Source organism: Musca autumnalis, unplaced genomic scaffold, assembly GCF_047663935.1.
Source record: "Musca autumnalis isolate F117 unplaced genomic scaffold, ASM4766393v1 scaffold_1, whole genome shotgun sequence".
NCBI lineage: Eukaryota > Metazoa > Arthropoda > Insecta > Diptera > Muscidae > Musca > Musca autumnalis.
This window is the reverse complement of record NW_027411644.1, coordinates 59,794,426-60,060,597: the sequence shown is the minus strand read 5'-3', so window position 1 is coordinate 60,060,597 and position 266,172 is coordinate 59,794,426. Positions and strand designations below refer to the sequence as shown.

The 266,172-nt window shown below is 35.9% G+C and overlaps 10 protein-coding genes and 1 pseudogene across 11 annotated transcripts; 5 read left to right on the top strand and 6 right to left on the bottom strand.

Annotated features, from left to right (window-relative positions):
* Nucleotides 1–23,425: 23,425 nt before the first annotated feature.
* Nucleotides 23,426–128,130, top strand: Lgr3 (Leucine-rich repeat-containing G protein-coupled receptor 3). Its single transcript, XM_073975930.1, has 13 exons — nucleotides 23,426–23,709; nucleotides 41,287–41,576; nucleotides 44,942–44,966; nucleotides 46,018–46,118; nucleotides 49,907–49,986; nucleotides 50,064–50,351; nucleotides 50,622–50,693; nucleotides 56,639–56,710; nucleotides 123,587–123,658; nucleotides 123,728–124,171; nucleotides 124,237–124,781; nucleotides 124,848–125,051; nucleotides 127,904–128,130. The coding sequence occupies exons 1-13, from the start codon at nucleotides 23,622–23,624 to the stop codon at nucleotides 127,954–127,956; spliced, it is 2,334 nt and encodes a 777-aa protein (XP_073832031.1). The 5' UTR covers nucleotides 23,426–23,621; the 3' UTR covers nucleotides 127,957–128,130.
* A 617-nt stretch (nucleotides 128,131–128,747) lies between these two features.
* Nucleotides 128,748–131,232, bottom strand: LOC141398559 (uncharacterized). The gene is made up of 3 exons (XM_073975942.1): nucleotides 130,034–131,232; nucleotides 129,037–129,964; nucleotides 128,748–128,971 (listed from the first exon to the last, which is right to left on the bottom strand). Exons 1-3 carry the CDS (start codon nucleotides 130,743–130,745, stop codon nucleotides 128,818–128,820), a joined length of 1,794 nt encoding a protein of 597 aa, XP_073832043.1. The 5' UTR covers nucleotides 130,746–131,232; the 3' UTR covers nucleotides 128,748–128,817.
* Nucleotides 131,233–131,306: 74 nt separating this feature from the next.
* On the top strand, nucleotides 131,307–135,670 carry LOC141398573 (uncharacterized). The gene is made up of 3 exons (XM_073975966.1): nucleotides 131,307–131,605; nucleotides 131,670–131,873; nucleotides 135,350–135,670. The coding sequence occupies exons 1-3, from the start codon at nucleotides 131,429–131,431 to the stop codon at nucleotides 135,407–135,409; spliced, it is 441 nt and encodes a 146-aa protein (XP_073832067.1). The 5' UTR covers nucleotides 131,307–131,428; the 3' UTR covers nucleotides 135,410–135,670.
* On the bottom strand, nucleotides 135,588–138,011 carry LOC141398567 (S-adenosylmethionine mitochondrial carrier protein homolog). Its single transcript, XM_073975953.1, has 4 exons — nucleotides 137,693–138,011; nucleotides 136,380–136,649; nucleotides 135,899–136,317; nucleotides 135,588–135,833 (listed from the first exon to the last, which is right to left on the bottom strand). Exons 1-4 carry the CDS (start codon nucleotides 137,801–137,803, stop codon nucleotides 135,728–135,730), a joined length of 906 nt encoding a protein of 301 aa, XP_073832054.1. The 5' UTR covers nucleotides 137,804–138,011; the 3' UTR covers nucleotides 135,588–135,727.
* A 217-nt stretch (nucleotides 138,012–138,228) lies between these two features.
* Nucleotides 138,229–140,662, top strand: LOC141398542 (dihydroorotate dehydrogenase (quinone), mitochondrial-like; annotated as a pseudogene).
* A 676-nt stretch (nucleotides 140,663–141,338) lies between these two features.
* On the bottom strand, nucleotides 141,339–141,671 carry SLIRP2 (SRA stem-loop interacting RNA binding protein 2). Its single transcript, XM_073975916.1, has one exon. The coding sequence runs from the start codon at nucleotides 141,669–141,671 to the stop codon at nucleotides 141,408–141,410; it is 264 nt and encodes an 87-aa protein (XP_073832017.1). The 3' UTR covers nucleotides 141,339–141,407.
* On the bottom strand, nucleotides 141,339–142,745 carry LOC141398543 (histone-arginine methyltransferase METTL23). Its single transcript, XM_073975904.1, has 2 exons — nucleotides 142,355–142,745; nucleotides 141,339–142,283 (listed from the first exon to the last, which is right to left on the bottom strand). The coding sequence occupies exons 1-2, from the start codon at nucleotides 142,610–142,612 to the stop codon at nucleotides 141,693–141,695; spliced, it is 849 nt and encodes a 282-aa protein (XP_073832005.1). The 5' UTR covers nucleotides 142,613–142,745; the 3' UTR covers nucleotides 141,339–141,692.
* Nucleotides 142,746–152,646: 9,901 nt separating this feature from the next.
* On the top strand, nucleotides 152,647–166,317 carry spn-E (tudor domain containing 9 protein spindle E). The gene is made up of 18 exons (XM_073975868.1): nucleotides 152,647–153,010; nucleotides 153,088–153,357; nucleotides 153,823–153,972; nucleotides 154,038–154,277; nucleotides 154,338–154,454; nucleotides 154,792–154,994; nucleotides 155,063–155,217; nucleotides 155,283–155,449; nucleotides 157,584–157,914; nucleotides 157,978–158,114; nucleotides 158,273–158,874; nucleotides 159,050–159,200; nucleotides 159,270–159,488; nucleotides 160,262–160,603; nucleotides 160,666–161,235; nucleotides 163,871–163,992; nucleotides 164,066–164,284; nucleotides 165,988–166,317. Exons 1-18 carry the CDS (start codon nucleotides 152,813–152,815, stop codon nucleotides 166,121–166,123), a joined length of 4,329 nt encoding a protein of 1,442 aa, XP_073831969.1. The 5' UTR covers nucleotides 152,647–152,812; the 3' UTR covers nucleotides 166,124–166,317.
* Nucleotides 166,303–229,321, bottom strand: cv-d (vitellogenin-like lipoprotein). Its single transcript, XM_073975855.1, has 18 exons — nucleotides 228,714–229,321; nucleotides 212,684–212,889; nucleotides 206,453–206,680; nucleotides 206,082–206,392; nucleotides 205,180–205,841; nucleotides 204,947–205,119; nucleotides 199,439–199,656; nucleotides 199,145–199,364; nucleotides 198,856–199,084; nucleotides 198,286–198,782; nucleotides 195,734–195,849; nucleotides 195,544–195,670; nucleotides 195,232–195,474; nucleotides 182,408–182,551; nucleotides 182,167–182,343; nucleotides 181,857–182,106; nucleotides 181,448–181,796; nucleotides 166,303–166,830 (listed from the first exon to the last, which is right to left on the bottom strand). Exons 1-18 carry the CDS (start codon nucleotides 228,742–228,744, stop codon nucleotides 166,653–166,655), a joined length of 4,359 nt encoding a protein of 1,452 aa, XP_073831956.1. The 5' UTR covers nucleotides 228,745–229,321; the 3' UTR covers nucleotides 166,303–166,652.
* Nucleotides 186,248–195,108, top strand: LOC141398533 (arginine kinase). The gene is made up of 4 exons (XM_073975882.1): nucleotides 186,248–186,735; nucleotides 186,802–187,052; nucleotides 193,793–194,529; nucleotides 194,592–195,108. The coding sequence occupies exons 1-4, from the start codon at nucleotides 186,727–186,729 to the stop codon at nucleotides 194,954–194,956; spliced, it is 1,362 nt and encodes a 453-aa protein (XP_073831983.1). The 5' UTR covers nucleotides 186,248–186,726; the 3' UTR covers nucleotides 194,957–195,108.
* Nucleotides 229,322–241,962: 12,641 nt separating the features above from the next.
* Hmt-1 (ABC transporter ATP-binding protein/permease Hmt-1) lies at nucleotides 241,963–250,686 on the bottom strand. 2 transcript variants are annotated; one of them, XM_073975842.1, is made up of 7 exons: nucleotides 250,111–250,686; nucleotides 247,866–248,213; nucleotides 247,604–247,803; nucleotides 247,217–247,542; nucleotides 246,740–247,144; nucleotides 243,796–243,971; nucleotides 241,963–243,718 (listed from the first exon to the last, which is right to left on the bottom strand). In XM_073975842.1, exons 2-7 carry the CDS (start codon nucleotides 248,163–248,165, stop codon nucleotides 242,540–242,542), a joined length of 2,586 nt encoding a protein of 861 aa, XP_073831943.1. In that variant the 5' UTR covers nucleotides 248,166–248,213; nucleotides 250,111–250,686; the 3' UTR covers nucleotides 241,963–242,539. The 2 variants fall into 2 exon arrangements, with proteins under 2 accessions (XP_073831943.1, XP_073831934.1); XM_073975833.1 differs by having other exon boundaries at nucleotides 250,363–250,686.
* Between the last annotated feature and the right edge of the window lie 15,486 nt (nucleotides 250,687–266,172).

The window sequence follows — 266,172 nt, the reverse complement described above, 5'->3', positions numbered from 1 at the left end:
AAAGGGTGCTTCTATATACCCTTTCTGAAGGAAATGGTGCTTCTATATACCCTTTCTGAAGGAAAGGGTGCTTCTATATACCCTTTCTGAAGGAAAGGGTGCTTCTATATACCCTTTCTGAAGGAAAGGGTGCTTCTATATACCCTTTCTGAAGGAAAGGGTGCTTCTATATACCCTTTCTGAAGGAAAGGGTGCTTCTATATACCCTTTCTGAAGGAAAGGGTGCTTCTATATACCCTTTCTGAAGGAAAGGGTGCTTCTATATACCCTTTCTGAAGGAAAGGGTGCTTCTATATACCCTTTCTGAAGGAAAGGGTGCTTCTATATACCCTTTCTGAAGGAAAGGGTGCTTCTATATACCCTTTCTGAAGGAAAGGGTGCTTCTATATACCCTTTCTGAAGGAAAGGGTGCTTCTATATACCCTTTCTGAAGGAAAGGGTGCTTCTATATACCCTTTCTGAAGGAAAGGGTGCTTCTATATACCCTTTCTGAAGGAAAGGGTGCTTCTATATACCCTTTCTGAAGGAAAGGGTGCTTCTATATACCCTTTCTGAAGGAAAGGGTGCTTCTATATACCCTTTCTGAAGGAAAGGGTGCTTCTATATACCCTTTCTGAAGGAAAGGGTGCTTCTATATACCCTTTCTGAAGGAAAGGGTGCTTCTATATACCCTTTCTGAAGGAAAGGGTGCTTCTATATACCCTTTCTGAAGGAAAGGGTGCTTCTATATACCCTTTCTGAAGGAAAGGGTGCTTCTATATACCCTTTCTGAAGGAAAGGGTGCTTCTATATACCCTTTCTGAAGGAAAGGGTGCTTCTATATACCCTTTCTGAAGGAAAGGGTGCTTCTATATACCCTTTCTGAAGGAAAGGGTGCTTCTATATACCCTTTCTGAAGGAAAGGGTGCTTCTATATACCCTTTCTGAAGGAAAGGGTGCTTCTATATACCCTTTCTGAAGGAAAGGGTGCTTCTATATACCCTTTCTGAAGGAAAGGGTGCTTCTATATACCCTTTCTGAAGGAAAGGGTGCTTCTATATACCCTTTCTGAAGGAAAGGGTGCTTCTATATACCCTTTCTGAAGGAAAGGGTGCTTCTATATACCCTTTCTGAAGGAAAGGGTGCTTCTATATACCCTTTCTGAAGGAAAGGGTGCTTCTATATACCCTTTCTGAAGGAAAGGGTGCTTCTATATACCCTTTCTGAAGGAAAGGGTGCTTCTATATACCCTTTCTGAAGGAAAGGGTGCTTCTATATACCCTTTCTGAAGGAAAGGGTGCTTCTATATACCCTTTCTGAAGGAAAGGGTGCTTCTATATACCCTTTCTGAAGGAAAGGGTGCTTCTATATACCCTTTCTGAAGGAAAGGGTGCTTCTATATACCCTTTCTGAAGGAAAGGGTGCTTCTATATACCCTTTCTGAAGGAAAGGGTGCTTCTATATACCCTTTCTGAAGGAAAGGGTGCTTCTATATACCCTTTCTGAAGGAAAGGGTGCTTCTATATACCCTTTCTGAAGGAAAGGGTGCTTCTATATACCCTTTCTGAAGGAAAGGGTGCTTCTATATACCCTTTCTGAAGGAAAGGGTGCTTCTATATACCCTTTCTGAAGGAAAGGGTGCTTCTATATACCCTTTCTGAAGGAAAGGGTGCTTCTATATACCCTTTCTGAAGGAAAGGGTGCTTCTATATACCCTTTCTGAAGGAAAGGGTGCTTCTATATACCCTTTCTGAAGGAAAGGGTGCTTCTATATACCCTTTCTGAAGGAAAGGGTGCTTCTATATACCCTTTCTGAAGGAAAGGGTGCTTCTATATACCCTTTCTGAAGGAAAGGGTGCTTCTATATACCCTTTCTGAAGGAAAGGGTGCTTCTATATACCCTTTCTGAAGGAAAGGGTGCTTCTATATACCCTTTCTGAAGGAAAGGGTGCTTCTATATACCCTTTCTGAAGGAAAGGGTGCTTCTATATACCCTTTCTGAAGGAAAGGGTGCTTCTATATACCCTTTCTGAAGGAAAGGGTGCTTCTATATACCCTTTCTGAAGGAAAGGGTGCTTCTATATACCCTTTCTGAAGGAAAGGGTGCTTCTATATACCCTTTCTGAAGGAAAGGGTGCTTCTATATACCCTTTCTGAAGGAAAGGGTGCTTCTATATACCCTTTCTGAAGGAAAGGGTGCTTCTATATACCCTTTCTGAAGGAAAGGGTGCTTCTATATACCCTTTCTGAAGGAAAGGGTGCTTCTATATACCCTTTCTGAAGGAAAGGGTGCTTCTATATACCCTTTCTGAAGGAAAGGGTGCTTCTATATACCCTTTCTGAAGGAAAGGGTGCTTCTATATACCCTTTCTGAAGGAAAGGGTGCTTCTATATACCCTTTCTGAAGGAAAGGGTGCTTCTATATACCCTTTCTGAAGGAAAGGGTGCTTCTATATACCCTTTCTGAAGGAAAGGGTGCTTCTATATACCCTTTCTGAAGGAAAGGGTGCTTCTATATACCCTTTCTGAAGGAAAGGGTGCTTCTATATACCCTTTCTGAAGGAAAGGGTGCTTCTATATACCCTTTCTGAAGGAAAGGGTGCTTCTATATACCCTTTCTGAAGGAAAGGGTGCTTCTATATACCCTTTCTGAAGGAAAGGGTGCTTCTATATACCCTTTCTGAAGGAAAGGGTGCTTCTATATACCCTTTCTGAAGGAAAGGGTGCTTCTATATACCCTTTCTGAAGGAAAGGGTGCTTCTATATACCCTTTCTGAAGGAAAGGGTGCTTCTATATACCCTTTCTGAAGGAAAGGGTGCTTCTATATACCCTTTCTGAAGGAAAGGGTGCTTCTATATACCCTTTCTGAAGGAAAGGGTGCTTCTATATACCCTTTCTGAAGGAAAGGGTGCTTCTATATACCCTTTCTGAAGGAAAGGGTGCTTCTATATACCCTTTCTGAAGGAAATGGTGCTTCTATATACCCTTTCTGAAGGAAAGGGTGCTTCTATATACCCTTTCTGAAGGAAAGGGTGCTTCGATATACCCTTTCTGAAGGAAAGGGTGCTTCTATATACCCTTTCTGAAGGAAAGGGTGCTTCTATATACCCTTTCTGAAGGAAAGGGTGCTTCTATATACCCTTTCTGAAGGAAAGGGTGCTTCTATTTACCCTTTCTGAAGGAAAGGGTCCTTCTATATACCCTTTCTGAAGGAAAGGGTGCTTCTATATACCCTTTCTGAAGGAAAGGGTGCTTCTATATACCCTTTCTGAAGGAAAGGGTGCTTCTATATACCCTTTCTGAAGGAAAGGGTGCTTCTATATACCCTTTCTGAAGGAAAGGGTGCCTTCTTGTAGAAGGCCATTAGGTATTGTTGTTGAAGGCCATTAGGTATTGTTGTTGAAGGCTTGCGAAGTCCTTTGGGTTTTCTTAAAGAAGGGCGTTAGGCCTTTTTATAGATGGCCGTTAGGTCTTCTTATGGAAGGCCGCTAGGTCTTCTTTTTGAAGGCCGTTAGGTCTTCTTTTAGAAGACCGCTAGGTTTTGTTATAATTTCGTTTTTTTAGTTTTCTAGATTTGCGCCAATCTCGTTCCAAACTGCGTATACTTAATTTCACACGTTGGTTTGTATGACGGTAGTCATACGTTTTTGAACGTGGACAGTGAACGAGATTTCCCTATAGTTTTCCCATTGTGTACCTTAGTGCGTATACTTGCCCACAAACTTCACATATAGAAATACCCATACGACCCCCCGTCCCTTTTTTTACAGTTGTTGAAACGAAAAAAGTAAAGAAAATAAAATCAAAACAAAACTTAAATGATCCTTTAATTACTCTTGCGTGAGAAAATGAGAGTGACTAACAGCACATTGTGTCTGTGTGTCTGTGTGTCCGTGTGTGTGTTTCGGTTTGTATTGCTGTGATTATTGTCACATTTTGCCGGCAATGCTACTGTTTTTGCATTGGTTGTTTCGTTGGTTGGGTCTGTCTGTTGGGTACTGTGTGTGAGTGTTAAATGTAAACAAAACATGATGCTACGCGTTTGTCTTTGCTGCTGCTGGGTGAATTGTCTTTTCATTTGGTTAGTTGGGTGCCGTGAAGTGTGTTTGTGTGGAAATTTCTTTGCTTTGGATATGTTTTTGGTTTTTCCTTTGATGTCCTTTTTGAAAATACAAAACAAATTGGCAACCAATGCGGCTGCTAGAAAAAAGGGAACGCCAGTTGAGAAATAAAATCTTCAGTTGTTAACGAAACGTGATGAAGTTCGGATGCTTTGGCGGCGTGGAATAAAACAGTCAATTGGCGAAGACAATTCTCGAGGAGAATCGTTATGAACGGCATTAAATTTCGTCAACATAATAATGAAGAGTTTTGTAACGTTTAATTTGAATTCAAATTAACAATAAATTTAATTAATGCAATAAGGAAAAGTGGAAAGAGAAAAGTTACGGAAAATTAAAAAAATAGAAATAAGAAAAATTAAAAAAAATAAAAATAGAATAAATTTCTAAAACAAAAATTACATTACGGAGAAAATTAAAAAAATAAATTCAAATAAAATAAAATTTTGAAATGTAAAAAATAAATAAAAAAGAATACATTGTAAAAAAAATTACAAAAAAATAATAATAAAATTTTAAACATTTAAATTTTTATTTTTAAAAAAGTGTTTAAAACGCTTCCAAATGTTGTAACTAATTTGAAATAATTAGTTTTTAACATTAAAGTAAAAGAAAGTGTAAATTCAAAGGCTTCGTGGTTGTGTTGCCGTGATTTGTCCAATGGTCTGTTCAATGTCCTTTAAGATTAAATTATGACCTTTTCATTGGGATTTCCATGTAGTTGTGCATTTACTACACAATGAGGTTAAGTGAAAAGAGATTTAAGTTATAATAATAACTAAGCAAAAACAACAAAAACTATGTTTTAGAGTTAAAAAGGCGTAAAATAAAAATATTTAAATTTGAGTAAAAATTTCGGTATAAAAATTTAACCGCACCGCTCAAAATACCGAAAATCGGTAGGTACCGTTATATGGGGGCTATACCAAAACATGGACCAATGTTGACGATTTTTGGTGGAGAACTTTCGTGACCATTGAGAACCTCAAATGTCAAATTACAGCTAGTTAGGTTTTCAATTTTAGCTAAAGTCCTCAAAATATCGAAAATCGGGAGGTACCGTTATATGGGAGCTATACCAAAACATGGACCAATGTTGACGATTTTTGGTGGAGAACTTTCGTGACCATTGAGAACCTCAATCTTCAAATTACAACTAGTTCGATTAAAAATTGTAGCTAAAATTCTCAAAATACCGAAAATCGGGAGGTACCGTTATATGGGGGCTGTATCAAAACATGGACCTATGTTTACTATTTTTGGTGGAAAAGTTTCGTTACCATTAGGAACCTTAAATGTCAAACTACAGCTGGTTCGGTTAACAATTTTAGCTAAAATCCTCAAAATACCGAAAATCGGGAGGTACCGTTATATGGGGGCCATACCAAAACATGGACCTATGTTAATGATTTTTGGTAGAGAAGTTTCGTGACCATTAAGATCCTCAAATATTACAGAAAATTAAATTACAGATATTTCGGTTAAAAACTGTAGTAAAAATTCTCAAAATACCAAAAACCGGGAGGTACCGTTAATGGGGCCTACACGAAAACATGGACCAATGTTGGCGATTTTTGGTGGAGAACATTCGTGACCATTGAGAACCTCAAATGTCAAATTACGGCTAGTTAGGTTAACAAAATACCAAAAACCGGGAGGTACCGTTAATGGGGCCTATACCAAAACATGGACTAGTATTGACGGTTTTTGGTGGAGAATTTTCGTGACCATTAAGCACCTCAAATGTCAAATAAAAACTGGTTCGGTTAAAAATTTTAGCTAAAATCCTCAAAATACGGAAAATAGGGAGGTACCGTTATATGGGGGCTATACCAAAACATGGACCAATGTTGGCGATTCTTGGTGGAGAACTTTCGTGACCATTGAGAACCTCAATCTTCAAATTACAACTAGTTCGATTAAAAATTGTAGCTAAAATTCTCAAAATACCGAAAATCGGGAGGTACTGTTATATGGGGGCTATACCCAAACATGGACCTATGTTGATGGTTTTTGGTGGAAAAGTTTTGTGACCACTGAGAACCTCAAATGTAAAATTACAGCTAGTTAGGTTAACAATTTTAGCTAAAACCCTCAAAATGCCGAAAATCGGGAGGTACTGTTATATGGGGGCTATACCAAAACATGGACCAATGTTGGCGATTCTTGGTGGAGAACTTTCGTGACCATTGAGAACCTAAAATGTCCAATTACAGCTAAATAGGTTAACAATTTTAGCTAAAATCCTCAAAATACCGAAAACCGGGAGGTATCGTTGTATGGGGGCTATACTAAAACATGGACCAATGTTGACGATCCTTGGTGGAGAACTTTCGTGACCATTGAGAACATCAAATGTCAAATTACAGATAGTTCGATTAAAAACTGTAGTTAAAATTCTCAAAATACCGAAAACCGGGAGGTACCGTTAATGGGGCCTATACCAAAACATAGACCAATGTTGGCCATTTTTGGTGGAGAACTTTCCTGACCATTTAGAACCTCAAATGTTAACTTACAGATAGTTAGGTTAACATTTTTAGCTAACATCATCAAAATACCGAAAATCGGGAGGTATCGTTATATGGGGGCTATACCAAAACATGGACCAATGTTGACGATTTTTGGTGGAGAACTTTCGTGACCATTGAGAACCTCAAATGTTAACTTACAGATAGTTAGGTTAACATTTTTAGCCAAAATCCTCAAAATACCGAAAATCGGGAGGTACCGTTATATGGGCGCTATACCAAAACATGGACCAATGTTGACGATTTTTGGTGGAGAACTTTCGTGACCATTGAGTACCTCAAATGTCAAATTACAGCTGGTTCGGTTAACAATTTTAGCTAAAATCCTCAAAATACCGAAAATCGGGAGGCACCGTTATATGGGGGCTATACAAAAACATGGACCAATGTTGACGATTTTTGGTGGAGAATTTTCATGACCACTGAGAACCTAAAAAGTCAAATTACAGCTAGTTCGATTAAAAATTGTTGCTAAAATCCTCAAAATACGGAAAATAGGGAGGTACCGTTGTATGGGAGGTATACCAAAACATGGACCAATGTTGACGATTTTTGGTGGAGAACTTTCGTGACTATTGAGAAACTCAAATATCAAATTACAGCTGGTTCGGTTAACAATTTTAGCTAAAATCCTCAAAATACCGAAAATCGAGAGGTATCGTTATATGGGGGCTATACCAAAACATGGACCAATGTTGACGATTTTTGGTGGAGAAGTTTCGTGATCATTAAGAACCTCAAATGTCAAATTACAGATTGTTCGGTTAAAAACTGTAGTTGAAATCCTCAAAATACCGAAAACAGGGAGGTACCGTTAATGAGGGCTATACCAAAACATGGACCAATGTTGACGATTCTTGGTGGAGAACTTTCGTGACCATTGAGAACCTCAAATGTCAAATTACAGCTAGTTCGGTTAAAAATTTTAGCTAAAATCCTCAAAATACCGAAAATCGGGAGGTATCGTTATATGGGGGTTATACCAAAACATGGGCCCATACTGACGATTTTTAGTGGAGAAGTTTTGTGACCACTGAGAACCTCAAATGTCAAATTACAGCTAGTTAGGTTAACTATTTTAGCTAAAGTCCTCAAAATACCGAAAATCGGGAGGTACCGTTATATGGGAGCTATACCAAAACATGGACCAATGTTGACGATTTTTGGTGGAGAACTTTCGTGACTATTGAGAAACTCAAATGTCAAATTACAGCTGGTTCGGTTAACAATTTTAGCTAAAATCCTCAAAATACCGAAAATCGGGAGGTACCGTTATATGGGGGCTATACCAAAACATGGACCAATGTTGGCGATTTTTGGTGGAGTAGTTTCGTGCTCACTGATAACACTAAATGTCAAATAACAGCTGGTTCGGTTAACAATTTTAGCTAAAGTCCTCAAAATATCGAAAATCGGGAGGTACCGTTATATGGGAGCTATACCAAAACATGGACCAATGTTGACGATTTTTGGTGGAGAACTTTCATGACCATTGAGAACCTCAAATGTCAAATTACAGCTAGTTAGGTTAACAATTTTAGCTTAAATCCTCAAAATATCGAAAATCGGGAGGTGCCGTTATATGGGGGCTATACCAAAACATGGACCAATGTTGACGAGTTTTGGTGGAGAAGTTTTGAGGCCACTGAGAACCTCAATCTACAAATTACAACTAGTTTGATTAAAAATTGTAGCTAAAATCCTCAAAATACCGAAAATCGGGAGGTACCGTTATATGGGGGAGAAGTTTCGTGATCATTAAGAACCTCAAATGTCAAATTACAGATTGTTCGGTTAAAAACTGTAGTTGAAATCCTCAAAATACCGAAAACAGGGAGGTACCGTTAATGAGGGCTATACCAAAACATGGACCAATGTTGACGATTCTTGGTGGAGAACTTTCGTGACCATTGAGAACCTCAAATGTCAAATTACAGCTAGTTCGGTTAAAAATTTTAGCTAAAATCCTCAAAATACCGAAAATCGGGAGGTATCGTTATATGGGGGTTATACCAAAACATGGGCCCATACTGACGATTTTTGGTGGAGAAGTTTTGTGACCACTGAGAACCTCAAATGTCAAATTACAGCTAGTTAGGTTAACTATTTTAGCTAAAGTCCTCAAAATACCGAAAATCGGGAGGTACCGTTATATGGGAGCTATACCAAAACATGGACCAATGTTGACGATTTTTGGTGGAGAACTTTCGTGACTATTGAGAAACTCAAATGTCAAATTACAGCTGGTTCGGTTAACAATTTTAGCTAAAATCCTCAAAATACCGAAAATCGGGAGGTACCGTTATATGGGGGCTATACCAAAACATGGACCAATGTTGGCGATTTTTGGTGGAGTAGTTTCGTGCTCACTGATAACACTAAATGTCAAATAACAGCTGGTTCGGTTAACAATTTTAGCTAAAGTCCTCAAAATATCGAAAATCGGGAGGTACCGTTATATGGGAGCTATACCAAAACATGGACCAATGTTGACGATTTTTGGTGGAGAACTTTCATGACCATAGAGAACCTCAAATGTCAAATTACAGCTAGTTAGGTTAACAATTTTAGCTTAAATCCTCAAAATATCGAAAATCGGGAGGTGCCGTTATATGGGGGCTATACCAAAACATGGACCAATGTTGACGAGTTTTGGTGGAGAAGTTTTGTGGCCACTGAGAACCTCAATCTACAAATTACAACTAGTTTGATTAAAAATTGTAGCTAAAATCCTCAAAATACCGAAAATCGGGAGGTACCGTTATATGGGGGCTATACCAAAACATGGACCAATGTTGACGATTTTTGGTGGAGAAGTTTTGTGGCCAGTGATAACTTCAAGTGTCAAATTACAGCTGGTTCGGTTAACAATTTTAGATAAAATCCTCAAAATACCGAAAATTGAGAGGTATCGTTATATGGGGGCTATACCAAAACATGGACCAATGTTGACGATTTTTAGTGGAGAACTTTAGTGACCATTGAGAAGCTCAAATGTCAAATTACAGATAGTTCGGTTAAAAACTGTAGTTAAAATTCTCAAAATACCGAAAATCGGGAGGTACCGTTATATGGGAGCTATACGAAAACATGGACCAATGTTGACGATTTTTGGTGGAAAAGTTTCGTGACTATTAAGAACCTCAAATGTCAAATTACAGCTGGTTCGGTTAACAATTTTAGCTAAAATCCTCAAATTACCGAAAATCGGGAAGTACCGTTATAGGGGGGCTATACCAAAACATGGATCTATGTTTACGATTTTTAGTGGAGAACTTTAGTGACCATTGAGAAGCTCAAATGTCAAATTACAGCTAGTTCGGTTCACAATTTTAGCTAAAATCCTCAAACTACAGAAAATCGGGAGGAATCGTTATATGGGGACTATACCAAAACATGGACCGAGGTTGACGATTTTTGGTGGTGAACTTTTGTGACCATTTAGAACCTCAAATGTCAAATTACAGCTAGTTCGGTTAACAATTTTAGCTAAAATCCTGATATTACCGAACATTGGGAGGTACCGTTATATGGGGGCTATACCAAAACATGGACCTATGCCCATAATTTTTGGAATAATGTCAAATTATAGCTAATTCGGTTAGAAAATGTGACTAAAAACGTCAAAAAAAAAACTGAAATCGGGTGATACCGTTACGTGGACCGATATAGCCCATCATCGAACTTGACCTGCCTGCAAACAAAAGACGCATATTCCCAAAGTTTAAGCGTTCTATCTCCATTTTGGTGGAGTGATTACCAAAGACGGACGGGCGGACGCGCAAAAATCGACTCAGAATTTCACCCTGACCATGAAAGTCAAACGGGAAAACAAACTTAAAATACCCTCCACACTATGCTGGAGGATATAAGAAAAAAGCTTAAAGCTATTCTATTTTTAATGAAGTGTTAAATGCCATTACTTGTCTTCCTCAATTCTTTTCTTAAGTAATTTCTCCTACCATGGATCTTTTCCTTGCCCAAAACAAAGTGTATTTTAGTTAAAGATGGTCATTATTTTTAGTTAATATTGGATGGTAGTAAAAGTTAATGATCATCCATTTGAGTTTTTTTTTTGTGATTATTATTTCGGCCAACTTAATTATGGTGACTTTGTAAAAGTCATCCCTAAACCGCACACTCACACACACACACACTAAGTAAACCCTCCAAAAACTAATCTCAGTTAAGTAACAGTGTTATTAAAAGTAAATGATTTTAATTTCTGTTTCTGTTGTTGTTGTTGTTGCCTAGACAAATAACCACTACAAAAACAACAGCAATAAACTATATTGAAACCAAATGACATTTAGTGCAGAATAATGAAGGGCTTAGACAGTTTTTTAAGGGATTTAAATTAAGCATCTGGGATATTCTTTGTGGAGAAAATATATTTAAAGGTCAGTTTGTCTAAGGGAGTTTGTGAAAAAATCAGTTTAAATGGAAAATGGGTTAAAGTTTATCTTAAAAGAAAAATGAACATACAGATATCCGAAGAGGCCTTTGATGTCCTGTCAGAAATATGGAGTAAAAGTCGATCAAAACTAAAAAAAGTAAAGAGAAATAAATCGGCTTTGCCGTCAGCTAAATACTCGTAGCCCGAAACAAAACAGCAATCGACCGTTTGTGTCTTCGAAAGCGAGCCAAATCCAACGAAAGTTGTTCACGGAAGAAGGCCTTCGAAGCAGATGGTCGCCTCTGTCTTCGGCAAAACTCATCATGTGGTGACTATACGGCTTTAGAAATGTGGGAAGATTAATTCTGAGTCTTACACTACATTTTGTTTGGCTGAAGTCTCCTGAGAAATACGGAAAACGAACAAGAGAAGACGAGTCGTTCTGCATCATGACAATGCGAGCTCTCACAAATCGATTCAAATGAGCGCCTGTTTGACCGGACAAAACGTGAAATTGATGGGTCATGCGCCGCACAACCCTGACTGGGGTTCCAACGACTTCATTTGATTCCAGCATCAAGAAAATATGGTGTGGTCAACGATTTTCGTCCCCAGAAGATGCTGTGAAAGCGTCCAAAAACCATGTTTGGAGGTGTCCTAATCAAGGCACTGTAAACAACCCAACACATGGTCGTATGTCAAACTGTGCTGAGTACGCTTAGGCTAAAAACTATCAAACTTACAAAAAAAAAAAAAAAAAAAACAAGTAAAAAAGTATCAGTCGGCTTTGCCGACAGAGATATGTGAATTGGTACTTTCATCTACGGACAGGTCGAATGTATTTAGGGTCTTTTCAGAATTTTGTGGCACTTTTTGGACATTTGAACTTGCCGACAAAAATGTGGATTATGATTAAAGTTCAAAAGTTTTGCGGAGGAGGGAATGGACCGACATAGTGCATTACGGAAGTGGATATTATTTTGAGAGTCATATCTTTTCGATAGATATCGCGCCCACTAGTGATTTCAGTGGGTTATCGTACACCTGTTGGACCAGTATGCCAGGAAGCATGGACTTGTCCACGGAAAACATAATATGGCTATACATTATCGGTATAAATTTGCAAAGGATCTCCGAACAGACCCTAAACTGCACTTGGACACAAATGTTAAACTTTTGTGGGGGAGGTATCCTAAGTAGAGGACCGATATGGGCCATTTTAGACAAGTTTGGACAAAATATGACGAAGGCCAAATTTTGGACCAAATCGGTTTATCAGTTCGAGAGTTATTATGCTCTCCAGCTACTTCATACGGTGCCAGAGGGTTTTTTACAACTTTCGGGCTATTTTCTCAAGAAGTATGGACTTGCCCCCCCCAAAAAACGTTTACTATCGTAATTGAGCCAACGAATACAAGTTGTTGCAACAAAAATCAAAGTGATTCGAGAGCAGGTCTTAAAGTGAACATATCCGAAATTTTGTGTGAGAGGTACCAGAAGGAGTAGACAAATATAGCCCCTATTCGAAACTGATCTATACCTGGTAGATTTATTAAAATGTGTAAACTATGGACCAAATCAGTCACCCCCATCAAGAGTTATCGTGCGCACAATTTTTCCGAACATTTTTGAACTTTTGTGGGGGAGGTACCTGAAGCAGTGGACCGATATGGCTTATCTTCGAACTTAAGCTAAGATTGCACAAAATATTACGAAGGCCACATTTTGGACCGAATCTGCAGATCCGTTCGAGAGTTATCTTGCGCTCCAACCACTACACACGGTGTCATAGGGGTTTTTTTGAACCTTTCAGGCTATTTTCTCAGGAAGTATGGACTTGCCCTGATGAAACTTATAGCGTCGTATGGGGGGCAGTGAGTACAAGTTGCTAAAACAAAAATCAAAGCGATTCGAGAGCAGGTCCTAAACTGAACTTATCCGAAATTTTGTGTGGGAGGTACCCGAAGGAGTGGACCGATTGAGTCCATATTGGAACTTCATCTAAGTCTGGTAGGCATTTCACGAGTTGCAAATTATGGACTAAATCGGTTACTTCCTTTAAGAATTATCGTGTGCACAAATTTTCCGAACATTTCCGAACTTTTGTGTGGGAGGTACCGGAAGGAGTGGACCGATATGGCCCATCTTCAAACTTAAACTAAGTTTGGACAAAATATTACGAAGGCCAAATTTTGGACCGAATCGGTTGATTCGAGAGTTATCAATGCTCCAGCCAGCCAGCCAGACAGACAGACGGACATGGCTAAATCAACTTCAAATTGTCTGAAACACATCTCGTCCAAACATACTTGGGGTCTAAAACCATTATTTCGATGAGGCACATTTTGCCCCTATGAAAGTGTATATACCCTCGTTAGCATAAATGCTGAGGGTATAAAAAATTGTATTTTCGTATGTAAGCTTTGGAAGTTTCGATGGGTTGTAATTCTCAGGGCGGCATTCTGGAATATTGTTCCATCGTGTTGCACTTATGTTAGCGGACCACAATGGTGCCGCCAGGTTTTTATATCTGGCGAACTGTGACACCCTCCGCTAAGTCAAGTAAGCGCATCCTCATTTACCATGAAAAACGTAGAGCTATCAATCTGTTCATTGCCGAGGACCGAACGCCATAACTCATAATGAGCATGGAAGTTCCTCATAGATTAGTCGGTTATGACTAGACAGCGGAATCCTATGCAAATGCATATATGGTTAGGATGGTCGTAGAGAAAATCTGATTAGACAGAAACTCGTTATATTACAAAATAAAACGAATTAGGCCCAGAAATTTTTGCATATTTTGCATAAAATGAGCATATGCAAAAATATATTCAAGGATATGTGGTCTAAATATCCCACCGAATTGGCTGAAATTTGGTATTAAGTCTTCCTTAGGGGTATGAAGCATTACAACTGAAATTTGTCGGTATAGGTCAACGTCTTCATATAGCCCCCATAGAACGGTACCTCCCGATTTTCGGTATTTTTAAGGTTTTGGCTCTAATATCCCACCGAAATAACTGAAATTTGGCATTTAGTCTTCGTTGGCGGTATACAACTTTCCACCTGAAATTTTAGTTATAGGTCCACGTCTTCATATAGCCCCCATAGAACGGTACCTTCCGATTTTCGGTATTTTAAAGTTTTTGGCCCCAATATCCCACCGAAATGACTGAAATTTGGCATTAGTGTTCGTTGGGGGTATACAACTTTCCACCTGAAATTTGTAGCTATAGGTGCACGTCTTCATATAGCCCCCATTAAACGGTACCTCCGGATTTCTGGTATTTTGATGGTTGTGACCTCAATATCACACCGAAATGACTGAAATTTGGTATTTAGTTTTCGTTGGGGGTATAAAACTTTCCACCTGAAATTTCTCGGTATAGGTCCACCTATTCGTATAGCCCCCATAGAACAATACCTCCCGATTTTCGGTATTTTGAAGGTTTTGGCCCCAATATCCCACCGAAATGGCTGAAAGTTGGTATTAAGTCTTCCTTGGGGGTAAACAAATTTTCCACCTACAATTTGTCGGTTTAGGTTCAGGCCTTCATATAGCCCCCATAGAACAATAGCTCCCGATTTTCGGTATTTTGAAGGTTGAGGCTGTGCTTATACATTTCCCTATATTATTGACTTGGCTGAAAAGAATTAAAAAAAAAAATTTACACACAAACATTTTTGTACCTATTATTGAAATATTTGTTGCATAAGAAAATATGTAAAATGCATAAATTTTGCATATGCAAAAATTTATGCATTTTTTATATGTCCTATGTTTTGATTGCAATTTAATCAGGAGCCAAAAGTATGCCCAGTCCCAAAATTTGACATTAATCGGACCAAAAATAAGCTGTCTAGTTATGACCTTCCAAGAGCGATTTATGTTGGGCCTATAACCTGAAGTACAGCTATTTATCGGCGGGATGTATCGGTTAAGTAACTCTACCTCGGCAGTTCCACACCTGACTGCTACCACCCTACATTCCATGTACGGGTCATAAGAGCCAGCTCAAGCGACTGAGGCGATTTCGTATCTGATCATTCGCTTCTTATGCGATCCTTTGAGCTTGGTTATCTGCACCGCAGCTACGATGATACTCTTTCGACTCATAAAATCCACTGCGTCCTCGGTCTTACCTAGGAGTCCATTGCAATTAAATTGTAAAAGTGATGAATTTTCAGGTGCGGCTGCTGTTGGGGGGACTGCAAGGGAGTCTCGTATTCAGATGACGACTACGACTCGTTGGGGCGCTGTGTTCACTCAGCATTCGAAGCGAAAGAGCCCAGAACAACCCTTGAGATGCATCTCACCGAAATTAGAGTGCGATGGTTGCGGATGTGACAAACCGAGCACATCCATATTCGTCCTGGGTTTTCTTCCGTACCGGTACGAACTAAAATAATTCGCATCAGGCATTCCGGGATATGCCGCTCCCAATACAGAAAAAACGATACAAATACAAACATTTGTACACTGAGGTTGAGTTTGGATCAAACCGGTTGATCCTTTCAAGAGATATGGTACTCACCACCATTTCACTGGGAACCTCAAATGTCAAATTACGGGTAATTCGGTCAAAAATGCAGCTAAAATCCTCAAAATATCTAAAAAAGGAGGTACCATTATAAGGGGGCTATACCAAAACCTAAACCCATGTTGACAATTTTTAATGGAGATTTTTTTGTAAATACTGGGAACCTCAAATGCAAAAAAGAAGGCAGCTCGGCCATAAAAATATAAATAAAATCCTCAAAATATCCTCACTTGTTATGTACGTCATTGTCATTACCGCCAAAGGTCCAAAGTCCATTCATTGCTTTATTATTCCCTATCTCTCTGTCTGTTAACATTTTGATGATAAAATTCCGTTTACATTTGCACTATGTGGCTGTTTGTAATTCGATACACTTCTAACAGTTCTTTTTTTTTTTTGTATTTGGTCCTTACAACATCCTTCCTTCCTTCTCTCGCTCTCTCTCTTTCTCTGTCCGTCAGTACGATTCTCAAAGGCGTAATACCACCAATTTTTGTGTTTGTTCATTTGCATTGCAGATACATTCGTCACGTTCATTTGTTAAGCTTTTGTTAATAGATTCGGTTCATTGTTGTCCTTCTTCTTGTTGTCCCGTTGTTGTTGTAAATGTACATATTTACGTTAATGTTGTGATATTTAAAACGTATGCTCCTCCGTGGCAGCCAATATTCATTCTTCCTTCATTGTCGCGTATTGTCGCAGTAAGAATAACAATTGTGAAAAACTGTTGAATTTGCAATTTTCTTTTGCGAGCTTTTTTTCGTTGGTTTTTGTTCACTTTTGTTATCTTTAAGAAAATATTTCCTTTTGACTAGCCTCTCTCTTTTTTTTGGCTTGGACAAATTACCATAACTGCCTGTCTTGCCGACCGACCCTATTTGTCTTGAGGTAATAAATATTTATGGTCATTCGCATGTCAATCACCATGGAATTCTTAAAGAAATCAAAAGGGAAACATTTGTCTTCAGTTTTTTTCGTTTGGTTGGAAAGCCGAAAACAATTTGTGAATGAAATTGCCATAAGCGGCAAAATATGAAGACATTAAATGACCTATTAGCACGTATTTAATGTTGGCAAAATGATAGCTAGACGACTTTGACTTAACAGGTAGGTTTAGATTAGGGTAATAAAATTGGCATTTACTTTGGCGTAGATGAAGATTTAATTTTCCTTACGCTAAGAGAAGAGAATGTATAGGAGAGTGTGTAATAGCGTGTTTTCATCGCAGAAGATGGCAAATTATATATATAGACAAATTTCGAATATAGATAATATCGGTCACTCCTTCGGGTACCCTCCCAGTTTAAGACCTGCTCTCGAATCCTGCTGATATTTCTTGTAGAAACTTGTATTCGATACCTTTATTACGACGGTGCAAGTTTTTTCAGGAGCATGTCCATACTTCCTGAGAAAATGGCCGGAAAGCTGTAAAAACCCGCTATGGCGCCATGTGTTGTGGATGGAACGTGCGGTAAATCTCGAACGGATAAACCGATTCGATCCAAAATTTGGCAATCGTAATACTTTTCCCAAAATTAAATCTAGTTTAAAGATGGGCCTTATCGGTCCACTCTTTTGGGTACCTCCCCCTAAAAGTTCTAAACTTTTCGCTAAAATTGTGCGCACGATAACTCTCGAAGGCAGTAATCGATTTGGTCCATACTTTGGACATAGTAATATTTCTACGAGATATAGATCATATTAGAATGTGGACAACAACTTCGGATACCTCCCACACCAAATTTCGGAACAGTGCAGGTTAGGACCTCCTCTCGAATCGTTTTGATTTTGCTTGCAACATATTGCGCTTAAAGCCCCTATTACGATGGTACAAGTTTTTTGAGTGGCAAGTCCACACTTCCCCTATGGCCAGCATATGTGTAGTATAGCTGGTGCGCCCGAAAATTCTCGAACCGAATACTGCCTTGGTCCACACTTTGCATATCGTAATATTTCTTCGAATATTAGACGAAATTCGAAGATGGGGTGCTTATAGGTCCACTCCTTCCGATACCTCCCCCACAAATTTTAGAAAATATTCTCTAAAATGGTAAGGGCAATATCTCATAAACGGAGCAACAAACTTAGTTTATGTTGAAAAGTGGATCCTATCGGTCCATGATCAAGTGTAAGTGCGGTTAAGGGCCTGTGAGAGAATCCTTTCGAAATTTTTACCGAAGATACTCCTAGTAGTCCCGTTTACAACGATATGATGTTTTTGGTGGGAAGTCCATGTTTCTTGATATAATGGTTCTATCGAGAGGAATGACTTCCAAAATAAGACACACACTTCCAAAATGGACTATGTCGGTCCATTCCTTTAGGTACATCCCCTGCAAAACTCTTGAGATTTTATCCTAATCCATATCTTTGTCGGCAAGTTGATACGCCCAAAATTCTGAAGACCCCCTGAATACATATGTTTTTTTGGAAAAGGTGTTTCAATTCACACAGGCTGAGGCTGAGTATACCTATGTCGGCAAAAGCGATTGATACTGTTTTACTTGTTTCTCATTTTAAAATAATTTTTTTCTCCAAAATTAGTCATGTTTGTAAGCCTTTTTCTCCTTAAGAACCGCGAATAATGGCAAAAAGAAGTTGAGTTTCGAAAAATATGAAACGTTTATAAGCGTTTAGAAACGTTTAGAACGCAATACAAAGTTACACTGTGAATGTTGTACTCAAACACCACCCCCAATCAACGCAGCAGAACAAAACAACATGAACAATAACAAAATAAGAGAACGGAAAACAAACAGAAATCTATGATTTTCATACATAAATTTACAACTGTTTTTGCAGCTTTCGCGACGCCCACGTCACACAGACACATTTTGAGTTTTAACAGTCAATACATGAACTCAATTGTAGGTAATGTGTCATGTGTAAACGCAGGGTAAACGTACTCAGGACAGTTTGACATACGATCATGTCTTGTGTTGTTTACAGTGACTTGACTGAGACACCAAATAGGCCATTTACCTCATTATCAGGATTTATTTGCTAAATCCGGCCAAAATCTACCGGATTTACCATACAAAAATAAATCCTCGTATTGATTTGTTTTAAATCCGACATAAATCCTCGTATACAACTCTGTTTGTTACAACATGTTGCTAGAAAATACAAAAAGTTGCAAGCTGACCCAAGAAATAAGGTAGATGCATCGGTGAATGGCTACAACAAACATAATTAAAAAATGTAAAAAATTGTAAACAAGGCGAAAAAAATTAATTTGCTTTGATATACAAATCAACCCAGAATAATATTTACGATGTCTAAACAATAAAATAATTTTTATACCCTCAGCCTTTAGGCTAGAAAGGAAGGAACAAGGGAGACTTCGCAATCATATAAATATAGTGCCCAGGGGAAGTGGTGTAGGGTATCACATGGTCGGCCCCGTCCGACTATAGCCCTCTTTTACTTGTTTTTATAACCTCAGCCTTTATGCTAGAAAGGGTATATACAATTTGATACGACCAAAACTGTGCCTCATAGAAATAACGGTTTTAGTCCCTAAGTATGTTTGGACGAAATTCGTTTCGGACAATTTGGAGTCGATTTAGCCATGTCCGTCTGTCTGGCTGGCTGGTGCGCACGATAAATCTCGAACGGATCAACCGATTCGAACTATATTTTGGGTATCGTAATATTTTGTCCAAACTTAGTTTAAGTTTGAAGATGGGCCATATCAGTCCACTCCTTCGGGTACCTCTGCCACAAAAATTCAAAATTTTTCTGTAAAATGGTGTGGACGATAACTCGTGAAGGGAGCAATCAATTTGTTCCAAACTTGGTACATCGTGTTATTTATTCCAGATATAGATCAGGTTTGAATATGGACTATATCGGTCCACTCCTTCGGGTACCTCCCACACAAAATTCGTATAAAGTGAACTTTAAGAGCTCCTCTCGGATCGTTTTGAATTTTGTTTCAGTAGGTTGTCCTTGAGGCTCGCTTTACGACAATTATTGTTTTGCGCAAGTCCACACTTCTCGAGATATTGGCCTAAAGGCCCCAAAAAAACCTGACGAGACCAACCAAAATGGCAAACCCGCAAGATAATGCTCGCAGGGAGTTTCTGATAGGTACAGACTTTGCACATCATATTATTTTATCCAGTCATGTATCAGGTTGCAATATGGACAATATCGGTCCACTCCTTCGGCTACCTCCCACACAACATTCGGAAAACGTGAAGTTTAAGAGCTCCTCTCGCATCGTTTTGATTCTTTTTTCAATACGTTGTTTTAGCGGCCTTATTTGCAACGGTACAATTTTTTTCCGGAGTAAGTCAATACTTCCTGAAATAATGCCCGAAAAGCTCCAAAACCCTGCCGGCACATACTAAAGTGGCTATTGTGCAAGATAACCCTGAAACTTTTTCAAACATTTCTTCCAAACTTACTTTAACGTAATTTAATATTTCGAGTACTTTATGAAAAAGTTTGGTTACTAAAAATGTTAGGTATATGTCAGTGATTTGGTATAGCTCCACATTACGGTACGTACAGATTTTAAAGAATACTCGTGATACAACATCAATATATTTTATATAGGGCATATTTATAGTGTTTGCTTTGGTTTTGTTTTGTTGTTGTTGTTTTTTTTTTGGTCAGTGGCTGAGGAATAGCTTCGTCAGCACAGCTGACTGATACTTTTTTTACTTGTTTATTTGCTATTAGTTAGCATTAGTAGCCTAAAGTGCTAACATTTTCAATTGGTGTGTCTTTTTACTTATTAAATGTTGCTGAAACAATTTTTTCAGCAACTTTTCCATTATACAATTGTCAACATTTGAAGCATTTGTAATAATTATTACTAATTATAACGTAAAAAGACACAGCTAATATTAAACAATAAATTCGTAATTTGCCGTATTTTTGAGGCGAATTCAATTTACCACAACTTCTTTTGACGTTTCAAATTCGATCAGATGGACTGATGCATCTACCTTGGTAATTGTGCTATGAACAAAAATCAGCTGACTGCCATTTAAATCCTCCAAAAGGTATGTCCAAGGCATATTTATAGAAGGTAGAAGTGACAATCAGCTGTATTCTTACTTTTTTTAAAAAATTAGTTTTAAAATGTAATAGGGTCTTCTCATGAAGTTTGGAATTTCGAAATTTGCTACCATAAAATACTGCTTTTCATCCTAAACGTGTAATTAAAATGCACTACGACAGTTCTGAATGCTTTATATTTACATTTTGATTCAAATTTGTTCTATTTTAGAGGATTTTCAAAATGTATTTATGTTTTTCCTTGAGAAAATTTTTGGAACGACCCTATTATCCAATATTTGTTGTTTTTGTAAATTTGTTAGCCGTTGTAATTCATGCATATACCTTATATGAATTTGCCTTGGGTATGTCTAAATGCCGTAAGATTAGTAATGGATTTATTAAACCCGGTTGAGGACCTCTTGAGGTCTTCTATAGTGGACAGAATACCTCTTGAGTTTTCCTATAGTCGACAGAAGACCTATTGCGGTCTTTTATGGTCGTCAGAAGAAGTCTTGAATTCTTCCTTGGTCGACAGAAGACTACCTAAATTGGTCTATGGGCAACAGAAGACCTCGTCAAGTTCTCTTGGCTTATTTTAGAGACAATACTATAACAGAAGGGAGATACAAATCTCTTTTATGTCTTTTATATTCGACAGAAGACTTCTGGAGCTCTCTCATTTGCCGACAGAAAACCTCTTGAGGTCTTCTATAGAAAACAAAAGATGTTTGGAAATCTTCTATAGACAATAGAAAACCTTTTGAAAACCTTAGACAATAGAAAACCTCGTGCGGTTTCCTAAAGTCGACAGAATCCCTCTTGTGATCTTCTATAGTCGATAGAATACCTCTTGGGGTGTCCTATAGTCGACAGAAGGTCACTTGAAGTCTTCAGAAGACCTCATGAGGGCTTCTAGAGACAATAGAAGGCTTCGTAATGTCTTCGACCTCTTGCGGTCTTCTATAGTCGATAGTCTCTTGAAGTCTTACCCTTAAAGCCTGCTATAGTTGACAGAATACCTCTTGAGGCTTTCTGTAGAAAACCGAATACCTCTTAGGGTCTTCAGTGGAAACAGATGACCTCATAAGGTCTTTTATTGGCGACAGAAGACCTCTTTAGGTCTTTTATAGTCCAAAGAAGATATTATGAGGTCTTCTAGAGGCAACAGAAGAGCTCGTTATATCTTCTATAGACAACAGAAGACCTCTTGAGGTCGGCTATAGTCGGCAGAAGTCCATTTGAGGTCTTGATGCCGTCTAGAGACAGCAGAAGACCTCGTAATGCCTCCTATAGTCGGCAGAAAGCTTCTTGAGGTCTTCTATAATCGACAGTTGACCTCTTTAGATCTTTTAGAGTCCACATGAGACCTCTCGCCATTTGAAGTCTTCTATAGTCAAGAGAAGACCTCGTGAGGTTTTCTATAGAAAGCAGAATACGTCTTGAGGTCTGCAGAAGGGTTCGTGATGTCTTCGACCTCTTGTGGTATTCTATAGTCGGCAGATGAGCTCTTGGAGTCTTCTATAGGGGACAAGACAACTCTTGATGTCTTCTATAATCGACAGAATACCTCTTGAGGATTTGTATAGAAAACAGAAGACCTCCTAGGGTCTCCAGTAGAAAATAGAAGGTCTCCTACGGTCTTAAATAGATAAAATAAGAACACATAAGGTCATCTATAGGCAACAGACGACCCCTTGAGGCCAGTTATAGTCGGCAAAAGACCTCTTGAATTCTTCTATAGTCCTCTTGAGGTTTTGCGAAAGTGGAAAGAAAATACCTTGAGGTCTTCTCCACTTCTACACTGAATATCATATCTATGTATTTGATTATTACCAAACTCTTACAAATTGCGCTTAAATTCTGCTATGAGTTTTAATCTTTTTTAACATTTTTATTTTGTCTTCGAAATTTTGAATTTATCTTCAAATTATGCCGGGAATTTTGAATATTTTTGAAAACAAATTGAACATCCACAGAATTTGGCATGTTCTTTCTTCCAATCAAATTAGAAAACTAGCGTGATTAAAAGTGCAAAAATCGACTTTTTGCCCAAAAATTGTCCAAATTACTTATAGTGCAAGGCTATAATTTTGTTCCCCATATTTCAAAGATCTTAAATGATTTTGTTATTATATTGATTATCATCTCCCCCTACCCCACTTATGTTCTCTTTTCATCCACAAAAACTACTAATGGACAGCTCACTTCAAAACAAGTGGCTGAGTTAATGTGTCCGCCAATTCAAAACTAACATCCGGAACAGTTTATAATCCGTCCGTCCTTTTTTGTTCCATTCAAAAAGAAATAATTAATGATTGAATATTAGTTTAACAACAACAACAAATAAACAAAAAAAAAACCTTAGAAGTAAAACTATATCTTCTTCTACATACACCCGAACATCTTCTTAACCCACAAACAAATACTACATTTCTTATACTTGTGCCACGAACTACGAAGAGATTACCAATGTTGCTGCTACTGCTGCATCATCGTCATCATCAACAACAACAGCAACAAAACCAACAACTTTGTCGTCAACATGACTTGAATTGTGATAAATAAAAGAGAAGTATGTGTTCTTTTTTTGTAATTTACTTCTTGAGATTTAAGACTGGCTGGTTGGATGACTGTTCTATGCAACATTCCATTCCATCCAGGCTACACAGACACTTAGTCATTCATAAACACAATGGAAAACGAGAAAAGAATCTGGTGAAGCTGTAAAAATGCCATGAGACAGCAAGTGTAAAGGAATCAAACAAAAAAATAATAAAAATAAAAAATACGAACTAGAAAATTGTTTATCCGGCTGGATTAAATTTCACTCCATTCTTTAGTAATTTTATTATTTTTTCCTGCATCCTTTTTTCTTCTTTTCATTAAATGTGTATTTTGGTTTAATGGCGGGAACAGAAGGGACCTTTAGTCACATTCTCCTCCTCCAACTCGACATTACCACCATCAATACCAGCGCCAACATCAATCTTTCTCCCATTGCCAGCAAAAAGAAGTGAGGCAGGCAGCTAAAGAAGCATGGTCTATGGCAGGAGTATAGCAATTGGCGTATTATTTTTGGCCATCGTCAGTGCTTTGTCGGCATTAATCTTCTATTTGAGTTTGGGTAAGTAAAACACACATCTTGATGGTCTCCTAGTTTTAGGGGCACTCCTTTTTTTGTTAACATTTCCACTACATACCTTCTTGTTTTCATCATTTGAAGATTTATACCTTCGACCCAACTTGTTCTCAACCACGTGTCCATGTTCGTGCGACAATTTTATTTTACGACCCGTGTTAAAAGGCCATTATCGTATTGTAAAATAATCCGCATATTTTAATAAATTTACATTTATGTTTAAAGTAGAAAATAAAGGATTGTCTCTTTAACCTGCTCCTAAAAATAGGCTATAAAATTATTTTATATTCGCACGTGAAATCAGGGATGCCAGATAAGTTTGGTAGAAAATCGGCACTTTTCGGGTGCAAAAATCGGCAAAATCGGCAAAAAATTTTCAAAATCGGCAAATTAAAAAACATTTATTTTAGTTCAAATTATCGCTTTATTTAATAAGCATAAGTTTAAAAAATAACATTTTAAGTACAACAAAACAATTAACATATCATAAAACAAGGCAAAAATTCAAAATATATATGAATATAAATGGTGTTACCATGGTATAATAAAGTAAAGGTTGGCCACAGCTAACAGCTGATTACAATTTTTTTCTTTTTATGGCCTAATCTGTCAAAAGCAGGGTTGACATTTTGTACTGTTTTTGACATTATGCAATCATAAAGGTAGATGTATCGCTGAATTGTTCCAACAAAAAACTTCTGCTGTAACACTATATCTTAAAATTGAAAACAAGGACAAAAAATGTGTATTCGCATGGCAAAATAAAACTGTTGATTTTTTTTGCTAAAAAAAATAATATTATTTTTTTTAGCAAAACTTACGAATGAACAATTTATCAAATATTGATATTAATTTTAATTTGTTCCAAAAGTATGGGAATGTAAAAATTACAATTTTTGTAAAAATTCTGCTGACATTTATCTGGAAATCGGATACCAGCAATCACGATGTCAGATTAGCCAAACTTGTCAAGTAGAAAATAAGTGAATGACATTTGTTCACTGTCATAAGTTTGGGAAGAACTTTTGCTATTTTTGGAACACTTTTCCAACAAGAATATTCTGGAGCCTAGCTAAAGAAATGTTTTTACGCTATATGGCACTTTTAACATATAAAAAGTGAAGCTTTAAGTTCCATATGTTTTTGTAATACGGGATAGCTATGCAGGAACATCTACCATTATTATTGTACCATGACATTTGACGTTTTAAGCCATGGCTGCAGGGTGGCATTTCTCAGTGATTTTCATACCTGGCCTACCTCTACTTTATTGTATCATGGGTGTTACCATATACATATGAAGTATATAAATATTTATAAGTATGTGAGATCAATATACTTTCAATTCAGTCAAGCTAAACAAAACTTATACAAATATTATCTTAAAAGGTTAACTAATAAGGTGATCGCTAGTGTATTGCAATTGTGAAATGTTGGTTTACAATTAAATTCAATTTCATTCATAAATATTTGAATTACAGTTCCGTAACAAATCATTTTTAATGACAACATCATAACAGTTGGACTTATTTAATTTTAAGTAGTCTTTAGTAAAGAGAATTCCTTCCATCGATTCCCTAGCTAATCGATTTCGACACTTGTTTTTATTTAAATTCGCTTGGCTAAAAACTCTTTCCACATTTACTGAAGAATGTGGCAAGACTAAAATATGTTTAATAAATTTGGACAAAATAGGAAATAACGGTTCAGAATTTGCACATCTTAATTCACATACTGTTTTCCAAAATTCTAGCAACTCTACTTTTTTACCTTGAAAAAATTTTTGGAAATTTAAACGTGAAAGTTCGTGTAATTCTGAGTACATGTCTTGCTTTTCGTTTATGTTTATAAAGCATTCGAATTCCTTTATAATGTCGAAAAATAAATCTTCTGCGCCCTTTATTATAAAACTTCGATTTATTGAAGCTAGGCACTTAATTTTGTTTTCAAAATCAAACAGCTTCAAAATCTGATCACAACGTTCAAAGTAAAAGTTTGTGCAGCTTTTAATTATTTACACTACCTCACATTTCGACAATTTCGTTCTTTGAACACATTTTGGTAATCAAGGAAATTCAAACTGTTTTTATAATCTGTTAAAAAAAAGTTATACCCCGTTTATATATAACCGGATTTAACAAAACGACTGGGTTTTAAATGTCAATGCCATTGCTTATATTTCAAACAAATCCTTATAAAGAAGGTTAACCCTGCAAAAAACTCTAATATAAACAGCATATTATTATTATTAATCATGGTATAAGCAAAGAGGTAGATTTAAATGGAAAAAATCTATTGAACCCTTGTTTTTCCTGAATTCCTAAAATATCAAAATAAGTAAACACAAAAGCAGCAAGTGGGTTTGTTTACAATACCAATGTTGATCATTTTATAAAAAAACACGAAAAATGAATAAAGGGCCAAGGTTTCTCCACATAATCGAGTTGTGGATATGATAAAATGTTTGTTTCAATGAAAAGCTGACAAATTTCTTCCATACAAATGTTCTAAAAACTATTTTAAAAACCATTGAATTCGATTGCTTTTAAAATTGTTTGGCATATTATTCAAACAGCACACACACATACAAAGATTGTGTATATTGTTTTGACGTTTTAGGAACAGTCGAAAGAAAAAATTTAAATTGACAGGAAGCTTTAGCTAACCTTTCTTATTAAACCATGTTATTAATCAAACTACTCTTGACGATATAGTTGTCTTTGTTATTGTATTAAATCAATGCTTGCAACCTCAATTTTCACACAAAACGCAAATTTTATGTGAACAAGTTGCCTTAACTAAAAATCGGCATTTTAGGGGTAAAAATCGTCAAATCGGCATTTCTATTTTTTTGGACTTAAAATCGGCAAATCTGGCATCACTGCGTGAAATTAGAATTTGTTTTACAAACCAAAAAAACCTATCGTCATAATCTTAACTGGAATTCAAGACACGTAGCTATTTTTTTGCCCTCTTTAAACGTTTCTAAAGAAGTAACAAATTGTTATGGTATTTAGTTAATTATATTAAAATATAATATTGGTGAGATATTGAATTGATAGAGGAGAAAATGAAAAAAGGAATTTTAGAAGAGAAAAAGATAAAAGTACGAAATAAAGTGTAGTATCACATGAGAAGACTTATTCTCTGTTCCACAACCTGTATGACGCTACTATTTTTTACTACGATAGCATTTTTTCCTCTATGTTATCGGAAAAATAGTAAAAATTGGTAGATTCTTGCAGCTCTGGAACATACCATTAGTTAAAGTCTACGAGAAGACCTTGCGCTATTCTATGGCAAGACCTTAAGCTCTTCTATGGGAAGGCCTTGTGGTCTTTACAAGGTTATATTCTGGTGTTCCTTGTGGTATTTTATGAGAGACCGGTGGTCTTTTACAGGAATACTTTGGGGTCTTTTATAGGAAGGCCTTCTGCTCTTCTTTTAGAAGTCTTCTACGGGAATACTTTGGGGACCTCTATAAGAATACCTACCACTAGTTCTATAAGAAGAGCTCGTGAGCCTCTGTAAGAAGAATTCTTGGTCTTCAACGAGAAGGCCCCATGGTCTTCTATAAGAAGTTTTCTTTAAACAGACTTCGTGGTATTCTATGAGAAGATTTTGTGGCCTTTTATGAGAAGATTTTATTGACTACTATGAGAAGACCCTGTGGTCTTCTATAAGAAAACTGTGAGATCTTCTATAAGAAGACCTTGTGGACTTCTATAAGAAGAATTTGTGGTCTTCTAACAAGAGGTACTTTTTTCAACATTTTATCATGGAAAAAATCGCGGTTTGTGAGTCGGTGGAATGGTCGGGCCCTATTTCTTCAAAATGATGCCGGTTAGGACTTCATCGTCAATGGCGACCGTTATTGCGCCGTGATAACCGACTATTTGATGTCTGAAATTGGAGCTCGTAATCTCGGCAACATTTGGTTTCAACAAAACAGCACCACTTCCCACACATCGCATCAATCAATGGATTTATTGAAAGAACACTTCGGTGAGCATGTTTTGGACAGGTCGATTGGACACCAAGATCGTCTCATATCACTCCGTTAAAATTTTTCCTGTGAGAATATTTAAAGTCAAAATTGTATGCTGATAAAGTCGCTTCGTTTCTGGTCTTGAGAGAAAACATCAGACGTTCTATTCGCCAGTTACCAGTCGAAAAGCATGAACGAGTCATTGAAAATTGAACTCAACGGATGAACCGCCTGAGACGTAGCCTCGGCCAATATTTGTTAGACATAATCTGCAAAAAATAAATGCCATAGAATGTTCTTTCAAATGATAATAAACATTCCCCATTCAATTAGATTTTTCAGTGTTTTTTTCTTTAAAGAAAGTAGGAACCCCTAAATAGATCACCCTTTATAAGACTTTTTGAGATTCTATAATTAGGTCTTCTATCAGAAGATATTGTGGTTTTCTAAGAAAAGCCCGCCAGTTCTACTATAAGAAGACCCTTAGGTCTAATAGATTTTGTGGTCTTCCATGAAAAGAATTTTCAATGGTATGCACACCCGCCTTGCACACATAAGGTCGGCAACATCAAAACACTTTTCAACGGTGGCAAAATACCCCTCAGTAATGTTGGCGACATTTCCTGAGTATTTCAGCCATGTAAAACTTCTCTACAAAAGTGGTGTCTTAGACACGCCGTTCGGACTCGGCGATAAACTGTAGGTCCCATATCATTGAGCTAATATGAATCGGGGTGCACTCATTGATATGAGAGAAGTCTCCCTTGTCCCTTATGGGATGTTTGCGGAACAATTATTATTATGAAAAGAATTTGTAGTAATCTATGAGAATACAATGTGGTGTTATATAAGAAGATCATGTGGTCTTCTGTCAGAAGACTTTGCGGGTTTCTATAAGAAGACCTTGCGGTGTTCTATAAGAAGATATTGTCGTCTTCTATAAGTAAATCTTGTAGACATTTATAAAAAGACCTTCTGATCCTCCGTAAAAAGGCCTTGTGGCCTTCTATGAGAAGACCATGTGTTCATCTATGAGAAGACCTTGTGTTCCTCTATGAGAAGACCTTGTGGTCTTCTATGAGAAAATCTTGTGGTCTTCTATAAGAAGAGATTGTGGTGGTTATAGAGCCGGAGCGCTTTTTAAATAAATCTCAATTCATGTTGACATTTTTAGGGGGTTTTTAGGTTTTCACGATGTTGCCTGAAAACCGCAAATTCTATCGAAATGGGACTAAAGAAAATGTTGTAGCTATGAAAATTCTCTACATGATTAACTTTCATGATAATTTCGTAGGTTTTACCGTTATTGAGATATATAAGTGCAAATTGGGACAATGCATTGACTGTATCGCCTCCTTATAAAACAATGTCATGACTGCAATTTCCCAGCTTAAACTTCTATATCTCGAAAATGGTATAACCAAGGAACAAATTACAAAACCCAATATTGTAGAGAATTTTCACAGCTAAAAGATTCTCTCTAGTCACATTTCGATAAGACTTACCGTTTCAAGCAAACCGTGAAAACCCTTCCAAAAAAGCTAAAAATGTTACATGAACATCTATATATCTCAAATATGGTAAAACCTATGAATAAATCATTACGGTCAATCCTCCAGAGAATTTTCACAGCTACAACATTTTCTTTGGCCCCATTTCGATAGGACTTGCGGTTTCGAAGCAAAATCGCGAAAACTTAAAATAAACCAAAAAATGTGAATTTTGACCGCGATTTATTAAAAAATGCCTCCAGCGAATTTTTCTTGTTTTTGCTGTTTCAAAATCCGCAAAAACTTCCCAGGTGTAAGCGGTTTTCACTTAAAGTTATTTAAGGCGCACCATGTATGAACTTGTTTTATAAGGTACCAATACAGTCAATGCATTGTTCCAATTTGAACTTCTATATCTCAATAACGGTAAAACCTACGAAATTATCATAAAGGTCAATCTTGTAGAGAAGTTTCATAGCTACAACATTTTCCTTAGTCCCATTTCGATAGGACTAGTGGTTTCCAAGCATAATCGTGAAAACCTAAAAACCCCCTAAAAATGTCAACTTGTCATCTATGAACATCGTAGTTTCAGAATCCGCAAAAACTTCCCAGGTTTAAGCAAAGTTGCTTCAAGAGCACCGTGCATGCAGCCTGCTGAACAAAATTCAAAACAATCCGAGATGAGTTCCTAACATTCACTTTTTCCGAATTTTGTTTGGAAGATATCCGAAGGAGTTGATATAGTCCACATTCGAACCTTAGTCCGAATTCACACGTTCAATGTTAATGGGAAAGAAAATTGAGAATATGGGCGAGGGAGTAGAGGAGAATAAAAGGGGTACACACATACGTGTACTCGCAAATTCTGTTTTCTTTCTTTATTCTTTGCAGATTTTTGCACTTTCTTTCATTTTATTTTCTCCGCCGGCAAACAAACAACAACACATATTTTAATTTATTTATTTTAATTTTATTTAATTTATTTTAATTCGAATTAAATACTTTTGTGATGAAAAAAAAAAATAAAAATGAACAAAAAAACAAGTAAAAAAGTATCAGTCAGCTTGGCTGACAGAGATATACCCTCAAAACAATTTTTTCCATACGGGGGTTTTTACACTCTTCGGGCTGTTTGCTCAAGAAGTATGGACTTACCACTGAAAAAACGTTTACCATCGTAATTGAGGCAGCGAATGCATGTTTCTTCAAGAAAAATCAAAGTGATTCGATTGCAGGTCTTAAAGTGAACTTATCCGAAATTTTGTGTATGAGGTACCGGATGGAGTGAACAAATATAGTCCATATTTGAGCCTGATCTATATCTGGTAGATATATTAGGATGCGTAAAGGATGGACCAATTCGGTCATTCCCTTCAAAAGCTACCGTACGAACAATTTTTCCGAAAATGTTTGAACTTTTGTGGGGGAGGTACCTGAAGGAGTGGACCGATATAACCCATCTTCGAACTTAAACTAAGTTTGGACAAAATATTACGAAAGCCAAATTTTGGATCGAATCGGTTGATCCGTTCGAGAGTTATCGTGCGCTCCAGCCAGCCAGACGGACGGACATGGCTAGATCGACTCTAAATTGTCTGAAACACATTTCGTTCAAACATACTTCAGGTCTAAAACCATTATTTCGATGAGGCACATTTTGCCCGTATGAAAGTGTATATACCCTCGTTAGCATAAATGCTGAGGGTATAAAAAGACTTTATTAACTTCTGTGAGAAGAGCTTGATGTTTCCTATGAGAAGGCCTTGTGGCGTTCTATGAGAAGACCTGGTAGCCTTCTATAAGAAGGTCTTGTGTTGTTCTGTAAAAAGACCCTAAGATTTTCTATGATAAGTACTGCTGATCTTCTAGGAGAAGACCTAGGTGTCTTCTATGAAAATACCTTGTAGACATCTATAAGAAAACCTCGTCAACTTCAATGAAAAGTTATTGTGTTCTTCTAAGGGAAGACCTTGCGGTCTGCTATGGAAAAACGTAATTGACTTTTGTGAAAAGCTTTGTGATATTCAATGAGAAGACTTTGTGGTCTTCTAGTAGAAGACTTGTAAATCCTTTACTAAAACAGTTTAGTGGTCTTTTTATTGGTATTTTTATTCTATGGGACCCTTTGTAAAAGTAAGGGGTCTTTAGAAGTCTTCTTAAGCACCCTTTCTTAAAAAATATTTGCCTAAAACAGTCTTTCTTTGTCCACATATGTTTATAGAAATCTCTCCTTAAGAATCCCTCGTCGCCCATTAAGAAAAGTTTAGCTTCTTATATTTTTAGTTTTATTTTTTAAAATATTCTACTAACCCCCCCCCCCCCAAAAGAACTCAAAAATTCCAATAAATTCAATTTAATGTCAAAAAATTGCTAAACATATTGGTCAGAACTTTAATAAAATTCTCACAAAATAAAAATCAATTTCGAACCGGAAGTCATTTAGGCGACCATTAATTTCCTTAAGTACAAAAATCCAGACCAATTTCATAACGAAGGCAGGCACCCACAAAAAAAGCGAAGTGTCAACAAGAAAATGGCCTTGAATTTTTGATCATTGGGGAATTGAATGTTTGCGGCAAACAAACATTTCGCAGAATAGTTTGGAATCCCAATTAGATACCAAAGGCAGAAAAAGGCAAACACAAATTATATTTTTATTGTTGTTTATACACTTGTACGAATATGTGTCTGAGGATGTGTCTGGCTTGTATTAATAGTTTATTATGGCCAAGAAACCCAAACGTTAACACACTTTTACACACACATAAATTGCCATATATTTGTTGTTAAGACTACTAATGCTGTTATCATGAATAGCCCACAAAAAAAATAAACCTCTATTTGATTTCAAATTCACTTAATAGAGTTCTCTAACTGAGAGTTAGGGAGAGAGAGAGAGAGAGAGAGAGAGAGAGGAAGGAGAAACGTTAGCTACAAATAAATGAATGAATGGACCTTAGCTGGCCATAATAAGTTGGCCACTTCAGTCAATTGTTAAGTAAGTGTTGCCCCCCCCCTTCATTTGTTTTTGTTTCCCCCTTGGTCCGGAGTGGTTTCGAATTGTAACTGCAAATAAAGTTATTTGGAAGAGTGGGGGCTAAGGACAGTTGTAGGACCTCTTTGTGGTCTATTTAATTGCAATTTATGTTCATTTGTATTTGTTGTTGCTGCTACTTGTGCTTTGAGTTGATCATTAACCATTGGCCTTTTTGTCTTCTCAGTCGAGAAACGACGATAATAGACAGAATCACTTCTTCTTTGGCTAAGGCCAACAACAAATGTGTGGTTGACATTTATTTTTGCCTTGTTGCTGGCCTTTCCTCTACTAGCCTTGAGGCCATTTAATGTGGTAAATTATGCTTGGCTGTTATCTTTGTTGTAAGCAACGTTGTCGTTGTTGTCGCTGTTGCTGTCTTCCACATTTCGTCGTAACTGCTGCTTAAGAAACTGCCAAGTAAGTCATTACAGATTATCCCCTGAAATGTGGTGATAATTCCTAATGAGTTCCAAAAACACCTGCTTTTGCAAATCTCCTTTTTCTGCTTAATTTATTTAAATTAAAATTTGTGTAACAAAACAACAACAAAAATGGCATAGGATTAAGTAACTTAAGTAGGTATATTGGTCGCTTGGAGGTGGTAAACGAGATTGGATAAGTAGTTTACAAAATTAAAATGAAATAAATAAGAACCAGGAGCACAAATCTTTTCAATAACAAGTAAGAAAGTATCAGTCACCGGTGCTGACAGAGATATACCCTCAGCCGCTGACAAAAAAAAAAAACAAAAAACAAGTGGGCAAAGGTTATAGTCGGGACGGACCCCTGTGCATACGATGAGATGGTTTTGTTTCATTATCAAGATCTCTCCTTGGAATGTGTTCAACAAAAGCAGACATGGAAATGAAATTCCATAAATTGGAAATTGGGATATTCCAGTGTCTTTTTCATTATTAGAAGAATTTTACCAATTTTGGTACCGCAATTCGGAACATTTTAAAGCTCAAAATGTCTTCATTGTTGCAACGCATCCAATCAAAGCTGAGATACTCGTCAGTACAATTCAAATAAAAAATGGGAACCTATTTTGCATCATAATAAAGGTGATATTTTCCTCTTTCAATGACTGGCTTTCCTTTTGGAGATACTCGCATAAGAAAAAAACTTTGAATTTTTGTCCACATAAGTTTTTTGCCCATTCCGACTCTTGAATATTATCCGACCATCACCAAACTGTATGCTTCTATAGGTTAGGTTAGGTTGAGAAGAGGGGTTATTCAAGATCACCACATGTCCTTAAGAAAAAAGGGCATACACTTAAGCCAGAAGAGGCCTGTTGTGCGCTCTAATTTTATGTGTTCTGGAAGTTGTTGTTAGTTTAGGAGTTCCGTCACATTGACGTAGTCCCTCAAGTTTTTGAACCCGATGTCCTTGATATGGTCGAGTCCTGTAATTATGTCGTTTCCCATTAGTTGAGTTCTCAAGTTTGTGAAAGCCTGGCAGTGGCAGAGATAGTGTTCCAACGTTTCGTTGTCCTCGCCACATGCCCTGCATTCACTATTCTCTGCACAGCCTATCCTGTGCAGATGCGCTTGTAGTCCTGGATGCCCTGTGAGGACACCGATCAGTCTACTGATGTCCTTTTTACTCATCACTAGGAGGTCACTTGCTTTGTCCTGGTCTGGGTTTCCCCATAGGGTTTTTGTAGTTTTTCCCTTTTCCTGGTTATTCCATAGGGATACATGAGCATTCTTTGCCCAAGCTTTTAGTTCTATACGCGCCGCCTTTAAAGGTTTGGCATTGTCTAGACTTACTGTAGGTAGCTCCCTGGCTTGTTTTGCTAAGGAGTTTGCTACTTCGTTTCCCAGGACACATAGGTAATCCCTATGTGTCCTGGTACCCATATAATGTTTACCGAGCCATAATGGGAATAGTCGTTAATTGAATTTTTACACTCTAAGACAGTTTTCGATATTGTTGCCTTACTTGTTATAGCTCTAATAGCTGCTTTACTATCCGTCAGAATGTTAACTGTGAGTGGCCTTGTATTTGTTTTAAACCAGTTCAGACATTCTGTGATCGCTCGGATTTCGGCCTGGAGGATCGTGTTATGATCCGGCAGACGAAGGGAGATCCTCGTTTCCGTGTCTACGATATAAAGACCCAGTCCCGTTCTCCCCCCTAACACAGCCCCGTCCGTAAACCCGCAGCTTCCAGCGGGAATCTGTGCAAGGGTTCCATCGATCCACATATCTCTGTCCGGTATTAGAACTTCACACAGAGCTACTTCACTCGATTCTGGTATCCGGTCCGATACTATTTGATTTATAGATTTACCCGTTGTGAACCGTAATATGCATTGGTGGTATGTTTGGTGGTCTCTTTCGATCCACTCGCTCATCGCTTTCAGTCTTATAGCGCGATGGCTGCTTCATACCCTACCTGTATTTCTATCGGGTGGACAAATAGAATTGTCTCTAAAGCCCTAGTTGGTGTAGTCCTCATCGCCCCGCTAATGCCTAGGCAACACATTCTTTGGACTTTTTGCAATGTTTCCACATTGTACTTTTTATCCATAGCTGTCCACCATACAACAGATGCGTAAGTAAGAATCGGTCTTATTACGCTTCTGTATAGCCAGTGTATCATTCTAGGATTAAAACCCCATTTTGAGCCTATAGCCCTTCTACAAGTTGACCAACATCTGTGTGCTTTGGCAGCCCTTTCCTGAATTTGGTCTTTCCATTTAAGTTTCCTATCTAGATTTACCCCCAGATATTTAACTGTTGGAGATATAGTTATTGTCTTATTCAGGAAAACCGGTTCCTCGACGGAGCCCAATTTCGTTTTCCTAGTGAAAAGACATAACTCTGTTTTTTCCGGGTTAACATTAAGACCTCTTGGTCTAGCCCAGTTGTAAGCTATATTTAGAGCCTCTTCGGCTCTCCTGCAAAGTAGATTTGGATTCTTTCCCCTTAGAAGTATTATAACGTCGTCTGCATAACAGACGGGTTCAAATCCTTTCTTGGTTAAGGACCTTAGTAGATTATTTATGGTAGTGACCCACAGGAGCGGCGATAAAATCCCCCCCTGTGGCGTTCTCTGCCCTACTTTGTCTCTTCTTGTTACGTCATGTAGCGCGCAGCTTATCCATCTGTTCCTTAGCACGTCGTCTATCCAGTTCCTCAGCGTTCTGTCTACACGAAATTCGTCTAAGGAGTGGATCAGCGTTTCCGTGCTGACGTTGTTGAAAGCACCTTCTATGTCGATGCAATCTGCGAGTGTGTACATCTTCATTTCGAAGGTCCTCTCTATGTGGTGTACTACCTCATGTAATGCGGTTTCCATTGATCTACCTTTCACGTATGCATGTTGTTTATATTTCAACATGTCGTTGGGGATTTTGCTCTTGATCATGGTATCGACTGTCCGTTCCATTGTCTTGAGTAAAAAAGATGTTAAACTTATCGGGCGATAAGATTTGGTACTGCGTAACTTGCCTTACCTGGTTTGGGTATAAAAACCACCCGTGCCTCCTGCCAGGCTATGGGAGTATACGCAAATTTTAAGCACGCGTTGAAAATTTTGACCAGCTTGGACGAAATGTAGTCCACTTCCCTTTGAAGTAGGGCCGGGAAGATCTGGTCAAGTCCTGCTGCGTTGTTCGGTGAGAAGCTCATTATGGCTTGCTTAACCATAGAGCTGTCTATTTTTGGTACTTCTTCTGATGTGTGGACATTTTCCGTCAAAAGCACTGTATGGGCCGCAGTGTTTGAAGGAAAGTGTGTTCTCATCAGAAGGCCTAAGGTTTCTTCGCTTGTTTCCATCTTCCTTCCCATTTCATCAACCATTAGCTCGGCTTGTGTATGGGTTTTGGATAGAAACTTTTTAATTTTTGATACGTCGTTTACGCTATCTACCTGTTCGCAGAAAAGTTTCCAGGAGTTGCGTTTGGCGTTCCTTGTCAGTTTGTTGTATTCTTTTAGTTTTGATTTGTAGTTGTCCCAGAATACAGCTAATTTTTTTCGTTTTGCCCTATTGTAAAGTCTATGGACCTCTTTGCCTTTGTTACGAATTTCCCCTGTCATCCAGGGGTTTTCGTAGGCAGACTTCCTTTCTCGTAGGGGACAACTATCCTCGAAAGACTTTACCAGGGCTTCGGCTAATTTGTTGACTTTACTGTCAATGTCCTCTTTACTTAGGCATTCCTCATCTTCTCCTTGCCCTAGTCTGTACCTTAATTTAATTCCGAACTTGGTCCAGTTTGTTTTGGATTTGTTACGGAATGTTATCGGGTTTGGCGGTGGCCTTGATATTTTGAACCTAATATACCTGTGGTCAGAGAAGGAGTGGTCATCTGAGACCCTCCAGTCATGTACCGCGTTTATTAGGTTTTCTATATCTATATCTAGTACTTCCTCCCTAATTCTGTTAACAAAAGTAGGTTTATTTCCTACGTTAAGAGTTATTAGGTCGTTAGTATTCAAATAATCTAGAAGGGCTTGACCCCTTTTGTTAGTGTTAGTACTACCCCACGAAATGTGGTGTGAGTTAGCATCGCTACCTACTAGTACTTCGTTACCTGTTTGCTTGATTTTCCTCACCAGCTGCCGCAATTCCGACGTAGGTGGTAATGTCGGGGAGTCGAACGGTAGGTATATAGACGCTAGGTATATATTACCATTCCCTTGCTTCTATAACCTATCAAAATTGCGACGTGTAGCGTGATTTAAAAAAGATGGAAAAATCTCACTAGAAAGAAGGGCGGTTGGATTCTTGCCGTGAGCCTCGAAAATATTTCAGTAATGGAAATATTTTCCTCAAGATTCATCCACCAAGAAATATATAAATTGAAAAAAGGAAAAGAAAATGCAATATTTTAGAAGTTTTGAATAAGAACAGTAATGGTTCTTCTTTATTGAATTCAGTGAAACAGGACGACTTCTTACCAAGGACAACAGTACTGGTTGATGCTCAGTTAACAAGCGATTTATTGAAAGAAAATTACAAAGAAATTCATAGCGAGAGAACGAGAGCGTACATGGCACAATTCTGAGTGAAACTAGAGATGCTTAATGCAAACATTTCAGCATGTAGGAAAATGAAAGTTAGGGTTGCCGGTTGGGAAAATCCGGCGTGAACATCCCGGGCCCCTTGCAGTATCACTGAAATAAAATATGCTGTAATTGTACCGTGTACTCTCTTGATGCTCCCAATGCGTAATAAATAAATGAAACAATAAATTATTAGAATTTTGAACTTAAAACTAATCAAATTAAAGTAAATATATTCTGACATGGCGATGACAGCTCTTTCTGGAAATGTTGAAGATGTAGGTACCTGGATAGGATGTTTGTGCTTTGTAGGGAGAAAAATACAATAGTGCTTACGGCGCATTGGATGAAGTGATAGTATTTTGGAATAGAATTTCGAATTTGTACCTCGGAATGAGTACAAATGTATATAGAATGGATAGTGGAAAGATAATTTTGAAGTTGTACTCCTGAAGTAGTACAACAGTATGGAAAATCTGTCTCGAAAATATAATTCTGGAGTTGTACATTGGAAGTAGTACACCAATAAGGAAGAAGGAAACTTGCATGTGGATGGAATTGATGCATGAATCATTTCAGGAACGGACAGTGTTTCCACTGGAGCAACACTTACATTGGAATAACCCAGGTGAGTGGATACGGACGTACCTGTAGCTATTCGCTTATAGAAAGCAATGATGAAAGATGTTCTTGGAACTTGAAAAAGCCGACAACCTGGCCATCATTGTATGGAGAGTAACGGCTAGGGTTACAAATCTTGACCCATATCTGGAGCCAGATGATGTACATGGAATGAAAATCTAGCTGATGGTAACACAGCAGTAAGTGCTTCGAATCGGATTGCAGCTTCGTCCGAATGTGTACTAAAAAGTACATCACGCAGAATCTTGCTTGGACCAGGATATAGGAATGGAACATTATCAGCTAGTTTATGGGAAATCCGAATAGCCCAGTACGAGTTACAAACGACAAGCAATGTGCCAGTTTGTAATTGAAAGTCATGACTTATTCCACCTGGGTGGTTGCTATAAAGAATTTTCTGGTATGGAGTATGTTTGGAATGACGAATGTTGGGTATACGGATAAGGATTTCGCCTCGGATGAACCTTAATTTTGGAGGAGAGTATGAAAATATTGAATCCCACAATAGACTCAAATTTGGAGTCTGATTGCCGAAATGGAACAAATACAAATTGGAAAACAGTCGGAATGTATTTAATGGAATATTCGCATTAGTGGCGAATGTCATTATGGAGTAATTGCTATTCGAGCACAAATGCTGAAACGGAAATGTCTCATTAAATGGAATAGATTCTGGAATCAGTTTATCATATTCTGTATAATGCAGAATATGAAACTTATCTTTGGAATAGATGAATACTGGATCGTATTTAGAATACCCACGAATTGAAAGTTTATCTTTTAAACCAATGAATTTGGATATATGTCTATTATACTCCATAAAGCCAGCAAAATTCATGTTCTGGAACATAATAATGAATGAACGAAGATACCTCTCGGAAGTGGGGGACTTCTCTGGATTGGAAGCATGGAGTACAGGAATTAGATGAGTAACGCCGGAAGGAAACTCATCCTGGAATGAAAGAATTGGTGTACCAGGAGACCTCTCGGAAATGAAGGGCTACTCTGGATTGGAACCATGAAGTGAAAGAACTGGATGAGTAACATTAGAAGGAAACTCATCATGTCATGGAAGAATGGATGTATCAGGAAGCGTCTCGAAAATGAAGGGCTCCTTTGGATAGGAATCAATAAATGCAGGAACTGGAAAAGTAACACCGGAATAAAAATCATTCAACAAATCAGTACCTACAAGAGCACATTCGGAATTTGGAATATGTGCTTAAATGTCTTCACTGAAGCATGTGGACTGTATGGAAGAACATGGAGTGGAGTTGACATTCAAATCAGGTTTGGGAGTTGTGGTAGGTGACTGAGTCGGTGAATGAGTGTTACCAGAACCATGATGTCGCTTTTGACAATGGACACATGTATTTTTGGATGGACAATTTCTCAAACGATGGGTTTTGGAGAAACAGTTGCAGCAGAGACTAAATTGTTTAATCTTTGTCGAACGCTGTTGTGGACTCATAGAAATGAATAAGGGACACTTTCGGATTGAGTGCAATGATGACGAACAAAGTCGACATTCTGGAACAGAACATTTACTTTGAATAGGAAGCGAAATATTTGGAGTAACTTTTTTTGAAGAGATGCATGGATTCTGGAAATCGCTCATATGTTGATTCAATACCGCCAAATTCAGAACTGCCTCAGCTATATATCCCACTATAGCTGAGGCAGTTCGGAATTTCTCGTGAAGTCTATTTAACTTCAGAGAATTATCAGACCTCGTATCTTTATGTTCTTGAACACATTTGTCGAAGGCGGATTTTATATCAGCCCATGTGGATTCCAACTCAGTTATGTGAATTTTAAGTAGCTGTACTTGTTAAGTGGAATAATGCCACAATTCACTCCAGAAGTAAACTGTTCAAGACGACTAATGGAACTTAGGAATTTATGAAACGCCATCTTTTTTGGAAACAGTAGGAGGATGGATACCCGATGGAAAGACTTTAGAAACAATTTAGAACAGCACCCGCCGATGGGAATAAGAAAACGGGATCTCTTTTGCTTACAAGGAAACAAATGGAACGATAGTATTTGTTGTTGTTTGTTGATCTACCATAAAAATTCAGTAGATTTGCAAACTAGTATGAAATGAACGCACTGTCTTCAGATAGGACAAATGAACTGTAAGGTGTCACTTGATGACAAAGAATAACTTGAATATACGAAACTTTTAATATTTAAGAATTAAATTCTTAATGGAAATTTACATCGTCAATGCCACGGCAGCGGGTTCTTACGTACCGGATTGACCCGAAACCAAAAGTGTTTCGGCCAGCGGCTGCCAACCCAGCATTATATGCTGCTACAACAACAACAACGTTACATCGTTCTAAAGGTGATATCTTCTGCTTTCATTGTCAGATTTTGCTTCTGGTATATCCCTAATAGAAGCTGAGATATTCGCTTTGGAAAAAAACTTGACTTGTTCTCCAAATAAGTTTTTTTGTCCATTGCGACCCCTAAATATTATCCGACCATCACCAAAATCAATACAAGGTTTAGATGGACAGACGGACACACGTAGCCAGATCGACACCGCTCGTCGAGACATTCATTTTGGTATATATAAGTATGGGTCTACGATCATTATTTCGATGCGCTACAAACTTTTTGGCCAAAAACCAACTTATAATACTCTCCCTACATAGTGGCGTAGGGCATAAAAATAACTCTTGAGGTATTCTATAGTCAGAAGACCTCTTGAAGTCTTTTATAGACAGAAGACCTTTTGAGTACTTCTATAGACTTATTGCTCTTGATTACTCTTTAAAGATCTTCTATTTGAAGATTTGGTGGTTACGTATCGGAATGTATTAGAGAAGAGTTTCCGGTCTCATACTGATCCGAAGTACGGATTGAACTTGTCCAATTATGTTTTTGTACGAATTTTAATTTCGTCATACAGTTGGTCTATAAAACTGGTCTTCAGTGGAGAAGAGAGAAGATCCTCTACAGATCATCTACATATGGACAAAACACCTTCGGCAGGCCATCTATGATTGAATCCTTCTGTGGATCTTCTATGAAAGAAGACCTTGTAAAGGTCTGCTATATAGAGAAGACGTCCTTCAAAAAACACCTTATATATTAACAAAAAATAACTTCCAATATGTTTTCCAATTCGGCACAGGAATATCAATATTCCGACCCATGGTTAGATAGTGCAAATTTGCTAATAATCTTAAAATTCGATATTAAATGGAAAAACTCCGAATTCTTATCAGTTTATGGTCATCGTTGAATCTTTTATTTTTGAAATTTCACAGATTCCCCCGCATTCTTTCTTATTAAATTATTTAGATATGTTGGAAATTTTAATTTTTATTGTCGTGGTCTTTTATTGTTGTGGTCTTTTCTTTTTGTGTCTTTCAGGTCCCTGTCCCAGTGGCACATTCGCCTGCGACAATGGAACATTGTGTGTGCCGCAACGGCAAATCTGTGACCATCGTCCCGATTGTATCGATGGCAGTGATGAGCATCCCGTTGAGTGTGGAATGCTCTATGGTAGCAAACAAATGACCGGTAAAATTGTTCTCAATGCCATTGAGAAGAGACGTCAGAAGTTGCAAAAGCATCAGCAGCAGCAACAACAACATTCAGTCTCCTTAAATGTGGGCGATAATGTGACGATGGCCGCAACGACAACCACAGCAACGACAAAGGTAACAGCAACGACGTACGCTGGGTCCATGGTAAAGGATTTGAAAGACAAAAAAATTCAACAACAACAACAAATGACAAAATACAACAATGACCAGCGACGTCGTAATATCACTGCCATTTGTGGTAAGTAAGTATGATGATGGACCATGTCTCTATTTGCAGCAGCCTCAGCCTAGCTGTTGTGACAATTATTGCCGCATAATGCAGGGTTAGGTTATGATTTTAATTAAAATTTAAGTATGGAAAACAATAAGAAGAAGAGAAGTAATTTTGTCTCTGGAATTCTGAGTTCTAGATGAGTTTAAAACAGTGCCGTTCTTTAGTTTTGTTGAGGTTACGAAGTTTTTCCGCAAATCACACACACACGACCCGAACGCAAAGAAAGAGCTGGCAAGAGAGAGCAAATATTTTGATTTGCTTTTGTTTTGTAGATTGCGGTGCATACATACTTACTAACACACTGTCAAACATTGCCAATGTTTTTAATACATTCACATTGTTGTGTGCTCTCTTCTTGGTCGGCACTGGTTTAAAAATATACTGAGTTAAGGTACATTGTGGCGTATGCGTCTTGCCATCACTTATACGTTAGGAGGTAGGGAAATAATTAATATTAATGCTTATTGTCGGAAGTCCCAGTAATAGATGCGTTGAGACATAGAGTGGGCAAGGACAGGGGAAGATATTGAAAACTCTTTTAAATCGAATTAAAACAACGGTATAAGGAATTTTGGCAAAATGACCTCTTAGGTTGTAGGTTACATGAAGACAGAAGATTTACAAGACTAAGAAAAAGCCTGCAGACGTTCTACCTTGGTCGAAATGGGCTCCATCGGCTTGGCGATGGCTGAAGGTCAGTATTCAAAACGATTCATCTTGGTCTTCGCTGTGCTCCAATGAGAGTTCATTTGTGAAACCCTTCTAGAAAAATAAGCGTTAAAATGGCCTCAGATTCCGCTTAATTGTAAACAATTTCAAGAGTTTTTTTGAGTATCCTTTTAATATATATGGAACAATTAGTTTCCTTTCGTTTATGAAGAAGAGTGAATAAATACCATGGGGGCTACATCAAAACTTCGACCTATACCGTCAAATTTCTGGCGGAAAGTTTTTAGACTTAAATAAGACTAAATATCAAACTTCCCATATTTCGTTAAGATAATGTGGCTAAAACCTTCAAAATACCAAAAATCAAGAGATACGTTTCTATAGGGGATATAGGAAGACGTGGACCCATACGATAATTCTCTTCTGGAATATTTTATAACTCCATGGAAGATTAAATAACAAATGTCAGTCATTTCGGTGGGATATTGACGTCACAACCCTCAGAATTACGAAAATCGGAAGGTACCGTTCTATAGTGGCTATATCGAAACGTGAACCTATACCGACGAATTTCAGTCGGAAAGTTTTTTACCTCCAAAGTAGACTAAATAGCAAATTTTAGACATTTGGGTGGCTGATTTTCAATGTTTTCAAGGTTGTGGCCACAAACCTTCAAAATACCGAAAATCGGGATGTACCGTTCTGTAAGGGCAATATGAAGTTTTGTACCCCCAACGAAAACTAAATACCAAATTCTAGCCATTTTGGTGGAATGTTAAGGCCACAACCTTCAAAATATCGAAAATTGGAATGTACCTTTCTATGGAGCTATATGAAGGCGTGGACCTATACAGACAAATTTAGAGGGGAAAAGTTGAATACCCCCAACGAAAACTAAAAACAAAATTTCAGCCATTTCGATTGCATATTGTGGTCACAACCTTCAAAATACCGGAAATGCGGAGGTACCGTTCCATGGGGGCCATATGAAGGCGTGGACCTATACCGACAAAATTATGGGGGAAAGTTTTATACCCCGAACGAAGACTAAGCAGCAAATTTCAGCCATTTCGAAGGAATATTGAGGCCACAACCTTCGAAATACCGAAAATCGGGAAGTATTGTTCTATCGGCGGCTATATGAAGGCGTGGACCTATACCGACAAATTTTATATGGAAAGTTTTATACCCCAAATGAAGACAAAATACCAAATTTCAACAGTTTCGGTGGAATATTGATGCCACAAACTTCAAAATACCGGAAATCCGGAGGTACCATTCTATGGGGGTTATATAAAGGCGTGGACCTATAACGACAAATTTCTTATGGAAAGTTTTATACTCCCAACAGAGACTAAATACCAAATATCAGCCATTTCGGTGGGATATTGAGGCTAAAACATTCAAACTACGGAAAATCGGGAGTTATCGTTCTATTGGGGGCTATAAAAAGACGTGGACCTATACTAACAAATTTCAGGTGGAAAGTTTTTACCTCCAAAAAAAGACTAAATGCCAAATTTCAGCCATTTCGGTGGGATATTGAGACCACAACCTTCAAAATACCCGAAATCGGGAGGTACCGTTCCATGGGGGCGGAAAGTTTTATATCCCCAACGAAGACTTAATACCAAATTTCAATCATTTTTGGGCGATAATGAGGCTAAAACCTTCAAATACCGAAAATCGGGAGGTACCGTTCTATGGGGGCTATATGAAGGCGTGGACATATACCGATAAATTTCATGTGGACAGTTTTATACCCCAAATGAAGACAAAATACCAAATTTCAACAGTTTCGGTGGAATATTGATGTCACAAACTTCAAAATACCGGAAATCCGAAGATACCATTCTATGGGGGCTATATGAAGGCGTGGACCTATAACGACAAATTTCATATGGAAATTTTATACTCCCAACAGAGACTAAATACCAAATATCAACCATTTCGGTGGGATATTGAGGCTAAAACATTCAAAATACGGAAAATCGGGAGTTATCGTTCTATTGGGGGCTATATAAAGACGTGGACCTATACTAACAAATTTCAGGTGGAAACCCCTAAAAAAGACTAAATGCCAAATTTCAGCCATATTGAGACCACAACCTTTAAAATACCCGAAATCGGGAGGTACCGTTCCATGGGGGCTATATGAAGACCTATACCGACACAATTCAGGTGGAAAGTTTTATATCCCCAACGAAGACTTAATACCAAATTTCAATTATTTTTGGGCGATAATGAGGCTAAAACCTTCAAATACCGAAAATCGGAAGGTACCGTTCTATGGGGTCCATATGAAGGCGTGAACCTATACCAACAAATTTCTGGGGGAATGTTGTATACACCCCCGTGAAGACTAAGTACCAAATTACAACCGTTCTATGTGGGCTATATCAAAACGTGGACCGATATAGCCCATTTGCAATATGAAACATCCTAGGAGTAATAGAAACTTCTATACCAAATTACAAAGCTTTATCTTAAAAATTTTGATTTCAACAGACGGACGGACATGGTTATATCGACTTAGAATCAGAGCTCCGATTTACTCGTGAGTGAAATTTTGGGGTGAGGTGGTAATTTTTTTTTTTTTGGTGCAATTTTTTTTTTGGTTGTTGTTGGGCATGTTTATTAGGGGTTGGGATAAGTTTTTGTTTGGTGGTGGGGAGGGGGCTAGTAACCCCCTCAAATTTGCTCTAATTCGAGAAGAATTTCACTCGCGAGTGGAATTCGAGCGAGTATTCGGAGCTCTGCTTAGACTACATACTTTATAGGGTCTCCGATGAATATTTCGATGTGTTACAAACGGAATGACAAATTTTGTTATACCCTCCATATTATGGTGGAGGGTATATAAAAAGGCATGGTCGGGCCTTTAGGTCCCAAATAACGATTTAGGGTGGGAGACATTCGCAGGATTTAAAAAAATGGCGATTTTAAAAAATCGGGGCTTGGAGCGATTCCCCGCCACCTCCGAAATTAAACAACATATATAGCCTATTTCCACCAAGGACCATCCCTGAACATTATCTGAAAATTACATGAAAATCGGTTCAGTAGTTTCAGAGATATAACATATTTAAAAAAGGTTTGGTCGGACTTTGGTTCGGGTCTTTAAGTCCTAAATAAGTACCTAGGGTCGGAGATTCAACCACCATTGCCTCGCAAATTAATTTTCTCACCAATAGTTCGTCAGTTTTGCTAAAATAGCGTTTTTAACAAATAGGACATAGAGAAGGTTCCCCGCCCCCTCCGAAATCCAAGAAAATATATAACCTATTTTCACCACGGGTCCTCCCTGTACATTCTCTGAAATTTTCAGGAGATCGGTTCGGTAGTTTTGGATATATAACATATTTAAAAAGTGGGCGTGCTAAAATAGCATTTTTAAAAAAGTAGGGCATAGGGGAGGAACCCCGCCCACTCCGAAATTTAACAAAATATGTAGCCTATTTTCACCACGATTCAGCCGTTTTTAAGTCTATACGGAACATAAAAACATACACACATTGTCTTTTATATATAAGAAGATAATTCATTTTAACCCAATTCCGAATAAATTTGTTGTATTTTTCTGTTTTTTTATTTTTATTTTTTTCACGCTAGCAATCTCAACATATCCTAAAAAATGTATCTGCCGCCTACTAACAGTTCTGTATTGTAGCGCTAATGCATCTTTAACACGTATACCAAATATAAGTGATGAAGTAAGTATCGATATTTAACTTGAAACTATCCAAAGCAGAAGATCTTTAATGCTTCAAGACCTCTGAAGGATACCTTAAAGTCCGATAAGACAATAATAAAGCCAATTATGCACCGAAAACCCTATAAAGGTCGATTCTGCAAAGGTCTTCATCAGACAAAATACCTTCTCAATATCTTCCCTGGATAAAATAGATTCAACAGGAAGAAGGTATTGGGTAGAATAGCTGTTAAAGCTTGTCAATAGATGAAAGTCCTCCAAAAACCTTTCTATGCGTGGATTATTTGCTGTCTTTAAAAATTATGAAGTATTCGAAGATCTTCTATTCACGGAGGGCCTTAAGAAGATCCGCAGGCTTTAGAAATCTTGTATAGAATTCTTACACCTCCTTCGTCACGCGGTATTATCCATCGCCCCTTATTTGATACCATCAGCATTGTCAACCGAGCCTATTCTAAGGTTTTCCTCGAATATCGCCGACAAAGTACGAGTAAAATAGACGTGAGGTTTGTCTGTAGCTTCGGTAAAGCATTGATTCTGCGATTGACATGTTCCCAGCTCGTAACAACATTCAAGCTCTTAGCTTTAAGCGCATTTCAAGCCCTTAGAAATCTCCTTCGCACAGCTCCTTGTAAACTCCCTGCTTTTATCGCACTTCAAGCTATTAATAAGCTCGTTGAGCATAACACGCTCCACGATCTCAACTAGCTCCAAGCGCATAGCCAGCTCGTCGCTTTTAGCCTGCACCCGATTACTTCAATGCCGAGCAACCCACCCGATTACCTACGATTCGACAATACTCGAATACTTCAGAACCAATCCACACAATGGACTAAGTTTGAAAATTTGAGAGCCCTCCCTGACAAAGTCAGTGAACCCGATCACCATCGAACCTACAGTAACCACCCGAACACTTTGTGCACAACTATCGGACAGACTATATTAACTCGATCATCGCTGAGTCGCCTATATCAATCCGATCACTTTTGAGTTGGCAGCAGCTACCGATTACCAAGAAGAACCCTTTAAAAGTCTTCTCAATGCAGAAAACATTCGAAAGTTGGTCCTGGAACAGAACAGAAGCCCATCTTGAAAATACCTTCAAGCCCTTCTGCCTCTAGAATACCTTGGGATGATCTGCGGTGGACTTTTAAAGACTTTTTAAAGACGTTCGGCGGTAGTGAAGATCTTCTGACCCTAGAAGAACCCTTCAAAAGTCTTCTCAATGCAGAAAACATTCGAAAGTTCGACTCTGTTCCAGGACAGAAGCCCATCTTGAAAATACCTTGATGCCCTTCTGCCTCTAGAATGCCTTGGGATGATCCGCGGTGGACTTTTAAAGACTTTTTAAAGACGTTCGGCGGTAGTGAAGATCTTCTGCCCCTAGAAGAACCCTTTACCGATTACCAAGAAGAACGCTATAAGAGTCTTCTCGATTCAGAAAACATTCGGAAGTTGGACTCTGTCACAGGACAGAAGCCCATCTTGAAAATACCTTCATCCCCTTTTGGTCCCGCGGTGGACTTTAAAATACTTTTTAAAGACGTTCAGCGGTAGTGAGAATCTTCTGCCCTAGAAGACATTTGGAAAGCTTTCTGCCCAGGGAAACCTTTGGTTTTCGAAGGATATTGTGACCCTAGAAGGCCTTTGGAATATATTCTGTGGCTAGAAGACATTTGGAAGGATGATCTTCTGTCCTAGAAGACCTTCGAAAGGTCTTCTGATGCTAGAAGCTCGGAGGAATGTCTTTTATCGCTAGAAGACTTTAGGAAGGTCTTCTGCCACTGGAAAACCTAAGGAAAATTGTCTGTCGCTAGAAGACCTATGGAAGGTCCTCTAGATCTTTGAAAGGCCTTCTTTTGCTTGAACACCTTGGGAAGATCTTTTGTCTCTTGAAGCCCTGTGGAAAGTCTTCTGTTTTTGGAAGACCATAAGAAGGCCTTCTTTCGCTTGAAGACCTGTGGAAGGTCTGCTCCCGTTATAAACCTAAGGAAAGGCTTCTGTCGCTAGAATACCTTTTAGAGTACTTCTGTTCCTAGAAGACCTTTGGGAAATTGTCTGCCTCCAGTAGACCTTTCTTAGGTCTTCTGTCAGTCTTCAGGAAGGTTTTCCCTAGAAGACCTTAGGACGGTCTTCTGTAACGGGAAGACCTTTTGAAGGAATTAAGTCCCTAAAAGATCTTAGGAAGGTGTTCTGCCTTAAGAAGACCCTAGGAAGATCTTCTGACTCTAGAAGACCTTAGGAAGGTCTTCTGCGTCTAGAAGGCCTTTGAAAGGTCATCTGCCGCTAAAAGACCTTTGTAAGATCAACTGTCTGTAGAAGACTTTTAAAAGGTCTTCTTACACTTGGAGACCTTAGGAAGGTCTTATGTTGCTAGAAGACCTTTTAGAGTACTTCTGTTCCTAGAAGATTTTTGGAAGTTCATATGTCCTTTATGACCTTATGAAGTTCGTCTGTCCCTGGAAGACATTACGAACGTTTTTTGGCCCTAGAAGACCTCTGGAAGGTTATCTGTAGACCTTTCATAGGACTTCTACCCCTAGAAGACCTTAGGAACTTCATCTGTCCCTAGAAGACCTTCGATCTGTCTTCTGTAGATAAAAGACCTTAAGTTCATTTATCCTTAGGAACTTGACTTTTGAAGACCCTAGAAAGGTCTTCTATCGTTAGAAGACCTTTGGAGGGTATTCTATCCCCAGAAGGCCATCGAAATAGCTTCAGTACCTAGAAGACTTTTGAAAGGTTTACTACCCTGAGAAGAACTTTGGAAGGTCTTCTGTCACGGGAGGCCTTTGTAAGGTCTTCACTTTGCAATGTCTTCTGTGACTGGAAGACATTCAGAGGGGCCTATGTAACGAAAGACACTATGAAACCTCTACTGTGCCTTAATGGTCTCGGAAGATTGTCTGCTGAAGGGTCATCTGGCCCTTGGAACGTCCTTTATTTGTTTCGAAGTATTCTGTCTTTAAAAGAATTTAAAAGGTATTTAGTCCATAGCAGGGCAGTGGGACGCCTGCTATCCATAGTATATATTTGGAAGATATGCTGTCCAAAAATGACTCTGTCTTGTTATTCTATTGAGGTCATCTTTATAGACGAGCTGAAGGTCGTCTTTAGCTGAAGGTAGTCTTTATAGACGAGCTGAAGGTCGTCTTTAGCTGAAGGTAGTCTTTATAGACGAGCTGAAGGTCGTCTTTAGCTGAAGGTAGTCTTTATAGACGAGCTTATATAGACGACCGTGGAATGTTCTTTGCTCGTCAATAAAGACGACCTTCAGCTCGTCTATAAAGACACCTTTCGGCTTGTCTATAAAGACGACCTCCAGACACGTCTATGAAGACACCTTTCGGCTTGTCTATAAAGACGACCTCCAGACACGTCTATAAAGACGACCTTCAGACACGTCTATAAAGACGACCTTCAGCTCGTCTAATAAAGACGACCTTCAGCTGGTCTATAAAGACGATCTTCAGACACGTCTATAAAGACGACCTTCAGCTCGTCTATAAAGTCGACCTCCAGCTAGGCAATAAAGAGGAACTTCAGCTCGCCTACAAAAATTCGTTTTACCTCGTCCATGAAGACCCCCTTAAGCTCATCTATAAAAACCCCCTTAAGCTCATCTATAAAGGCTCTTTTAACTCTTCTATAAAAACCCCTTTAGCTCGTCTATAAAGATACCCCCGTCAGCTCTTCTTTACAAGTTATTTCTTGTCACTCGAAGATCTTCTGCCTGCATCCATTCTATAGAACCTCCGATCCTAGTCTCTTTATTTCCTCTCTTTCCAGGTCACAACCTTAATTATAGTCAATAACAATATAACATTACATACAAGTGCATTTGTTGCAAATACAAATTTACAAACATTGTAAGTACAATAAAGGAGGTTTGATGTTAAAAACAAAATTCAAAATTATTTTCAATTCCCTTGTTTTTACCCCACAGAAAACTAAAGTACAATAATATACAAACGTTGCCGGTGGGTACCTTTGAAAATCTCACCAATTTGGAAAGACTTGATATACGCTACAATAGAATAAGTTCAATACCGGAGGGAGTTTTTCGTGGTCTCACATCGCTACAGTGGTTATTTTTAAGTTCAAATCAATTGAAAATTTTGCCGATACGAGAGTTATCGACGGACTTGCCATCGCTGGAATGGTTGGCGTTAAGCGATAATCAACTGACATTGGAGGGTGAAGAATTCCCAAGGATGCCGGTACTCTATGAATTGTGAGTATGTTGTTTCTTGAAGAGAAATAGAGGGAGAGAGAGAGAGAGGAAAAATGTGCAGTTTGCCTTTGTTAATAAAAAACCTATTTTCCATAATTCACTTGAAATTTATTTTTCTTTTTCTTCTGTTTCGATTTCGCCCACTCTCTTTAATATTTATTTTCTATTTTTCTTCGTATGCTGAATTTATATTTTTATGTAATTATCATAAAACAATAACGCTACTACTGCTGTCCAATGTTGACTGACTGGCTGCATGTGCCTTGAAAGATTCCTGGATTTCAATAGAATTGCATACATTGGCGAAGGAACTTTTACCCAATTGGATAATTTGCATTTATTGTGAGTATTGCCACGGATTCTTAAAGTGGTATGATAGTAAAATACAGAGTAACACTAGATGGGGTCGAAAATTTGATGAATTCATCACAAAAAAAGTAAAAACTCCCCCCAAAATAATCCCTTTTCTTTGTTAATCAAAACTGGTAGGAATTTTTATGGAAGACCAATTGGTCTTCTTAAAGAAGGCCATTTTGTCTTCTCATAGAAGGCCTATTGTTCTTTATAGGAGGCCACTTGGTCTTCCTATAGAAGGCCACATGGTTTTCTCATAGAAGGCTACTTGGTCTGCTATAGAAGGCCACTTGGTTTGCTATAGAAGGCCACTTGGTCTGCTATAGAAGGCCACTGTGTCTTCTCATAGAAGGCCACTTAGTCTTCCCTAAGAAGCGACTTGGTCTGCTATAGAAGGCCACTTGGTCTTCTCATAGAAGGCCACTTGGTCTGCTATAGAGGGCCACTTGGTCTGCTATAGAAGGCCACTTGGTCCTCTTATAGAAGGCCACTTGGTCTTCTTATAGAAGACCACATGGTCCTCTTATAGAAGGCCATTTGTTCTTCTCATAGAAGGCCACATGGTCCTCTTAAAGAAGGCCACATGGTCTTCTCATAGAAGGCCACTTGTTCTTGTCATAGAAGGCCACTTGGTCTTCTTATAGAAGGCCACTTAGTCTTCTTATAGAAGGCCACTTGGTCTTCTTATAGAAGGTCACTTGGCCTTCTTATAGAAGGCCACTTGGTCTTCTTATAGAAGGCCACTTGGTCTTCTTATAGAAGGCCACTTGGTCTTCTTATAGAAGGCCACTTGGTCTTCTTATAGAAGGCCACTTGTTCTTCTTATAGAAGGCCACTTGGTCTTCTTAAAGAAGGCCACTTGCTCTTCTTAAAGAAGGCCACTTAGTCTTCTTATAGAAGGCCACTTGGTCTTCTTATAGAAGGCCACTTGGTCTTCTTATAGAAGGCCACTTGGTCTTCTTATAGAAGGCCACTTGGTCTGTTATACAAGGCCACTTGGTCTTCTCATAGAAGGCCACTTGGTCTGTTATAGAAGTCCACTTGGTCTGCTATAGAAGGCGACTTGGTCTGCTATAGAAGGCCACTTGGTCTTCTCATAGAAGGCCACTTGGTCTTCTCATAGAAGGCCACTTGGTCTTCTTAAAGAAGGCCACTTGCTCTTCTTAAAGAAGGCCACTTAGTCTTCTTATAGAAGGCCACTTGGTCTTCTTATAGAAGGCCACTTGGTCTTCTTATAGAAGTCCACTTGGTCTGCTATAGAAGGCCACTTGGTCTTCTTATAGAAGGCCACTTGTTCTTCTTATAGAAGGCCACTTGGTCTTCTTAAAGAAGGCCACTTGCTCTTCTTAAAGAAGGCCACTTAGTCTTCTTATAGAAGGCCACTTGGTCTTCTTATAGAAGGCCACTTGGTCTTCTTATAGAAGGCCACTTGGTCTGTTATACAAGGCCACTTGGTCTTCTCATAGAAGGCCACTTGGTCTGTTATAGAAGTCCACTTGGTCTGCTATAGAAGGCCACTTGGTCTGCTATAGAAGGCCACTTGGTCTTCTCGTAGAAGGCCACTTGGTCTGCTATACAAGGCCACTTGGTCTTCTCATAGAAGGCCACTTGGTCTGCTATACAAGGTCACTTGGTCTTCTCATAAAAGGCTACTTCGTTTTCTCATAGAAGGCCAATTGGTCTGCTATAGAAGGCCACTTAATCTTTTCATAGAAGGCCACTTGGTCTTCTCATAGAACGCCACTTGGTTTCTTATTGATGGCCACTTGGTCCTCTTATAGAAGGCCACTTGGTCTTCTTATAGAAGACCACATGGTCCTCTTATAGAAGGCCACTTGGTCTTCTCATAGAAGGCCACTTGGTCTGCTATACAAGGTCACTTGGTCTTCTCATAAAAGGCTACTTCGTTTTCTCATAGAAGGCCAATTGGTCTGCTATAGAAGGCCACTTAATCTTTTCATAGAAGGCCACTTGGTCTTCTCATAGAACGCCACTTGGTTTCTTATTGATGGCCACTTGGTCCTCTTATAGAAGGCCACTTGGTCTTCTTATAGAAGACCACATGGTCCTCTTATAGAAGGCCATTTGTTCTTCTCATAGAAGGCCACATGGTCCTCTTAAAGAAGGCCACTTGGTCTTCTCATAGAAGGCCACTTGTTCTTGTCATAGAAGGCCACTTGGTCTTCTTATAGAAGGCCACTTGGTCTTCTTATAGAAGGCCACTTGGTCTTCTTATAGAAGGCCACTTGGTCTTCTTATAGAAGGCCACTTGGCCTTCTTATAGAAGGCCACTTGGTTTCTTATTGATGGCCACTTGGTCCTCTTATAGAAGGCCACTTGGTCTTCTTATAGAAGACCACATGGTCCTCTTATAGAAGGCCATTTGTTCTTCTCATAGAAGGCCACATGGTCCTCTTAAAGAAGGCCACTTGGTCTTCTCATAGAAGGCCACTTGTTCTTGTCATAGAAGGCCACTTGGTCTTCTTATAGAAGGCCACTTGGTCTTCTTATAGAAGGCCACTTGGTCTTCTTATAGAAGGCCACTTGGTCTTCTTATAGAAGGTCACTTGGCCTTCTTATAGAAGGCCACTTGGTCTTCTTATAGAAGGCCACTTGGTCTTCTTATAGAAGTCCACTTGGTCTGCTATAGAAGGCCACTTGGTCTTCTTATAGAAGGCCACTTGGTCTTCTTATAGAAGGCCACTTGTTCTTCTTATAGAAGGCCACTTGGTCTTCTTAAAGAAGGCCACTTGCTCTTCTTAAAGAAGGCCACTTAGTCTTCTTATAGAAGGCCACTTGGTCTTCTTATAGAAGGCCACTTGGTCTTCTTATAGAAGGCCACTTGGTCTGTTATACAAGGCCACTTGGTCTTCTCATAGAAGGCCACTTGGTCTGTTATAGAAGTCCACTTGGTCTGCTATAGAAGGCCACTTCGTCTGTTATAGAAGTCCACTTGGTCTGCTATAGAAGGCCACTTGGTCTTCTCGTAGAAGGCCACTTGGTCTGCTATACAAGGCCACTTGGTCTTCTCATAGAAGGCCACTTGGTCTGCTATACAAGGTCACTTGGTCTTCTCATAAAAGGCTACTTCGTTTTCTCATAGAAGGCCAATTGGTCTGATATAGAAGGCCACTTAATCTTTTCATAGAAGGCCACTTGGTCTTCTCATAGAACGCCACTTGGTTTCTTATTGATGGCCACTTGGTCCTCTTATAGAAGGCCACTTGGTCTTCTTATAGAAGACCACATGGTCCTCTTATAGAAGGCCATTTGTTCTTCTCATAGAAGGCCACATGGTCCTCTTAAAGAAGGCCACTTGGTCTTCTCATAGAAGGCCACTTGTTCTTGTCATAGAAGGCCACTTGGTCTTCTTATAGAAGGCCACTTGGTCTTCTTATAGAAGGCCACTTGGTCTTCTTATAGAAGGCCACTTGGTCTTCTTATAGAAGGTCACTTGGCCTTCTTATAGAAGGCCACTTGGTCTTCTTATAGAAGGCCACTTGGTCTTCTTATAGAAGGCCACTTGGTCTTCTTATAGAAGGCCACTTGGTCTTCTTATAGAAGGCCACTTGGTCTTCTTATAGAAGGCCACTTGGTCTTCTTAAAGAAGGCCACTTGCTCTTCTTAAAGAAGGCCACTTAGTCTTCTTATAGAAGGCCACTTGGTCTTCTTATAGAAGGCCACTTGGTCTTCTTATAGAAGGCCACTTGGTCTTCTATAGAAGGCCACTTGGTCTGTTATACAAGGCCACTTGGTCTTCTCATAGAAGGCCACTTGGTCTGCTATAGAAGGCCACTTGGTCTGCTATAGAAGGCCACTTGGTCTTCTCATAGAAGGCCACTTGGTCTTCTCATAGAAGGCCACTTGGTCTGCTATACAAGGCCACTTGGTCTTCTCATAGAAGGCCACTTGGTCTGCTATACAAGGTCACTTGGTCTTCTCATAAAAGGCTACTTCGTCTTCTCATAGAAGGCCAATTGGTCTGCTATAGAATTCTATAGAAGGCCGCCACTTGGTCTTCTCATAGAAGGCTACTTCGTCTTCTCATAGAAGGCCAATTGGTCTGCTATAGAATTCTATAGAAGGCCACGTGGTCAGCTCATAGAAGGCCACTTGGTCTGCTATAGAAGGCCACTTAATCTTTTCATAGAAGGCAACTTGGTCTTCTCATAAAAGGTCACTTGGTCCTCTTATAGAAGGCCACTTGGTCTGCTATAGAAGGCCACTTGGTCTTCTCATTGAAGGCCACTTGGTCTGCTATACAAGGCCACTTGGTCTTCTCATAGAAGGTCACTTGGTCTGCTATAGAAGGTCACTTGGTCTTCTCATAGAAGGCCACTTGGTCTGCTATAGTAGGCCACTTGGTTTGGTATAGAAGGCCACTTGGTCTACAATAGAAGGCCGGTTGGTCTGCTATAGAAGGCCACGTGGTCTTCTCATAGAAGGCCACTTGGTCTTCTCATAGTAGGCAACTTGGTCTTCTCATAGGCCACTTGGTCTTCTCATAGGCCACTTGGTCTGCTATAGAAGGCCACATTATTCTTCTCATAGAACGCCACTTGGTCTTCTCATAGAAGGCTACTTAGCCTGGTATAGAAGGCCAGTTGGTCTTCTCATAGAAGGCCACTTGGTCTGCTATTGAAGGCCACTGGTCTGCTATAGAAGGCCACTTGTTCTCTTCATAGAAGGCCACTTGGTCTGCTATAGAATGCCGCTTGGTCTTCTCATAGAAGGCCACTTGGTGTTCTCATAGACCACTTGGTCTTCTCATAGAAGGTCAGATGGTCTGTATAGAAGGCCACCTGGTCTTCTCATAGGCCACTTGGTCTGCTATAGAAAGCCACTTGGTCCTCTTATAGAAAGCCACTTGGTGTGCTATATAAGGTCACTTGGTCTTATCATAGCAAGTGACTTGGTCTCATCATAGAAGGCCACTTGGTCTTCTCATAGAAGGCCACTTGGTCTTCTTATTGAAGGCCACTTGGTCTTCTTATAGAAGGCCACTTGTTCTTCTTATAGAAGGCCACTTGGTCTTCTTATAGAAGGCCACTTGGTCATCTCATAGAAGGCCACTTGGTCTTCTCATAGTCTTTTCATAGTAGGCCACTTGTTCTTCTCATAGAAGGCCACATGGTTTGCTATAGAAGGCCACTTGATGTTCTCATAGAAGGCCACTTGGTCTGCTATACAAGGCCATTGGTCTGCTATAGAAGGCCACTTGGTCTGCTATAGAAGGCCACTTCGTCTGCTATAGAAGGCCACGTGGTCTTCTCATAGAAGGCCACTTGGTCTGCTATAGAAAGTACCACTTGGTATTCTTATAGACAGGTGACACACAAACATTCAAAATAATAATTTATGACACTTTAAGTCAATGATACGTAAAAGTGATTTCTAGTGACTGCCAATCAGTGAAGAGGAGAACTTATAATTTTGTTGTATGTACGTGGAGTAGAAGACAAACCAAGTTAACGCAAAACAGATACGAGTTTTTTTAGAATCAATAATCTTCACAAACATATTGACTAGCATTGCCTCCAAAAAGTAGAACGAAAAAATAATGAACCAATTTATTTATTTTTTTTAACGCCACGAATTTACACAGCTCTTATGAGAGTAGAAGAGAGGGAGGGGAAAGAGAGAGAAAGATGATAATTTATGTTTTGCAATTTACATAAAATATCGTCATTTTATTACTGTCATAGGACACTTTGTCAAGGAGGTTGGAGAGTAAGAGAGAAAGGGAGAGTACTCTAATGATAAAGACAATCTGTAAAATGTCAATACAGTTTATAATGTCTAGCATTTTTTATTAATTAGAATTTAGTTTTAAATAAAATTTTAAGACTGCTTGTACTTATTTTTAAATCCTTAAATACTGATTTTTCTTTTGTTTTTGTTCTTTTAATTTTTTTGTTTTATTTCTTTTCCAGAGATTTAAATGGAAATATTATAACGCACATCCATCCAAAAGCATTTTGGGGTTTAAGGAATATTCGTGATATGTAAGTATGAGCATACATGCGTTTGTATGTATGTTTTTTATTATCTATGCATTTCCATTAGATTTTGGTTACATTTTGTTTTCATAGGTATCAGAAGCGCGAATGAATGATTTGAAATTAAAAGAAGTTTAGACGTCCTTAAATTAAAAAAAAAAAATTAAGTTAGGATATCGCACCAGAAGTGGCGGTGGGGAATTAGCATTCCTATTGCACTAGCTTGGTTCTAATGACCCGTACATGGAAAGTATAGGGGTAGCAGTCAGGTGTGGAATTGCCGAGGTAGAGTTTGCTGAACATATACATACCGCCGATAAATGGTTGTACTCCAGGTTATAGATCTAACATTTGTCCGCTTTTGGAAGGTCATAACAGTCTGGTCTTGGGAAACTTTAATGCTCATTATGTCCTTACCTGCTCTGACAAATGTCGTCACCTGGCAACCAATCGTTTCTCTTGCGCAAGACGATATCCCCATTATTGTCTCCATTAGCAGACCGCCCGATTTCATCATCTCTGAACAACACCACACATTTAGCATTCATGGGAAAGCTAATTGGCCTAGTTTCAGACAGTTCACTAATCACAGCTTACGAGACAATGATTAAGTCACTCTCGTACCCTGAAAAGAAGAGGATAGGACCTCAGTCACGTTTGGCGACGTTACACTGACTGATTCGAAGAGGTAAGCAAGTTATTTCAATCGATAGTTTGTCGAGCATCTAGACAGTGACAGGGCGAAGAGAAGAGTACTCCGTAGCATTAGATCTCTTCCTACCGAAGATGAACCATCTCAATTTACAATAGATGATGTTGAGAATGTCATCAGGAACGTTAAATCATCCAATGCGTTGGGCCCTAATGGAATTACCATGGTAATGCTGAAACAACTGGATGTGCCGGGAGTCGAGTATCTCACTATAGTTCTCAACTTGTCGCTATCCACCCACATCGCTCCCGAAGTCTGAAAAACGGGCAGGGTGGTACCGGTACTTAAGTCAGGCAAGAATGCCAGCAAAGGTGAATCATGCAAACCGATTCGCCCTTTGTCGCCCATAGCAAAGACCCTTGAGGCTTTAATCCTCAGCAGCGTCTGAAAGAGCTATCCAGTTTGAAGTTTGAAACGTTGAATAATCAATTATATGAGTGGACGCCAGTCGTACGTGGAATTCAGGAACAAGAAGTCCAAGCCCAGTACAGTGTAAGAGGGAGTTCCCCAAGGTGGGTTGATATCTCAAGAACTTTTTAGCCTGCACCTCTCCCCAAAAGATTGCTTTCAGCTCGCCTATAAAGACTCCCTCCTGCTCATCTAGGAAGACCCCCTTCCGCTTGTATGTAAGGACTACCTCCTGCTCGTCTAGAAAGACTCGTCAGTAAAAACTCTCTCATGTTTGTAGATAAAGAGTCCTTGAAAAGACTCATTCTTGTTCATCAATAAAAACTCCATCCTGCTGTTCTATAAAGACTGCATCCTGCTCACCTACAAAGACTATTTTCAGCTCGCCTTCAAAGACTCCTCCTGCTAGTCTATAAAGACTTCTTTCTGCTTGCTTAAAAGCCACCTATCTAAATAAAGTCTACCTTTCAATATGAACATCTTTCTCCCTCTCTTCGTCTTCCTTTCTAAATATTCTCTTTACATGTATGAGGTCTCTCTTCGAATAACTCACTTAAATTGGTTGTTTTGACGTCTCTTTAATAAAATATTAACATCATAAAAATTATAATCGTGGATTTTTTAAAAACTTTTTCAAGGCTCGTGGATTTTTTCAAAAATTATTTCAAGGCTCGTAGATTTTTTTAAAATTATTTCAAGGCTCTTTGAATTTTTTAAAAATTGCTTCAAGGCTCGTGGACATTTTTTTTAAATTACTTCAAGGTTATTGGATCTCGTTGAATTCTTTAAAAATTACTTCAAGGCTCGTTGATTTTTTTAAATTACTTCAAGGCTATAGGATTTTTTTTTAATATTTTTAAAAATTATTTCAAGGCTCGCTGATTTTTTAAAAATTTTTTCAAGGCTCGTGGATTTTTGTTAAAAATTATTTCAAGGCTCGTTGAATTTTTTAAACATTACTTCAAGGCTCGTGGATTTTTTAAAAATTATTTCAAGGCTCGTGGATTTTTAAGTATTTATTCAAGGCTCGTGGGTTTTTTTAAAAATTGTTTCAAGTCTCGTGATTTTTTTTTTAAAAAAAACTTCAAGGCTCGAGAATATTTTTAAAAATTATTTCAAGGCTCGTTGTATTTTTTAAACATTACTTCAAGGCTCGTGGATTTTTTTAAAAATTGTTTTAAGGCTCCTGGATTTTTGTAAAAATTACTTCAATGCTCGTAGATTTCTTTTAATTATTTCAAGGCTAGTGGATTTTTTAAAAATTATTTCAAGGCTCGTCAATATTTTTAAAAATTATTTCAAGGCTCGTGGATATTTTTAAAAATTATTTCAAGGCTCGTGGATTTTTTTAAAAATAATGCGAAGGCTCGTGGTTTTTTTTTTAATTCGTTCAAGGCTCGTTGTATTTTTTAAAAATTATTTCAAGGCTCGTGGATATTTTTAAAAATCATTTCAAGGCTCGTGGATTTTTTTAAAAAGTTTTTCAAGGCTCGTGGGTTTTTTAAAAATTGTTTCAAGGCTCGTGGATTTTTTTAAAAATTGTTTCAAGGCTCGTGAATTTTTTTAAAAATTTTTTGTTGATTTCTTCGACCTTTCTATTTGATAATAAAAGACAAGTTTTTTGAGCTTGAGGTCTGTTTTGTTGTTGTTTTTATTTTCTTTCCAATATTTCGCAATTCACTGAATTGCTTCCTCAGGGAAATTCTACAAACATAAATTGATATTTAAAATTAGTTTCACAGCATAGTTTTCGATTTAAATTATTTGAATTGTTTGAATTATTGAACAAAAAAACAAAACAATACCAACAAAGAATATAACACAGAAATAGGCTTACAAGTAAATTGAGTGTCAAATTAACTTAAAACTATGATAGACTTCACCATCATCGTCGAATGTAAATATTGCACTGAGTTTACTTATTGCACTTCTTCTTCTGTGTTAGGTGACGGTAACAGAACGCTGCATTGTCGGTGTCACTCTTGAAGTTTATTCTCTTCGTTGTTGGTAGGTTGTTTATATGAAGCATTTCTAACATCATTCTCCTATTATAGTTGTTTTCTGTTTGGAGAATTTTAACTTTGTCAAAGTTAGGCAAGTGGTTGTTTCTCTTGCAATGTTCTGCCAATGCTGTTTTTTGTATTGTATTTTGATTCCTCAGTTTGATGTCGGATTTGTGTGAAGATATTCGTGTTCTTAATTTATTTTTGGTGGTGCCAACATACATTTTTCCACATTCTTCGTTGCTATTGCCATCACATTCAATTTTATATATTAGATTATGTTTATCCATATGATAACATAGCCCAGAAAACCGACAATACCCTCAAAAAGTTATTTACAAATACGAAGAACAAAATAGATCATATGGATAAACATAATCTAATATATAAAATTGAATGTGATGGCAATAGCAACGAAGAATGTGGAAAAATGTATGTTGGCACCACCAAAAATAAATTAAGAACACGAATATCTTCACACAAATCCGACATCAAACTGAGGAATCAAAATACAATACAAAAAACAGCATTGGCAGAACATTGCAAGAGAAACAACCACTTGCCTAACTTTGACAAAGTTAAAATTCTCCAAACAGAAAACAACTATAATAGGAGAATGATGTTAGAAATGCTTCATATAAACAACCTACCAACAACGAAGAGAATAAACTTCAAGAGTGACACCGACAATGCAGCGTTCTGTTACCGTCACCTAACACAGAAGAAGAAGTGCAATAAGTAAACTCAGTGCAATATTTACATTCGACGATGATGGTGAAGTCTATCATAGTTTTAAGTTAATTTGACACTCAATTTACTTGTAAGCCTATTTCTGTGTTATATTCTTTGTTGGTATTGTTTTGTTTTTTTTGTTCAATAATTCAAACAATTCAAATAATTTAAATCGAAAACTATGCTGTGAAACTAATTTTAAATATCAATTTATGTTTGTAGAATTTCCCTGAGGAAGCAATTCAGTGAATTGCGAAATATTGGAAAGAAAATAAAAACAACAACAAAACAGACCTCAAGCTCAAAAAACTTGTCTTTTTTTTTTAAAAAGTTTTTCAAGGCTCGTGGATTTTTTTTAAATTACTTCAAGGTTAGTGGATTTTTTTTTTTAAATTATTTCAAGGCTCGTGGATTTTTTAAAAATTATTTCAAGACTCGTGGATTTTTTTAAAAATTATTTCAATGCTCGTGTATATTTTTAAAAATCATTTCAAGGCTCGTGGATTTTTTAAAAATTGTTTCAAGGCTCGTGGATTTTTTTAAAAAGTTTTTCAAAGCTCGTGGATTTTTTTAAAAATTGTTTCAAGGCTCGTTAATCTTTTTTAAATTACTTCAAGGTTAGTGGATTTTTTTTAAATTATTTCAAGGCTCGTGGATTTTTTAAACATTTTTTCAAGGCTCGTGAATAATTTTAAAAATTATTTCAAGGCTCGTGGATTTTTTAACAATTATTTCAAGGCTTGTAGATATTTTTAAAAATTATATCAAGGCTCGTGGATTTTTTTAAAAATTATTTCAAGGCTAGTGAATTTTTTTAAAAATTATTTCAAGGCTCGTGGATATTTTTAAAAATTATATCAAGGCTCGTGGATTTTTTAAAAATTATTTCGAGGCTCGTGGATTTTTTTAAAAATTATTTCAGGGCTCGTGGATTTTTTTAAAAATTAGTTCAGGGCTCGTGGATTTTTTTAAAAATTAGTTCAGGGCTCGTGGATTTTTTTAAAAATTAGTTCAGGGCTCGTGGATTTTTTTAAAAAAATATTTCAAGGCTTGTAAATATTTTTAAAAATTATTTGAAGGCCCGTGGATTTTTTTTAATTATTTCAAGGCTCGTGGATTTTTTAAAAATTATTTCAAGGCACGTGGTTTGTTTAAAAATTATTTCAAGGCTCGTGGTTTTTTTTTTAAATTACTTCAAGGCTAGTGGATTTTTTTAAATTATTTCAAGGCTCGTGGATTTTTTCAAAAATTATATCAAGGATCGTGGATTTTTTTAAAAATTATTTCAAGGCTCGTGGATTTTTTTAAAAATTGTTTCAAGGCTCGTGGATTTTTTTCAAAATTATTTCCAGTCTCGTGAGTTTTTTAAAAATTCTTTCAAGGCTCGTGAATATTTAAAAAAAATATTTCAAAGGCTCGTGATTTTTTTTTAAATTATTTCAAGGCTCGTGAATATTTTTAAAAATTATTTCAAGGCTCGTGGATTTTTTAAAAAATTCATTCAAGGCTCGTGTTTTTTTTATAAATTGTTTCAGGGCTCGTGGCTTTTTTTTTAATTATTTCAAGGCTCGTGAATATTTTTAAAAATTATTTCAAGGCTCGTGGATTTTTTAAAAAATTCATTCAAGGCTCGTGTTTTTTTTATAAATTGTTTCAGGGCTCGTGGCTTTTTTTTAATTATTTCAAGGCACGTGGATTTTTTTAAAAATTGTTTTAAGGCTCGTGGATTTTTTTAAATTATTTCAAGGCTCGTGGATTTTTTTAAATTATTTCAAGGCTCGTGTATTTTTTTTAAAAATTATTTCAAGGCTCGTGGATTTTTTTAAAAATTCTTTCAAGGCTCGTGGACATTTTTAAATTATTTCAAGGCTCGTGGATATTTTTAAATTATTTCAAGGCTCGTGCATTTTTTTTTAAATTATTTCAAGACTCGTGAATATTTGTAAAAACTATTTCAAGGCTCGTGTTTTTTTTTCATTATTTCAAGACTCGTGAATATTTTTAAAAACTATTTTAAGGTTCGTGGATTTTTTTAATTATGCAAGGCTCGTAAATATTTTTAAAAATTATTTCCAGGGTTATTTCCTGGGTTTTTTTAAAAATTATTTTTTTTTTTTTTTTTTTTTTTTCATTTCATTTATTTAAGCATTTCTAAATCAATTGTGGCCCCAGCGCCTAATGGCTTTGTAGGGGCAAAGAAAAAATTTGACAACCAAAATAAATTAACATTATATGTTTCTAACACAATTTACAATCATACGATGAAATGAATTTACATTAGAAGTGTATCTAGTTTGCTTAGTAAATATTGCTTCAATTTAGTTTTAAAATTTGATATGGTTCTTATGTTTTTTATTTCCGATGGCAATTTATTGAATTCATTTGGTCCAGCATAGCCAATTTTTTGTTTTGTTACTTCAAAACGGCATCTCTCTGTCTGCAGGAGTCGACACTGTCGAGTGTTTCTTGTGGACCTCTCTATGTTTTCATGAAATTCAATCGATGTGGGGTGAGTGTTTGATATGGATTTATAATATGATATGGATTTAGTGGCTCGTGATTTTTTTTAAAAAATATTTCAAGGCTCGTGGATTTTTTAAAAATTGTTTTAAGGCTCGTGGTTTTTTTAAAAAATATTTCAAGGCTCGTGGATTTTTTAAAAATTGTTTCGAGGCTCGTTGATTTTTTTTTTAAATTACTTCAAGGCTAGTGGATTTTTTTAAAAATTATTTCAAGGCTCGTGGATTTTTTTAAAAATTATTTCAAGGCTCGTGGATTTTTTTAAAAATTATTTCAAGGCTCGTGGATTTTTTTAAAAATGATTTCAAGGCTTGTGAATTTGTCAACAAATTGTTTCACCTATCTAAATAAAGTCTGCCTTTCAATATGAACATCTTTCTCCCTCTCTTCGTCTTCCTTTATAAATATTCTCTTTACATGTATGAGGTCTCTCTTCGAATAACTCACTTAAATTGGTTGTTTTGACGTCTCTTTAATGAAATATTAACAGGATAAAAATAATAATTAAAATATATAAACGCGTCTATGTGGGTTTGTTTTTAACTTTTGGTCCACTTAGAAAATGTCAATTGTCTTATTTATTGTTATTATAGGCTGACCTTGTTAGCCAAAACGAAACTAAGGACAGAAAACATTAACAAGTACTTGACTATGTAATGGATATTAAGTGGCCGGCAATAAAAGAAATCATAATTTAGAGGGGTCATAGATTACATTTTATTAGAAATTGACCTCTTCGTGTCCAAATTTATTTTGACATCTGTTTGTTGATATTGAGAAAATTAGGACATCCAAAAATTTATTTTTTTTTCGCAATTGATTTATTTTCAATTTGAGCTGATTTAGAGATATAAAAGAGCTAAAGGCAAGATTAATGGTCAATGTGATAAAACAATATGGCGTATGGGGACATAAACACATACATATGTACATATGTATGTGTGAACCATATATACGTGTCCAGCCAAAGTGCTGTTATTATTGTTTGTTATCACTCGTACACTTTTGCGCCTAAATGAGGACCATAACAGAACATAAATTAAGTCATGGCTGTTATGGCTGGAAACTTTTTGAAAGATGTGTTTCGAATTCCATTATTATGTGTATGTATTTGTCCTTTTTATTACAACAAAATAACCATATAACTCAATTGTTACTTCTTATTTTCTGTTGACTTTCCAAAATTCACATCCATAAATCGAACTCCTTAAATCACAAATCAGCAGCTATTAAATCGTTGTTTATTTTCAAGCATTTTTATACATCCAGACAGACTTATTGATGGATAGTACACAAATAAACTAAAGTCATAATTCACACATACACTCACACTCAAGCATAAAGTGCAATTACATTCTCACACATAAAAAATCGAAGAAAAGATTTTCCAAAGAATTCCAAAAAATCAACACAATCAGTCGTTTCTTCTTAGTCTTGGCCATAACAATTTCTATTGTCCCTTTTAACGTTGGAATTACTTTGTCGTCCTTTCGTCATCATCAAGACGAACAATAATAATTCGCAATCTTTATTGGCATTCCTTTTCATTCCTTTTGTGGATTCTTGTAGGGGAATCTCCAAACATGGGCTTTGAGATTCATGTTGTTGTGTTGCTTATCATGTTTGTTGCACTTACATAAATGCATTTTATGACACTAACATGCATTAATACTATGTTCGGGGCGATGTATTTGTGTGCGTATGTGTTTAAAGTGGTTGCATTTTTATAGCTTTGCATTGTAAAGATTGTTCCTTTTGTTCATGGCATGGTTGTTGTTTCCTCTTATCTGTGTTACAATACACTGTATTTAGAGTAGGTCTTAATGGTGGATCACATGTCCAGACTAGAATAATTTGGTACATTATGCTTGGCTATATAACTGGCTGTTTGATTGTTGCATATGAGTAGCAAGTGGTATCATCTTGCTGGACGTATTTTTTTATATTTTGAATTAACATTGAAAGGAAAAGGGGACGACTTGAATTTTGTCGTTAAACACGAGTTGAAGGACTCTTCAGAAACGAGCTGAGAGGAGGGTTTATTGACGAGCTGAAGGAAGTCTTTATAGACGAGCAAGAGGCAGTATTTATAGCCGAGCTGAAGATAGTCTTTATAGACGAGCAGGAGGAATTCTTTATAAATGAGCATGGGGAGATTTATATACGAGCTGAAGAGATTCTCTATAGACGAGCTGAAGGGAATCTCCATAGACGAACAGAAGAGTGCTTTATAGAATAGCGAGACAGAGAGAGAGAGAGCATTTATAAACAAGCAGAAAGCGATCCTTATAGACGAGCAGAAGGGAGTCTTTATAGACATGCAGGAGGCTGTCTTTATACACGAGGAGGTTGTCTTTATAGACGAGCTTAAGGGAGTCTTTATAGACGATCAGGAGGAAGACTTTGTAGACCTGAGGAGTGTCTTTACAGCTCTATTGAGTCAAAATAAATACGCAATGGAAATTCAAACGTATTGCTTTATTCAGTAATACAGACACAATGAATATGAAAATTATTTTCAATAAAATAAAATAAAAATTTCAAAGACTATTTGATTAAATAATGCTGTTGAACTACAGTATGTAAAACTCCAAGAGTACTTGGTTAAATAATAATGTTGAATTACAGTATTTATAAATTAGGTTTTCTCAACATGCCTCCTCAGCAGATTATTTATTCAATTGTATGTAATGCCCATATTGGTAAAACACAAAATAGGTTTCGGTTTTGGTACAGGTTTTGTAAGAGCATCCGCAATCATTTCTTTTGTTGGTAAGTAGCACAACTTTACAATTCCATTTTGCACTGCGTCCTTTATGAAATGATACTTGTAGTGTATATGTTTCGTTCTAGAATGGTGAGCACCAAAGTCGGCCATTTTCTGTGCGCTTTGTGAATCAGTATTTATTGTAATTGGTTTTTCATTAGAAAGTCCGAACTCAGTAAGCAGGTAATTTAAATAAGAAGCTTCTTTAGCTGATTCGGTAAGAGCTACATATTCAGCTTCAGCGCTAGAAGTTGCCACCACTTTCTGTTTTTTAGATTCCCAAAGCGATCACTACCCCTGCAAGAATAAAACAGTATCCGGATTGAGATTTTCTATCATTGACATCTTGAGCCCAATTTGCATCACAAAATCCTTCGAGAGGTGCCGAAGTTTTCTTGTACGATATAGCGGCATCTCTTGTAGTGCTAAGATATCTTAATACTTGCAAAGCTGCATTATAGTGTTGTTTCCTCGGATCTGTTGAAAATTGTGATAACATATTAACAGCACACGAAATATCTGGTCTATTATGTAGTGATATGTATAATAAATATCCAAATAACTCTTGGTACTACTTTTCGTCGACTTTTTTTTTCACCTGCAATTTTTGGCTCTTTTTCCAACTTCATATTTGCTACCATGGGAGTCTTGGCAGGCTTACAACTCTCTAATTCATATTTTGATACTAATTTCTTTATATATCCCGATTGTGGTATTGAAATTTCATTTTTCTTTACGTTGACTTCTAGACCAATACAATGTTTTGGAATACCCATATCTCGAATATCGAATTTTGACTGAAGTGTCCTCACAAATTTTTCAGTCAATGCCTTGTTATTGCATGCAATGACTATGTCGTATACATATAGTGCAACAATCGTGAGATTTTTTCAATTATTAAAGTAATAAATGCACTGATCATACATTGACTGATGTAAACCGAACTCCAAAATTGCCGCATCAATGCATTTAAACCACTACCGCCCAGATTGTTTGAGGCCATATATGGATTTTTGCAATTTACATACCTTATGTTTTGTTGCCTCCTGAACAAACATCTCTGGTTGCTCCATCTAGACTTCTTCGACTAATGTTCCATTTAAAAATGCACTTGATACATCTAGTTGCCTTAGTTGAAGATTATGCTCCACTGAAAGAGCATAAATCAAACGTAGTGAACTTTGTCTTACGACCGGTGCAAACGTGTCTACGTAATCAATACCCATCACTTGAAAATAGCCTTTGGCAACAAATCTCGCTTTACGTTTTTCGACTGTCCCATCAGGTTTAATTTTCGATTTGACCATTTGGAACCAACAGCTTTTCTTCCTTATGGTAGGTCTGTCAGAATCCACGTTTTGTTCTTCATCAAGGATTCATATTCATCTTTGATAGCTCTACCCCACTCATCGGCATAGTTTGATGACAATGCTTCTTTAATTGATCTTGGGTCCATCCTTTTTATACCCTCCACCATAGGATGGGGGTATACTAAGTTTGGCACTACGTTTGTAACTACTCCAAATAATCATTGTAGACCCCACAAAGTATATATATTCTTGATCAGCGTGCAATTCTACATCGATATAGCCATGTCCGTCCGTCTGTGGAAATCACTCTAGCGTCCGAACGGATTGACGTAGGTTGATGAAATTTTGGGAAAATCTATATATATAAAAGAGTAGTGAGGTGAGTGACTGACTGACTGATTCATCAGCGCCCAGGGTACGAAAAGTACTAAATAGTACTAAATTTAGTGCAATTTGGATTTGTGTGAATGGATAGATCTGGAATCCTGAAATTTGAAATTAGGGTAATTTGTGGAGAGTAACAAAGAAAGGTTTTTGGAAATTCGAACTATAAGTGAACGAATAGTACTAAATGGTACTAAATTTAGTACAATTTGGATTTGGGTGAACGGATAGAGCTGGAATACAGGCATTTGGAATGAGGGTCACTGATGAAGAGTAATAATGAAAGGTTTATGGAAATTCGAACGGTAAGGGTACGAAAAGTACTAAATGGTACTAAATTTAGTACAATTTTGATTTGGGTGAACGGATTGAGCTGGAATACAGACATTTGGAATGAGGGTCACTGATGAAGAGTAACAATGAAAGGTTTTTGTAAATTCGAACTATAAAGGTACGAAAAGTACTAAATTTAGTACAATTTGGATTTGGGTGAACGGATAGAGCTGGAATACAGGCATTTGGAATGAGGGTCACTGATGAAGAGTAATAATGAAAGGTTTATGGAAATTCGAACTGTGAGGGTACGAAAAGTACTAAATGGTACTAAATTTAGTACAATTTTGATTTGGGTGAACGGATTGAGCTGGAATACAGACATTTGGAATGAGGGTCACTGATGAAGAGTAACAATGAAAGGTTTTTGTAAATTCGAACTATAAAGGTACGAAAAGTACTAAATGGTACTAAATTTAGTACAATTCGGATTTGGGTGAACGGATAGAGCTGGAATCCTGAAATTTGGAATGAGGATCACTGATGAAGAGTAAAAAAGAAAGGTTTTTGGAAATTCGAATTACAAGGCTACGAAAAGTACTAAATGGTACTAAATTTAGTACAATTTTGATTTGGGTGAACGGATTGAACTGGAATACAGACATTTGGAATGAGGGTCACTGATGAAGAGTAAGAAAGATGTACCAAAGGTCGAAAAGTCATAAATGGTAGTGAGTTTAGTATGATTTGAATTTGAAGAGCTGGAATCCTGAAATTTGGAATTAAGATTACTGTTGGAATATAGAATTGAGATATGGAGGTAGCTTTGGAAAATCGTACTAATGTGCACGAATTAGTACTAAATTCGCTATAATTTGTATTTGCGTGAACAGATTATTGTTGGAGTGTAGGATTGAGGTAGTTTTGGAAATACACTACATTGGCTATAATTTGGGTTTAGGTGAACGGATAGAGCTGAGATATGAAAGTACATTTTGGAAAATCGTGTACGAAAAGTGCTAAATGGTACAAAATTTGGTACCTTTTGGTATTTGCTATATGGTATAGAATTTTGTACAATTTGTGATTTTGTAAAGGGTAGAACTGGAATTTTGAAATTCGGTATTAGATTAGCAATTGGTGTTTATAGTGGAGGTAGGGAGGAGGTTTTGAAAATTCGTACTTATTTATACAAAAACTACTAAATAGTCCTCAAATGGGTTTCAGGGGAACTGGCAAACTGAATTGGGGTTAGGATATATGTTGAATATAAGGAAGTAATTTTTGAAACGTTTACCTATGTGTAGGAAAAGTTGGGTAACATGTTGATACCAAAACCATTTTAAATAGTTAAGGTACTAAATTTGGTGTTGGGTGTAGGAACAAAGCTGGGATTATATAATTTAAAAATACGCTTTGTACAAAAAATACGAAATTGAAAAATATTTGTTATGAAGATCGCTCTAAAGTTTGAGACAAAGTTCTGAGTTTGAAAAATTGTACTGAATATTTCCCCATTGATTTGATGTTAACGCCAAGGAGTTTCTAAATAATATACTGAAATTAAGTAGTCAAACGTGAAGAATCTTTTCAAAAAATGTTTTTTGTCCTGACCGCTTTGGTATGTAAATTTGAAAACGTGGTCCAATCCGACAATTTTGTTAACTAGAAGGTATGTATTTACCCCTGATATTAAAAAAATCCTAAATTGAAATGCCTTCAAAAAATTTTCCGTTATATACTGTTGACATACCGGTGCACATTAAGTAAAATTTTTTGTAAAGAAGTTTTCTAACCTTTCATGCCACAAATTCCGAATTTCGGTTGGAAAATGTGCAGAAGATCTTCAAAATACTCTAAATCTTCAAAATATCTCTTCTAATAAACGTGGATTGAAGTGGAGATTTTTTAAATTAAACTTCTATATCCTCTGAGTATTCAAGGTCCAAATTTAAAGAAAATTGGACGATATACATTCGTTCTTCTTTAAAAATACACTAATTCGAGAGATACCTTTATATGGGGATATACGAAAACGTGGCCGAAAATTTAACGGAACTATTCGGGTTCTGGGCGAAACCGCTAAAGCTAGAACCTTGAATTGTGAATGTGTGTGATTTTTGTTGTGAAATTCGTTTGGAAATACGTACTGGAAAAGAATGCTGTGTTAGTGAAGGGGTAAAACCAGGAGTCAAATCTGAAATTTGCAATATGATACGTAGTTTTGGAAATTCGAAATAAAAAATATGGTAGCTGTGTAGGGATGCGATACGGCAATTTTTTTTTTTTAAATTCTGACTACAATCGAAAAAATATTGGTAATAAAAATAGGTCTTGGTACAACAGAATCTCCAGTATTCACCATTCCCGTATTAAATATTGTTTATATATATTTCGTTTCCTTTCCGCATACGAAGTAGCGGGCATTTACTAGTATGTTATATTTACGTAGGACTTTTGGTATTGAAAGCGGGCTATGTAGGTCCACGCTTTCGTATAGCCCCCATACAAAATGACGCGTGACGCGTCGTCGTTTTAAGGAATGTTTAAGATATTTGGCCCATTTTACCACCGAATTGGTTGTAATTTGGTACTTTGTGTCTCCAGAGGCCAAAAAATATTCCTACCAAAGTTGGGTTATATAGGTCCACGTTTTGGTATAGCCCCCATATAAGGCCCCATATAAAGTACGCGTCATTTTAATATATTTTGAATGTATTAGACCCATTTGACCACAGAATTGGTTGTAATTTGGTATTTTGTGTCTTCAGAGGCCACAAAGTTGGGTTATATAGGTCCACGTTTTGGTATAGCCCCCACATAAGGCCCCTTATAAAGTACGCGTCATTTTAATATATTTTGAATGTATTAGACCCATTTGACCAAAGAATCGGTTGTAACTTTGTATTTTGTGTTTCCAGAGGCTAAGAAACATTTCTACCATAAAATGTTTATATAGGTCCACGTGTTGTTATAGCCCCCATAATACAATATCTCCCGATTTTCGATATTTTGAACGTTTTAGCCTCATTATCACACCGAGATGGCTGAAATTTGGTATTTAGTCTTCTTTAGGCGTATAAAACTTTCCCCCAGGTATATAGCCCCAATAGAACGGTACCTTCCGAATTTCGGTATTTTGAAGGTTGTGGCCACATTAATCCACCGAAATGGCTGAAATTTGTGGTGGAGGGTATAAAAAGTTCGGCCCGACCGAACTTAACGCTTTTCTTACTTGTTTTATCAATAAGTTTGGATGTTTCGTTGTTCTTTCTAAAACTCCACGATCTAAGCCTCTGCTTAATAGATTCAATTGGTTCTTGGTTGATATTTTCTACGGATTTGGTTCTTCCTTTATCATTCTCAAATGGCTCTAGGTTGACAAATTCTTCGACATTTCCTTTATCATATGTCCCGCCATCACATTCGGAAAACTCATCATCCGATTGCTGTTCATCATCATTTGATAATTCATTATTGATGTCCAAAAACTCATCATCATTTAATATTCCATTATAGATGTCCATATACGATTTTATTTCGAATTCATAAAAATTATCAGTATCAGACTTTTTCGCATACTTGTGTAATTCATTCTCAAGTAATCTTACGTCACGGCTTTTTATAACAGTTTTAGTGCCTGGTTTCCACAATCGATATGCCTTAGATTAATTAGAGTATCCCACTAATACGTATTCATCACTTCTTGCTTCCCATTTCGATTTGGACTTCTTGTTTAGGACGAACGCTTTACATCCTATTCGACGTAGATGTTTTACACAACGTTTCTTACCTGTCCACAATTCTTCAGGTGTTCTTTCATTATTTAAATTAGTCGGACATCTATTCCTAATGTGTGCAGAAGTATTTATCATTTCAGCCAATAAACATGTCGGTAATTCAGCCTCTAGCATATTACAGCGACCCATCTCAACCAAAGTCCGATTCATACGCTCAGCAACTCCATTTTGCTGAGGGGTGTATTCTACTGTAAGCTGACGTTGAATACCACATTCTTTCAAGAACTTTGAAAAATTTGCGCTGACCAATTCTTTTGCACTTCGCAATATTTTTATCCTCTTGCTAGTTTTATTTTTGACAATTTGCTTGAATTCCTTAAATTTTTCGAGATATTCGTCTTTATATCTCAGAAAATACACAAAAACTTTCCGAGAAAAATCGTCAATAAAAGTTGCAAAATATAGGCTTCGTCCCATTGACTTAAATTTCATTGGACCACATAAGTCTGTACGAATAAGTTGCAACACTTCAGCGGTTGACTTTTGATTTTTTGGCGGAAAAGGGTTTCTTGTTTGCTTTCCACGAATGCAAGCTTCGCAGTCAATAATTACCATTTTTAAGTTAGGCAATCCAATTACCATTTCACACGACGAAAGTTTGGTCAGGTCTTTACAATTGAGGTGGCCGTAGCGGCCATGCCATAATTTAAATTCATTTTCAGCACTTTTACTCACCGAATTTGCGACTATATCCTTTTTATACATATTGACAATATAAATGTTATTTTTCTTATCGTCTTCTATTAAGGTATTGTCCTTCCTCATAATGAATGCCTTATTGCCTTCCATAATCACCTTGCAACCGGAATCTGTTGCCTAACTGGTAGACACAAGGTTGTATTTCAAATCAGGAACGTATAAGACGTTATTTAAATGGACGGTCTTCTTTCCCTGCACATTAACACCACTTTTCCTATAACTTTGATGTCGATTCCTTTATCATCTGCCAATTTGACTTTTCCTTCATAGCTTGTATCGAGGTCCACAAAAAGAGATTCGTTATTGCACATGTGAGAAGATGCGCCACTATCTATCACCCAATCTTCTTGAGACTCGACAAATAATGCAGCGCCCAAAGAGCTATCTTTCTCGTCGTTGGACCTTGAACTACACTCAACAGATCATTTCGCTCGGCAATCTTTAGCTTTGTGTCCTTTTCTCTTACACCGAAAACATGTGATTATCTTTTTGTACGTACCTTCGACTTGATTTCGGTTGTAGTTTTGAAAATGTTGCTGTTGATTTTTCTTGCAGTGCTTCACCTTCATTGCTGAATCCAATCTCATTTCCGATTTTTCACCAATTTCAAGCAATCTTGCCTTCAGAACATCAATTTTTGGAAATTCATTCGCTGTCAACAGCTGCCTTTATTGCTGAGAACTTGTCCGGCAACGCATCCACAATCACGACAGCTAGGAGATCTTCATCCAGCTCGACACCCATTTCCCGTATGGTTGAAACATACGTGTCAAACTCTATTAAAAACTCCGAAACAGTCTGGGTTTCAGCCATTTTTAACCCGGATATGCCGACGGGCAAACTACTGGAGCAATTTTCGTAGTTTTGCAAAATAGCGCTATTCTGATTAATAATATTATAAAAATGAAGAAAAAGTAAAGAAATTTTTTTTCAAACTTGAGTTTTAAGGCCGTACTACATGTAGTACACTCGGCACATATGTAAACAAAAGACAATATTTTTTTTTTGCAACTTCAATTAACTCATTTATTATTCAAAAAACTTTGTACATAAGTAAAGCAAAACAAACCTAACAAAATATATTAATTGGTGGTGTGGTACTATATATTACACTTGACATGTAGAGGCACATCACATTTGATGACTACAACGTAACTGTTTGCATTTGCCATCGCTTTGACGTCTATTCTCAGTAAGCAGATGATCTTTTCTATCAAATCTGATGTTATGTGGCGATCCTGATGCAAGCTTTGTTGACGGGTTTCCATAAGTGGATATAAGCAAAGTGGCCACGCGTCGACGAAAAGTTAAATGGTCCATTGTACCTCCCAAATGTCTATGCAGTTGCCAGGCATTATGCTCAGCAAGATCGATGAGGTGAGTAAATATTGGAAAATACCATTTTTTACCCCGAATAGACACACGATACAAGCTGATATTTTCATCAGCTCGATCAACGCCACCCATATAGCTATTGTACTCATGAATAAGGCGTGGTTGTTGAATACATATGCGCCTTTTTTCCTTTCGAGACCAACGTGAAATATTTTTTTAATGGTTCTACTGCATGGACGTTGGAGGCAATGCTTACAGCACTGCTGTCGTTCCAGCAACATACAATTATATTTTTGTCTCTAATTTTGCGGTAGTCATACCATCCTTTCTTTTTTTTCTGTAGATCCTTTTTATTTAGCAAAGGACAGTTGCCCAAACGATTGTAACGAATTGTTCCAGTACCATTCAAGTTACGATTTTCCATCTCAGCCAATAAATTTATTGTAGTGAACAGATTATCGAAGTAAAACCTGTGAACCAGATCGGGTTGGATTTGCGATAGGACGTCGCAATGGGTTAAGACCACACTTGGTACGAGTCCCATTTCCTTGTATGTATTGTTAGGGAACGTCCCAGCACCTTGGTATGGTTCAAACCAGACAATGTAGCCATTGTAAGTCGCTCCGATCCAAAATATATAACCATATCTTATAGGCTTTCCATGGATATACTGCTTGCATCCGTGACTACCGTAGTATGGAACCATCTGCTCGTCTACTGAATGCTGTATGGTTTTCGGAGCATTACTTTGAAAATTCTTGTTGAGAATTTCTAGAAGAGGTCTTACTTTTGCGAACTTGTCTGTTTTATCCAGATTGTTGTTGTCCACAAAGTGCAAGTGTTTTAAAATAAACTCAAATCTATCCCTTCTCATTGCATTTGACACAAAAGAATGATAAGTATCCCTTTTATTTTGCCAATACATACGGCGTCGCGGAAGTCTATTGTAACCGCTTAGTAGCAAAATTCCAATAAAGCATCTGATTTCATCCAAACTTACATTTCCAGTTTCATTATGTTTGAATGCATAGTCATTGGTGTATTGAGTAATAACTTGCAACAAGTTTTCATCAAAAAATTTTTCAGCCAATTCAAGGGGTTTTGGTAAAATTTCCTGTGCACATTCTAAATCAAAAGACTCGGTTTCTTCAATATCTTGCTTTAACCACCTCACTGGCCGCTTGTTACATTTACGTTTCTTAGCCTGTTGCAAGAAGGCATGTTGAATGTCGTCTTCAATATCTGAATCAGTGGAATTACTATTTCGAAAAAACTCTGCTCTAGCATTCAATAATGGAGGCTATAAGTTTTCAAGATTCACTAAATCTTCCTCTCCAGAGTCTTCATCCGTGACGTAGTTATTCACATTTTCGGCTGGTACAATGGCAATGTCACAGGAACCCCGAAAAAACTCTTCATCGCTTTCTTCTAAGGCATTTATTATGTCATTTAATGTTAAAATTCTGTAAAAAAATATTATTTTTACACTCTAATGCCGAACGTACTACATGTAGTAAAAAATAAAATCACATATAATTAGTTTTTTCACACAAACTTTTGCTACGTACTGGTTTTCACAACAGTTATAATTAAAAAACCACAAAAAAACAACAACAATAAAATTTGCACCTTTAACTTTTTCTCACCGATTACGTGACATCTCCACTCTTTTACAATTTTTGCAAAACTGAAATCTTTATTGTAAAAAATAGGCATAAGCAATAACAATAGACAAAAGTGATCAAAGCATGGTTTGTTGACCGTTATGTTCTGCAGCACCTCAGCCAGCTAATTAGAAAAAATAAGGTACAGTTCTACTGTATGCCGTGGAGACGTGGACAATTAAAGCTGCTGATATACGACGATTGGAAGCCTTCGAAATGTGGGTCTACCGCAGAGTTTTAAAAATACCATGGACTGCGCACGTGACAAATGCCGAAGTATTGAAAAGAATGAATCAAAGAAGAGAACTCATAGCTACAATCAAAAAACGAAAAACCTCATATCTGGGACACATCATGAGAAATGTAAAATATAGATTATTACAAAAAATCCTGAAAGCAACAGTTGAAGGTCGGCGTACCAGAGGCCGAAAAGAGATGACCTGGCTAAAGAACATAGAAGAATGGACAAAATATAATAATTCGGCAAACCTTCTAAATGCGGCAAGAAATAGAAACACTTTTGAGATAATTGTTAATAATTTATAAATATATAGTACTAAATAATATCAAATTTAATATGTATATAAATAAGTAAATGAAATGTACCTCGATATGTATTGTATTGTATGGTCGCTTACATTCGAAAATCGAATTAGCAAATAAAGAAGAAGAAGAAGGTACAGTAAACACAGAAAATTAAAAATAAGAGGTGTACTACATGTAGTACACTCGACATATCTGGGTTAAATTCAGAAGTTTCCTGTAGCATTCAATCTTCCTCCGTGTTGTCTTGCGATTGTATGTATCCTCAAGATGCTTCCACATTTCATTTGAGGTTTTGATATTTCTTACCATATTCACAATGTTAGGCTCCAAAGATATCAAAATTTCCGCTCTAGCATCCATATCCTTTTCGGTGAACTTTTGCATCTTGTCTTCAAATTCGGCTTTTTGCTCATTTGTAGCATTTGCTGGTAGTCTTCCGACCTCTGGTTTTTTCTCCAATCCTAATGCAATGTTTAACAATCTGTTTTTGTGCAAAACAGCCTCCGTTTGAGTCTTCATGTCTTCATTCATCGTCGTCATTATTAATTTCCACGGATTCTTAATTTACACAGCTTGCAAATTCAATATATTTTCAGCAAACAAACAATTCACAAAATTTTCTTGAAATTCCCGTTATGGCGCTGGAGCCCATAACCTATTGAGTCAGAATAAATACGCAATGGAAATTCAAACGTATTGCTTTATTCAGGAATACAGACACAATTAATATGAAAATTATTTTCAATAAAATAAAATAAAAATTTCAAAGACTACTTGATTAAATAATGTAGTTGAACTACAGTATGTAAAACTCCAAGAGTACTTGGTTAAATAATAATGTTGAATTACAGTATTTGTAAATTAGGGTTTCTCAACAAGCTCGATGGAAGCCTTTGGACTGCCTTTGGATTTAAAAAAAAAATATTTCAAGGCTCTTGGATTTTTAAAAAAATATTTCAAGACTCGTGGATTCTTTAACAAATTATTTCAAAGCTCGTGGATTGTTTTAAAAATTATTTCAAAGCTCGTGGATTGTTTTAAAAATTATTTCAAGGCTCGTGGATTTTTTATTTAATTATGTCAAGGCTCGTGGATTCTTTAAAAAACTATTCAAAGGGTCGTGGATTTTTTTTACAAATAATATTAAGGCTCGTGGATTTTTTAAGGAACTATTATTATTTCAAGGGATTTTTATCATTGTGTTTTTCAAGGCTCGTGTATTTTTTAGAAAATTATTTCAAGGCTCGTTTCTTTTTTAACAAACTATTTCAAGGCTCGTGGATTTTTTAACAAATTATTTTAGGCTCGTGGATTTTTTCAAAAATTATTAAAGGCTAGTGGATTTTTTAAAGTTTCAAGGCTCGTGGATTTTTTTAAAAGTATTTCAAGGCTCGTCGATTTTTTTTAAAAGTATTTCAAGGCTCGTGGATATTTTTTACAATAGATTTTTTTTTTAATTTTTTTTCAAGACTGGTGGATTTTTTTTTAAATAGATTTTTTAAAAACCTATTTCAAAGATCGTGATTTTTTTAAAAAAATTATTTCAAGGCTCGTGGATTTTTTTAAAAAATATTTCAAGGCTCGAACATTTTTTTTAATTATTTCAAGGCTCGTAGATTTTTTTACAAATTATTTCAAGGCTCGAAGATTTTTTAACAACTGATATAAAGGCTCGTGGATTTTTTTAAAAATTATTTCAAGGCTCGTGGATATTTTAAAAATTATTTCAAGGCTCGTGGATATTTTAAAAATTATTTCAAGACTCGTGAATTTTTTTAAAAATTATGTCAAGGCTTAAGACTTAAAAAAAACGCTAGCCTTGAAATAATTTAAAAATAAACCGCGAAATAATTTTAAAAATAAACCGTGAAATAGTTTTTTAAAAAATCCACGAGCCTTGAAATAATTTTTAGAAAAAAATTAACGATCCTTAAGACTTAAAAAAACACTAGCCTTGAAATAATTTAAAAATAAACCGCGAGATTTGAAATAATTTTTTAAAAAATCCACGAGCCTTGAAATAATTAAAAAAAAAATTAACGATCCTTAAGACTTAAAAAAACACTAGCCTTGAAGTAATTTAAAAATAAACCGCGAGATTTGAAATATTTTTTAGCAAATCCACGAGTCTTGAAATAATTTGTAAAAAAAAAATCCACGAGCCTTGAAACAACTTGTTAAAAAATCAACGAGCCTTGAAATAATTTGTTAAAAAATCCACTAGCCTTAAAATAATTTGTTAAAAACCCACAAGCCATTACATCATTTGTTAAAAAATTCACGAGCGTTGAAAACATTTGTTAAAAATCCAAAAGCATTGACATAATTTGTTACAAAATCCTCGAGCCTTGACATAATTTTTAAAAAATTCACGAGCCTTGAAATAATTTGTACAAAAATTACGAGCCTTGAAATATTTTTTAAAAAAAATCCACGAGACTTGAAATAATTTTTAAAAAATCCCCGAACCTTGAAATAACTTTTAAAAAAATCCACAATTTTTTTTAAAAATTATTTCAAGGCTCGTGGATTTTTTTTTAAATTATTTCAAGACTCTTGGATTTTTTTAAAAATTATTTCAAGGCTCGTGGATTTTTTAAAAAATTATTTCAAAGGCCGTGGACTTTGAAAAAAAACTTATTTCAAGGCTTGTGGATTTTTTTAAAAATTATTTCAAGGCTACTGAATTTTTAACAATTATTATTATTATTATAGATTTTTTAAAAATTATTTCAAGGCTAGTGGATATTTTTAAAAAATATTTTAAGGCTCGTGGATTTATAAAAATTATTTCAAGGCTCGTGGATTTTTTTTTTTTAAAATTATTTCAAGGCTCGTGGATTTTTTTTAAAATTTATTTCAAGGCTCGTAGATTTTTTAAAAATTATTTCAAAGCTCGTGGATCTTTTAGAAGATTATTTTAAGGCTCGTATATTTTTTAAATAATTATTTCAAGGCTCGTGGATTTTTTCAAAAATTATTCTAAGGCTCGTGTTAGTTTTTAAGTTAAGGCTCGTTAATTTTTTTTTTTTTAATTATTTCAAGGCTCGTTGATTTTTTAAAAAATTATTTCAAGTCTCGTGGATTCTTTCAAAAATTATTTTAAGGCTCGTGGATTTTTTTTTTAATTATTCCAAGGCTCGTGTTTGCTTTTAAGTTTTAAGGCTCGTGGATTTTTTAAAAATTATTTCAAGGCTCGTGAATTTTTTTAAAAATTATGTCAAGGCTCGTGGATTTTTTTAAAAATTATTTCAAGTCTAATGGATTCTTTCAAAAATTATTTTAAGGATTTTTTATAAATTATTTCAAGGCTCGTTAATTTTTTAAAAAATCATTTCAAGCTCGTGGATTTTTTAAAAATTATTTCAAGACTCGTTAATTTTTTTAAAAATTATTTCAAGGCTCTTGAATTTTTTTTAAAAACTATGTCAAGGCTCGAGTTTTTTTTTTTAAATTATTTCAATTATTACTCCAAGGCTGGTATTTGTTTATAAGTTTTAAGGCTCGTTAATTTTTTTTAAAAATTATTTCAAGGTTCGTAGATTTTTTTACAAATTATGTGTTTTTTTTAAATTATGTCAAGGCTCGTGATTTTTTTTTTTTAATTATGTCAAGGCTCGTGAATTTTTTTAAAAATTATTTCAAGGCTCGTGATTTTTTTTTTAATTATTTCAAGGCTCGTGGATTTTTTTAAAAATTATGTCAAGGCTCGTGGATTTTTTTAAAAATTATTTCAAGGCTAGTGATTTTTTTTTAAAAATTATTTCAAGGCTCGTGGATTTTTTTTAAAAATTATTTCAAGGCTCGTGGATTTTTTTAAAATTTATTTCAAGGCTCGTAGATTTTTTAAAAATTATTTCAAAGCTCGTGGATCTTTTAGAAGATTATTTTAAGGCTCGTTAATTTTTTAAATAATTATTTCAAGGCTCGTGGATTTTTTCAAAAAGTTATTTTAAGGCTCGTGGATTTTTTTAAGTTATTCTAAGGCTCGTGTTAGTTTTTAAGTTAAGGCTCGTTAATTTTTTTTTTTTTAATTATTTCAAGGCTCGTTGATTTTTTAAAAAATTATTTCAAGTCTCGTGGATTCTTTCAAAAATTATTTTAAGGCCCGTGGATTTTTTTTTTTTAATTATTCCAAGGCTCGTGTCTGCTTTTAAGTTTTAAGGCTCGTGGATTTTTTAAAAATTATTTCAAGGCTCGTCAATTTTTTTAAAAATTATTTCAAGGCTCGTGAATTTTTTTAAAAATTATGTCAAGGCTCGTGGATTTTTTTAAAAATTATTTCAAGTCTAATGGATTCTTTCAAAAATTATTTTAAGGATTTTTTATAAATTATTTCAAGGCTCGTTAATTTTTTAAAAAATTATTTCAAGCTCGTGTATTTTTTAAAAATTATTTCAAGACTCGTTAATTTTTTTAAAAATTATTTCAAGGCTCTTGAATTTTTATACCCTATACCACAATGTGGAAAAGGGTATAATAAGTTTGTTTTCCCAAAAATTCATGTAACGCCGCGAAATATTCGTCGTAGACCCCTCATGTGGTATACCAAACTTCATATCTCGACGAGATAAAGCGATTTAGCGATGTGTGTCCGTCCGTCCGTCCGTCCGTCTGTCCGTCCATTAAAAATTGTAATCAAGCTAGAGGCCGCAATTATGGACCGATTGTCACGAAATTTAGTATGGAGGTCGGGTTTGGACCAGAATAGAACTGATTAGTTTTTGGCGATGATCGTGAAATGTTAAAGGGATGAAATGGACCAAAAACAAAATTTTTGCTCGATTTTGTAGCCGCTCTGTAGGTCGCAATAATAGTCCGATCGGCGCGAAATTTTAAACGTAGTTTTGGTTTGAGATGAAGAAGTAGCGTGCAAGTCAACGGTATGATCGGATAATATTTAGCGGGTTAAATTGATCAAAACTTTTGTGTGAAAATTGGTAAAATTTCTAATGCACATCTTATAACAGCTAGCCCGGAAAGCTAGTGCACAGGGATAGTGGTATAGGGTATCACATGGTCGGCCCCGTCCGACTATAGTCTGTTCTTACTTGTTTTTAAAAACTATGTCAAGGCTCGAGTTTTTTTTAAATTATTTCAATTATTACTCCAAGGCTGGTATTTGTTTATAAGTTTTAAGGCTCGTTAATTTTTTTTAAAAATTATTTCAAGGTTCGTAGATTTTTTTAAAAATTATGTGTTTTTTTTAAATTATGTCAAGGCTCGTGATTTTTTTTTTTAATTATGTCAAGGCTCGTGGATTTTTTAAAAATTGTTTCAAGGCTCGTGAATTTTTTTAAAAATTATTTCAAGGCTCGTGATTTTTTTTTAATTATTTCAAGGCTCGTGGATTTTTTTAAAAATTATTTCAAGGCTCGTGAATTTTTTTAAAAATTATGTCAAGGCTCGTGGATTTTTTTAAAAATTATTTCAAGGCTAGTGATTTTTTTTTAAAATTATTTCAAGGCTCGTGGATTTTTTTTAAAAATTATTTCAAGGCTCGTGGATTTTTTTTAAAAATTATTTCAAGGCTTGTAGATTTTTTAAAAATTATTTCAAAGCTCGTGGATCTTTTAGAAGATTATTTTAAGGCTCGTTAATTTTTTAAATAATTATTTCAAGGCTCGTGGATTTTTTCAAAAATTATTTTAAGGCTCGTGGATTTTTTTAAGTTATTCTAAGGCTCGTGTTAGTTTTTAAGTTAAGGCTCGTTAATTTTTTTTTTTTTAAATTATTTCAAGGCTCGTTGATTTTTTAAAAAATTATTTCAAGTCTCGTGGATTCTTTCAAAAATTATTTTAAGGCTCGTGGATTTTTTTTTTTTTTAATTATTCCAAGGCTCGTGTCTGCTTTTAAGTTTTAAGGCTCGTGGATTTTTTAAAAATTATTTCAAGGCTCGTCAATTTTTTTAAAAATTATTTCAAGGCTCGTGAATTTTTTTAAAAATTATGTCAAGGCTCGTGGATTTTTTTAAAAATTATTTCAAGTCTAATGGATTCTTTCAAAAATTATTTTAAGGATTTTTTATAAATTATTTCAAGGCTCGTTAATTTTTTAAAAAATTATTTCAAGCTCGTGGATTTTTTAAAAATTATTTCAAGACTCGTTAATTTTTTTAAAAATTATTTCAAGACTCGTTAATTTTTTTAAAAATTATTTCAAGGCTCTTGAATTTTTTTTAAAAACTATGTCAAGGCTCGAGTTTTTTTTAAATTATTTCAATTATTACTCCAAGGCTGGTATTTGTTTATAAGTTTTAAGGCTCGTTAATTTTTTTTAAAAATTATTTCAAGGTTCGTAGATTTTTTTAAAAATTATGTGTTTTTTTTTAAATTATGTCAAGGCTCGTGGATTTTTTAAAAATTGTTTCAAGGCTCGTGAATTTTTTTAAAAATTATTTCAAGGCTCGTGATTTTTTTTTAATTATTTCAAGGCTCGTGGATTTTTTTAAAAATTATTTCAAGGCTCGTGAATTTTTTTAAAAATTATGTCAAGGCTCGTGGATTTTTTTAAAAATTATTTCAAGGCTAGTGATTTTTTTTTAAAAATTATGTCAAGGCTCGTGGATTTTTAAAAAATTATTTCAAAGCTAGTGGATATTTTTAAAAATTATTTCAAGGCTCGTGGATTTTTAAAAAACTATTTCAAGGCTCGTGGATTTTTTAAAAATTATGTCAAGGCTCGTGGATTTTTAAAAAATTATTTCAAGGCTAGTGGATATTTTTAAAAATTATTTCAAGGCTCGTGGATTTTTTAAAAATTATTTCAAGGCTCGTGGATTTTTTTTTTTTAAATTATTTGAGGGCTCGTGGATTTTTTTTAAAAATTATTTCAAAGCTTGTGGATTTAAAAAAAAAATTATAAGGAAGTCTTTATAGACGAGATGGAGAGAGTCTTAATAAACAACCTAAAGGTAGCTGAGGCGTGATGGCAGCATGAGGGAGTTTTTTTTCTGTTCGAGAATCATTTTGAATTTTACTTACTTACTTACTTACTTAGCTGGCCTTTTACAGAACTTTTGTTCCATAAGCCGAACTAAGAAAAAATCTCCAATCCTCTCTGTTTGCTGCTGTATTTTCCCTATCTGGGATATGTAGCTTTCTGATATCTCGTTTCACTTGTTCGCTCCAACGAAGCTTTGGCCTTCCAGATCTGCGAGAACCTCCATGCGGCCCGTATTTATACGCCTTTTTAGCGGGTTCATCATCACTCATTCTTATAACATGGCCTAGCCATCGCAATCGTTGTATCTCGATTTGTTCAACTACATTGACGTCATTGTATAGCTGGTGCAGCTCGTTGTTCATACGACGCCGATATTCGCCGTCAACACAGATTGGCCCGTAGATCTTTCGAAGAATTTTTCTCTCGAACACACCAAGCACTGCCTTATCTGCTTGAGCAAGTACCCATGCTTCGGAACAATACATTAGCACGGGTAGTATCAGTGTTTTGTAAAGTGTTACTTTTGTTTGACGAGAGGTGGCTTTATTCCTAAACTGCTTACTCAGCCCAAAGTAGCATCTGTTTGCCAACACTATTCTTCTTCGTATTTCACAACTGATGTTATTTGTTGTGTTTATGGCGGTGCCGAGGTAGACGAAGTCCTTTACTACCTCAAAATTATAGGTACCAACATTCACAGATGGTGCGGTGTTTATGGACATATTACGCGTCGATACCATCAACTTGGTTTTTTCGCCGTTTACTGCCAGACCAACTTTAGCAGATTCTCTTTCGACTTTTGTAAAGGTGTCAGTTACTTCCTTTACCGATCGACCCATGATGTCAATGTCGTCGGCATAAGCCAGTAACATATGGCTGTTCGTGTATATCGTTCCATTTCTTTTGACCTTCGCGTCTTGTATGACCTTTTCCAGCAGGATGTTGAATAGATCACACGACAGGCCGTCTCCTTGTCTGAAACCTCTTTTGGTAATAAACTCTTCGGAGAGGTTCTTTCCTATTTTAACTGAGGATCTCGTCTCAATTAATGTCATTCTACAAAGCCGAATGAGCTTTGCAGGAATACCAAAATCAGACATGGCTTGGAACACCTTTGAACGTATAGGGCTGTAATTGGAGCACACAGTCTTATCACCCTTCTTGTGGACTGGACATAGGATGCTCACGGTTCAATCGTCGGGTACGCGTTCTTCAAGCCAGATGGTGCTAACTAGCTGATGCATACACCTTATCAGCGTGTCGCCTCCGGTTTTGAACAGCTCGGCTGGTAGGCCATCTGCTCCCGCCGCCTTATTATTCTTTAGCCGGTTTATTGCTGTCCTTACCTCATCTTGGCTGGGCGGTATACATTCAATACCATCTTCTGTGATTGGATCTGTGGTATCTTCACCGTCTTCACTGCTATCGGATACCAAAGTTTGGAAAAATGTTCTTTCCATATCCTGAGCACACTATCTGTATCAGTTACCAAATTACCTTGTTGGTATCTACAGGAGGATATGCCTGTACCAAAGCCATCAGTTTGATGCTTCACTCTTTGGTAGAATTTTCGGACTTCGTTCTGTCTCCTGTACATCTCTATTTGTTCACACTCCCTCTTTTCCATCTCTCTCTTTTTCTTGCGGAAAAGACGTTTCTCCTCTCTCCTTTTTTCCCGATACCTCTCTCGTGCGCTACGCGTTGCTACTAATTGTAAAGTAGCCCTATATGCCGCATTTTTTTCTTCGGTAGCAGCACGGCACTCCTGGCCATACCATGGATTCTTTGGTGGAGGTCTCTGGTATCCAAGTACTGATTTTGCGGCAGTTTGCATGGAGTGGGCAATATTTTGCCATTGTGCTGATATGTTATCGGGACGAGAAGCGCTTTCATTAAGCAATTGGGTCAGTTGAGTGGAATATGCTGTGGCTATCTGTTGTGTTTGCAGCTTAGCGATGTCCAACTTTCGTGCGATGTCCAACTTTGAATTTGAATTTTTTACAGAACGTAATCTTTGAATTCTTGATTATAAAGATATATGTAATTTGTTATCGACACCAATTAAAATGACAAAGTTAGATTTTAATACCCTATTCGGTCGCAACTTTGCAAATAGTAATATTGTATCCAAACGTACATCAACTTCCAAGAAAGTCTATATCGGACAAATCCTTCGGGTACCTTCCTTACAAAAATTTATTTTCGCTTATGTGCGGTTTTGTTTTATTTAAACAAAGACAACAATTTTCAGTCCCTGCTAAACTCCTATCAATCTGTAAAAGTAAGATACACATCTTAACTTTGTTTTTGGCAAAAATATTTGTGGTTTCATTCTGATTATCATAAATTATGGCAATTCTATTAGTCAAACACACACACGTATGCACACATGAGAAATTTGTTACTATCAATTCATACGTTATCGGTGACCTGCCATTTCTGAACTTTGTTTGTTGGCGGTTGGCCTTTGATACAAATAACAAGAATTACTGGCAAAGTGAATGAAAGAAGGAGTATCGAACATTATATAAATCAACACAAAATAAACCGATTGAGACGAATTTATATTTATTTTGTGTTTTTCTTCTACTTCTCTATGTGGCCATCAATTGTTGCTGCCATAACCAAATCATTTGACGGCTGAGAGAAAAGATAAAAAATAAATTTGTTTTTGCGTGAAATAATATTGAAATGAAATGTTATTTCATATTCATGTGTACATACATTCATATTTAAATACATATGTACTATGTATGTGTATGTGTATAGGAGACCATAAAATGTGAATTTTTTGGTTTTAATAAATGACTGGGATATTTGGCGGCTTAAGTAGGTGGAAAGTAAAATTTGCAGTTTTTGGAAATGAGAAAAATGAAATCTGTTAAAATAAAAATATTACTTAAATTGACACATGTCAAGTGTCAATTGGGGTCTTTAATCTAAATTTATTACATCTCCAAAAGAGAATTTATTTCTTTCTGCAAAAAGAGTATGCCAATTTAGATTAAATAATGAGCAACACATGTACCTCGTAAATTTAGCTAATTGAAATGGCGAAACGGCAGATAGTTTAAAGAGTATTTTTTATTACAAAATAAAAACTGGGTATTGGTAAAGAGAAGTCTTTAAAAAAGTAAAAAAAAGCCTGAAATATGTCCATGACGAAGTTCGGATCTTGTGTGCCACAAAAAGGAAACTATTTCAAGGCTCTTGGATTTTTTTAAAAATTATATCAAGGTTCGTGGATTTTTTTTAACAAATAATTTCAAGGCTCGTGGATTTTTTAGAAAAATATTTCAAGGCTCGTTGATTTTTTAAAAAATTATTTCAAGGCTCTTGCATTTTTTCAAAAATAATTTTAAGTCTCGTTTTTTTAAGCTTTAAAAAATTATTTCAAGGCTCGCGGATTTTTTTTAAGATTATTTCAAGGCTCGAGGATTTTTTTTAAATGATTTCAAGGCTCCTGTATTTTTTACAAATTATTTTAAGGCTCGAAGATTTTTTTTAATTATTTCAAGGCTCGTGTTTTTTAAGCTTTAAGACTTATTAATTTTTTTAAAAATTATTTCATGGCTTGTGGATTTTTTTAAAAATTATTTTAAGGCTCGCGGATTTTTTTAAAAATTATTTCAAGGCTCGTGGATTTTTTTAAACACTATTTCAAGGCTCGTAAATTTTTTTAAAAATTATTTCAAGGCTCGTGGATTTTTTTTAAAATTATTTTAAGGCTCGTAGATTTGTTAATTATTTCAAGGCTCGTGTTTTTTTAAGCTTTAATGCTCGTTAATTTTTTTAAAAATTATTTCAAGGCTCGTGAATTTTTTTAAAAATTATGTCAAGGCTCGTGTATTTTTTTAAAAATTATTTCAAGGCTCGTTAATTTTTTTAAAAATTATTTCAATGCTCGTGAATTTTTTTAAAAATTATTTCAAGGCTCGTGAATTTTTTTAAAAATTATGTCAAGGCTCGTGGATTTTTTAAAAATTTATTTCAAAACATGTGATTTTTTTTAAAAATTATTTCAAGGCTCGTTAATTTTTTTAAAAATTATTTCAAGGCTCGTGAATTTTTGAAAGGCTATGTCAAGGCTCGTGTTTTTTTTAATTATTTCAAGGCTCGTGGATTTTTAAAAAATTATTTCAAGGCTCGTCGATTTTTTTAAAAATTTTATTCAAGGCTCGTGATTTTTTTTAAAAATTATGTCAAGGCTCTTGAATTTTTTTAAAAAATTATTTCATGGCTCGTTGATTTTTTAAAAAATTATTTCAAGTCTCGTGGATTCATTCAAAAATTATTTTAAGGCTCGTGGATTTTTTTAAATTATTCTAAGGCTCGTATTTGTTTATAAGTTTTAAGGCTCGTTAATTTTTTTAAAAATTATTTCAAGGCCCGTGAATTTTTTTAAAAATTATGTCAAGGCTCGCGCATTTTTTTAAAATTATTTCAAGGCTCGTGAATTTTTTTAAAAATTAACTCAAGGCTCTTGAATTTTTTTAAAAAATATGTCAAGGCTTGTGAATTTTTTTAAAAATTATGTCAAGGCTCGTGCATTTTTTAAAAAATTATTTCAAGGCTCGTGAATTTTTTTTAAAATTATTTCAAGGCTCGTGAATTGTTTTTTAAAAATTATGCCAAGGCTCGTGGATTTTTTAAAAATTATTTCAAGGCTCGTGAATTTTTTTAAAAATTATGTCAAGGCTCGTGGAATTTTTTTAAAAATTATTTCAAAGCTTGTGATTTTTTTTTTAATTATTTCAAGGCTCTTGAATTTTTTTAAATATTATTTCAAGGCTAGTGGACATTTTTAAAATATATTTCAAGGCACATGGATTTTTAAAAATTATTTCAAGGCTTGTGGATTTTTTAAAAAAAATTATAAGGAAGTCTTTATAGACGAGATGAAGAGAGTCTTTATAGACAATCTAAAGGGAGCTGAGGCGTGATGGGAGCAGGAGGAAGTTTTTTTTCTGTTCAAGAATCGTTTTGAAGAATTCCTAACACGGATTGGGATAAATACAAGTGGATTCAGCAACAGCGATTCAGTTGTGTTGTAGACGGTAAAGTGAACTGTCGGTTAAAGAAAGCTGCGTGCTTAAATAGAAGGAAATCTGTGTGCTTAGTAATTACAGTCGGTTGCCAATAAGTGTAATAAAGTAAATAAAGCATGGTAGAATCGTAATCTAAACGCACCCTCTTTTATTTGGAATAAATCGTATCGGGAAATAAAACAACATCTACACGAAACTTAGTTAAATCTAATTCCGTAATAGTATGTATGGACTTGCTCACGCAAACAGGAACACCAGGACTAGTTTCAGTAACAATTTAAAAACAATTTTTAAATTTTTTCCAAAGGTGTATCCGAAGGATTTGTCCGATATGATTTATCTTCAAACTTGACCTTAATTTGAGAACAATATTTCCTTGAAAAATTGTAGGGCGAATGTCACTAACCCTTTTCTATAGTTATCGTGTCCACCATCCATTTTAGTTGGTCATCGTAGAATTTTTTATATATTTTGGAACATAATTTATATAGCAAGGACTTGTCCACGAAAAATATATATATTGTTGGAAATGGGATCACAAAGACTGCCTTCGGTAAAAAAAACCAAAATGACTCTCGAAGAGCCCTTAAAAATGTTTTTTTTTTAGGAAATTACTTAAGGACCGAAATATCACATACACACATACATGTTCCGAGAATAATCACATAGGGGACAAAGGAGACTTCTAACATATTAATAAATGGATTCCCATGTATTACGACACTTCTTGTAGATAGGTTTTACACAACCTTACGCTAAGGGGTATTTTTGCCATTGATGTAAATGTGATATTGTCTGGCCTGGGAATCGAGCATTTAGTGTGCAAGTCGGGGGTGCTTACCATGGCAACCGTGAAATGTAAATCTGTTACTCCTATGGAATGCCCGACAGTCGGTCGGATTCCAAATTGTCTGAAACGGAGATATTATATCAATAGAAGTCGCTTCGAGTCTTATATTTAAATAAGAAGAGGCCTTTTTTCAATAGAATCCCTATAAGTGGTCTTTCTTCAATAGAAGTCAACTAGAAGGTCTTCTATTAGAAAGTACCCTATCAATGGATACCGCTTTCGGGTGCCTTCTATTCACAGAAGCTATTCTGAAGGTAGTGCCACCGTGAAGATAGTGCCACCTCTATCAATAGAAGTCCTTCAGAATGTTTGCTATCAACAGAAGCTTATTCGGAGGTCTTCTTTGCATTTCTGGAGGTCTATCAATATCAATATAAGCACTTTAAAGGGTCTTCCTTTACCTTTAGAAGGTCTCCCATCAATAGAAGACCTTTGGGAGTTTGATATTTTGTCACCAGAAGCCCTTTAGGCGTTGTTCCATCAATACAAGCTCATTAGGAGGTTTTTACAAACAGAAACCCTTCGGAGATCTTCTGTTAATAGAATTCCTTTGGAGGTATTCTATCAACAGATTTCGCCTAGGAGATTTTCTATCAACTAAAGCCAATTCGAAGGTCTTCAATCAACAGAAGCTCTTTAAGAGATCTTCTATCGAGAAACCGTTTAGGACAATATAATCCCTTTAGAAGTTATTATATCAATAAAAGTTCTTAGCAAGACTTCTATCCAGTAAAAGCCCATTCGTAGTTCTTCCGTTAACGGATGTTCTTCGGAGATCTATTAATAGAAACCCTTAGGAGGAATTTTAGCAACAGGTGCTTCTTCTGGTGGAGTTCAATATAAACTCTTTAAGAGGGTATTCTATCAACAGAAGCCCTTTAGGAGGCCTTCTATTAATATAAGATCTTCGAGAGCTTGTTATTTTATCAACAGAAACCCTTACATGAATAAAAGCCAATTGGGAGATTGTCGATTGACTTTTTCTATTCATAAGAACTCTTCAGAGGGCCCTCTACCACCAAAAGCGTATTCTATCAAGGTCTGCTTTCATCAGCTGTTTAGAAGTTATTCCATCAATGGAAGTTCTCCGTTTAGGAGATCTTTAATCAGCAGAAGTGTTTTGTGTGGTCCTTCATCAATATAATCCCGTTTGGATATCTGCCATCAAACAAAAGACCTTTCGGGGATCTATCATTAGAAGCCCTTTGGAGGTATTTGAGCAACAGATGCCTTTTCTAAGAGTTTCTATCAACATAAGTCCTTTAGCAGAGGATGTCTGCCATCAACATAAGACCATTCGGAGATCTATAAATAGAAGCCTTTTAGGAGGTATTTTAGCAACAGATGCCTTCTCTAAGAGTTTCCATCAACATAAGTCCTTTAGTGGGTCTTTTTCGAAAGAAGTCCATTAGGAGGTATTCAAAATCTTCGAACAACAAAATGTATTCTATTCATAGAAACTATTCAGAAAGTCTTCTATCACCAAATCAAGAGAAGTCCTTTCGTAGATCTGACATATCAATAGAAACCCTTTAAGAGGTCTCCTATCAACAGCTGCTTAAAAGTTCTTCTGTCAATAGATGTTCTCAGGGGGACTTCTATTCATTAATAAAATGTTTTTGGGTGCCAGCGTGGTGCAATGGTATGCACACCCGCCTTGCACGATAAAGGTCGTGGGTTCGTTATCAGGCGAAGCAACCACAAATGTTTAACGGTGGCAAAATACCCCTTAGTGATATTGGTGACATTTCCTGAGTATTTCAACCATGTAAACTTCTCTACAAGTGGTGTCTTAGGACACACCGTTCGGACTCGGCAATAAGCAGTAAACAGGTTCCATATCATTGAGCTAATATGAATGGGGGTGCACTCATTGATATGAGAGAAGTCTCCCTTGTCCCATCTGGGATGTTTGTGGAACAATTATATTATATATAAAAGGGTGGTCCTCCATCGATAGAAGGCCTTAGGATATCTGCTATCAACTTAAGACCAATCGAAGTTTTTTCTATCAACAGAAGCCCTTTGTAGATCAGATCTATCAATTGAAGCTTTGAGATATTCTATCAACAAAAGGTATTCTATTCATAGAAATTCATCAGAAGGTCTTTTATAAACAAACGCCTATTCAATAAAGAGAGATCTTCCATCTACGAATATCGACAACAACACTTTAAGCGATCTCCTACCAAAAGTTCTTTAGAATTTTGTGCTCTTGAAGCAACTTTAAATGGAAGGTGCTTACACCTAGGAAGTTTTTGCGGATTCTGAAACTACAATGTTCATAGATGAGAAAACTAAAAAAAAAAACAAAACAAAAATCGCCGGAGCGTTTTTTAAATAAATCGGCATTTTGAAGAGTTTTTTAAGGTTTCACGATTTTTCTTGGAAACCGTAAGTCCTATCGAAATGAGGCAAAAGAAAATGTTGTAGCTACGGTATTTTCGTAGATTTTGCCGTTTTTGAGATATAGAAGTTCAAATTGGCACAATGCACTGACTGTATCGTCTCCTTATAAAACAGTGTCATGACTGCAATTTCCCAACTTAAACTTATATATCTCAAAAATGGTACAACCTAGGAAAAAGATACGAAAGCCAATCTTGTAGAGAAATTTTCACAGCCACAACATTATCTTTAGTCCCATTCCGATGGAATTTGCGGTTTTCAACCAAAATCCTGAAGACCTAAGAAAAAATCGGAATAATTGTTTTGAACTTCTATATCTCAATAACGGTAAAACCTACGAAATTATCATAAAGTTCAATTTTGTAGAGAATTTTCATAGCTACAACATTTTCTTTTTTCTCAGTTTGATATGACTTGCGGTTTCCAAACAAAATCGTGAAAACCGAAAAAACCTAAAAATGTCAAGTTAAATCGCGATTCATTTAAAAAGCGCTCCGGCGATTTTTTTGTTTTTTGATTTTTCTCATCTATGAACATTGCTGTTTCAAAATCCGCAAAAACTTACCAGGTGTAAGCACCATCCATTTAAAGTTGCTTCAAGAGCACCGTGATCTGCAATGAACAGAACCCGTTCGGAGATCTCTATTAACAGAAACCCGTCGGAGATCTTCTATCAATAGAAGTTATTAGAAACTATTTTAGTAACAGATGCCCTTTCTGGAGGTCTTCTACCAATGTAAGCAATTTAGAGGATCTTCTATCAACAAAAGCCCTTTAAGAGGTCTTCCATCAATAGTATTCCTTTGGAAGGTAGATCCTTTACCAAAAGGAACTATTTAAGTGATCTTCCATTAGGAAGTATATCAAAAGAAGGAGGTATTACATTCGTTGAAGCTATTCATCAACAAAATTCCATTCTATCAAAAGAAGTCGTTTCGGAGATCTTCTATTTATATATGAGAATTTTCTCTGCTACAACATTTTTTTTAGACCCATTTACATAGAACTCGCGGTTTCCAGGCTAAATCGCGAAAACCTAAAGAACCCCTAAAAATGTGGAAGTAAGCCAAGCCTTATTACACTGTGAACCGGAATTTTGGGACAGAGATAATTCCTTTTGGGGATGTAAGCCCTTGGTGAGTATATTAAGAATCCCGAAGGCCAGATCCGCCATGAGTCGAACTTTCGAGTTATCGCGTAATGAAGTTTCCGCTGGAGACCCTGTAAGGCATCTGAAATTAGTGTTATATCTTTGTTAACTGTTGTTTTAGCTTATTTATGAGATGACATGTCTTCAGTCAAATCCAATCAAATCTGTGCAAAACTGTCGCACAGAAAATTTTAAGTACGGCTCTCATTGACAACCAAGCGATTTTGTCGCGTTTCCTTTTCTCCCCAAAAGGAATTATCTCTGCCCCAGATTTTCACCTCCATTTTGTGTCAACATACATAAGTCCGTTAGGAGGTCCTTCATCAATAGAAACCCTTTGGGAAGTCTTTTATTGACAGGGGTCATTTACGAAGTCTTCTACCAATAGAAGCCCTTTGGGAGTAATGGGTCTTCTATCAACAGACGCCCGTAAGGACATCTTCTATCAACATACATAAGTCCGTTAGGAGGTCCTTCATCAATAGAAACCCTTTGGGGTGTCTTTTATCGACAGGGGTCATTTAGAAAATATTCTACCAATAGAACCCTTTAGGAGTAATGGATCTTCTATCAACAGACGCCCTTAAGGACATCTTCTGTCAACATACATAAGTCCGTTAGGAGGTCCTTCATCAACAGAAACCCTTTGGGATGTTTTGTATCGACGGGGGTCATTTAGGAAGTCTTCTACCGATAGAAGCCCTTAGGAGTAAGAGAAAAACACTTTGGTTTCTATCCACAGAAGTCCCCAAGGAGGTCCTCTATCAACAGAAGCCCTTTACGAAGTCTTCTATCAGTCAAATCCAATCAAATCTGTGCAAAACTGTCGCAGAGAAAATTTTAGGTACGGCTCTCATTGACAATTAAGCTATTTTGTCGCGTTTCCTTTCCTCCCCAAAAGGTATTATCTCTGCCGCAGACTTTAACCTCTATTTTGTGTCACAGTGTTATAAAGAAAATATCATATTCAACACCATGTGAAAAAAAACTATGTACCTTTAACCAACAACATTTCATTCCTTTAACGACTTTACACACACTTTAATCCGCATGACCACCTACACGTATAATTAACATTAGCTACGTTTTATTATTCATACGCTCCCCATATCAAAAACCACATTTCAAACGATTTCCCTCTCAAAATGAAACAAATATTTGTTTGTTCAAATTTTCTTCCTCCACCCTAATCAACAACACCTATTCTTTAAATGTGTAGACAATATTTATGAGTTATTTATTCATTCAATACTACATATTTATGCCCGAATTTAATAGTAAAAGGGAATTGCATTCAATCAGAAACGAAAGAAAAAACAAACAAACAATACAAATTTAAGTTGCTGAAGTTGATACACAGGGTTGTTTGTTCGCATTATTTTTTATATTGATTAAAAAAAAAGCTTCCACTGCTACGGGAATATCTGATAATCACAAACATACAGGCAGAAACTAAAGCAACGATTTGTTTTATAGATTCAAGTTTTTTTTTTGCGAAGATTTGACGAAAAACAAAACAAATTGATGGCAACGGATTTGTGTTTAGTTAATGTGTGTATATGCTTATGTGTGTGTGTGAATGTATTCCCAACACGTACAAATTCTTCACATATCGTTTTCGTTGTTATTTGCATAACAATCACAATAACAACAACAGTAAAACGAACAACAACATTAGCAATAACAATACCGACAGAGATTTGCCATCACTAAACAAATTTAGTGATTTAGACAAAAGTTACTTTTCTTTTTTGATGCGTTTGTTGTTCTTTGTGTTGCTTGTTTTCTTTTATTCTATCATTGATAATAGGGCTTATGACTAGCATTCGGTGTGTTCGTGTGTGTAGGTGTAATTGTTTTTTGGGTAAGAAGAAAAAAAACGTCTAGTCAAGGAACAGTTAGATTACTCAAAACATACTTCCAATCTTGACCTTGGCCTATGTTTTCCACTTCTTCAAGAAATACAAGCACACACAACTAATTTCCTTACACATATCTTAGTGTTAAAAGAGAAAATTTGGCCAACATGATATTTTTGCCCATGACCAAATATGTTACACGAATGGAATTTATGACAACATTTCAATATCAGGGTATCTTGCGATTTACGTGAGTTTGTGTATTCATAGACATGTCAATAGGAAATGGTGAAACTGAAATGGGTCTTCTATCAACATACATAAATCCGTTAGGAGGTCCTTCATCAATAGAAACCCTTTGGGATGTTTTTTATCGACAGGGGCCATTTAGAAAGTCTTCTACCAATAGAAGCCCTTTAGGAGTAATGGATCTTCTATCAACAGAAGCCCTTAAGGACATCTTCTTTCAATATACATAAGTCCGTTAGGAGGTCCATTTGGCATGTCTTTTATCGACAGTGGTCATTAAGGAAGTCTTCTACCAAAAGAAGCCCTTTAGGATTAATGGGTCTTCTATCAACAAACGCCGTTAAGGACATCATCTATCAACATACATAAGTCCGTTAGGAGGTCATTCATCAATAGCAACCCTTTGGAATGTCTTTTATCGACAGGGGTCATTTAGGAAGTCTTCTACCAATAGAAGCCCTTTAGGAGTAATGGGTCTTCTATCAGCAAACGCCCTTGAGAACATCTTCTATCAACATACATAAGTCCGTTAGGAGGTCCTTCATCAACAGAAACCCTTTGGGATGTTTTTTATCGACAGGGGTCATTTAGGAAGTCTTCTACCAATAGAAGCCCCTTAAGAGTAATGGGTCTTCTATCAACAGACGCCCTTAAGGACATCTTCTATCAACATACATAAGTCCGTTAGGAGGTCCTTCATCAATATAAACCCTTTGGGATGTATTTTATCGATAGGTGTCATTTAGGATGTCTTTTACCAATAGAAGCCTTTTAGGAGTAATGGGTCTTCTATCAACAGACACCCTTAAGGACATTTTCTATCAACATACATAAGTCCGTTAGGAGGTCCTTCATCAATAGAAACCCTTTGGGATGTTTTTTATCGACAGGGGTCATTTAGGAAGTCTTCTATCAGTAGAAGCCCTTTAGGAGTAGGGAAAAAGGCACTTTGGAAGGAATTCTCTATCAAGAGGACCCTTCCAGGAGGTTTCTATCCACCGAAGCCCCCAAGGAGGACCTCTATTAACAGAAGTTCCTCCATCAATGGAAGCCGTTTAAGAGGTATTCTATCAACTGAAGCCCTTAGGAGATATTCAATCTACTGAAGCCGTTTGTGAGCTCCTTAGGAGGTCTTCTATAAATATATGTATGTTACCTCTTAACAGAAGTCCTTTATGAGGTCTTCTATCAACAAAAGCCTTTTTTAGGTCCCCCAACTAAAGAAAATCGTTCTATCAACAAAAGCCCTTTTGGAAGTATTCTATCAATCGGTGGCTTTAAGGAGGTTTTATGGCAAGAGATACATTTTAGGAGGTCTTCTATCAATAGAAGTCCTTTAGGAGGTCTTTTATCAATAGCAGCACTTTAGAAAGTCTTCTATCAACAGAAGCCCCTTAATAGGTATCCTATCAATAGGAGCCATTTAGGAATTCTGCTATAAATAGAAGCCCTATAGGAGGTCTGCTATCAATAGAAGGTCTGTAGGAGATCTTTTATCAATAGAACCCCTTTCTACAAAAAAAAAAACCCCTTTAGGAGGTCTGTTATTAATAGAAGCGCTTTAATAGGGTATTCTATCAATAGAAGCCCTTGATGAGGTCTTCTATCAACAGAAGTCCTTTAGGAGGTCTGCTATCAATATAAGCCCTCTGGGAGATATTTTATCAAGAGAAGACCTTTAGGAGCTCTTCTATCAATAGAAGTCCCAGTAGGAGGTATTCTATCAATAGAATCCATATAGGGGGTCTTTTGCCAACAAAAGTTCTTTAGAAGGTCATCTTTCAAGAGAAGCCCTTAAGGGGGTCTCCTATCAATAGAAGCTCCTTAGATGTCTTCTATCAAAAGAAGCCCTTTAGCAGTTATTTTATCAAAAGAAGTCCTTAGGAGGTCTCCTATAAATAGTAGCCTTTTATGAGGTCTTCTATCAACAGAAGCCCTTTAGGAAGTCTGCTATCAATAAAGGAAGTAAGGCTTTTAGGAGGGTTTCTATCAAAAGAAGCCCTTTAGGGGGTCTTCTATAAACTCATCTATCAGCGAGTCCCTTTAACGGCCTTCTTTCGATTGAAGCCCTTTACGAGGTCTGCTATCAACAGATGCCCTTTAGGGGGTCTTCTTTCAACAGTAGCCCTTAAGGAGGTCTTCTAACAGCAGAAGCCCTTTAGGAGGTCTTTTATCAACAAAAGCCCATTAGGGGCTCATCTATCAACAGAATCCCTTTATGGGGTCTTCTATTCATAGACGCCCTTTAGAAGGTATTCCATTTAAAGGAGACCTTTAGCAGGTCTTCCATCTTTAGATGCCCTTCAGGAGGTCTTTTATCAACGGAAGCCTTTTATGAGCTCTTTCATTTGTAGAAGATATTTACGAGGTCACCCATTTAAAGAAAACCTTTGACAGGTCTTCCATCTAAAGAAGCTCTCCAGGAGGATTTTCATCAAAAGAAGCCTTTAAGAGATCACTTATCTTAACAAGACTTCTTTTATCAACTGAAGTTATTTAGGAGCTCTTCCATCTACAGAAGGCCTTTAACTGGTCTTCCATCTAAATGAGGTATTTAGCAGGTCTTCCATATAAAGAAGACCTTTGGTGGTTTTTCATCTAAAGAAGGTCTTTAGGAGGTCTGTCATATGAAGAAGGTCTTTAACAGGTCTTCCATCTAAAGAAGGCCTTTATGTGATCTTTTGTATCTTCCATCTAAAGAAGTACTTTTGGTTTTTTTTCACCTTATAAAGGCCTTCGGCAGGTATTCCATTAAAATGAAAATGAAATGAAAATAAAATAAAAATAAAAAATAAATTAATTTAAAATAAAAACAAAATGAAAATAAAATAAAATAAAAATAAAAATATGAGTTTTCAAAATAATAGAAAAATAAAAATAAAATGAAATCAAAATAAAATAAAATAACATAAAATAAAATAAAATAAAATAAAATAAAATAAAATAAAATAAAATAAAATAAAATAAAATAAAATAAAATAAAATAAAATAAAATAAAATAAAATAAAATAAAATAAAATAAAATAAAATAAAATAAAATAAAATAAAATAAAATAAAATAAAATAAAATAAAATAAAATAAAATAAAATAAAATAAAATAAAATAAAATAAAATAAAATAAAATAAAATAAAATAAAATAAAATAAAATAAAATAAAATAAAATAAAATAAAATAAAATAAAATAAAATAAAATAAAATAAAATAAAATAAAATAAAGTAAAATAAAATAAAATAAAATAAAATAAAATAAAATAAAATAAAATAAAATAAAATAAAATAAATTAAATTAAAATAAAATGAAAATAAAATAAAATAAAAATAAAATAACTTAAAATAAAAATAAAATAAAATAAAATAAAATAAAATAAAATTAAATAAAATTAAATAAAATAAAATAAAATAAAATAAAATAAAATAAAATAAAATAAAATAAAATAAAATAAAATAAAATAAAATAAAATAAAATAAAATAAAATAAAATAAAATAAAATAAAATAAAATAAAATAAAATAAAATAAAATAAAATAAAATAAAATAAAATAAAATAAAATAAAATAAAATAAAATAAAATAAAATAAAATAAAATAAAATAAAATAAAATAAAATAAAATAAAATAAAATAAAATAAAATAAAATAAAAATAAAACAAGCATAAAATAAAAATAAAATAAAAATGAAATAAAAAATAAAAATAAAATAAAAAATTAAAAAAATATATAAAAATTAAAATAAAAATAAAAATAAAAGAAAAATAAAATAAAATAAAATAAACTAAAAATAAAAATAAAATAAAAATAAAATGAAAATAAAATAAAGAAATAAAAATAAAATAAAAATTAAAAAATAAATAAAATAAAAGAAAAATAAAATGAAAATAAAATAAAATAACTCAAAATAAAAAAAAAATAAAATAAAATAAAAATAACTCAAAATAAAAACAAAATAAAATAAAATAAAATAAAATAAAATAAAATAAAAATAACTCAAAATAAAAACAAAATAAAATAAAATAAAATAAAATAAAATAAAATAAAATAAAATAAAATAAAATAAAGTAAAATAAAATAAAATAAAATAAAATAAAATAAAATAAAATAAAATAAAATAAAATAAAAATAAAATAAAAATAAAATAAAAATGAAATAAAAAATAAAAATTAAATAAAAATTTAAAAAAATATAAAAATTAAAAAAAAATAAAAGAAAAATAAAATAAACTAAAAATAAAAAATAAAAATAAAATGAAAATAAAATAAAGAAATAAAAATAAAATAAAAATTAAAAAATAAATAAAATAAAAGAAAAATAAAATGAAATGAAAATAAATTAAAATAAAATAAGATAAAATAAAATAAAAATAAAATAACTCAAAATAAAAATAAAAAAAAATAAAATAAAAATAAAATAACTCAAAATAAAAATAAAATAAAATAAAATAAAATAAAATAAAATAAAATAAAATAAAATAAAATAAAATAAAATAAAATAAAATAAAATAAAATAAAATAAAAATAAAATAAAATAAGATAAAATAAAGTAAAAATAAAATAAAATCAAATCAAATAATTTAAAATAAAAATAAAAAAATAAAATAAAATTAATATAAATTAAAAATAAAATAAAATAAAAAACTCTGAAATAGAGTTTAGTCTAAGTGATTTTTGAGGTGGTTGGAGGGTGGAAGTTCGGAATGGGGTAGTTCGGGGGTTGGAAGTTTGGAATGCGGTTGTTCGCAGGGTGGAAGTTCAGAAGGATGTGGTTCGCAGGGTGGAATTTTAAGCAAAATAAATAAAAAATAATTAATATATTAATAAAATAATCAATAAATATAGCTGAATAGTAATATTTATAGTATTTTTCCACAAATCAGATAAAAAATGAGCAGCTGACCACTAGCAGATGATTAAAAAACAGCTGATCGAACTTGCTAAATGTTGCTGGGAAAATTCTTTCAGCAACTTTTAGCAATTTCTCAGCAAACAACTGTCAAAATTGTGTGGTTCGCAGGGCGGAAGTTCTGAGGGCGATGATTCTGAGGGTGGAAGTTGGTTGGGAGAGGGAAGTTCAGAGGGGGCGGATCCTTATAATTGCTTGTCATTACCGTGTTTTCAATATTTCCGAACAAAATCTCCCTTCGTAACATTTTAAAAAACTTTACTTATTTTAACAATGTACATTGGCAAAGAGAACGTTTACCCCGCAAATTTTAGGCAAACTTATCAAAACGTGGTCTGCAAAAACAAAATGCAAAGTTTACTGTGGAACGAAGGAGCACAATTTTTTTGCAAAATCTTAGCAAAATACACCTTGCAGTTACAACTTTTCACGTAGAAAGCAAAAATTTGTTGAAAACTTAGCAAATTCAACTTATCATTAGCAACTTATCACTTATCAAAAATAAGGGTTCTGTGGAACGGAAAAATTTGCGAATTGTCAAAACTATTGCTAAGTGCAAAATGAAAAGTTGATAAGTTGTTTCGTGTAATTAATTATTTAATTTTTGGTAGAAAGGCCTTCTTTAGATGGAAGACCTCCTTAAGGCCATATTTAAAGCCTCCTAATGGCCTTCTAAAGACGGCCTTTAGGAGGTCTTCCATCTAAAGAAGGCCTTTCTACCAAAAATTAAATATCATTGAAACGTCATTTCTGTCTAATACAAAAATCAACAAAACTTCATGGAAATTTTTTGGCCAACATTTATTGGGTATTTTCTAGTGACAATCTTTTTATTTAGGCCACATTCAAATTTTTGTTGAAAATGACACGTTTTGGGGTTTATTTGAGTTTTTTGTGAGAAATAATAATGCCACAGCACAAAATTGACACCCAAAGATGGACCAACTAATGGCAAAATTTGCCAAATATTTGATGAATATTTATTAAATTGTGGCGAGTAATGAATGATGCCATGTCAAACTTCAATGAAGAATAATTTGTTTGTTGATGTGTCAATACAACCCGTTTTGTGAGCTGTTTATTTATGGTTGTTTAGACAAATGTTGACCTTTGTGAAATTTTTTTGCAAATCATTATTGAAATAAATGGAAATTTTAATTGTTTATTGAAGGATAAGAGTGATATTGACCCAGGGAATTTGACGTCATTCGTTTTGCACGAAATGCCTGTAGATTTCAAAAGTGTGTTTTTGATGAACTTTTGTTCACTTTATTTCGGTATCTTTTGGAAAATGTAATAGTTAGTGTGCTTTATAACAGAAAGGATACATTTTAGTACCCCCTTCAATAAAGGTTAGGTTTCATAAAGAAAGATACCTATTTGTGCCACAAGTAGATATAATAACCATGACACCCCAATGGCTCCCAAAATTCAAATTTGCCAAACAATCCACACACACACATAAATTTATAATTCAAATCTTTACAAGCATCCCATGTCCACATGCGTTATTAGACTCCTATAATTCCTTGCAATTCATGGTCATATTAATAATGCCATTGAACGTGTCATTTGACAGATTTCACAAAATAACCATGGGAACACGTTCCCATTTGGTACAAAAAAATAAATAAAGCGCATGTTGTAGGACAAAGCCTCCTTCGATCGTCATAAGGAAATGTTGACAATGGTCAAACCACAATGCGTAGTTTTTATTTTGCCAAAAGGGATGCGTTTCTTGGAAAGTTGTTGACGCATTTTCATGTGAAAATTTTCGAAAATATGTATGTCAATGAAATCCTTTTTAAAATACTATAATTCTTAACAAAGATCAGTGCAGAGGTTCCAATAATCATAATGTCTTAGAATAATAAATATGTCATCAATTGGTATTTATGTATGTATGTATTTGTCCGCAATTAATAACAATTCAAACAACCCAACTAGTTGTGGGCGAGATAACATCAATATTTATCCATTCAACAGCTGTTACAAAGAATGACAACTAAACACAACACTGACACTCTATCTCACAATCCGCAACAGCTATTAGCTGTGTCTTTTTACTTTTTAGTAATAGTGAGTTTACATTTATGAAATCCACTCGATTTCAACTGTCAATTCCATTGCTTAAACGTTAAATGAAATCCAATGGATTTCAGATGAGTTTTCATTTGACGTATACGCAAAGGAATTGACAGATGAAATCGAGTGGATTTCATAAATGTAAACCAAGCACAAGATTTGCTCAGTAACTTCTTTTCAGAGAGTAAGAAAGATTTTCCTCTTTCACACCGAAATAGAGACAAATGTAAAAAGACAGCATTTAGTAAACTTAGCAAGGTAACAACAGTTGATTAAAGAACAAGTAAGAACGGCGTTAAGTTCGGCCGGGCCGAACTTGTTATACCCTCCACCACGAGTTATATTGAAGTAAAATGGAACAATTAGTTTCCTTTCGTTTATGAAGAAGACTAATTACCAGCAAATTTCGTCAATCTATACCGACAAATTCCTGCGGAAAGTTTCATTTCAGTAATTTCGGTGGGATATTTACGTCACAACCTTTAGAATTACGAAAATCGGGAGGTACCGTTCTATGGGGGCTATATAAAGGCAAGGACCTATACCAACAAATTGCATATGGAAAGTTTTATACCCCAAATGATGACAAAACACCAAATTTCAGTCAATTTGGAAGAATATTGAGGCCACAACCTTCAAAATACCGGAAATCGTGAGGTACCGTTCTATGTGGGCTATATGAAGGCTTGGAACTATACCGAAAAAAATAGAGGGGAAAATTGAATACCCCAACGAAAACTAAGTACCAAATTTTAGTCATTTCGGAGGAAGATTGAGGCCACAACATTCAAAGTACCGAAAATCGGGAGGAACCTTTCTATGGGGGCTAAATGAAGGCGTGGACCTATACCAACAAAATTCTGGGCGAAAGTTTTATAGTCCAAATGAAGACCAAATACCAAATTTCAGCCATTTCGGTGGAATATTGAGGCCTCAACCTTCAAAATACCGAAAATCGGGAGGTACCGTTCTATGGGGGCTATAGGAAGGAGTGGACCTATACTAACAAAATTCTGGGGCAAAGTTTCATACGCCAAATGAAGACTAAATACCAAATTTCAGTCATTTCGGAGGAATATTGAGGCCACAAGTTTCAAAATACCGAAAATCGGGAGGTACCGTTCTATGGGGGCTATAGGAAGAAGTCGACCTATACTAACACAATTCTGGGGCAAAGTTTCATACTCCAAATGAAGCCTAAATACCAAATTTCAGTCATTTCGGAGGAATATTGAGGCCACAAGTTTCAAAATACCGAAAACCTCCCGTTCTATGGGGGCCATATGAAGGCGTTGACCTATACCGACAGAACTCTGGGAGAAAGTTGTCTACCCCCAACGAAGACTAAGTACCAAATTTTAGTCATTTCGGTGTGATAATGAAGCTAAAACCGTAAAAATACCGAAAATCGGGTGGTACCGTTGTATGGGGGCTATATCAAAACGTGGACCGATATAGCCCATTTGCAATACCAAACATCATAGTAGTAATAGAAACTTCTATACCAAATTACAAAGCTCTATCTTAAAAATTGCGAGCTGTATCTTGATTTCAACAGACGTACGGACGGACAGACGGACGGACATGTTTATATCGGCTTAGAATTTTACCCTGATCAAGAATATATATACTTTATAGGGTCTCCGATGAATATTTCGATGTGTAACAAACGGAATGACAAATTTAATTATACCCTCCATATTATGGTGGAGGGTATAAAAACTAACTCCAAAGCAATGGAAAAGTTCTTCAATTTTAAGCAAAATAAATAAAAAACAAGTAAAAAGGATCAGTCGGGTTTGCCGACAGTGATATACCCTCAGCCTGTGTAAATTCAAACACTTTTTTTTCCAAAAAACGTATATATTTAAGGGGTTTTGAAATTGTTGGGCTTATGAACCGACAAAAATATGGATTTGGATAGAAGCTCAAAAAGTTTTGCGCGGAAGGTATCTAAAGGAATGGACCGACATATTCCATTTTGGAAGTGGGTCCTATTTTGGGTATCTTTCCCCTCGATAGATATCGCGACCACCTGTCGTTTCAGTTGGTCACCATATAATTCAGAGGTTTTGGACCATTATATCAGGCAGCATGTACTTGCCTGCGAAAAACATGATATCACTGTAAACAGGACACTAGGTAAAAAATTTCAAGGAATCCTCGCACAGACCCTTAACAGGGTTGCTCTGTTTATGAGATACCGCGCGTGCTATTTTAGCTAATATTTTCAATTTTTTATGGGGGATGTACTGGAAGGATTGGATTTACAAGCACAACCTTCGAATTTCATGTAATATTCGAAAAAATATTAAGATATGCAAAGTGTGGATCAACTCAGTATTTAGTTGGAGAGTTGTCGTGCTCTCCAGCCAATACATGGTGTCATAGAGGGCAACTGAGGCAGCGAATGAAAGTTGCTTCAACAAAAATCAAAGTGAATCCAGAGCAGTTCTTAAAGTGAACTTATCCAAAATTTTGTGTGGGAGGTACCCGAAGGAGTGGACAAATATAGTCCATATTCAAACCTTATATAAATTTGGTAGATATATTGGGATGCGTAGAGTATGGACCAAATCGGTCACTACCATCAAGAGTTATCATGCGCACAATTATTCCGAACATTTTTTAACTATTGTGGGGGTGGTACCTGAAGGAGTGGACTTATATGGCTTATCTTCCAACTTAAACTAAGTTTGCACAAAATATTGCGAAGGCCAAATGTTGGACCGAATCGGCAGATCCGTCGGAGAGTTATACTGCGCTCCAACAACTACACACGGTGTCATATGGGTTTTTTCCATCTTTCAGGCTATTTTGTCAAGAAGTATGGGCTTGCCCCTGGTGAAACTTGTACCGTCGTATGGAGGGCCGTGAATACAAGTGGCTACAACAAAAATCAAAGCGATTCGAGAGCAGGTCCTAAACTGAACTTTTCCGAAATTTTGTGTGGAAGGTACCCGACGGAGTGGACGGATTGGGTCCATATTGGATCCTCATCTACGTTTAGTAGAAATTTCACGATGTGCAAAGTAGGGACCAATTCGGTTACTCCCTTCAAGAGTTATCGTGCGCACATTTCCGAAGTTTTTGGGGGAGGTACTGGAAGGAGTGGGCCGATATAACCCATCTCCGAACTTAAACTAAGTTTGGACAAAATATTACGAAAGCCAAATTTTGGACCGAATCCTTTGATCCGTTCAGAGTTATCGTGCGCTCCAGCCAGCCAGACAGACAGACGGACATGGCTAAATCAACTCCAAATTATCTGAAACACATTTCCTCCAAACATACTTGGTGTCGAAAACCATTATTTCGACGAGTCACATTTTGCTCATATGAAAGTGTATATACCCTCGTTAGAATAAATGCTGAGGGTATAAAAATTTAAACCAGTGAAATAAAAAAATAAAAAACAGTGATATTTATTTTGTTTGTTACTTTTTTAAGCAGCCATGTTTGTTTTTTTGGCATTGCTGCCAGATCTACTATATTTTCCGTTTCTTTACTTTTGTGCAAAACTTCCCAGCAAAATAAATTGGAAGTAGTGCAATGTAGACTAGTTCTTTCACGGCATGTTTTTATGCAGTTCAAACGGAGTCGTGAAAAAGGCACTCCATTCCTCACATTTTAACCGCATTTGGATGCAATCCAAAGAATCACATCCATTTGTCACATTTTAACAACATCCGGAGGCAGTTCAACGGAGTCGTGAAAAAGGCACTCCAATTCCTCACAATTTAACAGCATCGGGATGCAGTGCAAACGGAGTCGTGAAAAAGACACTCCGTTCACTACATTTTATTAGCAGTTGTTAGAGATCCCTACATGTACATAAATCAGTTTGTACATCTCTACAGGCAGCGGAATACGTTTCCAAAAAGAGATAATCGTGTTAACATTTCCAAACATTTGTTAATACAAACTAAATAATATTTAATTTGTGAACATTTTTCCGGTAACTCACGAGAAGAAAATTTCGCAATGGAGTGCTGTTGGAGTACATGTCGAAATCTTAACTGGTGATGGGAAGACAATATCAAACCCATTTAGCAGATGAAGCAAAAGCACTTAACACGTTCGCGGACGCAAGCAGATTCAGAGAGGTGAAAAAAACGACACCCAATTATTTTCGAAATTAGTTTTTTTGTTTTTATTTATTAATTATTTATTATTATTATTAGTTTTTACTTATTATAGAATGTATCTTGTTGAAATAAATCGTATTATGTATATTAATCAACAAAACTTAAGATTGTATACAAGTAAATGAACAAAAATTGGATGACAATGTGAATGCTATAGCATTCACGTCATTTTGCATCGGAATGCTATAGCATTCACGTCCGCGAACGTGTTAAGCTTGGATTAAATGAAGAGCGGAGGAAACACACATGTTTGCGATTGAATTCAATAGAGAATTTTCATAATTTGTGTTAATTTAATAAAGTTATTAATATTTTTGTTTTACACAAATAATAAATGCATTTTATTTTGTTATTCAAAACACGTGCTCTGGACTGCCTCCTATTCTACCCCAAAGGGTCAGTTAAAATGCAATGCCAAAGGGTCAGTTAAAATGCAGTGCCAAAGGTTCAGTTAAAATGCAATGCCAAAGGGTCAGTTAAAATGCGGTGCAATGGAGTGCCTCCTTCCGGGGTCACTCCCTTGTAAAAATCATGAGTGAAAATGCATAATTTGATGCACTTCCAAATCACTTGTACATATCATTTAACTGCCTCTTTGGAGGCAAACTTTTCGCTGGGTTGTTACGTGAGTGCAATTTCGACAGTTTTCTGAGAGAAGAGAGAACTTCTCTCTTCTGCTACTTTTACTATTAAAAAAAGTAAAGGAAAAAAGCTATTGGCGCCAATGTGTGAAAGAAAAACTAACTCCAAAGCCATGGTACAACAAACCAGGTAAAGTAAATACTACAACAAATATAAATCAACAACAACCACGTAGCAATTTGTTTTTGTTTGTAATGTTATGAAACATGAATGAAAACTCGTTAGATTTTCAATTTGAATGTTTCCATATCATTCCACTAAAAGCATAATTTCTCGCAGAAAGTAGAATTCTTACAAAAATGTTTGGAGTCGCTGGTATTTCATCGAAAAAGGAGAAGCTGCTTCAATCTTCTGTTTTTAAAATCAAAATAGAACACGTTAATTAGGGCTCTATTTTTCAAGTTTAACAAAATTTGACACATAATAGGGGTGTCTTTTTACTTACTAAATGTTGCTGAAACATTTTTTTCAGCAACTTTTCCTTTATACAACTGTCAAAATCTGCAACATTAGTAATAATTATTACTAATTATCACGTAAAAAGACACAGCTATTAACAAATGTTGTACCGCCTCTATAAGCGGTGTTTTAGTGTGCGGCACGTCATTCGGGCTTGGAGGAGGTTACATGTCAATGATATAAAGAAAGAAAGTGATTGAAAATCAGCTGATCGACCTTGCTAATTGTTGCTGGGAAAAATTCTTCTAGCAACCAAGGCAAATTCATATAAGGTATATGCATGAATTACATACAACAACTAACAAATTTACAAACACAACATTGTTGTTATTGAAAATTAATTGTCAAAGATAAATATTGAGTAATAGGGTCATTCCAAAAAATGTTTTCAGGAAAAACATAAATACATTTTGAAAATCATCTAAAATAGAACAAATTTGAATCAAAGTGTAAATATAACGCATTCAGAACTCTCGTAGGTAATCACGGTGTGACTTAACAAATTTAAATGGAAGGTGCTTAAGGCCTGCGTACATAAGCTGCTCTGCCTGATTGCCTTGCTTTCCTTCTTCATTTTTGACATAATAAAAATAAAAGAATAAAGAAGGCCGAGGAAAATTCGAACTGGGTTGCCCTTTTCTTTTTTATTCTTTTATCAGAAGTAAGCAAGGTAAGCAGGCAAGGCGGTTTATGTACGCAGGCCTTTACACCTCAGAAGTTTTTGCTGATTCTGAAACTACAATGCTCATAGATGAGAAATATCAAGAAACGAAAAAAATCGCAGGAGGGATTTTCAAATAAATCGCGATTTAAGTTCACATTTTTAGGGGTTCTTTAGGTTTTCACGATTTTGCTTGGAAACCGCGAGTCCTATGTAAATGGCCTAAAGAGAATGTTGTAGCTGTGAAAATTCTTAACAAGATTGACCTTTATGATTTTTTCGTATGTTTTACCGTTTTTGAGATATAGAAGTTCAAATTGAGTCAATGCACTGACTGTATCGCCTCCTTATAAAACAATGTCATTACTGCAATTTCCCAAATTATACTTATATATCTTGAAAATGGCACAACCTAGAAAAAAATAAATCATCCAATCTTGTAGAGAATTTTCACAGCTTCAACATTTTCTTTAGTCCCATTTTCATATGACTTGCGGTTTTCAAGCAAAATCGTGAAGATTTAAGATAAAAACCTAAAAATTTGAATTGAACCTCTATATCTCAAAAACGGTAAAACCTACGAAAATATCATAAAGGCCAATTTTGTGGAGAATTTTTACAGCTACAACATTTTCTTTTGACTCATTTCGATAAAATTGTGAATTTTGATCGCGATTTATTTAAAAATCCCTCCGGCGATTTTTTCTGTTTTTTTTTTTTTTATTTTTCTTATCTATGAACATTGCTGTTTCAGAATCCGCAAAAACATCCTATGTGTAAGCGGTTTCCATTAAAAGTTAGTTAAGGGGCACTGTGCATAATATTGTTTTATAAGGGGACGATACAGTCGGTGCATTGTCCCAATTTGAACTTCAATATCTCAAAGACGGTAAAACCTACAAAAATATCATAAAGGACAATCTTGTGGAGAATTTTCTCTGCTACAACATTTTATTTAGACCTATTTACATAGAACTCGCGGTTTCCAAGCTAAATCGTGAAAACCTAAAAAACCCCTAAAAATGTGAACTTAAATCGCGATTTATTTGAAAATCCCTCGTTTCTTGATATTTCTCATCTATGAGCATTGTAGTTTCAGAATTAGCAAAAACTTCCGTGGTGTAAGCACCTTCCGTTTAAATTTGTTAAGGCACACCGTGTAATTTTTATTACACGTTTATGATGAAAAGAAGTATTTTATGGTAGCAAATTTCGAAGTTTTAAATTTCACGAGTAGTAATGGGTCTGTCTGTTTACTTTCCCAGCAAGAATTGTCCAGCAAGAACTTTCTCGGAGAGTAAAGAGTTTTTAAAAGTAAAGAGTTGATAAAAGTAAAAAAGACACCATCCCTGCAAAAACCTGCCATCAATCACCTGATTTGTCAAAACTGAACAATTAGTCCGCCATTAAAGGAACCAAACAAGCAAAAATGTTGTATAAAAAGAAAATGGCCCGAAAAAACACACTTTCCATTTTGCAACTTGGTTCTTCCGGAGTAAGTCAATACTTCCTAATACCCTAGACAGAGGGCATCGTTAATTTGCATTAAGAACTGTATTTAATTTCACCCTGACAGACGACAGTTTCTGCATTTACGAAGCAGCTGTTTGCTGGTAAACAACTGTTTTGTTGTTGTTTGCAATGCAAACTGTATCTCAGAGCATGAATATGCTCTCTCTCCTACATGAATATGGTCTCTCTTTTACAGCATTGCCATATTGAAATACCTAAATTCAGTTTAAATTCCCTTTGATTTTGTGCATTAAGAATGTGGATAATGCATGAATTAATTTGAATTAAGGCAAATTAACGCTGCCGTCTGTCGGGGGTATAAGATAATGGTCCAAAAGCTTCAAAACCCTGTCGGATACTGTGCAACATAACTCTAAAACTTTTTCAAAAATTTCTTTCAAATTTATTTTAACATAATTTAATATTTTGAGTCCTTTATGAGGAAGTTTGGTTGCCAAAAATGTTTGGTATATGTCAATGATGGTATAAGCCCACGTTACGGTACCTACAGATTTTAAGGCAAACTCGTGATATAAAATCAATATATTTTATATACGGCATAATTATTGTGTTTGGTTTAGTTTTGTTGTTTTTTTCTTTGTCAGTGGCTGAGGGTATTTATTCTTTTGTTGTTTTTTTCTTTGTCAGTGGCTGAGGGTATTTATTCGTCAGCACAGCTGACTGATTCGTACTTACTTGTTGCATTTGCTGTTCGATAACCATTGGTGTCCAAATTAAATGAGAGAGAATTGATGGGAGAGTAATGTCCCTTTGTTAAACAACGGCTGACACAGCTCTCATTTGAATTCGTTATTCTATGTTGTTACGACAACGTGCAGGCGTGGACATCAATGGATAACAAAATTTTTCATTAAAATAGAGCGAGTTAGGAGAGATTTTTGACAGTTCTGTGGCTGAAAACTTACACATTTTTGCTGGGAAAATTAAGGTCTGTACGATAACTTTCCCAGCAATAGTTACTCAGCAAGTTCCAGCAACTTCTTTCAGTGAATTTTACTCTCTCAAACAATAAAAATTGCAGAAAGTTATCGAACAACATTTTGCAAAAACTTGCAAGAAAGTCAGCTGTTTCCGCAAATGCATGAAACTTGTTTTTGTTTCTTTTGATATTTTAAACCAAATGAAACAAAAACATAAATTTTAAAATTGCATTTTACTTATTTAAAACAATTGTCCCATCCACAACGCTTTTGAATCTAACTAGGCGTTTACACCAGACAGTTTGTCTTCAAATACAACTCTGATTTACTAACACATACATACATTTATCGTTTGTCTCCCAGCTGTCCATCATTTTTTCACAGACAGTAAGGAAGACAAATTTTTGGCATTTTTGTAAAAATAAGTGAGATAATAATTGAAATGTGTTGAAAACAAAAGGACATGAACAAAAACAAAATATGTGAACGGAAAACAAAAAGATGTCGATGATTTTCATTCAAAATTTTACAACTGTTTTTGCAGTTGTCGGGACGCCTACGTCACACAGGCAAGTTGTGGGATTTTGACAATCAATACATGAAGTCAACTGTCCTGTCATTTGTAAACGCAGGGTTAAAGAAATGTGAAATCGTTATCGTGCGCTCCAACCGCTACAAACGGTGTCATAGGGGTTTTTGCACCTTTCAGGATATTTTCTCACGAAGTATGGACTTGCTCGTGATGAAACTTGTACCGTCGTATAGAGGGCAGTGAATACAAGTTGTTGCAAATCAAATCGTTGTTGAAAATCAAATCGATTCGAGAGCAGATCCTAATCTGAACTTTTCCGAAATTTTGTGTGGGAGGTCCCCGAAGGAGTGGACCGATTGAATATTGGAACTTCATCTAAGTCTGGTATAAATTTTACGATGTGCAAAGTTTGGATCAAATTGATTGCTCCCTTCAAGAGTTATGGTGAGCATAAATTTTCCGAACATTTGTGGGGGAGGTACCGAAAGGAGTGGATAAATATGGTGCCTATCTCTGCTATACACACGTCAAATAAATCCTCATAAAGGAGGCGAAAATCTCTAATTTAAATATGCTTTAAATCATTTCGATTAAAAATCTTTAAAAAAATTAAAATTAATCACACAACGGTCATCACCATTTCAACTTCCTCAAAGTAAAATTCAAATAAACAACATTCATATCAACTGAAGCCTTTTAGGAGGGAGGACTTTTAACAACAGATGCCCTTTAGAAGTCTTCTACCAAGAGGAGCCCTCATTTTAAACACCAAAGAAAAACCTTGTTTAACTGATGACGTCATGAATTATTTAAACTTTGACAAACCACCGAAAAAAGGGGTAAATATTTTAATGTTTTTGATACATTCATTTCTCAGGAAAATGACTAGACATTTATTCCTATGGAGACAATATTTTTTAAAAAAAAATGCTAAAGAAGCAACATAAAAGAGAAAGAGGGAATGAAAAAAGTCATGACCTTAACACATTTCCATACAACATTTACTGTTGTAACTTTTTTTCTTCTCCTTTTTTTGTAAAACCAAATTGTTGCAGATGGAATGAATAGGTCATAAACAAAAAGCCAAAAGCTATGAAGACATGGCCTAATGTTGGACATCATCGTCATCATCATATAGCCGCTATAATCATCACCATTAATTTGGTGAAAATAGATGTGAAAAGGAATATTGAATGTTTCAGATGGTTAGTTTAAATATGGAAGATAAAATAATAAGATAAATAGAATACAGAAACCACGATTTGATTTCTGTTGACAGAGGGTCTATGAAAAATCTTCTTTAAATAGAAAACATCTTAAACGCATTCGATTGATAGAAGGCCACCTAACGGCCTTCGATAGGTAAAAGAACCCATAAAGGTCCTCTTTAAATAGAATAGCCCGTTAAATTGTTCTAAAAGTATTCTTTAAATAAAAAACTTCTATCGATAAAATATCTCTTAAAGGGCTTATATTAATGGAATACCTCCTAAAGCGTTTCCATTGATAGAAGACTTTTTTAAGGACTTCTGTTGATAGAAGACGTTATAAAGGTGTTCTTTAAATGAATGATTTCCTAAAGGTTTTACTTAGATAGAAAACGTCCTAAAAAACTTCTGTTGATAGAACACCTTATATACCGCGGCAAGGTCTTCAATCAATAAAGCTTCGATAGACAAAATGCCTCTAACATGACTTCGGTTTATAGAAGACTTCCAAAAGGCTTTCGATTGCACGATGGGGCCGATGATATGTTTTTGAGGCAAAAAATCACAGGGGCAAGCTAGACCTTCAAAATTTCGTGCAGATGTTTATAATCGGCCTAGGACCTAATCTGTCAAATTTGGTTGATATCGGTTCATATATAGATAGAGCTCTCATATATATGTTCGGCCGATTTCGAGTAATTGATGGACCAAACACGAAAACTCTGTCCAATTATGATGATATTTGGAATATGTGGCGGAATTCGGACTGGAAATAAGTTTGCCAAGTTATTTTGAAATCGGTTCAGATTTGGATATAGCTCCCTTATATATTTTCGCCCGATTTGAGTATCTCGTGCAACAAACACGCAATTTCTTTCCAATTTCGAAGAAATTTGAAACGTGTGACAGGATTTGGTCTAGAAATATGTTTGCTAAATTATATTAAAATCGGTTCAGATTTGGATATAGCTCCCATATATATTTTCACCCAATTCTGTCCAATTTCGATGAAATTTAAAATGTGTGACGAAATTACGTCTAGAAAAAAAGTATGCCAAATCATATCGAAATCGGTTCAGATTTGGATATAGCTCCCATATATATTTTCACCGGATTTTAGATATTTCGTGCAGCAATCACGCTATATATGTCCAATTCTGATGAAATTTAAAGTGTGTGACGGAATTTGGTCTAGAAAACATTATTGAGACATCATATTGAAATCGGTTCAGATTTAGATATATCGTTCATAAATTTTCTCTGTCGAAGTTAATTGTTTTCTCAATTTAGTTGGTTGATACCGAACTTCCTTGAGAACATAGTTTAAATATTTTTCTTTTGACAAATTGGCCGAAACAGAGGCGGCATGAATCAAGGGTTTGGTATTGTTGCCGTGTTCATAGCAGACTTCCGAAGCCAGTTTTCTTCCTTCACTGTAATCCACATTAGGGCCCTCTTCTTTTTATCATTACCTTGTTCTAGCGTAAATACTGTGTCGCTAGCTAACCATAAGCTTTCAAATTGTAATACACGACTTTTTGACCTCCAATTTTTTATCCATTTTTGGTTAAGGCGTGCACAAATATTATAAATTTGCTTTTTAACTTCCGTCATGAAGTTGTCTTTGACACCTCGATTAAATTTTGCAGAAATCCATTCTATAAGGTGTTTAGGTTTTCGCTGATTTTCCAACCAAAAATTAAAAATATCCAAATTTTTATGTTTTACGAAATCTGGAAGTTGATAATTTTTTTATTCGCATGTATACGCAAAAATTCTTTTCAAAATCTGTTAGCCGACATTGTCACCTTTCACCAGATACATATTTTTAAGAGAATGCACCCTGAAGCCGAAAGTTCTACTCCAAAGAACACATGGACGATACCACAGGCTACATCAAAAACCATCACTTACTGACACAACAAATTACACTGTGCGACAACAAAAAAAAATGACGAGGAAAATGGAGTAGATTATGAAAGTACAGCTAAAAATATCAGACACGTGTATCGGCGTTTTAAAAGTTTACGTCGGAAAGTAACCAAAATAGGCGGGGCAAGTTCCGCCCATTTTTAATTTTTTCGAAATATTCGAGTTAAAATATCTTTGAATCCTTGAATTTTAGGTATATAGTGTCTTTGGCAACTTTACAGAGGAGTATGTGGGCAATATTTTTGTTAAAAATTTTAACCCTCATGCGGTTCATCAAAGGGGTCTTTTTTGTCCTTTTTTCAAAAACTCCTTAAAAATGTGATTGTATCAAATCTAAATATTCTATAAAAATGTTCGCCATAAAATTTTACTATAAGTCTCAGAACACATCAAATCTGTAACTCTTGTCTAATCGTCAGAAATCTCAAAAATGAAAAACACGTTTTAGGGTTAAAGTCGGACTTCATCTGAGTTTATTCAAAATTGTCCCACAAAACATAATTTTAGAGAGATGATGTCAGAGACAAAAATATTCTTCGTCAAATTTCACTATGGGTCACCAAAGAAGTGAAATGTCTATTTATATTTTATATCATGAAAATATCAGTATCAATTTTGCTGAAAAAACATGAAAATATTTCCCAATTTTTTTGATGAAAAATTGTTCCTTCTTTTTTCGAGTTGGTACATGGAAGTAATATGAAACTTGGTTATAGGTGAAAAGTGTGAAAGGATGAAATATTCTACACAAAATTTCACTATGAGTTTCAAAATAAACTATATATCTATGTATATTATTTCCTTAAAAAATTAGATTACAAATTTATATATATTAGGATGAAATTATATGTTTTAATTTTGGACTGTTAATTTTACATAATTCCATACTGGATCAAAATCTAGCAAAATCCTTTACTTTTTGGGAATATTTTTAAAGAAAGAAATGTTCCAAATGAAATTTCATTATGGGTCTCTGAATAAAAGAAATCTGTAACCATAGCATATAACATTCTTAGTAGCACTTGTTTTTGATATATATGTTTTAGAGCAATATTTCCCAATTTTCATACAGATTGTCGTTGTGATTGGATACTGTAAATATCATATTGATGGTTTTTCGTTGTGAATTCATACCGAAGATGTTGTACGTTCCATTCATAATGCTTTTGAAATATTTGTGGTGCATATATATTTGGAATATAAAAAAACCCACATTGGACCTGCCCAAATTGCGTATTTTTAGTACTTTCAGCTTAAATTCCGTAGTTTGGATAAGCCATTGGTTGCTTATATTGTAACTGAAAATATATTAGAGGTCTGCGGCTATGGTCAAGTGAAAATATAGTTGTCATATGGGCTCTTACATGCACAATTTGGTGTGGTCCAAAAACTACAATGATGGGGCTAACTCCTACTTTGGTGGCATTTACGGAATTAACACTAGCATTTGACATAAATAGCTGCATCATGAATGACCATAACGAACCCAGTTACGATATAGTCATTTATGTCAATTTCTAAGGTTTATTCCGTAAATGCCACCAAAGTAGGAGTAAGCCCCATCATTGTAGTTTTTGGACCACACCAAATTGTGCATGTGAGAGCCCATATGACAACTATATTTTCACTTGACCATAGCCGCAGACCTCTAATATATTTTCAGTTACAATATAAGCAACCAATGGCTTATCCAAACTACGGAATTTAAGCTGAAAGTACTAAAAATACGCAATTTGGGCAGGTCCAATGTGGGTTTTTTTATATTCCAAATATATATGCACCACAAATATTTCAAAAGCATTATGAATGGAACGTACAACATCTTCGGTATGAATTCACAACGAAAAACCATCAATATGATATTTACAGTATCCAATCACAACGACAATCTGTATGAAAATTGGGAAATATTGCTCTAAAACATATATATCAAAAACAAGTGCTACTAAGAATGTTATATGCTATGGTTACAGATTTCTTTTATTCAGAGACCCATAATGAAATTTCATTTGGAACATTTCTTTCTTTAAAAATATTCCCAAAAAGTAAAGGATTTTGCTAGATTTTGATCCAGTATGGAATTATGTAAAATTAACAGTCCAAAATTAAAACATATAATTTCATCCTAATATATATAAATTTTTAATCTAATTTTTTAAGGAAATAATATACATAGATATATAGTTTATTTTGAAACTCATAGTGAAATTTTGTGTAGAATATTTCATCCTTTCACACTTTTCACCTATAACCAAGTTTCATATTACTTCCATGTACCAACTCGAAAAAAGAAGGAACAATTTTTCATCAAAAAAATTGGGAAATATTTTCATGTTTTTTCAGCAAAATTGATACTGATATTTTCATGATATAAAATATAAATAGACATTTCACTTCTTTGGTGACCCATAGTGAAATTTGACGAAGAATATTTTTGTCTCTGACATCATCTCTCTAAAATTATGTTTTGTGGGACAATTTTGAATAAACTCAGATGAAGTCCGACTTTAACCCTAAAACGTGTTTTTCATTTTTGAGATTTCTGACGATTAGACAAGATTTACAGATTTGATGTGTTCTGAGACTTATAGTAAAATTTTGTGGCGAACAATTTTGCAGAATATTTGGATTTGATACAATCACATTTTTAAGGAGTTTTGGAAAGATTTTTGAAAAAAGGACAAAAAAGACCCCTTTGATGAACCACATTTTTAACAAAAATATTGCCCACATACTCCTCTGTAAAGTTGCCAAAGACACTATATACCTAACATGCAAGGATTCAAAGATATCTTAACTCGAATATTTCGAAAAAATTAAAAATGGGCGGAACATGCCCCGCCTATTTTAGTTACTTTCCGACGTAAACTTTTAAAACGCCGATACACGTGTCTCATATTTTTAGCTCTACTTTCATAATCTACTCGGCTGTTCCTATCATTTTGAAAAAAAATTGAATTTTGTTGCACAGTGTTATTGACCACATCTAATATTACATTTACACTTTTAATAATAATCTTAATTTACATACCATTACCCGTATTTTCCATTTTTAAAAAATAGATAATATCAACAGATCAGGTTTTGGCGCTAATATACTACTAAAATTGTTTAATTACGACTGAATGTCAGAAATAAACGGAATCATAATTATAGCTCTGTTCCTTTACGTGCAAGAATCTTCAAGTTTTACCACTTTTTACTCGAAAAGCGTTCCTTTACTTCAGGTACCATACAATTCATATTGTAGCAGTTTTCACCTTTTGCTACTTTTGCCAGTTTTACTATTTTCAAAAGTAAAGGAACAGACCATATGACATCTTTGACGTGTCGCCGTGGGTCGTTGCCAGATTGTAATTTTTTGGTTTTGTAGGTTTGAAAGTGTTACCCTGCGTTTACACATGACAGGACAGTTGAGTACATGTATTGATTGTCAAAACCCCAAAATTTGCCTGTGTGACGTAGGCGTCCAGACAACTGCAAAAACAGTTGTAAAATTATGAATGAAATTCGCCAATTTCTTTTTGTTTTCCGTTCACATATATTCTTTTTGTTCATATTCTTTTATTTTCAACACATTTCAATTATCGTTTCATTTATTTTTATACCCTCAGCATTTATGCTAACGAGGGTATATACACTTTCATACGGGCAAAATGTGCCTCATCGAAATAATGGTTTTAGACCCCAAGTATGTTTGGACCAAATGTGTTTCAGACAATTTGGAGTCGATTGAGCAATGTCCGTCCGTCTGTCTGTCTGTCTGCCTGTCTGGCTGGCTGGAGCGCACGATAACTCTCGAACGGATGAACCGATTCGGTTCAAATTTTGGCTTTCGTAATATTTTGCCCAAACTTAGTTTAAGTTCGAAGATGGGCTATATCGGTCCACTCCTTCCGGTACCTCCCCCACAAAAGTTCGAAAATGTTCGGAAAATTTGTGCACACGATAACTCTTGAAGGTAGTAACCGATTTGGTCCATACTTTGCCCATCGTAAAGTGTGCACCAGACTTAAATAATGTTTTAATATGGACTCAATCGGCCCACTCCTTCGGGTACCTCCCACACAAAATTTGGGAAATGTTCAGTTTAGGGCCATCTCTCGAATCGCTCTGATTTTTGTTTTAGCAACTTGTATTCACCGCCCTCCATACGACGGTACAATTTTCATTAGGGGCATGTCCATACTTCCTGAGAATATAGCCTGAAAGGTGCAAAAAACCCGTATGACACCGTGTGAGGCGGTTGGAGCGCAAGATAACTCTAGAACGGATCTGCCGATTCGGTCCAAAATTTGGCGTTAGTAACATTTTGTCCAAACATAGTTTACATTTGAAGATAAGCCATATCGGTCCACTCCATCAGGCACCTCCCCCACAAAAGTTCAAAAATGTTTGGAAAATTTGTTCATACGGTAACTCTTGAAGGGAGTGGCCGAATTGGTCCATACTTTACACATCCTTATATATCTACTAGATATAGATCAAGTTCAAATATGAACTATATTTGTCCACTCCATCCGGTACCTCCAACACAAAATTTCGGATACGTTCACTTTAAGACCTGCTATCGAATCACTTTGATTTTTGTTGAAGCAACTTGCATTCGCTGCCTCAATTACGATCGTAAACGTTTTTTCAGGGGCAAGTCCATACTTCTTGAGCAAACATCCCGAAGGGTGTAAAAACCCCCTATGGCACCATATGTAGTGGCTGGAAATCCACTTCCATAATGGTCAATGTAGATCCATTCCTTTTAGTGTCTCCTCCGCAAAACTTTTGATCTCTAATCCTAATGAACATTTTGGTCGGTTCAAATTCCCAATATTTTTAAAAACCGCTAAATACATACGTTTTTTTTGGAAAATTTATTTCAATATATACAGGCTGAGGGTATATCTCTGTCGACAAAGCCGACTGACACTTTTTTACTTGTTTTACAAAAAATGTCAAAAACTTGTTAACCCGGCTGTCTGTGAAAAAACGATGAACAGCTGGGAGACAAACGACAAATGTATGTATGTGTTAGTAAATCAGAGTTGTATTTAAAGACAAACTGTCTGGTGTAAACGCCTAGTTAAGACTATAATTCCGTTATTAGCTCTGTTCCTTTACGTGCAAGAATCTTCAAGTTTTACAACTTTTTACTCGAAAAGCGTTCCTTTACTTCAGACCATGGTAGAACAAATACAAGGTAAAGTTAATACTACAACAAATACAACTCGAACAACAACCACAAAGGAATTTGTTTTTGTTTGTAACGTTACTGCCAGTTGTATTTGTAAACAAAACAAGGAAATGTCTATAAATTATTGGAATTTAAAAAAACTAATAATTTTTCACATTTGGTTGAATATTTTGGAAAACATGAATGAAAATTCGTTACATTTTCAATTTTTATGTTTCCACATCATTCCACTAAATGCATAAATTCTCGCAGAAAGTAGAATTCTTGCAGAAAAGTTTGGGGTCGCTGGAAATTCATAGAAAAAGGAGAAGCTGTTTCAATGTTTTGTTTTAGAAATCAAAGAAGCACATGTTTATTAGGGCTTTATTTTTTTAAATTTTAACAAAATACCTCACATATTAACAAACGTTGTATCGCCACTACAAGCGGTGATTTACTGCGCGGCTTATCGTTCGAACTCGGAGGAGGTTACATATCATTGATATGAAGAAGTCTTTCTGGGAAATGGTTTTTTGCGAATGATATATTTTTTTCTCAAAAAATATATGTCCCTAATGTACATCGAAATAGAAATAAATGTATAAAATGTCATATGAAATTTGACACTAACGTTACAACCCAGTTCAGTCAGCTGTGCTACCTTTTCTTATTCTACCATGACTTCAGACACTATACAATTCATATGGAAGTAGATTACAACTTTTGCCAGGTTTACCATTTTCAAAAGTAAAGGAACAGATCAATTATTTGATTTCAATCGCTGACTTGAAAAAATGACTTTTTGCCTCAAAAACCTGCCATTGGCCCCATCGTGGATTGATAGAAAACATCCTTCGACTGAAAGAAGATGACATAAAGGCATTCTTGAGATGGAAGACTTTCTAAAAGGTTTATGTTAATAGGTGACCTCCTAAAGGCCTTCATTAGTTAGAAGACCTTCTAAAACCCATCTAAAGGCATCTTTAGTTCGAAGACCTTGTACAGACTTTCTTCAGTTGGAAGAACTTCTAAAGGCCTTTGATTAATAGATGGAAGCCATTCTAAGACCTTCTTTAGATGATAGACCTCCTAAAAGGCTTTTGTGTAATAAAATATCTCCTAAAGAGCTTCTGTTGATAGAAAACCTGTAAAATGCCTTCTTTAGATGGAAGCCCTGCTAGAGTCGCTCTATATATGGAAGAGCTCCAAAAGACTTTTGTTGATAAAATACCTCCTTCTTTAAAAGGAAGAACTCATTGAAGGCTTATGTTTATAAAAGTCCTTCTATAATGCTTCTTTAGATCGAAGACCTAAAGGCATCTGACGATAAAATACCGTTTGTAAATAGAACACCTCATACAGGTCTTCTTTAGATGGACGACCTCCTAAATGCCTTCTTTATAGGAAAGATCTCCTAAAAGCTTTCTGTTGATAAAATACATCCTAAAGAGCTGCTGTTGATAAAACACCTCCTAAAAGGCCTTTTTTAGATGGAAGACATGTTAATGGCCTTCTGTAGATGGAAGAACTCCTAAAATGCTTCTGTTGATAAAAGCCCTCCTAAAGAGTTTCTTTTGAAAGAAGACCTGCTAAATGCCTTCTTTAGATGGAAGACCTTCTAATGGTCTTCTTAAATAGAAGGAGTTCTAAAAGGCTCCTGTAGATTGAAGACCTGCTAAAGGTCATCTTTAGATAGAAGAGCTCCTAAAGACCTTCTTTAGATGGAAGAGCTCCAAAAAGCCTTGTGTAGATAAAAGCCCGCCCAAAGAGTTTCTTAAGATGGAAGACCTCGGAAAGGACTTCTTTAGATGCAAGACCACCTTAAAATTTTATTTAAATGGAAGACCTCCTAAAAGGCTTCTGTTGCTAAAATGCCACCTGAAAGCCTTCTATATGCCTGAGCTCTTAAAGGCCTTCTTTAGATGGAACATCTCCTAAAGGACTTCTTTGGATGGAAGTGATCCTAAAAGTCGTTTGTTAATAAAAAAAACTTCCTAAAGAGCTTCTATTCATAGAAGACCTCCAAAAGGCATTCTTTAGATGGAAGATCTCAAAAAGGCCTCGTAAAGGCCTCCTTAAAAAAGACCACATAAGAGCCTTTTTTAGATTGAAGACCTCCTAAAGGCCTTCTTAAGATAGAAGACCTACTAAAAGCTTTCTGTTTACTGAAGCCCCTTCTAATGGCTGCTAAAGGCCTTATTTAGACGGAGGACGGAGGCCTTCTTCTTTAGAAGGAAGACCTGCTAAAGACCTTTTCTAAATGGAATACCTTCTAAAAGGCCTTCATTAGGAGAAAGACATCCCAAAGGCCTTTTTTAAATGGAAAATCTTCTTAAAGCCTTCTGTTCATAAAAGACCCCCTAAAAAGCTTCTGTTGATAGAAGACCTCCAAAAGGCATTCTTTAGATGGAAGATCTCGCAAAGGTATCGTAAAGGCCTTCTTTAAATGGAAGACCACATAAAAGCCTTTTTTAAATTGAAGACCTCCTAAAGGCCTTGTTTAGATGGAAGACCTACTAAAGGTTTTCTGTTTACTGAAGCACCTCCTATTGGCTGCTAAAGGCCTCATTTAGACGGAAGACCTGCTAAAGACCCTTTCCAAATGGAAGACCTTCCAAAGGGCCTTCTTCAAATAGAAGAACTGCTAAAGGCCTTCTTTAGATTGAAGACCTCCCAAATGCCTTCTTTAGAACTGCTAAAGGCCTTCCTTAGATGGAAGACCTCCCCAAGGTCTTCTTTAAATGGAAAGCCTTCTTATGACCTTCTGTTGATAAAAAAAACTCCTAAAAAGCTTCTGTTGATAGAAGACCTGCTAAATGCCTTCTTAAAGGCCTTCTATAGATGGAAGAGCTCCTATAAGGTTTCCGTTGATGAAAAACCTCCTAAAGAGCTTTTGTTCATATAAGACCTGCTAAAGCGCTCTTGTTGATAGAAGACTTCTTAAAGGCCTTAAATTAATAGCAGTAGTGCGATTCTCTAACTCATTTTTTGAGTTACCGACAATTGTCGGTTAAATTAAAGTGCTTATAATTTCGGTAATAACCGATGTTTTTCGGTAAGTTAGCGATGAATGAAAAGCAGTCGTAAAGTTCTACCGATAGCAAGAGTGTTGTTAACTTTTATCCGAACTTTTCATTCATAATTTCGTGTTTTAATGTTAACGATTTTTGTCGGTAACTCAAAAAATGAGTTAGAGAATCGCACTACAGGCCTCCCAAAGAACTTTGAGACCAAAATGCTCCTCTGGTCCTCTGTTGATAGAAGACCTGCTTTATATGGAATAGCTCCTAAAGGCCTTCTTCTTCTGCAAGTAGAAGGTCTGCTAAAGATCTTCCTTAAATGCAAGAGCTCCTTAAAGCTTCTGTTTATAAAAGACCTCCTAGAGCTGCTGTTGGCCCGTGATTATTCCTACTGCAAGTACCAGGTCGAACTTCTGCAGGGAAAGTAGAGAGGATTGGGCCTATTTCCTTGGAAACTTTGCAGCTGCGTTCGATGTGCCAAAATGTGGCTAGCCTTATCCTGATAGTTATAGTTATCCTAAAGGCCTTCTTCTTCTGTAAGTAGAAGGTCTGCTAAAGACCTTCCTTAAATGGAAGAGCTCGTTAAAGCTTCTGTTTATAAAAGACCTCCTAAAGAGCTGCTGCTGTTGGCCCATGATTATTCGTACTGCAAGTATCAGGTCGGACTTCTGCAGGGAAAGTAAAGAGGATTTGGACTATTTCCTTGGAAACCTTGCAGCTGCGTTCATTGTGCCAAAATCTGGCTAGCCTTATCCTGATAGTTATAATTATCGATTGCAACATCGGTTGAATCCGATCCGCGATGCGCCATTTCATCCGCTATTTGATTTTCTTCATTGGTGCAATGACCCGGCGCCCAAGTTAAAGAGGTTGTTTTAGGTTTCTTGCAAACTGCCGCAAACTTGATAGGGTAGGACCAGATTGTCAACGGTCCATCTACGTTCCATTAACTAGTGACTATCGACAAAGATTATCACCGACCCATCTATGTACGTACCTTTAACTATTGTTCAGGAGTTCTAAAGCCTTTTCGATTGCAAAAAATTTGTCTTGGAAACCACTAATTTTCGTTCAACATAAGGGGTGTTTATACTAGCTATAAATGTCATATGACTCGACATAAAAACATTCCATATCTGCCCACACGGACAATGTGGAGACGTAATTTAACTGCATTTTTGATGGCCTGGACGCAAAAAGGAAATGGCTTGGGGAAAATTCCCAATATTGCGATGAAATGTTTCAGGTCATATGACATTGATGGCTAGTGTAAACACCCATTTATATGAGAATCGTAGGTTGAGGATATTGCTATAGACGCCTACTCCTGTTCCCTCTTACCGTCATCCGTATAAATCTCTAGAGGTGGGGTGTTCTGGTTCCATGCCTCTCTGTGGGTCGAAGTTGATTTTTGCTGATATCTCTGATTTCCTCCGAGCTCGATGGTAATTCCATTCGCCATAGGACAGCAGCCTGACCGAATTCGGGAATGTGCCATAAATTTAGTTCCTTGAGACGAAATGCACTTTTGAATGCTGGTGATGGTGATGCAGCAGCATATTGAGGCCATCCTCTGGAGTGCTCTTCGTGGTGCAGGTCTTTGCTCGCTATTTAGTTTTTAGAGATGATATATTGCTCAAAGCATTCTATTACATCAGGGCTCGATGGACATATATTGGGAGAGTACAATGCTAAGGTACTTGCCTTCTGAAGGCACTTCTAGGCATAAGGCATTGGTAAGGTAAATGGCTTCAGTTTGTTGGTGAACAGAACCAGTAGTGGAATTCTGTATTCTTTAATTTTACCGATATTTGTCGGTAGCTCGAAAAATGAGTTACAGAATTCCACTACAGCTGTCTTTGATGGCCATTCTGATATGCCCATCTCTATAGTTTGACTAGAGCACCTTGCACATTGGTTCCAATAGAGTTTGTGGGAACTTTCCCGTAAACAACAAATTACTCATTTTTCACATTCACATTTTGTCTCGTTTTTTTTTTTTTTTTTTGTTACAGACGTCTAATCGGCAACCCCCTGCTCTATCTAAGCCCAGAGACATTTCTGCAAAACAATTACCTGGATGCTTTGTAAGTTTTACAAGGATCAAATTTGAAGTAAAACCAAAAAAAAAAATAAATTCCTATAATCTCTTTCAGATCTTTAGCATTTACACCGCTCAAAGTTGATGACTCCTTTCTGCAGACCCTGAATGTTTCCTATTTGAATTTGAATGGCATTAAATTTGAAATGATCGAATTTGAGGCGATACAAAATATGCTGAATTTAAAATATATCATCTATGATCGTTTCTATTTTTGTTCAATGACACCGAATGTGAAGCATTGTAAACCGAATACGGATGGTGTATCCTCTTTCAAGGATTTACTAAGTAAACCGGTGCTGCGTTATTCGGCCTGGATTATGGCAGTGATAACTATAACGGGTAACATTATGGTATTGTGGGGTCGATTTATATATCGCGATGAAAATAAAGCCGTTACCATGGTGATACGCAACCTGGCATTGGCTGATATCCTAATGGGTTTCTATTTGCTTATCATTGGTATGCAGGATCAACGTTATCGTGATGTTTATTATAGGTAAGGAAGGATAAAAATGTATTTAATAATGTTGTCGTTAATAATATGTCATGTTCCATTTCCAGTGTCGCCTTGGACTGGATAACCTCATGGCATTGTGCTGCCGTGGGTGCTTTGGCTGTAAGCTCTTCCGAAGTTTCCATGCTGATATTGGCCTTCATGTCTTTGGAACGTTTCTTGCTGATAGCAGATCCATTTCGTGGCCATCATCACATAAGTGTGAAAAATATTTTCTTTGCCTTGCTCAGCATTTGGGTAATGGGGGTGGGTATTGCTGTGGCCCCGGTGATACTTTGGCATTCCAGTACAAAATTCTATGGCACCTATTCGGGTACATGTTTCCCGCTACACATCCAAGAACCCTATCCCTTGGGTTGGCAATATTCGGCCTTTATGTTTTTGGGCGTTAATCTGTTTTTACTGATAATGATTGCCTTTTTATATACGGCATTATTGGTATCCATTTGGAGAACGCGAAAAGCCACACCATTATCTTTGTTGGATTGTGAATTTGCGGTGCGATTCTTTTTCATTGTGCTCACAGATGCTCTATGCTGGGCACCCATAATTATGGTCAAGATATGGGTTTTCTTTAATTACAATATTTCAGGTATGTTTGCGGAAAGAATAAAAAGAAGAAGAGTTTTATTTAATTCTATTTGTGTGGAATTTTTAGATGACATATATGCCTGGTTGGTGGTTTTTATATTACCCCTAAATTCAGCTGTGAATCCCCTTTTGTATACGTTTACCACACCAAAGTATCGTAACCAGGTATTGATGCGTGGTTGGAAGAAAATAACAGCCCGCAAGCGACATCATCAGGATCCATCAAATGGTATAACTATTGCCACGGGGACGGGATCGTCACAGCAGCAGGGTAAGTACAAATTTTTGGAACGTACATAAACAACACGGAATCGTTTGTTAAGAAATTACTTAAAAATCTATACAGGATGCTGGCTAGACAGGCGGGATAGACACTTCAACTGTGCCATAAAATCATTTTTCAGAATTAAATGTTAACAACTTTTAGCTTAGAAAGTTGTACTATGCGACTATGCATAGTCATCATTTAAGAATTTTCATGTTTTTGCCTAAAAGTATACTTTATTTTTTCACATAACATCAATATATGGCTTTACTTCTATTATTTCTTGAAAAAACAAATCCAAGTGCTATTATGACTGTCGTTTGCAACTGTTGTCCTGTTCCTTTACTTTTGAAAATAGTAAAACCGGGAAAAGTAGTAAAGTTATAAACTGCTACCATATGAATTGTATGGGGTCTGAAGTAAATGAACGCTTTTCGAGTAAAAAGTGGTAAAACTTGAAGATTCTTACACTATTTGGCTATTGATCGCTTCGTACTTGTTACTGTAGCATTTCGGCTGAGACTGAATGTCAGTGGCGCCCACAATAATACTAACAAGCAAAACAATCGTTATGTTCAGCCGGGCCAAACTCTTTATACCCTCCACCGTAAAATATTCAAAACTAAAATGGAATAATTAGTTTTCTACCTCCTTAAAACGCCAAAAATCGAGAGGTACCGTTATATGGGGCTATACCGACACAAGGACCAATATTGAAAATTTTTTGGTGGAGAAGTTTTATGGACACTTGGACCATCAAATGGGAAATTACAGCTATTTTTTTAAAAAATCGGGAGGTACCGACCACTGAGAATCTCAAATTTTACAGTACAGATAGTTTTGACACAAAATACAGCAAACAAGTAAAAAAGTATCAGTTGACAGAAAAATACCCTCAGCCCGTTCCAAAGATATCGTGCATATCATTTTAGTGACATTTTTTTAAATATTGGGGGGACCGGTATTGCCTATCTCCGAATTTAAACTATGTTTGGACAAAATATTACAAAGGCCAAATTTTGGACCGAATCGGTTGATCAGTTTGTGCTCTCCAGCCACTACATATGGTGCCATACGGGTTTTTACACGAAGGATTGGACAAATATAGTCCATATTCGAACCTGATCTATATCTGTTAGATATATTAGGACGTGTAAAGTATGGACCAAATCCGTCACTCCCTTTAAGAGTTATCGTGCGCACAATGTTTCCGTACATTTTTGAACTTTTGTGGGTGAGGTACCTGAAGGAGTGGGCCGCTTTGGCTTATCTTCGAATTTAAACTAAGTTTGGACAAAATATTATAATATATATAATATATATAAAATAGAAGCCCTTTATAAGGTCGCCCTATATGCGATCTTCTATCAATAGAAGCCCTTTATAAGGTATTCAATCAAATGAAACCCTTTAGGAGACTTCTATAAGAGAAGCCCTTTAAGAAGTCGTACATCAATAGAATCTTTTTATGATGTCGCCCATCAACAGAAGCCCTTTAGGAGGTCTTCTACCAATATTAGTATTTTATGAGGTCTTATACCAAAAGAGGTCTTTAGGAGACCTTGTTTAGGAGACCTTGTTTTCTTCGCAAATGTCAGCTTGCATAACAGTACTAAAGAAATGTCAATTGTTGTGCAAAATGACAAATATGACAATGGCTGCGCAATGTGATGTGTCGCGCCGATGTCAATAAAAAGACATGCTGAATTTATGAAGTCGCGACGATGTCATTTGACGCATCATACTGCATTTATGAAGTCAGGTCTTTAGGAGGTCTTCCATCTAAGGTAGGCCTTTAGCAGGTATTGTAATAGAAGTCCTTAGCAGGTATTCTATCTAATGAAGGCCTTTAGGAGGTCTTCAATCTAAAGAAGACTTTTAGGAGGTATTCCATCTAAAGATGGGCATTAGGAGGCCTTCCATCTAGAGAAGGCTTTTAGGTCTTCCATCTAGAAAAGGCCTGTAGCAGTTCTTATATCAACAGAAGCCCTCAGAAGGTCTTTAATCTAAAGAAGACCTACAAGAGGTCTTCCATCTAAAGATGGGCATTAGGAGGCTTCCCATCTAACGAAGGCCTTTAAGAGGTCTTGTATCTAAATAAGACCTTTAGGAGGTATTTTATCAACAGAAGCCTTTAAGGAGCTCTTCCATATGTAGAAGGGTTTCATCTAAAGAAGGCCTTTAGGGGATTTTCTATCAAAAGGACATTTAGGAAATCTTCTACCAACAGAAGCCATTTTGGAGGCCTAAAGAGCTTCGTTTGATAAGCTATTTAAAAGGGCCACGATCAATTGAAGACCTTTAAGAGACCTTCTGTCAACAGAAGCCCGTTAGAAGGCCTTCCGTCAACAGAAGCCCTTTTAGTGACCTTAATCAATCTTTCTTTAGAAGGATTTCTATCAACCGAATTCCTTTAGAAGGTATTCTATCAAAAAAAAGCTTTTTATGAGCTCTTCCATCTAAAGTAGGCTTTTGGGAAGCCTTTATGTGGACTTCTATCAACAGAAAAGCTTTTAGAGTTTTTCTACCAAGAGAAGAGCTTTTGGAGATGTTCTATCAACACATGCTCTTTAGATGGTCTTTTAACAATCGAAAACCTTTAGGAGGGCCGACTTCCGTATTGTCAGTTGCTTTGTATTCGTGCATGAAACTAGGGGTTCTTAAAACGAGTTCCATACTAGAGTAATTTTATGAAATTGCTGTAGTGGGGAAATCGATTTAAGAACCCCTAGTTTCATGCACGAATACAAGGCAACTGACAATACGGAAGTCGGCCAAGGTCATAACTAGTTTCCTAATAAGAACCTTTATATTATCAAGCTCTTATTCAATGTTCCATTTCTTTTTTCTAATTCCAGAAGAATCAAGTGGCAAGGCAATGCCGTTGGTATGCAGCAAAGGAGGTACCTAATTATCCAGATCCATTGAAATACGCATGTAAAAATAGAAAACCAACAAAAACCACACCATAATGCATTTATTTTTGTTGCCAAAATCTCAAATTCTTTTTTTATGAAATTTTTAGCCAATGGATGCTCATTTTAAAATCATTTTTATTTGTTTAAAGGAATTAATAATATTAAAACAAAATCTAGTCTAACTAAATACATGTGTATATGTAAATGTGTATAACACTATTTTTAATAAATGTTAAACATATGAGAAAATATAGACAAGGTAAGATGTGTTTTATTTATTCTACGATTGAGTCAAAAGGGCTAAGTGAATGTTTAGGAACTAAGATTAAATTCATATCATTATGATTTTTCAATTTGCATATAGACAAGAGTTCCCAAGAAGTAAGTGAATCTAGAAGAAATATCCTGATAACAGAGAAGAAAACTTATTCCCTTTGTGACACCAAAGTAGAAAATAAAGATGAATTTGAACACAATGGTATGAAACATTGAGACAACATCATAGAATTTAAATATTCAAAAATACAACAAAGTCCTAAATAAACATCCTGCAACAATTTTTGGCAAACCCTTTCATCGTTGGAACCCATTAATTGACTTTATAGGTAGCTTACCTGGTGACATCAAAGGGGACTTTTATCAACGTCCACTTGAGATAAAAGAGCGACCAGTTTACGTTCCAAAACTTGTAATATTTAAGCTTGGTAACCACTTTCGTTATGGACATAAGACCCCAAATAACCTTAAAAACTATGACAGCGTTTGAAGAAAAAGTCTTGGAATGTATCATTATTTTGGTATTCTTGTTTTGAAAAAATTACTCATACTATGTTCATTTTATTTTTTATTTATTGCTACAATTCTTCTTCTTCCTCCTCCTCCTCATCTTCTATTGGCACTACTTTAACTAAATTAACTTTTGAACGGACAACATGAAATTTGCGCATTTCTTCCAATTGTTCTTTGGACAATTCAATGTTATGCTTACGTTTGACATGGACTTTTAATCTGGAAAAGAAAAGAGAACACACAAATTAAACGAAGAAGGTATAACGAAAAATCTTCCAACTTACTTTGCTTTGGCAGGATAACCACGCTGACAATAATGACACTCAAAAGGCATTGCACCGTGTGAAAATTCATGATTTCTCAACGATGTTGAGGAGGTAAAGAACTTCCCACAATCGGGATAATTACAACCAAATCGAACATTATTATGCCGAACATTTTTGTGGGTATTCAAATGGCCCCGTTGGGCAAATTTCTTATCACATAAGTTGCATGCATAGGGGAAATCACCAGTATGAAACCGCATATGGACTTCAAGGCTACGTCGTATGGGGAAAATTTTCTGGCATATATTACAAACGAAACCGGTTTTTTCGTGAAACGTTTGTACATGACATTCCATAGCTTGTTTTGTGGCATATATCCGACCACAATGTTCGCAGGGATATTTGGGACGGTCTTTTTCATGACAACGTCTATGAGTAATCATACGGGAATAATTGGGATATACTTTGTGACAAAAGTCACATGCAAAAGAGCCAAAGTGGCGCTTGCGTGACTGTAGTATTGTACTGCTATTCAGGTTGCTGCTGCCGTTGCTCTCCTTGTCATTGTTAATCATGTCAATTAAACCGTTTCCATCATCATTGGCACCTTCATCGTTGTCTATTAATTCATAGGCAAATTCTTCAGTGTCATCTTCCATTGCGGGCATTTCATCATTTTCCATTTCAAGAGGTATGTGTTCTTTATTCGCCACAGTCACCACATTTTCTTGCCATGAACGATTTGCATCTTCAGCAAGATCTTCTTGTGAATCTTGGGAGTCTTGTGATGTTTCTTCTAATTCTTCATTTTGTAGCGTAACTGTGGTATATTCGTGTTGTTGTTGATCGCAAATGTTACCTGTGTCAATGAAATACTTCCCACTATCATCCATGTGAAGGATTATTTGACCAGAGTCAGCGGGCGTAAATTTAGATTGCTGGGTTTCTGGAAGAGACAGAATTTGTATTTGAAATTATATGATTCGGTTGAAGCCTTAATCCATTTCTAACTTACCATCATCATCCAAAGCTTCAACAAAGTTAAAGTCATCACAATCCAAATGTTCCTCTTGTGACAAACATTCCACATTCCCAGTCCCCGTATTAGTAGCATCCTCATGGTTATTTTCTTGAAGTTGTTGATCAATGCTTCCCTGGTCTTCGACATCTTCACTCTTCTCAATGTTGTTCGTAAAAAGGCTAGTGTCCGCTAAACTTGAATCCTTAATATCTCTCCCATCATTTTCCAAACTATCAAAAGTTTGAAATAGTGACTCAACATACATGGTAGAGGATTTTATTATACCGTTATCATCACCATTTACATCAGCAGCGATGGCATAATTTGCCACACTATCATCGACACTTTCCTTATTTTCATGTCTTTCGGTTTCCACTAAATTTCCTTCTAACTGCTTAGTGACCTCCTCGATCTTTTGTTGATATTGTTTGATTGTTTGATTTGATTCTTCCACCTTCTTATAAAAATCGTAACTCATTTGTAATTCCAGACCACAGGTTTTGCACAGATTATGAGGCAGATTATCACTTTCATTTAAATGGATTTTTGTGCATATTGTAAAACATTCTCCATATGTTAAATTGTCCTCTTCATCATAGATGAGACTTAGATCCAAGCAATTATTTTCCTCGGGGATTTGTAAACAAACTCGACAGAGTTCAGACAGATCATCTGGTATGTCAATTACTTCATTTGTTGCTGACATATTGGCGGTTGAATGGGTGAGTATGACTGAACGAACAATGGATTTATTGGTGCAACCACATCACCACAGTACGTTTTGATCGATCAGGACTAGACAGGATATAATTCATTTATCTTGAATGACAGTGCCTTGTTGAGGTGTGTGTCTGCCTAAAAAATTATGTTCTTAACAAGAAAGTTGTAAAAAATCCTTTGAGAAATATTCTGGTGATGTAGTTTACTCCTTTTTCACACTTTGGAACAGAGTTTGAGTTTTGAGTCCTATTTCCTTTCCAAGATACCACCAGTTGTTTATTTACCTTTGCGAGTGATACTGGAATGATGACGTACGACAACTGGCACAAATCAAAGAGAACAGAATGTGACGGCAATTGTATAAAGTTTGTTGACAATTTGGAATGAAAAGATAGTTTCAATAACACAATTTACAATTTATTGAAAGTATTAAATATCCAGAAAAATGATATTGTTATATTTTGCTACAAAGTAAATTAAAAAATATACGTTAGTACTTTCCCACGCCGACTACAAACTTTTGCAGTCAATTTTTTACGCCGTCGAAACTGAACTACACGCCACTAAACTCTGCCGTATGCAGTAGGGGTGAAAACTAAAATTGTAAACAAACCCTTTTGAGAAAATCGTTAAATTCTTACTAAAACCAATTAAAATCCCATTGAAAATATGGGTTTAGGAGAAAAAGAAACCCAAGTGCCACTGGCTGAAGAAACAACACAAGTGCCAATCATGTCGCAACACAGCACAACCATGCATGTTGAAATGGAATTGCCAGAAGAGGGTAGTTTTTATATTTTAATACCCTTTACAGTGTTTTTAATTATTATTGCACTATCGCTAATGGTGGGTACACTGAACAACTATTGATTTAAGTTCTATAAATAATTTGTTCCATTTCACATACTAGGTATTTCTAATGGCACGTAACCGTCGAAGTTTGGCTCACGTCTATTGCAAAAGACGTCAAGGAAAACGATTTGCCTACGATGATGATCCCTATGATTCCCCATTGGAACAGGATCCAGAGGCAATGCACGAAGAGGAAGATGAGGTGGACAATGAAGATAATCCAACGAAAAGTTTGTTAAGAGGCAAACTGCAAATCAATAATGTGAGTAATATTAGAAGGGAATATGTTATGGAGGTATAGTTATGACTAGACATCGGATTTTAGCATGTTTTTTATTTCTTATCCGATTGGACTCAAATTTTGGATCTAGGCGTTTTGAGGGTAAATATGCAAGTGTTTTTTTGACAAAAATCGTCAATTAAATTTAGAAAATCATCAAAAAAGCATTCTAAATTAAGTTTTTTGACGTTTAACATAGTTTTTTGCAGATTATTATGTTATTGAGACTCTTCAGATATTCCGCCACAGCAATAAATCTAGACTAACAAGACTTAAATCAGTTTTTACAAGGTGAGAAAATGTCAAATAACCCAGCATTCCTATTACAACATAATTTGCCTTCTATACAAATATAGATACATAATGGAAAAATTTCAAAAACTCAATCAGAAATGTCAAAATCAACATGTCCAAATATGGTGATAGTCTAATCGGCCAAAATTGTCTAGCAAAAAAAAGGAGCTAGAGTTAGTCATCGCTATTTTTCTTTAGATAAAAGCGCAATTTTTTCTAGTTTTTGGAAAAAGGGTTCGTTTTTTAGCGCAAAATGGGAAAAAGTACTAAAGTACCATTTACGATTCCAGGTTCTGGAATATAACTATAATTAGAAGTATACGTTTTGAATATCCACCTATTAGATTTTAATATATTTTATAGTGTTTAGTCCTATATTTGTGGTCAAAAAGTTTCTTTGGAAAAATGCTCTAACTGCAGCTTTAATATTGATGACATGGTTTTAATTTAATGCACTAAAAATACATAATTTTATATGTATATTGTAAGTATACGACCGCTTAATGCAGAATTGGGAAATGTTCACTCCTCGGCGAAAAGTAATGCATTATTTTTAGATTCACTTTTGCCAGTTTTGTTGAGATGTGTATTTATTATTGTTGTAAAATAATTTCAGCTTAATCTCGGGTTTTGTTGTTTTCAAATTTTTAAAAACAACAAGTTTTATTTAAGTGGTATATAGTTAAAATTGATGCGAAGAACAACAAATGATTAGTGCGAAATGACATTACTCAGAAAAACCACACAATAGCGTGGTAGTGGTAAAATAAGTCAAACCCTTGGAATTATCTTTAACATGGCAAAACCGCTCACATATTTCTGCTAGAAAAGCATTTGGAATGCTAAAAAAATATAGTTTTTTCATTCCTGCTACAGGAAAACAATTTTGATAACACAGTCGAAAAGAAAATATACAATTAATTAACTTATACCTGACCGTGTACTCGATAATTTGAACTAATTATTACAAATGTTTCGAATTTGGACAGTTGTTTAATGGAGGAGTTGCTGTAAAAATTGTTTCAGAAACATTTAGAAAAAATTATCGAGTACAAGGATATAACACCTTTTATAACACATTAGTCTTGTTGTCTAGGATATAAATAAATATATTAAGAAAAATGTTCGCCGCAATATTGTCATTAATAGTTACCAAAGGCACTATACACCTAAAAGGCAAAGATTTCAAGGAATCTTAATTTTCAAAAAAATGAAATTTCACACTTGTCCGTGTTTTGCTTACATCCTGATGTATACTTTAAAAACGTCATATTTCTAGCTCTACTTTCACAATCTGATTGGCGTTTTCTGTAATTTGGGAAATTGAGTCTTGTTGCATGGTAAATTGGTAAAAAGTAAGGAAAGTAAGTAAGTAAATACGGGCAATGCCAATAAAAATGTCCGGATTGTCGTATAGAAAAATCTCACTATTTTTAACACTTAGAGCACGTAGAGTATTATAGAACTACCACGTTTTATTTAATCATAGAAAATAATTTATTTTCTTAACAATTCGTTAATCCGGACAATTTGATAATTTGGACACCGCCAAAACCTGTGGTGTAGGGATTATCGAGATTATACTGTATATATGGGTGCAATATCCAAATCTGAATCGATTCTTACCAAAATAAACAGGGATCGCCCTAGGGCCAAAAAACTCCAATTTTTATGCGAATTGGTCTATAAATGTGACCTGTACTTTGTTTTCAAAAAGACCTGACCAGATGGATAAGTGCGAATCTATTGGTCTATTTCGTTTCCTTTTGCATGTTGCAAACTCATTCACTAAGACAAAATACCCTTAGGGTATCAAAATATAGTTATCAGTGCAATCATGAATAAAAATTCCTTGCATAATTTGTTTCCATTCCCAAATTTCACAATTTTTTTTCCATATTTATACCCAAAAAGGGAATATTTTTGTCGATTCAACTAGAAAATGCCATCATGAAGCGAATCTAGTAGCTTTCAACTTTTAACAAATATTGATTTTAAAAGAGTTTCACTTTCTAAAACTATTTTCCGTGCGGAAAATTCGGACGGAAATATTCATGATTGCCCTGTATATGTTTTTATATGTTATATGTTTTTAGTAAAATATGAAAGATTTTATGTAATATTCAATATTGTCTTAGTCTTAATTTCTAGCTCATTTGTTATTCTGTCACACAATTTGGCCGAGCAGAAACTATCAACATATTTGGATACGTTCATTTTGACATTTTTGATTGAGTTTTTGAACAAATTTGTATTAGAAACCAACTTATGTTGTAATAAGAAGGCTGGGTTATAGGAAATTTTCTAAGTCTTTTAGTCCAGATTTATTGCTGTGGCGGAATAATAATTAATAACATAATAATCTGTTAAGAAATCGACGTTTAACGACAATAAACTTAATTTAGAACACTTTTTGATGACTTTCCAAATTTAATTTGACGATTTTCGTCAAAAAAATTAGTTGCATATTTTGCATATTTTTTGCATATTTTGCATATTTTTTTTCATATTTTGCATATTTTTTGCATATTTTGTGCATATGCAAAATATGCAAATATGCAAAAAAATAAAAAATATGAGCCTGTCATTGCATTCAGTTTTCTTCAAAACGAATTTTGGTCCAATCAGAATTTTCGTATCTTTATTAATAAAAAATATGCAAATATGCAAAATCCGATGTCTAGTTATGACTTAGGGATGATAGTAATAAGAAAGGTCGACTTCCGTATTGTCAGTTGCTTTGTATTCGTGCATGAAACTAGGCGTTCTTAAATCGATTTCCGCACTACTACAATTTCATTAACTTAATCTAGTATGGAACTCGATTTAAGAACGCCTAGTTTCATGCACGAATACAAAGCAACTGACAATACGGAAGTCAGCCAAAATCAGCAAATTTAGTGGAAGTGACATCAGTGAGAAGAATGTGTCCACATGAGACAATCCCAGTTATCCCGGATATTTTCTTTTATTTGTAACAAAGCCGCTAGGACCATATCAGAAGCACTACTTGTTAGATTCAGAAGATTTTGTAGTTTATCAGTAGTTCCACTTGTTGAAGGCCACCAGCAAGTCCGAACAGATTTAATATAAATACCTATTTTTATTTCTGAATTAAATCCATAGTTTTTGTTAAAATTTATTTCTCCTTTTTTTCTTTTCAGCGTTATGAAAACTATTTAAGTACTTCCCATCTTCAAAAGTCTTCGGAATTGTTTACATAAATCAATAACTATAAAAATTATAGCTCGCATTACAGCAGTATTATTTAAAACAACCAAAAATCAAAAATAACAAAAGAAGCAGAGGACAAGGATCTAGTCAACTTAGAACAAATACAACCAAATTTTACTGCACATATTAAGAATTACTTACGTACGTACATTTCCAAACTAATATCAATATTATTATAGTTATTTTATTTAGACTAATTATAAACAAACGAACAAAAAATGAACAATATATATTTTAAAACTTCCAATTAATACAACTGGCATTCACTACTTAATATATATCATTATGATATACGCATATTTGTATCCCTAACTTTGGGCGGCCAACATTCTTGATGTCAAATCATAAAAGCCAAAGAAAAATGCACCTCCCAATGTGATCCACATGACACGGGGCACAAAACCAGCAAATAAGCTACAAATTGGGGAAACAAGTAAAATGAATTAAAAAGAAAAAACAAATGCAAATTGACAACTTACCCAGTTATACCCTTTTCCCGATATATTGAAGCCATTACTTTTGGTATGGATAATTTTTTTATGACACTATTTTGTTCGGCCAACATAATGCGTGTCTTAACCACATCCAATGGGGTTGTTAGACCCGCAGATATACCACCAGCCACAGCACCACATAATGCCACAGAAAATGGTGTTGATTGTATGCCCGTCATGGGTTCCCATTGCAACTTAAAGAATTCCCACAAGGGAAATTGTATTAAACTAAAGGGAATTTCACGCATTATTGTTGAACCAAAGCCCCGATAGAGGCCTTTGCGTAAACCCTCCGTCTTATAGGCAGTCCAGAGTATTTGTAAAGCACCATTTTGTGATTTTGTTCCCAAAGCTTGACGTCGCTGTTTGGCAATTTCAACAGGTACTCTTATCAGACAGGCTAGCTGGAAAATAAAAGGTATTTTTTATAAAAATTGATTTCTTTTTTTCCTGGAAGTTAACTTACCACTTCTGCACTTGATGCTGATGCCATGTGTATGTATGGTGAATTTTTTGTACAACCACTTAGATCACAAAATAATTTCTTAAAATTTTCATAGGCACAAAAGAAGAGAGCTGCTGTGGGTGCACTACCCGCTGCTGCAGGAGCTAAACCTTTATAAATGCCCTTGAAACCTCCAGCCCGCCAAAAACCTCTACCACTTTGTAGACGAGTTTTAACTGTATCAATGGGGAATAGGGCAATATCCACAACCATACCAGCAACACCACCAGCCTAAATTGAAAAATTAAAATTAATACTTCTTCATTCACTTCTAATGGAAATTTGTTATCGATAGATGTTGTCGTCTGCATGTTTGGTACAAATTCTCTGCCGACCTTACACTAAGATAAATCAAAACCAAATTCTTTCGAATTACTTTCTGTACCATCCACCATAAATTATATTGAAACGAGGTTTTTGGAATGACAAATTTAATATAGTTTACGCTCCATCTTATGGTGAAGGGTGTACAAATAAAAAAATTGGAGTAGTAGTGTTCTCTAAAGCGCACTTTCCATTCATCCTTTATTAGACCCCTTTCTACTGTAGAAGTTCAACTTGAACACCATTTGAATGGTAAAATATGGTTTAAAGTAGCCTCTAATAAGAAAGGACACGTTGAACAAACACTATTTTTCTAATAAGGTGACAATTGAGCGCATCTTCTGTAGCATTGCATAATTTAAAATAAATTTTTGTTCCCGTTCCCTAGATTTGGCCCTGTCCATAGGAGAAAGTTTTAAATCCCCGGCCGAAGGACGACTATTGCAAAAGAAAATTATAATTTAAAAGAAAATTTAGAACTTTAAAGGCCTATACTTCGGGAAGTATGGACTTCCCAGAGATGATATATATTTTTGTGTTCAGGATAACGAGACCTAGCTGTGGTAAAATTTTCAAAAAATAGGACGTGCGCGTGTATACCCCTCTTGTTCCAATAAACATTTTTACAAAAAGGGCCAAACCCTATAGCTCTGCGTGTTGCGTGTGTATTTTTGAACGCACACGCAACACGCTATAGGTTTGGCCCTAATAAAAAACTATATGATTGGGGTTTTGACTACTCCAAAACAATATTCAAAATAAGAAAACATTTAAAGGAATTAAATAAAAATTCAAAGTCTTTAAAATGTCATTGATCTACTTTCCAAGCAGCGAAACAAACCCTCATTTACATATATTCCAAACACTGCATAATTTCCTAAAATGTCTTGTGGACTTTCTAAAGAAATAGATTATCAATTATAATTCATATGTTTAGTATTCCATCTTACCACCAATGCATTGACAAAATTATGTCTGGGGATGTCTTCGGGAGGAGTCATGGTCGTTGTTTTAATAACATCAGGGTTAATTACACCAGCAACAATTTCGGCACTCTCCATTGATGTTTTTTTGTAATAAAAATACTAATCATAAAAGTAATTTGTCTCTGCAATATACACTTGTTGTATACAGCAAGAGAAGGTAATTAAAAAAACAAGTTTTAATTAATGATCAGTCGAAAAAAAATATTTCACAAATTATAAAACCATGTTCTTGCCGTTGTTTTTGTTTTGTTGTTGCTGTTTTACAGTTAATTTGCCAACTGTCTCTGATAAAGATTATAACAGCTGTTTTATAGTGTTGCCAAATGACTCCACGAATGTTACGTTCTACAGAGAGCGTATGACGTAAAAAAATTGTTTTGAGAGAGTTTATAATTTTGCAAATTATTCAGAAATTATTATTAGCTCATTCCCGCCTTCTATGCCAAAATATTCTGAAAATTGCTGTATTTTTAATTGTCTTGTGTAAACATAAGAGAATTGATTGGGAGAATAACGACTGACATATTACTTGTGTTGGAACTCCTTTCCTTTACCGACCCACCGCAGAAAATTATGAAAAAATTACCACAGATAGTGTTTTTTATCCTGATTCCAACCATGTACTGCTTTTGTTGCGGAAATGTATACTTCCCGAGTTATGGGCCTCCAAAGATCCACAAAGGCCCTAGTCTAAAATTTTGGCAAATTAGATATTTTTCCTTAAATAGACGGCCTTCGGCCGGGATTTAGGACCTTCTCCTATGGACAGGTGCAAATCTCGGAAACGGGAACAAAATTTTCTTTTAAATTAAATATTTTTCTCTCAATAGCCGGCCGGGATTTAAGACTTTCTCCTATGGACAGGTGCAAATCTCGGGAACGGGAACAAATTTTTCTTATAAGTTTAATATTTTTGGAGGCATATATCTCGGGAAGTATACATACCCTTTAACAAAATAATACATCGTTGAAATCAGTATAAACATCAATATTTGTGGTAATTTTTTAATAATTTTCTGTGATGGTTTGCCAACATTTTAGACTAGGACCTTTGTGGAACTTTGGAGGCCCATATCTCGGGAAGTATACATTTCCGCAACAAAAGCAATACATGATTGGAATCGGGATAAAAAGCACTATCTGTGGTAATTTTCATAATTTTCTGAGGTGGGTCGGTAAAGGAAAGATAAGCCATTGTGTTGATATCCACATCTCAATAAAGTTACCATATTTTGAATCCTTGACATTTAGGCAAAGTGCAGAAACGCATGCAAAACAAGATGATGCTATTTTGGTAAGTTAAGAACAAAGAACTGTATAAAAGAAAAACAAACAAAATTGAATTGATCTCCTCACCTTTAGGCCACCAAATTTTTTGGCCGTGATTTGGGCATTGCGGCTGGATTTGATAAACATGGTGAAGCTGTAGAGGGTTTGAAACAATTGGGTTTTGGTTTTGTGGAAATAGGTTCAACCAGGCAATCCGAAACCACGAGTCTTTCGTTTGGTCAATGATGAGGCCATAATAAATCGTTATGGTTTTAATAGTGAAGGTCAAACGGTGGTCTTTCAACGTTTAAAAGAACTTAAAGAATCTGGGAAATTTGATGGCATTTTGGGTAAAAATAAAACCTCCCCCTCGGCCAAGAAGACTACAAACAAGGAGTCCAATTGTTTGGTCCCATTGCTTATTATCTTGTTATCAACATTAGTAGTCCAAATACACCGGGTTTGAGAGATCTGCAGGGGAAAAAAGATTTACAAGATCTTTTGGAAACTGTCATACAAACACGTAACGAATTACCCAATAACAACAAAGTGCCGGTGCTGCTAAAAATTGCTCCCGATCTAACAACACAAGACATCAAAGATATTGCCTCAGTTATAAATAAAAAGCAATGTCATGTTGATGGTTTAATTGTCTCCAATACAACAGTAGCAAGGGAAAATCTCAAAGATGAAGAGGTAGCCAAGGAAACCGGTGGTCTTAGTGATGTACCTTTGCGCCCCAAATCAACACAACTTGTGGCTGAGATGTTTTATCAAACAAGTGGTAAAGTGCCCATTATTGGGGGGTGGGTGCATTTCATCGGGTCAGGATGCTTTTAAAAAACTGGAAGCTGGTGCTTCTTATTTGCAGTTATACACTTCATTCATATACGGGGGACCACCGGTGGTTAGACGCATAAAACAAGGGGCCTAATTACGTGATTCGACATCGAGTTGTTTCGACCCGAGTACTCAAAGTTGGGATGACAACATTCGTTATCGAGTAAAATTATCGAGAAATTGAGCATAAATTTGCGAGTAATTTCTCGTAGCCAAATGGCCTATCGTAAACAAACAAAATGAAAGATTTCTTATTGTATTTGTGTTTAAAAAGTAAAAAATTGTTGTTTATTGACGGTTTATAGAGGGAAAATGATATTAGTAAATAATTGTGAGCATTTTTTACACAAAATAAGAGAAATTGGGAAAAGTCCTTTTCAGTCGTTTTAAGAAATTGTGATAAAATTATAATTAAAATAAATACATATGCATGCTATCATTAACCAAAAATTAGTGTTTGCAGTCGTTAAAATATAAGTTGAAAAAGTAAGCATTTCTGCAAAACAAAAAATTATTTAATATTAATAGGCTTTATTTTATAGGTGAACAACTTTTAATAAAGTGCATTTTAAATAGTTCATCCCCCGTTGTTTACCAAAGGAAATACTCTCTCAGAGAGGCTAATGCAAAACACCCACCAAATTCTCTCATTTATTTTGAGAGAGAATTATTAAGGTAGATGTATTAGCAATCTGTAACAAGAATGACAAAACAATTTTGCAAACATTAATAATTTTCATATTTTCTTAGCACAACTTCATTCCGAAATTATTATTCAATGTAGTGTTCAAAAAATTCCACAAATATTTACATTTTTTCATTCATAATTTTGTTTTTTAGTTTTTGATTTGAAATAAACACATTTTTTTACGTCTACCTTCATAACTTTCCCCAAAGAACACATAGTTCGATTACCGGTTACTCTCGAAACATTCGATCAGTGATTTCGATCGAGTCTTATCATGCCGTTTTTTTCTCGTGTCGAAAACTTATTCACGAGTAAATTCTCGATCGAATCGAATCACATAATTAGGCCCAAGAACTTGCATAAATTTTACAATCCAAGACTGGTTTTATAAAGACGATGTTCCGGAAAGAAATCGTACATTGAAAAAGCCTTCTCATTTATGAACTCTATATACAGTATTGGTTAAGCCCCCTTTCTATAATGACTCCGACAAAGGACCCTACGAAAGCAATGTGCCTTAAAAAACCCCATTTTATGCTCCCGATCTAAAGAAATGGGAACCTAAAGTACGTTTTTGTATAACAAGGGATGTGTCGGTGATCCTTTCTATAATATAGTAGGAACCTATGAAGCATCCTTTCCGTGAAAAAGGGGGTATTCTGAAACACTCTTCCTATAATAAGCCGCCTTCCAAGCAGTCTTTCTATAGTGAAGTGTCCTACGAATGAATGAATTATATAATTTTAACACATAACTTACCCAAATTCAAAATCTCTCCGATTCCCTTTCCTCGGCTTCCACACAACACCTCCATTAATGTTGATAAACGACGTAATTCGCTTTCATATATTTTATCTATTATTTATAAACACAATAAAATAACTAATTATTATTTGCTTCCTTAACACTAAGTACACGTCCTTCCAAGAAATGTACATTTTGATTACAGGCACTATTATAAGCATCGCTGGCACTAAAGGTTACAAAACCATAACCCTTTGAGAAACCCTGCTGTTTGTCATAAACTATGGCAGCCGACGAGACATGACCAAATTTGGAGAAGTAGGTTTGCAATTCTTTTTGGCCAACAGTCCAGGGTAAGTTACCCACAAATAACTTGTATGTTTGACGCATAAAATTAGACATTTCGCCGAATAGCCGCGTTCCTTACAACTCCTTTGTAACTTCTAAAAGATGTATGGTATGTCCACCTAATATTTCGAGCAGATCAACACCTGAAGCTTTTCCAATATCGTCACTGTTTATTTGTAGCGCACACAATTTCCACTTTTTCAGCAATGCTTCAATCGACCAATCCGCACTTCGTTCTTGATAGGTGAATATAAATTTCGCCGATGGGTTGCGTTCCAAAAGAAATGAAACTGTCACCAGGATGTCTTCAAACACACAAGGATCGTAGAAGCAATCAGCTGCAATAATTAAATCCAAATGACCCAATGACCAAAGGCTATTCAGTAGTAGACCCCAACTTAGTCCAATAACTTCAATATCTTGACCCGGCCGGAGATTATTAATTGTGCAAGAACGACGTAAATGCTGCAGTGATTTGGGTAATATTGAGTTATCGCTAAGCAAGACCTGAGCACCACACTTTGCTGCCAAAATTCCAGGTAAACCAGTGCCGGCACCTAATTCCAAAATACGTTTGCCCACCAAGGAGTGACGACGTTCCCACAAGAACCAAGCCAAAATGGGTGAACAGGGCCACGTGTAAAAACTATAACCGCTTTGCAGGAGCTACACATTATTACATAAAAAAAATGTCAATTAGAAATGGTTTCCAAAATTCATGAATTATTTTATTATACCTCTGGAATTTTTATTTCCAACTCTTCTAATATTTCCCCAGATGTCTGTCGGTCTCTTTGCAAAGTTGATAAATTTGTGGAACTCCTTTCTCGTGATACAAAGGTAAACGTTCGGATTTTTTCATTTATATCACTTGCAGTTGTTGCTGTTGTTGTCGTGGACGTCGCTGCGCTGCCACCGCCTTCGTTTGTAGAGGAATTTGAAGAATGATGTTCACTGTTAGAAGCCGACTCGCCATGGAAATGACCACTAGTCATATTCGTAGCGCTATTTGGGAATTAATGGAAACTTATTTGTAATAAATTGTTAACTTTTAACGCTTTAATTTTTATTTATTTTGGCCAAAGAAAGAACGAAACAAGCCGTCTCTGTTGTAAACAAAACAATTATTAGTGGGTGCAACTTAAGATGAGACGTATGACAGTTGTGAAGCTGTTTATGGCAAGCATGACACAATTACCAGGTAGATGCATCAGCCAACAACTACAAATAAAACCAGTTCAGTACTGTAAAATGTCAAAAATGTTTTCCAAAAATAAAGCGATTCACATAATTTTTTCAACAAAATTTTGTTAGGCAGATATTAATAAACGCATTATTACAAAAATCCACCAAAAATTAACAATTTTTCGTTTAAATTTTTATTTTTTAATTTTGTGTTTTCAATTACATCTTTTTTGACAGCTTGCAGTACATCGGCTGGGCTGATGCTGGGTACCTGTACCCCGCAAAATGTTTGCATCCGCGGATGCAGTTAAATCACCACAAGTGTACTGTACATTTGCCGTTGGTGTACATCTTTTGCATCCACGGATGCAGTTGAATCACTACAAGTGTACGGTACATTTCGCTTCCACAGCACACAGCTAGGATGCACTCCGCTTTCGATCCAAATCACAACTTAAGATGCAGTTCTTTGGATTGAATTTATATGCATTTTTCGGATTGCATTTTTGACCAGTCTAAAGATGCAATTAAAATGCAAGCCAATGCGAAATATCCTAAAATAAATAAAATGCATTTATTACTTGTGTAAAACAAGAACACAAAGAACTTTATTATATAAACACAAATTAAAAAAAGGGTTCCATTAAATTCAATCACATTTGAGCTTACTTCCTCCGTTCTCCAAGTGCATCTGATTTTCTTTCATCATCCTAAAGTTGTTTTATGTTGCCTTCCCATCACTAGTTCAGCTTTCGACTTCGACTCCAACTCCACTCCATTTAAAATGTCCGTCTCGTGAATTACGGCAAAAATGTTCGCAAATTATGTTGTTATTTCATTATTTTATAACAAATTCTTCGAAATGTATACTCTCTTGTTTATCTTTTGAAGAAATGTGTAGGGATCAACCAACTGTTTTTTTCTGTAGGGATCTCTACAGCAACTGCTTATTAAAATGTATCAAACGGAGTGCATTTTTCATAACTTTGTTGGACTACATCGAAATATGTTGTGAAATCATAACTCCAATTGCACAACTTCCAAAATTTTTTGCTGGGTATGAACTCACTTATGAACTCTACAAGAGAGCGCGCAGCTAGGGTGCACTCCATTTTCGATCCAAATCACTGCATTTGATGCGATGTTTTGGATTGCATTTAAATGCAGTCTAAAGATGCTATAAAAATGCAAGCCATTGCAAAATATCCCAGAATAAATAAAATGTATTTATTATTTGTTTAAAACAATAAAATTAAGAACTTTATTACATAAACACAAATTATACAAATTCCCCCTTAAATTTAATCGTGATCGAGTTTACATCCTCTGTTCTGCATTTTATGCCACCGCAATTGATTTTGCTTTATCATCCAAAATTTTTTTATAAACATATTGTCCTCCCACTCCAGCTCAGACATCGAAATTTACTCCAACTCCACTCCAAAACTAATTTCCGTCTCGTGAAGTACCGCAATGTTCGCGACTTTAGTTTGTATTTTTTATTTTTTAAACAAATTCTTAGAATTTTAGACACTCTTTTTTATATTTGGAAAAAAAGACTGCGATCAATAAATTGGCTTGTGCCTGTAGCGATCTTTAAGTGAGTGCTTCTAAAATGTATCGAACGGAGTGCATTTTTCATAACTCCGTGTTGACTGCATTCAAAGATGTTGTGTTACGTGACCCTGTACGCGACTTCGAGGGGGCATCATTGATGGACCGCGGCTAACTCGGTCCACCTTCAGGGTAGGTCCCAACCCTTTACCACCCAGTCCCAAGGCCCGTTGCAATAAATTTTAATGTCTTTCAAACCAACAAATTTTACATTCCACAAAAGTTTCCATTTGAGTTAGAGGACACCCTAATGTCCTCCGCCGCCCGCCCAACCATGATCACCCGGTCCAGCTAATCCGCCAGTGACCCCACTACCCCGCCCACATCACATCACTTTACCACCTTACCTTTCCTTATAAATTCCGTACTAATACATGTCTAAAATTCTCTTTTCACAGCATAAATAATTTTTATTAAAAATAAGTAAACTAACATTAAATTTTGATCTACAACCTAATCATAATTACAAGAAAAAAACGATATCAATTAAATATAATAAAAGTCAATAAAATCATGTGTATATATATTGTTTGTTAATTTCTTTTGTTAGCCAAATTAAAGGGCAAAATCTGGAACGCTTACGCAAGCAATTACAAAGAAAACATCAAATGTATAAAATTTCACTCTAAATCCGAATGGCCTTTTTGACCTTAATCATTCACAGGGAATTATTTCCTTAGAGGCTACTTAGTCTCCTGGCTTAATACTAATGTGTCTTACTCGAACCTTTAAATAATTGTCCTATATTAAGGACAAGACTATTAATCGTTAATTTTCACTAAATGTTATACGCTTATAAGTACTGCACAAAACATAAAAAAAAACAAATGGAATCCTATCTCCTAAGAGGCACACTAACGTAGGTTTTAGCGCAGCGCTACTGCTGCATTAATAACTGTGGTAACTGCGACGCTGACGCTTACCTATATGATCGTAAAAAAAATTTGAGGTTAATGATCATATAATGGACTTTACTATTAAAATCTAACCTTGAAGGAGCTCCCTAAAGATTTGTTTTTGAAAATATTTTTTTGCTGTTCTTTTATTATGCTAACACATATCCAAATCATATAAATAAATCGGTACGTTTGCAGCCCTCACAATAGCTTTGATACTCAAGTATACCTCTACGGATTACACAACACCAAATTACATATAAAAATAGGTTAGAATAAATAATATAGAAATAACTGTAATGATTAAATGTAATGATCGTATTTTCCTTTTCTTTTTTTTTTTTTTTTTTTTTTTTTGTAGCAATTGTCCGTGTATAATAATATTATTTAAATTTTCGGGAAATAAAATAACTCGTCGGATACTCTTGGTCTCATTTTTTCTTCAGGCCCGATCTCGTTTAAAAATCATGGATTTGGAACACTTCATTTGGCTCATGAAATCTTACACTAGCGGTCTGACTTACTGTGCTGATTTAAGCATTAAGGATCAAATTAGCATCCACCAGGATTCGACTGTAACAGGGCAATCTACACAGGCCCCCAGATTAACCAATCCGTGGGTCTAGTTTTCATAACTTGTAGTTAGTGGAAACAGAGATTGATTCCAAAATATTATTTCCTCGTTTAGGAGCGATACTCTATGAATATAATCGCGCTGGGTTTATTTCGTCAGACCCCTTAGATATGCTGGTATTTATGAACCACTCTTTTTCACTTTTTCGTTTATTACAATTGACTAATTTGCAGTGTTCAACTAGTTATTAAAAATTATTTTGCTTTATACATTATATTGGCACTTAGACTTTGTACTTCATCAGACTATGTATGTCTTTAAAGATTACGGTTTACTTAGCAAATGATTCTAGAAGGAGCCACGTATACTTGGCAAAGTCTAAAAAAAACATGACTTCCCTCTTATTTATTACATATATTCCGTAATAACTTTAAATAATTTCCCCCTCTTTGAGTTCATTAGAATCCTACTCTTAGCTCATCATCATGTTCAAGTACATTTCCGGTTTTGCTAGTAAGAGAGGTTAATAGTGCGGTTACACTACAGTTTTTTGCCGGGTTAACCCACTTTATGAGGATTTATTGCTTAATCTGGTCAAATCTGACCAGATTTGCCATACAAAAATTAAATCCTCTCACGACTGGGTTTATTTTAAATCCGGCACAAATCCACCAAAAATACAGTGTTGTATTCGGTATTTGTGCAAAAAAATCCAACTCTACTCAAAAAGTACCAAAAGTTGCAACTGTTTTTCCAACAGAGTTTGTCGTGTTTTACACGTTTACGATTGGTCGCATGAGATTTTATGGAGTTAATAAATCTAAAGTTATTTGAAAATCATAAAATTATTTATTTTTCTACATTAGACACTTTTTAACAAAAAGTACGCTTGATACCGTGATACAAAAATGTATCCCTGTGTGTAAAATATACCAATATGAGCAAAGAGGGGACGATATCTCATACGAGAAATTGCAAAAGTGTAAAACACGACTTTATTAGTTATTTTGTATGTATACGTAAACAAACATCAGCTGACAGTTTATATCCTCGAAAAGCTAAGTGTAACCAGCAAAGATTAACCCACTGGATCTATTAAACCCAGTGGGTTAACCTTCAATAGTGTAACCGGGGTATAAATGCACTTTTGCACAAGATTCCCTCTTAAGGGTATTTTTATACCAACAAACAGTATAGGGCAACAACAACACAGTGGCAACATCATTTTTTTAGTACTTCTGACGTTAACAGCTGATTGTTACCAAACATCAGTTTTGCCGGCTCTCACATGTAGAGCAACATTAAAAATTTTTCTATTTCTTTAATTTATTTTTGTACTTATAAGCTTATTAATATATTTTTCTTTCTTTTCCAGGTCTTCTCATCATCCATTTGGAAATGCACGGTGATGTTCCTGGTGGGATCCATGAGACTTTCCACTTCGTGGGATTTCTTTGGACCAAGCCAATGTGCATCCTGGTGCTTGACAAAATGGTTGGCATCGGAAGCAGTCTTTTCGGGTTCGGGGAGAGTCGCAACCATAACCCAGTTGCAAAGGAGGCTCTTCCTGCCTACATGGGTGGTTCCAGAAGAAGGCCCACTCCAACGATAAAAAAAACAAAACGCATCTAACAATACACACACTAAAGCCCCCCCACCATCAACTACAGCCAAAAATAATGCATCTTGAATTCAGCCACCACGGCAATGTGGCGAATCCAAAAGACACAAATTGCATGCCCTAGTCCTTACACAAATTATAATTAAGGACATGGCTGAACTGTGGACTAAAATTGTCCCAAAAACTACAACGAACAAAATTGATTGTATTTGTCTCGGGTGTGGACCGGATCGTTCCACCACTGCAATGTGGACGATCCAAGGCAACGTCCACTAGCTTCCCTAGTCCCTCCAGCATGATGAAATAAGGGACTGGGTGGTAAAAAGGTGGAATAGAGGCCGCCACGTAGGGCGTTTTTGGCCTCATCTAAGGGTGGGTCCACGCAAAATTTTTTTTGCTGCTTGCTTGTTGTACAGTTGCGGACTGCGGGTATGTGAGGGCCCCGCAACAGTTGTGAAATCATAACTCTGCATTGCACTACTTCAAAACTTTTTTGCTGGGATCGAACGGAGTGCATTTTTCATAACTCTGTTGGACTACATCGAAAGATGTTGTGAAATCATAACTCCAATTGCACAACTTCCAATTTTTTTGCTGGGCCCAGCAAAAAGTTTGCATCCGTGGATGCAGTTTAATCAGTACAAGTGTACAGTACATTTGCCGTTGGAGTCCATCTTTTCCTATGAATTCACTTATGAATTTTGCAAGAGAGCGCGCAGCTAGGATGCAGTCCATTTTCGATCCAAATCACTGCATTTGATGCAGTGTTTTGGATTGCATTTAAATGCAGTCTAAAGATGCTATAAAAATGCAAGTTATTGCAAAATATCCCACAATAAATAAAATGCATTTATTATTTGTTTAAAACAATAATATTAAGAACTTTATTACATACCCAGAAAAAAGTTTGCATCCGTGGATGCTGTTTAATCAGTACAAGTGTACAGTACAATTGCCGTTGGAGTACATCTTTTCCTATGAATTCACTTATGAATTTTACAAGAGAGCGCGCAGCTAGGATGCACTCCATTTTGCTTCCACAGCACACAGCTAGGATGCACTCCATTTTCGATCCAAATCACAGCTTTTGATGTAGTGTTTTGAATTGAATTTAAAGGCACTTTTCGGATTGCATTTTTAGTCAGTCTAATACTATGTTTACATTTACGAAATCCACCCGATTTCAACTGTCAATTACATTGCTCAAACGTCAAATGAAATCCAATCGATTTTCATTTGACGTATACGCAAAGGAATTGACAGTTGAAATCGAGTGGATTTCGGAAATGTAAACCAAGCATAAAGATGCAATAAAAATGCTAGCCATTGCGGAATATCCCAAAATAAATAAAATGCATTTATTACTTGTGTAAAACAAGAACTCAAAGAACTTTATTATATTTATTATATAAACACAAATTAAAAAAATCTATTAAATTCAATCACATTTGAGTTTACTTCCTCCGTTCTCAATTTAATACAAGCGCATCTAATTTTGCTTCATCTCCAAAACGTTTTTTATGTTGCCTTCCCATCACTAGTTCAGCTTTCGACATGGACTCCAACTCCGCTCCATTAACAATTTCCGTTTCGTGAATTACCACAAAAATGTTCGCAACTTATGTTTTTATTTCTTTATTTTATAACAAATTCTCCGAAATGTATACACTCTTGTCTTTTGAAGAAATGTGTAGGGATCAACCAACTGGTTTTTTTCGGTAGGAATCTCTACAGCAACTGCTTATAAAATGTATCGAAAGGAGTGCATTTTTCATAACTCTGTTGGACTACATCGAAAGATGTTGTGAAATCATAACTCCAATTGCACAACTTCCAAAATTTTTTGCTGGGTATACACAAATTTTCCATTAAATTTATGCCTTGTTCAGACTGAAGGTAATTATTTCTCTATTCGTTGTTCGACCCCAAATTACGATATAATTACTTCATTTCCCATACAAAATTTTGAGAACGAACAACGATTTGTGTACTTTGTTCAATTTAAATTACTCTCAGAACGACGATAAAATATGTATGTCCCATCTCTAACAAATGAGAGAATTTATCAAAATAAATTAATTATGACAGGAAAAATATAAAATTTAAAATTTATTAAAAACCCAAAATTTATTAGTAAAACTGCAAAACCTGAATGAAAAGTAAACGATTTAAGGACTAATAAACATTCAAATCATAGCATATTTTCTATTTTCGTTTATTGCAGTTGCATTTCTTGTCCATCGTTTCAAATTCGCGTACAAATTTAAAAACAAAAATCAAATGCCTGCCAGAAAGTCTGTATACCAAAAAGTTATTTTGGCAGGTCTCTCTCTCGTTAATTTTGAAAATAGAAAAATATTTTTATTTGCTGAAAACACCAAAATTGTGAGAAAAAATAGAAAAGATGAATGAAAATAATGTAATTAAATATTAAATAGATATCTGAAAGAAGGACAAATAGTTTTTCAGTTCATATCAATTAATTTTACTCGTCTTTTGGACGAAACTTTCTTTAAAATCAGAAAATAAAAAGTATGAAAATATGAATCATGTTGCTATGAATTGTGTACCATGTCGTATGAACGGGTTAATTCGTGTACATAATTATGAGAACAAACGACGTTATTCAAATGCTGGTATGAACATGGCATTAATCGTGACCGAGTTTACTTCCTCTGTTCTGCATTTTATGCCATCGCAATTGATTTTGCTTCATCATCCAAAGGGTTTTTTATACATATTGTCCTCCCACTCCAGCACATACGTATTTCGAAATTTTCTCCAACTCCACTTCAAAACTAATATCCGTCTCGTGAATTACCGCAATGTTCGCATCTTTAGTTTCTTTACTTTTTAAAGAAATTCTTAGAATTTTAGACACTCTTTTTATATTTGGAGAACAAGGCTGCGACGTCTTTTGTAGGGATCAACAAATTGGCTTGTGCCTGTAGGGATCTTTAAGCGAGTGCTTCTAAGATGTATCGAACGGAGTGCATTTTTCATAACTCCGTGTGGACTGCATTCAAAGATGTTGTGAAACCCTAAAACGCATGTTAGACTATACACTTATAACATGTTTAAGTGCATTATCTCGATTTATTTGAGATGTATTGTATGAAAATGACAACTTAAATCGACTCGATTTGCTAAATCCACCATAGTCTAAACGTACTATAACTCTGCGTTGCACTACTTCCAAACTTTTTTGCTGGGTACGAATATGCCAGCCGATGATGCTGACTTAATATGCTGTTTATATTAGAGCTTTTTGCAGGGTTATAGCTCATTTAGACTAGCCATAAATCCTCCGCTGGATTTAATAAATATAGTACAAATCTCATTGCATTTAGATATACATTTTGGAGGATTTAAATGGCAGTCAGCTGATTTTTGTTCATAGCACAATTACCAAGGTAGATGCATCAGCCCATCTGATCGAATTTGAAACGTCAAAAGAATTTTTTGAAAATTGAATTCGTCTCAAAAAACATACGTCAAATTACAAATTTATTGTTTAGTACTGAAAATGTTTGCACATTATTGGTCTGTTCCTTTACTTTTGAAAATGGTAAAACCGGCAAAAGTAGTAAAAGTTGTAAACTGCTCCCATATGTATTGTATGGTGTCTGAAGTAAAGGAACGCTTTTCGAGTAAAAAGTGGTAAAACTTGAAGATTCTTGCACGTAAAGGAATAGAGCTTATGCTACTAATGGTAACTAAAGAGCAAAAAATAATTATTTTTCGCTGTTTGCCCATGTAAAATAAATAAACGAATTATTTTATCGTTTAGACATCGTAAATATTAATCTTGGTTGATTAAAATCAACTTTGTACATCAAAACAAATTTAATTTTTCCGCCTTGTTCACAAAATTTTTACATTTTAAATTATTTTTAGTGTAGCAATTCACCGATGCATCTACCTTGTTTCTTGTGCCAGCTTGCAACTTTTTGTATTTTCTAGCAACATGTTGCAAAAAACAGAGTTGTATACGAGGATTTATGCCAGATTTAAAACAAATCCACTCAATACGAGGATTTATTTTTGTATGGGAAATTTGGTAGATTTTGGGTGGATTTAGCAAATAAAACCTGATAATGTGCTAAATCCGGCTAATGATGTCATATCTAATTGGGCTATTAACCTTCTTTATGAGGATTTGTTTGAAATATAAGCAATGGAATTGACATTTAAAACCCAGTCGGTTTGTTAAATCCGGTTATATATAAACGGGGTATAACAAGCCATGCCGCTTGTGTGAGGAGCCCTTTAAGCTGAAAACACATCCAACGTTTGGGTAAAGTTTTGTGTCGTTTTGGCCGTTTTTACACTGTTCGGCATGATGCCGAAAAATTCAAATTCATTTGAAATATATACCGGCAAACAGATCAACGCTGGACTTTGGTGTCGGCATCGCCCTGTTGTTGTTGTTTTTTTCTCAACGCCCAACACAAAACTTTACTCAAACTTCGGATGTGTTTTCAGCTTAAGGCCTCGTCACATAAGAGGATTTCTGGCTGGTTTAAGTCATCGGCTGGCATATTTGGTAAATGAACAAAAGCAAAATGGTAACATATGGTAACCATGTTATCATTTTCCTTTACCCAGCAAAGAGTTTGCATCCGTGGATACAGTTTAATCAGTACAAGTGTACAGTACATTTGCCGTTGGAGTAAATCTTTTCCTATGAATTCACTTATGAATTTTGCAAGAGAGCGCGCAGCTAGGATGCAGTCCATTTTCGATCCAAATCACTGCATTTGATGTAGTGTTTTGGATTGCATTTAAATGCAGTCTAAAGATGCTATAAAAATGCAAGTCATTGCAACGGCAAATGTACTGTACACTTGTGCTAATTAAACTGCATCTACGGATGCAAACTTTTTGCTGGGTACTTTGTATTTCTTTATTTAAAAAAAAAAACTTAGAATTTTAGACGCTCTTTCTTGTGTTCTTTTGTAGGGATCAAAAAATTGGCTTGCTTGGCTAGGGATCATTAAGCGAGTGCTTCTAAAATGTATCGATCGAGTGCATTTTTATAACTACTTCCAAACTTTTTTGCTGGGTAGTGTTGAATCCTGAAAATTGTTTGCCAGCCGCCATAATTCCCCATCAAAGAATTAACTTTAACATTTAGCCGGTCGAAACGTTGGCAACTCTATGCAGCATGTAAAAAATTAACGGGATAGAGGGACGCGCTTTCATTCATTCATTTATCAGCATCATCATTCGGAAAAGGAATTTTGGAATTTTTGCTGAAGTTGGATCAATTTGTTCAAATAATTTATTTCATATCACTTGGAGAATGGATGAAATAAATGATTTCTTTGACTTCTCCAAAGATTTCGTGAAGAAAACGGTACCAAGAGGATGTGTATCAGGATCGGCGTTAGCAACAGCTGGCGGACCACTTGAATCAAAATCGACATTTGGCAAAAGGGATTATGTTGGAACGTCATATGCAAAATCTTTGGCTGAATTAGAGTGCCTTAAGTTAGATGAAGTAAGTAGGAAAATAATACGCTTATTAGACACATTAGATGATAATGAAAAGTGTTTGCTTACTTTACGAAATTCCAGTTGGATTTAAATAAAAGCCACCATACTGAAGCCCACAGTACCGTGGCATCTTCCTGTATGGATGACTTGGAACCGTTGACAACTGATGATGAAGATGACAATCCTCGTACAAAACGTCCAGATGATGGCATTTATGATCGTTATCCTTTCGATTTGAATCGTAATGAATCGCTACCCATCTATGATAAACGTGATGAAATTATTGAAATGATTCGTACAAATCCAGTGGTTATATTAGAAGGTGATACTGGATGCGGTAAAACAACACAGGTAAGTTTTATTGGCAAAGGTTAAGGTTGCTTAAAACGGGGGGGACTAATGTTAATTGCACAGTTCTGTTAACGGGCATTTGAAATTTTACATTTTCCCTCATGCTATAAGAATGTTTCAAACAATTTCCAAAGGCTGACTTCCGTATCGTCTGCAAACATGTATCGATTTTATTTCTGATGCATTTATGCTTGAGTGTGCAACTGATTATTTTGACGAAGTTTAAATGCTACAAAGAACCTGACGATAAGGAAGTCAGCCCAAGTTTTTAGGCTTATTTTCTGACTGGGATATATACACGAACCCTAAAAATTAATAACGATAATAACTGTAACTAATCTATTTTAAAGTAATTTTAAAAATTGAATGGAACGGGAACATTTTTTCTTTTGGGAGTCTTTAATGAATGTCTTCAATTATCTTGTATTGTCTATGTTTTTTAAATTATATATTATATTCCTTCAGGTTCCTCAATATATCCTTGATGACGCCTACACACGTAGGGAATATTGTAAAATTGTTGTCACCCAACCGAGACGTATTGCTGCCATTACTATTGCTCGACGGGTGTGCCAAGAACGTAAATGGCAAGAAGGTACACTTGTTGGTTATCAGGTAATAATGCTAAATTATTACATTAAAATAAGATGACACTAATTATCAATTACAAATCTATGTAGGTTGGTCTACATGCCAATTTATCGGAAGATACCCGCTTACTCTATTGTACCACTGGTGTATTGTTGCAAAAACTTGTTAAAGAAAAATCCCTGGGCAATTATACCCACATAATACTAGATGAAGTCCATGAAAGAGATCAAGAAATGGATTTCCTCTTAATTGTTGTACGTCGTTTATTGGCCACCACATCAAAACATGTTAAAATTATTCTTATGTCCGCAACCATTAATACACATGAGGTAAGTTGGAGAATTGGGAAGAGAAGATATATTTGTCTTTGATTATTTTGTATTTTCCAGTTTGCCAACTATTTTCGTATAAGACGTGAACCAGCTCCCATCATAAAAGCTGATACGCGCAGACTCTATAAAGTTAGTGAATTCTATTTGTGCGAATTGGGACGTATAAATAACTCGGTATGTACTAAGACATTTTTTACCGTTACCATTAACGAACAAAATAATGGAAAAAATGTTTAATTTAAGAGCACCAACCCAAGTAAGGTTCCTTTAATAGCTCGACGAGCTGTTACAACTTTGCGACTCCAGTCAACACCCGAACATCGATGCATACAAGATTTGTTAAAATCGAAACATCGAAAGTCTTTAAATTGGAATTTTAAGATCTTAAAAATTTTGTTTTCGTTGTTCGAGATGAAAATCTTACCATTACCGCACATCGACCAGAAATCCCTTAATATTTAATGTTTTTATTAACATTAAAATTGTGTATTCCATTTTCCTTCTCTTTCAGAACATCCAAATCGATTATGCTGAACCTGGAATCTCAAACGAAATGTATGGTATAGCTTTGAAATTGATCTATGTTATAGACAATATTGAAAAACATGAAGCTCCACATGCCTCGCATAAGACTTCCATATTGATATTTTTACCCGGCATCAATGAAATTGATAAAATGTGCCGCTTAATAGAGGATATAAATGATATTGATGAGTAAGTTTTATAAACACAAACTATGCTATGAGAAAAGTATATTTTATACAATTTCTTCTTTATTCCAGCAATACAATTAAATTGAGTCCCATACGTTTACACTCTCTCATCTCACCCGATGAACAATTAAAAATTTTTCATCAAGCCCCACCTGGTTATCGTAAGGTTATATTATCGACAAATATTGCAGAGAGTTCTGTAACAGTACCTGACGTTAAATATGGTAAATAGAGATCGACAGATGGGCCAAAAGTCATGTTTCGTTGATAAATTTTATTTTACTTTCAGTTATTGATTTTTGTCTTACCAAATCATTGGTAACTGATTCTGCCTCGAATTTCTCATGCCTACAGCTGCATTGGGCTTCCAAGGCAAATTGTAGACAACGTTCTGGTCGTGCTGGACGTGTAATGAATGGCCGTGTTTATCGTTTGGTGCCACGTTACTATTATGATGTAAGTAAGAAGATTTGCAGTGGAATACCGCTTATTCGAAAAACGGACCAATTTCTAGGATAGGTTCTGTATTTAGTTTTAAATGTCCCGCTATGATACAGATCAAGCTTCCCTACGGCAGGGGTGGAAGGTTTGAAAAACTATCGGTCCCTTGAAATCGATACCTCGTAAAACCGAACCCCTTCTTATTTTCTTAAATATTACCGGATCGTAGTCATTTCGAGTTATCGGTTTTGTAGTAGAAAAGTGAATTCGAATCTGTTGTCAAAACCATAAACAACAAATGTCTGTCAAATGTCACGCCTCTATCGAGTCCTAAATGATTTCTTCATAAGGGCACTGATAGCCAACAACGTTTAAACCAGAGTAAGGCAATGGGTCTCACGCTCATCAACTGTTAGAGACTACACAGATTGTGAGCGTGATTAAATTTACGCTCGATATACAATAAAAACTTTTACAAAATTGTCGAAATAGATTATGAAACAGGGACGAAAAATATTAGACACATATATCGGCGTTTTGAAAATGAGCATCGTTTCCCCCTTTGTACTTCTTTGGAAATATTCGGCATGAGTTTCCATTCATTTACCTTGAATTTTACGAACACAATGGCTTGGTTAACAATAAAACTCAGAGGAACATTTCCGTGGAAAACTTTCCGAGTATCGAGTTTTGATACCCGTAGTAAAATTTAAAGACGGTTTCCTTTTAAAAAATTTATGAACAAGCCACTTTTAAAACGCTAGAGGGTTAATGTTTTCCACGGTAATGTCCTTCGTAGAGTTTTATGTAATGTTGCTACAGGCACTACATACCTAAAGCGCGAGGATTACCTGGAATTTTACACCGAATATTTCTAAAATAGTACAAAAGAGAGAATATTATTCACCCTATGTAGGTAACTTCCCTCCCTCTGCCCAATAGGCGTGCATTTTTGTGGAATTTTTCAAAGACCATCCTTGGCCCAAAATATTCGTGGATTTTTAAGGGATTTTTCAAAGACCATCCTTTGCCCAAATAGGCGTGGATTTTTAAGGAATTATGCAAAGACAATCCTTTGGCCGAATAGGCATGGATTTGTAAGGAATTTTGCAAAGACCATCCTTTGGCCGAATAGGCGTAGATTTTTAAGGAATTTTTTCAAAGACCATCCTTTGCCCAAAGACAATACTTTGGCCAATAGGCGTGGATTTTTAAGGAATTTTTTAAAGAGCATCCTTTGGCCAATAGTCGTGGATTTTTAAGAAATTTTTCGAAGAGCGTTCTTTGCCCAAAAAGGCGTGGATTTTTAAGAAATTTTTTAAAGACCATCCTTTGGCCAATAGTCGTGGATTTTTAAGAATTTTTTCGAAGAGCGTGCTTTGCCCAAAAAGGCGTGGATTCTTAAAGGATTTTTAAAGACCATCCCTTGCCCAAATAGGCTTGGACTTTTCAAAGACCATCCCTTTCCCAAATAGGGATGGATTTTTAAGGAATGTTTCAAAGACCATACTTTGCCCAAGTAGGCGTGTATTTTTAAGGAATTTTTCAAAGACCATCCTTTGACCAATAGCCGTGGATTTTTAAGGAATTTTTCAAAGACCATCCTTTGACCAATAGGTGCGGATTTTTAATGAATTTTTCAAAGGCCATCCGTGGATTTTTAAGGAATTTTTCAAAGACCACCCTTCGGCCGAATAGGCGTGGATTTTTAAGGAATTTTTCAAAGGCCATCCTTTGGCCAATAGCCGTGGATTTTTAAGGAATTTGTCAAATACCATCCTTTGGCCAATAGCCGTGGATTTTTAAGGAATTTTTCAAAGACCACCCTTTGGCCAATAGGTGCGGATTTTTAATGATTTTTTCTAAGGCCATCCTTTCAAACGACCAGTAGCTTTATCAGGGTTAAGAAATTTTTGGAAGACCATCCTCTAAAAGACCATTCTCTGGACAATAGACGTGGGTTTTTACGAAGTTAACTTTCAAAACACGTGCTTTCTTTTCGCACCTTATTAATCTGTCCAATTTTTCTTTGAATTATTTTTTCTGTGGCACAGTGTATTCTGTGATTTTGACAATCGCTTGCGTGACCCACCCAAACAAATGTTTGTTTTTGGTATTTGTCCAAATATTTTTTTTTATTCCATTGTAGAATTGCATGAATGATTATAGTGTACCGGAAATGTTACGTTGCCCATTGGAAAATGTTGTCTTAAGGGCTAAACTTTTAGACATGGGACCACCGCCAGATATCCTTGGATTGGCCATGAATCCCCCCAATTTGAGTGACATACATAATACCATATTGACATTGAAAGAATTGGGTGCATTATATACCACTGTAAATGGTCAATATTCGGTACAAGATGGTGATATAAGCTTTATGGGTCGTATAATGGCTGCTTTACCGTTAGATGTACGTCTAAGCCGCCTTATTGTTTTGGGTTATATTTTTGGAGTTTTGGATGATTCTGTTATTATGGGTGAGTATGGAATTTTTGGTATTGGAATTTTATATTTTTATAAAAGAGGTGTTCCTTTTCCAGCTGCTGGTTTAAGTGTTCGCTCTGTATTTCAATTCCAAGGAAAAACACCCCACAACGATTGTGAGGCCTATATCAAGAAATTGTCTTTTGCTGATGGTTCTGGGTCGGATTTGTTTGCCATTTTAAAGGCGTATAAGGTATGTTTGGATTCAAATATATATTGCAATAGAAAAAATAACAAAAATTGTTTTTATTGGAAAATAAATTGACCATAAAGAACCAAACATAACCTCACAATTAAATTCTTAAAATATATATAAGTATGTATTACACAAAACTCTCCATCTTCTTTCAGCTCTGGTCATCGATGTGTGAACAAAATAATTTACGTGATGATGATGCCCAATATGCTTGGGCGAATCGTGTCTATCTCAACATACGTTCCCTCAAAGAAATGCATTTATTGCGACAAGAGTTGCTGGAGCGCCTGGATGGTTTTAATTTAAAAATTAGAAATTCCCATCAACATGTCCATTGGATGGATCGTGAAAAGACGACAATATTGAAAATTGTTATAGCTGGTGCCTTCTATCCGAATTACTTTACCCGTACCGCCTTAAATGATACCGATCGTGAAAGGGGTCTCTATCATATTTTGTGTGGCAATGATCCTTGTAGCACAGTGTATTTTACGAATTTCAATACCAAACATATTGGCCAGCTATATGGGCATTACATTAAGGATATATTTCGTGACCTGGAAATACCACCACAAGATATTGAGGTGCGTTTTCAGCCAGGTTCAGAAAAGATATTTGTTACCTTTAAAAATGAACTGGAAAAAGATTATGATGAGAGCAGTAAACGTTTGGTGGTGCCGGGAAGAGTTCGGCCCGAAGTGTACAAGGCCATACGAATGCGTATGTCCAAAATGCGTACCGTTATCAATGTCATGGAGTAAGTATTTGAAGAAAGTGAAGATGGTTTTGTGTTGATGAAAAATCTAAAAAAAAAGTTTAAAAATTTCAAACTATTAATTTTTTAAAGAATTTTACTTTTTAAAATAATTTTCCGCGCTGAAAATTCCGAGGGAAAATATTCATGATTGTTTTATGGTATTTTTTCTCTCTAGTCCCCGCCTGGCTGTTAAATATGCCGAAGACAAGGGTTATGGTGCTATGATAGATGGTGTTTGGCAACCGGTAAAAAATCTTGTAAAACATCCCGATTTGTATGTTTTGCCTTCAGTCTTCCAAAAGAAGTTAAAGGGACGTATAACTCATGTAAGTAGCTATATTGGGGAATTGTGTATTAGAATAATATATTTTAACAAATTTCCATTCCATTTTTAGATTGAAAATTGCAGTAAATTTTTCTTCCTACCCATTGCTGAAAAGAATAGTTTCAATGAAATGCTTGACATTTTGAATGATACCAAGAAAATTAATAATGCTAGGTTCAATAGTCCATCGGAGATATCAAAAGGCATGATTCTATGTGCTCCACTTGATGATCGCTATCAAAGGGCCAAGGTTCTTAAGATTTCTACAGGTCCCTCGTTGCAATTTAAGGTTTGTAAGAAAATGTTTTTTATTTTATAAAACCTACCCGTACTGGCTTGACATTTTTTCCCAGAACTGTGTGTTGATGGTCCTAATGTCTTAGGCCTTCAGCTAAAAACTGGGTTTTATCTATCGGTGTTGCTAAATGAGGTTAGAATCGATTTTCATTTTTTTAGGTTAGAATAGTCTATTAATTTCAAACTTAAATGAAGCTAAAACCATCCTAATGCCTTCGGCGGTTTTGTCTTCAGCTAAAAACTGGACTTTTTATATATCTAAATGAGGCTAGAATCGATTTTCATTTTTTAGGTTAAAATCGTCTTATTAATATTTTAACATAAGTGAGCCCATAATTAGCTTTATAATCGATTTCAGATAATTTTAATGTATATTGCGGAACACAAAAGATATTGGGGGTTATTCTGAGCGTAAATTTTCCGTGAGTTTTATCACTTTCTCCTTTAAATTTATACGGCGGACAGACAAAACACACGGGGAATTTTTGTTCAGAATAACACCCACAATTTAAAAATGAGTCTTATGTGAATAGGGGGGTATCCTTGAGGAAAAATAGAAAGTCGATCACAAAAATCGCGGTTTCGGGATCGAAAACGTCGGCTAAACGCTTAAATTTTAAATCACTTGTGGATCTCTACTCCAACGACTAAGTACCTTCCAGTGAAATCCGAAATTAAAAGAATTGGAAAATGTCGGCTATCTGGTGGTGCCTCTAAACATGTATTTTTCCAAACATCTTTTTATACAGAAATTATCCTTTTAAGGTTCTCTTTATTGATGATGGCAGTACGGAATTTGTACGTTTCGAACAACTACGTGCTCTGTGGCCACAAATTGCATCAATGGCTGAAATACCACCTCGTATATTTGAATGTCGTTTGGCCATGATTGAACCTTCGACGGTACGTTCGCCAAATGGTAAATGGTCGGAAGAAACTAAAGAACTGCTACAAGAATGTGCCGACACTGGAATTGTGGAAATTGAAATTTTCTCTGTGGTCGAAGCAGTGGCCAATGTTATTATTAATATGGGCAATACAACATTTAATGATCTACTGGTGGAAAGGAAATTAGCCAGGAAATCTGATGAGAATTATCTTTCAAAGGTATGGGACAACACACATATTACGTAAATCAATTTAATTAATATCCTCTTTATTCCTTACAGACCGATCACGATTATCGTCAGAGACAACAGATTTTGGCAAATCGTTATTTGGACGAAGATCAAATGCGTCAACGTGAAGAATATCTATATTCAATATTACCGAAAAAAGATAAAGATATACCACCACCTCCGCTAACAATGTGTAATAAAATGTTGAGACTTCGTGGTCCCTTTTCACCACTAGAAACAAAAATATTTTCCACAGTACGTGCCGGATCATGGAAAAGTGTTGAAATTGAAAGAGATTCGGTGAATTCTGTGCTGCTTGATACTGATCCTCAGGATGTACATGAACGTTTGTATGTTGCTGCCGGGGTTACGGCAACACAATCGGGTGATACGATAGTAGCTCGCGCCACAACTCTCATGCCAAATATTCACGGTTTTGGTGCTCTAATGACAATGTTATTCTGCCCAACTATGCAAATAAAACGTAACACAAGTTGTACAAAATATGTTGCCATATTAGCCGGACTTGGATATCATCCAAACACTTATAAGCCGTTGTATGCTGAACACGATGTTGTTCTCAATTTGGATGTGGAAATTAAAACGGAAGATTTTGAAATGGTGAGTCAGAAACAAATTAATGTAATAAGGATTAATAATGGTAATGTTGGGAGCATTCCTATCGAACATATGGTGATTTGGATGGCTATGACGGTAACACCCGAGCAAGTACTGCAACGAAAGCATGCCATTGTGTTTTGCTGTATTTACTGCCTGTGTACGTGTGTGATTGAATGAATGTATGTGACATTCCTTCAACACATACATATTCCGAAAATGATAAATTTTCCTCCTTAACACGATTTTTAGTAGAGGTTTTCGAAAATCTTTAATTTCGTTACAAACAATACTTGCTATTTTCAAAGAGATTTCTTAGAAAATAACCAAAATTGATCGGATTGAAGGGGGTTAATGAAAACTATTTTGATTTCAGTCCTGCTAAAATACTCCCACATACATTGACAAAAACCTCACTTACTTACTTAGCTGGCCCATTACAGAATATTTGTTCCATAGGCCGAACTAAGAAAATATCTCCATTCCTCTCTATTTGTTGCTTCGCACTCTGGAATACCGCGCCTTTTCATCTCATCATCCACAAAAACCTCAAAATTTACTAATACTATTAAATATGCTTTCCTGCATGCCCACAGTGTATTGGCCACATAAGAATCTTTGTAACCTCATGTAGACGGTCCACTGAAGACATGAGGAGGAACCCTGTTGCAGTTCTCAGGGTCGCATTCTAACAGGTTTGAATATTTTTTCATCGCGTTGCCCTTATATTCGCGGACCATACTGGTGCCGCATAGCTTATCACAAATTGACATATCGCGTTATAAGTGGTTGTTGTTGTTGTAACAGTGTTTATTATTATGTTTGTATGTTCGTTCTTCTGTTCAATCTGGCTCTGGGTCTATCTCCAGTTCCAGGAAGTGGCTGCTTCGATGGGATGTAACCACAGATCCACTGGAGTTAGATGAGTAGGTTTGGCTGGGCAGTTGAAAAGGTGTTTTGTTTCGTGCGGGCCCATGCCGCATACTGGGCTGATGTCTTGTTATAAGTGGTCAACAAGTTTTCTTTATCTGCACCCCAAGTGCTGCTGGCTAGGGATTTGAGGATCTTGTTCCTATATCTTCGCCTTTCGATAGCTGTGGCAGGCGCGGACGACATGAACATTCTGAATTTTGGTGTATTTTGTGGTCTGAATTCTGTTACCATCGGTCATGACATTCAACCCTGTTCTCACCTCTACCGTCCATGTGGTGAACAGAGTGGCCGTAGGTTTAGTGGCGGATATTTGATCAGTCAAATAGGAGTTCAGCATTCCACAAATGTCATCGGGGAAGGTACCTGACGTACAATCATCTGGAGAGGGCGGAACACAGTTAAACAGTTCCGGAGATATTACCCCACCTTGGGGAAAAGCCTCAAGGTTCTTTGCTACGGGCGATAAAATCGAAATCGCCCAGTAAGATTTTACCTTTGCTTTCATCCTCAGCTGGCTTCAGTAGCTGGACTACCCTGCCCATTTTCTAGACTTTGGGAACGATGTGGGTGGCTAGCGACTTCAGTGACACATTCGACTGCCTGCACATCCAGCTGGTTCGACAATACCATGGAGATTCGACCTGGGCCCAACTCTTTGGGTGATTTAGCGTTCCTGATGGCATTCGCAACATCATCCATTGCAAACTGTGGTGCAAACTCGGCAGAAGGAGATCTAATGCGACGTGTAGTATTCTTCTCTTCGCCCTGTCACTACCGGGGTGCTCGATAAATTGTCGATTTAACCGTTGTCCACACTTCACTTATATCGGCTCCGAAGTTGCAACTCTTAAGATGATTTAACCATTCGTTCCGCTTATGCCTTCCGACCAACCTATTAACTTTTAGTGTCAGTTCCCTGACTATGGCATCACTGGGGTTGGCACTACGAAGCTCTTCACCCTCATTTGCTAATCCCGTCGCCTCTGCTGGGAAGTTTAGTCTCACTTCGGGGATTCGACCAGCAGGTAAATGGCGAGCGGCTGCAGCAATGATGCTGTCTCGGACCGTCCTTTTTGCTACCCGAACATCAGAAAGGTTGGGGCAGATCCCTGAAGCGGTGATTAGTGAACTCTCTGTAACTAGGCCAATGAGCTTTCACATGATTGGTGAAAGTGCGGTGTTCAGAGGTGTGAAACCGGGCGGTCTACTGATGGAGATAATTATGGGGAGATGGCCTGAACCAAGAAAAACGACGGGTTGCCAGGTGACACGAGGGTGATGCCTGGCGAACTGTGACACTCTCCGGTAATTCTGGTAAGGCGTCTTCATTGACCGTTCAAAACGTAGAGCTGTCAATCTGCTCAGCCAGTACTATACCCCTCTGGTCGTTTCCGATTACCGATTGCCACAAATCATTATGAGTATTAAAGTCCCCCCAGGACCAGACTCCAAAAACGTGTTAATGTTGGGTCTATAACCTGGTGCTTATAACAAAACTGCAAAACTTCTGTCAATACTATAATTTTATATTGTGTAGACAGCAAACACCCAGAAATTGACGATGAAAACTTCCAAAACTTCTATTGTCACCTGTCATCTATTTTTAAAACCCGTTTATGACTTTTTAGCAAACTAAGGTCCAGCGCTCCTGTTTTTTGTTTAATGTCACAGACTGACTGACACTTTTTTACTTGTTAATTTTCAGATCAATCAACTACGCTATTGCATGGATTCCCTTTTATTCACGGATGTTGGAGAGGACAGGCCCACTATTTTACCAAAACAAATTGGAGATTTACAAGCTAAAATTAAACAGCTTATAATTAAGTATGAAGATTTCTTCCTTTATCTTCAAAAATATGTTTTACTATTATTTTTCCCCAATTAACCCCTCCTCCAGGTTACTAAGTAAAAATCGCAAATACATTGAGACGCACATCAGTGAAAATGACTCCATTTGGCAGGCACATGAAAGTCATGAAATTTTAGAAACTGTTGCAGTTTTGGGAGATCGTTCCCTGTTTCCAATGTTGCCCGCTTTGGTATTGCATGATGAGCAATATGAACAGGTACAGTCGTTACTAACACACTGTGAGGAACTGCATAATTTGGCACAATTGTAAGTACACATACAGCTCCGTGCAACTAATTAGGGACAGTCTCTTATTTAACATATTTCAACCAATACCTGAAATTTTTTTAAACATTTTTGGCCAAACAATTTTATATATAAGTTAATCTAAAAGAGCCTAAAATTTTTACATTATATGTGAATAAACTCATCTGCAAATATAGGATTATTTTAATGAAGATTGTTTTTTCGACAATTCCAACCGTGCACGTAATTAAGGACACATAGCTTTTTTCATAGAATTCTCGAAATTTTATTGAAAATGTTATTATTTTATTTTAATATTTAGTTGCAAAACCTTTGTTATCAACCACTGTATGACAAATGCGGGCATCGTGTTGGCTAAGTGTTCACACACACTATTTGGAATGATTTCCTAAGCTTTTATTGGTTTCAGAGTTAAAGGTCATCAACATTTTTATTTTAAGTAGGGCCATTTTCGATTTTACAACTTGCCATAAGTTCTCAATAGGATTGAGATCAGGACTACATGATGACCATTCTAGAACTCTCACGAAATTTTCAATAAACCATTGCTTCACGTGGCGAGAGGTGAGCTTCGGATCGTTATCCTGCTGAAAGATCCATGTGACAGGGATATTTTCGTCAACATATGGTAACATTTTATCGTTAAGGATTCTAGCATAATGGAATTGATCCATGGTACACTCAAATTTGTGTAATGGTCCGACACCGCGAGATGACATAGCACTCCAAAGCATAATGGATTCGCCCCTGTGTTTAAGAGTAGCACGTGTATATTTTGAATTGTACTCAGTGCACTTAGGGCGACGTACATATTTTTTTCCCATCTGGAGAGACTCTATTGATCTTTTTCTCATCGGAAAATAAAACCCATTTCCAGTTTTTAGACGTCCAACGGAGGTGCTTTTTTGCAAATTTTAAACGTAGCTTTCGGTTTTATTCTGACTTATGGCTTCTTCCGAGAAATTCGTAAATGATTCCAGTTTCACTTAAACGAAGTTTTACAGTGTCTACTGATGGCTTTGTTGCATTTTCACCAAAAACTACCACCCGGATCTCGTTTGCTGATTTATGGGGATGTTTTTTTGGTTCGCGGACTATTTTCATATCTTCCCGGGCTGTCGTAATTCTGCTTGTTTGATTACGGGGCAATTTTTCTGTAGTAGAATGCGTCTTAAAATATCGTGTGGCGTTGTGCACCATGATTTTGGGCACATTTAGGGCAGATTCTATCTGTCTACATGTCCCTCCATCACGATGCACTTGCACTATAATCTTCCTAGTGCTGACGTCACAAGATTTATTGTACCCATGAATAACAATGGTATTTTTATTCGGCAAACTGTGTAATAACTAAGCGTTAATAACTCCAGTAAAAATTAAAAAAAAAAAATAACTAATCTTATTTACAAATGTAACAAAAATACAGACTGTCCTTAATTTGGTGCACGATCAATTTTCTGACCAAAGTAAAAATTACGCAACAATTGCAAAGTAACGGTACAATCAGTGTGACTGAATTTGAATGTTAAAGCAAAGGAGTAGTGCGATAAAAACTGTGTAAACACTTTGAGTTTTTCCACAAAAAGAACTGAAAAAAGGTAAAATATTCTTTTCCGCCATGCTGTCCCTAATTAGTTGCACGTAGCTGTATCTATTGACTATATTTTCTACGAATTTGTGTTGTAAACAATTTACATTTACAGCGGTGATTCGGTAAAACCCATAACTTGCCGTTTGTGCAATCAATATTTGGAAAATGTGGTGCAAGTACGCATTCACTTGCTGTCGCAATTACATCGAGATGGTGAACAACAAATTCGCTATAAACCAAGGAAGTAATAATAATGATTGGAAGCCAAAGAACTGAACATTTTTTATGTTTGATCGATTCCTTTTGAATTAGTTTTTCTCTTTAAGTTTCACTAAAATGGATTTCATATTTTTTCTTATTATTTTTACTATATTTTAAGACAGTATCTTTCAAAAAGATATCAATGAATAAAAAACTCACATTGCAATTTATGCTAAACATATGTTACTTTATTTTTTTATTATTATTTTATTACAAAAAATTTAACTCTAATCCTTGTTTCTGCCAGGCAAAAATGTATTTTTGTCAATTTTTTTTTATTAAAATGCAAATTAATTCAAATAATTAATTCTATAGCTTTTTGCTTAGCTTTGGTGTTTAGTTTAGACAAACAAGGTTTATAATCTCATAGTTTTTATTAACTCTTAAAAAAATAAAAGACAGACAAGAAACGAAATAGAAAACGTAACTTTAAAAAGAAAAGGTTGTCAACCATTTTTGGAGACAACGCACACACTAATGATCTCTTAGCTGGCACCATGGCGGCGTCGTTTTTTTTTATGCACATATGGTAAAATTGCGCATACTGTTCAAGGGTTTACTGCAAAGTCCACACATTTTGTTCTTGTACACCGAGAATATTTCCAAATTCAAAATACTCAACATATCGAATTGTATGGTGGAGGGCATCAAACCATTTTCCACAATTAAAATGTTTTGTTCGTTGACTTCAACTCTGTAAGGGAAAAAACGACAAAAAGAAGAAAAAATAAAATTAGTAAATGGTAAATTTAAAAAAGAATCAGTAGATGTAGTCGAGAGGTAAATATCCTCAGCCAATGACTGTGCAAAAAACATTAACAGGTCACGTAATTTGGTGACTGTGTGGGTTCGAGTCCTTGGCTTTCCTTTTTCGCTTGCAAAAATGTTTGATCATCAAGCTTAAATCTAAACGAGAAAATTAATAAAAATCATTAAAACATGATCTTCTTCGGCGTCCTTGAAAGCATATGATAAAAATGTTGTCGCGGCGTGTTAGCGTTCAAAGCCAAACTCATAACTTTAAAGGCAGCGCAAAAAAGCGTTTGTCATGAAGAAATTCAATTCAACGGCCAAATATCCGTGGTTGAGGTCTTCTATAGAATAGATGACCTCAGTTGAGGTCTTCAATGGAATAGATGACCTCAGTTGAGGTCTTCAATAGAATAGATGACCTCAGTAGAGGTCTTCTATAGAATAGGGGACCTCAGTAGAGGTCTTCAATAGAATAGATGACCTCAGTTGAGGTATTCTATAGAAGACCTCTACTGAGGTCCTCTATTCTATAGAAGACCTCTACTGAGGTCCTCTATTCTATAGAAGACCTCTACTGAGGTCCTCTATTCTACAGAAGACCTCTACTGAGGTCCTCTATTCTATAGAAGACCTCTACTGAGGTCCTCTATTCTATAGAAGACCTCTACTGAGGTCCTCTATTCTATAGAAGACCTCTACTGAGGTCCTCTATTCTATAGAAGACCTCTACTGAGGTCCTCTATTCTATAGAAGACCTCTACTGAGGTCCTCTATTCTATAGAAGACCTCTACTGAGGTCCTCTATTCTATAGAAGACCTCTACTGAGGTCCTCTATTCTATAGAAGACCTCTACTGAGGTCCTCTATTCTATAGAAGACCTCTACTGAGGTCCTCTATTCTATTGAAGACCTCAACTGAGGTCATCTATTCTATTGAAGACCTCAACTGAGGTCATCTATTCTATAAAAGACCTCTACTGAGGTCCCCTATTCTATAGAATACCTCAACTGAGGTCAGATATTCTATTGAAGACTTCTACTAGGTCCCCTATTCTATAGAAGACCTCGACTAGGTCCCCTATTCTATAGAAGACCTCTACTGAGGTCATCTATTCTATTGAAGACCTCAACTGAGGTCATCTGTTCCATTGAAGACCTCAACTGAGGTCATCTATTCTATTGAAGACCTCAACTGAGGTCATCTATTCTATTGAAGACCTCAACTGAGGTCATCTATTCTATTGAAGACCTCAACTGAGGTCATCTATTCTATTGAAGACCTCAACTGAGGTCCTCTTTTCTATAGAGGACCTCAGTAAAGGTCTTCTATAGAATAGAGAACCTCAGTAGAGGTCTTCTATAGAATAGAGGACCTCAGTAGAGGTCTTCTATAGAATAGAGAACCTCAGTAGAGGTCTTCTATAGAAAAGAGGACCTCAGTAGAGGTCTTCTATAGAATAGAGGACCTCAGTAGAGGTCTTCTATAGAATAGATGACCTCAGTAGAAGTCTTCTATAGAATAGATGACCTCAGTAGAGGTCTTCTATAGAATAGGGGCCTCAGTAGAGGTCTTCAATAGAATAGATGACCTCAGTTGAGGTATTCTATAGAATAGGGGACCTCAGTTGAGGTCTTCTATAGAATAGATGACCTCAGTTGATGTCTTCTATAGTATACATGACCTCAGTAGAGGTATTCTATAGAATAGAGGACCTCAGTAGAGGTCTTCTATAGAATAGAGGACCTCAGTAGAGGTATTCTATAGAATAGAGGACCTCAGTTGAGGTCTTCTATAGAATAGATGACCTCAGTAGAGGTCTTCTATAGAATAGATGACCTCAGTAGAGGTCTTCTATAGAATAGGGGACCTAGTAGAGGTCTTCTATAGAATAGGGGACCTAGTAGAAGTCTTCAATAGAATATCTGACCTCAGTTGAGGTATTCTATAGAATAGGGGACCTCAGTAGAGGTCTTTTATAGAATAGATGACCTCAGTTGAGGTCTTCAATAGAATAGATGACCTCAGTTGAGGTCTTCAATAGAATAGATGACCTCAGCAGAGGTCTTCTATAGAATAGATGACCTCAGTTGAGGTCTTCTATAGATTAGATGACCTCAGTTGAGGTCTTCTATAGAATAGATGACCTCAGTTGAGGTCTTCTATAGAATAGATGACCTCAGTTGAGGTCTTCTATAGAATAGATGACCTCAGTTGAGGTCTTCTATAGAATAGATGACCTCAGTTGAGGTCTTCTATAGAATAGATGACCTCAGTTGAGGTCTTCAATAGAATAGATTACCTCAGTTGAGGTCTTCAATAGAATAGATGACCTCAGTTGAGGTCTTCAATAGAATAGATGACCTCAGTTGAGGTCTTCAATAGAATAGATGACCTCAGTTGAGGTCTTCAATGGAACAGATGACCTCAGTTGAGGTCTTCAATAGAATAGATGACCTCAGTAGAGGTCTTCTATAGAATAGGGGACCTAGTAGAGGTCTTCTATAGAATAGGGGACCTAGTAGAAGTCTTCAATAGAATATCTGACCTCAGTTGAGGTATTCTATAGAATAGGGGACCTCAGTAGAGGTCTTTTATAGAATAGATGACCTCAGTTGAGGTCTTCAATAGAATAGATGACCTCAGTTGAGGTCTTCAATAGAATAGATGACCTCAGCAGAGGTCTTCTATAGAATAGGGGACCTCAGTAGAGGTCTTTTATAGAATAGATGACCTCAGTTGAGGTCTTCAATAGAAGAGATGACCTCACTTTTTTTTTTTTTTTTTTTTTTTTTTTCGAACGTTCCCAACGCCACACTTTCCCACCCCTTCCGAACCGTGGGGGCGACCTCCCCATTACGTAGGGATCGCGTACACGTCATGATCCGGAGCATGACGGGATAAAAAGTTGGCATTGAATACCAGCTACAGAAAATTCTTTAACAGCTAGTATATTTTATAATGTTAGGTATATTCTAAGTATTAAGATATGAAATTATTCTAGACTTGATAATATTGATATCTACACCAAAATCTACAATAAAATATAAAGAATTAAATTCATCACACATTCTGCAGACAGGTTCGCTTAGTGCATAATTAGTGCGATGAGAATCAGTGTTACAGAAACGATAATATCTACTGAATCTGATAGGAACATTTATTTTGATTGAAGAAATAAGGAAATCTGAAAGTATATTGCCATTCAAAATTTTTTGTACCATAATTGTATTGAACATTACACGTCTACTTTTTAATGTTGGTAATCTGATTAACTTAAGCCTGCTCGTATATGAGGGCAAGATGAAATCACTATTCCAATGAAAGCCTCTTAAAGCAAAAAGTAAGAATTGTTTTTGCACAGATTCAATTTTATCAGAATATTTCGAATAATAGGGATCCCATACAACAGAACCATATTCAAGTATAGGTCTGACAAGTGAGACAAATAATTGCTTGGTGACATAGGGATCAGAAAATTCCTTTGCCCAACGCTTAATGAATCCTAAAATTCCATTTGCTTTATTAACCATTGTTATAATATGATTATTGAAATTTAGTTTGGGGTCCAATAGGACACCTAGATCAACAAAGGAATCCACAGATATTAGAGTAGATTCATTTATCCGGAAATCATATGTTAGAGGTGAGGTTCTAGAGAAACACATATGTTTACATTTCTTTAAATTTAAATCCATGTTATTAATAGCGCACCACCGGGAGAATCTATTTAAATCCTCCTGCAGTAATTGTAAATATTCTACAGACTTGTGTGTTATAAAAATTTTAACATCATCTGCATACATAAGTAGTTCAGAATTTTTTATTGACAACGGTAAATCATTAACAAATAATAAAAACAAGACAGGGCCCAGATGACTCCCTTGAGGAACACCTGATGGTACATTTATTGGTTTGGAATGACAATCCTCAAATAAAACAACTTGTGACCTGCCTTGCAAGTAAGACGAGATCCAAGATAATAGGATTTTACTGAAACCGATTCGTTTTAATTTGTATATTAATAATTTATGATTGACTCTATCGAACGCTTTACTGAAATCAGTATAGATTGTGTCAGTTTGCTTCTGCTGAGTAAATCCTTTAATGACCTTTGAGGTATATTGAACTAGGTTCGTTACGGTGGATAAGCCACTGCGGAAACCATGCTGATAAGGGCTTAAAATATGATGTACTTTGTAAGAGATTACATCCGTGATGAGTTTTTCAAATAACTTCGGAATTGCACTCAGTTTTGCAATTCCTCTATAATTGGATACGTCGGATAAGCTGCCAGATTTATGAAGAGGTACCAAGTAAGATTTTTTCCAAAATGTTGGGAAATAACCAAATTTCAGGGAATAATTAAAAAGAAAAGTTAATGGTGTAGATAAGGAATTATGGCAATTTTTAAGTATTATACTAGGTATGCCATCAGGACCTGGACTTTTTATAGGTTTAAGGCAGCATAAACCCTTTGAAATGTCTTCAGTTCTGAGAAACGGCATACTAAGGTTATCCATGTTAGGTAACTGATATGGATATTGAGTATCCAAGAAACTATTGCTATACGAATATATTGAAGCAAAGAAATTAGCAAAACATTCAGCGATATCACGATCGCCTACGAATTCATTATTATTATATTTTATTAAATGAGGTCTACGGGTACTTTTTCTTTTTAAATTAACAAAATCATAAAACGATTTTGGATCGGATTTAATATTTATCTTAATTTTATCAATGTACATTTTATATGACCTGTGAGATTCAATGTTGTACTTTGATCTGGCAATGGAATAATTTGAATAATCTATAGTAGATCCCGACTTTTTCATAGCGATTATGAATCTTCACGTAGGGAGCTACTCACAAGTGAGTTGCAGTTCACTTTCACCTGCTCGAGCTATTATGATTGAGCAGGGAGGAGCACAAAAAGTGAACAAGGGTTGACAAGTCGGAAAATGGAAAATAATGGCGCGACTTGTGAACCCTTGAAATAATAATTTGTGTTGCCATACCGTCATTTTTTGCACAAATAACTTTGAGATTAATTAATTCTTATTTTTTGTATAAAAAATAAATAAATTTTCAAATTAATAAACATTTCTAGCAAGAAAAATGTCAGTTATTAACAATCCACTGTAAAAGAACATGGATATTGGTAAAAGAAAATACAACATTAAAACAACATGGCAACATCTGTAACAGCTGTTCTTTTGTTTTGGCAGATATGTGAAAATTGTTTATTTACACTGAAGAATTCGTGAAATTTATTGGAAAATCGTAAAAAAGTGAACAAATGTCGTTTAAAAACGTCATTAAATGGCTACAATAAGTAAATGTTTAATGTTGCATTTTGGGTGATAACAGAAATGGCAAATTCTGAGGAATACCAAGGAAATGAAGTGGAAGTTGTGTTTAGCACCATCTCCCATTCTTTCCAAGACTGCGACCCCAAAAGATCCAAATCGTGTACATTACTCTCTCTAGGAATAACAATTGCAGACATGGGTTGCTCCTGATTGGGTCCTTGTATAGTTGTGAGCCGCTTTATGCAGAATGTACCTTTTTGATCTGTCCATACCTGAAAACTCGATTTAGGCCTTCCTTCACTGATACATACCACGGGCAACGTTTTAGTTAGAGTACTTGCTCGGGCATTACCGTGAGATAGGGATGGCTCTCACGGTAATGCCCGAACAAGTACTGTAACTAAAACGTTGGGTGGGTTGGCCCGACACACTAGGTCCATCAAGAATGATCTTCACGTTCTAGAGAGGGAAGCCCAACCATACTGGATAGAATCCCTTGCTCAACAAGCATTTCAAGTAGTTTTGAATAGCTTTCACATAGTCGCAGGTTCTAATGTAAACAAATATAGTGTGAATAAAGTCCACAACAAACCAGAGTAGTTTTTGCTCAACTATACTTGGGATATTGCAGTCGTCTAAATTCTTAGGCAAATATTGATAGCACCATGCAAAGCACTCTGCGTCTTTTAATGGTGCGATGCCAAACCTAGTCATATAACTCCAGTGGATAGTTACATGCCATTCTTGGAACTGAAGGTAGACCCAATTTTGTACCAAATTCTGAAAGAATTCAGAGATTCAGACCGAATTCGTAAAGAACTCTGAAAAAATGTTAGCGGTCAATGTCCTAAGCTTTAAAAAACAAGAACATTCGTTTTATGCAACTAGAAACATTATGGTAGAAATTTATAATAATGATATTTCTTTCTTTTTATAAGAATAAAAACAAAAACGCCCATTTGTTTTTAATTTTTAAGTTGACCTCAAGCCAAATTAAAACCAAAGAAAATAGCGTCCAAAGGTCAACAATAACCTCACAACATAAAAAATCTCTTATTATTTTTTGTTACTTTCAACCTAAAATACAATTAATTATCATTACAGATACAAAATATTCGTATTTTTTAAAATAAATGTTCACACTTAAATTTTTTTGTTCAACTCACTTTGATTTCGGTAGTGAGAAATTTCAGCAGAAATTTGCCTCTTTTTCTCACTTTTTTTACATTTGTAATAGCTAATTTTTTCACGAACGCGAGTTTTGCTCACCCTCTTGTTGTTTATAATAAGGGAACAGTGAGAACATAACATCACTCACGGCGATATGATGTTTATAATAGGGGAGGAGGCGAGAAAGAGAAAACTCACGGTGAGAGGCCGTTCATAATTGGGCTGTTTAAATTTTTTGAAAAGTCTATTTTTAGAGTTTTTTAGAGCGGACAATTCGGAAGTAATCCACGGCAATTTATTAGAAGAATTTATTCTAACTTTTGGTACACATTCATTAAGAAAATTATTCAGTACGTCATAAAATTTATTAACAGCCTGTTCAAGGTCAAATTGATTATTACAGTGAAACAAAGAGGCCCATTCTGTGGAAGTAATGAGAATGGTCTTCAATAGAATAGATGAACTCAGTAGAGGTCTTCTATAGAATAGATGACCTCAGTAGAGGTCTTCTATAGAATAGAGGACCTCAGTAGAGGTCTTCTATAGAATAGATGACCTCAGTTGAGGTCTTCTATAGAATAGATGACCTCAGTTGATGTCTTCTATAGTATACATGACCTCAGTAGAGGTATTCTATAGAATAGAGGACCTCAGTAGAGGTCTTCTATAGAATAGAGGACCTCAGTAGAGGTATTCTACAGAATAGAGGACCTCAGTTGAGGTCTTCTATAGAATAGATGACCTCAGTAGAGGTCTTCTATAGAATAGATGACCTCAGTAGAGGTCTTCTATAGAATAGATGACCTCAGTAGAGGTCTTCTATAGAATAGGGGACCTAGTAGAAGTCTTCAATAGAATATCTGACCTCAGTTGAGGTATTCTATAGAATAGGGGAACTCAGTAGAGGTCTTTTATAGAATAGATGACCTCAGTTGAGGTCTTCAATAGAATAGATGACCTCAGTTGAGGTCTTCAATAGAATAGATGACCTCAGCAGAGGTCTTCTATAGAATAGATGACCTCAGTTGAGGTCTTCTATAGATTAGATGACCTCAGTTGAGGTCTTCTATAGAATAGATGACCTCAGTAAAGGTCTTCTATAGAATAGAGAACCTCAGTAGAGGTCTTCTATAGAATAGAGGACCTCAGTAGAGGTCTTCTATAGAATAGAGAACCTCAGTAGAGGTCTTCTATAGAAAAGAGGACCTCAGTAGAGGTCTTCTATAGAATAGAGGACCTCAGTAGAGGTCTTCTATAGAATAGATGACCTCAGTAGAAGTCTTCTATAGAATAGATGACCTCAGTAGAGGTCTTCTATAGAATAGGGGCCTCAGTAGAGGTCTTCAATAGAATAGATGACCTCAGTTGAGGTATTCTATAGAATAGGGGACCTCAGTTGAGGTCTTCTATAGAATAGATGACCTCAGTTGATGTCTTCTATAGTATACATGACCTCAGTAGAGGTATTCTATAGAATAGAGGACCTCAGTAGAGGTCTTCTATAGAATAGAGGACCTCAGTAGAGGTATTCTATAGAATAGAGGACCTCAGTTGAGGTCTTCTATAGAATAGATGACCTCAGTAGAGGTCTTCTATAGAATAGATGACCTCAGTAGAGGTCTTCTATAGAATAGGGGACCTAGTAGAGGTCTTCTATAGAATAGGGGACCTAGTAGAAGTCTTCAATAGAATATCTGACCTCAGTTGAGGTATTCTATAGAATAGGGGACCTCAGTAGAGGTCTTTTATAGAATAGATGACCTCAGTTGAGGTCTTCAATAGAATAGATGACCTCAGTTGAGGTCTTCAATAGAATAGATGACCTCAGCAGAGGTCTTCTATAGAATAGATGACCTCAGTTGAGGTCTTCTATAGATTAGATGACCTCAGTTGAGGTCTTCTATAGAATAGATGACCTCAGTTGAGGTCTTCTATAGAATAGATGACCTCAGTTGAGGTCTTCTATAGAATAGATGACCTCAGTTGAGGTCTTCTATAGAATAGATGACCTCAGTTGAGGTCTTCTATAGAATAGATGACCTCAGTTGAGGTCTTCAATAGAATAGATTACCTCAGTTGAGGTCTTCAATAGAATAGATGACCTCAGTTGAGGTCTTCAATAGAATAGATGACCTCAGTTGAGGTCTTCAATAGAATAGATGACCTCAGTTGAGGTCTTCAATAGAATAGATGACCTCAGTTGAGGTCTTCAATGGAACAGATGACCTCAGTTGAGGTCTTCAATAGAATAGATGACCTCAGTAGAGGTCTTCTATAGAATAGGGGACCTAGTAGAGGTCTTCTATAGAATAGGGGACCTAGTAGAAGTCTTCAATAGAATATCTGACCTCAGTTGAGGTATTCTATAGAATAGGGGACCTCAGTAGAGGTCTTTTATAGAATAGATGACCTCAGTTGAGGTCTTCAATAGAATAGATGACCTCAGTTGAGGTCTTCAATAGAATAGATGACCTCAGCAGAGGTCTTCTATAGAATAGGGGACCTCAGTAGAGGTCTTTTATAGAATAGATGACCTCAGTTGAGGTCTTCAATAGAAGAGATGACCTCACTTTTGGTCTTCAATAGAATAGATGACCTCAGTAGAGGTCTTCTATAGAATAGATGACCTCAGTAGAGGTCTTCTATAGAATAGAGGACCTCAGTAGAGGTCTTCTATAGAATAGATGACCTCAGTTGAGGTCTTCTATAGAATAGATGACCTCAGTTGATGTCTTCTATAGTATACATGACCTCAGTAGAGGTATTCTATAGAATAGAGGACCTCAGTAGAGGTCTTCTATAGAATAGAGGACCTCAGTAGAGGTATTCTACAGAATAGAGGACCTCAGTTGAGGTCTTCTATAGAATAGATGACCTCAGTAGAGGTCTTCTATAGAATAGATGACCTCAGTAGAGGTCTTCTATAGAATAGATGACCTCAGTAGAGGTCTTCTATAGAATAGGGGACCTAGTAGAAGTCTTCAATAGAATATCTGACCTCAGTTGAGGTATTCTATAGAATAGGGGAACTCAGTAGAGGTCTTTTATAGAATAGATGACCTCAGTTGAGGTCTTCAATAGAATAGATGACCTCAGTTGAGGTCTTCAATAGAATAGATGACCTCAGCAGAGGTCTTCTATAGAATAGATGACCTCAGTTGAGGTCTTCTATAGATTAGATGACCTCAGTTGAGGTCTTCTATAGAATAGATGACCTCAGTTGAGGTCTTCTATATAATAGATGACCTCAGTTGAGGTCTTCTATAGATTAGATGACCTCAGTTGAGGTCTTCTATAGATTAGATGACCTCAGTTGAGGTCTTCTATAGAATAGATGACCTCAGTTGAGGTCTTCTATAGAATAGATGACCTCAGTTGAGGTCTTCTATAGAATAGATGACCTCAGTTGAGGTCTTCTATAGAATAGATGACCTCAGTTGAGGTCTTCTATAGAATAGATGACCTCAGTTGAGGTCTTCTATAGAATAGATGACCTCAGTTGAGGTCTTCTATAGAATAGATGACCTCAGTTGAGGTCTTCTATAGAATAGATGACCTCAGTTGAGGTCTTCTATAGAATAGATGACCTCAGTTGAGGTCTTCTATAGAATAGATGACCTCAGTTGAGGTCTTCTATAGAATAGATGACCTCAGTTGAGGTCTTCTATAGAATAGATGACCTCAGTTGAGGTCTTCTATAGAATAGATGACCTCAGTTGAGGTCTTCTATAGAATAGATGACCTCAGTTGAGGTCTTCAATAGAATAGATTACCTCAGTTGAGGTCTTCAATAGAATAGATGACCTCAGTTGAGGTCTTCAATAGAATAGATGACCTCAGTTGAGGTCTTCAATGGAACAGATGACCTCAGTTGAGGTCTTCAATAGAATAGATGACCTCAGTAGAGGTCTTCTATAGAATAGGGGACCTAGTAGAGGTCTTCTATAGAATAGGGGACCTAGTAGAAGTCTTCAATAGAATATCTGACCTCAGTTGAGGTATTCTATAGAATAGGGGACCTCAGTAGAGGTCTTTTATAGAATAGATGACCTCAGTTGAGGTCTTCAATAGAATAGATGACCTCAGTTGAGGTCTTCAATGGAATAGATGACCTCAGCAGAGGTCTTCTATAGAATAGGGGACCTCAGTAGAGGTCTTTTATAGAATAGATGACCCCAGTTGAGGTCTTCAATAGAAGAGATGACCTCACTTGAGGTCTTCAATAGAATAGATGACCTCAGTTGAGGTCTTCAATAGAAGAGATGACCTCACTTGAGGTCTTCAATAGAATAGATGACCTCACTTGAGGTCTTCAATAGAATAGATGACCTCAGTAGAGGTCTTCTATAGAATAGAGGACCTCAGTAGAGGTCTTCTATGGAATAGATGACCTCAGTAGAGGTCTTCTATAGAATAGAGGACCTCAGTAGAGGTCTTCTATAGAATAGAGAACCTCAGTAGAGGTCTTCTATAGAATAGAGAACCTCAGTAGAGGTCTTCTATAGAATAGAGGACCTCAGTAGAGGTCTTCTATAGAATAGAGGACCTCAGTAGAGGTCTTCTATAGAATAGAGGACCTCAGTAGAGGTCTTCTATAGAATAGAGGACCTCAGTAGAGGTCTTCTATAGAATAGAGGACCTCAGTAGAGGTCTTCTATAGAATAGATGACCTCAGTTGAGGTCTTCAATAGAATAGATGACCTCAGTTGAGGTCTTCAATAGAATAGATGACCTCAGCAGAGGTCTTCTATAGAATAGATGACCTCAGTTCATGTCTTCTATAGAATAGATGACTTCAGTTGAGGTCTTCTATAGTATAGATGACCTCAGTAGAGGTATTCTATAGAATAGATGACCTCAGTAGAGGTATTCTATAGAATAGATGACCTCAGTAGAGGTCTTCTATAGAATAGATGACCTCAGTTGAGGTCTTCTATAGAATAGATGACCTCAGTTGAGGTCTTCTATAGAATATATGACCTCAGTTGATCTTCTATCAGTTGGTCTTCTATGAGAAGGCCACTTGGTCTGCCCTAAAACATCTTTTGGTCTTCTGTGTGACGACTTTTTGTACTTCTAAATGCAGACCATATATCATCTATGGGAAAATTGTTTAGTCTTCTATGACTTATGGGGTCTTGAAAGATTTGTTGGCCCTTTATGAAGAAGACTCTTCGTATTCTATAAGTAGACCATTGTCTTCTATATGATCTTTTAGACTTCTTTCGAGATGATCAATAGAATAGATGACCTCAGCAGAGGTCTTCTATAGAATAGGGGACCTCAGTAGAGGTTTTTTATAGAATAGATGACCTCAGTTGAGGTCTTCAATAGAAGAGATGACCTCACTTTTGGTCTTCAATAGAATAGATGACCTCAGTAGAGGTCTTCTATAGAATAGATGACCTCAGTAGAGGTCTTCTATAGAATAGAGGACCTCAGTAGAGGTCTTCTATAGAATAGATGACCTCAGTTGAGGTCTTCTATAGAATAGATGACCTCAGTTGATGTCTTCTATAGTATACATGACCTCAGTAGAGGTATTCTATAGAATAGAGGACCTCAGTAGAGGTCTTCTATAGAATAGAGGACCTCAGTAGAGGTATTCTACAGAATAGAGGACCTCAGTTGAGGTCTTCTATAGAATAGATGACCTCAGTAGAGGTCTTCTATAGAATAGATGACCTCAGTAGAGGTCTTCTATAGAATAGATGACCTCAGTAGAGGTCTTCTATAGAATAGGGGACCTAGTAGAAGTCTTCAATAGAATATCTGACCTCAGTTGAGGTATTCTATAGAATAGGGGAACTCAGTAGAGGTCTTTTATAGAATAGATGACCTCAGTTGAGGTCTTCAATAGAATAGATGACCTCAGCAGAGGTCTTCTATAGAATAGATGACCTCAGTTGAGGTCTTCTATAGATTAGATGACCTCAGTTGAGGTCTTCTATAGAATAGATGACCTCAGTTGAGGTCTTCTATAGATTAGATGACCTCAGTTGAGGTCTTCTATAGATTAGATGACCTCAGTTGAGGTCTTCTATAGAATAGATGACCTCAGTTGAGGTCTTCTATAGAATAGATGACCTCAGTTGAGGTCTTCTATAGAATAGATGACCTCAGTTGAGGTCTTCTATAGAATAGATGACCTCAGTTGAGGTCTTCTATAGAATAGATGACCTCAGTTGAGGTCTTCTATAGAATAGATGACCTCAGTTGAGGTCTTCTATAGAATAGATGACCTCAGTTGAGGTCTTCAATAGAATAGATTACCTCAGTTGAGGTCTTCAATAGAATAGATGACCTCAGTTGAGGTCTTCAATAGAATAGATGACCTCAGTTGAGGTCTTCAATGGAACAGATGACCTCAGTTGAGGTCTTCAATAGAATAGATGACCTCAGTAGAGGTCTTCTATAGAATAGGGGACCTAGTAGAGGTCTTCTATAGAATAGGGGACCTAGTAGAAGTCTTCAATAGAATATCTGACCTCAGTTGAGGTATTCTATAGAATAGGGGACCTCAGTAGAGGTCTTTTATAGAATAGATGACCTCAGTTGAGGTCTTCAATAGAATAGATGACCTCAGTTGAGGTCTTCAATGGAATAGATGACCTCAGCAGAGGTCTTCTATAGAATAGGGGACCTCAGTAGAGGTCTTTTATAGAATAGATGACCCCAGTTGAGGTCTTCAATAGAAGAGATGACCTCACTTGAGGTCTTCAATAGAATAGATGACCTCAGTTGAGGTCTTCAATAGAAGAGATGACCCCACTTGAGGTCTTCAATAGAATAGATGACCTCACTTGAGGTCTTCAATAGAATAGATGACCTCAGTAGAGGTCTTCTATAGAATAGAGGACCTCAGTAGAGGTCTTCTATAGAATAGATGACCTCAGTAGAGGTCTTCTATAGAATAGAGGACCTCAGTAGAGGTCTTCTATAGAATAGAGAACCTCAGTAGAGGTCTTCTATAGAATAGAGAACCTCAGTAGAGGTCTTCTATAGAATAGAGGACCTCAGTAGAGGTCTTCTATAGAATAGAGGACCTCAGTAGAGGTCTTCTATAGAATAGAGGACCTCAGTAGAGGTCTTCTATAGAATAGAGGACCTCAGTAGAGGTCTTCTATAGAATAGAGGACCTATTCTATAGAATAGGGGACCTCAGTAGAGGTCTTCTATAGAATAGAGGACCTCAGTAGAGGTCTTCTATAGAATAGATGACCTCAGTTGATGTCTTCTATAGAATAGATGACTTCAGTTGAGGTCTTCTATAGTATAGATGACCTCAGTAGAGGTATTCTATAGAATAGATGACCTCAGTAGAGGTATTCTATAGAATAGATGACCTCAGTTGAAGTCTTCTATATTATAGATGACCTCAGTTGAGGTCTTCTATAGAATATATGACCTCAGTTGATCTTCTATCAGTTGGTCTTCTATGAGAAGGCCACTTGGTCTGCCCTAAAACATCTTTTGGTCTTCTGTGTGACGACTTTTTGTACTTCTAAATGCAGACCATATATCATCTATGGGAAAATTGTTTAGTCTTCTATGACTTATGGGGTCTTGAAAGATTTGTTGGCCCTTTATGAAGAAGACTCTTCGTATTCTATAAGTAGACCATTGTCTTCTATATGATCTTTTAGACTTCTTTCGAGGAGGACCTTCTATAAGAAGACGTTCTGATGTTTTATAGGAATACCTTCTGATATTCGCTAAGAAGATATTCTGGACCTCAATAAGAAGACCCTCTGGTCATTTGTAAGAAGACAGTGTGGTCCTCAATGAGAACACCTTCTGGACTTCTATAAGATTACCTTCTGGCATTCTATAAGAACTATTTCTGGCTTTCTATAAGACACCTTCTTGCCTTCTGTAAGAAGAACTTCTGGTCTACTATAAGAAATCCTTATGATCTATTCAAGCAGATCTTCTATCCTTTTATAAGAAGGCCCTCTGACCTTCTATAAGAAGACCCTCTGACCTTCCATACCCAATAAGAATACCTTCTCCTATTTTGCCTGTGGTTCTATCTGTAAAAATGTGTAAAGATTTACAAAATAACGTGGTCTTACCTAAAATCAAATTTATTTCCTTCCTCGGGATACTGATAGGGACTCTCTCGTACATTCACTGTCTTCTCATTGTCGTTCAGTGTTATCATAACGGGTGCCTTGTCATCGGTACTATTCGTCGACTTAAAGGTGAAATAATTGTCACCAATATACACGCGCAGACCATAATTCGAACTTAGGCTATTCTCGATGGAAGGCATTAGGAAGATGGCCATTTCACGCAGCGGGCTACAATCGGCAGCCAAAAGAGTTAGGCAATTTTCGGCCTTGGTTACCTTGTGGTAGTCAGCCAAATCAATGAGATAATCATCGAAACTGTTGACCATGCCATTGATGACCGAACAGGATCCTGGAAACATAAGGAAATTTCCAATGAACTGCCAAGGAAATAATTACAAGTCTAACTTACGTTTAACACCCGAATCATAGAGTATCTCATGTGAAGCATCATATTTGGAATCCAATTTTTGTATAAAAGGTATGTGATAAATGCGACGACGTACCCCATTAACTTCAATGGTTAACCAGAAATGATCATTGGGATAATTAATTGATAAGTGGATTTCTTTATTCATATCGAGACGTTCCACTTTGTCGTGGGAGAAGGATGAGACGAAATGATCCAGACGACTAGACCACAAATCAAACCAATCGGGCATCTGAAAATAAAAAAGCAATCAATGAATTTTCTTCCAAACCACCATCTGTTTGCTACTCACATTATTAAACTGTACATCCATATCGTATTTCGTCACCGATGTAAAGTTTTCAAAATTACTTCTCTTACAGTATTTCGATGTGGGTATTGGTGTGAATTTTAATACTTCCTTTGGACAAAAACCGGTGTCCGTTAGAGGATTATCGGACAATAGGAATTCTCGTGCACGATCCGAGGGCTAGAAATAAACCATAATGGAATTAATAGATTTATTCATGTGCTATTTTGTTTCAAACACTTACCCCAGCTCTACTATTGAATGTTATACTGGAACCTTCAACGGGACATTCATTGTCGGTTGTGGCATTACCGAATGTAATTAAACCCATCAATGTGTGAGGTCGTTTGGTAAACACCAGAGGAGCATAGGTGATGTTTATGCAGGCCTGAAAAAAGAAACACACAATAAATTTTTATGTTATTTGGGAAAAGATAATGTCTTGGATAAAACGGTCGGACATAGGATGACAATGAAAATAATATGTTGTTGGAGTGTACTGAACAAATGACCTCCTCTTCTATGAGAAGAACTCCAGATCCCCTATGAGAGAACCTCTAAAGTCTTCTATGAGGGCATGTTTTCTGTGAGATGGCCTACAAGTTTTCTGTGATAAGACCTCTAAGCCTTCTATGAGAATAATTCCAGGTCTTTTATGACAATAACTCCAGGGCTTCTATGGAAAGAACTCCCTGGCAGAAAAAGTCTTCTAAGAGGTTTTCTATGAAAGACTTCCAGTTCTTCTAATAGAAGGTCTTCTATAAGAGGACATAAACGTCTTTAATGAGAAGACCCTAGGTCTTCTATAAAAAGGTATACAGGTCTTCTATAAAAATACCTACAAACCTTATTGAGAAGACCTACAGATCTTCCATTTTCTACCAAAAAGATATCCAGGTCTTCTATGAGAAAATTTGAAGATCTCCTCATAGAAGAACAGGAATTCCTGGGGCCCTTTTTAAGAAGACTTAGAGGTATTTTCTGGGAAGAACTTCATATCTGCTATGAGAAAAAACACCAAGTCTTTTGGTAGACTTCTGTGAAAAGCCCTTTCTGCGGGTCTTCTCCGAGAAAAAAAATCCAGGATTTCTCCAGGTCTTTTGTGAGTAGACCTCCAGCTCTTCTGCGAGAAGACCGTCAGCTCTTCTTCTGAAGACTTACTGCTCTTCTCTGAGAATACCTTCAACTATTCCATGAGAATTTCTCCTGCTCTCCTGTGGTAAGATTTTCTTGTTCTCTTCTCTTTCTCTATGTCCTTAGAAATTTAACATGTGAATCCTGACCAGTGCATTCTACTCAGAATTTTATATATAAATATCTTTGTGGCTGTGTACAACAACAACTAGAAATAATGACGACTGAAAAGTGGGAAATCATGGACATGACAACCACAACTAGGCTGTTTAGCATTACAGTGGCGTGTTTTTGGTATTACAAGGCTGAGAAGGGCCTTTTTTTGTAATGGACAGTTTTAGGTTAGACAAAATTCAAATACATACATACATATGTCTGTATGCCCGTGTACGTATGTATGTTTCTTCAAAGGATTTCAAAGACAAGCGTATTTGGGCCAAGCAGACATTGCAACAGCCGTTGTCTACATTGATATCACCATGACACTAATAAGGACAGAAAACGCACGCTCGCACACATCACTTTGGAAAAACAACCCAACATCAACATTACAATGTCATGATATGGGAGAGAAAGGAAATTACGCCTAAGTATACAAGTACAAAAGACAACAACAACAACAAATAGTCGGACTTACATATAATGCACGAACATACTTATACTTATGAATGAATGGAAACTATATAAATTGTATGGAACAGTGGGTTAAAAGGTATTGTCAATGAAATCTTAAATTCATCACAGCTGAATTGTGATAGTTAATAGGCATAATTGTTGTAAGCAACAAAGAATGAAGTTTTCTGTTAAAAAAACAAAATTCTGCTTAGCTGAATATAATTCAGAGAGGGGAAAATTCTAGTAGAAATAGCAAAATATAGTTTCCTGAGTGATAATTTCAATTCAGCTTAGCTGAATGCAAGTTTATACTGAGAAGCTTTAATTTTGTTTGGGTGATTATATTTTTCTGTAAGGAATACTTCAATTCAGCTTGGCTGAATGTACATTTTTTATGAGAAAACTTCATTTCAGCATAGCTGAATATAATTTTCTACAAGAAAACTTCATTTCAGCAGGGCTGAATATAATTTCCTATAAGAAAATTTCAATTCAGAAAAGCTGAAAATAATTGTGTTTAAGAAAACTTCAATTCAGCATAGCTGAATATAATTTTATATAAGAAAACGTCAATTCAGCATAGCTGAATATAAATTTTTATAAGAAAACTTCAATTCAGCGTAGCTGAATATAATTTTCTATAAGAAAACTTAAATTCAGAATAGCTGAATATAATTTTCTGTTATGAATCTTCAATTCAGAATAGCTGAATATAATTTTCTATAAGAAAACTTCAAATAAGCATAGCGGAATATAATTTTTCTGTAAGAACATCTCAATTCAGAATAGCTGAATGCATTTTTCCGTAAGAAAACTTCAATTCAGGATAGCTGAATATAATTTTCTATAAAAAAACTTCAACTGAAATTAGCTGAATATAATTTCTTATAAGAAAACTTCAATTCAAAACGGACGAGTATAATTTCCATAATTTTCTATAAGAAAACTTCAATTGAGGATAGCTGACTATAATTTTCTATAAGAAAATTTCAATTCAGCATAGCTGAATATAATTTTCTATAAGAAAATCTCAATTCAGAATAGCTGAATGTATTTTTTCGTAAGAAAACTTCAATTCAGCACAGATGAATATAATTTTCAATAAGAAAGCTTCAATTCAGGATAGTTGAATATAATTTTCTATAAAAAAACTTCAACTGAAATTAGCTGAATACAATTTCTTATAAGAAAACTTTAATTCAGAATAGATGAATATAATTTTCCATAAGGAAACTTCAATTCAGCTTAACTGAATATAATTTTCTATAAGAAAACATCAATTCAGCGTAGCTGAATATAATTTTCTATAAGAGAACTTCAATGGCTGAATATAATTCTATAAGAAAACTTCAATTCAGCACAGCTGAATATAATTTTATCTAAGAAAACTTCAATTCAGCATAGCTGAATAAAATTTTCTATAAGAAAACTTCAATTCAGAATAACTGAATATAATAAGAAAACTTCAATTCAGCATAGCTGAATATCATTTTTTATAAGAAAACTTCAAATAAGCATAGCTGAATATAATTTTCTAAAAGAAAACCTCAATTCAGAATAGCTTAATATAATTTTCTATAAGAAAACTTCAATTCAGCATGGCTGAATATAATTCTATAAGTAAACTTCAATTCAGCACAGCTGAATATAATTTTATATAAGAAAACTTCAATTCAGCATAGCGGAATAAAATTTTCTATAAGAAAACTACAATTCAGTATAGCTGAATATAATTTTCTAGAATAAAACGTCAATTCAGCATAGCTGAATATAATTTTCTATAAGAAAACTTCAATTCAGAATAACTGAATATAGTTTTCTATAAGAAAACTTCAAATAGGCATAGCTGAATATAATTTTATATAAGAAAGCTCCAATTCAGAATAACTGAATATAATTTTTTATAAGAAAACTTAAATTCAGCATAGCTGAATATAGTTTTCCATAAGAAAACTTCAATTCAGCATAGCTGAATATAATTTGCTATAACAAAACTTCAATTTAGCATAGCTGAATATAATTTGCTATAAGAAAACTTCAATTCAGCATAGCTGAATATAATTTTCTATAAGAAAACTTCAATTCAGAATAGTAACATAACAATTGAGCATAGCTGAATATATTTTTAGAAGAAATCTTAATCTTTTTGACATTCACTGTGCATTACAATAGCCCCCATTGACCCCCGCTTCCATCAACTATTTTAGAATACTTAGAACCCAATGAATACCATTGTAATAATTGCAACTATGGTTGTTCTACAACAACAATAGATACCAAAAATAAAAAAGACAACAACAACCAACCGCATGTTTTCTTTCCTGCCATCCATCCATTTGCGATGCAAGCAAGGAGCTGTTTACCATTAACAAACTTGGCCCACCAAACCAACCAACCAACAGTTGTAGTGAACTTGTCAAAACGTTTAAAACACAACGAAGTGTGCTGCGGCATTATTTACCGTTGCATATGAAGTGATTTCGGATTTTTCCACTACAATTATGAATGGGATATGAAAGTGAAGTGAAATAGACAAAAACCAAGGAAACAACGCAATCAGCCACCAAACTCAAACGCACAATCCACAATCGTCGTAGTCCGTCCGTAACCATCAACAACCAACCATTCATTATTTTCGAAATACTAAGGACGTTTGATCAATAGTTGCGTGTTTTGTCAAGGGAGTTTTGAAAAATTATACAAAAACACAGTAACAAATGCTAAATTAATTCTTTTTTGAAGTTTTCAAAAGCTGTTGTAAATAAATTTTGTGAATTTTTATTACAAAAACTGGGAAAGAAAAAAATTTAAAACATGTCCTCGGTAAGTTTCTTAATTTTATTTTTATTATTTCTGCACTAAAACCGACTTCTTATTACTGCCATTTAGATTGAATCAAAACGTGTCCAGTATCGTAAATATTTGGAACGGGCTGGGGTCATTGATGCCCTCAGTAAGGCCTTGATAAAACTCTATGAGGAACAAAATAAACCCGAAGATGCCATACGTTTTGTGAGGAAATTTATGTGTGAATCATGTCCCGATGATACCCAATTTGATGCCATGAAAGCCGATTTGGAGGAAGCCCATAAGACAATAGCTAAATTGGAACAGGACTTGGAGAGATTGCGATCACAAATGTAAGTTTTTCGAAAGTAAATCGTAAAGAAATGGAGACAATGCGAAGTTGGATAACGTAGATGCAGTTGCTATTGGATAGTGTAGATACATTATCCATGTTATAAGGAAAAACGTAGAAACGTTATCCAGATACGTTATCCATTATTTGGATAACTTAAATAATTAATTATTCATGTTGCTTGGATAACTTAGATAATTACCCACGTTATTTAGGCAATTCATATGCATTGTCCATGGTATTCGGAGAAACATACCCAGCAAACCAAAATCGGAAGAAACATCAGAGTTCGGACCGAATTCGGTCCGAAAGTCGGATGAAACGTCCGAGTTCGGATCCGAAATCGGTCCGAACTCTGTCCGAAAGTCATATGGCGTGGTTGACGTGTTCTCTGACCGAAATTCGGATGAAAATCGGATGTTTTAGCCGACTTTCGGACCGAATTCGGTCCGAACTCTGATGAACTGTCGTATAAATTTCTGATTTATTTACCGACTATCGGGCAGATATCGGTCCGAATTCGGAAGTAAAATCTTATGACATTCGAAAATGTTTGTCGACTTTCGGACCGAATTTGGTCCGAAGTCAGATGAACTATCGTATGAACTTCTGATTTATTTACCAAATTTGTTCTCCGATACAAAAATTAAATCCCGAGCACTCAATTTTTCGTTCGTACTGCATCAACAATTACACTTTCTTTTCTCTCTGCTTATTTACACTTAATTTTGCCAAAGCATCACAAGAGAAAATAGAAAAATTCCCTTCAGAGAGGGAGAGAGAGGACGGGAAAAGTTCGTCAGACTAGTCGGACAGAGTTCGGACCGAAGTCGGTCAGACGCGTCGGAAAAAACTTCCGACTTTGAGCAGACGCGTCGGACGTCCGATATTGTGTTTGCTGGGTAGATACATTATTCACTTTATCAACGGTATTCGGAGAATATAGATAAATTATCCACGTTATTTGTATAGCACAGATACATTATTCACGTTATCTGGGTAAGGTAGATACATTATCCATGTTATTTTGATAACGTAGATACATTATCCACGTTATTTAGGTAACGTAGACAGATTATCCACGTTGTTTAGATAACGTAGATACTTTATCCACGTTATTTAGATAACGTAGATACATTATCCACGTTATTTAGATAAAGTAGGCACATTATCCACACTGTTTAGACAACGTAGATACTTTATCCACGTTATTTAGATAACGCAGATACATTATCACCGTTATTTAGATAACGTAGATACATTAACGACGTTATTTAGATAACGTAGATACATTAACGACGTTATTTAGATGACGTAACTACATTAACCATGTTATTTAGCTGACGTAGACATATTATACACGTTATTTTGATAAAATAGATAAATTATCCACGTTATTTGGATAACGTAGATATATAATCCACGTTTTTTGGATAACGTAGATCCATAATCCACGTTATCTAGATAACGTAGATACATTATCCACGTTATTTAGATAACGTAGACAGATTATCCACGTTGTTTAGATAACGTAGATACTTTATCCACGTTATTTAGATAACGTAGAAAAATTATACACGTTATTTGGATAACGTAGATACATAATCCACGTTAGTTGGATAATGTAGATACATAATCCACGTTATTTAGATAACGTAGATACATTATCCACGTTATTTAGATAACGTAGATAAATTATCCAAGTTATTTAGATAACGTAGATACATTGTCCACGTTATTTGGATAACGTAGACACATTATCCACGCTATTTAGATAACGTAGATACATTATCCACGCTATTTAGATAACTTAGATACATTATCCACGTTATTTAGATAACGTAGATACAATATCCACGTTTTGGATAACGTAGATACATTATCCACGTTATTTAGGTAACGTAGATAAATTATCCAAGTTATTTAGATAACGTAGATACATTGTCCATGTTATTTAGATAACGTAGATACATTATCCATGTTATTTAGATAACGCAGATACATTATCCATGTTATTTAGATAAAGTAGATAAATTATACACGTTATTTTGATAGAGCAGATAAATTATCCACGTTATTCGGAATATTATCCACGTTATTTGGACAACTTAGATAAATGTTCCGCGTTATTTAGATAACGTAGATGCATTATCAACGTTTAGATAACGTAGATACATTATCCACGTTGTTTAGATAACTTATAAAATTTATCCACGTTATTTAGATAACTTAGATACAATATACACGTAATTTGGATAACATAGGTACAATATACACGTTATTTAGATAACGGAGATACATTGTCCACGTTATTTGGATAACGTAGATACATTATCCACGCTATTTAGATAACTTAGATACATTATCCACGTTATTTAGATAACGTAGATACACATTATTTAGATAACGTATATACATTCTCCACGTTATTTGGATAACGTAGATACATTATCCACGTTATTTTGAAAACGTAGGTACACTATCCACGTTATTTAGATAACTTAGATACATTATCCACGTTATTTAGATATCGTAGATAAATTATCCACGTTATTTAGATAACGTAGATATATTATCCACGTTATTTAGATAACTTAGATACATTATCCACGTTATTTAGATATCGTAGATAAATTATCCACGTTATTTAGATAACGTAGGTACATTATCCACGCTATTTAGATAACTTAGATACATTAACCACGTTATTTAGATAACTTAGATACATTATCCACGTTATTTAGATAACGTAGGTACATTATCCACGCTATTTAGATAACTTAGATACATTACCCACGTTATTTAGATAACGTAGATACATTATCCAAGTTATTTGGATAACGGAGATACATTATCCACGTTATTTAGATAACGCAGATAAATTATCCAAGTTATTTAGATAACGTAGATACATTGTCCACGTTATTTGGATAACGTAGACACGTTATCCATGCTATTTAGATAACTTAGATACTTTATCCACGCTATTTAGATAACGTAGATACATTATCCACGCTATTTAGATAACTTAGATACATTATCCACGTTATTTAGATAACGTAGATACATTATCCGCGTTATTTAGGTAACGTAGATACATTATCCACGTTATTTAAATAACGTATATACATTATCCACGTTATTTAGGTAACGTATATACATTATCCACGTTATTCGGAAAACTATCCACTTTCTTTGGACAACTTAGATAAACTATCCAAGTTATTTAGATAACGTAAATAAATTATCCTAGTTATTTAGATAACGTAGATACATTGTCCATGTTATTTAGATAACGTAGATACATTATCCATGTTATTTAGATAACGCAGATACATTATCCACGTTATTTGGATAACGTAGACACGTTATCCATGCTATTTAGATAACTTAGATACATTATCCACGCTATTTAGATAACGTAGATACATTATCCACGCTATTTAGATAACTTAGATACATTATCCACGTTATTTAGATAACGTAGATACATTGTCCACGTTATTTGGATAACGTAGACACGTTATCCATTCTATTTAGATAACTTAGATACATTATCCACGTTATTTAGATAACGTAGATACATTATCCACGTTATTTGGATAACGTAGATACATAATCCACGTTATTTGGATAATGTAGATACATAATCCACGTTCTTTATATAACGTAGATACATTATCCACGTTATTTAGATAACGTAGATAAATTATCCAAGTTATTTAGATAACGTATATACATTATCCACGTTATGTAGGTAACGTATATACATTATCCACGTTATTCGGAAAACTATCCACTTTCTTTGGACAACTTAGATAAACTATCCAAGTTATTTAGATAACGTAAATAAATTATCCACGTTATTTAGATAACGTAGATACATTATCCACGTTATTTAGATAACGTAGATAAATTATCCAAGTTATTTAGATAACGTAGATACATTGTCCACGTTATTTGGATAACGTAGACACGTTATCCACGTTATTTAGATAACTTAGATACATTATCCACGTTATTTAGATAACTTAGATACATTATCCACGTTATTTAGATAACGTAGATAAATTATCCAAGTTATTTAGATAACGTAGATACATTGTCCATGTTATTTAGATAACGTAGATACATTATCCATGTTATTTAGATAACGCAGATACATTATCCATGTTATTTAGATAAAGTAGATAAATTATACACGTTATTTTGATAGAGAAGATAAATTATCCACGTTATTCGGAATATTATCCACGTTATTTGGACAACTTAGATAAATGTTCCGCGTTATTTAGATAACGTAGATGCATTATCAACGTTTAGATAACGTAGATACATTATCCACGTTGTTTAGATAACGTAGATACATTATCCACGTTGTTTAGATAACTTATAAAATTTATCCACGTTATTTAGATAACGTAGGTACATTATCCACGCTATTTAGATAACTTAGATACATTACCCACGTTATTTAGATAACTTAGATACATTATCCACGTTATTTAGATAACTTAGATACATTATCCACGTTATTTAGATATCGTAGATAAATTATCCACGTTATTTGGATAACGTAGATATATAATCCACGTTATTTGGATAACGTAGATCCATAATCCACGTTATCTAGATAACGTAGATACATTATCCACGTTATTTAGATAACGTAGACAGATTATCCACGTTGTTTAGATAACGTAGATACTTTATCCACGTTATTTAGATAACGTAGAAAAATTATACACGTTATTTGGATAACGTAGATACATAATCCACGTTATTTGGATAATGTAGATACATAATCCACGTTCTTTATATAACGTAGATACATTATCCACGTTATTTAGATAACGTAGATAAATTATCCAAGTTATTTAGATAACGTAGATACATTGTCCACGTTATTTGGATAACGTAGACACATTATCCACGCTATTTAGATAACGTAGATACATTATCCACGCTATTTAGATAACTTAGATACATTATCCACGTTATTTAGATAACGTAGATAAATTATCCACGTTATTTAGATAACGTAGATAAATTATCCAAGTTATTTAGATAACGTAGATACATTGTCCACGTTATTTGGATAACGTAGACACGTTATCCATGCTATTTAGATAACTTAGATACATTATCCACGCTATTTAGATAACGTAGATACATTATCCACGCTATTTAGATAACTTAGATACATTATCCACGTTATTTAGATAACGTAGATACATTATCCGCGTTATTTAGGTAACGTAGATACATTATCCACGTTATTTAAATAACGTATATACATTATCCACGTTATTCGGAAAACTATCCACTTTCTTTGGACAACTTAGATAAACTATCCAAGTTATTTAGATAACGTAAATAAATTATCCTAGTTATTTAGATAACGTAGATACATTGTCCATGTTATTTAGATAACGTAGATACATTATCCATGTTATTTAGATAACGCAGATACATTATACATGTTATTTAGATAAAGTAGATAAATTATACACGTTATTTTGATAGAGCAGATAAATTATCCACGTTATTCGGAATATTATCCACGTTATTTGGACAACTTAGATAAATGTTCCGCGTTATTTAGATAACGTAGATGCATTATCAACGTTTAGATAACTTAGATACAATATACACGTAATTTGGATAACATAGGTACAATATACACGTTATTTAGATAACGGAGATACATTGTCCACGTTATTTGGATAACGTAGATACATTGTCCACGTTATTTGGATAACGTAGATACATTATCCACGCTATTTAGATAACTTAGTACATTATCCACGTTATTTAGATAATTTAGATACACTATCCACGTTATTTAGATAACGTAGAAAAATTATACACGTTATTTTGATAAACCAGATAAGTTATCCACGTTATTTGAATAACGTAGATACATTGTCCATGTTATTTGGATAACGTAGATAAGTTATCCACGTTATTTGAATAACGTAGATACATTGTCCACGTTGTTTGGATAACGTAGATACATAATCCACGTTATTTAGATAAGGTAGATACATTATCCACGTTATTTTGATAAAGCAGATAAATTATGCACGCTATTTGAATAACGCAGATACATTATCCACTTTATTTGGCTAACGTAGAAACATTATCCACTTTATTTATATAACGTAGATGCATTATCCATGTTATTTAGCTAACGTAGATACATTATCCACGTTATTTAGATAACGTAGATAAATTGTCCACGTTATTTAGATAACGTAGATAAATTATCCACGTTATTTTGATAACTTAGATAAATTATACACGTTATTTTGATAACGTAGATACATTATATACGTCATTTGGGTGAAGTAGACACATTATGCACGTTATCTGAATAACATAGATACATTATCCACCTTACTTGGATAGCATAGATACATTACCTAAGTTATTTGGATAACGTATATACATTATCAACGTTATTTGGATAACATAGATACATTATCCACGTTATTTGGATAACGCAGATACATTATCCACGTTATTTGGATAACATAGATACATTATCCACCTTATTTGCATAACGTAGATACATTATCCACGTTATTTGCATAACGTAGATACATTATCCACGTTATTTGGGTAACGTAGATACATTATCCATATTATCTAGATGGCCTACGTACTTATGAATGCTTTTAAGATAACATAGATAAGCTCTCCACTTCGAATAAAAAACAAAAATTCCCCTCTTTGTAGCAAAAAATCCCCCGAAGAGGTTGCCGAACTTCTGGAAGAAGGTTTCAAGCAGCTCGTCGAGGATGAAGAACACGCAGCCTCATTGCTGCGCAAATATTTAACACGAGAAATACTGGATGAATATAAGGGTGTATTCACTTCGCCACCCGTTGAATCATCGCTTTTGGATTGTGTACAATCTGGTTTCAATCATCATGATTCTGCTTGTGGCCTTTATGCTGCCGATCCAGAATGTTATGATGCCTATACGAAATTATTTGATCCCCTTATACGTGATTATCATGGTCAGCTGGATAATGATAAAGAACAAATACAACCGGATACTGATTTTGGCAACGCCGATGAAATTGAGAATTTAGATCCTGAGAGAAAATATATCAAATCGACAAGGATTCGAATTGCACGAAACATTGAAGGTTATCCATATTTTGCAAAATTGAGTGAGAAACAATTCAATGAAATCGAAAATAAGGTGAAGGCAGCCACCGAGGGGTTTGATGGCGAATTGACAGGGGCCTATTTCACTATGGATGATATTAGTGCGGAAACTCAGGCGGAAATGGTGGCACGTCATATTCTATTTAAGCGAGGTGATGAATATTTGAAGTCTGCCGGGTGTTATCGTTTTTGGCCAATTGGTCGTGGCATATTTCATAATCCATCGGAAACGTTTTTGATTTGGGTCAATGAGGAGGATCATTTGCGTATTATCTCCATGTCAAAGTGTGGAGATTTGGGTGAGTTATCAAGGAGAGGTTTTGGGATATTGGGAGATATTAAATGCATGTATTTCTTTTAGGTGATGTTTATAACCGCCTGGTCAAGGGTCTGCAGGAATTGGAAAAAACCTTAACATTTGGTCGCCATCCACGTTATGGCACCTTGACTGCATGCCCAACCAACTTGGGCACCACCCTTAGAGCTTCGGTCCACATACGTTTGCCTTTGCTCTCCAAAGATGAGGAACGTTTAAAGACATTGACAAATGAATTGAATCTTCAGATACGTGGTACCGGAGGCGAACACACGGCCACTGTGGATGGTGTTATGGATATTTCAAATCGTCGTCGTTTAGGTTTTACCGAATTCGAATTGGTAAAATCCCTGCAAGAGGGTATTATAACGTTGATCAAGGCTGAACAAGAATTGGAGGCGAAAGCATAATGAGGACTCGGCAATGGAGAGGATGTGGGGTTATTAAACCGCCCATTTGTTACAATCATTCTTAGATAAATATTAATTATTATTTTTTCTTTAAATAATAAATTTATGTTTTAAATGAAAGAAATGCCATGGAAGATGGGATACATAGTTAATCGAAAGACTTATGAACATTTTCATGTAATTTTTAAATTTTCAAGATAAATTTGTAAGGTTCTCTTTCTTTTATAGTCAGCCATTGAGAGTTCATCAGGTTAAACTGCAGTCCTTCAACTTACCTTCCAATCTTTGGGTTCCATGGACTCCATATTCGCATCCTTGGCAACAGCATTACGTTGCACATTTCCCGCAATATTAAACCAAGTTGTTTTCTTCGATGATTCCACATCCATGTCAATTATCCACTTATGTAAATCATGATCTGGATGTTGATCATCTCTATGTTGGAGTGTAAAGTTTATGTGACGCAAAGATTGATCGTGCGACTTCAACTCTTCAGTACTGCAAATGGCACCTTCAATCTAAAAGGAGAGTGAATTCGTATGTAAAATACCATTCTCTACAAAGAGTTATCATCCATCCTCTCCTACCTTAGTAAACTTATCATTTGATATAAGCATGGTGAAATTGCGATCATGACCCAAATGTATGGAACTTAGTTGGGCCACACCAAAGACATACATCAAGAAATTGATAATCATGTTGCGTGAAAAGCCACTGTAAATATGGGGGAAAGATTTTATCTTAAATATTCTAAGGTACATTATGCTGACTACTTACTTCTCCATAAATTCCGATTTAACCAACATGCCACGATATTTATTCAACTCATTCAAATTGGTGTTAATTACAATGGACATGCCCAAGTCTTCCATGTCGTATTTGAATAACTGGAACTGAAAAGGGAGAGAAGAAAATCAGGTTAGTCATCATTATCATAATATGGATAGATTTTCCGAGTTATTCGGATAAAGTAGATTAGACATTATCTACGTTATTTGGATAACAGAGATACATTGTACACCTTATTTGGATAACACACATACATTATCTTGGTTAGTTGAATAACATACACACATTATATACGTTATTTGGACAACGTAGATACATTATCCACCTTATTTGGATAACGTAGATACATTATGCACGTTATTTGGATAACGTAGACTCATTATTCACGTCATTTGATAAAATTGATATATTATCCACGTTATTCGGATAACGTAGTTTCATTATCCACGTAAATTGGATAACTTAGATAGATTATCCACGTTACTTGGATAACATAGATACTTTATCACGTTACTTGGATAACATAGATACATTATCCACGTTGTTTGGACAACATAGATACATTATCCACGTTATTTGGATAACATAGATACATTATCCACATTATTTGGATAACAAAGATACATTATCCACATTATTTGGATAATATAAATACATTATCCACGCTATTCGGATAACGTAGATTCATTATCCACGTAAATTGGATAACTTAGATAGATTATCCACGTTACTTGGATAACATAGATACATTATCACGTTACTTGGATAACATAGATACATTATCCACGTTATTTGGATAACATAGATAAATTATCCACATTATTTGGATAACATAGATACCTTATCCACGCTATTTGGATAACGCAGATACATTATCCAAGTTGTTTGGAAAACGTAGATTCACCATCCACGTTATTTGGATAACGTAGATACATTATCCACGTTGTTTAGATAACGCAGATACATATCCACGTTGTTTGGATCACATAGATACATTATCCACGTTATTTGGATAACATAGATACATTATCCACATTATTTGGATAACAAAGATACATTATCCCCATTATTTGGATAACATAAATACATTATACACGCTATTCGGATAACGTAGATTCATTATCCACGTAAATTGGATAACATAAATCCATTATCCACGTAATTTGGATAACATAGATACATTATCCACACTATTTGGATAACATAGATACATTATCTACGTTATTTGAATAACGTAGATACCTTATATGTGTTATTTGGATAAGGCAGATACCTTACCTACGTTATTTGGATAACGTACATACATTATCCACATTAGTTGGATAACTTAGATACGTTATCCACGTTATTAGGATGACATAGAAACATTATCCACGTTATTTGGATAACTAAGACACGTTTGGATAACTTAGTTGCATTATCCATGTTATTTGAATAACTTAGATACATTATCCACGTTATTCGGATAACGTAGATAAATTATCCACCTTATTTGGGTAATGTTGATACATTATCCAAGTTGTTTGGATAACGCAGATACATTATTCTCCTTATTTTGATACCATAGATACATTATCCACGTTGCTTAAGAAACGTAGATAAATTATCCACCTTATTTGGATAATGTAGATACATTATCGACGTTATTTGGATAATGTAGATACATTACCCGTGTTATTTAGATAACATAGGCATTATCTACATTATTTGGATAACATAGATACATTATCCACATTATTTAGATAACATAGATACATTATCCACGATATCAAAATAACGTAGATACCTTATCTACGTTATTTGGATAACGTAGATACCTTATCTACGTTATTTGGATAACGTAGATACCTTATCTACGTTATTTGGATAACGTAGATACATTATCCACGATATGAAAATAACGTAGATACCTTATATGTGTTATTTGGATAACGCAGATACCTTATCTACGTTATTTGGATAACGTACATACATTATCCACATTAGTTGGATAACTTAGATACGTTATCCACGTTATTAGGATGACATAGAAACATTATCCACGTTATTTGAATAAAGAGACAGATTATCCACGCTATTTGGTTAACTTAGATACATTATCCACTTTATTCGGATAACGTAGATAAATTATCCACCTTATTTGGATAATGTTGATACATTATCCAAGTTGTTTGGATAACGCAGATACATTATTCTCCTTATTTTGATACCATAGATACATTGTCCACTTTGCTTAAGAAACGTAGATAAATTATCCACCTTATTTGGATAATGTAGACACATTATCGACGTTATTTGGATAACGTAGAAACATTATCCATCTTATTTGGATAACATAGATACATCATCCAACTTATTTGGATAACGTAGATAAATTTTCCGCTTTATTTGCATAACATAGATACATTATCCACGTTATTTGGATAACACAGTTACACGTTGATTCGGATAACTTAGACACATTAGCTATGGGCAAAGCCGACAGATTCTTTCATCTTTTTCAAGGTCACAAATATGTACATTCTTCCTTTTCCACTTACCACATCATGATGTCTCTCGGGATACATAATCTCTTCGAAAGGTTCGCTGGCCGATTTTGTTATCAATCCCTTGGTTATGGTTACCGAACGTGATTTAAACGATAAGCCGCTGGTTAGATTTTCCGGTCGTGTAAACGTGTATTCCCAACATGCACCAGCATAATAATTTACCCGCAAATAAAGTGGAATATAAATTAGGAAACCTTGCTCACGATTAATTTCATGATCCAAGTTCAGGAATGGGTTATAGCTACGACTGCGACATGAGGCATATGATGAATAACGGGCATCAATTTCCAATGAAGATTGTTTTACTTTTGTCTCATGATATTGAGTGATGTTACCACGCAACGAAGTTAGAACAGTGGTTTGGAGCAGAACATCGGCATGGGTGCCCAATACTGTGGGTACAACATATTTTGTCATGAAAGGCCATCTAACCGTTTGCATATTGATGTGGGAATCGGCGTGAATTAGGAAGCTAATGCGATCGAGTACTGGAAAAGACAATACGATGTTTTAAAGGGTTTCTTGTGATTGCGTGCGATAAAATTTGGCTATTGGACTTACAATCATAATAGGAAATCTTTTGATAAGTCCTCTCATTCAGATAATACGATAGCACCGTCTTGCCTTCCATTTTCAAAATAAACTCCAAATGTAAGGGCTTTGTGGCCACAATGGGTGCATCCAAAAGTTTCAATAGTTTTTGTATGTTAATGTACGGCTTGGGATTGCCATTGATGTGCATAAAGGCCTTGAACAGGTTATCCGGTAGTCCACGGGCTTTGATGTATAGCTGTAGGAAAATAGGAGATATTTAAGCAGATCTTAAAATCCTAATTATTTATGGACCTACCGCCATTTGTCCCGTAAATTTACCCAAAGCCTCTGTATCAAATTGGAAATACGCCACCACTGGTAAATCAGATTTAGGATCACCAACCAAGAAGGCTTGCAACATGGCACCAATACCGAATTTCGAATCACGATAATCGAAAATATAATTACCCGTTACCCAATAGCGTGGTTCAGGTTTTTGGGGCAAATGACGATGCATGTAGGACAGAAGACGTCTCCTATAAGAAATAAAACAACAGATTTCGGTTGAGCACGAAATATGGGAAAACTATGGACTCGTTTAAGAACTTACAAATTTTGATAACATGGATAGGTGGTCTCCGAAATACTTGTTATTGTTGTCCTATAGTAATTGATCATGTGCGGATCCGTTTCACTTTGTATAATTCGATGAATACTTATTAGGCGAGCTGCAGTCGGATTGGAAATCAATAGCAAAGTCACAGCAGCCACACGCAGTTCCAAACTGGCATTACGTGATTCGAAAATGGGCCAATAGATTTCATAGATCTGCAAGTGAAAGAAGAAGGATTGGAAATAAATCGTTAAACCACATACAAATTGAGGTTAGGATTACATATGACTAAAAAATTACACCTGAAGCGGATCAACTTTTATTATTATACATAATTTCAATACTTTACGTATACGTTCTCACTAATTCAATTATTATTACGCAACCTACATTTAAATATTTGAATTCAACGGTTAAAAATGCAACCATGTACATATTTTGTAAATAGTACTATTAATTTACATCTTTGATCATACTACCTTCTTGTACAACTAATACTATTCGCGTCTCATCCTAAGTACTTAAGTAAATCAAAATTTCTATAAAATCGCTCTCATTCTGTAGCTAGAGTTGAAGGCTTAACATCAATACCACGCTTGCCCAAGCTGATGGACTCAGATGTTTTGCTGGAAATAATAGCTAAATGGTGAGTCAAGTATCATCTTAAATTAATTTCGTTGTTTTGTTCTTTTTTACACCTAAATTCTTTATCTGTTCCCTAAGTGATGTCGGTTAAAGAATTGAGTTCATTCTCATCTTATCGTAGGTAACTTTGGCATAAGCGGCCAACTTTTATAGGCTATCGAATGTGAACCCCAGGACTTTGGGCTAATTATTGGTCGAAGTTGTTCAATATGAGCTTTTTCTTCGCAGTCCATGTGGTGAACAGTGTGGCTGTTGATTTATTCCTCGCCTAAGATAGGCATTTAGCCTAATACATATGTTATCAACGCCGGGAGGGCGTATAATTGAAAGGTAAATGATATACAGCTCCCCTCCTTGGTGAACTACCTGTCTTACTTTGCGGGTTTGGACTTTTTGTTTCTAAATTCCACGAATGACTGCCTACCTAACATATAGGTGGTGACCAAACGTTTAGAACAATGCCGGATGGTTGTATGTTCCATATGCTCCAACTCCATACCACGACTCAATGTATCAAATGCTGGTAGAGACCTAAAATAACGCACCTTTTCGGATCTGTCGTCACAACCACATGACAGATGCCCGATCATCCTTTTTCCCTGGATTCGCCTTAACCGCTGTCCACAATTGAAACACTTTAGAAGCTCATCATGTTCAGGTGCTAATCCCGTCGCTTTTTGCCGGAAATTAGGTTTTATTTTAGGTATTCTAACTGCAGGAATATGGCTAGCGGTTGCGATAACACATTAACCTCTCTCCATAGTTGCAGTGCTCTAACCGTCGCTTCTTCTCGAAAATGAAGTCTTCAGGAATTCGACTAGCAGGAATATGGCGTGCGACTGCGATTAACCGCTGTCCACAATTGCAGCACTTCAGATGCTCTAGCCACTTTTTCCGTTTTTGTTCACCCTAATCTGTAACGACCAGCAGGAATATTGCGAGCGGCTACGATAATGCCTTAAACGCTGCCCACAATTGCAAAACTTCTGATGCTCTAGCCACTTTTTCCGTTTTTGTTCACGCTAATTTATTGGCTTCATATATTTGCTCTCTGGCTCTTGGGTCGCTTCTGCTCGGAAATTAGATCTTATTTGAGGTTTGCGACTAGCAGGAATACATATGTATGTCGAGCGGCTTCATTAACGCCTTAACCGCTCTCCACAATTGCATCACTTCAAATGCTTCAGCCTCATTTTTCGTTTGTGCTCTCTGACTCTGGGCTTGCTAGGGTTCATCACTTTCATTTGCTTATCCCATCGCTTCTGCTCGGAAATTAGATCTTATTTCAGGCATTCGATCAGTGCAAAAATATGGCGAGCGGCTGAAGCAGCCGTGATGTCTCAGAAATTCCTATATGCTACCCGAGCATCAGAGGAAACGTTAGTTGTTGAATTCTTTGAATCCTTGCCACGGCATACGGCATGTCAAGCAGGTCAAGTACCTTGGAATAACGATGGCCGGTAGAATGAATTTCCTGCCGCACTTTGATCGCTTGAAGGACAAGTTAACTGCGGTAGCTGCTATGATTAGAAGGGTCTTGCGGACCGACTGGGGTTTGAGCAGACGTTTCGTGCGCACCATATATGGCGGACTCTTTGTTGCCTGTGCAACATATGGTGCGCCTGTATGGTGTGCCGCAGCAGAATCTGCTGTTGGGCGTAGAAAGCTCCTGCCGTGTCAACGAGTGGTCATGTTATAATGTCTGCCAGTGTGTCGCACTGTGTCTACGGACGCAATGCAGGTGCTACTTGGCGCCCTGTCCTTTGACCTGGAAGCGAGATGTACAAGCTGAAGCGTGGTTTGCAGCTGTCTGAGGATGATTGGCTCGGGCCATCTGATCTGGTGGATGGGGATGTTAGGCGGCGCAGTGCAATCCTTCGGGGGCGTGCTGCTGTTAGGTGGCGGACTAGGTGGACGGACAGTGACAAAGGGCGGGTGACGTACGAATTTATTCGTGACGCAACGTTCGTACTGGTCCGCCCAGATTTGGGCTTTCGCATGAGTCTGGGATTCTTACATACGGAACATGGCTCTCTAAATGCATTTTTATATGCAAGAGGCCTGTCCAGGACAGATTTATGTGGGTGTGGGATGATTGAGGACTGGAGGCATATACTGACGGAATGTCCTTACTATGATGACATTAGAGATTTAGTCAAAATGGGTATAACGTATGGAGGGGCGGGGTGGGTTTTCAGTAGGGCACTTGGAGACAGTCGGACCTTTAGTTGTTTAAGTAGGTATGCACGTGAAGTGTTTGATAGGATAAGGACTAGACTTAGTGGAGGTAATTCCTCCGCATAGTCATCTCTACAGTTGGGGTGTGTTGGTGTTGGAGGAGAGTTGTAGGAGTTGGTGTTGGTGCGGCGTCGTTTTTACTGGTGTGGATGTCGTGCCAACCATCCGTGAGGGTGATTTCGTCCATTGTTTGTGTTGTACGTTGCCGCGGTACCTGTGGGCCCATTGTGCAGTCCGTGAGGACAGCATGTAGAGTTTCGGCTCGAATGTGGGGTTGCATATCAACCGGGTGCCTGACCCATAGAAAGACAGGAGTTTAGATAGGCTCCGCTCCTAACCAAGGTGGCGATCACGTCCAAATACGTGTGAGCGAATTGGTACTCGTACTTTCCGTGCGCGGGCGTTGGTAGACGCATTGTATTCACCCGGTGTTAAGAGCACTGTGGGGTAGGCCGTATGGCAGGTACCCACATTAAGCACCACGACGTAATCCTTGCCAATTGGTTTTCTCATAGTTAAGAATCTCGCTTCTGCTCGGAAATTAGGTCTTATTATAGGTATTCTGCCAGCGGCTGCGATAACGCTTTAACGGCTGTCCACAATTCTCTCAATAGCTTTCTGACTCTGGGGTCGCTAGGGTTCTTACGGCAAACCACACTACGATCATTTGCCAACTCCGTCGCTTTTGCTCGGAAATTCTCTCAGTAATTCCTCTATGCTACCCGAAAATCAGAGGGATTGGACAGTAATCTGAAACGTTGGTTGGCGAATTCTCTGAATCCTTCCCAATTGGGTTTCCCCAATTAACGCGGCACACACCCCTACCCCCACACACTTACAGCATGGATCACCAGATCAAGCGCAAGCGAAATAGACCTCTACTGGACAGACTGGTGCAATAGGATTGCAAATCTACCACCTCCACTTCTCGTAAAATCCAAGCGCGGCACCTTGTATCCACCACAACTCCGAAGACTGCAGTTGTTTAGCTTCCTTTCTTGAATCAACGCAACCATTAATCTTCTCCGACACATATCACATGATCTTCCCATAAAGACTATCGCAGTTAGACTGCAGTAATGTCACATTGTGGAAAAGTGGGGGCGGTGTTCATAATCTAATGACAACGACGGGAACCAAGTTGGCGCAGCACGATGCAACATAATTCCTATCTCATATACTGTATCAGGAAGGTCAGGCTTGAACTTTTTTTAAAATTTCCCCTTTCACCGCATCCGTTGCAACTCACCGACACCGATCTATGCTGGATGAGACGGTGATAAACGGAGCTAAACCATGGTCTAGAGTTACTCCCTATCCCGCAGTAAGTATTCCGAGATATACTGCTCCCAAAATAAGTCCCAATTTACATTAGGCGAGTTTACTTGCGGCAATTGTCAGTTTGTAGGTGAGAGAGGGGGCTGAGAGGCAAAGGGTTACCATATGCCTCACCTCTCTCTCCTTCAAACTGACAATTGCCGCAAGTAAACTCGCCTAATGTAAATTGGGACTAAAGTCGAAGAAGAACATGTAGTTGCTGGGGTGACGCCCCATGACCGAGATGATGTTACCTCAAGTCAATCCGGTACATAGAACCGGTCGTTGCGGAATTGAGTCGTTGTTAAGCCGAAAACACATTCAACGTTTCAGTAAAGTTGGGCATTATTTCTAATAAAAGAAAAATGGGATCTATGTTACCCTTGCTATTTTATTCCTTTATCAGAAATGGCGCCCAACTTTACTAAAACCTTGGATGTGTTTTTGGCGTTGGGAGTTGATGACGTTCAGTTCAGGGGCTGGATTCTTGTTCTATGAAAATTTGAAATGAAAAATATTTTCTTTACAACTTTTTTCATTTGACAGTTTTCTCCTCTATAAAAGTTTTCATTTCGCATTTTCATAGAAACAGAATTGAGCCCCAGTTCAGTTATTTGGAATTTCATACTACCATGGTATAAGTAAAGAGGTAGATTTAAATGAAAAAAATCTATAGAACCCTTGTTTTTCCTGAATTCCTAAAACTTCAAAATTAAGCAGCAAGTGGGTTTGTTTACAACACCAATTTTGTGTTGAAAAATGAATGAAGGACCAACGTTTCTCCGCATAATCAAGTTGTAGATATGATAAAATGTTTGTTTCAATGATAACCTGACGAATTATTTCCATACAAATGTTCCAAAAATAATTTTAAAAATCATTGAATTCGATTGTTTTTAAAATTGTTTGACATATTATTCAAACACCACACACACATACAAAGTTTGTGTATATTGTTTTGAAGTTTTAGGAATACTCGAATGAAAAAATTTAAATTGACATAAAGCTTTGGCTAACCTTTCTTATTAAACCATGCATACTACAAAACACATCAAAGCTCAGTGTAACTGTCATTGGTTTCTTGTGGTTCTCGTTTTTTTTTGCCAACGCTTAACGCAAAACTTTACTCAAACTTATTGTGTTTCGAACTGGAATGGGCCCCTACACATTCGGTCCGTTGAGTGTCGTCTTACGCGTTAAAAACTACAACCACTTGAAAAAGTCGTAAAAAGTTTTCATGTGTTTGTTGCAACGCAGCACTCAACGGATCCATTGTGCAGACGCCTTTACTGACTCTCAACTTACCCTTTCAGCACGATTGGGCGCCAGCGATAGTGTGGTCCAGGCTGCCAAAAATTTAATATCCTGATTTTCTTCGCCATTACTAACAATAGGATCCAAATAGTTTGCCACATTGCCAACTTGGAGGTTACTCAACCCCTGGAGATACAACATTTTCGTATCATAGTCGCGGGAACCTGAAAAACAAGAGAGATTATTACAAGCATCCATAAGATATTAAAAGAGAGGAAACTTACTCAAATACAAATTGAAATATTTCTGGACATAATCCTCAAAAATATCCCGATTTATGGCACCGGCTATGTGGACATTATAAACTAAAGTGGCAAAACTCAAAATGGCAGCTTGCCGTACGTCGGGACGATCGGGTCCGAGCGTTAAGAAAACTTCACATTCTTTAACCAGTTCGTGTGATAACTCGAAAATGTGGAATGGCATTGAGACCAACAGTTGAACGGCAATTGTAGATTTTGTTTCTTTTTTAACAACCAAATAGCGTGTTAGAAATACCGAAGCTTTTGTACCAATGCGTGGTATTATTTCGTGGAAAATATTACGTATTGTCTCTTGACGATAGGAAGTGCCAATATCCACTTCGGTGTACAGTTTTTTGAGAGATTCAAAATCCATTTCCGTAAGAAGGCGTATGACATCCGATACTGTAGCATCATAGGGTTCGGTAAATTTATAATTGGAAATTTCTAAACCTTCGGCTAAATTATCGAGTAGACGTGAAGCAGTTTTAATCAAAGTTTCCTGTTGCTGTGGATTACGTCCTCCCGTGGGATCATTTAATTCAATGGGTAATAATTGTAGACCGGTTTCCTGGGAACTCATCGAAGTTTCGACATCAATTGGATTGTCAATCGTCGTTTCGTTGAGGAAGTTTAAGAGTAATCTGAAAGGTGAAAAAAGTTGAGTATTTTTTTATTTATTGTTCTCTTATTAGGTCATTCATTATTTATGAAAGTTTTTAATTAAATGATTTAATTGAGCTAACATGACCTAAAGAATTTCTATTAAAAAAGTGAATTCTAGCGAAGTCCCACACACCCAACCAATATGCTACGATCCTTTGTGGTAGATCATCAGCTAATGATGGCAACACTAAAATTATATAACGACCACCAATACTTACTCTGAATTAATAAATTGCGCCTCACCAGTCGATTCAAAAGTATGAATCAGCGTCGAACCCTTAACATGAGCCATACTCAAGAAATATCCCGTCTCCGGATGTGGTAACATACCAAATATGGCCTCATTACCGCTAATCACATTTTGTTGGAAATCAAATTTACACGTATTCGTTGGGACATTACTGCGTGTAATATGTATGGATTCGGCATATGGTTTGCAGGTACTTAATTCCGGTGTTTTGCGTATAGAAATATAATTGGTTTTATTCGAGATAAAATATTCCGTGAGACATTCACCATGGATACCCATCTGAGAGGAAATAATAAGAATATTAAGATGTATTTAAAGGTTCTGGTCGAAGTTACTTACCTCATCCACCACAAAGGCTCCAGACTTTTTCGTTTGAAATTGTATCATTGATGCAATGGCCCGCTTGAAATTTGTTGACCATATCGGATCACCTTCCTTGAAGACCAAATGTTTGATGGCACCCTCAGGTGTAAGGGCAATTTTAAAGGGTTTATATGTCGGATACATTTCTTTATTTTGCAGGAACTTTTCACCGGAATTATTAAGCGTAACATCGTCGATAACGAGCTGTTGTAAGGGAGAGGAGAGGATAAGTTTTATGTTGAGGAGAGAAACTATAAATCTCTTAACTTTGATATATAAACGGATAAGAAGATGAGTAACTGGTCGATAATCAATATCAAGACGAAATTAGAAAGCTAATATCATAAATTTGCGCGAGTTATGGGTTCTTAATTTTTGTTAAAGAAGAGAAATTGTATATTTTACGCCATCTATACTTCACATTTTATTTTAGATGGACTGTGAGAAGAAGATGAATTGATAAGCATACTTTAAGGCGGAATATCTAATAACAAGTTTCTAGATAATACCCCGGTTACACTTAACCGGATTATCCCAGTGGGTTTGCATTTCAAATGTCACTTCCATAGCGCAAACGTCAAATAAATCCTCTCGAAGAGGGTTAACCCGGCATAAAAATATAGTGTAATATGCTGTTTATATTAGAGCTTTTTGCAGGGTTAACCTTCTTTATGAGGATTTGTTTGAAATATAAGCAATGGAATTGACATTTAAAACCCAGTCGGTTTATTAAATCCGGTTATATATAAACGCGGTATGACCATACTATAACCTGGTTTAATAAACCCACTTGGTTTCAAATGTGAATTCTGTTGTATATACGTCAAAATAAATCCCCACATAGAAGGTTAAGCCGGCAAAAAGTTCTAATGCAAACGGCGTTAAATTCCATATTTTTTGAAAGAAATCAGATGTTCATTATGGCACGTTTACATTCAAGTTTTTTTCCGCGTTAGTAGCATGTGTACATTAAGGCCAGAACAGAATCAATCGTCGCTTGCTTTCTCCCGGTCCACACTAGCGTAAATTTCATTAAAAAATTGCATAAATTAAGCGTTTCTAGATCGAATTCCCCACTACAGCAATTTCGTGATTTTACTCTACTATGGAACTCGATCTAGAAACGCCTAATTTCATGAAATTTTTTAATGAAATTCATCCTAGTGTGGACCGGGACTTTGCTTGCTTCCCCAAATGTCATTCCTTTATAATTTGATATTTGGGAAGCAAGCAAAGCAAGCAACGATTGATTCTGTTCTGGCCTTTAGACCACCTTAATGAGGATTTATTTCTAGTATTAAACTTGGTTTAGACTATGCACGGCGTTTGCCTTAGAGCATTTTGCCGGGTTATATGCCATTTAGATATGACACCATTAGCCGGATTTAGCCCATTATCAGGTTTTATTTGCTAAATCCAGCCAAAATCTACCAGATTTCCCATACAAAAATAAATCCTCCTATTGAGTGGATTTGTTTTAAATCTGGCATAAATCCTCGTATACAACTCTGTTTTTTGCAACATGTTGCTAGAAAATACAAAAAGTTGCAAGCTGGCACAAGAAACAAGGTAGATGCATCGGTGAATTGCTACACTAAAAATGATTTTAAATGTAAAAATTTGTAAACAAGGCGGAGAAATTAAATTTGTTTTGATGTACAAAGTTGATTTTAATCAACCAAGACTAATATTTATGATGTCTAAACGATAAAATAATTCGTTTATTTATTTTAGATGGGCAAACTGCGATAAAATAATTCTTTATTCGCTCTTTACTTAGCATTAGTAGCATAATGTGCTAACATTTTCAGTATTAAACAATAAATTTGTAATTTGACGTATGTTTTTTGAGACGAATTCTATTTACAAAAAATTCTTTTGACTTTTCAAATTCGTTCAGATGGGCTAATGCATCTACCTTGGTAATTGTGCTATGAACAAAAATCAGCTGACTGCCATTTAAATCCTCCAAAATGTATATCTAAATGCAATGAGATTTGTACTGGATTTATTAAATCCAGTCGAGGATTTATGGCAAGTCTTAATGAACTATTAACCTTCTTTATGAGGATTTATTTAACGTTTGCTCTATGGAATTGACATTTGAAATCCAGTGGGTTATTAAATAGATTAAAACGGTGTTTGCGTTAGACCTTTTTGCCGGGTTAAATACATTTTACACTTGCACTTAAAACAGGTGTTTTTGGGAGTTAATAGTCCGGTTACACTTAACCGGATTAACCCAGTGGGTGTGGATTTCAAATGTCAATTCCATAGCGCAAACGTCAAATAAATCCTCTTGAAGTGGGTTAACCCGGCAAAAAACTCTAGTGTAACCGTACTATTACGTCATTTATTTGACATATATTGTATGGAATTGACAACTTAAATGATGCATGTTTTATAAAACATGTTAAGTGTAAAATGCGTTTTAACCTTCTTTATGAGGATTTATTTGACGTTTGTTCTATGGAATTGACATTTCAAACCCAGTGGGTTTGTTAAATACGGTTAAGTGCAAACGGGGTATTATACGATGATTAAGTGCACTTTCTCGATTTATTTGACATATATTGTATGAAAATGACAACCACTGAATTTAAACCAACTGAATTTAAACCAAACATTTCTAAACCCGATATAAGCAATTGAATTGACATTTTATTAAATCCAGTAAAGTGTAAATGCACCATTATAGCTCATTTAGACTAGCCATAAATCCTCAACTGGATTTAATAAATCCAGTACTAATCTCATTGCATTTATATATACTTTTGGAGGTTTTAAATGGCAGTCAGCTGATTTTTGTTCATAGCACAATTACAAAGGTAGATGCATCAGCCCATCTAATTGATTTGAAACGTCAAAAGAAGTTGTTGTAAATTGAATTCGTCTCAAAAAACATACGGCAAATTACAAATTTATTGTTTAATATTGAAAATGTTAGCACATTATGCTACTAATAGAACGGTTACACTACAGCTTTCTGCCGGTTTAACCCACTTCATGAGGATTTATTGCTTAATCTGGTCAAATCTGACCAGATTTGCCATACAATTAAATCCTCTCACGACTGGGTTTATTTTAAATCCGGCACAAATCCACAAAAAGTACAGTGTTGTATTTGGTATTGGTGCAAAAAAATCCAACTCTGCTCAAAAAGTACCAAAAGTTGCAACTGTTTTTGTAACAGAGTTTGTCGTGTTTTACACGTTTACGATTGGTCGCATGAGATTTTATGGAGTTAATAAATCTAAAATTATTTGAAAATCATAAAATTATTTATTTTTTTACATTAGACACTTTTTTAACAAAAAGTACGCTTGATACCATGATACGAAAATGTATCCCTGTGTGTAAAATATACCATTATGAGCAAAGAGGGGACGGTATCTCATACGAGAAATTGTAAAAGTGTAAAACACGACTTTATTAGTTATTTTTAATGTATACGTAAACAAACATCAGTTTATATCCTCGAAAAGCTAAGTGTAACCAGCAAAGATTAACCCACTGTATCTATTAAACCCAGTGGGTCAACCTTCAATAGTGTAACCGGGGTATAATGCTAACTAATGAGCAAATAATGAATTATTTTATCGTTTAGACAGCGTAAATATTTGTCTAGGTTGATTAAAATCAACTTTATTGTCAAAGCAAAATTAATTTTTCGTCTTGTTTACAAATTTTGACATTTTAAATTATTTTTGTTATAGCAATTCGCCCATGCATCTACCTTATTTCTTGTGCCAGCTTGCAACTTTTTGTATTTTCTAGATACATGTTGCAGAAAACAGAGTTGTATACGTGGATTTATGCCACACAATACGAGGATTTATTTTTGTATGGGAAAATCTGGTAGATTTTGGCCGGATTTAGGAAATAAAACCTGATAATAATAATTTTTTTTTCAGCAACATTTCCTTTATACAACTGTCAAAATCTGCAACATTAGTAATAATTATTACTAATTATCACGTAAAAAGACACACACAATGCGCTAAATCCGGCTAATGTTTGGTTTACATTCGGCGTCGTTTCGCGATTTGGAAGGCGTTTCCTGATTTCGCTCGGAATCAAGCAAAATTTATCATGATTTCGCATACAAAAATTAAATCATCTCATTTCGTGATTTCAGCAAAATCAACATCGAAATCACAGTACACATGATATAAAATCCTGTTTTTGCCTAAAAACGTACCAAAAGTTGCAACACTTTTCACGTATTACAATAAACAAGGTAGATAGTCCATTGCTGCAACAAAAAATGTTGTATAAAAATTTGTAAACAATATGAAAAAAATATTAAATTACTCTGTCACAATGCTATTTTTCATTGTGTTACCGTGCTTTTTTAATGGTAATTTAAAAAAAGGAGCGAATTGTCATTCGTATCAGCTATCGTATTTAGATGCCAAAGAACATGCTGCTAGTTTCTACTACGTCAAAATTGTATGGCAGAAAACAGGAGAAGACTGTGTTATTCGAAACCATTTTTTAAAGAGAAGTGCAAGTCTTGCTAGATTTCGGAGTACGGCAAGTGGTAATATTTTGCATGTTCTGAACACACCTTTAATCTATCAAAATTAATTATTATGATGTCTCAACGATAAAATCATTCGTTATTTTTTTATTTGTTAGTACTATATGCAATTAATAAAATATACAGATAATTTTACCATAATTTTCGAAATAAAGTTGTGAAGTTCTATATTGTCGTATATTTTGATGACTAATACAATTTACAACAACTTGATATGTTTGAAATCAACAAAAAATACATGTAAACACCGGGGTGTATTTCAGGATTTCGTAAAATCCAGTGGATTTTGGAGCGCAAGTGTAAACTTGGCATAATGATGTCATATCTAAATGGCCTATAAAGTGCAAATGCACCATTATAGTATGTTTATATATAACCGGATTTAACAAACCCACTGGGTTTTAAATGTCAATTCCATTACATATACGTCAAACAAATCCTCATAAAGAAGGTTAACCCCGCAAAAAGCTCTAATATAAACAGCATATTAGTCTATGCTAATGCTTACAGCCTGTTTCACTAGAGGTCTGTTCGAGAACTCAAAAGTTTGTACAAACTTTTACAAAATGCTGTTCGATAACAAACTTGTTCAGTAAAAGAGAAATGAGAAGTAGTTGCAAGAACTTGTAAGTACTTTCTACTTGCAAAGTTATGGAACAGGCCTTATGTCGAACGAAAAGAAAAACCAAAGTTTAGGTGTTTTTCGTTCGCAATCATTTTCTTTCGACATAGTGAAACAGGCCCTTAAATTCTTTGCTCTAGCTACACCCTTAAGTCTCCAGCACATACGGTCCGTTGAGCGTCGCATTACAACAACCACATGAAAACTTCCAGAACAAACTTGGCATCACTTACACATTTTTCATGTGGTTGTTGTTTTCAACGCGCAACGCGTCACATAACGGATCGTATGTGCCGGGGGCTTTACACCTTGAAGTAAATCCCAAAACTACGTTTTAACGTCCACAAATGTATTCCAGTTTATGACGTAGTTTTAACAACACATGTACATTTGTTTTGTATGTGTCTTTATCGACTTATCATCACATTCTCAATCACTTGTATTTGAAAACACTGTGTGATTTTCAATACCGAACATACATATCAGTATTTGTTGTTCTGTTTTGTTTGTTAGAGGGTCAAGAGGTTGTAATCAAAAATCACAGCAAAAATTATTAATTGATTTCAATTGAAATTGGCAAATGAATTGACATAAACGAACCCTTGTCCATTCACATAACGTATGTTTGGACGTATAAACAGAGAACGTGAGATATAAATTATCAATATCGACATAATAAAATTATAGAAGAGTGATAAGTTTTAAGCCTGAAGTCGAAGTTTACAAGGCGGAATTTAATGCGAAACATGTTACATGTCCTCAAGAACCTTCAACAGGCTCTGGTCATTCGTAAATAGATGCTTAAAGAAACTTCAAAGAATATATTGGCCAAATACTATGTCCAGTCCATGTCATAGATATGGTAAGATCAATGAAACGAATGGCATAACAAAATGGAATGGAGTCTAACTTCTCTTTAAAGAACTTTGTTTTTAAGGGGAACGTAGTAGTTCGTCGGTCCCCAAGTGCTACGTTATAGAGAAGTTCGACAGTATATAAAACTTTTGGTTTTATTATGGTAATGGTGTTATTTTATACTCACCGCTGCCGCCAATGTACTATTATTTTGCCTCTGTAATGTTAATTTACCCCTCACTATCCAGCCTGAGGTTGGTGGTGCTGGTAATTCTTCATCCTGTGGCGCCTTAGCTCCTACCTGTACTGTGCCCACATATTCGTACAGCATCTGTTTTTTAATGCCAATGATATTGAAGGCATGATGAGAGGCTGGGAATATTAGAAATAAATCTACAAAAAAGAAATATATCAGGTTAATGAATGAAAATAATTTATCAGTTTACAGGGGCTGGATTCTTGTTCTATGAAAATTTGAAACGAAAAATATTTCCTTTATAATTTTTTTCATTTGACAGTTTTCTACTTTATAAAAATTTCATTTCACATTTTCATAGAAACAGAATTGAGCCCCAGGAATTTCATAAAGTCTATGTTTGCATAAAAGTCCTATAATTCTCAATGACGTTAGGCAATTTCTTCTTATGTTACGATAACACTTCTCAGAAGTTCCAAAACTTAATCTCTTCAAACAAAACGTGGACCTACATATGCCCACAAGTTTTGGCAAAGAAGGTTTTGGAATACGAAATCCCCTCGATTTCAACTGTAATTTTCATTGCTTAAACGTCAAATGTAATTCAATGGATTTCGGATGAGTTTTCATTTGACGTGCACGCAAAAGAATTGACAGTTGACAACTTCGAAAACAACGCAAAGTGAAACGACGTCAAACGAGGTCTTCACCAAAAATTCTCATGTCCTTTGAACGAAAAAGAGGAATTAATAATATCGTGGTTTTTAATGCATTATGCTTGGTTTACATTTACGAAATCCACTCGATTTCTACTGTCAATTCCTTTGCGTATACGTCAAATGCCACCGTGGTGCAATGGTATGCACGCCCGCCTTGCACGCATAAGGTCGGGGGTTCAACGGTGGCAAAATACCCCTCAGTAATGTTGGCGACATTTCCTGAGTATTTCAGCCTTGAAAAACTTCTCCACAAGTGGTGTCTTAGGACACGCCGTTCGGACTCGGCGATAAACAGTAGGTCCCATATCATTGAGCTAAATATGAATCGGGGTGCACTCATTGATATGAGAGAAGTCTCCCTTGTCCCGTATGGGATGTTGTGGAACAATGTTATACGTCAAATGAAAACTTATCTGAAATCCATTGGATTTCATTTGACGTTTAAGCAATGGAATTGACAGCTGAAATCGAGTGGATTTTGTAAATGTAAACTTTCATAGGTCATTTTTATTACACGTTTAGGATGAAAAGCAGTAGTTTATGGTAGCAAATTTCGAAGTTTCAAATTTCATGAGTAGACCCTATTACATTTTGAAAACTAAATTTACAAGAAAGTAAGAATACAGCTGATTGTCAGTTTTACCTTATATAAATATGCTTTGCTCCAAAGGTATATCTAAATGCAATGAAATTTGTACTGGATTTATTAAATCCAGTTGAGAATTTATGGCTAGTCTAAATGAGCTATTATTCTCTTTTCTGATATGTGTTGATCATGTGTGCTGCAAAATATGAGTTATAGTACGGTTACACTAGAGTTTTTAGCCGGGGTTAACCCACTTCGAGAGGATTTATTATTATTACACAGGTCAACACGACTTTTGTTTCAACCGAAGTTGTTGTTGTTTATAAATGAAATCGGCGAGCTATTTTCAAATCTGGTCACGGTTTTTCTCCATCAGCTCTTGTTCTTGAGATATAGCTCAAAATCGGTTTTTACGAGTTTTACCCAGAATTTCGTTATTTTCGGATACAAACAAATATTTTTTTGCGGGTTTTTCGACGCTTATATATTAAGAAGATGTTGTACGCTCGATACAAAACGTTTTTTTAAATAATTATGGGGAGTATTTATCAAAAAATATAGAAAACATACGATGAATCTTGTAAAAATTGCATATTTTGCGTACTTTAAGCTGTAATTACGTCATCGGGGGAAGTCATAGAAGCTTCATATGGCATTCCGGATATGCTCAGGGTGTCTGCTATATAGTCCTGTATTCAAATATTTAATATAAAGTTCATAGCGCCCACGATTCGCCCATAACCTAAAAATCGTCATGAAGACTGCTAAAGGGAAATCATTTACCTGTGATATCATTACCAAATATGCCATTTACTTTTCAATGGCATTCTTCATGACGATTTTTAGGTTATGGGCGAATCGTGGGCGCTATGAACTTTATATTAAATATTTGAATACAGGACTATATAGCAGACACCCTGAGCATATCCGGAATGCCATATGAAGCTTCTATGACTTCCCCCGATGACGTAATTACAGCTTAAAGTACGCAAAATATGCAATTTTTACAAGATTCATCGTATGTTTTCTAATGAGGATTTATTTGACGTATACGCAAAAGAATTGACATTTGAAACCCAGTGGGTTTGTTAGTCCATATTTACATTAGGCAATTTTCCTTGCGGCAATTGTCAGTTTGATGGAGAGAGGACTGAGGCATATGGTAACCCTTTGCCTCTCAACACCCTCTCTCACCAACAAACTGACAATTGCCGCAAGGAAAATTGCCTAATGTAAATATGGACTTAAATCCAACAAGTGAGCCAAGCATGGTTTAATAAGAAAGGTTAGCCAAAGCTTTATGTCGATTTAAATTTTTTCATTCCAGTATTCCTAAAACTTCAAAACAATATACACAAACTGTGTATGTGTGTGTGGTGTTTGAATAATATGTCAAATAATTTTAAAAACAATCGAATTCAATGATTTTTAAAATTATTTTTGGAACATTTGTATGGAAATAATTTGTCAGGTTATCATTGAAACAAACATTTTATCATATCCACAACTTGATTATGCCGAGAAACATTGGTCCTTCATTAATTTTTCGCGATTTTTATAAAATGCTCAAAATTGGTGTTGTAAACAAACCCACTTGTTGCTTAATTTTGAAGTTTTAGGAATTCAGGAAAAACAAGGGTTCTATAGATTTTTTTCATTTAAATCTACCTCTTTACTTATACAATGGAGCCAAGGCTATATCCGACCATTACCAAAATCAATAGGTTTTTTTGTCTGTGGGACCCCCATTAACACCCAAAATTTCGTAACGATCTAATCAAAATTGCTACGCGTAGCGTGAGTACAAAAAAATTAAAAAATGGGATGTATTACCGACTATTGCGATATCCCCGTTATTTCGCCACCTACGCCAACCTGCTTTACATCATTGTAAAGATGGGATTTTCTACTTTTATAGTCAGACTTGGCTTTTGGAAGGTCCCCAACCAAAGCTGTGATATTCGCCATTCTATTAGCAGCTATTGCGATCTCTTCGTTGTTTGACCACATTCGGCAACCTACGTGACATCGTTGCAAAGGTTATATTTTCTACTTTCATTAGCAGGTTTTGCTTTTGATATACCTCTTATAGAAGCGAGATATTCGCTTTGAAATAAAACGTTGACTTTTACTCCAAATAAGTTGTTTGCCCATTCCGACCCCTGAATATTATCCGACCATCACCAAAATAAAAATTTCGTGGCGATCCGATCAAAATTGTGGATTTTCTAATTTCATAGTCAGACTTTGTTTTTGGAAGGTCCCCAACCAAAGCTATGGTATTCGTCATTATTATTAAAATCGCAAAAATTAAAAGTTGGGTTCTATTAGCGGCTATAGCGATATCTTCGATGTTTGGCCACCTTTTAATATACCCCATATAGAAGCGGATATATTCGCTTTGAAATAAAACGTTAACTTTTTCGCCAAATAAGTTTTTTGCCCATTCCGACCCCTGAATATTATCCGACCATCACCAAAATCAATAGGCTTCTTCCCCTCCGGGACCTACATCAACACCCAAAATTTGGTGACGATCGGATTAAAATTGCGACCTGTAGCGTGATTACAACAGTTGAAATCTAGCGGATTTCGTAAATGTAAACCAAGCATATGCGTCAAATAAATCTTCATAAAGAAGGTTAACCCTGCAAGAAGCTATAATATAAACCCAGCATTAGCATTTTAAACCCTGGTTTGTCGCATTCGTAACACATGAGAATGGCCAGACCCACATAATTATTTATATTTTTCTCGTAAATGTTATTACCATTTTCATATAAAAAGTCGTGGATTATGTTTAAAGGATCCTAATTGTATATAAAAAAATCTTTATTTGACAAAAAACTTGCAGAAAAACTTAATTTAAGTAATATGATTATTATTATTCAGAAAGAAGAGTGTCTATTTTACAACTTCACAGCTTATTGCAGTGCAATAACGATTAAACAAGAGGTGAATGAAGGCAAACATCATAAGGATTATCTCCTCAATCGTATGGAGAAACAATGTTCAGTAATGGGTTTTATTTATCCAGTTATGTGTAAAATTGTCTGACGTAAGAGTTACCAATGGATTATTTACCCTGCGTTTACACATGACAGGACAGTTGAGTACATGTATTGATTGTCAAAAACCCAAAACTTGCCTCTGTGACGTAGGCGTCCAGACAACTGCAAAAACTGTTGTAAAATTATGAATGAAAATCGTCGATTTCTTTTTGTTTTCCGTTCACATACTTTGTTTTTGTTCATGTTCTTCTGTTTTCAACACATTTCAATTATTATCTCACTTATTTTTACAAAAATGCCGAAAATTTGTCTTCCCTACTGTCTGTGAAAAACTGATGGACTGCTGGGAGACAGCCGACAAATGTATGTATGTATGTGTTAGTAAATCAGGGTTGTATTTGCAGACAGTCTGTCTTGTGTAAACGCCTAGTTACGTTGTGGTGAACGAGTTTACACCCACCTTCTACTTTTGCGACCTCTTTTTGTGTAATTTTGAATACATGGTGGAATAAATATTTTCCAATGCAAATATTCCGAAATTTTTCACAAAAAAAAATAAAACTGAGTGGTCTGACCAGACTCGTGTTCCGAATGTGATATGTATGTGAACAAGTAAAAGAGTATCAGTCGGCTTTGCCGACAGAGATATACCCTCAGCTTATGTGAATTGGAACTTTCATCTACTGACAGATCGAATGTATTTAGGGTCTTTTCAGAATTTTGTGGCACTTTTTGGACATTTGAACTTGCCGACAAAAGTGTGGATTAGGATTAAAGTTCAAAAGTTTTGCGCAGGAGGGAAAGGACCGACATAGTGCATTACGGAAGTAGATCTTATTTTGAGAGTCATATCTTTTCGATAGATATCGCGCCCACTAGTCATTTCAGTGGGTTATCGTACCTGTTGGACAAGTATGCCAGGAAACATGGACTTGTCCACGAAAAACATAATATGGCTGTAAACAGGACCACAAAGAACATCATCGGTATAAATTTCCAAAGGATCTCCGAAAAGACACTAAACTGCAGTTGGCCACAAATGTTGAACTTTTGTGGGGGAGGTATCCTAGGGAGAGGACCGATATGGGCCATTTTAGAAGTTAAACAAAGTTTGGACGAAATATGACTAAGGCCAAATTTTGGACCAAATCGGTTTATCAGTTTGAGAGTTATTGTGCTCTCCAGCTACTGCATATGGTGCCATAGGGGCTTTTACAACTTTCGGGCAAGTATGGACTTGCCACTGAAAAAACTTTTACCGTCGTAATTGAGACAGCGATTGAAAGTTGCTTAAATAGAAAGGTTTTAATAGCTCTGTTCCAGAACTAAAAAGTTTTTACAATTTTTACCACTTTTACACATTTTGCGTTCCCGTACACAAAATTTACATGAAAATCGTTTACGACTTTTACAACTTTTACGACTTTTACCACTTTATAAAGTACGGGAACAGTCCAAATGTGAACTTATCCGAAATTTTGTGTGAGAGGTACCCGTAGGAATAGACAAATATAGTCCATATTCAAACCTGATCTATATCTGGTAGATATATTAGGATGCGTAAAGTATGGACCAAATCGGTCCTTCCCTTCGAGAGTTATCGTGCGCTCAATTTTTCCGTACATTTTTGAACTTTTGTGGGGGAGCTACCTGAAGGAGCGAACCGATATGGCCTATCTTCGAACTTAAACTAAGTTTAGACAAAATATTATGAAAGCCAAATTTTGGATCGAATCGGCAGTTATCATGCGCTCCAATCACTACACACGGTGTCATAGGGGTTTTTTGAAACTTTCAGGCTATTTTCTCAGGAAATATGGTTTTGCCCCTGATAAAGCTTGTACCGCCGTATGGGGGGAGTGAATACAAGTAATTACAACAAAAATCAAAACGATTCGAGGTCCTAGACTGAACTTTTCCGAAATTTTGTGTGGGAGGTACCTGAAGGCATTTACCGAACCCTTTGAACTTAAACTAAGTTTGGACAAAATATTGCGAAAGACAAATTTTGGACCAAATCGGTTCATCCGTTCGAGAGTTATTGTGCGCACCAGCCAGCCAGACAGACAGACGGGCGGACATTGCTAAATCGACTCCAAATTGTCTGAAACACATTTCGTCCAAACATACTTGGGGTCTAAAAGCACTATTTCGATGAGGCACATTTTGCCCGTATGAAAGTGTATATACCCTCGTTAGCATAAATGCTGAGGGTATAAAAATCCTTATAACTCTTTTTCTGTTAATCCTTTTGGATTCGTAAGCTACCAGAATTCATCAGATCCCTAGCATAATCGTAACCCAGTTTAAAATGCAAAATGAAATAAAAAAAGCCTGGCCAGACTCGAGTGTCCAACCGAGGGTTAAAGTGCTACGTCTCGTTATATAGAAGCTACACCAAAACGTGTGAAGAAATCTTGGTATCATTGGGAATGTCAAATATCAGATAGTTCGGCCAACAAACATCTACAACATAATTAAAATGTCGATAAACAATTTCCATATATTTGAAATCCGACGTAACCGTAATACAAAAATGCGGTCCTATGTCCACAATTTTTGGTGGATAAGTTTTTTAACCACTTTGTACAATAAATGCCAAATTACTTAGAAATGTAGCTAAAAACTTCAAAATACTTGAAATCGAGCGGTACCGTTATATGGGGTACTTGGTGGAGAAGTTTTTAGATCACTGCCAAACTTTAGTTAATTCGGTCAAAAAATTAAGCTAAAAACTTCAATATACCTAAAATCGGGCGGTACAGTTATATGGGGCTATGTCTTCTAACAAAATATGCATCTGTCATAAGGATTGGAATAAGGAGTTTGGCGAACTGAGCAAAACTGACATTCAAAACTGATCGAAATTAAGCCGCCAACCCCGACGACCAAATCCATTGGAAGTATTAGGAAATCAGACGGAACGTTTATAGACTCTGGTCTTAAAATTTTAAACCTCTTAACGGTAACTCATTTCACACAGAAATTGACGATCCCTAATTTCATGCAGATGCGGATATGATATGATCTCGCCACTGCTTTAGGTCCTTGTCTAAACGAAATCCTAAGCGAACTTGACTACATAGGGGGATGAAGGTGGTTGCTTATGCGGATAATACTCATCTCTGGTTTGTTTCTGATTGACATCATGAACGGAGCCATGAAATCACTGTATACTTGGACCCATGGCACAATTACCCAGGTAGTGGCATCGTAAAATTTTGAATATGTTATGTCAAAACTTTCTTTATGTTGTTGGGGAAATTACAACAAAAATATTTTTTTATAAAGGGATTTGACTTTTCATATTCGATCAGCTGGTGTGATACCACTACCTGGTAGTTCTGCCATGCTTGGACCACAGGAACAGTGATGCCAGATAAGTTTGGTCGAAAATCGTCAATCGGCAAATAGAATAACTTGTATTTTAGTTCAAATTATTACTATATAAGATAAAAAATAAAATGTTAAGTAATACGAGACCCAGAAAATACTACTCAAAAACAAGATATAATAAGACTGTTAAAATCGTGTAACCTTTACAATTCCATATGAAATATTATAGATTAAACTTGAAATTTTATTTGTTTATAACAATTTAATAATAAGACTGTTAAAATGTAATATTTACATTTTTCAACTTGAAAACTTGTAGCATAATATTGTATTCATACTTTATTTAGCTTAAGGCCTTAGTAGCCAGAGCTTATCTTCATTATTATATTTATAATCTATATATATAAAAATGGTGTAAAAAATGTATAGTAATTCATAAAATGAGAACGGCTAGGCCGATTTCTGTAAAATTTTTTGTCAGTTATTCGCATTTTCGAGGAGAAGGTCTTTACGGAAGAAAATTTAGGAAAATCCCTCTGGAAAAGTCGGAAAATTGGAAAAATCGAAAATTGCGTTTTTGTATGAAATTTTATTCCTTAATAGCGAGACGAAGTTCGCCGGGTGCGCTAGTTTACTTATAAATATAAGTGTAAATAAATAAATAAAATGTTAAGTAAAGGAAACAATTACCAATTCATAAAACAGAACAGTTTTGTGACAAATGACCATCTACCAAACATCTGGCCTGTTCCCGTACTTTATAAAGTGGTAAGTAAAAGTCGTAAAAATTCTAAAAATCGTAAACGATTTTCATATCAATTTTGTGTACGGGAACGCAAAATGTGTAAAAGTGGTAAAAATTGTAAAAACTTTTTAGTTCTGGAACAGAGCTATTGTTTTTGAGAAAACGGTGTTCACTATAGGTCGAGAAGGACTGTACCGATAATCATATATTTTTGTGGGCTTATTGAATACAACACCGCCCCAACCCTCACTTGCCGCTTCTGGGATGTTTGTGGAACAATTATACCATATTGCGACAAAACTTTCCCCTTATTTTGGCGTTCACAGATCGAGTTGCATACTAAAGTAATTTTATGAAAATGCTGTATTGGGGAACTCGATCTATGAACGCCAAAATAATGGGAAAGTTTCGTCGCAAATTTTGCGCGTGTGACTACTGAGATTATTAAGTACATAAAAATATTTTCTTTAAAGAAGAGATTTTTTTTTTTAAATTTTGAAGGTTTTTATAGTGCGGTTACACTACAGTTTTTTGCCGGGTTAATCCATTTTGAGAGGATTTATTTGACGTTTGCGCTATGAAATTGACATTTTAAATCCAAACCAACTGGGTTAATTCGGTTAAGTGTAACCGGGGTATTAGTCAAAAAAACTACCCAATTTTTTAACAAAGTTTTAATTTTAAAAGTCCACCATTTTTTAATTAATATTTTTCAAATTCCCTCGTCTAAAGACAAGATTATTAGATACTTAATAAGCCAATAGAAATATGTGATGATCCGTCCAGTCGTTTTCAAGATAGAGAGGACACAGCAAGGCGCTTTTTTAAAAACAGTGTCTCGTAGATGACCATTTGCCACAAACAACAACAAAAATTGCCGAAGGTAGATCAAAATGTGCCTTTCCTCATGAAAAAATATCTGTTAAAAAGTACTTTTCTTGAAAAAAAAAATCATAAAAAGTTATGTTTTTTGAGCCCTTTAAATACAACTAATACAAATATAAGTTGTGTTCCAGAACCTGCAAAATAGTACTATTTAGTACTATTTTTACAATTTTCTGAAAAAATGCGTTCCCGTACAACAAAAACTGGCAAAATTAGCGTTTCTCTTTGAATAAAAATGGCTCTGAAAGGCTTTCTCTTCTGCTATTTTCTACTACACAAATTTGGTTGTGTAAAAATTGGAAAAATTTGTCAAAGGGAATATTTGACATTTTTTGAAAGAACAAAAAATAAAAAGTGAGAAACGAAACATCAATACAAAATAATTTTAAAACGAATTAAAGCTTTACACATTTCCATGTATGAAACCATCATCAAAGTACGGCAAATATATCCTCAAGTGTGTGGAATTATCTTCTTTACAAGTCCGCTAAAAGAACTTGATTTATATTGTTCAAGTCCTTCAACGTTTTTAGCTTCCGCTACAACAGTATCCTTGGTGGGACAAATGGTTGACATACAAAAGCCTAATTGGTTTTTACACAGGCGGAATACTCAGATATGTATGTATGTATTACACACAGGTGTTAAATTCAGTCCAACCAAGGACATCTTATATTTTCAGATGACATGCCCATTTCAAGCAATGACCTGCGTGGGCCCCCTGGGTAAGATTTTTGTTCCATCGATGTTTATGCCAAGGGCGAAAAATGTGGTGGATCCTGTTGGTGTTAAAAATATTGAATGAAACTTTAAGGTGTTACAGATAATGGTTTTTAAACTGACTAGCGGTGATACGACCGAAGGAGTACCCGAACTTCAAGTTTGTATTAAAATGTTATTTCAATAAATCTTTAGAGGAATTATCAACATGATTTTCATTGTTTTCATAGTAAAAGTCAACGTAATAAATATGGGTCTACGCATGGCACAATTACCCAGGTAGTGGCATCGTAAAATTTTGAATATGTTATGTCAAAACTTTCTTTATGTTGTTGGGGAAATTACAACAAAAATAATTTTTTTATAAAGGGATTTGACTTTTCATATTCGATCAGCTGGTGTGATACCACTACCTGGTAGTTCTGCCATGGGTCTACGCCAAATTGGTTGGAGGGAATTGGCGCTTTTATTAACATATGATTTCTTAAGTTTGTTGTTCAAAATATGTATTTCTTGTTGGATGAATTTGATATATGTAACTGTTCCTGGAGCTATCACCTGCCTTTTGTGAACAGTTTGGTCCTCTACTCTCGTTCATTAATTTCTAAATAAACAGCAAAAAATTGCATCAGATGTTGTTCTGGGCACATAACGATATAAAAAAGGAAATAAATACATTTAAATCGAAAGTCGTTTTATGTACAAACAAGTGTATATATTTTTTATTTTTGTATGACGTCTGTCATTTTTTATTCCTGACATATTAATAAATTTTACTATATTTTCCGTTCCTGAACTTTTTGAACAAATATGTGTTCTGAGAACAAATTTTATAGTTTTCTCTTTTGCTATTTTTGCCATTAAAAAAGTACAGGAACGAAGCTATAGTTTTAAGAAGTTAATTAATAGCCTGTTTATATTAAAGTTTTTTTTTGATTAATCTTCTTTATGCGGATTTTTTTAAGTATACACAATGGAATTGGCATTTAAAAGCCAGTGGCTTTATTAAATTCGGTTATATATAAACGTACTATAATAAGTTGCATGGCACAATTACCCAGGTAGTGTCATCGTAAAATTTTGAATATGTTATGTCAAAAATTTCTTTATGTTGTTGGGGAAATTACAACAAAAATATTTTTTTATAAAGGGATTTGACTTTTCATATTCGATCAGCTGGTGTGATACCACTACCTGGTAGTTCTGCTATGATAAGTTGATAGATTTATGTATATATACTTTGTTCCTTTACTTTTTTAATGGTAAGGGTGGTAAAAGAGAAAAGTGTCAAAATTGCTCAAAATTGCTCTCTCATGAACATTTTTACCAGAAAAGTAAAGGAACGGAAAAATGGTAGATCTGACAGCAATGTCAAAAAGAAACATAAAAAATCAATTTTCGTCTTTTATTTCACAGTTTTTAATTTAGTTTTGTCAGCGTTCGACTTTTTCTTCTGTTTTTTCGTCCATTTTCTTTTTCATTGTGAAATAATCGTCAAACAAAAATCGAAAAAACAGTTCTGCCCTTTTTTACCTACAGAAATTTTGCTGATAGCCTGTGGTAGAAGAGAAAGCCATTTTCGCTCTCTCTCCACTCGAGTGCACTCTCACTCTCTTAAAAGTTGCTTCCAGTTTTGCCACTTTTCGGGGTTAAGGAACGCTTTGCAGGTTAAAAATGGTAGCAAATGGTAAAAATGGTAACCTCAGGTAAGTAAAGGAACACAGCTATAGTTGTCTTTCAGAGATCAGTGCTACCAATCACAATATTTACACAAAATGTGAAAAAGTTGTCATAAAAATCGGCGCTTTAGGGGTAAAAATGCCGATAAATCGGCAAAACTGACATCACTGCACAGGAAACGGACTTGGGAGGTTAACACAGGGAAAATCAAAATGGTGCTATTCACTACAAAAACCAATTATGCAATTCGCAATCTACTACGACTACACTGTCAAGAAATTTCCCAATCGGTGAAATGAAAATCCCAAATTGTGAATAAAAAGTAAAAATAGAAATGAACAACACTTTCGGTATCGGTAAAGCTTAGCGACTACTTTATTTTCATCGCTAACTTACCGAAAAAAATCGGTAATATAAAAATTATTGACATTTCAAAAATGTCCACTTACCGGTCAGTAATTCCCGGTCCACACTAGAGTGATTTCAGTGAAATAAGTTCATGAAATTCATGAATTCCATACGATATTTTATATTTTTATTTCTATTTTTGATGAACAAGGTGGCGCAAAAGTAATCCTCCTATCAGAAAATGCTATAAATTTTGCGATTGGCCTCTAATGTCAGTTCTGTTTTGACATTTGTGTAGTAAACACATGCGAAATACAAGTTAATAAACAATGTTACGCTACACTGCTCCAGAACGCGGAATATTGGTGACTATTTGTTTGACCAATAATCAGTCGGTGACTTTGGCACAACGTGAATTTCGTCGCAGATTTCCTGGCCGTCCAACGCCTACTGGTGAAACACTGCGACGTCTAGCCGCTCGCACTGAAAATCCGCGTGTAACCCATGAAGAGCCATTACATCCGCTCAAAGTCACTGTATGGTTTGCTGTTTTCGCTGGAGGAGTCATCGGACCTTTTTTCTTCGAAGACGTCGCGGGCCAAACGGTTACTGTGAATGGTGAGCGCTACAGAGCAATGATCAACGAGTTCTTTTTGCCGCAATTTGATGAATTGGGATTGGAAAACATGTGGTTCCAACAGGACGGTGCAACGGCACACACTGCACGTGCCACAACCGCTATGCTGAAGGATGCATTTCCCGGGCGCCAATCTCCTGTTTTGGCGATTTGCACTAGCCAGCAAGATCGCCTGATTTGACCTCTCCAGACTTCTTTTTCTGGGGCTTTTTGATGTCGCGGGTTTATGTCAACAAGCCTCAGACTCTTTCAGCTCTTATCCGTCAAGAATGTGAGGACCTATCGCCGAAAGTTTTGGCCAAAGTGATGGAAAATGTCATAATGACAATAAACTGTGGCGGCGGCCATTTATCTGACATCATATTTTTGACTTGATGTAAACAAATTAAAAGACCAAATGAAAATAATCCACAAGAAGAATAAAAGTTTTTATTTTTTTAAATTACAGCCAAAAAAATATCGGAAGTTTGCTTTTGCGCCACCTTGTATATTAAGGACATATATTTTCTGAAGAAAAATATATCATTCAGAAAAAAACTATTTCCCGTAAAGACTTCTTCATATCAATGATATGTAAACTCTTCCATGTCCGAACAACGTGCCGCACACTATAACACCACTTATAGAGGCCGTACAACATTTGTTAATATGCGAGGTATTTTGATAAATTTGAAAAAAAAAATAAAGCCCTAATAAACATCTGCATCCCTCCAAAGATATTTCTAAATGCAATGAGATTTGTACTGGATTTATTAAATCCAGTTGAGGATTTATGGCTAGTCTAAATGAGCTATAATAAAGAACTTGCTAAGTTATAGCTTTGTTCCTTTACGTTTAAGTTTCTTCAAGTTTTACCATTTTTAACTCGGAAAGCATTCCTTAACCCCAAAAAGTAGTAAAACTGGAAGCAATTTTAAGAGAGTTTGAGAGAGCCAAAATAGCTTTCTCTTTTACTACTTTCTGCTCGACAAATTTTGTTGTGTCAAAAGAGGAAAATCTGTCAAACTGCTGATTAGACATTTATTTGACAATTAAGGCAAAAGGAAAACTACGCGCTTTGTCAAAGCAAAATAAAAAGAAATAAAATAAGGCCATGTTTTTATTATAGCCTTTTGCAGGGTTAACCTTCTTAATGAGGATTTATTTGACGTATACGCAAGGGAGTTGACATTTGAAGCCCAGTGGGTTTGTTAAATCCGGTTATATATAAACGTACTATAAAATAATAATAATTTAAACCAGTGAAATAAAAAAAACAGTGAAATTTATTTTGTTTGTTATTTTTTTTAACAGCCTTGTTTTTTGACATTGCTGCCAGATCTACTATTTTCCCCTTTTCTTTACTTTTGTGCAAAACTTGTTACGTGAGAGCAATTTTCACAGTTTTGTGAGAGAAGAGAGAACTTCTCTCTTTTGCTACTTTTACTATTAAAAAAGTAAAGGAACAAAGCTTATATCGTCTGACCAGAATAGTTCTCACTTGGATCCTAGTTCATATGGGACTTGTTGGTTGTAACGAAAAGGCAAACAAGCTAGGCAGAACAGGATTCAAACTAGGCATCAGTCGCAACACTAGTGATATCAGATCACAAGTTGGCAAATACAAAGAAGAATGAACTAGAACTAGATCTGGGTGACCTTCTGATGTTTCTCAAGTCATCAGGCTGGATATAATTTGACTAAGTCCGATATCACACGCACAAATTTGTTCGCTAAGTAAATTGAGTTTTTGGTAGAGAGAGGGGAGAAAATAACTCCTTTATAAACTTTTCTACCCCCTACTTCTAAAAACTGAATTTACTTTACCCCCCGTTTACACATGCAAGTGGCAGTTCGAAAAATACCAATACACTCACACATATTCACTGCCACACCAACTAACAACCTCACTGCCGACAAAATTTCCTTGTCAGTAATCAATGTAAGTGCTTTGAAAGTAACTTCAATTTTTTACCGAACGTTTACACATGCAAGTGTCAGTTCGAAAAAAATTGAAGTTTCGACTATAATATGTATACACAACTGTCTGCAAGTTACTTGCATGTGTAATCCTTTGGTTACCGAAAATGTTGTACGTGTGACATCGGACTAAGATTTCCGAGATTTCCGATATGGTTGTGATCAGGAACTCAAGTACTATCTATGAAAAAATGTCAGCCCGATCCGAGATGTGCCCCTAATCGAGACATAAGCCAAAAAAAAGCATAATTATACCATGATCAAAACATTAATTTTTACTTATTAATAATAAGTTATTATTTCCATTAAAAAATCACTTTATTCGTAGCGTAATTATAAACATGACCTACCAACCTGACCTGACCATGACCTATATCTAAAAAAAAACAAGGAACTTCATGCCAAAAAAATAATAAACCTTAATATTTAATTAGACATATTTTTAACGCCCCGTTTACACATGCAAGTGACAGTTCGAAAAATACCAATACACTCACACATATTCACTGCCACACCAACTAACAACCTCACTGCCGATAAAAGCCCTGTTCCTTTACGTTCAAGAATCTTCAAGTTTTACAACTTTTTACTCGAAAAGCGTTCCTTTACTTCAGACACAATACAATTCATATGGGAGCAGTTTTCAACTTTTACTACTTTTGCCGGTTTTACCATTTTCAGAAGTAAAGGAACAGACCAAAAATTTCCTTGTCAGCATGGTACAATAATACAGGTAGCATTATCAAGCCAGCTGATGGTAACATAATGTGTCAATTGCATTGAATTGATGTCAAATTTTGACATCTTATGTTACCAACAATTGCCGATGCGGCTACCTGTGTATTTGTACCATGCTTGTCAGTAATCAATGTAAGTGCTTTGAAAGTAACTTCAATTTTTTCCAAACGTTTACACATGCAAGTGTCAGTTCGAAAAAATTGAATTTTCGACTATAATATGTATACACAACTGTCTGCAAGTTACTTGCATGTGTAATCATTGGGTAATTCAAATTCTTATACGAATTGTATGAACCGAAAATCGGATTTCGAAGTATTTGACCTTGCGTCCGAAACAAATTTGTAAATAATTTCATTTGACATAACATATTTCCAATCATAAACAATTTTTTTTGCAAAAAATATAAAAAAAAATAATACGAACTCTAAATGATTTCCTCTGAAATCGAGACAAATAAAAACCAAAAAAAAAAAAACTTTATCAACTCAAGAAAAGAAAACACAGAACGAAAAGACGAAGAAAGCCAGACGTCGTCGTAGGAGAAGGACCGGCTAGCAATAACTTCTTGAAATGTGATTTAAACTTAAAACAATTACGTCATTTAAATTTTAAAATGTTGTATTTTTTGTTTGAATAAAAATAAAGATTACATACACACTAACACGGAGCACTTTAAGCGCCTCATGTTTTTGGCGTTCTTATTTTGTTTTTGTTGGGGTCACTTGATTTCCACTGCTGCGATGTTTTTCTTTACGATTATCTTCAAGTACGGAGATGATGATGATGTTAGAAGAATATTTAACGGTCGTTGCACTTTATCTTGGGGATTTAGATGGAAGATGTCGGTTGGCGTTGTTGCTATTGTTTAAATATTGCGGGTCAGTGGAAAATGGAGATCTTATCTCCTCCTTGCGGGTTTGTTTGTATGTTTGATTTTCTTATTAATTCTGTTTTGGGATTTTCCCTTTTTTAATTCATTTTCGATTTTTAATTTCAATTTTCTTTACGGCAAATATCATTTGTCCGCTTTTTTTCGCCACACACAGATATATGGAATGATTATTTTCGTTTTTTTTTCGCGTAAACCAAAGGTCCCCAAGCACAATTGCTTGGAATTGGTGGTGATAAAGTATTGAAACACAAAAACAAAACACACAAGAAAAATATCAAATTCAAATCGCGCCTTCTTTCCGCCACTCGTATTAATCGGAAAGTTATTGCTGCGTTCGTTGTCCGTTATTCTCGCGTTTCAAACTGCTACTGATCTTGAAAACTCGCAAAGTTTTGTGTTAAGAATTCTTTCAATGATTCTTTGAGGCCGTCGTCGGTTTTTTCATCTCGCCACTCTGTTCATATCAGTGAAATTTTTAAGCGGGTTCCGCACAAGACGAGCTTGGTGTTAGGAAAGAGAGACTTGTTCTCTTATCACTAAGAAATGTTTCTCTTATTTGCAAGAGTATCTTACTACTTCCCCTCTATCTCTGCAGGATTTCCACAGCTATGGTTTGCAAAATTTCCCAACTGCGCGTTTTGCATTTCCCACACACATTGTAACTGACCATTTAACATAATTGAACTTCAACACACACACACGAACGCACATTTGTCCAGACATTGACACAGCAGATCATTAAAATTTGCTTTTGGTTGGGAATTTCTTTTTTGTGGAGAAATGTCCATATGTTGTCGGGCACAGTGGTATCATCTACCTGATGCCAATTCGTATGGAAAATAAAGGTCGGAAAGAGAGAAATTTTATCTTCCAGGGTTTTAAGAGATGCGATTTTCCTTAAATGTATGGCGACAATCCCACTCTATATTCAGAATCTATCGAACGTCTTAAGAAGTAAGAAATATACAATGATCTGACCTCATCATACAGCATGGGGTTTATAATTAAATTTATTTATTTTTTCATCTCCAAATCCACTGTTCAACTATGGTGGCATTTGAATGGTCCAGTGAATGTCTGTTTCTTGGGTGTTTTAACAAATAAATTATCAGCTTCAAGTTCATTGAAGATTAAGTAATAAAATGAAGTTACAAACAGACAACATGATATGGGAGACTCAGTGACGGACGCCGTTTAGCTGGACGAGGTTTGAGTGATAATGCGATCATTAACATTTGGTAATTAAAAAAGGGCCCATGGCGATTGAAAAGGAGTACATACTGACGTGCTTAAAGTCTGGTAGAAGAACTCATCCACTGTTAAATGGAGTCCTTAATTAGGACTCCTTATAGACGAGCCTAAACCACGTCTTTATGGGTGTGTCTGAAGCACGACGGTCCTCAAGCACGTTTTATAGACGACGTGCCTGAAGCATGCCATTATAATCCTTTTGATGTCATCTATAGACAGAATACTCTCTTGAAGCTTTTACTGGACAGAGGACCTCTAGAGATCTTCTATAGGGAAAATACCTTTGGAGGGAGGTCTGCTACAGACAGATGAAGACCTCTTGAGGTCTTTTATAGGGAAATACCTTTTAAGTGAGGTATGCTATAGACAGATGAAGACTTCTTGAGGTTTTCTATACGGAAAAAGACCTTTAGAATAAGGTCAGATGTTTTGACGTCTTCGACTGACAGGAGAGGGCTGCTTGAGGTCTTCTATAGTCAGAAGAAGATCTCTAGAGAACTTCTATGGACAAAAGAATACTTCTCGACTTTTTCTATTTCCCGATAAAGACTTCTTGAGGTTTTTTTGTAGACAGAAGACGTCTTCTATTGACAGGAGAAGGCCTCTTGTGGTCTTCAACATAGAAAAGAAGACCTCTATATATAAAAGGAGATCACTTGAGGTCTTCTATAGACAGAAAAAGACTTCCTGTGGACTTCTATAGATTGGTGAAGACCCCTTGAATTCTTCTTCTTCTGACAGGAGCAGACCTTTTGAAGTGGTGCATAGTCACAAGACTTCTTGAAGTCATCTTCTTTCTATAGAGAGAAGACTTCTTGGAGACTTCCATAGACAGAAGAGAACCTTTTGAGGTGTTCTATAGACAGAAAACTTCTAGAGGCCATCTATAGCAAGAAGAAGAGGTCTTGAGTTATCTATAGACATACGATGACCTCTTGAGGTTTCCTATACATAGAAGAAGTCTACTTGATGTATTCCATAGACAGAAGAAATCATCTTCTATAGAGAGAAGACTTTTTGAGGTCTTCTGTAGACAACAGAAAATCTCTTGAGGACTACTAAAAACAGATGAAGACCTCTTGAAGTCTTCTATAGAAAGAAGCATGGGCGTAGCCAGGAATAGCTATGGAGGGGCAGCTGCCCCCCTCTAGATCCTATAACGAGGTCCTTTGAGGTTTTCTGTGTACCGGAAAAGGTTTTTTGGGTCTTCTATGGACCGAAGAAGACATTTTGAGTTCTTCTTTGGAGTTCTCCTTTTGAGGTTCTTCTTTTTGAGTTTTTCTATGAACCGAAGAGGACCTCTTGAGGTCCTCTGTGGAGCGAAGAAAACCTTTTGAGGTCTTCTATGGACCGATGAATATCTCTTGAGGTCTTCTATGGACGGAAAACGGCCTTTTGAGGTCTTCTATGGACTGAAGAAGACCTCTTGAGGTCTTATACGGACCGAAGAATATCTCTTAAGGCCTTCTATGGACGAAAGAAGAACTCTGGAGGTCCTCTATGGAAAGAAAAAGATCTTATGAGGTCTTCAATGGATAGAGGAATACATTTTGAGGTCTTCTATGGACGAGACAAGACATTATGAGGTCTTCTATGGACGGAAGAAAATCTCCTGAGGTCTTCTGTGGACCTCTATTGGGGTCTTCTATAGAACGAAAAGTACTTTATGAGGTCTTCTATGGATCGAAGAAGTATTTTTGAGGTCTGCATGGACCGAAGAAGACCTTTTGATGTTTCCCATGGATAGAAGATGACATTTTGAAGTCTTCCATCTTCTTGCATGAGCCGAAAATAAATTTTTTAACCTCTCTTGGCTTTTGAGGTCTTCTATGGACCGAAGAAGACCTTTTGATGTTTTCTATGTATAGAAAAAGAACTTTTGATGTCTTCTACGGACCAAAGAAGACCTATGAAAGTTTTGAATAGACAGAAGACCTTTTGAGGTCTTCTATGGAGTGAAGAAGACCATTTCAGGTCCTCTATGGACCGAAGAAAACCTTTTGAGGTCTTCTATGGACCGAAGAAGACCTTTTTAATTCTTCTATGGATCGAAGAAGACCCATTAAAGTCTTTTATGGACCGAAGAAGGCCTTTTGAGGTCTTCAGTGGACCGAAGAAGACCTTTTGGGGGGTCTTCTTTGGATTGAAGGAGACCTTTTGATGTCTTCTATGGACCGAAGAAGACTTATTGAGCTCTTCTATAAAACGAAAAAGATCTCTTGAAGTCTTCTAGATCCCGAAGAAGACTTATTGAGGTCTTCTGTAAAACGAAAAAGACCTCTCGAAGTCTTCTGGGGACCAAAGGAGACTTCTTGAGGTCTTCTATGGGCCGAAGAAGTCTTATTGGAGGTCTTATATGGGCCAAAGAAGGCCTTTTGAGGTCCTCTATGGACCGAATAAAACCTTTTGAGGTCTTCTATAGACCGAAGAAGAACTCTTGGGGTCTCCTATGGATCGAAGGAGACCTTTTGAGATATTGTATGGACTGAAAAACGACCTTTTGATATCTTCTATGGACCGAAGAAGACTTATTTAAGTCTTCTATGGACCAAAGAAGACCTCTTAAAACCTTATATAGACCGAAGAAGGCATATTAAGGTCTTTTATGACGGGAGAAATCCTCTTGAGGTCTTCTACGGACGGAATAAGACCTCTTGAGGACTTTTATGTACCCGAAAAGACCTCGTGAGGTTTTTTATAGGCAGAAGAAGTCCTCTTAAAGCTTTCTATAGACAGAAGAATACCTATTGAAGTTTTCTATATACAGAATAAGAAGTCTTGAGGTCTACTTCTGACAGGAGACCTCTCGTGGTCTACTATGGACTGAAGGAGACCTATTGAGATCTTTCATGGACCGAAGAAGGCCTCTTGAGGTATTCTATGAACCGAAGAAGACCTCTTAATGTCTTCTATGGACCGAAGAAGGTCTCCTGAGGTCATCTATGGATCCAAAAAGATCGCTTGAGGTCACCTATGGACCGAAGAAGATCATTTGAGGTCTTCTATAGATCGAAGAAGATCTTTTGAGATTTCCTATGGATCGAAGTAGATTTTTTAAGATATTGTATGGGCAGCAAAATAACATTTGAGGTATTGTACGGACCGAAAAACGACCTTTTGATATCTTCTATGGACCGAAGAGGACTTATTGATGCCTTCTGTGAACCGAGAAACACCTTCTGAGACCTTATTGGAACCGAAGAAGACCTCTTGAGGTCTTTCATAGACAGACGAAGACTTCTTGGGGTCTTTTAGAAGACTTATTGAAGTCTTCCATGGACCAAAGAAGACCTCTTGGCATATTGAGGTATTTTATGGACATGAGAAAACCTCTTGATGAACTCTTGAGGACTTCTATGTACCCGAAAAAGACCTCGTGAGGTTTTCTATAGGCAGAAGAAGTCCTCTTGAAGCTTTCTATAGACAGAAGAAGACCTATTGAAGTTTTCTATATACAGAATAAGAACTCTTGAGGTCTACGTCTGACAGGAGACCTATCGTGGTCTACTATGGACGGAAGGAGACTTATTGAGATCTTTCATGGACCGAAGAAGATCTCTTTAAATAATCTATGGACCGAAGAAGGTCTCTTGAAACCATCTATGGATCGAAAAATATCTCTTGAGGTCACCTATGGACCGAAGAAGACCATTTGAGGTCACCTATGAACCGAGCAAGACCTCTTGAGCTCTTCTGTGGACCTGAGAAGACATTTTGATATCTTCAATGGATCGAAGAAGACCTCAAGATGCCTTCTATAGACCGAAGAAGACTTCTGGGGCTTTTCTACGGACCGAAGAAGACCTCGTCTAAATAGGTTCCCTCTAGAGCTCGACTATAGTGACAGCCTTTAGAGTTCGTCTAAATAGGCTCTCGCTAGATAGAGGGTGTCGCTAGTGCTCGTCTATAGAGATCCCCTCTAGTGCTCCTCTACTGAGACTCCCTCTAGCGCTCGCCTATAGAGACTCCAAAGATATACAATATTACAAGATGGGACATTTCCAATGTTATATTTAACATAGTTCACATTGGTGTACGCTTTTGTTTCTGTTAATTGTCTGTATACATAAACGCACTCTATGCTTGAATATTCAAATTGAACTCCATTGTGAATGATGTCCAATCTTTACCAATTTATGTCTTTGGAGACTCCAAAAACATATAAAATACAATAAGATGGGAAATTTCCATTGCTACTATACATCGGCAGATGGCGCTGGAGGTCTAACATAATATTAGGTGTGTACGATAACTTTCCCAGCAATAATTACTCAGTCAGTTCCAGCAACCTCTCTCAGTGAATTTTACTCTCACAAGCAAGAAAAATTGCAGAAAGTTATCGAACAGCATTTTGCAAAAACTTTCAAGAAAGTCAGCTGTTTCCGAAAATATATGAAATTTGTTTTTCTTTCTTTTGATATTTTAAACCAAACGGAACAAAAACATAAATTTTAAAATTGCAGTTGACTTATTTAATGCTATAATCCTATCCAGAACGCTTTAGAATCTAAAAAAATGTGAAATTGTGAAATTTTCTTGGTCAAAAATGTTAACATTTCGATTTGTTTACATTGAACAGGTGATTAAAAGTCAGCTGATCAGACTTGCAAATTTTTGCGGGACAAATTAGGTGTGTACGATAACCCAATAATTTGTACAAATTCGTACAAATTTTTGCTGAATGCTGTTCGATAACAAAATTATCCAGCAAAAGAGAGCGAGTTTGGAGAGTTTTGTGACTGAGAACTTGCAAATTTTTGCTGGGAAAATTTGTCCCGCAAAAATTTGCAAGTCTGATCAGCTGACTTTTAATCACATGTTCAATGTAAACAAATCGAAATGTTAACATTTTAGACCAAGAAAATTTCACAATTGCACATTTTTTTAGATTCTAAAGCATTGTGGATAGGATTAAAGCATTAAATAAGTAAAGTGCAATTTTAAAATTCATGTTTTTGTTCCGTTTGGTTTAAAATATCAAAAGAAACAAAAACAAATTTCATACATTTTCGGAAACAGCTGACTTTCTTGCAAGTTTTTGCAAAATGTTGTTCGATAACTTTCTGCAATTTTTCTTGCTTGAGAGAGTAAAATTCACTGAGAGAGGTTGCTGGAACTGACTGAGTAATTATTGCTGGGAAAGTTATCGTACACACCTATTTTCCCAGCAAAAATTTGCAAGTTCTCAGTCACAAAACTCTCCAAAAATCTCTCCAAACTCGCTCTCTTTTGCTGGATAATTTTGTTATCGAACAGCATACAGCAAAAATTTGTACGAATTTGTACAAATTATTGGGTTATCGTACACACCTATTAATTTACAATATGGTGACATGAATTTATGTTATTCTTGTTTTTGTTGCCGTCGTGTTCTGTTAGTTGTCTGTTATACACAAACACTGTCTATGATTTAATAGTAAAATTGAGGCACGGTGATGAAGTTCACCATGGACAGTTCAAGCGCGGAGTTCATCAAGAATTGTAAGGGAGAGCTGGACCTCGGGTTGGGTTGGCTTCGGTTCCGCTTCTCGCAGCCTCAGTAAGGAGTTCGGGCAGCAGGGCCTTCGCGTGGTGCAGATCAATCTGCATCACTGCAAGGCGGCGGCTGCAGAACTCCTTCTCTCCCTTACAAATTCGGTAATTGACATCGCTTTGGTCCAGGAACCCTATCTCTACAAAAATAGGGTCTCTGGACTAAACGATGGGCGGTACTCCCTGTTCTATTCGTCGAATGGGGAGAAGGTAAGATCTTGTATTATAGTGAAGAAAAGTTTAAATCCTATTCATCTCTATAATTACAGTGATGGCGACACGGCGGTAGTGAGGCTGGAAGTAGGCTCCGGAAGGGCCTTGTTGCTAGCCTCGGTCTACATACCGTACGAGGTACCTGACCCACCTAGTCGATTGGTGCGCAAGCTAGTGGATGAGATCTCGGGCAGTTGTAATCTCATAATGGGCTGCGATGCAAATGCCCATCACTTCCACTGGGGCAGCAGTGACACTAATACGAGAGGTGAGTCCATATTCGATTTTATTTTAATTAATAATCTACGAGTGTGTAATAGGGGAAATACGGCCACCTTCCAGAATAGGGTAAGGGAGGAGGTAATAGACCTCACCCTTACAAATATGGAGGATACTTCCATAACGGACTGGAGAGTATCGGAGGAATGTTCCTTTTCGGGCCATAGGACGATACACTTTCGAGTCCCGAGTGGAAGTAAACGGCAACAACCTCATAGGAATCCCAGGAGAACTAATTGGGAGAAATTCAACTCCATGGCCTCTTCAAGACTGTGTGAAATATCTGAACCTCACACAGAGAGGGAAATTGACAGACGGGTTGAGGATCTCACAAATGTCCTCAGGGATTGCTATGAAAAGACATGCCCATTAACTTACCCAGGTAGGAGAACACAGCCCGCTTGGTTGAACAAAGATCTAGCTAACCTCAGGAAGGTTAGCAGGAGAGCATACAACAAAGCGAACAGGACCAAACTTAGTACGGATTGGGATCTGTATAAGAACAGTTTCAATAAGTACAAAAGTGAGGTCAGGAAAGCTAAGAGAAACTCCTGGATTAACTTTAGTGAGTCGATAGAGGGAGTAAACGAGGCGGCAAGATTTCGTAAGGTAATCTCAAAGGACCCCAAACCTATAGGGAGCATCAAACGAAATGATGGCACGTGGACGAACTCTGCTCTAGAGACTCTTGATCTATTGGCAGAGACTCATTTCCCGGGATGCAAGGGCGCTGTTTCGTATCCGAGCTCGGAAACGAACAGAACCTATACACCTGATGAGAGGTTCTTCGTCAATAGGTTGATAAGTGACTCAAGGATCTCTTGGGCGATCAGCACTTTTCAACCCTACAAATCTCCTGGCCCAGATGGTGTCATTCCGGCGATGCTTCAGAACGCACCACCGGTATTGATCACCATACTGAAGGTTATTTTTAGGGCTTGTCTATTGCTGTCGAACGTACCGGCACTGTGGAAAGAGGTAACAGTGACTTATATCCTCAAGGCTGGGAAGCCAAGCCACGCGTTGCCGAAGGACTACAGACCGATAAGTCTTTCCTCCTTTCTATTAAAAAACCTTAGAAAGGCTGCTCGACTTGGAGATCAGATCGTACATAAATTGTGACCTTATAAGCAGCTCTCAGCATGCTTATATGAAAGGGAAATCGACGGAAACAGCGCTACATGAGGTAGTGAGTTATATAGAGAAGAACATGGATAACTTGGATCACACATTGCCCGCTTTTCTGGACATAGAGGGAGCGTTCAATAATGTGAAGCTTGAATCCATTCATTCTTCTCTAGACCTTCTGAGTGTCCCCTCTATCTTAATCAACTGGATTGACAGAATGCTGGAAAGCAGACTGATCAATTCCAGTATTGGAGAGAGTTCCGTAAGGAAGTCAGTCACTAGGGGCACCCCACAAGGTGGAGTCTTATCTCCACTGCTGTGGCTTCTAGTGGTGAATGGGATACTCAAAGAGTTTGATAGACTAGGGACTAAAGTTGTTGCATACGCTGACGACGTTGTCCTTCTAATCAGTGGAAAATTCTTGTCGACGCTGTCGGAACTGATGCAGGGTGCGCTGGTTAAGCTCTCTCGCTGGGCTCACCACAATGGTCTTGGGGTGAACCCTGCGAAGACTGAGCTGGTACTATTCACCAGAAAAAGAAATATTGCCGAATTTGTGCCGCCAACGCTGGATAGAGTGCGGTTGGATCTCTCTACGGAGGCGAAATACCTGGGAGTGATCCTGGACCATCGGCTAAGATGGAATAGGAACACCGAGGAGCGCACCAAGAGGGGTTTAATCGCGCTTTATTCCTGCAATAACTCCATAGGCAAGAGCTGGGGCCTCAGACCACATGTAATACATTGGCTGTATAGGACAGTGGTCAGTCCCATTCTGACCTATGGTTGTCTCGTTTAGTGGCATGCCCTAGGCAATAATTCCAATCTGTCCAAATTAGCTACTGTGCAAAGAGCTGCGTCAATACTCGTTACTGGAGCAGCAAGAAGCACCCCTCAGGCCGCATTGAATGCCATACTGAACGTCCAACCTTTGGACATACTTGTACAGTATCGAGCTTCACGATCTGCCTTGAGGCTTAAAGAGCTAAATCTGTGGCGTGGTTCACATCTTGGACATGCTAGTGTTCTACAGCGGATTTGTAGCCAGATTGGACTAAGAGCCAGGGGAGATGAGACTGACTACATCTCATCAAGCCTGGACTTTGACACAGCTGACGTATTAATCCCCGACAGGAGTGAGTGGACACGAGGCAGACCACTTCCCGACAGCCTGTCGATCTTCACCGATGGGTCGAAGATGGAGGAAGGCACGCGATCTGGTGTGTTCTGTGAAGAATTAGACATCAGGAACTCATATAAGCTTAATGACAACTGTAGTGTTTTTCAGGCAGAAGTTTTTGCGGTTTTGAAAGCCTTGGAATTAATAGTGGGAATGACGGACCTTATAGATAAGGCAGTCACTGTTTACGTGGACAGTCAGGCTGCCCTAAAAGCGTTAGGGTCATACAGTATTAAATCCAGGATTGTTCAAAGATGCAGGTCTCTCTTAAAAACATGTAACATAGTTGTTAGGTTTTGTTGGGTTCCAGGGCATTGCAATGTTGAGGGAAACGAGATAGTTGATGAACTGGCTAGAAGAGGATCCCAATCCTCGGACCTCACGGTAGAGGATAGTGTCAAGCCACCTCTCTGCTTCTTCCTCGACAAACTCAGTAAGCTCCACGCCGAGAAAACCGTTAAAGTTTGGCAGGATGTGCCTGGTTGTAAGGTATCTAAGTCAATCTGGCCGGTTATCTCATGGCGTAGAACTTTGTCCCTCCTCTCGCTGTGCAAATCAGAAATCAGAACCGCTGTGGGGGTAATAACCGGTCACTGCGGAATAAGATCCATGACTTGCAAGTTAGATGGCAATAACATTGAGTATTGTAGGTTATGTGAGGATGAGGAGGAAACGGAGACAATCGAGCACCTTCTATGTAGATGTCCTAGAATGATGGTCAAAAGACATAGACTATTTGGTGAACATGTGATTGAATCTCTTTCCTACTTCGCCTCTACTGACCCTACAGTGTTGGTGGTTTACTGCAAGAGCCTTAAGATGCTCTGGGGCAGGCCAACACAGACCTAAAACCATTAGTAATTAAATCGTAGTTACCCTGTAGGAAATGTCAATAGTGAATCTATACTGACTTACTACTGACATTGTCAACAGTACTACTGACAAACTGTAGACAACTAATGTAATTTCCTATAGACATTTTGTATGAACGTGTCATTCGAAAGTCAGTACTGACAATGGAACTAGTATGTCAATAGTAAGTCAGTAGTTCCTGAGGAACCATGTGTTGACATTGGAGGTAGTGAGTCAGTATAGACATTGGAGGTAGTAAGTCAGTATAGACATTGGAAGTAGTAAGTCAGTATAGACATTGGAGGTAGTGAGTCAATAGTACCAGATTTTCAATACTAAATTTTTTAGCTTATTTGGAACTTTTCATAGATAAAACAGCTATATAGTACGTTTAATAAGGATATGAAGCTACACATTTGTTTAAATACTATATTTCATTAAAGAATAAAACAAATAATATAGAAAATGCTAAAAATGTACAAATTGCGTATTACAGTATTTTTATCTTTTTAAATGGCTAAGCCAAAGATTCCACATAAGTAAATATTAGTAAATAAAGACAATGTTTTCAACGCTGCTTAAACATTTTAACATATAAATAATAAAAAACGTTTTCGTTTTATTTTCTTGGCGAAGTCGCACCAATGACTTGTCTGCTTAAAATAGTTCTTCTTCTGTTGCACTTAACGTTTTATCAGGCGATTCGCTGAATGTTGATATAACATCTAGGAATTGGAAAGAATAAACATGTATAAATAAACATAAATAAAAAATATGTCCTTAAATTTGCTTGCCTATTACAGCTGTATAACATTCGCAAAATCTCACAATCGATTTTTGCCAAATAATTCTTCAACATTGTAATTCATTATTATGTTTAGTTGCATTCAGCATTTCCAGCGAGACGGGACAATATATACATCAGGCTCCCCAATCTTCTCTAAAGGTTCCACATAATAGGTTTGTCCTTTTACGCACTGAACTTTACTGAACATTGTTTCTTCAGTAATGTTTAGCAACATTTCAATTATACAATTGTCAAAACTTTACTGAAGAAAAAATGTTCAGTAAAGTTCAGTACGTAAAAAGACAAACCAAATGTCTAATTGTCGAAATTTCACCACAAATGTTGTTAGTCGCCTCAGAATTCGTACTTTGCTATAGAATTGTTTATTTTTCACATGTCTTTTATATTTTCTTTTGCTCATACTTGTTATTGAAATTATATGCTTTAAGTTTTCACGCTATTTTATTGATTTTTACAAAAACACGTTTTTCACCAACCGCAAAAATTATTTTACGCCAAACAATCAAGAAAATTAAAAAAAAAGATGCTTCCTTGGCCTATCATCTGTCAATATACACAATGCTTCTTCTTATTAAGGTAAAGGTATCAATAGTTGACAACCTGGTGACAAAGTGTTGACTTTGTCACCATATTAGTAGACAAAGTGACGACATGTCAACACATGACCCCACACTTCCTACAGGGTAGCTACTAAACCATCTTCCCTCTTTAAATAACCTGACTTCTCCAATACAGTCACTAATCATTCCAATTATTCTTACTCTTCTCTCTTATCATACCAACTTCCGCTTCCCTTCCTGTCCAACCTAATCATTTTCCTCCCACACAGCACATCACATCAACAGACATATATCAACATCCACAGGCACACAGCACCACACAGCTCTATCCACAACAGGCACCACATCACTTGTCCTCCACATCACCAATACCTTCACATACACTATCATCATCTAAATAGCCACGCATCATCATCTACAGATATATATATATATAACATATCTCCTTGTCATCACCTGAATGCACAAATCACCATATAGCCATCAGTTACACATCATCACCATCTAGAAGCACAGCACATCAACAGACTTATATCATCACCCACAGTCACGCAGCACCACATAGCTCTATCCACAACAGGCACCATATCACTTGTCTTCCACACAACCATTATCTTCACACACACACTATCATCATCTAAATAGCCGCGCATCATCATCTGCAGTTATATAACATATCTCCTTGTCATCACCTGAATGCACAAATCACCATATAGCCATCAGTTACACATCATCACCATCTACAACTCAACCAACATCAACACACATAGCCATATCCAGCATCTACAATCAAATAGCCCAAACCACACATCAATACAACATCTTTCACCTCTACAACACACATAATTTAATAGTTTGGATGATCACAATGGACCTCAAGGTCTCCGAGTGGAGTAGCTGCCAACATGGCAGCTGCGCATCCTGAACCTAACCTAACCTAATAGTAAAATTGAACTGCATTATGCACTATGTCCAATCTTTACCATTTTATGTCTTTGGAGACTGCCTCTAGAACTCATCTATAAGGGTTCGATTATAAATCCTCCCTCAAGAGCTCATCTAGAGACTCCCTTCAGTTCGTCTATAGGCCATAGAAGACCCCTTGAGATCTTCTATAGACCGAAAAAGACTTCTTGAGGTCTTCCTTGGACCTCCTTGTTGATGGTTCCAGCGCTTGTGTACTTCTATTTAAGAGTTCAGCGAGAGTGTATTGATAAGATTAGAGAGGAAATTAGTCCAGCTCGATTTATCAGGTTACAAACATAAGAATTGAAATAAAAAATATCGGGATACGATATATGTACATATTTTAAAATTGTCATAGTAAAATACATTTTTTATTTATTTATTAAATTCTATCCGAACCCCGCCATTTGTTTATTTGCTACAAAGTCTCTTTTTTATTTATTTATTTTTATACAAAAACTAATTCTAGTTTTTGTTACAATTAACATAAACATGTGTACGTAATTGTTCTCGATATTAAATTATACCACAATTTTCAACACAGACATGATACTCGTTGATAGCTCTCATATGATGTGACCGCTAAATAATATTGATTAATATTTTTTTTAAATATGATTATAACAATTATACTATACAATATAAAATAATTTGCAATCCGATGTCCTCTTCTCAGTAATTTTTTTCTTTTTTTTTGTTAAAAATTTGGAAATAGAATTTGAAACCATTTCATGGGCAAAAGAAACAAATTAAAAATGAAATATAACATAGTAGGAATCTTAGAGATACGTCTTATGAGATAGATATATATGTACTTTTCTAATGAGCACCACCACCGTGAGCATGACCAGCCCTTAGATAGGCACTTCCCGAAGGTGCAGGACCTCCTGTAGCAGTTGTCGGAGGTTTGTCATTTGTAGTACCGCCCGAGATTTCAGATGTTGTCGAAGGAGCATCAAGACTCTTTAATTGTTGCTGCCACATGTCAGCATAAATACCATCGTCCCGCAGTAACAAATCCTCATGACTTCCTCTTTCGGCTATGACACCATCTTTGAGCACTAAAATCTCATCGGCATGTATTATAGTGGAAAGTCTATGGGCAATTATAATGGTTGTTCGATTCGAACATACTTTATTTAGTGCCGCTTGGATATTTCGTTCGGTATGGGTATCCAACGCTGAAGTAGCCTCATCGAGCAGCACGACAACGGGAGCCTTCAACAATGTGCGAGCAATGGCAACACGTTGTTTTTCACCACCACTCAGACGCAAACCACGTTCTCCCACCTTGGTCTCGTAACGATCGGGGAAGCCCAAAATACGATCATGGATATCGGCCATGTTTGCTGCCTCATATACCTCATCGGGTGAGCTACCAATTTTACCATACTCAATGTTATAGTAAATGGTATTGTTAAAGAGTACCGTATCCTGAGGCACTACACCTATCGCTTGACGTAAACTTTGTTGGGTAACCAATTTAATATTTTGTCCATCAATCATAATTGAACCGGATTGTACGTCATAGAATCGGAATAGCAAACGCACAATTGTACTTTTACCAGCTCCAGAGGGTCCTACAATGGCCACAGTCTTGCCAGATGGCACGCTAAAGCTAATGTTACGCAAAACAATTTTCTCTGGGCTGTAACCAAAACTAACATTGGAAAATTCAATGGCACCACCAGCTGTCAGCAATGGAGAACTTCCGGGAGCATCCACAACCTCTTCTTCTTCCTTCAGGAGATCAAACATATTTTCCATATCGACAAAATTCTTTTGTATGGCCCGATAATAGGTGCCAAACCAATTCAATGGCATATACAGATCCATTAGGTAGGTAAAGAAGAGTACAAAATCGCCCACCGTTAATGTTTGATGATGTACCACCAAATAGACACATAACATGGAACCACACAACAGACCCAGGCATAGAATTATATTTTGGGAGGTGTTTAAAATATTCAACGTTAGCAGGGAGAGGAATTCTTCTTTCTGTAATGAGGAAGATGGAGTGAAAGAGGAGATTTTTAGATACGCTTTTAAGGGATGAAGTTGCAATGGAAACATACCTGATATTTCTTAATAGCCTCACGATAAGCATTGACTTCATACTGCTCTGCTCCATAGTATTTCACCGTCTCAAAGTTAAGCAAGGAGTCCACACTGCGAGCACGTTGTTCATTGTCAGCCTGGTTCATGCGTCTTTGGAATTGGGTACGCCATTCGGTGACTAAAATTGTGGCCACTGTAAAGAAAAATAAAAGTTATTAAGAAATCATATAGCGAGGTCTAGATGGACCCTTTATATGCGACATCTAGTGGAAGAGCCTATAGACGCACTCTATTTTATATATGAATTCCACAGGGCAGAGACACATTTTAAATAGAAGCTCTAGGTCTGAAAGGAGTCCTTATAGACAAGCTGTAGGGAGTCTCTATAGCGTCTTTACATATTGAAGGGACTCTTTTTAGACGAGTTGAAGGGAGTTTTTATAGGCGAGATGAAGAGAGCCTTTTCAGACGAGATAAAGGAAGCATTTACTGACACGCAGAAGGGAGTGGATTAAAGCGAGCTGAAGGGATCTTTATAGACGAACTGAAGGGAATGTTTATAGACGAGCTGAAGGGAGTCTTTATAGACGAGTTGAAGGGTGTCTTTATAGACGAGCTGAAGGGTCTTTATAGACGAGCTGAAGGGAGTCTTTATAGACGAGCTGAAGGGAGTCTTTATAGACGAGCTGAAGGGAGTCTTTATAGGCGATCTGAAGGGAGTCTTTATAGACGAGCTGAAGGGAGTCTTTATAGATGATCTGAAGGGAGTCTTTATAGGCGAGATGAAGGGAGTCTTTATAGGCGAGATGAAGGGAGTCTTTATAGACGAGCTGAAGGGAGTCTTTATAGACGAACTGAAAGGAGTCTTTATAGACGAACTGAGAGGAGTCTTTATAGACTAGCTGAAGGGAGTCTTTATAGGCGATCTGAAGGGAGTCTTTATAGACGAGCGGAAGGGAGTCTTTATAGACGAACTGAAAGGAGTCTTTATAGACGAACTGAGAGGAGTCTTTATAGACGAACTGAGAGGAGTCTTTATAGACGAACTGAGAGGAGTCTTTATAGACGAGCTGAAGGGAGTCTTTATAGACGAGCTGAAGGGAGTCTTTATAGACGAGCTGAAGGGAGTCTTTATAGACGAGCTGAAGGGAGTCTTTATAGACGAACTGAGAGGAGTCTTTATAGACTAGCTGAAGGGAGTCTTTATAGGCGATCTGAAGGGAGTCTTTATAGACGAACTGAAAGGAGTCTTTATAGACGAACTGAGAGGAGTCTTTATAGACAAACTGAGAGGAGTCTTTATAGACGAACTGAGAGGAGTCTTTATAGACGAACTGAGAGGAGTCTTTATAGACGAGCTGAAGGGAGTCTTTATAGACGAGCTGAAGGGAGTCTTTATAGACGAGCTGAAGGGAGTCTTTATAGACGAGCTGAAGGGAGTCTTTATAGACGAGCTGAAGGGAGTCTTTATGGACGAGCTGAAGGGAGTCTTTATAGACGAGCTAAATGGAGTCTTTATAGACGAGCTGAAGGGAGTCTTTATAGATGAACTGAAGGGAGTCTTTATAGACGAACTGAAGGGAATCTTTATAGACGAGCTGAAGGGAGTCTTTATAGGTGAGCTGAAGGGAGTCTCTAAGGAGCTAAAGGGGACTTATAGACATGCCAAAAAAATCTTTAAGGCAGAGTCGCCCATCTCTATACTGAGGGCGCCCACTGAGTTGTTTTGCATTTACTATTCTCTCTCATTCACAGCTGAAGGGATTCTTTATAGACGATCTGAAGGGAGTCTTTATAGGCGAGCTGAAGGAAGTCTTTATAGACGAGCTGAAGGGAGTCTTTATAGACGAACTGCAGGGAATCTTTATAGACGAGCTGAAGGAAGTCTTTATAGACGAGCTGAAGGGAGTCTTTATAGACGAGCTGAAGGGAGTCTTTATAGACGAGCTGAAGGGAGTCTTTATAGACGAGCTGAAGGGAGTCTTTATAGACGAGCTGAAGGGAGTCTTTATAGACGAGCTGAAGGGAGTCTTTATAGACGAGCTGAAGGGAGTGTTTATAGACGAGCTGAAGGGAGTCTTTATAGACGAGCTGAAGGGAGTCTTTATAGACGAGCTGAAGGGAGTCTTTATAGACGAGATGAAGGGAGTCTTTATAGACGACCTGTAGGGAGTCTTTATAGACGAGCTTAAGGGTCTCTTTATAGACGAGCTGATGGTCGTCTTTATAGACAAGCTAAAGGTTGTTTTTATAGACGAGCTAAAGGTCGTCTTTATTTTGTTGAAGAGCTCTAGAGAAAGCCCATGAGAAGCATTAACAAACGAGCCATATAGAGTCTTAATAGCCGAGCAATGGGCTTCAAATGAGTTATTTAAGGATAAAAGAAAGCCTTTTTAAGACGTCATTAAAGAAGCCCTTTAACGCGACCTAAATTGAGTATTTTAAGGCTGTTAAGTTATCTTAAATCAAGTCTTTTAAGGCGACTTAAAGGCTACTTAAAAATTTATGTCTTTTAAGGTTATGTCAAGGAGTATTTATGGTGACTTAAACGGAGTATTTTGGGAAGACATAAAGTAGTTCTGATCGCCTTTATGGGGGCTTAAAAAGAGAGGACTTAAAAGTAAGAAAGTAACTATAAACTGTGAATGTGACTTAAAGACAGTCTTTGAAGGTGAATTTAAAGGAATCGTTTAAGCCGAATTAAATAAGGTATTTTAAGGCGAATTCAAATCAGCCTTTAAAAGAGACTTAGAAGGTATTTTTAAGGCGACAAAAAAGTGGATCTTTGAGGCGCCTTATATACAATTTTCTGGGGCCACATAAAAAAGAGTATTTTTGACAACTTAAAATGGGTCTTAAAACGAATTATTAATGTATTATTCGGGAGGTAGGTTTTAGTGGAACTGAGACTTCTTTTCAGAATAGCCTTTTAATATTAAAATATTAAAAAATCATACTTACATATATACAAAAACATGGTGAGGAAAACAATCAAACCAAACCACCAATTGAAGGCATAAATAAAATAGACTACAGCAACCAATAAATCAACAATTGTGGGCGTAATGGAGAAAATAATGTAATTCAGTAGATTGTTAATTGAGTCTGTGCCACGATCCATGACCCGCAACACTTCACCGGTTTTACGTTGTAAATGCCAACGCAACGACAAGCGATGTAAATGATGGAATAGATCCACCTCTATTTCACGTGTTGTATACTGCTGTACTCGAATCCATAAAAATGAACGTAAATTGTTAAAGAGACCCATAGTGCCGGTACCACCACCCTGAAGGAATGACAAAGCCACATAAATTAAGACAAAATCCCAACGAAAAACTATGGGCTCAATGGTTAAGCTGTCAACTGGAAACATAGAATTAAAGGGATAATTTTTTTTTTCAAATTTAATTAATTATTTGAAAATTTGGGACTTACCCAATTTTTTACGATATATGGGCAAATATAATTTGATGACACGCCCTCCAGCCAAAAGCAAAATACATATTACTACCGTTATTTGCAATACAGCATCTTTCTTGGGCCATAAATATGGAAAAAGTTTACGTAGCTTCTTAAAAGCATTCTTAAAGGCTGAACCGGTATTAAGATTTCCAGTTTCCGAAGTCTGATTTTCTTCATCTAATCTCTGATGAGCATTATAGGGAAATGTGATACCAGGAGCCTTCAAACCCAATACAAAGATTAACAAAGAACAAATGTAACGGGTAACAAATAAACCCATTTCGACTTTGTCTTTGTTTCTAAAAGGAATAGAAATGGTTAATAAGAGCAATGAATAATTTGAATTAATTTGCGACTTACGTTTTTAGATTAAACCACCAATCTTCATGGCGCAAATTAACAAAGGCCAGAGATTCATTGATAAAAGCCAATGTCCAAAAGAGTAGCAGCACTAAACCATGACCTCTGGTGGGCACTGATGGTAATTGATATAGCCTTTCTTTTATAACCAAACACATGGACAAGGGATAGGCCACACATATTAAACAGGTGGCGAGAATCTAAAAGTTATGGAAATTCATATAAATTAAGAAAAAGAGTGCATCATGTTGGAATTACTTACCATATACCCATAAACAGCACTGCCATCATATATTCTTGCATTCAGCAGAAACCTTACCAATTGCAGTGCGGGAAAGAATGCCAATAGGAATAATTGTAAACCATATAAACGCGATTTGGATATTAGTGAGGGATCAGTAATGCGTGTGGCATATTTGCGATACATCAACAATTGTATCAGACCGAAAAGAATCATGAAACCAGCACATACTGACCAACCAACTGTATCCATAAAACAATGGGATATGCCATGATCAATCCACACTTGGGATAGGGTAACATTTGGCGGGCAATACAACATTTTTTCTCGTTTGAAAAAGGGATTGTGTTGTATTCAGTCAACAATTATCTAAAAATATTAAAATAATTAAATGCATTTTAAATGAGTCATAATATTATCATTGTGTAGTTGTTGTGTTTTTGTTTGTTCCAATTAATGTGTAAATGTACTGCTGCTTTTTTTTGAGGATTTAGCTTATCTTTTTTTTTTAATTGAGATAAACATATAATTGATAGTAAAGCTTTTAACAACAAAAGCATTAGTAACAATGTATTGGACAGTTTTTAACATTCTATCTATAAAGAAGACCTACTGGTCGTCTACAAAGACTCCCTTCAGGTCATCTATAAAGACTCCTTTCTGGTCGTCTAAAAATACCCCCTTCTATTCGTCTATAAAGACTCATGTTGCCTATAAAAATTATACTTTGGTTTTAAAAAACACTCCTTCTGTTCGTATCTGAAGGCTCCATTGTGGTCGCCTATAAAAACTTCATTATGGTCGTCTATAACGACCCCCTTAAGGTCGTCTATAAAGGCACATGTTGTCTATGAAAATTCTCTTTTGGTTGTTTATAAACACTTCTGTTCGTATCTGAAGGCTCCATTCTGGTCGCCTATAAAAACTCCCTATAAAGACTTTCTTCAGGTCGTCTATAAAGTCTCCATTCTGTCCGTCTATATAGACTCCATTCAGGTCGTCTATAAAGACTCCCTTCAGGTCGTCTATAAAGACTACCTTCAGGTCGTCTATAAAGATTCCCTTCAGGTCGTCTATAAATACTTACTTAAGGTCGTCTATAAAAGACTCCCTTAAGTTCGTCTATAAAAGACTCCCTTAAGTTCGTCTATAAAAGACTCCCTTAAGTTCGTCTATAAAGACTCCCTTAAGGTCGTCTATAAAGACTCCCTTCAGGTCGTCTATAAAGACTACCTTCAGGTCGTCTATAAAGATTCCCTTCAGGTCGTCTATAAATACTTACTTAAGGTCGTCTATAAAAGACTCCCTTAAGTTCGTCTATAAAGACTCCCTTAAGGTCGTCTATAAAGACTCTCTTAAGATCGTCTATAAAGACTCTCTTAAGATCGTCTATAAAGACTTCCTTAAGGTCGCCTATAAAGACTCCCTTAAGGTCGTCTATAAAGACTCCCTTAAGGTCGTCTATAAAGAATCCTTTAAGGTCGTCCATAAGGACGTCTATAAAGACTACCTTAAGGTCGTCTATAAAGACTACCTTAAGGTCGTCTATAAAGACTCCATTACGGTCGTCAATAAAGACTCCCTCAAGGTCGTCTATAAAGACTCCTTTAAGGTCGTCTATAAAGACTCCTTTAAGGTCGTCTATAAAGACTTCCTAAGTTCGTCTATGAAGACTCCCTTAAGTTCGCCTATAAAGACTCTCTTAAGATCGTCTATAAAGACTCCCTTAAGGTCGTCTATAAGGACTCCCTTAAGGTCGTCTATAAAGACTTACTTAAGGTCGTCTATAAAAGACTCTCTTAAGATCGTCTATAAAGACTCCCTTAAGATCGCCTATAAAGACTCCCTTCAGGTCGTCGATAAAGACTCCCATCAGGTCGTGTATAAAGACTCCCTTCTGAACGTCTAAGCTCCCTTCTGTTCGCCTATAAAGATTCCCTTTTGGTCCTACATAAGGGCTCCCTTCTGTCTATAAATCCTCAATTCTAATTGTCAACATTTCCTTCAGGTTGGCTTATAGTTATTCGATAGTTGCCCCACTAGTCGTCGGGGCAGCAATCTTCTTGTCTATTAATTCCCCTTTACAAAATACCATTACACCAAGTTGGAACATTTCAAACATTGCCTGCCGCTATATTTCTAAAAAGTGCAAATTCCACACGCACCACACACATATGTTTATTTTAATCTATTATTTAGATAAACAATAAATTTAATATATTTTAATTTATTAAGAATGAAAATTTGTTCCAAAAACATTACTCACCACCACCTTCAAAATTCTTGCCTTTCAATATGACTACGAGTATATTGTGGACCCAAATAAAACTATTTGTTATTACAATTGATTGTCCAGTAATTGGGAATTCTTTATCAACTGTCTCCTCCTTTTTAAGCTCCACAAAATACTACTCAATCGATATACGATAGATATCGCGATATCCACAACAACAACACAACAATCAAAATGCAACAGAAACACACACAGAATAAATTTAATTAATTATGCAATTGTTACCCTTTACATCCGCTCTTCTTTGTTAAGAGTCGGCCTTTTTTGACGATATTAAAACCGATATTTCACTTTTTCTCTTTATATTGGAATTTTTGTCGAAGAATTTCACAATTATTTTGCACTCATTTTAACGCGTAGTCTGTCTCGTCTCCGATTATCAAGTTATTATTTTGACAGCGTTGAACAAATGTTTTTAATTTTTACCGTGATTTGTTGTGTTTAGAACGAAAACAAAAAAACTAAAAAGTCATTGGCATGAGTGTTGCCAGATGATAAGGTCTTGTTTAGCCGCAGTGATGTCACTGTGGCGGTTTTTACCAATAAAACTTTGAACAAAAAACGCCAAACTCATAACTTTCAAAGGCAGCGCTAAAGGCCTGCGTACATAAGCTGCTCTGCCTGATTGCCTTGCTTTGCTGCTTCAATAAAAAATAAAAGAACAAAGAAGGTCGACCCAATTTCCAACTGATGGCAACCCAGTTCGAAATTTCGTCTTTATTCTATTATTTTTATTACGTCAGAAATGAAGCAGGTAAGCAAGGCAATCAGGCAAGGCAGCTTATGTACGCAGGCCTTAAGCGTTTGTCATGAAAGCACAACTAATTGTTGTTGTAAAATACAAAACAAAAATGGGACCAGGATGAATGTTTGGACTGGATTCGGATCGATCTGAAATTTTTATCACATGTAGGGCTTGCAGTGCTGATCACGCCAATATATATATCATGGGCAGGAAGTCCATACTTCCCGAGATATAGGCTCCGAAAGTTCAAAAATTACCTTGGTTTTGACGATAAGTTTAGTTTATATCGATTTTTTTTTCATATATAGCCGGCCTTCGGCCGGGGATTTAAGACTTTCTCCTATGGACAGGGACAAATCTCGGCTAACGCGAACAGAATTTTCCTTTAAATCGAATTTTTTTTTCATCGATCCGTATATTCAACTTATACTTAAAAATGCATTTGAAAGAAGAAAAGTTCGAGGACACCGAAGCCGCTCCACATCCGATATGTCTGAAGAGTCTTTACCGAAGACGAAACATGCTTGTCACATAGTGGTGGGTGTGTGGGTTCGAATCGTCGGCTTTCCTTTTTCACTTGCATAATAGATCATAAAGCTCGACTAAAAAATTAAAAAATTAAAAAACGCTTAATTTAGGACAATTTATAAAATAATTGGCCTGTTCCCGTATTTTATAAAGTGGTAAAAGTCGTAAAAGTTGTAAAAGTCGTAAACGATTTTCATATAAATTTTGTGTACGGGAACGCAAAATGTGTAAAAGTGGTAAAAATTGTAAAAACTTTTTAGTTCTGGAACAGAGCTAATTATTTGGAATAAAATGAATAGCGAATCAACATCAAACAAGTTTTATGGTAAGTTTACATTTGTACCGAAAAATTGCTGGAGGAAAGTTTTATACCACCAACGAAGACTAAATACCAAATTTTAGTAATTTCGGTGGAATATTGAAGCCACAACCTTCAAAATACCGGAAATCGGGAGGTACCGTTCTATGGAGGCTGTATGAAGGTGTGTACCTTTATCGACAAATGAAGACGAAATACCAAATTTAAACTATTTCGGTGGGTTATTGTGGCCACAACCCTCAAAATACCGAAAATCGGGACGTACCGTTCTATGGGGGCTATATGAAGGCATGGGTCTATACCGACAAATTTCTTATGTAAAGTTTTATACCCCAAATCATGGTAGAACAAATACAAGGTAAAGTTAATACTACAACAAATACAACTCGAACAACAACCACAAAGGAATTTGTTTTTGTTTGTAAACCTTAGTGTCAACGTAAATGTAAACAAAACAAGGAAATGTCTATAAATTATTGGAATTTAAAAAACTAATAATTTTTCACATTTGATTGAATATTTTGGAAAACATGAATGAAAACTCGTTAGATTTTCAATTTGAATGTTTCCATATCATTCCACTAAATGCACAATTTCTCGCAGAAAGTAGAATACTTGCAAAAATGTTTCGGGTCGCTGGTAATCCATTGAAAAAAGAGAAGATGTTTCAATCATTTGCTTTTGAAAACAAAAAAGCACATGTTTATTAGGGCTTTATTCTTTTCAAGTTTAACAAAATACCACACATATTAACAAATATTGTACCGCCTCTATAAGCGGTGTTTTAGTGTGCGGCATGTCATTCGGACCTGGAGGAGGTTACATGTCAATGATATGAAGCCGTCTTTATGGGAAATAGTTTTTTTTCTGGTGAATAAATTTGTTCTTCAAAAATATATATCCCTAATATACATCGAACATAGAAATAAATACATAAAATGTCGAATGGAATTTGACACTAACACTACAACCCAGTTCAGTCAGCTGGGTATTGCTGCTACCTTTTCTTGTTCTACCATGACCCCAAATGAAGACAAAATACCAATTTCGGTGGATTTTTGTTGCCACAACATTTAAAATACCGAAAAAAGGAACTAGTTCCTTAGTATAGTTCCATAGTTCCAAATAGTTTTGGGACCGATATAATTCAATAAATATTTCTTTTTCATCGCTTTTTTTATTTCCTTCGCTCCTTCCGAGACCGAAATAGTTCAACCAACCTTTCTCTTTCTTCGTTATTTTTGTTTCCTCCGCTCCAAATAGTTCCGAGACCGAAATAGTTCAACGAATCTTTCTCTTTTTGTTTTCATCGTTAGAGGTAGTTTACACTATCTATCAATGTCATATGACACGAAATAAAAACATTCCATATTTACTCACGGAGGCAATGTGGAGACGTAGTTTTTTACATTTTTGCTGGTGTGGACGCACAGAGTAAATGGCGTAAGGAAAATCTCCAATATTACACATATTAGCGAATATATAACGATGGAAAATTTTATGTCATATGACATTTACATATAGTGTAAACTACCCCTTAGCTGGATGAAACAGACTTTTGCTTGGTTTACAGTGGCGGCCATATAATTAAGAACGACATCGTATTGTTACGAATGTAACTGATAGGTTTAAGTTAATTTAGTTTAATTTCCGTTAATTTAAAAATTTTAATTGTAACGTAACGTTTTATTACGCAGTTATTTTATTTAAGCAACAACAACTACCATGTAGAACTCTCTTCATTATTCTAGATCACAGCCGACCAAGAAGAGGGCACACAAAATTCTCAATTTTTGCAACTTTTGACAGTGTGTTAGTAACGTTGTATGCACGCATGCTGCAAAACAAAAACAAATCAAAACATTTGTGTGCTCTTTCGTTGCGTTCGGATCGTGTGTGTGTGAATTGCCGAAAAACTTCGTAACTTTAACAATATCAAAGCACGACATTGTTCTAGATGTTACTTTACCTTTGTTTAATGTGCTTTTGTTTGTAATTATCGTTAGTTGTCATTTCTTATTTCTTGCATTTGTTTGTTGTTGTAATTACGTCATTACTGTTCTTGTCGTCCGCTTGTATTCCCCCATGTATGTATGTGAGTATGGTTGTTCGCTTAGTGCGAATGTGCGTCTGTGTGTTCGCTGCACAGATTCGAGGTGTTGCCATATGTGTTCTAGAGGGCTCTAGAACAGGGAGACTTTGGGGTATAAATACAGGGGAACTGGCAATGACGAGTTGAGTTGTGTTTTAAGCGTTGAACTGAACAGATCGGTTAAATAAGAGCTGCGTGCTAACTAGAGACTTGCTGTGTGCTTTGTAATTAAAGTCGGTTCTGAATAAGTGTAATAAAGTAAATAAAGCATTGTAGAAACGTAATCTAAAACGAACCCTGTTTTATTTGGTACAAATCGTATCGGGGAATAAAACAACGTCTACACGGACATTAGTTAAATCTAATTCCGTAACAGTATTAAAAAGTATTTGACTTGCTACGTTCCAAATATTTGAATATTTATATGGAACAAAATTTGTAAATAAAATACAGGGTAAGCACTTTAAAATAAAGCCAAAACATGTTTTAATTCCCCCCGTTTATACGAAAGAAACTACGATTTATTTAAATATTCATAAATCGACCTGGCCACATAATTAAGAACGATATAAGTAAAGGTTACTTTAAGGTAATTTTCATACACAATATGTGAATATATCGTTATGTATTTTAGAAATCGGTTACTTTGATTCATTTTTAGTATCATATGTCCTTCAATGCTACATATTATTGAATCTAAGTTTGAAAATTAGGGCATACATAACGTTTTCAAAAATTTGCCCATAATTTGACGAATTTATTTTATTTTTGGGATCTAAAGCCACAGTTTTGGCTTCCTCTCATTCCCTCGATGACGCTCTAAACGATACCCTGTGATTGTCGTCCCACAGTCGGCGCTTATTTACCCTTAAATTGGTTTTTACCCCACTTCTTTGAGTCCTTTACGAGGGAATTATCTGGGAAATAGTTTTGTATGAGCCATTTCCACCTTATAAATCGGTAGAATTGTTGTCTGCAGGTAGTAGACAGGAAATAAAAAAATAATTTCGTTTTTTACAAAAAATTGGCCTAACGGTATAACGAACAAAAACGAAAGGTTTAATATTTTAAAAGCCTTCATTGCACAATGTCTTTGTGGGTGTGGTAGGCATAGTTATGAAAGACTTTTTAATCAATGAAGCTCATATTAATATCAAAATCAGTCAAATCAATAATTTTTATGGATAAAATACAATTTTTGTATAAACTAATGTCTGATGTACATACACAAAATTATTGTGGAATTCGAGCAGTCAAAACATTATGTTAATAAATGTTATATTCGGTGTGGAATTGTTCCAATTTTTGTATAGACGTTATATTATTGTTTCATTTCCTGTCTACTACCTGCAGACAAAAATCCTACCGCTTTATAAGGTGGAAATGGCTCTTACAAAACTATTTCCCAGACAATTCCATCGCAAAGGACTCAGAGAAGTGGGATTAAAGCCTATTTAAGGGTAAATAAGCGCTGATTATGGAACGAAAAACACAGGGTATCGTTCAGAGCGTCGTCGAGGGAATGAGAGGAAGCCAAAACTGTGGCTTTAGATCCCAAAAATAAAATAAATTCGTCAAATTATGGGCAAATTTTTAAAAACGTTAGGTATGCCCAATTATCAAACTTATGCTTAGTTTACATTTGGCGTCGTTTCGTGATTTCGAAGGCGTTTCGTGGTTTCGCGCGGAATCAAGCAAAATTTATCATGATTTCGCATACAAAAATGAAATCCTCTCATTTCGTGATTTCAGCGAAATCAACATCGAAATCACAGTACACATGATATACAACCCTGCTTTTGCCTAAAAAAGTACCAAAAGTTGCAACACTTTTCACGTATCACAATAAACAAGGTAGATGGTCAATTGCTGCAACAAAAAATTTTATTATCAAAATTTTTAAACAATGTGAAAAAATATTAAATTACTTTGTTACAATGATATTTCTTATTGTGTTCCCGTACTATTTAATGGTAATGTTAGAAAAAAGAGCGAATTGTAAAAACTTGCTTCCCCATACAAAATTCTTAAAAAATACGGAAACGGAAAAATGACGGAAATTGCAAAAACTCCAGCATAAATATCAAAATCAACGTATCGGCTATCATATTAGATGCCAATGAACATGCTTGCTGCTAGTTTCTACTAGGCCAAAATTGTATGGCAGAAAACAGGAGAAGAGGGTGTTATTCGTCGCTATTTTTGTTTAAAGAGAAGTGCAAGTCTTGCTAGATTTCGGAGTATGAGTACGCATTTTTAGCACTAAACGGGAAAACTACTGCAAGTACAAAGTCCCAATTTACATTAGGCGAGTTTACTTGCGGCAATTGTCAGTTTGTAGGAGAGAGAGGTGAGACATATGGTAACCCTTTGCCTCTCAGCACCCTCTCTCGCTTACAAACTGACAATTGCCGCAAGTAAACTTGCCTAATGTAAATTGGGACTAATATTGTGCAGGTTCTGAGCACAACTTTTATCTATCAAAATTTATTATAACGATGTTTCAACGATAAAATCCATGGTAGAACAAATACAAGGTAAAGTTAATACTACAACAAATACAACTCGAACAACAACCACAAAGGAATTTGTTTTTGTTTGTAAACCTTAGTGTCAACGTAAATGTAAACAAAACAAGGAAATGTCTATAAATTATTGGAATTTAAAAAACTAATAATTTTTCACATTTGATTGAATATTTTGGAAAACATGAATGAAAACTCGTTAGATTTTCAATTTGAATGTTTCCATATCATTCCACTAAATGCATAATTTCTCGCAGAAAGTAGAATACTTGCAAAAATGTTTCGGGTCGCTGGTAATCCATTGAAAAAAGAGAAGATGTTTCAATCATTTGCTTTTGAAAACAAAAAAGCACATGTTTATTAGGGCTTTATTCTTTTCAAGTTTAACAAAATACCACACATATTAACAAATATTGTACCGCCTCTATAAGCGGTGTTTTAGTGTGCGGCATGTCATTCGGACCTGGAGGAGGTTACATGTCAATGATATGAAGCCGTCTTTATGGGAAATAGTTTTTTTTCTGGTGAATAAATTTGTTCTTCAAAAATATATATCCCTAATATACATCGAACATAGAAATAAATACATAAAATGTCGAATGGAATTTGACACTAACACTACAACCCAGTTCAGTCAGCTGGGTATTGCTGCTACCTTTTCTTGTTCTACCATGGATAAAATCATTTGTTTATTTTTTTCATTTGTTAGTACTATACACAATTTATACGACATATAGATATTTTTACGATAATTTTTCGAATAAAGTTGTAAAGTTCTATATTGTCGTATATTTTTGATGAATAATTCAATTTACAACAACTTGTTTTGAAAATTCATGTTCAATTAGCTGCGCATATGCATCTACCTTGATCATTGTGATATGTTTGAAATCAACAAAAAAATAAGTGTAAACACCGGGGTGTATTTCAGGATTTCGTGAAATCCAGTGGATTTTGGAACGCAAGTATAAACTTGGCATTAGATTCAATAATATGTACCATTGAAGGACATTTGATACTAAAAATGAATCAAAGTAAGCGATTTCTAAAATACATAACGATATATTCACATATTGTGTATGAAAATTACCTTAAAGTAACCTTTACTTATATCGTTCTTAATTATGTGGCCAGGTCGATTTATGACTATTTTAATAAGTCGTAGTTTCTTTCGTATAAACGGGGGGAATTAAAACATGTTTTGGCATTATTTTAAAGTGCTTACCCTGTACTTTATTAACAAATTTTGTTCCATATAAATAATCAAATATTTGGAACGTAGCAAGTCAAATACTTTTTAATACGATGTCGTTCTTAATTATATGGCCGCCACTGTACATTTACGAAATCCACTCGATTTCAACTGTCAAATCCATAGGTTAAACGTCAAATGAAATCCAATGGATTTCAGATGAGATTTCATTTGACGTTTGAGCTATGAAATTGACAGTTGAAATCGAGTAGATTTCGTAAATGTAAACTTAGCATTATAGGCCATTTAGATATGACATCATTAGCCGGATTTAGAGCACTATCAAGTTTTATTTGCTACCAGATCTACCAGATTTCCCACACAAAAATAAATACTCGTATTGAGTGGTTTTGTTTTAAATCCGGCATATATCCTCGTATCAACTCTGTTTTTTGCAACAAATACAAATGCTAGAAAATACAAAAAGTTGAAAGCTGGCACAAGAAACAAGGTAGATGCATCGGTGAATTGCTACAACAAAAATAATTTAAAAGCTTTATTCCTTTACGTTAAAGTTTCTTCAAGTTTTACCATTTTTAACTCGGAAAGCGTTCCTTAACCGCAAAAAGTAGTAAAACTGGAAGCATTTTTTAAGTTAGAGAGGAGAGTGAGAGCCGAAATGGCTTTCTCTTTTACTACTTTCTGCTCGACAAATTTCGTTGTGTAAAAAGTGGTAAATCTGTCAAACTGCTGATTTGACATTTATTTGACAATTAAGACAAAAGGAAAAAAAGAAGAAAATAAAAAGATATAAAATAATAAAAATTGAAACCAGTGAAATAAAAAAACAAGTAAGAACGGCGTTAAGTTCGGCCGGGCCGAACTTGTTATACCCTCCACCACAAGTTGTATTGAAGTAATGCCATGTTCATACGAGCATTTGAATCACGTTGTTCGCTCTCATAATTGTGAACACGAATTAACCCGTTCATAAGACATGGTACATAATTCATAGCAACAGGATTCATATTTTCATACTTTTTATTACTGATTTTAAAGAAAGTTTCGTTCAACAAATGAGTAAAATTAATTGATATGAACTGAAAAACTACTTGTTCTTCTTTCAGATATCTATTTAATATTTAATTATATTACTTTCATTCATCTTTTCTATTTTTTCTCACAATTTTGGCATTTTCAGCACATTTTTTAATTTTTCTATTTTCAAAATTAACGAGAGAGATACCTATCAAATAACCTTTTTGGTATACAGACTTTCTGGCAGGAATTTGATTTTTGTTACTAAATTTGTACGCGAATTTGAAACGCTGGACAAGAAATGCAACTGCAATAAAAGAAAAGAGAAAATTTGCTATGATTTGAATGTATACTAGTCGTTAAACCGTTTACTTTTTATTCATGTTTTGCAGTTTTTCTAAAAATGTTTGGGTTTTTAATGACTTTAAAATTTTATACTTTTTCTGTCATAAATAATTTATTTCGATAAATTCTCTCAGTTGTTAGAGATGGGACATATTTTATCGTCTTTCTGAGAGTAATTTAAATTGAACAATGTAAACAAATCGTTGTTCGTTCTCAAAATTTTGTATGGGAAATGAAGTAATTGTATCGTAATTTGGGGTCGAACAACGAATAGAGAGCGAATTACCGCCAGTCTGAACAAGGCATAAAATGGAATAATTAGTTTCCAGTAGTAGAAGACTTATACTATGTTTACATTTACGAAATCCACTCGATTTCATCTGTCAATTCCTCTGTGTATACGTCAAATGAAAACTCATCTGAAATCGATTGGATTTCATTTGACGTTGGAGCAATGGAATCGACAGTTGAAATCGAGTGGATTTCGTAAATGTAAACGTAGTCTAATAGTAAATTTCAGCAATTTCGGAAAAACAATGTGAGGCACCGTTCTATGGGGGCTATTTCAAAACGTCGATCTATACCTACAACTTTCTGACGGAAAGTAAATTTCAGCAATTTCGGAAAAACAATGTGAGGCACCGTTCTATGGGGGCTATTTCAAAACGTCGATCTATACCTACAACTTTCTGACGGAAAGTTTTTAGACTCAAAGAAGACTAAATACCAAATTTCCTATATTTCGGTAAGAGAATGTGGCTAAAACTTAAAAAATACCGAAAATCAAGAAGTACGCCTCTATGGGGTATAGGAAGACGTGGACCTATACTGATAATACTCTTCTGGAATATTTTATAACTCTTGGAAGACTAAATAAAGAATTTCAGCCATTTCCGTGGGATATTGACGTCACAATCTTCAGTATTACGAAAATCGGGAGGTACCGTTCTAAGGGGGCTATATCGAAACGTGGACTATACCGATGAATTTTAGTCGGAAATGGGGCAATATGAAAGCGTGGACCTGTACAGACAAACTTCTGGCGAACCGTTTTATATCAAATTGCAGACTAAATACCAAATTTCAGCCATTTTGGTGGAATATTGATGCCACAACCTTCAAAATACGGATAATCGGGAGGTACCTTTTCATGGGGGCTATATGAAGGCGTGGACCTATATCAACAAATTTAAAGGGGAAGTTTGAGTACCCCACAAGGAAGTCTAAATACCAAATTTCAGCCATTTCGGTGGAACCGTTCTATGGGGGCTATATGAAGGCATGGGCCGATACCGACAGAGTTCTGGGGGAAAGTTTTATACCACCAACGTAAACTAAGTACCAAATTTCAGCCATGTTGGTGGGATAATGAAGCTAAAACCTCCAAAATACCGAATATCGGGAGGTACCGTTCTATGGGGGCTATATGAAGGCGTGGACCTATACCAACAAATTTCAGGTGGAAAGTTTTATACACCCAACGATAACTAAATACGAAATTTCAGCCATTTTGGTAGGATAATGAAGCTAAAACCTTAAAAATACCGAAAATCGGGAGGTACAGTTCTATGGGGGCTATATCAAAACGTGAACCGATATATACCATTCTCAATACCAACCATCCTGCAAGTAATAAAAACTTCTTTACCATATTGACGCTCTATCTTTAAAATTGCGAGCTGTATCTTGATTTTCAACAGACAGACAGACAGACGGACGGACGGACATGCATAAATCGACTTAGAATTTTATGCTGATCAATAATATATATACTTTATAGCGTCTCCGACGAATATTTCGATGTATTACAAACGAAATGACAAATTTAATAATAAAATAATTACTTGGACCATATTTTGCAAACAGCTGGCCAGATATGAGTTCTACATTTCTAAGATCAAGCATGATTTAAATTACTCAAAAAACTTTTTTGTTGAATTTGCCAAACCCATCGTAAATGAGCTGTAGCTTGATGAGTTTTAGAGATATCAGCATGAAAATTTGATACAAGATAAAAGTCTTATGATTGGTTTACATTTACGAAATCCACTCGATTTGAACTGTCAATTCCTTTGCGTATACGTGAAATGAAAACTCATCTGAAATCCATTCGATTTCATTTGACGTTTAAGCAATGGAATTGACAGTTGAAATCGAGTGGATTTCGTAAATGTAAACCAAGCATTAGAAAAAATAGACATTACTAACCCTGCGTTTACAAATGACAGGACAGTTGACTTCATGTATTGATTGTCAAACACCCAAATCTTGCCTCTGTGACGTAGGCGTCCAGACAACTGCAAAAACAGTTGTAAAATTTTTAATGAAAATCATCGATTTATTTTTGTTTTCCATTCACATATTTTGTTTTTGTTCATGTTCTTTTGTTTTCAACACATTTCAATTATTATCTCACTTATTTTTACAAAAATGCCAAAAATTTGTCTTCCTTACTGTCTGTGAAAAAATGATGGACAGCTGGGAGACAAACGACAAATGTATGTATGTGTTAGTAAATTATAGTTGTATTTGAAGACAAACTGTCTGGTGTAAACGCCTAGTTATGGGTCATGGCACAATTACCCAGGTAGTGACATCGTAAAATTTTGAATATGTTATGTCAAAACTTTCTTTATGTTGTTGGGGAAATTACAACAAAAATAATTTTTTTATAAAGGGATTTGACATTTCATATTCGATCAGCTAATGGGTACTTTACACGATATAGCTTCGTTCCCGTACTTTTTAATAGTTCGGGAACAGAAAAATGGAAAATACATCAAAAATGCTGGAACAAATGTCAAAGTCGGCGTATCAGCCAATCAAACGCTACTATTTTTTAGACGCTCAAATTTGTCGAGTAAAAAGTTTTTAAAGAGAGCGCCATTTTTGTTTAAAGAGAAGTGAACATTTTACAACTTTTTTGTGTACGGGAACGGTTTTTCGGGTAAAATGTGTAAAAGTCGTAAAAATTGTAAAAACTTTTTATTTCTGGAACAAAGCTTGTGTTATTTTACATATGTGTTGTCACTTTGCATATTCCTTTTGTATATAAAAATTGACAACCCATATGTAAAAAAACATATCGTGTAAAGTACCCATAACTCAGAAAACACAGTTTTTGATTTATGTCACTCTTTGAGTAAATGAGCGATATGTGAAATAAATCTATCGACATAATGCACTTAATCTTTGTATAATTGCATAGTCTAAACAAAGTTTTACCGTATTTCATTGCACAATGGCCTTTATTAAATTAAAACAAATTAGTATTTTAATAATTTCTTCTTTATTTTTTATACCCTCCACCATAGTATGGAGGGTATATTAAGTTTGTTTTTCCGTTTGTAACGCATTGAAATACTCATTTGCGACCCTATAAAGTATATATATTCTTGATCAGGGTAAAATTCTAAGTCGATCTGAGCACGTCCGTCCGTCCGTCCGTCCGTCCGTCCGTCCGTCCGTCCGTCCGTCCGTCTGTGGTAATCACTCTAGCATCCAGAAAAATGGAGATAGGACGCTGAAATTTTGGGAAAATGCGTCTTTTGTTTGCAGGCAGGTCAAGTTCGATGATGGGCTATATCGGTCCACGTTTTGGTATAGCCCCCATATAACGGTACCCCCCGATTTACGGTATTTTGACGTTTTTAGCTACATTTTCAGACCGATTTGTCTATAATTTGACATTTAGGGTTCTTAAGTGTCAATAAACATATATAACAACACTTGTGCACATAGGTCCACGTTTTGGTATAGCCCCCATATAACGGTACCCCCCGATTTGCGGTATTTTGACGTTTTTAGCTACATTTTTAGACCGATTTAGCTATAATTTGACATTTAGGGTTCTTAAGTATCAATAAACTTATATAACAAAAGTTGTGGACATAGGTCCACGTTTTGGTGTAGCCCCCATATAACGGTACCCACCGATATACGGTATTTTGACGTTTTTAGCTACATTATCAGACCGATGTAGCTATAATTTGACATTTAGGGTTCTTAAGTATTAATAAACTTATATATTAGAAGTTGTGGACATAGGTCCACGTTTTGGTATAGCCCCCATATAACGGTACCCCCCGATTTGCGGTATTTTGACGTTTTTAGCTACATTTTCAGACCGATTTAGCTATAATTTGACATTTAGGGTTCTTAAGTGTCAATAAACTTATATAACAAAATTTGTGGACATAGGTCCACGTTTTGGTATAGCCCCCATATAACGGAACCCCCCGATTTACGGTATTTTGACGTTTTTAGCTACATTTTCAGACCGATGTAGCTATAATTTGACATTTAGGGTTCTTAAGTGTCAATAAACATATATAACAAAACTTGTGCACATAGGTCCACGTTTTGGTATAGCCCCCATATAACGGTACCCCCCGATTTGCGGTATTTTGACGTTTTTAGCTACATTTTTAGACCGATTTAGCTATAATTTGACATTTAGGGTTCTTAAGTACCAATAAACTTATATAACAAAAGTTGTGGACATAGGTCCACGTTTTGGTGTAGCCCCCATATAACGGTACCCCCCGATATACGGTATTTTGACGTTTTTAGCTACATTATCAGACCGATGTAGCTATAATTTGACATTTAGGGTTCTTAAGTATTAATAAACTTATATATTAGAAGTTGTGGACATAGGTCCACGTTTTGGTATAGCCCCCATATAACGGTACCCCCCGATTTGCGGTATTTTGACGTTTTTAGCTACATTTTCAGACCGATTTAGCTATAATTTGACATTTAGGGTTCTTAAGTGCAACTAAACTTATGTAACAAAAGTTGTGGACCTAGGTCCACGTTTTGGTATAGCCCCCATATAACGGTACCCCCGATTTACGGCATTTTGACGTTTTTATCTACATTTTCAGACCGATTTAGGTATCAATTGACATTTAGGGTTCTTAAATGTCAATAAACTTATATAACTAGTGGACATAGGTCCATGTTTTGGAATAGCCCCCATATAACGTTACCGCCCGATTTCAGGTATTTTGAGAATCTTACCAACAAGTTTTAACCGAATTATCTGTAATTTGAACATTGGACATTTGAAATTCTTAGTGGTCACCACACCTCTCCACCAAAAATTGTCAAGAAAGCCCCCATATAACGGTACCTCCCGATTTTCAGTAATTTGATGATTTTAGCTACAATATTAAAAAGAACTAGCAGTAATTTGACATTTGAAGTTCTTAGTGGTCACAACACCTCTCCATCAAAAATTGTCAACATAGGTCCATGTTCGGATATAGCTCCCATGTAACGGTACCTCCCAATTTTCAGTAATTTGGCAATTTTAGCTACAATTTTTAACAGAACTAACTGTAATTTGACATTTGAAGGTTGTAGTGGTCACCACACATCTTCATCAACAATTTTCAACATAGCCCCAATATAACGATACTTCCCGATTTTCGGTACTTTGAGGATTTTTACTTAAAATGTTTAACCGAACGTAGGTCCATGTTTTTGTATAGTCCCAAAACAAACCGCCCGATTTTCCGTACCTTAGCTTTATTTTTTGGACGAACTTTCTGTAATTTGAAATTTAAAAGTCAACAAAAATTCTGCAACAAAAATTGTTCATTTAAGTTCATATTTTCGTATAGCCCAGATACCTCCGAACTAGCTGTTAATGACATTTGAAGTTCCCACGTTATGTACCGATTTTTGATATTTTGAGGATTCTAGCTAAATTTTTTAACCGAATTAGGAGTTATTTGACATTAAAGGCTCCCATCAAAAACTGTCAACATAGGCCCATGTTTTATTATAACCCCTATATAACAGTACCAATTTCTAGCCCACCAAAAATTGTCAACAGTTAGATATAGGCACCATAAAAAGGTCCTCCCGAATGGAGCATTTTATGTACATTTTCTGACATTTTAACGTACTCACTTAAAGTTGGGGACAGGAATGAATATTTTATGGTGGAGGGTATGAAAAGTTCGGCCCGGCCGAACTTAACGCTTTTTTACTTGTTATTTATTGTGCGATTTGTTTTTATTTTATTTTTATTTTTTTTTTTTGTTTACTAATACTCTTAACACCTCAAATAGCTTATGTTTGTTTTTAAAAATCTTGTAACTTTAATGCTTAAAAACTAACAAATAATTACAACATTAAGTTCTAAAATTGCTCTGTTTCAGAACCAACTATTTTTCAAATTTGGAAAATTTTTGCCAAAATAATTCAAAAAATAGTTGATTCTTTCAAGTTCTGGAACAAGGCATATACATTTGTATGTATTTTATATACATTTCGCTTCTTTTTTTGAACAAATATTTATTTGTTATTTTTGCTCTGTTCCAGAACCTGCCAGAAGCTACTATTTTTTACTACGATAACATTTTTTCCTTTATGTTATCGGGGAAAATAGTAAAAATTAGTAGATTCCTGCAGTACTGAAACAGGCCATTTTATAACTATCACTTTACAACTTTTCTCACAAAAACAAGAAAATTAACAAAAACAAAAATTAGATTTATATTTAATTGATAACAAGGAACATTTGTTGATAATCTAAAAGCCAAAATGTCAATTTGTTTTGTTTGTTTGCAGAAAACTATTTCGTTAAAAATCTATTATATAAAATACATTAATATATTTTCTATTATAAATATTATATGAATAGCTTAAAATCTAAGTATTAAAACATTGAATTTTATTATATTATTTTCTTTTTGTAATAAAGATCGTTTCAATATGCATTCATTTTAATGGTAACAAGTTTCACTTTCAATCACAATTTGCATGATTTTTTTTTTGTTTGTATTTAAATCTTGTAATCCAAAGTAATTATTTTGTTATCTGTTTTGTTTATAGAAAAATAAATTATTACTATATTTAAGGAAATATATAAATATATGTTTAAGGGCTATCTTATTTTATTTGATTTGTTTGCTGTGAATATAGTTTTTTATATATAGACAGGGGATCTTTTTAAACGTACGTCTTTCGTAACGTCTATCAGCACGATAAACTGCTCTTATTTTAATTTTACGTCAAATGTTTAAATACAACTGTCTAGTAAATCAAAATATAGAGTCATTATCATGGTAATAAGGGCTAGTATAAACGTAGACTAATTGCGTTTCTTCTGGCATTCTCTAAGTCCCGGTCACACTAGAGTAAATTTCATTAAAAAATTTCATGAAATTAGGTGTTCTTTGGCCGAATTCCCCATTACAGCAATTTCATGATTTTACTCTACTATGGAACTCAATC

What these genes read in the sequence shown, in the direction of transcription:
- Lgr3 (XM_073975930.1), top strand. Translation starts at nt 23,622, where the DNA reads ATGGTCTATGGCAGGAGTATAGCAATTGGCGTATTATTTTTGGCCATC. An exon ending in ATGCCGGTACTCTATGAATT is followed by an intron (nt 50,352 to 50,621) that starts GTGAGTATGTTG and finishes GTGCCTTGAAAG; the next exon opens with ATTCCTGGATTTCAATAGAA. An exon ending in GGGATCGTCACAGCAGCAGG is followed by an intron (nt 125,052 to 127,903) that starts GTAAGTACAAAT and finishes TTCTAATTCCAG; the next exon opens with AAGAATCAAGTGGCAAGGCA.
- LOC141398559 (XM_073975942.1), bottom strand. Translation starts at nt 130,745, where the DNA reads ATGTCAGCAACAAATGAAGTAATTGACATACCAGATGATCTGTCTGAA. An exon ending in TGAAGCTTTGGATGATGATG is followed by an intron (nt 129,965 to 130,033) that starts GTAAGTTAGAAA and finishes TGTCTCTTCCAG; the next exon opens with AAACCCAGCAATCTAAATTT. An exon ending in GGTTATCCTGCCAAAGCAAA is followed by an intron (nt 128,972 to 129,036) that starts GTAAGTTGGAAG and finishes TTTCTTTTCCAG; the next exon opens with ATTAAAAGTCCATGTCAAAC.
- LOC141398573 (XM_073975966.1), top strand. Translation starts at nt 131,429, where the DNA reads ATGGGTTTAGGAGAAAAAGAAACCCAAGTGCCACTGGCTGAAGAAACA. An exon ending in TTATTGCACTATCGCTAATG is followed by an intron (nt 131,606 to 131,669) that starts GTGGGTACACTG and finishes TTCACATACTAG; the next exon opens with GTATTTCTAATGGCACGTAA. An exon ending in GCAAACTGCAAATCAATAAT is followed by an intron (nt 131,874 to 135,349) that starts GTGAGTAATATT and finishes TTTTCTTTTCAG; the next exon opens with CGTTATGAAAACTATTTAAG.
- LOC141398567 (XM_073975953.1), bottom strand. Translation starts at nt 137,803, where the DNA reads ATGGAGAGTGCCGAAATTGTTGCTGGTGTAATTAACCCTGATGTTATT. An exon ending in ATTTTGTCAATGCATTGGTG is followed by an intron (nt 136,650 to 137,692) that starts GTAAGATGGAAT and finishes TTTTCAATTTAG; the next exon opens with GCTGGTGGTGTTGCTGGTAT. An exon ending in CAGCATCAAGTGCAGAAGTG is followed by an intron (nt 136,318 to 136,379) that starts GTAAGTTAACTT and finishes TTTATTTTCCAG; the next exon opens with CTAGCCTGTCTGATAAGAGT.
- SLIRP2 (XM_073975916.1), bottom strand. Translation starts at nt 141,671, where the DNA reads ATGTCTAATTTTATGCGTCAAACATACAAGTTATTTGTGGGTAACTTA.
- LOC141398543 (XM_073975904.1), bottom strand. Translation starts at nt 142,612, where the DNA reads ATGACTAGTGGTCATTTCCATGGCGAGTCGGCTTCTAACAGTGAACAT. An exon ending in TGGAAATAAAAATTCCAGAG is followed by an intron (nt 142,284 to 142,354) that starts GTATAATAAAAT and finishes AATAATGTGTAG; the next exon opens with CTCCTGCAAAGCGGTTATAG.
- spn-E (XM_073975868.1), top strand. Translation starts at nt 152,813, where the DNA reads ATGGATGAAATAAATGATTTCTTTGACTTCTCCAAAGATTTCGTGAAG. An exon ending in TGCCACGTTACTATTATGAT is followed by an intron (nt 155,450 to 157,583) that starts GTAAGTAAGAAG and finishes ATTCCATTGTAG; the next exon opens with AATTGCATGAATGATTATAG. An exon ending in ATGAGAATTATCTTTCAAAG is followed by an intron (nt 160,604 to 160,665) that starts GTATGGGACAAC and finishes TATTCCTTACAG; the next exon opens with ACCGATCACGATTATCGTCA.
- LOC141398533 (XM_073975882.1), top strand. An exon ending in GAGAGATTGCGATCACAAAT is followed by an intron (nt 187,053 to 193,792) that starts GTAAGTTTTTCG and finishes CCCTCTTTGTAG; the next exon opens with CAAAAAATCCCCCGAAGAGG. An exon ending in GTCAAAGTGTGGAGATTTGG is followed by an intron (nt 194,530 to 194,591) that starts GTGAGTTATCAA and finishes TATTTCTTTTAG; the next exon opens with GTGATGTTTATAACCGCCTG.
- cv-d (XM_073975855.1), bottom strand. Translation starts at nt 228,744, where the DNA reads ATGAGGCGCTTAAAGTGCTCCGTGTTAGTGT. An exon ending in TGGAACCCAAAGATTGGAAG is followed by an intron (nt 182,552 to 195,231) that starts GTAAGTTGAAGG and finishes TTCTTTTTTCAG; the next exon opens with GCCTGCATAAACATCACCTA. An exon ending in CATTCAATAGTAGAGCTGGG is followed by an intron (nt 182,344 to 182,407) that starts GTAAGTGTTTGA and finishes GTTTATTTCTAG; the next exon opens with CCCTCGGATCGTGCACGAGA.
- Hmt-1 (XM_073975842.1), bottom strand. Translation starts at nt 248,165, where the DNA reads ATGTTGTATTGCCCGCCAAATGTTACCCTATCCCAAGTGTGGATTGAT. An exon ending in CATATATCGTAAAAAATTGG is followed by an intron (nt 247,145 to 247,216) that starts GTAAGTCCCAAA and finishes CTATGTTTCCAG; the next exon opens with TTGACAGCTTAACCATTGAG. An exon ending in CACCATGTTTTTGTATATAT is followed by an intron (nt 243,972 to 246,739) that starts GTAAGTATGATT and finishes TTTTCTTTACAG; the next exon opens with TGGCCACAATTTTAGTCACC.